The following is a 242229-nucleotide window of genomic DNA, read 5'->3' as shown; positions in this document are numbered from 1 at the left end:
AAATATTGATGGTTTATCACTAATTCGCCATAGGGAAAGAGGTTGATAAACAAGTTAATACCATAAGTCGTCTACCGACTAGCTATGGTTACTCGGTCGTCGACATTCGGAAACAAATCGATAAGCATCGACTTGAATGTCGGAAGGTGTCAAGCGACTGTTTTGACGGTTGATAAAACACGATTTTTTTTCTGTAACTTCGCATCAATCATGTTATGTATATAGCACAGGTTGTCGGGAGGATATTGATTAACAATCGGCGTCGCCCAAAAGTCAATTTATCTCTTCTGGGCGTCTTCAACATGTTTTATTTATCTAATTAAGAAAATAAAGGTGAATTCGCGCGCGTCACTATATAAGTGCAACAATCTTGAACGCGACGTTAAACTCCATTTCACCTCACCACACCACACCTCCTGCGGAAAGACCACGTAACACTGTTATATATATATATATAGGAGACGTTTGGTATAATCACAACATTTCGTGTACTGAATGGGTTGTCCTTTACGCCAGTCATACAATCTCATTAAAACAAACTGTTTTATTTCGTTTGCTTTTTCAAAGCAGCACACGCTAATCACCACAAATGTTCGAATAAGCGTCCGACTTGAATTTCTTTCGACAGGTCACCTCGCGTTTTTTTCGGAGCTAGTCGCTATATGGCTGAAATAATACCGATGTGACGTTAAATAGAGAATCTCACCCGAGTGTCTTTTGATATCAAATATATCAACCCGAGTTGATAAGTGGGAAAACTCCGGGGCTTGCCGAGGATTTTTTTCCAACTTTTATCAACGAGTGTTTATATATTTGATATCAAAGACACTCGGGTGAGATTATATTTATCATCCAACATCATTCTTCCAACTTTTTCAGTATGTAGACAGTAATAAGCAATGTCTTCAGTGTAAAAAGTCCTGCTAACACCTTCAATAGCAGAGCCATTGGTGATGTCATTTGATTGTGACGTCATGGTAATCAATGACGTCACAATGGTCTGCAAAGCATTGTGATGCAATTTCATTGCAGCGATATCTACAGAGGAGATATCGCTTGTTATTACCCACGTGGTGAAGATACAGGTGGTAAGATACTAAATCCGTACGTCACACGTGTGTCGTACAAGGTTGACCTTGTTTTATTCGTTTTGATTGGATAACCGTGACCTCTGTCACACCGGGACTACCTTTTTCATTCATAAAAAAATCGCAAGACGTCATTCATTTGCGATTACAAGGCAGAACTGAAGAAATTCATGAGAACGAGAGATATTTACAAACACTTTATTAAACCAAACAAGATAGTCACACGCATCAAATTCGGTTTGCATTCTATATAAGTTATGCATAGGGCTCCTACAGACATATAATCGAGCTAGATCTATAAATCAATTTACAATGTACGACTGCCGATCGAGCGCGTCCCTTGAGCGTGACGCACCCGACCATTTTCGCAACTTTCAATTTGATTTAACGTAAAAGGATAAGCGTGGTGAAATGAAGTCTGTTTAAACTATCTGGACAGATATCTAGACTTACTTGGGATGATCCGGTTGTGCCATGGGTGTCCCCTTTGAAGCGTATTTTATGGCGCTGTTTCGGGAGGTGTTGTTCATGAATGAACGAACACGACAGCACGACCAGATCACAAAGTGTTCACAGTTCCGATACAAATCATTCGAAAACTCCGTGGAAGTGTGCTTGACTTCTGATTTTGTGGCCCCAAACATCCCAAATGTAAAAAAGTAGCATTCCCTATCTCTAGCGTAAAACGCTGTGAGTGGATCGCGGTTGTCTTTTCTTATTCCAGTGGTGACCTTGCCCTTCGTTCGAAGCTGTCACTGACATGCGAGTAGACTTGAGCGTGTTGATTTTCACGTCTTCAGTAAAGGGTGGTGCAGTAAACATGAATGTCTTTGGCGAAAACTCTGATTTCCCTCTTCCAAAATGGTACGGACATTATATCAATTCAGCTGATAGATCAAGGAAACCGACTATTTTGAATGCACAGACGGGACCCCGGCAGTGCGAGTGACCGACTATTGGTCCGATATTCAAAGCGTGGCGCTAATGTGACTTTTCAAATTTTCTTATAGGTGTCCAGCGTACTTACAACATGGCGCTTGAATTCTCATACGTTGAAGAAATTCTTCCAAAAAGATCTTGAGCGTCGGTGCGGTTATATTTTCGAATACAACCGCTGGCGCATGTTGTCAATGCGTATGCATAGGAATGTAAACAGTGCCCATATTTGGGCATATATCAATATACATGCCCAACCAGATTTTGCAACCGGTTTCAGTTTGGTCTGTCAACGAACAAAAAAGTTGTTATGTATTTACACTTACATACATATTTAACGTGGGTAATAAATAAAATACCACACTCATTCTCGTTAGATACCATTTTTACGTAACTCGTGAACTTTCTATGGTATCTGATACCATACCATAGAAGGTCCACTCGTTTCGTAGAAATGGTATCTAACGAGAATGAGTGTAGTATTCTCTATATCTCACCCAAGCGATATCTCCCGTGGGAGCCAGTTTTGGATGATAAGTTGTAACTCACTCACTTATCGGAGCTAGACGTTGTTTTATATCAAGTTTCGTTTTAAGTATTACGCTCCTCAATATCCCTTCGTTGCTCCGGCGTTTAAACTAAGATTTACTGTATGTTAGTTAAATTTAATGGCAGCGTTCGCTTCCGGAGAATAACGTGAAACTTTGTATACAAACCAGTATTTTCGTAGGATTTTTGTAATGTTTTTTCCATTTGCGTTGACATGGCAGGAAATCGGACTCACATAGAAATACAAGCTGGGTTCATATCCCGAGCTTAAGTTATTATTTGTTCTATATTCATTATAAAGCTGTGTATACAATCAAACAAGACCGGAACTAATGCTCTTTGCTATACAGGCATGCTGGCTCTGAAGTAGTTCGCGAGGAAATCTGTGCGTCGTCATGGCAACACCTTCGGATTTTTGTCGCTTAACTGAATATTACATGTGAATCTTGGCAGACAAATCAGACGAAGTATTGAACTGTTTCCCTTTGCCATTCCTGATATCTCAAACGTTTAGATTTTTCGTTTCCAATTTAAGGCTAAACAAAATATCACTTTTTCAAATACCGGTAGGGTTCACTGCTGAAACATAACTTATAAACGGTTCAATTATTTTCTTTGTAATTACTTTGTATATATACACAAATATGCACATTGAACAACTGAACTGGAGCCTGTTTGAACTAGGCTGTAGTTTAATCACGAGTAGGTTTTCTTACGAGAGCATAACTCTGAAATGTTTCCGAATTGCTTACGGAGAATTTCAGAAATATCAAGTCTATGTTATAACGTCCAATATGTTTCGTTTTTAGCTCCCCAAACATTATCAACATCATAATGATACTGGTGCCCATACACGGCGCGTTTTTGATGATCTGCACAACCATTTTCTTGTCACAGGTCGTGGCGCTGAACACTGAAGTGTCTATAGAGTTATCTGCCCTTGTCGTCTAAACGCCACGAAGGTAGGATTTTACGTTCCCATCTTCCAATATGAAGATTACACGCATCAACACGTACCGTTCTGAAAAACAAGCTTTCCGCTACATTGTGAACAAAAAACAACTTTGTCAAACTGTATTTTATTTCCATAACAATGCTTGCATATATTGTATATTCTTTAAAAAATAAATATAATCATAAAAAACATCATTTTTACAAACAGTATCTCTATACATCTGAATTAGATTCACAAATAAACATAACAAAATTGTCCACATATACAAAGAAATTTACTGTTTGACTTGACTTAAGTATTCAAGGTTCCATAATTCACTGACCACTTGTGAAATTACTTTCAAACAAAACTCACATATATATATATATATCAGACTGGATGAATTTTCCTTCTCTAAATGCCTATCCGATTCCAGTATCTTATTTACAAATCAAATGAATGTTTTCCTGATCACAGAAACACAGAAATGCAAACAAAAAACTGTGGTTATAATAGCTGTGTCATTACAGATCTAGCATCTACACATACTGATGACAATTAAGACAACATACGCGGAAGTATCATTCATTGGTCATTGGTTGACGTTGGTCTTGTTCATATGCAGTTCCTGCAGGTGCGTGCTTTCTTCTGCTATATTTCTGTTTTCCCAGAATATTAGTAAAAATTAAATGATTCTTTCCTATCCTTCAAAAATGCTAATATTTCCCTTTGAATTCTTTAAACCAAAGGCATCAAGTCTCTGATTACTTAGCAGTTCATATATATATATATATATATATATATATATATATATATACCCCAGTACCACTTTAACACACAATATGGATAATATTTCAAAACTTCACATCACAAACTATACTGATAATTTAGTGTATAACATCAGGCAATAATAGAAGAATGCTTCTGATCAAATTTCACACTAGCCACAACTCTAAACACCATCTGGATACATTGAGTAACAAGAAACACTTCTGTATTGACTGAGCAAGACAGTGCCAGAGACAATGTCCTCCATTTCTTCACTACATATATACAGCAAAACCTTATTAATCCAGACCCTGCTACTATGTAAACCATGACTTCCAGGCTGTTGGAATATAGAAAAATAAATTGACATTTGTTTTGGAAATTTGAAATTTGATAATCTGGACGATTTTACTTGGAAAGGTACTGTCTGGAAAACAGAGTTTCATTGTAACATGTAGACTGACAATGAATGCTTGTATACTTGGCATTACGGTATTGAAGCTCTCCACACTATCTGAAAAGGGAGTTGATACTTATCTGAAAAGGGAGTTGGTACTTATCCCTCTTTCTAAGGTATCTACCAGAACAAAAAATTCCTACAGTGTATTCTTAAAGAGGCTTGAACATACGTCCATGAGGTGAGATCTTTTTGAAAAATTGGTTTTGTAATCTGACGACCCTATAAAATTCATAATTGGATTTTTTAAATTTATTTGACAATTTGTATTTTTCTAAAATCTTTCAACCTGAAAAAGTATAAATACATTATGTAAAGTCGCAAGACCAACAGGACCAGCCTAACCCCCACTGTAAACACGGAAAACTACACGACTCAAATGTCCCGTCTGTTTTCTCTAACTACAACCAAGATTCGTCACCAATAAACCAAGAAATAGGAGAAGTCTTGCCTGACTTCTAGGATCTAAACAGGAAGGGACATCACATCTGAAAGCCCTGGACACCTGTTGCCCGCCCTCTACTGGGCCTGGACTGAAGGAAGGCAATCCTCTTGAGCTATGTGATACAGTCTGGATGGCAGCACAGAACATGTCCATTAACATCAAATGTTGAAAGTAGTATTGGATACATTCCACAATTGCAAGTCAATAGGTTAATGGCAAATTTATTTTCCATACATTCTTTAAAATAGTAGGTATATGACTTGTTTTGTGGCAAACATGATTTGGTTTTACAGATGGCAATATTTTCCCAATTGTTTTTCAATTCATTTTATCAAAAGATTCATAAAATGCAAGTATGTTATAAAAATATTATTTTGATGATGTAAAATTGATGATCAGGAAAAGGTTTAAACCCTTTGAGTGTCTTGTGTGAGCATCTGCAAACAATAATGAAATATGGCATCCTTTCATTCAGTACTTGTTTTTCTTTCTGTGAAGCGTGTTTTAAAACTATGTAAATTTTTTTAAAATTCATCCAGATTTTAATATACAAGTAAACGGAAATTGACTAAATTGGCACCCCTTCCCCATTAAGGGTCCCCATCTCCTAGAGCGAGTGAGTGAGTATGGTTTTACGCCACTTTTAGCAATATTCCAGCAATATCACGGCGGGGGGACACCAGAAATGCGTTTCACACATTGTACCCATGTCGGGAATCGAACATGGGTCTTTGGCGTGACGAGCGAACACTTTAACCACTAGGCTACCCGACCGCCCCCCCCCCCAACTCCTAGAGGATACCTGAGACACACTTGAATGCTCTCAATGCTACTGTCGAACCCAGTCGACAGGCGCTTTGTTAAAGGTCACCCCCAAATGAATGGCCCCTGCTTTGTTAAATGTCCAGGTACTGATTATGGCAGAGGGGTCACAATATAACACACAGCACTGAACAAGCATAACAACATTGATGAGCATCAGCACGAGACACACTACAAACAACACTAATTATTATACACGAAGATACAGTTCATCACAGCATCAGGGTTAACCATGACACTAAAGGTATTTTCAATGGTCCATTCTACCATATCTCTTTTCAATGTGACTAAAAGGCCAACATTTTCTTTTCACTTGGATACAGTTTTAACTTGAGCTTCAGCAGTTTGAGAACAAAAAAAATAAAACGTCACCTAACAGCAGCACTCTGAGATTTACTGGACAAGATATAGAGTGACCAAACTTAAGTAATATTCATTAGAATACAGACATGTTGTCCCTTTCTCGAATCTTACTTCCATGGCAGCAGTTTCAAGACAAACTTACATGGCAATGTCTGCCCTGAGTCTAAAAGTATATGTAAATATGATCAGCAGCAAAATTTAAAAAAACAATTTTTTCTCATCTCTCTTTTTAAAAAACATGCAAGCAGGTTGATCTGTGATCCAAGTAACATGAATAAGTTGGCCTATTAAAGATGAAAATGTTCCAAATTTGAGATTTTTTAACATACACTACTACTGGCTATCAGAAAGTAAAAGCATTTCAATATACAACTAAACAATGATAACTCTAAGTGTACTATTGCCAGGTTATTGTAAAACTACTTTGCATCAATCAAACATCTCCTGAAACAACACTGACACTTTGGTGCTGCCACTACAACTGGCAGTGGACAACGGTTGTTGTCGGACTTTCCCTAGCAAATCTGCTTTGTGGTCAAGTCGTCATAGTACACGTTGTCATGACAACTTAGTGATCAGCACCAAAATATTGTATTTCATGAGTTCATTTATAGATATATGTTAAACTAAATCTACACCAAAAATTAAATGGACACAAGTTAGGCTATTAATCTAAACCTGCACCAAACAAGAAATAAAATAAAATTGTTTTTCAAGGTTTTACTCTAAATCTACATGCACTTCTAGCAAAACAAGGGTTACTCATTTCTCTCAGAAATCCTTACTCTCAGAAATCCTTACTCTCAGAAATCCTTACTCTCAGACAGGCACATCATGAACAAGATGAAAGAACGGGGATATTATGCAATCATTCCAGATTTAAACACACTCCCGACATTCACTGTAGGTTTGATTTGTATTTTCTTTTTCTCATAATTGTTTGGGTAATTCATTAAAAGATATCTGCCCATAGAAAAGGTAAGAAATTTTTAATGATATGTGCAAACGGACAGAGGTCTTGAAAGTCAATCTGTTTGATATGAATCTTATGTACGATAAGTATTGTCATACCGGTACTCCTTTTGATTATCTTCTGCAGGAACAAACACTGATAAATCATGGCTGTCCCTAAATATTGTTATGTGTGAGTTGTTTTTGTCTAAATATATTTGTAGTAATTGTAAATGGCAGCAAAATGTTGACATACAAGTAAATAACTATGAAATGCTGCTATAGCCGGATTGAACTGCAATCAACAGCAGCGAGAGGTGCTTTTCAGAATGATTTTGTATTATTATTTGAATCATTGATCCTTGTATACAATACCATAACAGGCTTGATCATTTCGAGAGGTTTCAGGATGGGGCAGTTTCTACACAGTTGCTAAGTGCAGTTTGGATACTTATCTGGAAATACTAAATATCTGCCAGCTTCCAACATGGAGACAAAACTCTTTCAAGACAATCAACAGTGAAAATATTCTGGACATTCACGAGTGCCGTCAGGCGACATTTTTTTTATTTCTTGGTTTACGGATGCATACAAATTACCGTACTCCTTTTCTTATTACCGTCGAAAAAAATTACTTTAAAAAATGCATAAAAAGTTCAAACAACAAACAAAACGTGTGTAAAGCAAAGGGAAGTCACTCAGATATTTCTCACTGGGATCCTTCTCTAAAACCATCAAAGCGTGTCAACGCAAAACGCAGTGTTGACCAGTTTAATCGTGGCCCATGCCGCCAAAATGTCGAGGTCTTTCATGCATTTCACCATGACATAAATATTGTTATATTGCCATTTGTGCACATGCTGTGTGCCAGGGATATAATTACATGTTCTTGAAAAATTGAGTTGTTTTGTTTTTGTTACTCAAATATATATTTTTTTTGTACCTAACTTTTTAGAACAAAAGTCAAGCAAAAATAAATCCGAGTTTTTTTGTTGGTTTTTGTTTTTAATTTGCCTACCTCACTTTTGAAATGAGTTTGAAATCCATAAACCAAGAAATATAAGAAATGTTGCCTTACATTAATTCAAGGGTCTGTTTCTTATTGATGCTGCCTCTTATTTGACCCACTGTATTGCCATTTTATTGTAAACCTGAAACTGTGTTTAAATATTTATTGATTTTTCATTGATCTTGACTGATTTCATAAGATCTAAATACAGTTTTACCAATTTGGGATCTTATTAAAAGTTAACATCCCATTCCATAAATAAACCTATACCATTAACCTGTCAATACTGTCATCTGAGATTCACATTATTGCTGTGATATGTTGTTAGGAGAGCAGGATGTGGAAGCTTTATGCTGCAGACACTGCTGCTTTCTGTATGCCTTCTTTTAGAAACTTGACATAGTTGTAGCTTGACGGTTCAGAAAATCTGCAAGAACAAATACAAGTACAGAGATACAAAATGGAATGAATGACAGACAGTGATTGACACATTAGAGCATCATTATAATATACTTCAGATTGAGTTTTCTGAAGTTGAGAAGAGTGATATTTTCATTGCAGTGAACATAACACTTGATATTTCACTGCAGTGAACATAACACTTTGACGGATCTATTGTCTTCCAAGAGTTACCTCCCTGTAAAATATCTCCCCTCTATCGTAAGTGTCTAACTGGTACACCAACAGTTTGTTTCCTATTTACATTAGTTAGACATTGACAAGGCAAAATAATGAGCAATGATCATTTATTGAGTTAATATCGCTCCTTGTCGTACGTTATTCTATGAAAAATGTTCTGTTACAAACTGTAAATTTCTCATTTAACTTGTCAATTGAGACTGTTTGTTTTGCAAAGCGCCATTTTTTTTACTTGACCAGCATGTATTCTTTTGCTTCCACAACGGTCTTGTAGATTTCAAGAAAATCCTTAGTTGAAGTTGAGTTTGTATATAATCATATCCAAATGTAAAATAAATAGGATACTCCATTAACTCATGGAATATCACGTTTCTCTCATCTCGTGACGGGGAAAGGAGATATTTTCAACTGTGGCTACTTGATGAGAGAAACATGATACTTCGCTCGACACATGGTACATCCTCTATACATATGTGTTTCACATAGTCCTCATATGGAAAAATGGTGCTGTAGCACTGTAGCTAACCTGGTATATTCAGTGATACATCAACGCTTACTTGTTCACTGTAGTGAGACCAAAGTTATGTTCAGTAATATTTCATCCAGTGAGATAAGCATGGATGTCTTGACAGATAATGTTTTAAAAAATAAATGGATGGTTCATGTCCTTACCCTGTCTCAAGAATGGAAGTGTCCACATTAGGCAGTACACTACAGCCTACTTACCCTGTCTCAAGAATGGAAGTGTCCACATGGGTCGGTACACTACAACCTACTTACCCTGTCTCAAGAATAAAAGTGTCCACATGGGTCAGTACACTACATCCTACTTACCCTGACTCAAGAATGGAAGTGTCCACATGGGTCAGTACACTACAACCTACTTACCCTGTCTCAAGAATAGAAGTGTCCACATGGGTCAGTACACTACAACCTACTTACCCTGACTCAAGAATGGAAGTGTCCACATGAGGCAGTACACAATACCTACTTACCCTGTCTCAAGAATGGAAGTGTCCACATGAGGCAGTACACTACACCCTACTTACCCTGTCTCAAGAATGGAAGTGTCCACGCGGGTCAGTACACTACAACCTACTTACCCTGACTCAAGAAGGGAAGTGTTCACATGGGCCAGTACACTACACCCTACTTACCCTGTCTCAAGAATGGAAGTGTCCACATGAGGCAGTACACTACAACCTACTTACCCTGTCTCAAGAATGGAAGTGTCCACATGGGTCAGTACACTACAACCTACTTACCCTGTCTCAAGAATGGAAGTGTCCACATGAGTCAGTACACTTCACCCTACTTACCCTGACTCAAGAAGGGAAGTGTCCACATGGGTCAGTACACTACAACCTACTTACCCTGTCTCAAGAATGGAAGTGTTCACATGGGCCAGTACACTACACCCTACTTACCCTGTCTCAAGAATGGAAGTGTCCACATGAGGCAGTACACTACAACCTACTTACCCTGTCTCAAGAATGGAAGTGTCCACATGGGTCAGTACACTACAACCTACTTACCCTGACTCAAGAATGGAGGTGTCCATGTCAAGGAAATCATTGGCATTCATCTTGTTGATGATGGTGCCATTCGGCAGTACCACCATCATCATAACAGGGAAGTTGTAGTTAGTGAGAAACTCCTCTGCCTTCTTTGCAACCTCAGGCTCACTGGAGTCCTTCTTCAGCTCCTGCAAGGGAGGTAACTCAAGCTTCAATCTCTCAAAGATCCTGTTTGAAAGTCATTATATTGCTTCCATTAAATACGCAGTTTTGATAATCCGTTTTGGGCTAGTTCATTCCAACAACAATTTGTGTGCTGGTAACTTCAAGATGAACAAAGCTGTGTAGCCCAGTGTCAATTTGCGATCAGAGTTCAACATTGTAAGTGTGACTTGTGTCAAATTGTATATTGAGCCACCCTCACCCGCTACTAGGGACTACAACCCTCAACCCACCCTCATGCTAACACTCACTCCCGAATCCCACCCCATCAGCTCACCTCTAGTTCCGCTATCAGGGACCAGGAACTGATGAAATTCTCAGACAGGAGCTGAGTGACGGGCGGGCTCTCCAAGGTCGTTTCCCTGAGAGTCCGCCCCGAACCTCAGCAGCTCTGGTCGTCCAGCGCACCCCACAACAGTATAGAGTGCACTAGCTTTTTCTCTGTCTTTGCTCTTTTGAAAGCTTCTGTAAAGTTGTAATATGGAACCTGAAATCAAAGAAATCAGAAATTAATCACATTGAAAAAATGCCAATATAATGTGCACGTAAACAACTGAATGAAGTACCGTATATGACCGCGTATAAGCCGAATTCTGAGGACCAGAAAAAAGATTCTGTAGAAAGGGGTCGGCTTATCCACGGGATACATTTTCATGACAGTATTTTTCAGATCGTGATCTGTCAGAAACATCGGCTGAATGACGGTCCGATAGATTACAACTTCCCGAAAGTTTGGAAGTTGCCACGACTAGAGCCATTATTCTTATAAATTATCAATAAAGTTATTATTATACACCAATGTTGTCATTATTAAAAAAATGTTATGCATGTTACTCCTTCCGATAATAAGTTTTCAATTGAATGTTCAAAGTTTATCGTTCTTCATAAACTCCACAATCTTTACATGTAACAATATATGTAATTCACAGCTATAATATATAATCCCCAGATAAAATCGCCAATAGCTATTACGTACGTTTTGCAAAGTTCATAAATTGATAGTGAACAAGTGTCTACCTTTATTGAAAGAGGCAAATAAACAACTGTATGGGCAAGTTATTCCGTTCACCATTTGCAAAAACATGTGATCAGCTGTTTCCTGTGACGTCACGAACGGTGACCACTGTGATTGCTTCCTGTTGTTTAAAGCAACACGGTACACAAGGAAATGAGCATTGATAATAACGGGCCGATTGGTATTGTCATGTTGTTTACACAAACATTTTCAAGTTGTGGGCGCTTAGCGATCGTGTTGGGAGTAGGGGCTTAATTCCTTTGTTTTCGAGAGATTAGTTTAATAAACTGGAGAAGCCTGTGAGTATGTGATGGTCATTCAATGTGTTCATAGTATAGTTTATTTAATTCAATTGGATTAACATACAATAGTGGTGTAAAGGGGGTTATAAAAGTTGGTATATTTTTACTGACTGACATTTTCATCATGAGTTTTAAACGAAAACGCCATGCTAACGATGCTGAATTCAAACTGCGAGTCTTCGCTCCAGCTGATATATTTTCTCACGGGTTCATAATAAATTATACAACTTGAGAGGAGAAATCACTAAGGTCAGGCTGACTTCCAAAACAAGAAAACAGCATAATCACTATCACCCACACACCCCACACCCCCCAGGGGGCACATTAGAATTTTGTTTGTGCATATAATAGTGAATATAAACTATAATAAAAAAAGTCCTATAAAACCTTAAGTGGACATAGGTACTAGGGTCGCTTTATGTCATGCAAAAAAAAGTCTCGAACTCAGTCTTGATAAGTATCTCTTAGATAAGCTTACTTCAGTATTTTCCCCATTGCAGACACTATGCCCTTTGTAAAAAAGCATGGATCAAGGGCTAAGGAAGCACCTCGGGACAAAAATAATTTAAGAATACAGTCTTGACAAGTATCTCTAAGATGTGCAAAGTTTCATTCATGAAACGTCAATAGTTTCCGAGAAAACTTGTCCCCATTGCACACACTAACCACAGCGTTGAAAAGCATAGAGCAAGGCCTATAACTCTGTAAAAGAATAATTTACAGCACCAAAATGGAAGGATGGACAGCAGACAGACGGACTCCATTCCTATATATCCCCCTACCCACCTTGTAGCGGGGCATAAAATGGGTTACAAACATGACGCAACAAAAGAAAAATGTTAATTTAGATAATGTTACAAACCTTTTTAAAAGGGTACAATGTGACTTCAAGCACTCTTTGAGCGTCTTCAAGTGAGATTTCGGACATCCACTCCACACTGGACACAAGTTGGGGCAGGTTGGGGTTCTCCTCCCTCATAGTGTCGTTCAGCAGCATGTTGGAGTGGCGCACCTTCTCAGACGGCGCAGTGTTGTTCAACTTCATCAGCGGCATGAAGCCGATGTCCACCTCCATGTTCTCGTTCTCCTTGGGACCATTTAGCCACTCCATGTCTGCAAGCATACAGATATAACGTACATGTAAAATTGAACTACATGGTAGGGTTTGGATCCATGGTAGGACTAGGATCTATGGTAGGACAGATCTATAGTAGGACACAGATCAATGGTATCAGATTCATGGTAGGACACAGATCCATGGTAGGAATCAGATCCATGGTAGGACTCATATCTTTGGTAGGACACAGATCCATGGTAGGACTCGGATCCATGGTAGGACTAGGATCCATGGTAGGACTCATATCTTTGGTAGGACACAGATCCATGGTAGGACTCGGATACAGAGTAGGACTCATATCCATGGTATCAGATCCATAGTAGGACACAGATCCATGGTAGGACACAGATCCATGGTAGGACTAGGATCCATGGTAGGACTAGGATCCATGGTAGGACTCGGATCCATGGTAGGATTCAGATCCATGGTAGGACTCAGATCCAAGGTAAGACTAGGATCCATGTAGGACTAGCATCCATGGTAGGACCAGAATCCATGGTAGGACTCGGATCTATGGTAGGACTCGGATCCATGGTAGGACTTGGATCCATGGTAGGACTCAGATCCAAGGTAAGACTAGGATCCATGTAGGACTAGCATCCATGGTAGGACCAGAATCCATGGTAGGACTCGGATCTATGGTAGGACTCGGATCCATGGTAGGACTCGGATCCATGGTAGGACTCGGATCCATGGTAGGACTCAGATCCATTGTAGGACTCGGATCCATAGTAGGACTCGGAACCAAGGTAGGACTCGGATCCAAGGTAAGACTCGGATCGATGGTAGGATTCAGATCCACAGTAGGACTCGGATCTACGGTAGGACTCCGATCCAAGGTAAGTCTCGGATGATGGTAGGACTCGGCTTGGAGCTATGGTAGGACTAGGATCCATGGTAGGACTCAGATCTAAGGTAGGACTTAGATCCAAGGTAAGACTCGGATCCATGTAGGATTTGGATCCATGGTAGGACTCAGATCTAAGGTAGGACTCGGATCCATGGTAGGACTCAGATCTAAGGTAGGACTCGGATCCATGGTAGGACTCAGATCTAAGGTAGGACTCAGATCTAAGGTAGGACTCAGATCTAAGGTAGGACTCATAACCAAGGGAGGACTCAGATCCAAGGTAAAACTGGGATCGATGGTAGGATTCGGATCCATGGTAGGACTAGGATCCATGGTAGGACTCGGGTCCATGGTAGGACTAGGATCCATGGTAGGACTCGGGTCCATGGTAGGACTCAGCTTTGTTGTACAAGGGTCAAATGTTGTGCTACTGCTTTAATATAACTGACTTCAGCAAAAGACATGCACTCTCCATCACACTGGAGTAGGCTGACTTACCAACATTAAGTTTCTTGTCGGTGGGCACATCCAGGTTGAAGGAGAGGATATGTGAGCTGTCACGCGCCATGATGATGTTCCCCATGAACTGAGCTGGCGTATACCAGTAGGGATGATATGGAGGCTCGTTCAGCTGGAACTCTGCGTGAATTCTGAAATGTTTGGACATCTATTGGTGCATAGTTTTACAGAAGAAATGAATTTGAAGCATTTTCAGCCAGAATGGCGATAACCAAAAGTAGTGTAAACATATACACCATAAAGAGCCTGAGCTTCTACAAGTCCTCGGGATACCTTTAAACTACTCAGAGCAGTGGGCTCATGGCTTCTATCCCTGTGCGCATAAGGGTGTGTCAGTGTTACAATGCTTGATCAGTTATACAAATTGCGTCAACAGACAAGTATAGCACACAAGTATAGTGCACGTAGCTTACACAGGTGTGAAGTGTTGTGATACTTAATAAGTTATACAAATTGCATCAACAGACAAGTATAGCGCACAAGTATAGCGCACAGAGCATACATCAGTGTGAAGTGTTGTAATACTTGATAAGCGATACATACTGCATCAACAGACAAGTATAGCGCACAAGTATAGTGCACAAGTATAGCGCACAGCGCATGCATCAGTGTGAAGTGTTGTGATACTTGATAAGCGATACATACTGCATCAACAGACAAGTATAGTGCACAAGTATAGCCAAAGAGCATACATCAGTGCGAAGTGTTGCTATCTAAGTGCAATTTTATTATTGTTATTATTGAGTCATTAATGCAATACATCCACAATGCATGCCAAAACATGGGATAATTCAAAATAATACAATTCAAATGCTTATCTGTCTTTCTACCTGTTTCGTCTTATTCACTAACATGTGTTTGTCTTCAACTAATGGCACTGCCATACCTGGAGCGGGACAAATCCACGTATTTTTTAATTTGTATTTTTATCATCTAAAACTAGTCCATATGTTATATCCCCGTTTCAAGATTTTGCAAAGAATATTAACCAATATTTTCTTCATAAACAACATGAAACCAAAAGAAAACAATATCTCCCCAAAATGATTATACGCAATCTTTATCATGTTTATAGTTTCTCAGTGTATATATTTACCTGAACTGTATGTCAAAATACTTGTCGTTCATGGCCTTGACACACGCCACGCTGCCAGTCGGGGCGAAGCGAGATATGATAAATGGTCGGGAATGGAACATGGTGAGGAGCCTGTGAATCATAACATTAGAGTCCGCCACCTTGGGTGGATAGTAGCGGTTGCTGGACAGACTCGACCCTATGATGGAGCCAAACAGTGATGACTGGGTGTTCACGATGTAGTACACGTCTCCGAGGGCCACGGTCTCTGTGTTTGGGGGCAGGAACACAGAGAAATGTCGGGCACCAAAGTTCATCCATTCAATGGCGGGCTTATGCCAATTCTTCAAGCCAGCGAATGCATCTAGTCCACCAAACTGGAACATGGAAATATATTTCTAAGGCTGTTACTTTACAAAAACATTTCACTGATTAATATATAACTGTATCTTGTCAAATGAGTGAGTGAGTGAGTTTGGTTTTACGCCGCTTTTAGCAATATTCCAGCAATATCACGGCGGGGGACACCAGAAACTGGCTTCACACATTGTACCCATGTCGGGATTCGAACCCGGGTCTTCAGCGTGACGAGCGGACCGCCCCGTATCTTGTCAAAGAATATAACAGAATGATTACCCTGATCACATATTCTGTTTGTATTTTACACATTTTGTTTCACTGGGGCATGCGACCCGTGAAGATCTGGGGTACAATAGGTCTTCAGCAACCCATGCTTGCGGTAAAAGGCGACTATGCATGTCGTAAGAGGCGACTAACGGGATCGGGTGGTCATGCTCGCTGACTTGGTTGATGCATGTCATCGATCCCAATTGCGTGGATCGATGCTCGGGATATCAATCACTGGATTGTCTGGTCCAGACTCGATTATTTACAGACTGCTGTCATATAGCTGAGTGCGGCGTAACACAACAAACAAACAAACACTTGGGCTAGCTCTTCTGTTCTTGAATAAGGTCATTTGCATGTTGTATGTCTCCATTGTTTTGCATGTTGGTACACATTGTTTTACAGAGGATGTTAGAATACTAGCCTTTTCTCCACGTAGGAATTTGAATAATCATACCCCTCATCCTCGAATATCCAGGGTATAGTATGACAATATTATTGTGGGATCTATATAATCGCGGTATCAGTAAATCTTGTACTCAACACCCCCTGTTGACTGTTTACTTAGGCAAATCTAAGCACGATATTTCATCGCTTGATCGAATACAGGACTCGTTGCGGTATGTCACGGCTACTCGAAAGTATACACGTTAACTTTTTTTATGATGGTTTCTGGAATGTTTTTGAGGTGGAATTACCCCTACCTCCTTTCAGAATTGGTTAGAAAAGAATCCACTTGTTTGGACAATGTCCCTTTACCTAACCTAGGTCGTATGAATCCTGATAATGCATAATCCAAAACAGGAAGTGATGTAAACCACATAATCCACATGCTTCACACAACAAAATAGTGATGCCACAATAATATAGAGTTGCCCGCCCTTGAGTCGCTAATGACAGGTTTGTTAACCGAACTTGGTAAAGAAAATCAGTATCGATCAATTCTAACTGATGCGTCATAAAGGTTGAATAAATAATAAGAAACATTTTGCATATGACATATGTAATATGTTAGTAAGCATTCGCAATTATGATCCATTATAACTTAACTACCACGATAATATAGCATACCATGCTACTATATCTCAAATCTACTTAAATAAACACACATTTTGGAAGTGACATCACTATCTCCATCTTGCTTATCACTAATTTAGCAAAGAATTTCTCTTGCTTATGAGTGCCAACATGTCATTTAATTATATATTAATAATATCAAATCCTATGTGATTTGTCTCTGGAACGCATGAAATGGTGTTTTACATCCTGTGGAATAATATATCCCTAAGAACTAGTAATGTGATATGCTTATAGGATCCTCAATGAAAAATAACAAACTATAATTATCTATAAATAAATCCATTTATGATACCACAGAGACTTTCTTAAATATTATTGCAACACTTTCTATCATTATATCTTTATTGACAACATATGAAATATTTGTATGTATGTATTATGTATACATCATTATGTCCTCCAATCACTGACACCATACACAATTTTGCCATCACCATGGTTACCTGCTCATTGAAGTCTTTGGTCATTGACTCCTGTCTGAGAGGGTCAAAGTAGGCCTTGATGGTGACAACTTCATCATCCTCCTCGATAGGAACATCATACACCATGCCTGTCACCTGCACAAAAACATACATACATCAAGTTTCAGATTTACAATGATTAACTGTACAACGCTTTAGTCTGGACCCTAAGTAAAACAAGCGTGAAATGTTCATATCCCCTACCAATGGTATATTCCATTGGCCGCCTGGGACTCTCAAGAGTCACTGAATAAAAAACTGATTAATATGGTGCAAGTCTTAAAGAGTACCTGTTCCTGTAGTGACATTCTTCCTTTAAACTTTGTACTATTTTCTCAAGGGGAATTATTCCCATGGAACAGTTTGTACAAAGAAATCTCTTCAACAACTGGGATTTCGTTGCGCCACATTTCTTTTAGTGTTTTAGGTTCGGTATACATTTCCTGGTCAAAATATTCCCTAATCCTATCAGGCGACATTTTTTTTAATTCATTTCAAAAGTGAGGTAGAAAAAAGAGAAAAAAAACCTCTCGGATTTAGTTTACTTGACTTTTGTTCTAAAAAGGTAGAGAGGTATAAAAAATATTCTGGAGTAACAAAAGTTAACTAAATTTTTCAAGATATATTATATCCCTGGCACACAGCTTGTGCACAAATGGCAATATAACAATATTCATGTCATGGTGAAATGCATGAAAGACATTTTGGCAGCATGCCGATTAAACTTGTCACCACTGCACTTCGTGTTGACACGCTTTGATGGTATTAGAGAAGGATCCAAGCAAGATATATCAGAGTGACTTCCCTTTGTTTACACTCGACAAGGAAACGAAATCTTTTTTTGTTGGAACCTTTTATAGATTTTTTAATGTAAAGATCGCCGTAAATAGTAATTTTTATTTTTATTTTTTGCAATATTTGGACTCTGAAAGAGTGGTGCATCCGTAAACCAAGAAATAAAAAAATAGCCGCGTACCCCTAAATCTAACCCTAACCCTAATCCTTACTCTAACTCTTACCCTGGCCCTGACCTTGTAATCATCTGGGCCTTAAATATGCTTGTTGATTTCGACTCACTGAAAATTTGTGCCACGGGCATGTTCTCAATTTCACTGGGTGAGATATATTGTCACTGGCAATCGTTCATCATGCAGTGTTGATTTGTAGGAAGGTCACCAAGACCAGGGGTATATACCATTGGTCGTGTCTATCTTGTATGCACTTCATCTGGGACCAGTGTTTGCATATTATTATTGTGATAAAATAACAAGGTGCTCCTTGTCACTGTGTCTAATCCTGCCCTAAACATGTCAACAAGCTTAACATTCCATTTGCTTCAAACAGCTATCAAGCCTATCTCAATATCTGCAATCTTCATATGGTTATGTATACCCCATTAGTGTAACTGACCTACTACTTCAAGTCTGCACTAAAGTTTGCAATCATGAAATTTGGAAATGAAGGCCAGATCATATTGTTCTTATATTACCAGTAAACCGTTCACAAATTTATTTGTAAAATACACATTCTGTGTTTGAATAATATGCAATTGAATAAACATACTTATTTCAACAAGACCTTATTTCAAAACCGGTTTGCGAAAAAATAAAACAAGAATGACATGGCTTGCCGTTCCAAAAACATGAACACAGATATCCTCAATCCTTGTGTAATATTTTAATGTGTATATTTTCTTCGTTTGAACAACATTTATAACCACTCTGTATCCTGCATCACCTTGGGGAAAATCTATATAACGTTAATTAAAACTGAAAAAAAACAATTATCCACCTGTTTCCTGTCCATCAAAAGAATAAAATCAAAATAAAACAGAGCAAGTCTCTTTCAGGCATGGACTAACTCAGTGCTCAACATTGTGATTGTGTGTGTGAAAACAGATGATGTCTACTGGAGCAGGACTACACCGTCTTGTCAAGACACTCGCCTCTCTCTGTACAGCTGTATCTCTTATCAACAGGGCATCAGACCCTGGGGCCCCTCCAGATGTCACTGACTGGCTCCAACTAATAACATTGGCCCCAAAGGTCAGAGACAAACTAAATCTGTCTTAAGCTTCAGTTTATGTATGGCTCTCTCCTATAAACTGTGCATTGAACATAATTGATTAAAATGTCATGTTGCTAAAAGTAATGGATTGAAACCGAGTTCTAAACCCTGTAATGTGCACTACAACACACTTCAATACAACTGGTTTGACAAAAGGAAGTGTCAGCTCATGTTAAATAGTTAGAAATACATGCAGATCCATGTGTGAGGGGTGCAGAGGTGCACATACACCATTTTTGAACATACAAAAGATCCATAAATTCAGCAAGTTTAGAAGTTTATATATAAAGGTACCCCTCATCCTCGATTATCCAGGGTGTGACAATATTATCGCGGGATCTATATTATTGCGGGATCAGTAAATCTTGTAAAGCACATCCCCTGTCGACTGTTTACTTATTCAAATCGACCCGTGAAGATCCGGTGTAGAATAGGTCTTCAGCAACCCATGCTTGCTGTAAAAGGCGACTATGCTTGTCGTAAGAGGCAACTAACGGGATCGGGTGGTCAGGCTTGCTGACTTGGTTGATGCCTGTCATCAATCCCAATTGCATGGATCCATGCTCATGATGTTAATCAGTGGATTGTCTGGTCCAGACTCAAATCCTATATTCGATTCGACTGTTGTCAAAAGCTGTAATATTGCTCAGTGCAGCGTTAAACAACAAACAAACAAACAAACAAACAAACAAACATCATTCACATATACAAGGAGTGTTGAAACCATTTTACTGACATACATGCTGGTGAATTGACATGTACAAAAGCTGTACCTGAAATAAACGCTCACTGAAAAAATGACAAATGCACAAAGACAGTATGATAAATGAAAAGAGGAGGGGCGACAAACTGGGTGGGGGATGTAAGGTGGGAAAGCAATCAGATACGTGTGTACCGTTGATTGCGGCTTCAAGCATCGTTTACAAGACAATACACAGAGTAATCTGAATCTCTGCAAATAAAACAATGCCTAGCAGAACAGGAAATACAATTTACATGGTAAATCATGTCAATTCTGCTTATGATATTCAAATCCGCCCCCCCCCCAAAAAAAAAATTAATAATAATAAATAAACAAAATATTGAATACCCTAAAACAATGAAAAAAGTATTATTTATTGTTTATTGACCAGTTCACACGAAAGTAGCTATGCTGTGGTGCCCATCTAAAATAAAATACAAGATTCTATCCTTAACTTCCATTCAGTACTCTGAGTGGACTCTTTAGTTTTTGCAAGTACTCCTGTATTAAAATAATAATGAGTATGTACTCCTGATGCTGAAAAGTTATCTGGAGCCCTGACAGATACGCTGATCCTAAAAGACAACTTTGACCTACATGTTTGTTTCAATTATATGTATGAGTGAGTGAGTTGGGTTTAACGCCGCTTTTAACAGTATTCCAGTTATATCACGGCGTGTCAGCTTAATGTGGGAGGAAAGCCCGAAGTGATGCAGGTCTCAGACGTTTACCACTTCGGTGAAACCCACGAGCACGGGTATGGTGCTGACAAACCAAGAAACATAATCTGGGCAAGCCGGGATTTAAACCCACAATCATAGGTTTCTGGCGTGTCCAAGGGACGCAACTCTGCACAGCGAATCGCGGCACCTTAGACGACTGGACCACCCGTGACCCCCATATGTTTGAAGATGATGAAGAAAATTTCAAATTCTCTGAGGAATTGTGCTTAACGTTATCTCTTTCTGATCTGTTGCCAAAAAGGAAAAAAAGTTCACCTCAGTAATAAGCACAAAAGTATAAACTTACAGAATCCAAACACTTGTTGCATTACATAATTAGCTGAATTTTGAAAAAAAATGGTCATAAAGAGAAGAAGAACGTTAATTATGTGGAACATTGCTGACAGAGTGGCATGTTGCTAGAAGTGCAGCCTGCAGTCTCCGCATGCCTACTTGAGCCCCTATCCCCGGTACTGCACTTACGATTCTTTGTTTGTTGTTTAATGCCACACAAAGCAATATGCCAGCTATATAACAGTGGCTTGTAATAATTTAGTCTGCACCAGACAATCCAGTGATTGATATTATGAGCAACGATGTACACCTTCAGGGCAAGATGACATGCATCAACCAAGTCAACGAGTCTGACCATCTGCCTCTAATGACAAAGAGGTTGCTGGGGATCTGTTCTAACCTGGAATCTCCATGGTGGGACTGCACTGATGACCTGCACAGGTAGTATTATGTAAAAAAATTAAATAATCAGAAAAATGTGAAGCAACAAGGCTCTACACCACCTTTTATCATGCAAAAATACCATTTTCAAAATGGCACCAAAAGCAGCCATTTTTCAAATAGCATCTAATTTTCCTCACAATGCAGACCTCACCCATTGAAGTTTTAGCAAAAGCATGGTATTATATGTAAAAACATAAATCGTCCTCGAAAACTCTTAACACAAATAATCATGCCTCATAGAGCATAGGATGTCTTGTCACAATGGTAGCCATATGCCATTTTGTTTTTTACAAAAATATATTTTGGCTCATAGTCTCCATGAAAAAATATACATCTGTAGCTGAAAACATATTGGTCTCATCACAAAATCCCAGTCACACCCCTCCTCCCTGTCCAGAATATCAAATGGTCGGTCGCTCAGTACAGAGTGTCAATAAGAAGGAAATCATATATTGTACTTGCAGAGACAACTGAGTAAAGAGCCATTTTTTTTAAAATGACACTTTCAATATGGCTGCCACTGGTCATTATGTAGCCATATGTACTTTTGGATCTGAATTCTGTAAAACATTATTAATTACACTTAATTTCAGCATAATTAAACAAGTGTTTAGACTAAGCTGTAAAAACCTATTCATCTTAACGAGATACATGAAGATCAATGGTTAAAGGCAGCAATAGTAATTGGCACTGGTCCTGTAGTCTTTGCCAAACTGCCCAATAGATAAGGTATCATAAGGAAGAGCAGAAATTTGCCATTTTTTAGGGTTTTGCTACATGTTATCACAATAAGGACTAGTGGACTCAAAATGTTAGTTTCTACTGCTGGGCCAAAGGAGAACCAACAGTCAGAATACTAACCCACAAGTTTCTGAAAGACAACTAGTCCTTATTGATTTTCACTAGTATCAGGACCAATGGACTAGTCACCATATCTAACCCTTAACATACGTTTTACATACCACATACATGACAAACTACCTGGATATCAAATTACACATAAACGATGAGCATTTGGCCCAAATTACATTTTCAATATGGCTGCCAAACGGCAGTTATTGTTATTATCTGCTCTCATGAATAACAACGATATCCAGTTCTTACATTAAGTCAGTAATGGAAAATAATGATACCTTCATGAAATGCGCATTATGATCTATTGCACTTTATGTCAAAATAAGGCATCTTTTTTCAAGAACAATCAATCCTCGGCACGCCAGTCTGTAAAATTACCAAGCACATGCATATCAGCTATGAAAAACCAATAAAGGACAATGGAAATCATGACAGGTCTCCAAGTGTAAATATTGTCTTAGTTTCCATCATCTGTCCTGCAAATAGAATTGGCCTGTAATCACAACAACACACATCGATGATGGTCAGGTTAATCCTGTTCTTGAGCTGTCTTGGCAGGTGAAGATTGGTACCTGTATGCACCTGGCAGCACCACAGATATTGAAATTTAAGCCCTTCAATAAACTAGCCACGATCATGAAACAAAAATAGACATAGTTCTCACTGAATCACTATACATCTGCCATAACCATTTCCGGCTCTCAATGAATGGAAAATGCCATGCAGTGTCTTGGAAAACAATCTCGGTTTTTAATATTCTTCACGGAATTACTTGGCTTAATCATTGATTAGAAGTGCAACCTCCCTTACGCGTTTAATGTGTTCCCAATTCCTCATTAAGTTAGCTGCTTTCATCAATTTCATTCCACAACACACTTAGCAGGCTGATATTCATGTGGTATTAGACACCTGCATATTCTTGTCTTCATTTTTCATCTAACACTTGCTTCTAATGTGGCTTCAGAAACACTAATGTGAACAAATATCCATAACATATTGAATACACATCTCATTTAAAAGGCACATTGGTTTGAAAAGGTATTTACTGGCTTAAAACTATTTAAATGGACTTCATGTATCAAATTAGAATTGTCTCAGCCAATTAATGTTTTGGGGTTAAAAACTAAAGAATGGTTTAAATTGTTTGATAGGCATTACTTAGAAGCTGACGGATGACAAGATAGACACAATTTTATGGATAACGACTTCTTTAATACTGTGAAAAGCGACGTTTCTGTATAGATCCTTATACCTTATACCAGTCTTGCTTGACAACAGTATAAGGATCTGTACCGAAACGTTGCTTTTCACAGTATTAAAGAAGTTGTTATCAATAAAATTGTGTCTATCTTGTCTAAAGAATGGTGTTTTCATATGGCAAATGTTACCATCTTATTAAGCGACCAGCAAATAAAGGTCTGCCAGCAATGTTAGTGTCTGTATCATGTGTGTCCTGAGACGAGACCAGCGCCACAACTACCCAGGGGGGACCTCTTTCTGTATACTTAATTACATACACAAGAGTAACCGTGATCATAATTTCTGAATCAATAATGACTTAAAGTAAAAGAGATAGTGTAATACTTTGTATTTACAAGGTGCTGTGATTTGGCAATTACATTAGAATTCAAAGGCCATTAAGACAAACAAAACTCCGATCTTGGACCGTGAGAGAAAACGTAAACTGAAAATAGCTAGCTACCATGTGTATGTACATGCTGAGCATTTACCAAGCAACCAGCAAATGTGATCGGTTTATCTGCCCCCCTATCCCCTGGGTAAACAGGGCTTATATTGGGTACTGTACTGACCCGGTCAGACCGATCTCAACAGCGCTATGACGGTCACCAGCACTGGCATGAGACTCCTCCAAGACCTTGAAGACAAGACTTATGTTCTATCAGCAAAAATGGTTCATGGTTGGTAAAATCAAGGACTTTTATATTTGAATACTTTTAAGAAATAGCCCAATTTACTTTTTCATTGCAATATCTCTATGCTTTAGTTACGAACAGACATCCCATTGTGGTTCTTGTAGTACAGTGTGAGTGAGTGAGTTGGGGTTTAACGCTGCTTTTAACATCATTCCAGTTATATCACGGCATGTCAGCTTAATGTGGGAGGAAAGCCCAAAGTGATGCAGGTCTCAGATGTTTACCACTTCAGTGAAACCCACGAGCACGGGTATGGGGCTGACAAACCTAGAAACATAATCGGGGCGAACCAGGATTCGAGCCCACAATCATAGGTTTCTGGTGTGCCCAGGGGATGCAACTCTGCATAGCGAATCGCAGCGCCTTACACGACTGGGCCACCCGTGCCCCCTTGTAGTACAGATGAGTCAAGGCAAAATATATTAAAAGATTTCAAACATATGTGTTTGATGGAAAATATGTTATTCTGTGTATTCTTTATTAACCTCATATCAATCCTGATGACATGTTTTTTTAATTTGCCTCTTGACTGAATTCATTTTTCTTTAATGAGAAGTATTATCATACCCCCATGTCCAAATGATGAGACCTGATTGGTCCACATGATCTTGATAAAATACTGTGTATCCAACCTTGGAAGGGAATAAATTTCCCAGCGGAGGAATAAATCTCTTATACCCCGCCATGAGGAAGTCGGGCTGCACATGGATTTCTGAGAGGCAGAATAAATCCCTTATACCCCTCTTCAAAGCCAAAAGGTGGCTAACTTTTCCCCCGAGTCAATGGAAGTTACATGACATAGCACAAGCTAACCTCAGCTCAATCGAACAGCTGTTTTCTATCAATTTTGAATTTTTAAAAATTATTTAACAATGTCATATTATAACATGTCGGTAAGATAAATTTGTTGTAGCAGGATCACGAGGGGTACATTCGTTAGGTTTCATACAACTCACCCCCGGCTCACGGTATAAAACCTAACACAGGATGCATAAAACCCCATGTCCCCCATGTGATCTTGCTACAACTTATATGAATGCATGGGCTAAAGGATCACCTTTGGTGACATCTTCTAAGGTGTAACATTAGAGCCATTTTTATCAAATATATTATGAAGAGAAACTAGACATATGCTTACTTAATCAAGGATTGGTGAATTGGAAATCATGCATTATATAGGGAGAAGAACCAGCATTGATAACACACTTCGGTTTTGTCCATTATGTTACATGTGATTGAAAATGAAATTAATGTTGTATCGATATGGCCTGCATTTGTTCCATGTCTATACTTGTGTTAACTGTAACTTTAACATTTTCACTCTTTATATTAAAATTGGGATATTTAGTCATTTCCAATTGTAAACAGTTTGTTACTTAGGATTGCAAAACATTTTGTCATCGTCAATCTTTAATTTGAACTTATTTTAGTTTTCCTTTGTCATGAGGACTGTACATTTTAAAAAGTTTAGAAAATTACATATCTAAACCAAAATATCAGGATTTTAGTATTTGTATTTCAAAATTTGAATTTTAGAATACATACTTAGGAATCTTTACAAATTGAAACTATGTACATCCATTTGCTTCCAGGGTACCACAGTGAGGTGGTACGTTGCTACAAGCGGACATACAATGTATGGTAGCTTTAGATATAATATCCAATGCCAACATGCAGTGAAGCGGAACGGTTACAAAGGAGGCGAAAACCTGAGACGATGTCCACCTGACTTCAGTAAAAGTTGACCGATCATGTTCCATTTCAATATTACATGAAAATAGTGTACATCACGAGAAAAAATGCTCCTATAATAAACTTTGAAAACATTTTATTCTTCATTCGATAGGGCTTTAATATGTTCATCTCTCCGACAGATTATTCTGTAAAGTGTTCCTAATCTGAAGAGCTGGCATGTAAACAACTATTTAGGAACACTGTACAGAATGTTCATTGACAGAGGAACATATTTTTCCTGTCAAGAGGGACAATATTAAGAATATCCCGGTTGAGTGGGGCGTAAGGTAGTATGGGTCAGTAATGTGATATATAGAGTGGTTAAAACCAAAGAAAACAGTTTAGAGGTCTAAGTGCACTTGATATGCTAGGTCGCTGTGCAGAGTTGCGTCCCTTGGGCACGCCAGAAACCTCTGATTGTGGGTTCGAATCCCAGTTCGCCCTGATTATGTTTCTAGGTTTGTCAGCACCATACCCATGCTCGTGGGTTTCATCGAAGTGGTAAACGTCTGTAACCTGCATCACTTCGGGCTTTCCTCCCACATTAAGCTGACACGCCATGATATAACTGCAATACTGTTAAAAGCGGTGTCAAACCCAACTCACTCACTCACTCACTCACTGATATGCTAGGCTATTATCATGATTATTAAGAAATGATTCAAGTTCAGCAGACATAATTAACAGGTTCACCATCAAATACACATATAGTCAGGGGTTCGCATGAAATTGAATTGCCTGTCCTCAAAAAGTTTGAGAAGATATTTGACACCCACTTGGCAACTACAGGCAATGAACTTCTGCCAATGATGATGACTCAGTCACAACACAATTCTAATTTAAATTTTTTTAAAATAGAAAAACACATAAACCATGACAGAGAATCTCCTAAAAGAGGCAGTACAAAATTGAGTCATGACATATAGAACTTTTTAATGTAGGTAGTAGCATCAACAAATTATAAACAAACCAATACACCTCCAAAGTTTCTCCTTAATCCCTCCAACCACGTTGTCTATCACCTAATAAAGGGATGCCAGGCGAAGAAGTGAAACTCACTGCGCCATGACGAAAGAAGCAACCATCTCACTTGGTATATTTTCCAAGGACGCCATCTCATGCTTCGGTGCCAAAGACTTGTAAACAACTCAGGAACACCCACAGCGTTCTGTTATTAACATTCTTTCATTAACGTGTAGCAAAGCTTATATTTACAATCTTAATACAGGGATTTAGCTATATATAACATGCATCAGTGCAACCTATTACTGATAAACACAACCTAATATTTATGCCAACATGCACCAAGTGCATGTCAAATGATTTAAAATTTGTGTCTTTACTAACCCCTAATTGGCCACACAGCATTGATTCTTGAACACTCTCCATACCTCTAAGCTCTATTCACCATACTGCATCACAAATCCCTGTATTGTGTGTAAATTGTCATGCTTTCTTGGGCTTGATGTCATCAAACTGTGGGTACTTCAAGATTATGTACATTACTGTAGCTTCATCTATCACTGAAGTTGACCACTGAATCATGTTAAGATTATCCAAGTATGCATTATATCAAGGTTGCCACTGATGACATTGTCACTTAAGTACTGTACTGGTTGGTTGGTTGGTTTGTTGTTTAAAGCCGCACTCAGCAATATTCCAGCTTTATGACGGCGGTCTGTAAATAATCGAGTCTGGACCAGACAATCCAGTGATTGATATCATGAGCATCGATCCACGCAATTGGGATCGATGGCATGTATCAACCAAGTCAGCAAGCCTGACCACCCGATCCCATTAGTCACCTTTTACGACAAGCATAGTCGCCTTTTACAGCAAGCATGGGTTGCTGAAGACCTATTCTACCCCGGATCTTCACGGGTCAAGTACTGTACTGCAAAAATCAAAGATCTCAGATATTATTTATTTCCATAAATATATGGGACAAGTTGCAACCTGGTTTTGTCTGATGCAGCTAGGTTTTCATGTCAACATGCACCTGGTGCAAGTTAAATCAAGTTCCATAAATCGTACCCTGTAATACTTCTTAAAGGGGCATTTAGAAACTGTAGTATCAGTGAAGATGGGGTTGACACTGTTTCCATTATTAATATTCTTTCAATGCATTGATATATGAGGAGGCTGATAGTCCTTTCGTTAATCTTATTACTGTAGTAAGCATGGTAAGCTTGATAGGAATTGACCAGGAGGAGGCTACAAAATCTACTGCGGCACCTGCTTCTCGTTTCTTCGCAAATTAATTGAAAAAAGGAACCGATAAACATGTTCAACATGTTCAACCTGAGCATTATATTCAGGGAATCCACATCAAACAAATATCTGATCGTCAACAAGTCCATAATTATAAACAACTGTCTCTATCCAGAGAACAAGCAAGGTAAAGGTCAAGTGACATCAACAACTTGTGCCAGCTGTTAGAAGTAATTGTTCCATGACACTGTTGCCAACACTCCCCTGAAGACCACAAAAACCACTTCCTTGTGTGCAGCTAGTCATGACAGAAATAGCTACACTGGCAAGTGGTTGTTTCCCAAGTCAAGCTAATCCAGGCTCACGGTTTCAAAATACCCAGTTGCTTCAAGAACGTAAAAAAGCACTTGTTTGTTATGTTAGAAATAAGCTTCAATATTTTACGTAAGAAAAACTCATCGTGAGAGAGATCTTGTTAGTTCTGTTTCTAGGGAGTCCAGAGTACACAAAGAACAGGAAATTGTTAGAAAGTTTTCTGCCTTTTTTGGCTAAATGCCTAAAGCAATTAAAACAGTAATGCTTAAATTACCAGCTGAACAAATTTTTGCTCGGCAAAAAGACAAGCTCTAAAATGTTATTTGGCCTTCTTCCCACTTGAGAATTCAAAGTGACATATTTCAAAAAGAAATTTTTTGAAAAATTATCCCCCACAGTAATATTTGATGCTATTTAATCCAAATCATTTAATGTGTTTAATCCAAAGTAGGACAATTTTGAAATCGGAAAACAGATGTATATATCTCTATGTTATCTAACACAAAGGTTATTCCTGTGTTAACATAACACTTTGACATGACATGCATCCATACGTCAAGATACAATTACTGACTTCCATGATCCTATTTCAGTAAAGTGTTACATTTTGGAATTGAAAATCAGTCATATGAGCCAGCCAATGACAGCTGTATGAATGTTACAGATATTAGAGTGACTAATGTTATGCCCAATGTAAACGGTAACTTCTGTTTATCATGGTTTACTATCGTAAGCATCGCTACTCGATATGCTCTATACTCAATTGTAAATAGCACTTATTCATTTTCAATTCATTTTGGTTTGATGAATATAATATATCAAAATACAAATTTTAACTTGGGCTTAAAAAAATAATAGTCTTGGTTCTCGGGCACTCGCATCATCCTATAGTTCACTGCACGTTTTGTTTTTATTTCCCTTTTTAAAATTTTTTTTATTAAAATTTAACTTGTATGAGTCAGTCTGAATATCATCATGATCATTTAACAAAAATATGTAAAAATGTGTTCAAAAATGTTTTTTTCAATCAGCATGTTTTATTAATATAATAAGAAGTTTTGCCAAACATGCCTAAATCTAAATACAGTAAGCTATGTTTAAGACGAACTCACTTATAACCAACTGGCAGAAACAACAAACTTGTTTTTATTTACCTGGACATTTGCAGTGTATATGCTGTACATATGCTTATAACAAACAGCGGTTATAACAAACTAAAATTAGTGGTCCCTTTGAGTTTGTTATAACCATAGTTTACTGTACTACATTTCTGCAAATAAAGGCATATTTTCTGAACATTTGTGCAAATAAAGGCATATTTTCTGAGTGAGTGAGTGAGTGAGTATGGTTTTACGCTGTTTTCAATAGCAATATTCCAGCAATATCACGGCGGGGGACACCAAAAATGGGCTTCACACATTGTACCCATGTCGGGAATCGAACCCGGGTCTTCGGCGTGACGTTCTAACGCTTCAACCACTAGGCTACCCGACCGCCCCCATATTTTCTGAACATTTGTGCAAGATTAATGGAAATTAGCTGTGTGTAAGAAACAACAGTGTCAGCGGGGGTCCATGCTACCTGGGAACACCCTCAGACATCATGGCTTGGTGGGAAAATTATTAAATTGTGTCCAGTAACAGCTTGTCTTTCATCAAAATCAGGTTCCCAGTGATTCACAATGTATTTCTGTGAAGTATTTTGGAGACTGACCATGTGTTTTGTATTTATTATATTGTGTATCTTATTTCCTTCATCAAAATCAGGTTCCCAGTGATTCATAATGTATTTCTGTGAAGTATTTTCGAGACGGACCATCTGTTTTCTGTATATTATTTCTAATCCTGAGACGCCTGCTGATATGGCAGAAAACAATCCAGTTCTCATACAGGAAATCCATTACATTCTGAGGGTGTTGATGAATTTAAACCTCCATGTCAGAATGATGAGACCTGATTGGTCCACGTGATCTTGATACATATCTAATCATACCTCCATGTCAGAGTGATAAGTGAGTGAGTTGGGTTTAACGCCGCTTTTAACAGTATTCCAGTTATATCACGCCGTGTCAGCTTAATGTGGGAAGAAAGCCCGAAGTGATGCAGGTCTCAGACGTTTACCACTTCGGTGAAACCCATGAGCATGGGTATGGTGCTGACAAACCTAGAAACATAATCGGGGCGAACTGGGATTCAAACCCACAATCATAGGTTTCTGGCGTGCCCAAGGGACGCAACTCTGCACAGCGAATCGTGGCGCCCTAGACGACTGGGGTCAGAATGATGAGATCTGATTGGTTGACATAATCTTGATAAAATATGTAACCAGCCTTGGGGGGAAATCAATTTCTCAGTGGGTGAATAAATCCTTTATACCCTGCCACAAGTAAGACCAGTTGCACATAGATTTCTGAGAGGCAGAATAAATCCCTTATACCCCGCTTTGAAACTTCGAGTCAATGAAAGCACAAGCTAAACCCTGCGTCAATGGAACAGATATTTTCTATCAATTTTGAATTTGTTTTAATTCTTTTGCAATGTCAAATGAAACATGTCGGTAAGACAAATTTGTTGTAGCAGGATCACTCGGGGTACATGGGGTTTTATGTGTCCCTAGTTGGGTTTAATACCACTCACAACCAGTCATGTTATAAAACTTAACGCAGGACGCATACAACCCACAGTACCCCATGTGATCCTGCTTCAGCTCATAACACTATACTGGCTATAGCAGTGTCTTATGACTGACTAACGGTTTGTTTGAAACTGAGCCTACAGTAAACAAAAATAGGGGGTAACTTGTGGCATGAAAAGCAACCACTAAAAAACTAGGCTGGACTTACAGGCTCGATTGAAGTGTATATTTTTGATATTTAAAATAGTTCTTTGTTTGTTTGTTTGTTGTTTAACGCCACACTCAGCAGCATTACAACTATATGACAGCCTGTAAATAATCAAGTACGGACCAGACAATCCAGTGATTGACATCATGAGCATCCATCTGATGACATGCTACAACCAAGTCAGCGATCAAGCCTGACCACGCGTCAAGCATAGTTGCCTCTTACGGCCAACATGGGATGCCGAAGACTTATTCTCTACCCGGATGAATATATTGAAAATGCAATGAAGTTTTTGAATGGTAGATCTACCCTAAAAGATAATTCATTCTACCATGAATTTGGAATTTACTCGATTCTGATTGGTCAATCAGAGGCTATTAAATCACAATAAACCCCCTCTGATTGAAACAGCTGGTTTGACGGCCGCATCACCGCGGAAGCTAAAATTGATAGAATAGTACTATTTTCAGTCATTGTCGGTAGGCACATTTAAATAATTATATCTACAATTACAGGTTACAAAATGCACAGATGCGGTTACTACAATATTCAAAGGAAGTGTGGCAATACATTTCGTGCAGAAAAATAGGACAGAAATCAACAAAGGGAATGTATTTACGTTTTGGAGACAACAGAGAGCTTTGAATTTTGGCGCTTTTCTATATACGACTGTGACGTCATATCTTTGTTCGAGCGAAGTATTACGGTGTAAACAAACTGCTTGCGTATATACAGCACCATATTTTGTTCGGTGATTCCGCAATTCAGATCGATAACCCACTCAAAACACTGAACTCAACCCATGCCGCTTCACTCAGTATATTTGCTAACACCAAAGAGTTCGCGTTTTATTTAGTCATCATGGTCATGGTAGAATGGAGATAAACATACTGTGTTTTCAATGTAGAGCTAGGTTACCTGTAGATTTAACCGCGCTAAAAATTTAACATTTGAAACCTCACGCTGCGCGTTCGGTTCCAAATTCAATTTAGCGGGGTTAAATCTACAGGTAACCTAGCTCTACATTGAAAACACAGTATGTTTATCTCCAAATTAGACATCAGTTCGATTCAAGTCAAAGACAAACCTTTGTACAATGTGCAATGCGATCTTGGATTACCCAGCAAACTACCTCCCAAGCTTGGCCCCGAGTAAATGTGTGCGATAGTCCGTGTTCAACAGCGAGCATGTGAAATCTAGCGCTCGCCTGCCCCCTGAACAGGTCTCACCTTTTGCCATAGGTCAGGGTTAGAAATTTATTTTTATTTTCATAAGTCTGCAACAATGATCAATTACAGAGCTACCATCTACCTGATGGTAAAGGTGGGCGACCACAAGGAAATGTTAATAGTCCTTTCTGAATGTTACCAGTCTCGGACTAGCGGACTTAGTTAATTTCAAACCCTGCAGGTTGCTGTGAAAGAGCTGATTGTTTCTTTTAACAGCAACCACTCATGCACTCACTCAATGGCACTACTATATGGCTGTAAATACAAATAATCTGTGCCAAACAGTAGCTTAGGTGCAGTCATGAGATATATAATGGGCTGTCTGAAAACAAAAACATCCTTAGATAATTTAGATCAGTAAAACCTGTCATAACTTGCATTACTTCAGCCATTGGCAAGATAAAAGGATCCGCCTTGGGTTATCAATACTTTGTCAAGTCTACAAAAGCTTAAACATTTTAAACAATAATGTTCAATGTTTCTGGTCAGGTGACTTCAGAATTTGCATGTAACTATCTCAGTGACATCTCAACATGTAGAACAATACTTTTAATTGGAAAACATAAGATATTCTAAGCATTAATGATTGCAACTTCTCCTTTTCAAAAGAGGCTGTGTCTGCTCTTCAGGAAAGTGTGCCTGTTTTGTGAGTGGTATAGCTTTGAATAATGAACAAAATAAGCTACATGCAGTCAGATGAGATTGTAGACAGCAGATAAAACTCACAACCTTCTCAACCTCTAAGAAAGGTATCAACCCCGCTTCGTCTTATGTTTTAAAACAGGTCAACAGGAACTATTAGACAATCCACTTATAGTCAGGGATGAGTGACTTTGCTAGTTAGACAACCCAGGCACAGTGAAGCTCTAAAAATTAGACGACCCAGGATGTAATCCTAAGAAATGCAACCCTCCCTCAAGTATTTGGTGCCAAGTAAAATGACTCACTGTACGTACAAGGCATACCCAAACGGAAAGGTTTATCAAAACAACACAATACTTCTCCAAGAGGTATGAAAACAAACAAGAGTCACATTGATGACATGTTTATCAACAGCTAATTCACTTTGTTTGTTTTCTTGACAAGTAGACACAAGGAATTGCAAACAGCACAATAACAGGGATGTGAGCAGGTTTTCCCGAAAAAAGTCTAGGGGGGTCCCATTTTTTAAACATTTGATTGCATTGTAAGCAATTTCGTGCAGTTTGGACAACATTCACACCAAGAAATGTAATAAGTCAATGGCAAAAGTCAATAAGTCAAATAAACAAGATGGCAGATGCAGTAAAATTTCTAAGTTAAATCAGTACTTTTAAAAAATCGGGCATGTCTTTCGCGCCCCTGGCTTCCCGCCAGGTCTGGGAGCAATACTGCCATAAACTTCAACCCCCATCCCCCAGACACAAGGACAACTGTCACAAGCGTGCAATGTCTGACCCTTTCCCCATGTTGAAGCATATTGAAAAAAAATTACCTTGTACATACCTTTTCATGAAAAAAACAAAACTCCATTGCAAACATAAGACATTAATACAACATATATCCCCATGTTATGGGGTTTTGGACGCTGAAGAAACATTCATAGTTTTCTCGCTAATCACATGAACAACTGTAAAACATCTCCTTCACTTACAGGCTAAAAAACAACTTTATCTTTAAAACAAGTATTTGTCACAGAGTGACGAAATATCCCCCGCCATATACACCATAGTACCAAATATGAAGACAATCTAGCGATTAGTTCTTGAGATATTGTGGCAACACCGTTTTCCAACTCCAAAAACAGATTTGCCTGCTGTGACCTTGAAAATGGGGTCAAGGTCACCAAAACCGACTGGTGTCTGCGGTGTCTGTATAAACACCATAGTTCCAAATATGAAGACAATCGAGAGGTTTAGTTCTTGAGATATCGCGGCAACACCGTTTTCCAACTCTAAAAGCAGATTTGCCTGCTGTGACCTTGAAAATGGGATCAAGGTCACCAAAACCGACTGGTGTCTGCGGAGTCTGTATATACACTATAGTTCCAAATATGAAGACAATCCAGTGTTTAGTTCTTGAGATATCGCGGCAACACCGTTTTCCAACTCCAAAAGCAGATTTGCCTGCTGTGACCTTGAAAATGGGGTCAAGGTCACCAAAACCGACTGGTGTCTGCGGTGTCTGTATATACACTATAGTTCCAAATATGAAGACAATCCAGTGTTTAGTTCTTGAGATATCGCGGCAACACCGTTTTCCAACTCCAAAAGCAGATTTGTCTGCTGTGACCTTGAAAATGGGATCAAGGTCACCAAAACCGACTGGTGTCTGCGGAGTCTGTATATACACCATAGTTCCAAATATGAAGACAATCCAGTGTTTAGTTCTTGAGATATCGCGGCAACACCGTTTTCCAACTCTAAAAGCAGATTTGTCTGCTGTGACCTTGAAAATGGGATCAAGGTCACCAAAACCGACTGGTGTCTGCGGAGTCTGTATATACACCATAGTTCCAAATATGAAGACAATCCAGTGTTTAGTTCTTGAGATATCGCGGCAACAAACAGGTGGGACGTACGGACGGACGGACGGACGGACGGACGGACGGACGTACGGACGGTCGTGAATACTATATCCCCCGCTTCGCGCTTTCGCGCGGCGGGGGATAACAAGCCATCAGCTGACTCTGAGTATTTACAATTTCCGTGTGACGCCACACCCCACGTTATAGTGCAAGTATTCGTGATAGAAAACGTATGATGTCCGAAAACCTATGCTGCTGAAAGCTGTGATCGAAAACATGACAATTAGCGATGGTTGTCCGGTTTTCGATCATATTTTTCGGAGGGGTTTTTTTCAAAAAAATTATTTAATTTTTACGCGGAAGATGATTTTTTCCGAGGCATTACTGTTTTAAAAAACGCGATTTTCCGCGTTTCCGCAGAGATTTCACATCCCTGCAATAAACAGTGTTAATCATCCCCAAAGGGGTACAATGCTTGTGGTTGAACAGTTCCAGTCCAGGTTGACACACAGGTAAGATTGGAAGGTAATCCAATCAGAGACTGGTCATTTATTATAGGAGGGTGGGGGGTGGGGGGGTGGGGGGTGGGGTGGGATTAAGTGGGGTCATAAAAAATGACACAGCAAAAGAGGGTGTCACCAAAACATATCAAATCCATATGGAGTTGGGGGAACATGAAAAAATGATTCAGTTCTATTTTTCAAATATTTACATTATTAAGGGACTGGTCATTTAAACAAAATAAATTGGGAGGCAGGGTGTGTGTGTGGGGGGGGGGGGGGGGGGAGGACAAAGACCAAACCAAACCAGCCAACCAACCCCCTATAATGTGAGCCATCAAATGTAACACAAACTGGAGTTTGAGAATCTTTAAAAACCATGTCAGACTATTTCTCCTACATTTTTTTAAAATATCCACACACAACCCACCCACCCGTTGTGGTTATTTCACGCCCAATTGGGTAGAGTAGAATTTGTGCTAGTTGCGGGTTGCCTATTGGTTACTTCTCTTCTGTGTAAGAATTGGACCATCTGTATCAAGTGTACTGACCAAAGTGCCACTCTGTGTTTGTTGTTCATCGCCGCACTCAGCAATATTCCAGCGTCATGACGACAATATGTAAAAATAAATTGGACCAGACAAGTCTGACCACCCGATCCCGTTAGTCGCCTTTTACAGCAAGCATGGGTGGCTAAAGACCTATTCTAACCCGGATTTTCAGTTGCAACTTCTGAAACCGAAACCTGTGTGAGAATTTGACAATCTGTATCAAGTGTACTGACCAAAGTGCAACTCTGTGCCGACTACTGGTCAATAACAATGATGGGCAACCTCCAAACTTTAGAGAAATGAATGAGGTCGGTCTTTTGAACTTCCCATGTTCACATTAGCGTTCTACTGTACGAAAAAACACTCTAACAATAAAACTCTAACACTAGTATGACTAGAATGAACCTAGTGTCTTGCTATTTTTGTTATCCATCTGTATCTGCTTGGCCTCATCATCCCGAGGGAAGAGCGTCCACTAGCCTTTTTATCAAAGTCTTGTTCCACCTTTGCCACATCAACCCCATTTTCCAGTGCTAAATATGATTGAGCTATCGCACATATACTGTAAATCATGAAATTAATGCGTCTCCAAAAGAATGCGACCACTTGACCCTAGCCAAAAATGCCACTCAATATGAATGCGACACCCCCTCCTCTCAAGCATCAGTGGATTTCTATCTAAAGATGTCCTCAGTCAGGTTTAGAATCCTCACCTTAATCCAACCTTACATTAATCCAATCACACACCAAATAGCACCGCTTATTAGCGCTGAGTAAAGTACTTCCGCAAAAACAATACATGCGTGCTGGCTCGTGTCGGCCTTTGACGCAGTCGCAAAGAACAAAGGGTGGCGTCTGTCAGGACTTGCAGGTGTGATCTGTGATGATGTAAGTGAGTAGAACTCTTGTCTTGACCCCAGCAGTGACAATTCACATGATGTAATTAGTGTTTGAATAACATTGTTTATATACTTTATATACAAGGTCTGCTCAATAAACAGTGGTGTGGAATACATCAGCGTATGTCTAAATTGGTATTTTTGCTATCCAAAATGTCTTATTGTTGATATAAATGTGATGTTTAAAAATGCGAGCAAAGACTACTCGCATTTTTCGCATTTAATTCACGCTCACGTTAATTTCAAGATTTACAGTATTAGAAACTGAATATGGCATTGTATATGCTCAAGAAGTTTGATTACACCTTATACTTCACTCGAACATAAGACAGGCATTGAAAACATATAAACACGGCAACTTGGTTAGCTAAAATGAGGTGGGCATCCCTAACGAAAACATAGCAAGCTTTGCAAAGAGTTCGTTCTACACCAGTCACCATTATGACATCATATCGCCCACTGTGACGCAAAGATATAACGTCACAGTTGTAGGTCAAAAAGTGCCAAATTCCAAGCTCTCTGATGTCCCGAAAACTTTTAAAGAAAATTATCTTTGTAGATTTCTGTCATGTTTTCTGCATGAAATGTATTACCACACATCCTCTGAATATTGTACATGTAGTAACCATGGTAACTGCAACCGCATTTTGCAATGATTTATTGAAGACATAATTATTTAAATATGCCTACCGACAATGACGGAAAACAGTCTATTCTATGAATATTAGCTTCTGCAGTGATGCAGCCGTCAAATCGGCTGTTTCAATCAGAGGGGTTTTATAGTGATTTGACAACCTCTGATTGACCAATCAGAATCAAGTAATTTCTAAATTCATGGTAGAATGTTAAATAATATCTGAAACATATCCCATTAATCAAATCCTGAAATTCAAACTTAATTATACCTTCCACACATACCTGTCCCGAATCACATATCTATATCTGATATTACATGACATTTGATAACAAGTTAATCTGCAAAACTTTCTTTCGATATTTTGAGAAAAAACGTAAATAATCAAAAACTACTGGTACCCTAGAATTATGTTCATTAAGCTTGTTCATGTGTTCTGTATTTTCTATCTGCGAGAAAGTAGATATATATGTCACAGAATAATATAATGAGCATCATCATAAGTTACTTGGATCAGAGAAATGTGATTTCTGAGAGTGCCTTTAAGGCTAGATGCATTGTGATCTTCGGGGTTCCATCGACACTCTAACAAAATCAATTTTATACCCAGGAGAGGGTTACTGGTTGTTCAAGACAGCCATTTAGCAAGTGTAGCCTGGACTGTGGTTAGCATGATTAGATACGTGTGACGCTTTATTGTCTAATAAACATAATCATAGTGGTGGACCATTTGAAAGTAATAAACCCACACAAAGTAGTCTTGATTACAGATAGTGAGCCATCAACAGTGGAAAAGTGTAGTGTGGCGACATCTACAGTGATTTATCTAGGATTCCAAACTTGTCTTTGGCAAACAAAATGGGAAAGAAATGTAATTTCTGTTCAAAATAGGGACTTTCTGAAGTCAAATTAACATGATTAAAGTCTTTTCTTGTCTATCAAAAGCAAGTCACCAATGCAAAGTCATAACATTATAACATTATAATCATGACATTGACAATAGCATAACTTGAAAATGTTGTTTATTCCAGTGAGGACTAGTTACTGACAATTGCTATAAATTGTTCTACATGGAGTGCCCATGGACTAAGGAGTAAAAGAAATATACACACAATTGTTGTAGTAATATTCTTTGTTTTTGTGAAATATGAAATTCTCAATAATTCAGATCAATAAAAGGCCTCAACCTGTCCTTTCTATGTTGTAAGCCAATATTTTCCTGATGGTGAATTTATTAAATGCCCAGTAGGAACAAATTAACAAACTGTAAATATCGCATAACCTCAATTAAAGGGCCTTTTGATATTTGAACAGATAGGCTGATTTAACAAACATATATTTTTAGTTGGAATATTTGTTGTACATACAGGTGAATGTTTTGGGAGCTGGACATGCTAGAAGTTTAAAAATATCCACAATATTCTGTAAAGTGCATTTTGATGGAGTTATAAAGGCTGTTGAAAAACTCAACATCAGTATTGCTGATTACTTGTCACGTATCAGCGATCAGTAGATGCAGTCTGATAATGAAAGCAGTGCAGCATATTGCAGCTATGTGGAAAGTTGGTTGGTTTGTTGTTTAAAGCCGCACTCAGCAATATTCCAGCTATATGACAGCGGTCTGTAAATAATCAAGTCTGGACCAGACAATCCAGTGATTAATATCATGAGCATCGATCCATGCAATTGGGATCGATGACATGCAGCAACCAAGTCAGCGAGCCTGACCACCCGATCCCGTTAGTCGCCTTTTACGACAAGCATAGTCGCCTTATACGGCAAGCATGGGTTGCTGAAGACCTATTCTACCCCAGATCTTCACGGGTCTTATGTGAAAAGTAAATCATTAGGATGTTCTCTTATCATGCTTATATTTCTATCAAATTCATATTGCACATACCATATAGCGTTGTTTTCACCTGAAGTCAATGATACTGATTCACCAATATGATGCCGTGTTTGCATGGAATGTTGGTGCCATTGTTACATAAGATACCATTTAGCCAGTCCCTAAATGAGTGGCATTCTGTTAACTTCTTAATATTGAAGAACTATGACAAAAATAACTTCGTAGCTATACTTACATTTGACTCCAGAAGCCTGTATATGAATGGCTCAAATTCTTCAATTGACAAGTAGCCATCACCATCTCTGTCATGAAGTTCAAACAGCTGCACACCTTCTATGCCAACATTATGGAGAATGTCCGTATTTGGTGTTCTTGGACTCATCTTGACATAGGCCACGTAGCTCCCTATCATGATAGAAATAATGCCAACAAGAACTGATGTGCTGAAAAACAACCATCTTGGAATCTCTATTATCACTGTTGGTTTGTGAGGCTCCACGTTTTGACTTGCTGTATGGTTTGATTTTGTAGTCTCTGTCCCACCTTTGTCAGGTGGTTTTGAAGGCATCTTGTCTGAAATCAAAACGTGACAAATAAATCACAAGTCATGGATTTATGCAACTCTTAAGGTGCTTTAAGGAAACATCTTTTTTGTAAATTATGGAAATGTGTTACATGTCACATTTTACAGTTTAAAAAAAAAAGGATGATATTAACTTCCACAGACTAGTCCTCATGATCAAATGTCACCATGACTCCTTTGATCTGACAAATGCGTTGCATGTGGCTAACAATCACATCTTGGATATATTGTCTTACACTATATGGGCCTCTGTCCTGCCACAACGAGCTTGTCCACTGTTAAGATACGAGGCGTGCGTGTTCCCGATGTGACGTGCAGGTCTGCATTCACCCCTTCAATAAGGAACACTACATCCGCATTCCCTGTAGCCAATCCACCCAGCCAATCGCAGGTGCCGGGTTTGCTTGGCTTAGCGATGACGGTGGGTGATTAAGCTTGACAGACAGCTGGGTCCCGCTAAACAACACGGGTCAAGTGTCAAAGGTGAAGGTCGTATGGGAAACTACATTTATTGTTTTTTGTTTGTGCTAACAAAAAACTAATGACAGGTCTAACATATTCAAATATATAAGTAATATATTCAAACAATAAATACATATTTGGTAGTGTTTAGGTATTGATACCATTACAACCTACACTGATTACGAAACAAATACTGCTAGCTCAGCAAATATTGTAAACACTTCCGGTTCGTGTTCATTTCCGGATTCTAAATCATGTGTTTGCGCCAGATAATTTGTTGACAGTCTCACAAATATCCGAGTCTCCATGAGTATACGAGCAATATGGGTAGTTAAACTACCCTCCACCAATAATAAATCTCCAAAGAATATATTTTTCAGGTAACTGACAATTTAGTGAACTGTAACTTCGCGATAGATTTTTGGACGCTTCAATTAACAACTCCAAACCCAAAGACTATCGTGTTGTGTCAGTGTGATCTGTGATGATGGTGTCATGGTTGGAGCACACAGACTATTTTTTACCCTTACGATATAAATAAACAAGAGAATTTGGTTCACCTTTACACATACAGAACCTTTTGCAAATTTACATGCTGAGTGTTATTCGTATGTATGTTAGCAAGTTTGTAATTTGATTTGTGAAATAATTAATATTTCAGAAAATTTCCAACAGTTGAGAAAAAGACGAAACAAGTGGAAGGTTCAAACTATATTGCCATTCCCAACTCGCCCCAGTTCCTGCAGCAGCTGCTTGTTGAGACAGGACTGTCACAGGCGTCAGGCGAGGTATGGGACAATTTATGTTATATGCTTGTTGCATAAGAACATGAACGTGTAGTGTTAATTAGTGTCTCTCAATGGCTAATGCTGAATGTCATTATTCTTAACATTGTTCTGATAAAACAAATCCTTGAATCAGTGAAAAAAATTTAAAGAATTTTACAGTATTTATGAAATGAAAGGTATTGATGATCAGGAAATTAATGTTGATTGCAATCTTGCTTATTATTGGCATAATAACCATAATGATATGTGATGGGTTACACAAAACATCACTTCATTGAAAGTAATATTCATGCACATTCAGCATGTTAAACAGCTTATCGCATGTATTGTGGAAGGAACTTTTAGTTTTACCTTATTGTTATTACTAGTATCTCTGTCTATAGAATATTCATGGTTTAAGACAACAAATTTCAAAAGCATAGATCACCAAATTCAATGCCACTGTACTGATTCATCCAATGTTATCGGATAATATACAAGTTTGTGGTTTGTTTGCTACAAGTTTGGAAGACTGAATCAGTGGTGAGAAAACAATGTACTTCTTTTCTCTAGTTTGTTGGCAGCAGAGACCAATGCTCAAAGCAGGATGAAAAACCAGTGTTTGAAGTGGACACCAGTAGTGGTAGAATCTGGCCCTTTATTGTCATTGAACAGGTTTGTGGTAGCATAGACATTACAATGTCAGTGAAGATACATGTTCAAAACAAAAATTTTGATATTTTTGTTTTGTAGAATTAAATAGAATTAAATATATAGATAAGACTAATAGAGATCACAAAAAAGTTGTTGAGAAGACAACCACTGCCTACAGTTTGTAATACTTTTCATATGGCCAAATTAGAAAAAACATTTTTTAAATACATGTAGTGTGACTTTAACTTTCGATTTATTGGTTAAGTGTTTGTTATTTTAACATAATTTTATCTCAATTTCTGTAACTGGTCAATCAAATTGTAGTTGTGTGTGTTTGTGCTAGATATAAGTCATATGCAAGCAAGGTGTAAAGTTGAAGAGACAATTCCAAAAGCTACCAATGGTGGCCAACTAATTTCCAAATATCTGATGCAATTTTTTTATTGCTTTGTAGTAAAATTTACTTTTGTATGGGAGTTCTTTCATTGATACCCTTGACCATGTTGACATAAGCATGATAAGAAATGAGTGATATACAACCAACAGAAACATTTCTTGTCTCTCAAATCTTTAAAACAGTCAAAGAAGAAATATTTTTCTGTTCGAAAAATTGAGTAATAAGAGTATTTGATGATTGTGTATTTGACAGTTAGTTTGTACTCTACAGCAAGGTGTGCTGTACTGCTGCCTGGTGCATGTGCCCCAAGGAGCCCATCTCAGACCAAACATCATAGAAATGTAAGTGAAAGTGGATACAGGTTGCCCAGTGGACTAAGTCCCTTTCAGTGAGTTCCGTCCCTTACACATACCAGGATCTCCTGATTGTGAGTTTGAATCCCAGATTTGCCCCTAACATGGTCCTTGGTCTATCTGCACCATACTCGACCTCTGCAATCTGGGTGTGGTTGTCCCCAGTACTTCCTGTTTGCCGTAAGGACAGACTATAATGGGGATAGGTTGAACAATCTCTGTAAAACTGTGGTGAGTAGGGCTGGGACGGGTACCGGTAACTGGGGTACTCGGGTACTCAGGTCAGGTGTGTAGTGAGTAGGACCAGGGTACCCACAGTGCTACCCGGACTGGTTTGTCATGTGATATATTGTTTAATGACAATAACTCTCTATAGCTCAGTGTTTGCACTACAAGTCGCTTGTGTTCGCATTTCTTTCTGATGATGCACACATTCCTTTTTACTTGTAGATGTTTGAGTAAAGATGAAGCTTAAGTCAACTTCAGTGTACACATGATCTGATTGTTTGATGCATATGTATCTAAATAGTTTTTGCCAGGGCTGCGGTAAACAATTCCCAATCAGACACTTTGTTCACAGCTCTTGAGAACTACAGTTGGTACCTGAGTAGGGTCGGTTAATAGTTGGTCGGGTACCCGGGTAGTAAATTTGGACTCGTCCCAGCCCTAGTGGTGTGGATAATATCATACTCAGGAAAACATTTTCTCCAGAACCCACTTTATTTGTAACTTGTATGACAGTCTTCTGATGAGTTATAAACTCCTTTCCTTAAGATTGGTGGTTCAATTCCCTGCCAGCATCGTACCAAAACAAATGTTAAAATTTGGTACTTGTTGTTACCCTGCCTTGCACTTGGCATTAAGGGGCTAAAACAAGGACTGGTGGGCTCGGAGTCAGTATACTGTGTCTGAGTGAGGTATCCATGTTAAACTGTGGCATGGTATGTCAGTGACCCAACATTATTACTGGCATAAGTCCTAATGGTACAAGCAGTCACACACACACTTGCATGCATGTCACTATATGAGTGCCATAATATTGAACACCATGTTGGAGAAATCCTGTGCTAATATATTGACAAGAGAGCTGTAGAAATCCTGTGCTAATTTATTGACAAGAGAGCTGAAGAAATCCTGTGCAAATTTATTGACAAGAGAGCTGTAGAAATCCTGTGCTCACACTTTGACAAGAGAGCTGTAGAAATCCTGTGCAAAGTTATTGACGAGAGCTGGAGAAATCCTGTGCAAAGTTATTGACGAGAGCTGGAGAAATCCTGTGCAAAGTTATTGATGAGAGCTGGAGAAATCCTGTGCAAAGTTATTGACGAGAGCTGGAGAAAGCCCATGCAAAGTTATTGAGAAGAGAGCAGTAGAAATCCCGTGCAAAGTTATTGACAAGAGAGCTGGATCTATTGATGTTACTCTTGGGTATAAGATTATGTTACTTTTGAAATGAATGGATCCAGGGTATTTATCAAAATTGATTGGAGATATGAATACTGGATAATGGAGGATATGCTGAGTCTGGTATTAATACTCACTCCCACTATTTCAGTCCATCGGTGTCGCTCGGCTTCTCCCTGTTGTGTGGTGTAGCAGAGTACATCCGGGCAGCCACCAGTCAGGAGGTAGGTCACTCTCAGAGGACACAACGCTTCAGTGCTTAACTTAATGTTTTCTCTACAGAGTTGTGTCCCTTACCTTTTGCAGGATCCACTGACCATGAACTTGAATCTCAGATTTGCTATACACTTTTCTTTTCAAACAAGTGATGAACGTCATTTCGAGGTGTCCTCTCACACAGTGCTATAACTGAAATCGTGTTCAGAGGTGTTGAACCCATCTTCATGAGGAAATGACGTAAACTGACTATTAAAGTCCAGTTTCCACCCTTCCAGAACTAGGCTCGAATTCCAGAGTTATATTTTGGCTGGACTAACAAGTCTCTGCATCATCCAATTAAGATCGCGTTATAAACTAGACATCTGATTCATAAACAACATGGATTTCAACGTGCTGATTTAAGTTGACTGCAGAATTTGCAAAGAAGACAGACATTTTCCAAATGCAAGGCCATAGTTAACTTTTTTTGATGGGGGGGAGGGGGGGGGGCAAATAAGATTATTCATTTCTTAATGTTTTCTATCAAAAATCCAGGGGGCCGGCTGGCTACGGCACTGAAATGTTTTCATGTTTTAATCGAGGTGCTCATGTGATATGATACACTGCATGAGGTAAGACACATTTTATTCAAACATAGATCTTGATTATCGATCAGACCGCTTGACTGTGCACTGCCATTTTGTTTGAAGCAAATGCAAGTGATGTGAGAGGTGGAATCTGATTAGTCAAAAGGAGGGACATGGAAGGGACATTACTTGTAATAGCCACCGATGGCACCATAATCAAGCCATAAAATTCCAGCCTTGTTCGGCAAGGGTGGAAACTGGACTTTTATTGTCATTGCCTCTGGAGGATGTGTTGAACCTTACTCACATACTCACTCATCTCTCCTCCAGCTACCTGCCCGGCTGACAGAACTCCACAACTTCTTGAATGAAGCAGCGCCGTTCGGAGCTCCAAGAGACACATGCTGTGAATCCATAGTGGCCAAGTTAGCAGGGAGACCCATCACACTTCCCAAGTCACAGAAGGTACATTCTCTTTAAAATAAGATCTTTTATTCCAATCTGATACCTCTCTACAATGAGGATCTAAGGATCCTTCAGGTGAACCTTTTATCAGGTGGACTTTCTAATCAACCAATCAGTGTTGAGGCGTCTAAATTCTTGGTATTAGTGCGTAAAGCAATCAAACCAACATATCTAGTTTTGTATCTCGAAAATAAGTTCCAAAAATAGAAATTATAGCTGTGCCATTATTGTGTGCTCTGTGTGGGGTGTCATTGGTTCAAATCGAAATTTCCAAAACGAGGTATAAAAATGAAACGAAACCTGCTTTAGAAAGCTGACAGCTGATTGGCTTATTTACCAACGGAGCCCCACCTGAAGCAACCATCAGTGGAGGTGTCGCAGATCTTTACACATCAGAGTAAAAGATCTGATTTCATGAGATTGCAGAGATGCTGGACATAATGCATTGAAGGAGAAAGATATATTTTTCAGTCAGATCAAAAATGAATAAACCAAAATATGGAAATGATTTTCAAAATTTATTAGATTTACAACTTATTTATGTTGGCATGGCCTTGTGGTTAAAGTGTTATATCTTAATTTAAAAAATGTGGGTTCCATTTTGTGATGAAGTGCTACTCTTGTATCATGTAACCCGACTCACTCACTCACTCACTTATTTGTGCAGCAACCAGCTTGGAAACCTCTGCTCCACAAGGGAAAAGGAGTTATCTACCTTTCTGTGTCAGAATACATAAAGGCAGCCCAGGTAAGTCAACACCATCAGATTTCACTAGACAAGTAGTGATATCTCTCTTCCACAAAGGAATGAAAAGGAGTGTTTTAGTCGAAGCCTCATGGTTACAGTTTTCACAAATCATGCCGAAGGCCCGGATTCCACTCCCCTCATGGGTATATTGTGTGATGCCCATTTCTCACTCCCTTTCTCACTATTTAGAGATATAATTTCCAAGTTTATTGTTTAATTTGTCTATCTTATATCACGAATATGGGTGACAGTTCGGCAGATACAAGGGCTGGTTAAAATGTTCTAAGCATGACTAACTTTCAGCTATGGGCCATAACAAAGTGACCTAGTCAATGTAGTACTATTTGAGTAGTTCATTGCAAGTGTATTTAGTCTGTTTAGGCAGTTTGTATATTAGTGACAGACAGTTGAACGTGATAGGTGTTCAAATGGACACAGAAATGGAAAAGAACGAGTACCAAGCAGTCATCAAGTTTATGACTTTAGAGAAAAGTACTCCCCAAGAAATTCATGACTGCATGTCACAAGTGTATGGGGATAAGTGCCCTAGCTATTCCACTGTTACACATTGGGAAGCTATGTTTGAGGCTGGGAGAACAAGCCTTGATGATGACCTTAGATCAAGACGTCCCTCATCTTCCTTCAATGAAGATTCAATAAAGGAGATAGAAAAACATATACTGTCAGATTGACATATTACCATTGGTGAACTTGAGGAAGACACATGTCTATGCCACTGATTCATTGAAACTATTATTCATGAACATTTACAGATGAATAAGATATCTGCTCATTGGGTGCCAAAGTTTCTAAATTCTGACCTTAAGGTATATGAATGCTGACAATGCCGGAGAAAATTTAGATCTAGTTCAGGAGGATTTCATCAAATTCAAAAAGAGATTAGTAACGGGTGATGACACATGGGTCTACCACAATGATCCAGGGTCCATCGTCAACCCATGGAATGGCACCATTCCACTTCTCCGGCACCAAAGAAATTCAAGTCTTCAAAATCACCGAAGAAAGTTATGGCCACTGTATTCTGGGATGCAAATGGTGAGATCCTTGTTGATTACTTAGAAAGTCAAAAGACGATTACCAGTACATATTATGCTAATTTGCTTCTTCGCCTGAGGGATTCTATCAAAGAAAAGCGATGAGGAATGCTGACTGCAGGAGTTTACTATTTCATGACAATGCCTCTTCTCACACCTCTCGACTTGCAAACGCCTCTGTGCAACAATGTGGGTTCAAAGAACTTACTCACCCTCCATACTCGCCAGACCTGGTACCAAGTGATGGTTTCCACCTGTTTCCTAAACTGAATAAACACCTTCGTGGAAAGAGCTTAAACGACAACGATGACCTCAAAGCTGCCGTGAATGGGTTTTTCAGGGTGGCTAAACCAACTCAGTCACAAAGAATAAATCATTGGAAAGAGAAATCCCAAACACAGCTGTTGGTTAAAAAAAGATTACCGTATTCGACGTAATTAGCACCCAGGGCGCTCTCAAAATTAGAAATAGGGGGCTTTTATTAGAATATAATTTTGGTGAGAAAAAAACAGAGTTGAATTATCGTAAATTTTCGTGGTTTATGCTGACAGCCTGAAATGATACAAAAGAAAAGTCTTTAAGTATTATACACGACAAATATATTTTCCAGAATTTGATTGCCCATATTTAAGGGTGCATATAACACTAGAATAAATAAGTGTACATTGATCAATTGAAAGGGGTGCTAATTGGGATTGTTCACTAGCCAATATATTAGCAAATATCGCCGTGGGTGCTTATTAAAGCAGGGTGCTTATTACGTCCAATACGGTAGTCTGAATAGATCTGAATCAACAAAATAAAGTTCTTGCAATGCAAATACAGACAGGAGCATGTTTATAAGAGAAGAGCCCACAGAACAGTGAAGAAGGATGTGTGTTTTCAGTGTTACATCTTTTTCATATAAAAAATAAATAAAAAAACAAATGAATGTTTTACCGGTATTGAAAATTTGACCTTTGACCTCCTTGCACCTTGACATGTTATGGATGGCTAATGAATTCAATACGGGCTTTCTCTATCAACATGATCAAAGATATCTGTTAAATTACAGCCCATATTGTTATTTGTGTTTCAGTGTGAGCAAGGAGAAACACACGACTCATGGGATGTGTACGGCTCCGTATCATGTCGCGCTGACCTAGAGGGCGCTCTGTCAGACATCACACTGAATGTGTCACACCAGAGTGACGGGGACTGTGTTGCCCTCGATCACTTGCTTATACATCCCTGTGTCCAAAGTGCAGACTCAGGAATTGTTGATGCAGGTGAGTGTAGAGACTGAGCTGTTCTATACCACTCAATGTCTGACAAACTAGGCAAACTAGTGTCTGGTTGCAACAAGCACCCTCTTTGTCAATTATCCAATTTCATGGGGCATGTGTTGAATGTTTAGATTTGGTAAGGTAGGTAAAGGTGTTCTTTGTGTCAATTACTTTTAATTTTTTGCAAAGCAGTTGTAACTTCACATCAGAGCATTGTCTCAAAAAGTTAAATGTTACCTCATTCTTTGTTGTATAAATAATTACTCTGGACTGTTGGTCGAGACTCATAACTTATCGACATCATTGCATTGTCTCAAATATTTAAATATGACATCGGGGGCACAAGTGGCCCAGTCATCTAAGGTGCCGCGATTCGCTGTGCAGAGTTGCGTCCCTTGGGCATGCCAGAAACCTATGATTGTGGGTTCGAATCCCGGTTCGCCCCGATTATGTTTTGAGGTTTGTCAGCACCATACCAGTGCTCGTGGGTTTCACCGAAGTGGTTAACGTCTGAGACCTGCATCACTTCGGGCTTTCCTCCCACATTAAGCTGACACGCCGTGATGTAACTGGAATACTGTTAAAAGCGGCGTAAAACCCAACTCACTAATTAAATATGACATCATTCTTTGTTATATCAATAAATTTACTTCAAACTGTTGGTCATAACTCATATTTTATTCTGTAATTAGGCTGAGGAAGGACACTACAGTCATCCGATGTTTCTCTCATTCCAGCGAGCATGACCCAGTCCCACCCTCCCCCTCGCCGCCTCCGCTTCATCCCCCCCACGGAGATGTTCATCCTGTGTCAGTACTCTGTGACCGGACTACAGGAGCTGCCCATATTTGGAGTCTACCAGATGAAAGTGAGGCTGGTCATGTTATAACTAACCAAACTGCGACATGGGTGCATGGTTCATGGGATTATGTTTGTTGTCTTAAGTTGTGATAAAAATGCATCTTCTTGAGGCAATAGCGTCAACTGACTATAAAAGTCCAGGTTTTACCTTACCTGATGCTACACCTATATCACTGTGAAGCATCAGGTAAGTATAAAAACATTGCATTTAATCAGAAATGCTCATTTTCCACCCTTGCCAAACTAGGCTTGAATTTCATGGCTCGTAGCACCACCAGTGGATGTAACTAGTTATGTCCCTTCTCTGTACCCCCCTAATGACCAATCAGATTCAATCTCTTGTATCACATGCATTTGCTGCGTTAAACAACAAACAAGCAAACAAACATACTTATTCACTGCCCAATGAATTTATTATTATTTTGAGAACTGTCATAATGTACTTTTCAATCTGCTTACTTTTGACAGTGTGATGCTAAGATTGCCAATCTGACTGTCAAGTTAAAACTCAACAACCAAGTGAAGAACATGTTTGAGTACTGTGAGGTGCAGATACCTTTCTTCAACAGGTGAGAGCACAGTTTGTAAACTAGTGCCATTGCTACATTCAACATTCACCATAATAATCACACAACCCATACATAAATACTGACCCGTGAAGATTCCGGGGTAGAATAGGTCTTCAGCAATCCATGCTTGCCGTAAAAGGTGACTATGCTTGTCGTAAAAGGCGACTAACGGGATCGGGTGGTCAGGCTCGCTGACTTGGTTGATGCATGTCATTGATCCCAATTGCGTGGATCGATGCTCATGACATTAATCACTGGATTGTCTGGTCCAGACTCGATTATTTACAGACCGCCGTCATATAGCTGGAATATTGCTGAGTGCGGCGTTAACAAAAAAAACAACCAACCAACATTAATACTGCTTGTATCAATGCAGCTCCTCTCTGTCCAACGGTATGTGCATGGAACATAGGAATATCTGATTAATCTGAGATCAACATTGTAGGTTAGGCTTAAGAAAATAAAAGAATTGGTTCCCAGGCAATGTTTTTTGAAAATATAGTGCTGGTGGTTGGGCGGTGTGTTTTGTTTTTTATCTTACTTGGTTCTTCAAACTTTTTCTTAAGCAAATAAACAGTTGTGTAACCAAATAAACAATTGTGTACAATCAACCTGGGAAAGGGCCTCCCTATATGAATGTATTCCTTGACAAGTAAAGTGCTGGAATGCTGTATTTGACTACCGTTAAACTTGGAATATTTAAGGATTTTGTTTTTGTTTTTATTAAAGGACATAAAAACAAAACGGGCAGTGAACTTTATGATGATGCAGGTGGTGCCTGAGAACCAAGACTATTATGTTTTTTAGCCTTATGTTATCATGATCCTGTATGTAGGATTTGTCATTCTGTACGCCGTGTTCATTAATACACTCTTTTGTTACAGAGGGAGCATATCGATGCATGATTCCTCCCCTTCTCAGGGAAGTGTGACACTGGCACCTGATAAAACTATCCTGGTGTGGAATGTTGGTGAGTGTTAAACTGTCACAGTCCCTCATGTTACAGCAGCCTCAGAGGGGATGCAGGGCAAATAGCTTGTTGTAACATCCGAGTCTCACAGCTTGTTGTAACATCCGAGTCTCACAGCTTGTTGTACTGCCGAGTCTCACAGCTTGTTGTAACATCCGAGTCTCACAGCTTGTTGTAACATCCGAGTCTCACAGCTTGTTGTAACATCCGAGTCTCACAGCTTGTTGTAACATCCGAGTCTCACAGCTTGTTGTAACATCCGAGTCTCACAGCTTGTTGTAACATCCGAGTCTCACAGCTTGTTGTACTGCCGAGTCTCACAGCTTGTTGTAACATCCAAGTCTCACAGCTTGTTGTACTGCCGAGTCTCACAGCTTGTTGTAACATCCGAGTCTCACAGCTTGTTGTAACATCCGAGTCTCACAGCTTGTTGTAACATCCGAGTCTCACAGCTTGTTGTAACATCCGAGTCTCACAGCTTGTTGTACTGCCGAGTCTCACAGCTTGTTGTAACATCCGAGTCTCATAGCTTGTTGTAACATCCGAGTCTCACAGCTTGTTGTAACATCCGAGTCTCACAGCTTGTTGTAACATCCGAGTCTCACAGCTTGTTGTACTGCCGAGTCTCACAGCTTGTTGTAACATCCGAGTCTCACAGCTTGTTGTACTGCCGAGTCTCACAGCTTGTTGTAACATCCGAGTCTCACAGCTTGTTGTACTGCCGAGTCTCACAGCTTGTTGTACTGCCGAGTCTCACAGCTTGTTGCAACATCCGAGTCTCACAGCTTGTTGTAACATCCGAGTCTCACAGCTTGTTGTTACATCCGAGTCTCACAGCTTGTTGTACTGCCGAGTCTCACAGCTTGTTGTAACATCCGAGTCTCATAGCTTGTTGTAACATCCGAGTCTCACAGCTTGTTGTAACATCCGAGTCTCACAGCTTGTTGTAACATCCGAGTCTCACAGCTTGTTGTAACATCCGAGTCTCACAGCTTGTTGCAACATCCGAGTCTCACAGCTTGTTGTAACATCCGAATCTCATAGCTTGTTGTAACATCCGAGTCTCACAGCTTGTTGTAACATCCGAGTCTCACAGTCCCTCATGTTACAGCAGCCTCAGTGGGGATGCAGGGCAAATAGGTTCACAGTCCACAATGCATGATTCGGTTGGTTATCATGAATGGCCTAGCTCTGAAATTAATTTGTATTAATGTTCATGCCATCAACCACTGGTTTGTTTTGACCAGCCTCAATTATTTTCACTCGTTCTAGTAACTGCTATTTAAGTGGCATGAAGTAGAAATGTCACCTTGTTCGCTGTACCAAGCACCCCTAACAAAAAGGGACTATTATCAAAAAAAGGTAGTTTCCTAAACTTTTGAAGTATGTTCTCTACCACTCCATCTCTGACGCACGTAGCTAACTTGTGTTCCGATGCAACAAGCACCCTCTTCGTCATTTGTCCAAGTTCATGGGGCACTTACTGCGAATACTGAATTCAAACTTTTGTTAACTGGATTTTTTAAACTGAAACCATAGTAATTAACATGTATTACGTCTGTTGGGCACCAGTATAACCCAACACATGTTGTGCCCCAGGTCAGAAGTTCCCCAGCAAGACCCTGGAGGTGACAATGTCCGCCAACATTCAGTTCTCTGGACCAGCCCTCTCTCCATCGTCACCGGAGGACAGGTTCTGTTCAGGACAAAGCTCCTATGCACAGGTAGTCCCATCTGTCGACCTTGCCACAAAGATAAGACTTGGTTGATGCACGTCATTCTATCCAAATTGCGTGGATCGATGGTCATGATGTCAATCATTGGATTGTCTGGTCCAGACTTGATTATTTACAGACCGTCGTCATAAAGCTGTAATATTGCTGAGTGCGGCGTTAGACAAGAAACAAACAAACTTGGAAAAAATATGAACTTTTGATTCTTGAACATTGTTACCATGGTTACAGAAAAATGGTATGATATGTGGAATTGTGTGCCACTATCCATTTGACTTGTTTTATGTACCCATCAAGATCTGGGGTAGAATAGGTCTTCACAACCCATGCTTGCCGTAAATGGTGACAATGCTGCCAACTAACATGATTAGGTGGTCAGGCTCGCTGACTTGGTTGATGCATGTCATCGTATCCCAAATGGATGTCAATGATGTCAATCATTGTATTGTCTGGTCCAGACTCGATTGTTTACAGACCGCTGTCATATAGCTGGAATATTGCTAAGTGCGGCATTAAACAAAACAAACAAACACTTGTTTTATGCCCAGATGTCATGTGAACAATCATTAGTTTTTTGACTGTCAATACACATGTGGGTTTTTTAAATATTTGCAGGTGTTATTAAATATTTGGTGTCTTGGGAACTTGAGGTCACTCTCAGTACCTGTGCATCAAATACTTGCAACACTCGCAATTCTGACGACATATGATGTTTTTCTCAAAAGTAAGGTTCTGAAGGATCATATTTCCAAGATCAAAGAAACTGATTCATTTTTCACCATAGACAATGTTCCATAGAATATCCGATATGATATGAAGCCATCAGTGAAGATGGGAAGTGTTTTCTGAAAATGTTATTAATCTGTTCCCGTATTTGCCGTAATAAGCACCCTGGACAATAAGATAATGGACAAAAAGAGTTTTTTATTTAAGAAATAAACGACGAGTGAGAGTTGTTTATCGTACAATAAAACACTGCAGGGAGAATAAACCATGAGGGGCGCAGACCTGAGTGGTTTATTCTCCCTACAGTGTTTTAATGTATGATAGACTACTACCACAAGTCGTTTATTTCTTATATGACATATCAATATTATGTACAGCCTCATTAAGGATATGTTACCAAAATGTACAACTTTTAAAAATATTTACCCTTATATACATGAGGATGACTCCCTGAATAGAATCTGACCACGACAAGGTTGGACAAGCCCATATTACAAACGTGGGGGTTAAGTTTGGTATTTCCTGCATATTCTCATAGTCCTTGTATTGATTATCTGAACCTTTTCTCCTAATACCGATAGTCATATCTCTCCCACTTTTGGATGCAATTGTTCGGCCTCTGCATTTATCTGTGTAGTCCAGCTACATCAATGGGGAACACTTACAAGACACATCCCTCTCAAAAATAACATCATCCAATATATGACGTCATGAAGTTGCAAGCGCATATTTGAATCTCCAGAAATGACGTCATGATGTCGTGAAATAAGCCATGCATCATTCTTCATAGTTCTTTGCGATCAAATTTGTTTGAAATATGTGATATACACAAGAAAATACTATCATGTAAATTTTGGGTCCTTAATGTAGGGGGTGCTTATAGAGATTACTTACAGGTTGGTCTTGAAATGGGTGAGGGAACACTTGATGGAGCAAGGCGCTTAATATGGTGAATACAGTATTCTATTTATAAGTAACATTAACCATAGTATACATTGCTGCAAGACATATAGAGAATCACTGCCTGAAGAAGACAGTGTCTTCCGTTACTGTTACCAAGGCGATCAGGTCAGAAGGAATGTGACGCATTTCACTGTTTGTTGACAGCTTTACTTCAAGATCCCTGAGTTCACTCAGTCCGGGTGCTGCATTGACCCCCGATCCATACAGGTGTCACCCAGTGCCAAGTTCAAACTGACCACAGGTGAGCAGTCCCATGTCCTGAATCTTTCTTAACACCTCTTTTTTTCATTTTTTAAGTCTATATGTTTGAGTGAAAGAAAAAATAGGTGTCATGTGTTAAAATATGTGAGATCTTATTTCTGTTTTTTTTATCCTGTTAACACAACGAGATTGAACCATGAAAATAAAATGAGCAGTAGTCACTGTGTATTGAAATACAATTTTAACTGACGATACTTATTATATATATTTGTTTCTAGTGAGAGAATATTTGTCTACGGATTACAAGATATGGAACTCTTACGGTGATGTCCTCTCCACATCCGAGTAGAGATGGACCAGGAAACCCAAACCTCGACTGTGATATCCATGTGTGGGGCCAAGTAACAGAGTGATGGTGACACTGCAACTGTATTGTTATATCACCAGCATACTACTGTAGACCATTAATGAATATCAGTTACATTTATTGAATCTAACTGAACTAACAAGGACATTGTGGTAAGATCCATGAAACTCAACGACCACATTTGGAAGAAGTAAACCTCTTTGTTTATTGTTGTTTCGGTGTCTATGACAGACAAACTAATTTGATAATTTGACTACCCAATCTCAGTCAAATTAAATCTTTTACTTCGATACAATACTTCTCTGCATGAAGACCTGAGGACACCTCGATAGAAGTTCACTTTGACCTCCTTCCAATGAAGAATGCTGGGTCCCTTTAGCCAATTTGTTGTCAGCTTTCTAAAACCATTTGGCTTAATTTCTTTTCCATGTTTACCACCTCAATCACTGGATTGATTATTTACAGACCACCGTCATATAGCAGGAATATTGCTGAGTGGGGCGTTAAACAACAAACAAACCTCAGTTCAGAAAATATGATTTGTACAAATGAAAACCCACACCACAAGTATTCCTTTGATGGTACTCCCTTTCTGTGAATTGCCATGGTGCTCAGAAACGACAAGGTGCATAAATATCTGCAACAACGTAGTGACCTTATTCATCTACATCTGGAACTTGACGTTTTAGTTGGTTTTCAAGATACAGAAATCAGATATCACTCACTCATACCAAAAATGTAGAATGATTTGACCTCAAAGATGATTAGTTGATTAAAATGCTCACCTGATACAACAACCCCCTATGAAGGTGTCCTCTGATCTTGAAGCAGGGAGGTATTCTATGGGTGTGATAGATCTGATGGTAAGGAGATAGAGAACAACCTTGTGTTAAAGTACTGTTGCCCATCACTTGTGATTAAAAGAAACACAATGATACATATTACATATCAAAATGACAACTTCCTTACTTATTTATTAAACATATTTTCATTGCAAAATCAAATGGATTAGGCACAAGTGACACATTAGGAGCCTTCTATATACTGTTCATTACATTATGATGTAAATAATTAATTATGTATGAATGAATGGATGGATCTATGTATCTATATGTGTATGTGTAATAAATAGTATTGATTTGTGAATATTGATTGTGCAGAATATATGTACAGTGATTTCTTACTAATTTGGCCAGTGACCTTAGCCATCCAAGCACCTATGAATCTAATCTACATATAGTTATATCTTGTTTCACTATCATTCCTTTTCGTTAATATTTTACACTCTATGTTTGGCCTTCTGTCCTCTCTTGTATTTTTTTTTCTCCTCATTGCTCTCTATCTTTTATAACCATGTGTAGTAATATTTTGTTAACTAGTTATTTCTATGATTTCTATACAACCTTTCAATGCTCAGAATTAAAGGCCAAAAAAGAATTGATTACTATTTCAAACAGTACATTTGTACAGAACTGCAGTGTCAGCATTATTTCATGAATTATAACAGAGACTATATACATGTAATATGGTCTATAAGTGTAAACATTGTGTGTAGTTAGGATCATCAAGTCTTTGATATTTGATTTGTATAAGAGAATGTGCAATATTGTATTCAAAGGAATAAATGAATGAAGAATTGTTAATTTTGTTTTGGATCATCACCTCTAGAACTAAACATAACACATAGCCACTTGTCACCTATGCCCTGAGACTAGTACAATGTAGGAAGAACTATGTGTTTTTTTGCCAAATCTAGGTATGTGAAATTCTACCATAACTTGGGGAAGTAATTGATTCTGATTGGTCAATCAGGAGTTTCAAATAAAACCACAGCAAAAGATGATATACAGACCGCCATCGTCTAGCTGGAATATTGCCGAGTGTGGCATTAAACAACAAACAAACAAGCATTTTTTTTATCAAACAACAACCTTTAACCTTCACATGTATGATTTTGCCAGTGTAACTGAAAAAGTTTTGACATTTCCTCTGAAACTACAAGACCTATTGACCTGTCTGTAAAACTATATGTTATGTCGTCATTTCATCATATTTCAGGTCAGCTTCAGAACCGTTATGCTCTCTTTATCCAGTCGTGTGTAGCTCATGGTGGATATCCCAGAATGAATATAGGCTACAGTTGGTTGGCAAGTTACCTCTCAAAGATGTTTATCTCTATTTACACGCCTCAATTAGTTCCAGTATACAGTAGCAGGTGTCTTGCTATACGGAATATGTCTTCAGCAACCCTATTGTCGTAAAAAGCGACTATGCTTGTCGTAAGAGGCGACTAACAGGATCGGTGGTCAGGCTCACTGACTTGGTAGATGCATGTCATCGTATCCCAAGTTCGTGGAATCGAAGCCCATGACGTCGATCACTGGATGGTCTGGTCCAGACTCGATTATTTACAATATTCATATAGCTGGAATATTGCTGAGTGTGGTGACAAACAAACTAAGCCAACAAAAACAACTCAAAGCAAAGTTATCTGAAAACATTTTACCAGTAGCATTATCCACCAATCAATACAAAATACCAGATACTATAACAGTAAAGTGGTCTCTGAATCTAAAGAGAACGTTAAAATTAAGATTGTCATTTATATTATGCTGAGAATATATATAAGATATCTTGAGAAATCTGAGGTTCACCGAAATACATGGCTGTGGTAGAGAATTCAAAATCAGAGACCCGGTTTATGGTCTTTGTAAAAATGTACACAAGTTTCGCAAAGAACATGAATAAATTGACAGCAATCACCTGAAATACAGAAGAAAATGCGTTTTTAAAAAAATACGGCATATATATTATCCCTGAATTTGAAACTACAATTTTGACACGTCCATCTGAGCTGCGATCTGTCAAATATGCGTTCTTGGAGTTGCCTCCCTTCGGGCACCTGTCAAGGAAGACTTGGTTTGCTCTCACGCATGTTCACATTCGAAGTACCCAATCGCGCAAGCGCGACAGGACAAAAGGAACCTGTTTAGAAAGGAGACATTAGGAAAGCTCCTTGCATTGTCTCCAGCGCTTCCTCCAAGAATTAGACCGGACTGATCACCACAGAAGCGTAGAGTCTTGAGCTAAATATTAACACGTGCAGTGTGTTTTGATTACATAAATCGAGTGAGAAGAGAGACGTCACACAGAAGGCTCGCCATAGGAATATTTTATGAATGGAATTATGGCTTCAAGAACAGGAACTATCATATGTTTGTTCAGGAACGACCTGAGATTGCACGACAATGAGGTAAACGAATCGGATTACCAGCTGATTGCTGTAAACAATTTACGTTCCAGCAAAAGTGGCAATGTTGATCACCAACCCAAACTGGGGTATAAATGCGCTTGTACTAACATAACTATGTATGTAAATAAAGTACACAACAGCAAATTTGCACGATATTCATTTATTTAAGATGTGATGAAAGTCGACATCAATTTTTAAATGTCGCTACCACATCACTAATTATGCCATAAATCGTAATTAGCTGGAATTAATCGCAGAACTATTTCTACTACAGCTTGTGAAGGTTGCAGTAGGGTTATTTAAGGTTTGCTAATAAGAATATAGAGCTTGATTACAGGCTTAAATAAAAAAAAAATGCTCAGTGTAGCAAAACTAGCATATATGTGTAGGTTGAACTTCATCACTCATCACTGCATGGTTGCAACTTACCTAATCCTTATTTAGTTGTCACTGTAGACAAAATGGTAGATACTGTCACCATATACTGATATCAGACTTATCACTTGCAATGGGTCGAATTGTGACTAAACCCTACATTCAAGTCATATGACATTCAAATATTTACCTCTCTTTGAAAGCCTGAAAGGTGAGTGTTAAAATGAGACACAACACCTTTATATAAATTGCCTTATAGGTTGTTGAAGTACACTATAAAACCAGTGATGATTTTGGTGATAGTCTAACACAAAGTTACATACACATTCAGTTTGTGTGATCAGTTTGGTTGTATTACATCAGGCGCTGTCCTGGGCTGTGAAGAATGGCACACATGTTTTGCCCTTGTACTGCTTCGACCCTCGTCACTACAGGGGCACCTACCACTTCAACCTCCCCAAGACTGGAGCCCACAGACTCAAATTCCTCCTGGAGAGTGTTGCAGATCTCAGACAGTCCCTGCAGAGTAGGGGGAGGTAACTACTGACTGATTTAGTGATGTGTTGGGGAACAAATGAGCATTTTCTTGGCCCAAGTTCACCTTAAATCCAATACTACTTGTAACTATTGCTGCAGTGAACCATGATATATCAAAATCTCTTACAAGCATGTTTTCTGGTTTCGTCATCAATTGCATCAATTGCAATAATAGGGGCGGTGGGGTAGCCTAGTGGTTAACATGGTTAAAGCGTTCGCTCGTCACACCAAAGACCAGAGTTCGATTCCACACATGGGTACAATGTGTGAGGCCCTTTTCTGGTGTCCCCCGCTGTAATATTGCTGGAATATTGCTAAAAGCGGCATAAAACCATACTCACTCACTCAATTGCAATAATAAACATTACATTTTGCAGTGATCCAGTGGAGTTTCGCAGAGGTTGAGAAATGTGGACTTGTTCAACATCCTCCTCATTTTTTTGGCTTAACTGAAATTGAGTCACTACAAGGAATATCATCTTATTCTCAGCAACCTCTTCCATCCTATGAAGTAGGCCCAGTCAAGTAGATATTCCAAAGTAAACTCACCCGTAGAGATCCAGGGATGAATAGGTCTTCAACAACCCATACTTGCCGTAAAAGGCGACTATGCTTGTCGTAAGAGGTGACTAAAGGGATCATGTGGTCAGACTCGCTGACTTGGTTGATGCATGTCATCGTATCCCAATCGCGTGGATCGATGCTCATGATGTCAATCACTGGATTGTCTGGTCCAGACTCGATTATTTATATATAGACCGCCGTTATACAGCTGGTAATATTGCTGATTGAGGCGTTAAACAACAAACAAACAAACAAATCTAAAGTAGACTATATCTTTTCAAAGCATTGTAGTTATTGTCTATTTGGAGGGAACATCAATCATTTGTACATTATTTTCTCCCTATATGAATTATACATTCATTATGATGAATGAGCCTGTCAACCGGATCTGATTGATTTACAGATTAACAGACAACTACAATCACCCAATACCAAAGTCGCCACACAATTTCTTTTTCAGTAACCTTATGGTTCGAGTAGGCAAGCCCGAGGAAGTAGTTCCACAGCTGATAGACAGTATCGGTAAAACATTGGTGCAAGGGCTGGTCTACCAAGGGGAGGTAACTGCAGCACAACATATCCATTGCAGCATCTTACTAGCCATCTTCACAAGGCAAGAGCGTCCACATGCCTATTTGTCATAGTTTAGTTTCCACCCTTGCCTCATCAAGCCCACTAAGTGTGCTAAATATGATTGGACTATAGCACAAATCGATACTCCAATCAGAGAACATTTCATAAAATCAACATCCAGGTTCCCAAAACATGGCCGCTGCCATATAACTTGTCATATTAAGTGAAGACAAGTATTTTCTAGGTCTTTCCAAGTTTTAAATCAATTCACCCAATTACTGTGCTTCTAAGCAGTATGATGATGAGAATAGCCATCAAACGTGACAGGTACACATTCATATGAAAGTGATTTACAGCTGCCTGTTTGTTGATAATATTTCTTTTCCATCTTTTAAACCCCCTCAACTTCTGCCTTTCTTTGTCTGTCAGGGATGAAATCGTGAATGTTTTCATTATCTGATCAACCAGTGCGTTGTCTATGGTGGTCACCATCTTTGTGAAGGCATACAAGCTAAGAACAGTGATCTGATTGGATATTGCGTTTTTATTACAACGCACAATTCATGATCTATGCGAGGTGACGCCGCGGTCGAGCCAAGAAAAGTGGGCTTGATTAGGCAAGGTTAGAAACTAGGCTTTGATATAGACTAGTGGACACTCTTGCCTCAGGAAGATACTTACTAGCAAACACAGAAGTTTCAAACTTTCTGTGTAATACTGAGTTCACCGGTGCATTGGTTTGAGTTTACACACAGAGCACAAGCTAAACATGACCAGGTGCCAATAATAAAATACAAATAGACATTTTATATTGTTGTGTTTTTTGTCCAAATATGTGCAAAGTAAGTTGAGTAGGTTAGGCTTGTTCTGATGGTCTTACAGCTTAACTTATTACATACAGTTGTTTTGTGTTGAACATAATATGTTTACATTCAACGAAAAAAAGACGTCCTTTTCAGATTTTGTTTTTTCCACTTGTTGTAATTAATATTGATGATTTTGGAAAGAGTCTTGCCTTCGTAGGAGTTTTGTCTTCAGCTTATGAATGTCATCATCACAATGACTTTGCACAGCGTGTTCGATTGTACAATGTGGTGAGTATTGTCTTGTAGGTGACAGAGGAAGAGTTGACAGTTGAACAAGGCTTGGACAAAAAATGTGGGGTCAAAGTTCATACAGTTTGGGGCCATACTCTACATCATAAAGAAGACGTACCATTCAACCCTAAAAAGTAAGAAAATAATATTGAACATACATCATGTCTATTGCTATCAAATGGTTATACCTGCAAATAGCTGTAATGCTGCTAATGCGGAATTGTACAATTCATTCATTCATTTATTCATTCATTGCAGTCTGCTTATATCATCTAATAGCATCAAATGTTATTGTTACTGAGTGAACATCAGTGGCATTTAGAAACTGTAGTATGTTTGAAGACGGTTTACATATCAACTTCTTTACACTTTCAATACACTGAAATAGACATTGGACTTCATTTATATGTCTCTTGTCTCCATTATATTCAGCATGTTGAGGTTGCTATTTCTATATACAAAATCTTTCACACTTTCATGCAACTTAGGACTAAGGATTTCGGGTCTAGTGGTAGAGTGCCGCCCAGAGAGCAGAAGGTCCAGGGTTTGATCCCCAGACGCATCATACTAAAAGACGTTAAAAAATGGTACATGTTGTTACCCGCTCGGTTTTAAGGGGCTAAAACAAGGACTGGTTGGCTCGGAGTCAGTATACTGTGTCTGAGTGGGGTATTCATGTTAAACTCATGATCGGCTAGCACTATCAAATCGGCATCAGTCAGGACTAGTACAAGCAGCCACACACACACGTGCATGCACATCGCGATATAAATGCAATAATCTTGGACGCGACATTAAACCCCATTTCACCTCACTTTCATGCAACTCAATACTTGATTTGTCTCCCCTAGCTTGAGCGCCAGTGGAAATGATATAATTTTAGCTTGAACATACTCTGTGTTTGTTGCACTCAGCAATAGTCCAGCAGTCTGTAAATAATCAATCCTGAACCAGACAATCCAGTGGTTGATATTATGAGCAACTATCCACACGTTCGGAGTAGGTTGACACGAGCCTGACGACCTGATCTGTTCGATTACCTCTTACAACAAGCATGGGTTGCTGGGGACCAATTGTAACCCCAATCCCTACATATTGGTTGAACGTAGCACTATGACAAGATGAACAGCCATTGATTGGTTTAATCTTAACACATGACACACTCTAGTGTTCCAGATGTGTACACACAGTTCAGGAAAAGAGTTGAAGACCAGGCCCCAGTCAGATCCATCATCCCTACCCCGCACATGTTGAAACCTCTCCCCCCAGGGATCGAAGAGGGCACGATCCCTACCCCATGTGATCTTGGGGTTGAAGGTCAGTATTTCTCATTTAGTGCAGTGGCGACTCATTTGGGATTTCCTGCACTGCAATACATTATGATTCAAGTATTCATACCAAATGGCACATGTAAACATGGCGACTCATTTGGTGCAAAAATGAATTGTTAAACATTATGTTCTGATGACGTGCAATGGTTCCCTTGTCTACTAGTGTTTTCAGACTAGGATTTGTTTTGGTCACTAGTCAATCCCACTGATGATGGAATATGTTTCTTATAGGGATGGTACGGGTAACTTGGGTACTCTGGTTGGGTAGGTACTGAGTAGGACCTGGGTACCCAAAGGAATACCTGGACCCGTATTAATTTACGTGATATATTGTTTGATGACAAAAATTATCTCGAACTATATGGTGACACTACAAGTCACTAATGTTTGCATAACTTTCTGACTATGCACCCATTCCTTCAGACTTTTATATGTTTGAATAAAGATAAACCTTCAGTCAACTTCAGTGTGTGCATGACCAGATCGTTTTATACGTGTATCTAAATACATTTTGTATAGGGCCATGGTCAAACTATTCCCAGTCAAACATTTGGTACCTATCTCTTGATACTTACAGAGCGTACTTTGGTAGGAAGGGGTAATAGGGGTGGATACCTGGGGGTAGGGTACCCAGCAGTGTGGGGTAGTAGTAGGGGGTTGGTACCCGGGTATGTGTGTGTGGGTGGGGGGTGGGGTGGGGTAGAGATACCCGGGGTAGGCCGGGGTACTAGGATGGTGGATATACCTGGGTAGGATGGGGTAATAGGGGGGTGGGGTAGGGTGGGGGGGGGGGGGGGGGGGGGTTGGGGTTTGGAGTGGTACCTTGGTACCTTTCAGTATTTACTGTATGTTATACTTCAGACTATGTACCAGAACGTATTTGATATACCGGGTATCTGAATTGAGTATATTTGTTATCTTTTTAAAAATATTTGCCTATATACAGCGCCATGTTTTCAATTCTGCTTTCAATGTTTCCTTATTCTGATGGCTAATCTACTTTGAAAACATTGGACTCAACCCATGCTACTTCTTTTAATATTTTCACTTATACCACTGTTTTGTTGTCATGGTAGAATGTTCATACCGTGTGAAATATAATACGACTGCCCGGACCCTTGTTTAATCTCGTGATATACTGTTTAATGACATGCCCAATAAAAGTCGATGGTTACACAGCATAGCTTATGTTCACATTTCTTTCTGACTAGGCAAGCATTCATTGTGACTTTTATATGTTCGAGTAAGGATAAAGCATCTATCAACTTCAGTGCGTACATGATCACATTGTTTTATATAAGTATTCTAAATAGCTTTTGCCAAGGCTGTGGTAAAACAATTCCCATTCAGACATTTTGTGCCCAACTCTTGAGACCCATAGCGGGTGCCCGGGGTAGGGTCGGGTAATAGGGTGTCGGGTACCTTGGTGGTAAATTTGGACTCGTCCCAGCCCTTTAACCCCGTTCCGCCCCATGTTACTACTTACATTGTGTGGCCCTACCATGGAACCTTCAATTTCAGAATCAACAAAAGACCCAAGGACGGCATTTCCCTTTGCTGGAGGGGAGACAACTGGTGTGGCAAGGCTACAGAACTACTTGTGGGAGACGGACAATGTGTCCCAGTACAAGGAGACAAGGAACGGTATGATCGGAGCCGACTTCTCCACAAAGTTTTCACCATGGTAGGTGTCCATTCATCTTATGCTTGAGAGAAGCATTTATCTATGGCTTCGTATTTCATTGTGCACAGTTGCATCCCTTAGAATTGCCAGGAACCTGTCCCTATTATCATGGGTTTGAAACCCTGACTTGCCTATATTATAATCCTTGGTTTGTCAGCCAAATTGTGCTTCTGTTTCACCAAAGTGATAAGTGTCAGTTTACCTCAGGATTTTTTGACACAGTGGTCGGACGTGCTGTTCACAGCAGCATCACTCCCCAGACACTCGTTTATCATTCAGGGGTAGGTGATACACATGCTGTAGATCAAGTAAAGATGATGTGCATCTCTCTTCTCCATCAAGTGTGTAAATAGGTTGGTCGACCAATCTAGTGGCGCTGTGAGCATGATAAATATGGGCTTCAATGTCAGAAATATATATAGACCTATAATCCCATGATAATCCTTGACAAACTGTCCAGTAGTCATGGTATCCTTAGGACAAATAAAACTTTGCCCTTTTCATGGTTTTGCTATATGTTATCATTATAAGGACAAGTGGGCTAAAGCTGTTACCATATATCGCTGTGTATAAGGCGAGTTTCTCGTACCTAGAATTAGGGGGCTTTCAAAGGGGGGTTGTCTTATACACAGGGTTGAAGAGTTTTGATGGGGGTTTTCCCCCCTGACACAGAGACATTACTGTGAACACCGGAAATAGCATGTAAAAAAATGCAATTACACTGTCTGGTTATAAAAAGTGTTCTTTGTATATCTGAACTTATGTTTGTTATCTATTTTCTTAATGTTATTCAAAATTTCATTCAATATTGTTAACATTAATTTCGGCAAAATTGTATGTGAAGTGATCGGCAGATCGCACAACTCACTTGTTTACAGCAACCATGGTCAGATTACTGCTATTGACGCCTTGAAACAAACTTTAGATGATAGAGAATGGATATCTCTGCTATTAAAACAATGCCTAGCAGAACAGGAAATACAATTTAATCGGTAAATCATCATGTCTAGCCATGTTATATTGCTAATTTCAAATTTGTATTGACCAAGTTTAATTGTTATGATCTGTTCGTTTCGCTGAAGGATATGATGTAATTTTTTTCTGCAGAAGACAAACCTGTTTTTATTGCAAATGTAGCGATTTTGTATGCGCAGGTGACGTGCTTCATTCCGATTCGCTTTATAGACAGGATATAAATTAGCATCGATTTTGAAGGTTTTACAGGGGAGTCGCCTTATATGTGGGGTCGCTTTATAGACAGTGATAAACGGTAGTTTCTATCGCTGCCGATTGGATATATCTTTTATATTTGAAAATAGATTTACAACGATACACAAAGATCTCATTTTAAATGCATTACTATTACTTATTTTGTTTATCCATTTAATACTTTTGAAGAAGATCTTATAATTTCAGGCTATATTTGATCTTTGTACACTAAAGTTTATTAGCGGAAATGAAGCTATCTACTTGAGTCATGTAATCAGTGATCTTGGGATAGCCTGTCCGTGCTGTAAGAAAAGTCCTCTGTGTATTCTAGGCTGGCCCATGGATGTGTCTCCCCTCGCTTTATCCACTCGGAGATCAAGAAGTATGAGGCAAAGAGGACAGCCAACCAGTCAACGTATTGGGTGATATTTGAACTGCTGTGGAGGGACTACTTCAGATTTGTGGCTCTCAAATACGGAAACAAGATCTTTTTCAGTGGAGGTGAGTTGTCAGTGCAGGGATTGATGTGGCCATTGTCAGATGCTGATATTCAGCATTAGGGCAAAGGGAATCCCAATGTGAGCTCCCAAATTGAAATATAAAAGATTTATCATTAATGTTATAGCTTTGCTGAGGTGACTCATGTTTTACTGGACCGCCTCCGTGGTCTAGTGGTAGAGCGTCCACCCGGAGAGCTGAAGGTCCGGGGTTCGATCCCTGGCCATGTCATACCAAAAGATGTTAAAAGATGGTACTTGTTGTTACCATGTCTGGCGTTCAGCATGAAGGGGCTAAAACAAGGACTGGTCGGCTTGGAGTCAGTATACTGTATCTGGGTATTCATGTTAAACTGCGACATGGTATCTCAGTGAGCTAGCACTATGAATAGCCCGGACTAGTGCAAGCAGCCCAAAACACAAACACGCACACACACACGTGCATCCACGTCGCTATATAAGTGGAATAATCTTGGACGTGACGTAAAACCTCATTTCACCTCACCTTTGTTTTACTGATAGAAGGAGGAGGCCATGTTTCACATGGTTGATCACATCACTGCAGGAGGATATTTTTCGCACATTATTCATGCTACCACAAAACAAACCTGAGGACATCTCATTACAGGTCATGCCAGAACGATTTTACACACTTTGACCCAGCAATGAAATGACTAACAAGAAGTCGACATTAGCCAGTCAGAAGGCAGCTTCCTCAAGCTTTGCAGCACCTGTTTCAAACTGTTGACTTCCCTTCTAGACTACACTTTGAAAATTGATTCAAAATTTGAAAACTGAACAAAAGAAAATGATGGCTGATATTGCATGGCAGTACTTCCCACGTACCATGGAAAGTCGCTTCTGTTTCCAATGTTTATCCCATTGAAGTGACAGATAGATGATGACCCATGCATGCTTGCCGTAAAAGGTGACTATGCTTGCCATAAAAGGCGTCTATGCTTGTCGTAAGAGGGGACTAACGGGATCGGGTGGTCAGGCTTGCTCCCTTGTTTGATGCATGTCATTGTATCCCAATTGCGTGGATTGATGTTCATGATGTCAATCACTGCATTGTCTAGTTCAGTCTAGATTATTTACAGACCGGCATCATATAGCTGGAATACTTCTGAGTGCGGCATTTAACAAACAAACAAATTTCAGAATACCCTGTATTAACGTGTTCAAGGTTGTATGATTAGAAAACACATTCCGACTGTCACTTTCCAGACCTGGTTAGCGACGCTCTGATTAGGCGGATAAAAGGTCATTCTGATCGGACCCGTAATGGGATGTCCTCAGATCTTTGTTTAGCGGTAGCGAGAACTAAGATCTGATTTTAATGACATTGTGGAATGTTAAAATTGGACTGGAATAGTTTCAGGCCACAAAAAGAAATGCAACTGATTCCATTATCCTGGGCATGTTTGTCACTCTGGATGTACAAACATTTACTTTTCCCTTACAGTTGAACTAGCCAGCATGACTAGTGGCCTTCTGCAGTCATCTAGCCCCTTAGAAATGTTACTAGCCACAATCAGCAAGCTAGTCACCAATTGTTAATGTCTGATGTTGTAGTGTGACAACTCTTAGTATTCTTCTCCCTTCAGGCATAGTGGGGAAGAACATACCATGGAAGAGAGACATGAGGCAGTTTGAAGCTTGGAAAAGTAGGTGCATATATTACTATTTGACAGAGGTAGCATTAGAGTCACACTAAAAGGCTGGAAGACCAAAAATAACGTGCACTTTGCTTGGGGCACTGTGATTTTGTTACACAGGGATCGGGTTTTCAGGCTTGCTGACTTGGTTGATGCATGTCATCGTATCCCATTTGTGAAGATCGATGCTCATGATGTCAGTCACTGGATTGTCTGGCCCTCACTGGCTGCCTTTGATATATAATCCTTTATCATCTGTGAATTATGTCATTTCTCAACATCATTTCTATTTCTGTGGTTTGAAATGTACAAGCTGCCATGGCTTTATATGCACGTACATGTATGTAAATTTGTTGTGACAAGATCGACAAGATCGATGAACAAACACAGATTATGATATCTCGGACAGTTTCAAACATTACTGCTGAGACTTTCACTACAGCTGATGATTGTGTGAGTAAATTGATTTTACAATGACACATTTATCACTTCCTCAACAAAAATACCACAACAGAACAGCAGGGTGGGGTAGCCTAGTGGTTAAAGCGTTGGCTCGTCACACAGAAGGCACTGGTTCGATTTTCTACATGGGTACAACGTGTGAAGCCCGTTTTCCGGTGTCCCCCGCCATGATGTTGCTGGAATATTGCCAAAAGTGGCGTAAAACCATACTTACTCACTCACTCAACCAAACTGCCCCACATATTCTTGAAGTTGTTTGATCGATGCATCGCTGTGTGTTCTATGACAGGAGGCACTACTGGTGTTCCATACATCGATGCCAACATGCGAGAGCTGCTGGCTACTGGATTTATGTCCAACAGGGGCAGACAGGTAAGCACTATATCCTACATTGAAACAAGAGATAATTACCAATCATTACGGGGAAACTCTTACATTTCTTCAAATAGTTACCATAGTTACCACTACCAGTAAATAACAGATTATGCATTAATGTATTAATGCATTAAATTATTTTTTACTCTAAATTGGCTCATGTTGATTGGTAATGCACAATATCATTTGTATGGTTCAAATAGAACATGTTATTTTTTTTAATGTTCTCTCAATGAAATAAGAATGATTTAGCAGCAATTTTTGGAATCTCAAAATGTTTCTTTTTTAAAAAGATACTTGTGTTCTAAACATGATAAATGGGTTTACATTTTACACTTGTGTCAGAACTAAGATGCAGTGAATATCATTGATGGAAGTAGTTAAGCTGCTCACTGACTTTCTTACTAACATTGTAATCAATCACTTTCGCTTTGCAGAATGTTGCAAGTTTTTTGACAAAGGATCTGAAACTGGACTGGAGACTGGGTGCGGAGTGGTTCGAATCTATGCTGGTAAGATGTAGAGGTGTAACGATACAGGAGGGTTGCGATACGATACGTATCGCGATACAGGGGTCGCGATACGATACAGTGTTTACTGGTACAAGCTAAGCCAAGTTGATGTCTTTCTGCTCTCTAAAAGATGTAAAACTGTGTTATGAAAATATCGTATGCATCGCGATACATGCTTTCCAAATCGATGCATCGTATCGTGGGCTGTGCATCGGGATACAATACTGTATCGCCGTATCGTTACACCACTGGTAAGATGCATTTGTAACCTGCTGGTGAAACATTAGTGTTAGTATCTACTGATAGAATGGGGATTCTCTGCTGCAGATAACAGTGGTCCAGTGGTCTAAAGTACTACAATTTGCAGGGAGTTACCCCCCTTGATTCTGCCTGGATCTGCTGATAGTTTGAACTGATTGATCCTGATTCGGATCCTTAGCACCATACATCTCAGGTGTATGCTTGGTAAACGTCTGAGACCAACATCACTTGCCCTCACAACAGCAGATAAACATTTGATGCATATTGGAAGAGTGACGGTTGAAGTGGGAGATTTTCTCACAGTGTATCAGATCATACACCAAGAAGATAGTTCATTATATTACCTGGGTACAATGTGTGAAGCCCATTTCTGGTGTCCCCCACCATGATATTGCTGGAATATTGCTAAAAGTGGAGTAAAACCAACTCACTCACTCACTCACTATATTAGCCAGTTTCACATTTTCTTCAGCCATGTCCAGTATTGATGCAGTCATGATTACCAGGCAAAACTATTTCAATACTTCATTGATCATGTTCCATGTGAGATATTATGGTTTTGGTACTTTCATTATAAGTAATTTGCTACCTGTGAAGATCCGGGGTAGAATAGGTCTTCAGCAACCCATGCTTGCCATAAAAGGCGACAATGTTTGTCGTAAGAGGCGACTGACTCGCTGACTTGGTAATGCACGTCATCGTATCCCTATTGCGTAGATTGATGTTCATGTCAATCAATGGATTGTCTGGTCCAGACTCGATTATTTACAGACTGTCGTCATATTTGTGTAATATTGCTTAGAGTGCAAACAAAGGAGTCATTTGTGATGAGTCAGCAAGGATGATACATTGTATTTCAGATAGACCATGATGTATGCAGCAACTATGGCAACTGGTTGTACAGTGCCGGTATTGGTAATGACCCTCGTCAGGATCGCAAATTCAACATCGTCAAACAGGGCCTGGATTATGATGCTCAGGTGAGGAATGACCGAATATCTACATACAAGGTTGGAGAATATCCGTGTTTAAACAGTATGAACTGCACTTTCCCCGAGGCAAGGGCGTTAACTGACTATAAAAGTCCAGTTTTCACCCTTCCAGAACTAGGCTGGAATTCTGAAGTTACATTTTAGCTGGACAAGAGAGTCTTTGCATAGTCCAATCAACATCGCGTAATGATGTTGACATCTGGTTCGTAAACAACATGGATTTCAACGTGCAGATTTCGGTCAATTGCAAGATTTGCAATGCATGTGTACTGTGAACTCAGCAACGACAGATATTTTGCAATCTCTTCTCATTTTCAATCAAGGTGATTTGATGCACCTTGTAAGACCCATGTTAGTACAATATTGATCTTGATTATCGATCAGATCTTCTTGACTGGCGCCGCCACTTTGTTTGAAGCAAATGCAAGTGATATGAGAGATGGAAACTGATTCGTCAATAGGAGGGACAAAGAAGGGACAGAACTCATAATATCCACTACGATCAAACCTGGAAATTCCAGCCTTGTTAGGCAAGGATGGAAACTGGACTTTTGTAGTCAGTTAACACCCTTGCCTCAGGAAGATGTATTATCTGAGGTTATTTCAAGAATACCAAACAAAACCAGAATATCTACATACACAGTTGGAGAATATGTTTTCATACCATTGTTCAAATAGTATTAATAACAGAATAACATGTACAACTTTTGTATTGAATTTAGATGTATGATAAATAAAACTAAATATGTATGTGTTGTATCTGCTGGTATGCTAGTAAGTTTTGGATTCATAAGTTTTGTGAAGGACCTGCTTGGAACTGGTACTAGCATTTGTACTGAAAAAAGTTGAAGGCAAGATTGACTCATGGGTTTCAAATCAAGAAATAATACATGAACTATATTAAATGTATTAAAATGGCAGCGTCTTTCATGCATTTCACCATGACATGAATATTGTTATATTGCCATTTGTGCACAAGCTGTGTGCCAGGGATATAATTAAATGTTCTTGAATAATTGAGTTGTTTTACTTTTGTTACTCCAGAATATTTTTTTTTATACCTACCTAACATTTTAGGACAAAAGTCGAGTAAAAAAATACTCAAGTTTTTTGTTGTTATTTTTAATTTAATTTAATTCTCATTCTCATTCTCATTCTCATTCTCATTCTCATTCTCACTCTCACTCAATTTGAGCGGACAGCTATATTTTTAGCATTGTATATTTCAAATCAGACTCAACATGACATTGTAGTGGCAAATAGGTCCAGGGTATATATCTTAGTAGAAAGGACATATAATACTCTGGATAATCAAGAGATCATGTTAAATATATTATTACTGCTGAAAGTTGACGTTAATGTTGATCTCCAGGGTGACTATGTCCGCCTGTGGGTGCCAGAGCTGTCGAAGGTGATGGGGGGTGAGGTACACACTGTCTGGGCCCTCAGTAACACAGTTCTGTCTCATGCCGAGGTTTCACTGGGAGAAACATACCCCAAACCTCTCCTTGTTGCACCGGAATGGGGCAGACACAGTGCCAAGTCGGTAAGTTCTTGAATTAATGGAATCCTAAAACTCTGGGGGGCAACCCTGGACAGGTTAGATTCCATGTACATGCATTATCATTATCAGTATCAGTATCAGTATTATACATTTATATACCGCAAGTATCCAGGTACTAGTATCTGCTCAAATGCAGTTTTATTTGTTCCCCGACCACTGTTTGCTTGTCTATAGTTGACATATCCGGTTCATCAGGATATTTGGTCAGTCAGCACCTGTACTCGTGCTGGTGGTTTGTTTGTTTGTTTGTTGTTGAACGCCTCACTCAGAAAAATTCCAGCTATATGAGGGCGGTCTGTAAATAATCGAGTCTGGACCAGATTATCCAGTGATTGACATCATGAGCATCGATCCACGCAACTGGGATACGATGACATGCATCAACCAAGTCAGCGAGCCTGACCACCCAATCCCGTTTGTAGCCTCTTACGCTAAGCTTAGTCACCTTTTACAGCAAGCATGGGTTGCTGAAGACCTATTCTACCCCGGATCTTCACAGGTATCGTGCTGGTGGTAAACATCTGAGACCTACATGACTTCTGGCCTGCTTCTCCTACTTGGCCCACACTCAGTGGTACAACTAACTTACTGTTCAAAACAATTTATTTGGTTGCTCAGACTTGGTACCCCAACAGCGGTACTCACAATATCAATCACTGGATTGTCTGGTCCAGATTTGATTTTGATTGTTTACAGGCCGCTGTCATATAGCCGAGTGCAGTGTTAAACAACAAACACACTAGAGCTGACTATTATCATGTTAAGGTGATTACAATTGAATTGTTTTAGCGTGGCGGTACTCGGGGAAGGGGAGACAAGCCACGACAGAATCGAGGGATTGACTTCTACTTTAAGAACAGCTGAAGCAAGTCACAGAAGCAGTTGCCTGGATATTGGGAAAGCTATCCAGCTTTAGTCTGTCCACTCAGGGAAGATTGGTCATTTACTGAAGATGGAGATATTTGCCATGTCAGTCACGGACAAGAAAGACAGGGACAAATTCATGCCCATTTGTTTTATGTTGAAATCCATTTTTGTATTTTCAACAGTAGCGGAGATGCAGAGATCTGAAACACCATTATGTTAATTGTAGTGAATTGTACTTCATTTTTTTAAATTAAAGTGTAAATACCTTAATTTGTTTCTGCATACAGTCAGACAACATTGTCTTCAATTCTTGGAGACAGAACATTACACAACCAATGTCTGCAATTACAATTATTTCAGTGTGGGGTTGGTAGATCTCATTGAATGTAGGGCCATTGGTAGATCTCATTGAATGTAGGGCCATTGGTCGTGTATCTCAATGAATGTAGGGCCATTGGTAGATCTCATTGAATGTAGGGGCCATTGGTCGTGTATCTCAATGAATGTAGGGCCATTGGTAGATCTCATTGAATGTAGGGGCCATTGGTAGATCTCATTGAATGTAGGGGCCATTGGTAGATCTCATTGAATGTAGGGCCATTGGTAGATCTCATTGAATGTAGGGCCATTGGTCGTGTATCTCAATGAATGTAGGGGCCATTGGTAGATATCATTGAATGTAGGGCCATTGGTAGATCTAATTGAATGTAGGGGCCATTGGTAGATCTCATTGAATGTAGGGCCATTGGTAGATCTCATTGAATGTAGGGCCATTGGTAGATCTCATTGAATGTAGGGCCATTGGTAGATCTCATTGAATGTAGGGCCATTGGTAGATCTCAATGAATGTAGGGGCCATTGGTAGATCTCATTGAATGTAGGGCCATTGGTAGATCTCTTTGAATGTAGGGCCATTGGTAGATCTCAATGAATGTAGGGGCCATTGGTAGATCTCATTGAATGTAGGGCCATTGGTAGATCTCATTGAATGTAGGGACATTGGTAGATCTCATTGAATGTAGGGCCATTGGTAGATCTCATTGAATGTAGGGCCATTGGTAGATCTCTTTGAATGTAGGGCCATTGGTAGATCTCAATGAATGTAGGGGCCATTGGTAGATCTCATTGAATGTAGGGCCATTGGTAGATCTCATTGAATGTAGGGGCCATTGGTAGATCTCATTGAATGTAGGGCCATTGGTAGATCTCATTGAATGTAGGGCCATTGGTAGATCTCATTGAATGTAGGGCCATTGGTCGTGTAGCTCAATGAATGTAGGGGCCATTGGTAGATCTCATTGAATGTAGGGGCCATTGGTAGATCTCATTGAATGTAGGGCCATTGGTAGATCTCATTGAATGTAGGGCCATTGCAGCGTTAGAAATTGGCACTAGTCCTATAGTCCTTGCCAAACTGCCCAATGGTAAAGGTATCATAAGGACTAGTAGAAATTTGCCATTTTTAAGGGTTTTGCTATATGGTATCATTATAAGGACTAGTGGACGAAAACTGTTAGTTTCTAATCCTGCCATTGGTACATCTCAATGAATGTAGGCGCTATTGGTAGATCTCATTAAATGTAGGGGGCATTGGTCGTGTATCTCATTCAGTGTGATTGGTAGATCTCATTGAATGTAGGGGCCATTGGTTGAACTCATTGAATGTAGGGGGCAATGGGTATTTACTTCAAGCAAACTCATTTCAGATTTTGCAACAATATTACTCTTTTAACACAATACTCGAAACAGTTATTTATTATTAGAACATACATGGAGATGTTCACCAGTTTACAATGGGGGTGTGTAAGGATTGGGACAATCCTTGTAGCAATACTCAGGTACTTGGAAGATATGGTCATTTGGTTTAGCCTCAGTATAGGTATCCATGTCAAATGTTAGAGTGTGATCCACAGGGCCAACAACTTCATGATACAGACATGGTACATTGTCTTCAGTAGCGAACCACGTGTCATTGGCAACAGCCCCGGGAGTGGTCCAGCCGTAGCACACAGTGCCAGATATCACCTCGGTACCGATGGGGGTAGAACCCTTCAGCCAATCAGGTCTGAGAACAGTACAGCCCTCTTCCACCCCACACAGCCGGCAGCAGGTGCCTGCCTCTGGGTAGTGAACATACAGAGACAGGTCCCTAGAGAAGATGAGATGACAAGTGCCCTGTGGGTTGTCATCGCTCAGTCCCTGGCCATCACAGAAATTGTTCTTCTGGCCTTGAAGATGGTCAAATCTTGCTTGTTTGCGGATATAGTCGTAGTACCATGCCCCTTTGTTCTGGGAGGAAACTGTGTTATTGACTGCTTGGAGTTCTGCAAACTGGACAGAGAAGGTGGACGGCCAGTACGGTGGTTTTCGCGTTTCCTGAGAGTCGCCTGGCTGGTGTGTCCCCGGGAGGAGCAGGGCTTGCATGAAGACTGTTATTCCTGGTAAATGCATCTGAAAATCAAAATCTTTTGAAAACAAAAGCACTTTATATATAGGTGCAGAAGCGCACGTTAAATCTCCAAAGTAAGTAAGTAAGTAGGTAGTTTTTACTTCAAAAATGGCAAACACTCAGCTGAACACTCACTTTCTACCTACATCTAGAGGAGGGAGAAATCTGGTAGTCAGTGGATACATGAACAGAATCGACAAGAGAAAGGCAGACTGGATGAACTGGAGGTGTAATAAGAAGGATTGCATGGTATCGGCATCAACATTGAATGACATCTTGACATCTGTCAAAGACACTCACAATCATCTGAGAAGAACCCAGTTGTTTGTGACTTTCTCTGGCAGTGTGTTGTGCTCCCTTTGGTTCCGCCAGCAGAGATTTAGAATGTGTGGTCAGGGACTCTTGCAGATATGCCACGGGACGACCGTGTTCATCATTTGGCTGACTACATAACCATATGGTATCCTGGTGAATTGTCAAATAATCTGCCTCAGGTTATGAAACAAAATAATTGTTGGCTGGACATGCAGACTGTCCTGGATAAAATGAGCTGTGAAAAGGATATACAAATATATTTATTCATCATATTATGAGTAGGTTTCTCGGCAGGATAAGCCAACGGATAAAAACGATATCCGCTGGGGTCATATGCGGATAGAGATGCTAATATAAAAGGTCAAGTAGGGACTACTTTCAGTGTTTATAAACAAACATGGCGTCGCCCATGTCATTCGGCAATCGAGTCAGAATTAACCATCAGGAATCTGGATGAATTACAGAGATAATTGCTATCATTATCAAAAGAACAGTCTAATATACTAAAAGTCAGTGTCTAACTGTGACATCGCTAAGGCATTTTATAAGTTTTGGCAACTTTGGAGATATAAATTTCGAAACAATTTTGCGGGATCAGTAGCCATATCTGTGCTTGTAGACCTCTGCGGCTTGACTTACTTACTTACTTACTTACTTACTTTGGAGATTTAATGTGCGCTTTCAGACTGATGCGTGTTTCGCACACGGGCCCGGCCAGGCCATTTAATGTTTTTCCGAAAGGGGCGAAAGTGGTCTGTGCAACCCAAGAGGGGGGTTTTAGGGGTTGATTATATAGAATTTGGGAATTTTGAGATTTGGAATAGATGCCGATGGGGTTGGGGAGGAGAACTAAAGGAGCTGGGTATGGTGGATGTTTGTTTATGTGATTTTGATTTTGTAGGTTATTGTGTTTTAGATGCGTTTTATTAGTTCCGTTTTGATTAAGAATACGCCTAAGGCCTTGAAGTTTTCTAGTTTATTTTGTGGGTTTAGTATTGCTTCTAGAGTTTAGATTGCCTTGTTTAGATTGAGGGTGGTTTGTAATGCGGTTCGATGTGTTAGGTAGTGTGTGCAGTGGATGAGTGCGTGTTCTGGGGTTTCTGGTTGTTTGCAGTGTGGGCAGTTACCTGTAGTGTGTTTTTTTTTTTTAAATTTAGGTGGTTATTTCGGTTGGTGTGTCCTGTTTGGAGTTTAGTGATTACTCTGTCGATTTTTTTTGATGGATGGAGAATTTTTGGTTTGGTTAGTTGTTTGCTGAGCACTTTTTTGATTTGGCTATTTGAGTTTAGATATAGGTTATGCCATTTTTTGTGTGATTTTTTGCTTGTTTACACTTTTAATTTCTGATTTTGAGATGGGTAAGTTTAAGCTTATTTCTGGGATTTTGAGGGATAGTTTAGCTGCTTTATCGGCGTTTTCATTACCGTATATTCCTACGTGGGCGGGTATCCACAAGAAGGTTATTTGTTTGCCTGCCTTAGTTAGGTCGTTGGAGCTTTTAAGTATTTGATTTATTAATTTAGGTCGGTTTTTGGTATTTTTGTTTTGGAGGGCTTGCAGTCCACTTGGGGAGTCGGTAAGTATTAGGATTTTTTTTGTGGTTTTTGGATTCTTGATTATGGAGGGCTGAGGCCATGCCCATTAGTTCTGCCGTGAATAGTGATTGGTTGTTTGGGAGTCGGAAGGATTGTGTGGTTTTAGTTGGTTGTGTGGTATGGACTCTGAAACCTGTGTGTTTGGAGGTCGGATCTGAGGATCCGTCCGTGTAAATGTGACACAAATTTGGCCAATTTTCGTGTATGTATGCTAGTGTGGTAGTTTTAGCTATGTTTGGGTCGGTTTGTTTATTTATTTGGCTAGCTAGTGTTGTGTCTATTTTGGGTATTTTAAGTTTAGGGGTGAAGATATTTGATTGTTTGCAGTTTTGTTTAAGATTTTTAATTTGGTGTTCATTTAGGTAGTTTGTTTTTCTTTGGGATATTGGGGTAAGTAAGGGGTGTTTACGAGCTAAAGCTTGGTTTTTGGGGCTGATGTTTTGGTTTATTAAGTTTTGGATGAGAGGGTTTGATTGGGACGCGGCCCAGAAATTTAAGTTTAGCTGTTCCCTGCGTAGACTTAGTGGCATTTCTCCTGTTAAGGCCTGAAGTGAGGTGTAGGAGGTGCCAAGTTGGGTGCGTGTAATTAGTTTGAGAGCCTGATATTGTATTGAGTCAAGTTTTTTAGATAGAGAGTTGTTTAGGGTGTTGTATATGGCGCAGCCGTAGTCTAGTTTTGATCTAATTAGTAATATGTAGAGAGAGAGGAGGGTATCTTTGGAGGCTCCCCAGTTAGAGCTAGTTAGGCATCAGGGTGTTTAGGTCTTTACTGCATTTAGTTGTTAGGTTTTGGATGTGAGCATCCCAGGTGAGATGTTCAGCGAAAATAAGTCCTAAGAATTTGGTTTGTTTTTTAAATTTGATTGTTTGATTGTTTAGCTGGAGGATTGGGGAGGCGGGTTTCATGTTTTTATGTTTGAATACTATTCCTGTTGTTTTTTCTGAGTTAAGGGAGAAGCCCCATTTGTCAGCCCATTGTTGTATTTTATTAAGAGATTTTTGGAGTAAACTTTGGACCATTTTCATGCTTTTAGTGAGGATCCAGATGGCTCCATCATCCGCGAATTTTGATGTGTTGACTTTAGGGGATAGGCCCTCGAATAGATCGTTTATCATTATATTGAAGAGGGTGGGGCCGAGGATACTGCCCTGTGGAGTGCCATTTTCTAGGGGACATTGGTCCGATAGAGTTTGGTCTATACCCACGGTTATTTTAAATCTTTTCCACAAATTATAATAGTTGGATTTGGCCGAACTATGTATGTATTGTTTCGTTTTGTCGCTGTGTGTACATCTGATTGCACTTCTTAACGTTTTCACAAGACAGGCCGTCTGTCAACAACGTCTGAACGTGGCCATGACGTCTCTTAGACTAGGGTTAGAGTATCTTCCCTTTGACAAAGGGCAGTTACTCTGGCGGACAGACGGATGTATTGCCGCGAAATGCAAGTAAAAACAATTGTTGCTTTGCGTATATGTTGCTTGTATATGTTGTTGTATAAGAAACAGAATTCAGTTGGAACTATATTGGCTACTGTCACGTAACGTGTTACGCCCTGTGACGTAATAAATATTAATGCGCGCATTCCAGGAACACTCTGTGTTTAGGTAATGTTTGTGAGAGAGGGAAAGCTAATTTCAAGCACAGAATTAAAGAATAACATATGATAAAGAGGTTATCACGCTTGGGTATGGTAAATATCCTGTATAAGGAATAAACACTAAATACAATGTTCATTCCTAATACATGATGTTTACCATCCCCAAACACACTCGCGTGATAACCTCTATAAAGTGTTGAGTGGGTAGGATCGCTGACTTTGTGTGCTTGCGATTGGGTTCGAATCCCGTACCGTACTCAACCCCCCAAAAGTACGCGAATCTGTACTTTGCTAAGAAAGTGTTATCCCAAATACAACATTTGTTAGAAAAGGATATTATTGACAAATTTCGGCTCATACTTTCAGAGAGAAAAAAATGTTCTTCATTGTTCTTTGCGATTTATCGCGTAGCTATCGTAGTTCTCCCTGCAGTGATTTGTTGTACAATAAATAACGACCACGAGTAGCCATAGCCAACGCGAAAGTAAATCCATTTCACCGGTTGACACGCCTTTGTTTATATAGTTAACCGCACTAAAGTACTCACGGGAATGAAAAAAAACTGTTTTTCTTAATTAAAAAAATGACACAAAGTGTTACGTAGCTGTAAATACGAAATAACAAAACAACTCGAAAAGTACTAGTTTGGATTTGCTAGTTTGATCTCAGTGAACAATACAAAATGTACTTTACAGGAGGTAATTTGTCGGCACTTTCAAAATTCAAAAATAAAACTAAGTCCAAATTGACATAGCAGAAACAGACTATAGGCATTATGCACCTGTTCTCACCTGACGTCAAGGTGTCATAGGTCACCTTGATCTACTTACACCTGGTTATGCCCTGTTTCACAATAGTCTGTTTTATTCACATTGTTACACACTTTTACGTGTAAAAAGGCATAAAAACATTTGATACGCTGTATTTGTGCCACGTCCCAATTAGTACTAATTTAGTTGTTTGAATATATACATATTTTGTATATTAACTGCATTTATTTAAGATCTGAGGTCGAAGAAACATGGTTTTTTTTCATTTCCGTGAGTACTTTAGGTGGTGCTGCTCAATAAGCTTGTGCGCTTTACGGGTGGCGCAGCCCGGGTCGCTAACTAGACGAGATTTCTGGGATATCATCCGTGTATCCACGAACAAAAATATATATTAAAAAAAACAATAACAAAGGCAACAACCAGTCCCAGGGAATTGCTTTAGATCAGCGCCCCTTTAAGCAATGGCGACGTTAGAGATCCTCATAACGTTGTCATGCTTTAAACGTCGCCATTACAGTAAAATAAAGAAGTTGTTATCCATAGGTCGTGTCTACTTTGTTCGACTGGTTTCTGTCTCTATATTTGTACTCATAAATCACACGGCTTTGGCGTGCTTCTTAACTACAGAACAGCACGATAATACCATGGGTATTTTTCATCGATAACAAACTATTCAGGCGCAATTCCTATACATAAAAAGAGAATGAGCTAAAATGGGCGAGCAGGCGTCTTACCTCTTGTTGTGAAGGTGTGTGCGGCGAATGACAGGCCTGTCGAACCAGACTGACCGGTAACGGGGTGTCCTGCAGTGACGCCTTGCTGTGACAACTGAGTCATTCGTGCAAACAACAATCCAGCCATGATAATGACAAGATAACTTTGATCCAGAGGATCAACACGGCGCGAAAAAACTTTGAAGCGTACCTACCTATTGCTGCAAGTACTTATACTGTCATGAAGCGTACATGTGTAAAGATAAGGTTTCTTCAAAAAGGTTTGTTTACATGTTTCCAACTATTACATATGCCCCATGTCACTTTCTCAAACCATAAAAAACAAAGCACATGATGACAGGCAGCATCGGTATTATTATCATCACTTTATTACAACAACATATCAACACTTTGGTCAAATAATAACTTCCTTTTTAAATTGTCTCGGTCAGTCGACTCTTACATATCAAAACAAACTTCAGCAAGTCTTCTCGGGTTTCTTGTCAAAACAAACAAATATAACCTGTTTGATCATGTAACAATGGTCAATTTGATATATAACAAGCATTAATTGATATGAATTTAAACCATTGAGTTGTCTAGTGAAAGAATTTGATAATTTATATCAGTTTGGTTTGAAAGTTTTATTTAGAATCTGCCTTATTTAAAAGAAAAAACCATAGATCTATATCTGTTTGAATGTGTTAACCGAAATAAAATATATTTTTATGATTGTTATTTTATATAATATTACCAAAAAAATAATATACGGGACAAATACTAAAATGATTTAACATATTAAGAGAACGATGTGTTAACTGAGATTCTCTAAGCCAGTCTGGGCTGCCCATTGTAACAATAGGTAGACCAAGCTTATCGCGGCCCTACCTGTTTGACCTGTCTGACAACTGGGGTGGAGCCATCATCCTTTGTTCAGCAGTGTCTCCTCAAGCATTTCATCCCTTGTGCTGGTGATTTGTGTCACCTTGAAAGAACAGGGCCATATGTCTCTTCCGCATGTGCCCCTGAGGAGTTAACATACAAGAAAAGGAAAGACATTCTTTCCGTATAAAAACCACAACAAAATGTTATTCGTTCCACCCACCTCGGCATTTATTCCAAATTTTAAAATTTCAAAAAATCGATGTAAGCAACCCAAAAGCCCCCTCTTGTGTTGCACACACCACTTTCACCCTTCTCGGAATACACTAAATGGTCTGGCCAGGCCCGTGTGCGAAATACGCTGCAGTCGGAAAGCGCACGTTAAATCTTCTATATCAGTCAGTCAGTCAGTTATTCGTCTGAAGTATGTCGATCCCTAGATGTCCTTAAGTCAATTTCCACAAAGTGGAAGTGACATATCATGATCGGTCCTGCAAAAGTAATCTAAACTAAACTTGCAGGGAGAATTCACAAAGAAACTGAGGAATTTGCAACACCACAAAAATTAGAAAGGTGGCGTATCATTCGTGACCAACTCGTGTTATTCCGGGACAAGCCGAATAGCGGGTTACGGAAAGGAGCGAGTGGTGACGAATGGTGTCGTATGGTTCCAAGACATGCACGGGAAACGCAGCATTATATTCATAGTATAATGCCTCCTTGTGTGAAAACCCGGCATTTTTAATACGGCCTTGTAGTGTTTGTGGTCGAAATGAGATGAACATGTTAAAAACAGGTTTTCAAATGATCTCGTTAACAATTGTCCTGAAATGAAGCATCTACTTGACACTTTAAACGTCGAACAATACATGTGTATTGAGGACTGGGCCGATGACGAAGTAACACTTGTGACATTACTAGGTGGTGTGACCACCTATTGTATAGGATACGAGCCTTTGACAGCTGGGCTGAGTTCATATCTTCTGTATCACGAGACATAAGCTCCTGGAACCTGCGATCAATGATCTATCAATAGACAGTATATCTCATACCAGGATCACGCCATGTAAACATTCAGTTTTGTGAAACATTCAATTTCTCTTCATAATGTTTTTGTAAATATGTTGTCTTAACATGATTACAAATGTATTTCACTCAGTCTCCAAATGATAATTTAAGGGAGTCTTGTCCTCCACTCTTGGTAAACTCCCAAAATAACTGCATGGCATATTTACTACAATCTATAAAAACACAGGTACGATCCAGTTGACAGCTAATCCCCGACCCGTTCCCTTTATTCCGAAGTGAACTAGTCTTACAACATAAAAATACAAAAATACGGAATCATAAAAATAGAAAGATTTTTTTAGGTTTCAGAAGGTCTTTTATATTAATACATGACAAAGCCGATTCATGTACATGTCGTTATTATATTATCCGTTCGCCACTAACATTCTGAAATGATCATACATTTTAAAATGTTTAGGCTATAATTAGCAAGTCAACCAAGTTGTACAATATGTTCAACAGCGTCAAGGAATTAAGTTAATTATTCTTGGCCGTGACTTATTTATAGGATTCGGCTCCACTATTGTTCACATAACAAGCGGACAGCTGTGTTGATATTTGAGAAAGTAGCATGAAAATCTGCCACAATTGCAATGACACAGACGATCCTCTCCGAAATTTGTGAATTTCAACCTTGGTCGTTAAAGCGGACATATTTTACTACCTCCTCCTGACGACAACCTTCGGTGATACTCTCAGCGACAAGAGAGTTAAAGAGACTTTGTACCACAAAACGTTTCTCTAGACGACATAGTTAGATCGCATATAGCCGTTAATACCTCAGCGTTTAAGTTTTAAACACTGCTAACTTGCATTGTAAGTGACTACTGAAAAATACATGATGTAAAGATTCCGCCTGTTAACATGAGTTTGGACGCAATATTTTAACTTTTTAATGACACGCCATGTTATAAAACTGATTTATATGTTCAGTGTCGTAGTTTTGCTGTTCAGTGTAATATACATACATGTCAAAAAGGCGTTCGCGGAGTTTTACTATCACTTCTAACTAAATAAAGATATCTTAAAGACTTATTTCTTCATGACCGGTATGATTTTTTAATGTTTAATTGTAATATGAAACTGGTCATTGTTAAACACAGGTGTTTAGATCCACCATTCGCAGTCAAAAGATACTTCGTTGAAAACACAATCCGCATTCGGGTCAATACACACCGGGTCGGAATTCATTTATACCCGCAATGAACTCTGGGTGGGAACGTGGCATATATTACGTCATTATGGAGCACCTTTAGAATGCAGGGCCTAGATTTTCGAAACGATCTTAGCTACGATTAATCTTAACAACTTACGTTCAAAGATCAGATATTTTAAGGTTAAGATAGATTTTCGAAACTTTCGTAAACCTGTCGCTACCTATCGTAACTCTGACAGAGAACTCATTTGTGTTAGAGATTAAAAGATGTTTCTCACTTATTTCACACATATTCGTGTGTCACGCAAAGGCATTTTTCAAACCCAATAAATTTCATAACCAATGAGTGTAGTTTTACCACACTATAGCTATTAGAATTGAAATAATGTGCAAAAAGATAGTTTACTGTTTCCCCTTCATATGGTCATCTCGCGAGCGCGCAGAACTTAATGTTAACACATCGCGTACAAAGTCAAGGACGAAAGTAAGGGACGTTATTCTTAATGACAATGACGAGACCTTTGATCGAACAGCAGGCGTTCAGCATTTAAGATGCGTGCTTAAGTCTAATGCTTTTGGTTTGGTATGGTTTGTTGTTTAACGCCGCACTCAGAACTATTCCAGCTATATGACGACGGTCTGTAAATAATCGAGTCTGGACCAGACCATCCAGTGATTGACATCATGAGAATCGATCCACGCAATTGGGATCGATGACATGTTTCAACCAAGTCAGCGAGCATCACCCGATCCCGTTAGTCGCCTCTTACGACAAGCATAGTCGCCTTTTACGGCAAGATTGGGTTGTTGAAGACCTATTCTACCCCGGATCTTCACTGGTTCAAGTCTAATGTTACGTGATGTATACTTGGTCACTTGGACAATACTGCTTGTTTTTTCGTTTATGTCAACAGTCAAGTTTATAGGGAAAACACCAACATTATACCTGGAAACACTCAAAACCAAAATTGTTCAGGAAGCAGCGCACCCACGAGCGAGTTATAATGAAAATGTAAGCTTAAGTTTGTTTGTTATTTATAGATCCAATATTATATTTCACGAATAAACCAAGGACCAAATACAATATCAAGCTCTGTGTTTTTAGATGATGTTCATTTTTTTATAATTTTTGTATTTGAAGTTTACACGATATACGGCTTTTCCATTGGACGAGAGATCGGTCACATGACCGCGAAATTGACGTTCATAAGTGTATGAACGACACAATTTGACGTTCATAAGTTTTTCACGAGACCGTGTTCTTGAAATGACGTAAACACTGACGGACTACTTCCACATTCCTGGGGAAACCCCTGGGAATTCCCTAGCACGAAAACATGCATAAGCGTTCTTTCTGATCATTTAGAACCTTTATTCTTGGTCTCAGCGTTTCAGTATACTTTGAGAAATGTCAGAGAGCGTGACTGCATGATTGTTCACGAATATCCTCGCTACGGCCCATCCTAATGAACAAACGAAGAAATGCACATCTAAACTATCGTAGTATCGACTCGATCCGTGCCTATGCTGATGTAACAGTGCTAAAATTGCTATATTTTATTCAACTTTTTGTGAAATTCGCCTTTAATTCATAAGTTGTCGGTTAACCATTTAAGACCTGTTGGTACATACTAGCGATAAGAAATTGCATAACAACATCTGGCACTTCAGATTTACGCCGCCACAATCAGGTCGGCGGGCGAGACTTTAATTACATGTTGAATAACAACTGGTAGTGGTCAGCGCGTTCGGCACTTACCAGTGTACCATTATCAGCTATTTAGCGTCAACTGACCAAACTAGAAAATTGAAAACGCGAAACCAAACACGAGCTGAGTGATTCTATCGGCATTTATAATCTTCTATTACGCAACTTTCCAAACTGACCGTGGGCTTTGGCTATTAACAGACCAAACCCATCATACAAAATTGTATAACATGTCCAGTCTTTATTAGTCCAAAGTCTCAAATTTCAAACTGGACATGCACGTGTAGACTTGCCTTCAGATTAACAAAGGAGGTCTCAGGTATAATTATAGGGGGAAATCGACTGTTAGTCGAAGACGAATACGATACTGAAGATAATGCAAACGAAATTGAAATTACCCGATCAGCACCTAAAAAATTTAAAAACCGCAAACGCAAAATCCAATCTCAACCCCAAACCCCCATAACTTCCAAACTAAACAACATCACAATCTTACTGGCATACATGCTCAAACAAATAAACCCAGAGGCTAGCTCCAAAAATCTTCACAAAGTAGCCCTAAACCTAAAACTGACCACTCAAAGTTACAAGGAATTTCTTACAAACTACTCAACAGCAACCGCAGGACTATAGACAATCCAAACAAACAATAAATCCATAATCTCCAAACACTAAAAGCCCAAATAATGACAGGCCTAAATATCTTTCAGTGGAATGCGGACGGGCTTAACTCCCACAGCCACGAATTAAAAGCTAGATTTAAACTAAAACAAGGACCACATATAGCGTGCATCCAGGAAACTAAATTCTCCAATAAATCCAAATTCTACCTAACTACAACATAGTCAGACATGATAGACCTAAAAACAAAACAATTAGAGCATCAGGTGCCTACTAATACTGATTAGAGAAGACATAAGTTACGAGGATATCAAAATAAACACCCCAAACCTAGAAGCCAATGGTATCCAAATCACCCTTAAAAACCAAAAAATAAACATCATAAACATTTACCACTGGCAACAACAGAAAATCCAACCGGAGGATCTAAACATACTCAAAAAGATAGGCAACAAATCTACCATCTTTCTAGGAGACTTCAACGCCCACCACCCTTCCTGGGGCACGGGAGATAAACTAGATAATCACGGCAAACTAATATCAGAATGGATAGAAACAAACAATTTAGTACTATTAAATAACAACCAACCTACAAGATACGATAAAAACAATAGAGACATGTCGGCTATCGACCTAACCATATGTACAGCAGACTTAGCTCAAAGTACCCAATGGGAAGTTCACGACGCCCCCCTAGGAAGTGATCACTTCCCCATAAACATAACCATAGGAAACACTAACGTCCCAAATCAATCCGAAAGTTCAGAACCCAAATTTAACTACAACCAGGCTAACTGGGATAAATTCCAAGACATATGCAACCAAGCTAACCTAGTAGAACTAGAAAATAGTGACCCAGAAATATATTGCCAAAACCTAACGGACTTCATAATAAACGCAGCCAAAAGCGCAATCCCCTTTAAAAAACCCAATAAATCGGGTAGGCCCTCTGTACCCTGGTGGAACGAGGAAATAGAACTAACTAGACAAAAACGTAAAACAGCCTTCAACAAAGCCAAACGCGACCATAACCACATACCAGTAGCTCACCAACTAAACCACCAGGTACAAAAACTAGTTAAAATAGCAAAAACTAGAGACTGGAAAAAATTCTGTGAGGGATTAAACAACCGCACAGACGCCAGAACGGTCTGGCGTAAAATCCACGCCGTTAGAGGCCTAAAACGTCACAAAAAGACACCTAACATAAATAACTCAACAACTCCTAGCGAAAAAGCAGACAACCTAGCAAACCACTTTTCGGCCACAAGCAGTAATAACAATTTCAGTGACAAATTCCAACTAAAACTTAAAACAGAAACCAAACCTAGCCAAGACCCAAATAACGACGCCCTAGAAATAAATCAGCCGTACACAATAGAAGAACTCAATTATGTACTCCAAAATAGGAAAAAGGGAACAGCCCCAGGACTAGACCTAACCTCCTACCAAATATTAAAAAAACTCCCCCCTAAACTACTCCAGACACTACTCAAACTATATAATCTAATCTACATAAAAGGCCATGTACCAACCCCCTGGAAGGAGGCGCTAATCATACCTATTCCCAAACCCGGTAAACCAACCAACCAAGCTAACTCTTATAGACCAATCTCTCTTACTTCAAACCTTTGCAAAGTAATGGAATCCATGGCCAAAAATAGACTTCAACACTATCTATCTCAAAATAACATAATAAACTCAGATCAAAGCGGTTTCACTCCTGGCCGCTCCACCCTAGATAACCTCGCTCGTCTCGAACAGGATATTAAAACCGGTCAACTAAACAAACAATACACAACAGGCATCTTTCTGGATTTCTCTAAAGCCTTTGATATGGTATGGCATAACGGATTAATCCAAAAACTTAAAAAAATAGGACTTAAAGGTCAAATCGTTAATTACATCCAAAGCTTCCTCCAAAACCGCAAAATTACAGTGGGTATAGACCAGGCCTTGTCGGAGCAGTGTCCCCTAGAAAACGGCACCCCACAAGGCAGCATTCTTAGCCCCACACTTTTTAATATAATGATAAACGACCTATTTGATGGCTTATCCCCTAAAATAAACACCTCAAAATTTGCGGATGACGGAGCCCTCTGGATCCGCTCCAAAAGTATCTTAACATCTCAGGACTTACTACAAAAATCCCTAAACAAAATACAAAAATGGGCAGACAAATGGGGCTTCTCCCTAAACTCCGAAAAAACGACAGGAATAGTATTCAAACACAAAAGTATGAAACGGGCCTCCCCTTTCCTCAAACTAAACAATAAACCAATCAAATTCCAAAAGCAAACTAAATTCCTAGGTCTAATTTTCGACGAGCATCTCTCCTGGGATGCTCACGTCCAAAACCTAACCACCAGATGTAGCAAAGATCTAAACACACTAAGATGCCTAACCGGCTCCAACTGGGGAGCCTCTAAAGATACCCTCCTCAGCCTCTACACATCCCTAATCAGATCTAAACTAGACTACGGCTGTGCCATATACGATACCCTAAACGAAACCCTAACCAAAAAACTAGATTCAATACAATATCAAGCCCTCAAACTAGTAACACGTACTCAACATGGCACCTCCCTCACATCACTGCAGGCCCTTACAGGAGAAATGCCACTAAATTTACGTAGACAACACTTAACACTAAACTTCTGGGCAGCATCTCACTCAAACCCCCTTCTCCAAAACATGCTAAACCAAAACATACGTCCCCAAAACCAGGCACTAACTAGGAAACACCCTCTACTCACTCCAATATCCCAACGAATAATAAACTACCATAACGAACACCAAATAGGAAACCAACAACAAAACTGCAAGCAATCAAACGTATTCACCCCAAAACTTAAAATCCCCAAAATAGACACATCCCTAGCCAACACAATAAACAAACAAACTGACCCAAACCTAGCTAAAACCACCTCACTAGCTTACATTCATCAAAAATGGCCAAATTGGTGTCACATATACACAGACGGATCCGCTGATCCGATCACAAATCACACAGGTTTCGGAGTCCACATAGCCCAACCAGTTAAAAATACTCAATCCTTCCGACTCCCAAACAACCAATCCATCTTCACCGCAGAACTCATGGGTATCGCCACGGCGCTCCACAGCCATCACACTAAAAACCAAAAAAAAATCTTAATACTCTCAGACTCACTAAGTGGACTTCAGGCCCTCCAAAACAAAAACACCAAAAACCGCCCCAAATTAATAAACCAAATTCTCAAAAGCGTAAACAAACTAACAGAGGCAGGCAAAAACATACAACTTATCTGGATACCAGCTCACGTAGGAATATACGGGAATGAAAACGCAGACAGAGCCGCAAAACAATCCCTAAATATACCAGACATAAGCCTTAAGCTACCAATATCTAAAGCAGAGATCAAAAGTATAAACAAACGTAAAATCACCCAAAAATGGCATAACCTCTATCAAAACACAAAAACCCAAATCTTAAAAATCCTCAAAAAAACCCTTACCAAACCAAAAATCCTCCATCCCTCCAAAAAAATCGATAGAATAATCACCAAACTCCAAACAGGACACACCAAACTAAATAACCACCTTCTAAAACTAAAAAAACACGCAAACGGGAAGTGCCCACACTGCACTCACCCAGAAACAATAGACCACGTACTACTACATTGCACCCACTACCTCACCCAACGTACAACATTACAAACCAACCTAAATCCAAATAAAGCTCTTACCTTAGAAGCAATCCTTAACCCCCAAAATAAAATAGAAAACTTCAAAGCCCTAGGCATTTACCTAACCAAAACAGACCTAATTAACCGTATTTAAAAACTTCACTAAACCCCAACACTAAACATCTAAAAACAACAACTCACCCCCACACACTCCCTTAGTCCCAACCACTCCCCCAAGGCATGTCTTCCAAATCTCAAAATTTCAAAACTTTATATAAGCAACCACTAAACCCCCCTCCTTGGTTGCACTCTTCTCGCTTCCCCTTTTATATCACTAAATGGCCCGGCCGGGCCCGTGTGCGAAATACGCTCCAGTCGGAAAGCGCACGTAAAATCCCCTAATATAAGTAAGTAAGACTGTTAGTCATTCCTGCTTTGCCTGAGAACCTCTCTCTGTTTGTCTTTGAAGGTAAGTCACTTTTACTTGTTACTTTGGCATTTAGGTTGAACTTTGCTTAAAATTGTCTTTTAAAATTGTCTTTAATTTTGTATGAATATCTTGCTTGAACAATGAACTTATACTCTATGTATTCGAAATGCCGTGCGAATCTAAGCTGCATATTATTCAAGTTTTACTGACACAAATTAACTACAGTAATTTATATGCGTGCGTCGCATGTAGAAATATTACTATTCCACAATCAGCGTTCGTATCCCACATGTTTATTTATCGGGTTAAAACTACTAGGCAAATACATTTGTAATTAGTAATCACAGGTGTCGTGGATGCTTCATAATTATCATGTTTTAATGTAAATAGCGTGCATTATAATAATGTATGAATTATTTGTCCATGTATCGGTAGGACCACTATTCATATGTGTGTCGTGTTATTTACCTTATTGTATGCTGTATCGTTAGTAGAGAGGTTTTATAATGCAACAACGTTAAATGCGTCAATATGCATTAACATGATCCAGTTACTCGATATAAATTACGTTATGTATATTTGTTTGCGTTCTTATGCCTGATAAATACGGTTCAAGAATATAACTTATATCCGATGTTCATGCATCAAATATATTCTTTATATACAAAACCAGATCAGTGCAAGTACAGCAAAGTATATTATTCTTATCTGTAGCCCAAAATATATTTCTCATTAGGTAACTACTTTGTGAGGGCATATCACTAGACTACAATACTTGAACGTAACTTTTTGTTCTAGATAAATGCACGCAAATTAAGCAATGCCTGATAAATTTATGTTTTCCAATTTTTGCATATTATTTCCATTCGGTAAGATGAATGGACGCTGTATAGAATATCTCAGATACTATACTTTTAGCATAATTTGGACGCTACAGATAACGTAGTAGTTTTATGTTGTAGAATAGTTATAATGAAACAGGCTTTCCTATAGCAGTGTTTATATCCATTTCTAAATTACAGTTCACAAGCAATTTCTCTGTTTGGCGAAATCTCCAATTAGGTTCATAAACATTCACAATAGAATATACGTTCACTAATAATCAGCCTCAATTCATATATATTTCAAGTTTCAAATACGGTATTCATTCATGTGTGATTTGTATAAGCTCGGCCCGCATAGCGCGGCATGCACAGGCGGCACCGCTCATTGTTATATAACGGCACACTCACCAGCGCTCGGCAGTGACGTCACGTACCGTATTTAACCATGTTGCGCATAGCTGTTATCTGAATTTAGTATAATGTATTCAGTCATTGAATGCAGGTCCCATTATTATTTACCGTATTAAATCTTGTGTTCACTATTTAACTCTGGAGTGTACACCTGAATCAGCTATAGTTCATGACGTCACATTACCGTATTTAATGTAAAATAAGTCATTAGACATGTCATTGTTCAAGAAAGGGGTTGTTATAATCTTTCATATGAATGCTTTTTGTAAACATTGTTCAGATGTTATTTATGAGTACCTTAAATATATATATCAAACATTATGAGTAATTATCAATGAGTAATTTAATTTGAATTGATTATAATGTCTGCATTATATCAAATGTTCACTGCTATGATATAAATGAATATCCAATGAGTTGAGCTTACACTTTACACTTTGTTATTATTTTACAAATGGTATTTTAATTATAAATGTGTTACGTAATCTTATGCAATGTTATATTAGGCTGTAACTTGAATGGGTACTGATACGTCTCTGAAGTTAATGCATTGTTCTCAAAGTGAGATCACATAACAAGCAATTGTTTATTAACTCATGCATATTATATAACCAAGAATATCTTAACAGTTTTGGTATCACTGCTTAATTATTTGTCTGATTATGTCTTTGTGTTTGATGATGAAGGAGATTGTCTGACTATGTCTATATGCTTGATGATGATGAAAACATTTAATAAAGAATTCCTGCTTTGCCTGAGAACCTCTCTCTGTTTGTCTTTGAAGGTGTGTTGATCCCGTGGCTAATTCCCCGAAAGCATTCTAGGTTTTGATCAGTTTTAGTGTAAAAACTAACTGTTTCACTGACATTGACCGCCTCCAGCAATCTATGAATTTACCTTTGTGTCTGTTTGAGGCATCTTTATTCACCTTTCAATGATCGGCCAGTTGATCAATGATGACTAACACATGTAACCGCCAAAGGTTCATCAACAACTTCGGAAATCTCTCCCGTCACGTTTATCGTGTCGGCCATTTTGACGTCTTGTACTTGATGTAAATGTATTACGACGCGCTGTCATTGTGACTGACTTACTGAGGTAGTTCTTTACAGACCTTTCTCATCTAATGAGGATATGATTTGAACACATGTGCTGCGTAAGATGTTTCTGGGGAGCAAGTTGTGCATCAATACGCCCATGTCACCTCTCTTTTTGAGGAACTATTTTACTCCGCGATATAGCTGGTTGTTGTATGGCTGTCAGTGTAAACATGAAGTCACACATACTAAATAAAATTGTGTTTAGATCTAGGCCTACATCTTTTGAGGTAAGAAATTGTGATAATTTTTTTTATAAGAATTGACCTTCACTTTGTGTGAGTTCAATTCTTAATTATCTATCTACATCCGTCATTCTTTTCAAAAGTTGAAAGTGACACTCATTTTCGTTCAGATATTTTAGGAATTATCAGGTGATGCATAGGTAGAAACTAACAGTTTTAGTCCACTAGTCCTTATAATGGTAACATAACAAAACCCTTAAAAAATGGCAAATTTCTACTTGTCCTTATGATGTCTTAACTATTGTGCAGTTTGGCAAGGACCACCTACAGGACTAGTGCCAATTTCTAACGCTGTGTTGTTTTCATGGAACAGCCACAAGTTAACGTGAACATACATATAATATGAAGTCCTTTCCTGTCCTTTTAAATTAAGTAGAGCAGAATTGTCTGATTTGATTTAAATCTGGCTGATGGGCGAAATATCTACATTTGGACAGTGTTCATAATATGTTACTTTTTGACGACATTTTAAACCCAAACGAGCACGGGAACCCATTTTTTACTTGATTTTTCAAATCGCCAATCTCGAAAATACGATTAAAAAGTATGTGCTTAACTTTTGTTGCTGCCGTTAAATCAATAAATACTACACTGTATAGTTATATTAAATTGTTAAAACCGCCCTTCCCGTACCAGTTTAGGTGTAAAACCTGATGCGAAACCCTTATGGCTTTGCACTTCGTCATACTTGTAGATTGATAAATTTTATAAAATGCGAAAATAAAGACTAAGGCATTGTCACAAATGCGATCTAGTAAATAATACTAAATATAACGGCGGAAATCTGCGCTTTATGAAAACTGTATTATTGATCAAGGTCTCGCCGGTCGAATACAAAGGGAAAACACTCTCAGTTAGAGTATGGACTAAGATTATCTGCCCCTGAGTTATCAATAAAGTCACGGTCATTACTATAGAGCCTGCCGACACCTTCCATTTTTATCCGACACCTTCTATTGTTAAATTTAACATTTGAAACCTCACCCTTCAGTTCAAATTCAATTTAGCGGGGTTAAATCTACAGGTAACATAGCTCTACATTGAAAACAAAGTATGTTTATCTGTTTAATTGTCACTTGGTTGAAAAGTGTGTGGTGCTGTATATTCTAAAGGTAGGCCGTTTGATAGACATGATGATGTTCATGAAAATGTTCCCGTCATTTTAGACCTTTTAAGGGCATAATTGTAAACTCCGAAAAATACCAGAAGAGGAACTGGAGCATCATTTACTATAAGTGGGGAAACTCGGTGAAGACAGGGAACAGAAACAAGTCAAGTTCGTAAACACTTGTTTGTAACATAAACATTGTTCAAAGTGAGTGAGTGAGAGAGTGAATGTTTTTACGCCGCTTTTAGCAATATTCCAACAATATCACGGCGGGGACACCAAAAATGGGCTATTGTTCAGATAACACAAAACAGTGATAGAAAAGTTGGACAAATAAGCGCTTAATATGTAAACACTCATTTTTAGAGTGCTGCTCGATGTTCAAGCTTCCCTTCAACCTAAACACCTGATTCACTTGAAATGAGCCAAGTTGGTAACATTTACAGTGATTCCATGTATGTCAGTCTGTGCATATTTTGTCAATTCATACTTTATACAAATAAATATACATTCGAAACCGTTAGGGCAGCCAAAACGTACCTGGCAGTTACCACTATTAAAAGTAAATACCAGTGCGTGATTCGATCTACTGTCTTTCCCAAGAAGATTCACATCATTCTCATTCATATTTTCTTTGCAGAAACCTCAGTTTAGTCAATGTTTATGATGTTAAATACATGTAGTTCTGGAATTTGCGTGACATCTGTCACATGTCTGTAGTCGTCCTATTTTCTTTCAGTCGTGAAAAATAAAATTTAATGTTATATCCATGTAAATATCGTAGGATTTCATCATACAAATGCTTTTAAAATATGAATTCTGCTTCACTTAGGAAAGTATATTTAACTTTTGTTGTAAACTTTAAATTTTATTAAATCAGGCCCATCTGTCGTTCTAATTTCATAAATATAATGGTATTTAAGAAACTATAGAGATCTAAACCTTGAAGAAAGGTTTTTCCTTGTTCGTAAATTTACTAATATGGTATCCGCTTCGATTTTGCCCGAGACTGCATGTCTGAAGACACGTATATTTGTTTTAAAATTAAAGTGATTTTAGAACTGATTCTAACCTGTCTCCTGTGTTTTCTGCCTCTATCCCTAATAGTCATATTGTAATTAAAAAACATTCTACCATTGACCTCAGTGCTGTTGGGTTTCTATTTTCAACATGTACTTTCCTCTTTGTTCTTATTTCTCGATTTCTGAACATCTGTTTTCTGTTTAATCGATCCTAGACTTGTGTTGTTGACCTTGGGCGCCCTATGCGGGCCATAATTACAATTTTGTGTCTGCAGAAATCTGTTCTTAGTCAGCCTCTGAATGCAGGGGCCATCGGCCGTGCATCTCATTGAAATTTGGGGCCATCGGTCGTGCATCTCAGTGAATGTTGGGGGCCATCGGTCGTGCATCTCAGTGAATGCAGGGCCATCGGCCGCGCATCGCCATTAGTAGATCTCATTGAATGTAGGGGGCATTGGTCGTGTATCTCATTTAGTGTCATTGGTAGATCTCATTGAATCAGGGGCCATTGGTCGTGTATCTCATTCAGTGTCATTGGTAGATCTCATTGAGTGTAGGGGTCAGTGGGTATATACTTCAAACAAACTCATTTCAGATTTTGCAACAATGTTCCTCTCTTAACACAATACTCGAACAGTTATTTATTGTGAGAACATAAACATTGATTGTTTTATCTGTATGACCCAAGTGTGTACACATTTGTATAATCTATCCTAGAAGTTATTTTTAATAATGAAATAATATTAAAGAGTTGTAGACGTGCACTTCTAGTAAATGGGTACAGACGTACACCAGGTTACAATGGAGGTGGAAAAGGATTGGGACATTCCTTGTAGCAATACTCAGGTACTTGGAAGATATGGTCATTTGGTTTAGCCTCAGTATAGGTATCCATGTCAAACGTTAGAGTGTGATCCACAGGGCCAACAACTTCATGATACAGACATGGCACATTGTCTTCAGTAGCGAACCACGTGTCATTGGCAACAGCCCCGGGAGTGGTCCAGCCGTAGCACACAGTGCCAGATATCACCTCGGTACCGATGGGGGTAGAACCCTTCAGCCAATCAGGTCTGAGAACAGTACAGCCCTCTTCCACCCCACACAGCCGGCAGCAGGTGCCTGCCTCTGGGTAGTGAACATACAGAGACAGGTCCCTAGAGAAGATGAGATGACAAGTGCCCTGTGGGTTGTCATCGCTCAGTCCCTGGCGCTGACAGAAACTGTTCTTCTGTCCTCGAAAATGGTCAAATCTTGCTTGTTTTCGGACATAGTCGTAGTGCCATGCACCGTTGTTCTGGGAGTATAGCCTGCTGTTCTTTATTTGGAGTTCTGCAAACTGGACAGAGAAGGTGGACGGCCAGTACGGTGGTTTTCGCGTTTCTTGAGTGTCGCCTGGCTGGTGTGTCCCCGGGAGGAGCAGGGCTTGCATGAAGACTGCTATTCCTGGTAAATGCATCTGAAAAGAAGTAATAGGTTCAAGTAAAAATCAAACCAGTGGATGTATTTCAAGGGTGTATATGCACAGGAAGTGGAACAGCGGATTTCTTTGACGTTTGTTGTTGTTACAAAGTGTTTTGATAAAGGATTAACATCGGCCAAACGCTTAGCAGCTGAGCTGTTGATATATCTCTTCATTGATATCTGTTCAGCTGTTTTGATATTTTTTGAAAATAAAATCACTATATATATGTGTGCAGAAATGGCAATGTTTACTTCAAAAATGGCAAACGCTCAGCTGAACACTCGCTTTCTATCTAGAGGAGAATCTGTACTTTACTGTGAGTGAGTGAGTGAGTGAGTTGTGTTTAACGCCACTTTTAACAGTATTCCAGTTATATCACGGCGTGTCAGCTTAATGTGGGAGGAAAGACCGAAGTGATGCAGGTGTCAGACGTTTACCACTTCGGTGAAACCCACGAGCACGGGTATGGTGCTGACAAACCTAGAAACATAATTGGGGTGAACCGGGATTCGAACCCACATTCATAGGTTTCTGGCGTGCCCAAGGGACGCAACTCTGCACAGCGAATCGTGGCGCCTTAGACGACTGGGCCATCCGTGCCCCCTACTTTACTAAGAAAGTGGTATCCCAAATATAACGTATGTACCTTTGACCACTTATGGCATTGTGTATTCATAGTTTTCCGCCATGTGGGTTAGATCGCTGACTGTGCTGGCGATTGGGTGCCTCACTCTGGCAGTGTGGGTTCGAATCCCTGACGGGACTCAACCCCAAAAAAGTACGAGAATACTTTACTAAGAAAGTGGTATCCCAAATATAGCATTTGTTAGAAAAGGATATATTAACAAATTTCGGCTCCTATATTCAGAGAAGAAATTGTTACGAAAATGATATTACAGCTTGCCCAAACATGCATGTGTCGTTTCTACGTACAAAGAACGCTAATTGACTCAAACACCAGTATCTCTATACTTAAGATGATGTGATTTTATGGTACACCGGCTGAGCAGTAGTCGAAAAATAAAACACTGGAGGCACAATCAACCATGAGGTGCGCAGTTCCGAGTGGATTATGCGCCCTCCATTGTTTATTCTATGGTTTATTCTCCCTACAGTGTTTTATTGTACGATAAACAACGACCGCGAGTCATTTATTTCAAAAATAAGATATCAACATAATGTACAGTCTCTTTAAGGATGTTGAGTGAGTGAGTGAGTGAGTTGGGTTTAACGCCGCTTTTAACAGTATTCCAGTTATATCACGGCTTAATGTGGGAGGAAAGCCCGAAGTGATGCAGGTCTTAGACGTTTACCACTTCGGTGAAACGAGCACGGGTATTGTGCTGACAAACCTTGAAACAAAATCGGGGCGAACCGGGATTCGAACCCACAATCATAGGTTTCTGGAGTAGCCAAGGGACGAAACTCTGCACAGCGAAAGGACTGTGCCACCCCTGCCCCCATCAACCATCAGTAGTTTTACTACAGGCTGCCATGTTGCTCACTCTTTCAACCATCATTAGGTTTAAAACAAAGTAATGGTAGTAATATCACTGGTGAGTCCACCATAGCGGTCGTGTTCCGCAACGTTAGAACCCCGAAATCTTTGTCTCCTTGTCAATATATGCCACACTCGGGATTGCCGATCTGTGCAGTCTATGGTGCTGATAATCGGGACGAACCGGGATTCGAACCCACAATCATAGGTTTCTGGCGTGCCCAAGGGACGCAACTCTGCACAGCGAATCGCGGCGCCTTAGACGACTGGGCCACCCGTACCCCCTTAAGGATGTTGATAAAATGTACAAGCTTTACAAATATTTACCCAAATTTAGATAATGACTCCCTGAACAGAATTCGACATCTGAAATGTCAGACAAGTCCATTTTGCGAAGTTTAGTATTTCCCGCATGTTCTCAAAATCCTTAGGGCGATTTTCTGTACCTTTCTCCCAACACCGATTGTCATACCTCTCCCGCTTTTGGATGCGATCGTTCGGTAATCGCGTTTTTCTGCGTTGCCCAGCTAAATCTATGGGGAATAGCTCACTAGACACTTACTCCCATCTCAAAAATAGCGTTGTCCAATATACGACTTCATATCGAATCTTCAGAAAAGACGTCACGATAGAACAATGTTTTTATCGTGAAATGAACCGCACTTTGTTCTTCATTGTTCTTTGCGATTTATCGCGTAACTATCATAGTTCTCCCTGCAGTGATTTGTTGTAGTATTGTAGTGGTAGAGGGAAATCTCAATGGACAGCGCTACCGCGACGAGATCATCGGCCCTGTTGTTCTACCGTTTTCGCGTCGTCATGGCCCAGGCATTACCTTTCAACATGACAACGCCCGGCTTCTAATTGCTCGACTTGTTCAGGTTTCTCTTCAACTAAACAACGTGAATGTTATCCCCTGGCCGGCTCGCTCCCCTGATCTCTCACTAATCGAGCACATGTAGGTGGAGATGGATCGGCGCCTTCGACGTCAATCACGTGTTCCACAGACACTCCAGGAACTTCGAAACATGCTCCAGCAGATATGGACAGATATCCCACAGGACTTTGTGCGACGCCAGGTCCATTCCATGAGACGAAGATGTGTTGCTTGCATCAGAGATGGACACACACGCTATTGATTTGTAAATTGACATTTTGGCATGTTCATCTGTTTTTATGAAATCATGCATTTTCTTAAGTCAGTATGGCAAATTAAACCATTTGAATACTTACAGGAGTCTTATCTGTTGCAAGCCGAAATTGTTTCAGATTTGGTAAAAAAAACACAATTTTGCATTAAATCTTATTCAATGCCACAGGAACTTTTGTTGGTTAGTATATGTTGTCCTAACGTCATTACAAATGTATATCACTCTCCGAAATTAATGGAGGAAATAAAGATCATTCATTCATTCATCACCAGAATCGACCTGCGCAAATTTGAGATACGATGACATGCATCAACCAAGTCACAATCCCGTGTATAACAGTCGCCTCTTACGGCAAGCATGGTCTGCTGAATACCTATTCTAACCCGGATCTTCACGGGAGAGTTAAGGGTTACATCCCTTTCTGAACAGACCTGTTTTTATTTTATTTCCTGATTGAAATTAATTGACAGTGTTCATAAAAAAAGCTTTCACGAATTATACAATACTGACAACGTGCAGTGCGCGTTTGCGTTAGAGACGTCCGCATGTTGGTCCGAGTACAGTTCTCGGTAGGACGTCATAACATGAAGTTCATAGCTTGGGTTATACATGGACAAGTTTGCTTTATACAGGTAGATATCTACCAAACAGGGCCTTAGACGACTGGGCCACTCGCGCCGCCAATGAACGTTTGAGATGTCTTGATCAATTATGGGCCTTGCCCCCGGAAAGGGTCAAACATTCGGTTACAGCGTGGCATGGTACGAATCAGTCTCCAAATGATAATTTAAGGGAGTCTTGTCCTCCACTCTTGGTAAACTCCCCAAACAACTGCATGATATATTTACTAAAGTCTAAGAAACACAGGTACGATCCAGTGGACAGCTAATCACCGACCCGTTCCCTTTATTCCGAAGTGGACTAGTCTTACAACATAAAAATACAAAACCACGGAATGATTTTTTTTCAGGTGTCAGGTTTTTTATATGCTGAACCGCAAACGAAACGTCACCATGGATAGATATATGAGAAACCTTATTTGTCCAAACACTGTAAACATACTTTGAGAGATATTGAATAGATGAAACTTGGCAAAACTGATCATCAAGGTTGAAATTAAAGTGTCAAATGTTCTTAAAGTGAAACAGTAGTCTCTGAGAAAATGGCACAGTTCAACTGCACTTGTCGGCCTTGGTCGGACGTCATTCAGCCGACTTTGAATCTCGCCCCACAGGTGCTCAATGGGATTTTAATCGGGACTGAGGGCAGGCCACTAATGGTTCTGATGCCATTCTGCTGGAGGAAGTATCTTGTTGCTCTCGCAGTGTGGGAACGTGCGTTATCATGCTGAAACTCATGGTTGCGGCGACGTGCCAAATGAGGTATAGCGTGTGGTCTCAAGACTTGATCAATGTACCGAGCTGCTGTGACACCATTGCCTCTCCCTGGACCGATGTTCTGGAAGACCACAGGGCCAACCCTTTGTGTAAGATCAATTCCACCCCACACCATGGTGCTCGGACCACCCCATGAGTCTCTCTCAAAAAGCACCCGAAAAATGGATTTGCTTTGTTTTTTATCATCAAATTTAATTTTGCCGGAGAAGCTAATGTTAAATTTTAAAGTCTTTCACAAAAATTACCCAGATATTTTTCTTTTCAGATTAACTTTTCATGCAATGTTACTTGAGGTGACGTTTCTTTTGCGCTCGGTATATAATTGTATTTAAGAAACTATCCAGATCTAAACCTTGTAGAAATGTTTTTCCTTGTTCGTAAATTTACTAATTTGGTATCCGCTTCGATTTTGCCAGAGACTGCATGTCTGAAGATACAAATATTTGTTTAAAAATTAAAGTGATTTTACAACTGATTCGAACCTGTCTCTTGTGTGTTATGCCTTGAAATAGGTCCACGGTAAGAATGTTTTCTAATTACAATATGCTTTACAAATAGCTTTATTTCTATCTACCGTGTGGAAAATCGCCGAAGATGCAGTAAAATTGACCTTTTTTTGCTCCCTGATACACTTGTGAATTATGAGCGAGTGAGTATGGTTTTACGCCGCTTTTAGCAATATTCCAGCAATATCACGTCGGGGGACACCAGAAATGGGCTTCATACATTGTACCCATGTTTGGAATCGAACCCGGGTCTTCGGCGTAACGAGCGAACGCTTTAATCTGTGGTACTGTAGTCTTTTCTAAAACCTGACGGCCATGTGACACGGGCAGAAACTGTAACTCAACATTTACTGCTATTTCTAACACGGTTGTATGTATTTCCTTAGTATATCAAACAAACCAATACCCCTAAATTATTGGGATCACGTTTAGCTCCTGATTTATGTATTGGGACAATATTACCTCAATTCCAAGATTCACGAAACTTGATTGAAAAACGGGAAAAGGCGTTTATTATAAAGTTTTATTGAACAAGATTCTTTAATTGCCTCTGAAGGAATACCATCAACCCCATGAAATTTACCGTTCTTCATACCATTTCGTCATCCGCACGCACGCACGCACGCACGCACGCACGCACTCAACTACACACCTATGCACCCTATACGGGCACACACGTACGTACGTGCGCAACTACACACCTATGCACCCTATACGGGCACACGTACGTACGTACGCACGCAACTACACACCTATGCACCCTATACAGGCACGCACGTACGTACGCAACTACACACCTATGCACCCTATACGGGCACACGTACGTACGCACGCACGCAGCTACACACCTATGCACCTTATACAGGCGCATACGCACGCACGCACGCACGCACGCACGCACGCACAAATGGGAAGTTTGCATTTGTGTGGATTAAAGAGATGCTTAAGATAATTAAAGCAAACCAATTATCTATCGTTTTATTTGGACTTACACTGGAAAAAAAACACAATATGTTTTGGTGGAGTCCCAGAAATCTTTACTCCATTTGTTTCCACGTGCAGCAATTTCAACTGTATCTACAACTTCTTCCTCAAAACAGAACTTTTTCTGTTTGCATAGTTGCTCTTTTAGCATCGAGGTTCTGCTTGCAATTGTTGGGATCGTTGACTATTCTAAATCTGTCAGAAAGTGTATATTAATAACGCTTCAAATTCTAGCATTGTTTGTCAAACCATATGGGTTGGTCTTTGTAGGGTTCGTTTTGGCAGTGTGGTGGTCGAGTACATGTGTACCTGAATATGTACAAGAATGTTTGAATATTTAATGCTAGCATTATTCAATGGATTGTTTCATAATGTCCGAATACTTACCGCTGTCTTCTTTTTTCCATGTGTGACTGCATGGCAATGTCACGTGTGAGTCTGAGTACATGTTGCACGTGCTCGCGGAGAGCGTCGGTGCATGCTGCACGTGCTTGTGGAGGGAGGGTCACGTGACTTTATCACTTCAACTGCTATTGGAAGGTGAGTGAGTGAGATGGGTATAATGCCGCTTTGGACAATATTCCGGTTAAATCGCGGCCTGTCAGCTTATGGTGGGCCCGAACTGATGCAATCTCAGACGATTACGTCTTTGGTGTAACCCACGAAGGGGAGTGGGGCTCTTTAAGTGTAGGTCTCATTGGGTGTAGGTCTCATTTGATGAAGGTCTCATTAGATGTCGGTCTCATTGGATGTCGATCGCAATGGATGTAGGTCTCATTGAGTATAAATCTCACTGAGTGTAGATGTCATTGGATGTATGTGTCATTGAGTGTAGATGTCATTGGATGTATGTGTCATTGAGTGTAGATCTCATTGGATGTATGTGTCATTGAGTGTAGATGTCATTGGATGTATGTGTCATTGAGTGTAGATCTCATTGGATGTATGTGTCATTGAGTGTAGATCTCATCGGATGTAGGTCTCGTTGGATGTATGTCTCATTGGTTATGGTTCTAGCAAATATAATATTGTGAGACCACCCCAACTCATTTGGACCTGTGAGAATGCACGAGGCCGTGTGAGTTCATCACGTTGTGTCAGTGTTAGGTAATTAATTACCTTATGCTACAGGCCGGTTTATACATGCATGACAAAACACGAATATTTTCTTAGTTTATCATCAATTTACCTGTAAAAGAACCTTTTAAGTCTAACTAATCAGATTGTCAGTTCGGATACGCCAGAACAGGTAGATTTGCGTTACTTTGATATATGCTATCAGAGCACAATAATTCGTATTTATTAAATGAAGCAAGGGAAATCATTTTTCTTGCATTTCCGACTGTACTTGAGATACCAAGCCGCAGTTTAACATGGGTACTCCGACACATTATATTCCGAGCCGAGCAGTCGTTTTGTTTTGTCCCCGTAATGGCCAGGCAGGTAACATGAAGTACCATATTTTAACGTCTTTTGGTATGGCGCGGCTGAGGATCGAATCTCCAGGGAAGATGTTCTATCCACTAGACCACGGAGGCGGTCAGTTTTCAGACGTGAATAATGGTAAATAAACTGTCATTTCATATGTCAGACAGTGAACAATGAACAGTTACCGAATTAATAACAAGACATGAAGACATCATCGGACTTAACGAATACACCATAATATTGAAACAGTTGTATTCGGAACAAAACTAGAACATTCTGTTATCAACGTATACGACAACGTATAGGTGTGTATCCATTTGTATATTGTTTCACATGGCAGCTGCACCATTGTCCCAACATAAGGGGCATTATGTGAAAGGAACTGATATGAAAGAGTGAGTGATTTCTTGCGTGGGAGCGGGGTTTTACTGCACATCCACTGATACAATCACAAGCCTGTGATATTGTACATAACCACACTAGGACAAACAAACGAGTGACTGCATGAAGCTCCGACCCATGATTTTTTTGTACAGTGATATGCACTAAGCCAAGTCAGATTGGTTGGTTGGTTGGTTGGTTTATTGTTTAACGCCGCACTCAGCAATATTCCAGCTATCATGAGCATCGATCCACGCAATTGGGATCGATGACATGCATCAACCAAGTCAGCGAGCAAGACCACCCGATCCCGTTGGTCGCCTTTTACGACAAGCATAGTCACCTCTTACGGCAGGCATGGGTTGCTGAAGACCTATTCTACCCCGGAGCTTCACGGCTCTAAGCTAAGCCAAGTCAGAAGTTAACAACACAAGAATACAAGACCTCTTCCGGTCCGGATTCCCCCTATAGCGAGCGCGGATGAAGACCTGCAACAGTTTAGAATGGGGGTGTGTAAGGATTGGGACAGTCTTTGTAGCAATGATCGGGGACTTTGAAAATAGCATCTTCGGGTTCAGCCTTTGTGTAAGTATCCATGTCAAACGTTAGATTATGATCCAAACGGCCAACAACTTCATGATACAGACATGGCACATTGTCTTCAGTAGCGAACCACGTGTCATTGGCAACAGCCCCGGGAGTGGTCCAGCCGTAGCACACAGAGCCAGATATCACCTCGGTACCGATGGGGGTAGAACCCTTCAGCCAATCAGGTCTGAGAACAGTACAGCCCTCTTCCACCCCACACAGCCGGCAGCAGGTGCCTGCCTCTGGGTAGTGAACATACAGAGACAGGTCCCTAGAGAAGATGAGATGACAAGTGCCCTGTGGGTTGTCATCGCTCAGTCCCTGGCCATCACAGAAATTGTTCTTCTGGCCTTGAAGATGGTCAAATCTTGCTTGTTTGCGGATATAGTCGTAGTACCACGCCCCTGTGTTCTGGGAGGAAACTGTGTCATTGACTGCTTGGAGTTCTGCAAACTGGACAGAGAAGGTGGACGGCCAGTACGGTGGTTTTCGCGTTTCCTGGGGGTCGCCTGGCTGGTGTGTCCCCGGGAGGAGCAGGGCTTGCATGAAGACTGTTATTCCTGGTAAATGCATCTGAAAAGAAGTAATAGGTAAATGATTAATGATAATCAAACCAGGGACGTATTTCAACAACCGATCCTGCAGGTGTGGATTAAAATACTGCCACTCGATTATAGCTCACCAGGATATGTAATCATCAGATTAAATCGTCAGCAAAAACAAACACTTAGCACACATTGCAAGGAGTTGACTATTGCAACTGGTGACGACGTATCCAGTTGAGTTCTATTGGAACAAATTTACATTATCGACTTTTTGACCTATATTACTCTATGGATTCAAATGAAAATTTGTGTGGGTGACTGTTATTATGGGGAGTTCAAGTTTGTACAAGGCACCAAAGTTGGATCTATTTCAACTTGGCCTCCAGGTAGCTATCTTTGATTAAAAAAAGAACCAAAAAGATCTTAATTCTATAACTTTAAGCGCTTGAGATTATTAATCTGGTGGCTGAAATGGTCACCATAATTATATAGTTCCAAGTTTGTTCAACGGTGACGACGGAATGTTAATAATCGAGTCAGGACAAGACAATCCAGTGATTGACTTCATGAGCATCGATCCATGCAATTTGGATACGATGACATGCATCAACCAAGTCAAGATATCTCGAACAAGCTTGGAACTACATATGATGGCCATCTCATCGGACAGGTCTCATGCTTCTAGCCTTTTTTATCTGTTGGAGAAGATATCATAAGTATATTCCTTTTTTTTCAGGCAAAAATGTCTGTCTTGTGGTCATAGTGAAATTCCAGTTTTGATGCCTCGAACTAATTTGAACCCCTTAAGGTAACACACATCCATTAGTAGAATCCGTCAAACCATTTCGGAGAAGAAGTCGAAAATATATAAACGGCTTTTATTTGACGATGCCGAAGCCGAATTCTAACGACTTTCTGGCCAGGTGAGCTAAAAGACAAATTGTCATAAATTGCCTGGGTGGGGTGACCTAAACATGCTGACTGTAACAAAAACCAAGCTCCACTCAGAAAAGTTAATGCTCTGTCACTTATGAGGACAGACCGCATTGCTCTAGTGACTAGCAATACAGGCACATACGTGTCCACACATGCGATTTAACTTTGAAGTCCATCAGCTGAATATGTGTCAGTGGACACGGAAGCACAATGAAAATAAAAATTAGTTATTTCTCTTTGTATGTATTATTTCTCGAACAACATTCTCGGTCACGACAATATATGAGGTACCGTGTTTAAAATGCTATCTATTTCTGTAGCCAGCAGTGCACTGAACTAACTCGTCATATTTGTTTATTGTGTCGAGAGTCACTTTACCAAGATTACTATCATTCGGTGTGTATTATCGCCAGTCACAGCACTGTACATTTTTTCCCTAAAACGTCAAATAACATCACAATAAAAAAAATAGAATATTTTGCAGTCACCGTTGCGTTTTCACAGACTACGTACTCAATGTATTGTAAACAAGTAAATATTCGAGTATAAAGAGAGTATTTCTAGTTGAATATTCAATGCGTCTTTTCTGTTCAATTTATACTTATGTCCAGCATAGTGCGCAAAGCTACGGAAGTCTAATGGTGCCACTTTGGTAGCATATATATTTTTTTATTTCGAAATTTGTCGTTATTTCAATTATTTTGGTTATTTTTAAAGTCGAAATTTCAATTAATATCTTGTTATTACGATTATTTTCTCGTAATTTCGAATTTTTCTCGTTACTTCCATTATTTTCTCGTTACTTCAAATTATTTAGTCGTTAGTTCAATTATTTTCTCGCTGTTTCGAGTTTTTTCTCGTCCAATATTATTTTATTTCACGTTAATTGAAAAAACCTTGACATTTCGAGAAAATAATTGAAATAACGGGAATATAGTCGAAGTAACGAGAAAAAGCTCGAGATTTCGAGCATTTCCAAACAAACATGCAGTAAGCGAGAAAATGTTTTAAATAACGAGAAAATAATTTAAATAACGAGAGAAAAACATCGTTATCTGACAACTGGGGTATGACCGAACAAGACTGAACATCGCTAACAGATTAACTAAATGATTACATGAATATTACTACTGCTGTCAGATTTGGCTTAGTTGTGCTATTAGCATAGATATGTGGGATGTAAATACATTATATATTAGCTATAGAAATTAACGTTTTCTGCCAGGCTAGTTCCATCAAATAACTCTTATAAACAATTATTTAAAGCAGTCTGGATTCTGTTTATAAACAAGTAATGCATGCAATCAATGTATGGTTCATCACAGAATCCTTACATTTAAAGATAATAAAATAATAAAAGATACCTTGTGTGATATAAACGTTTTGACATATACAAAATAACTGAGTCACACTAAAATATCAGTATCCGGATGAAATACACAGCTTGCTACCACTACACCCGATTGTTAACAACCTTATGACCGACTACACGGAACTCGGAACATGTTTGATATTAAATATATGCTATACCGTGGAATTAATACTTAAACAATAATTTTGTCTAAACCTAACGCACATTATATACATTATATGCAAAACGACCAATACCTGTCTTAACATTTTACCACATAAAGCACACTGTTTGGGCGTAATTCTGAACGACAAACCTGCATAATAATATGGTGATGCGTATCGACAACAAACTATTCATTTCCATTCGTGTTGTAAAATGATAAATACTCCGACTGACAAGTGAGGGTACTAACGGAGTGAACTGTCTTACCTGTAGGTGTTGTGGAGGTCTGCGCGACAACTGACACTGCTAGGGCTGTCTGCCTGTGTCACCTGACTGGAGAGTGTTGGAGATGAGGAACTGCAAGGCCAAGGCTAAATACAAGTGAGCCAAGGCTAAATACAAGTGAGCCGAGGCTAAATACAAGTGAGCCGAGGCTAAATACAAGTGAACCAAGGCTAAATACAAGTGAGCCGAGGCAAAATACAAGTGAGCCAAGGCTAAATACAAGTGAACCAAGGCTAAATACAAGCGAGCCGAGGCTAAATACAAGCGAGCCGACTCAGCCGAGGCTAAATACAAGTGAGCTAAGGTTAAATACAAGTGAGCCAAGGCTAAATACAAGTGAGCTAAGGCTAAATAAAAGTGAGCTAAGGCTAAATACAAGTGAGCTAAGGCTAAATACAAGTGAGCTAAGGCTAAATACAAGTGAGCTAATACTAAATACAAGTGAATCGAGGCTTAATACAAGTGAGCCGAGGCTAAATACAAATGAGCCGAGGCTAAATACAAGTGAGCCGAGGCTAAATACAAGTGAGCCGAGGCTAAATACAAGTGAGCCAAGGCTAAATACAAGTGAGTCCAGGCTTAATACAAGTGCATGCAAAAAACTGAATAACGAAAATCTGAGGCTGATTTTTTTTGCGAGTTTTTGTTGTTGTTATTATTAGTAACATGGTCCTGTGACTTGAGTGAGGATCAGTGACATCCTGGGGTACTTGACTGTCTACCTGTGATTCAGGAGAAGACTTTTTAAATAGGAATCTTCAGGCAAGAGATGGGTCGAGTCCTTTCTCACCAGTACGCTGACATCCAGCAAAAACAAAATATTTTTCAAAATTATTAAATTTTAAAAAAAGTCAGGAGAAGACTTTTTAAATAGGAATCTTCAGGCAAGAGGTGGGTCGAGTCCTTTCTCACCAGTACGCTGACATCCAGCAAAAACAAAATATTTTTCAAAATTATTAAATTTTTAAAAAAGTCAGGAGAAGACTTTTTAAATAGGAATCTTCAGGCAAGAGGTGGGTCGAGTCCTTTCTCACCAGTACGCTGACATCCAGCAAAAACAAAATATTTTTCAAAATTATTAAATTTCTTAAAAAAGTCAGGAGAAGACTTTTTAAATAGGAATCTTCAGGCAAGAGGTGGGTCGAGTCCTTTCTCACCAGTACGCTGACATCCAGCAAAAACAAAATATTTTTCAAAATTATTAAATTTTTAAAACAAATGTAGGTCATTTAAGTGTATACAAGGTATATATTCTGCTACATGAATGTTCAGAATGCGCCTTGGAGGTTAACTCCCTTACTTAAACAAGACAAAGGTAGGCCAGACTTATGTGAGTATGACGTAGCCCAATGATTTGTGGTCTGTCCTAGTCCTAGTGTAGGCATGTTATTGTTAACGAGAACACGAACTTAGGACAACAACAAACAATATTTTGACGGATATCTGAAAAACTATGGAATGAAATTACATTTTCACTATTCGCCTCATTGATAAAACAGAGCTACAGATAAGCTGCCTATTTGCGTAAAATACCCCCCCAAATATTCAAAACCCAGTTACTTTCAATTAACTTGCGTACAGAAACGCATGCATTAAATGAAAAACTCAAATGTATAAAAACAGCTCGCGTAAAATACCCAATGAAGCTTTTTCAGCATGTGTACAAAGAAGCTAATTTCCGAAACACAATTACGAGCTAATTTACGTTCCGAGCCAAACCTATGTACTAAGAACAGTTATAAACATCTAACACATTATTTCAATTATTTTTTAATCTTAAAATTTTCACTAAATTTAGGAAAAACCCAATAGAATGATGAATAGATGAGTAACAAAAATTAGTTATCCAATGAAAAATGTAAGAACCCAATTAAAATCGAAACCCTAGAGTAAAATCTCAATTGCTCAAAAAGTTATCTGGAGCTCTGTCAGAATTATCACAAATAAGAAGTAAAATATCGCAATTTGTTTGTTTTTTAATTTGTGTTCAGTTGACATCTTAGCTTACAGAGGTGACCCCTGGAAAAAACTAAACAGACTACTTTTGCAACAATTTGTTTATATGTAAAGGTTACGTATAGTGTCAATATAAACAGTGGGAATACGCAGTGTATTAATTGTGAAAGGTGATTTTTTCAAACAGTTGGTTTGAAACTTTTTTGTTCCCACATGGTAGTCAAGATTAACATTTTTAGAAACATTTTGTTTAGATTGTCAAGTTGGTAAATTACAAATTTAGAGTTACTTCCCTTCCTGTATTGTTCGCTTTGGAGTGTTTTTCTTCATATAAATTAACAACATAGTTTGTAGAAAACAAACTTTTAATTGTAAATTTGTGAATTTTTATGTTGTCGGATCCGTGAACCAAGTGACGCATGGTTTATTCGGGAATATGGGAAATGTGGGGGACCGAACCCGGGTCTTCGACGTGACGAGCCAACGCATAAACCACTAGACTACACCACTCCCCAGATAGATAGATAGATAGATGGATGGATGGATGGATGGATGGATAGATCGATAGATAGATGGATAGATAGATAGATAGATAGATAGACTTTGTTTATTTGTTGTTGTTATTTTTTAAATTTTTGTTTTGTTTAATGTTGCACTGCTATATAAAGGCGGTCTGTAAATAATCGAGTCTGGACCAGACAATCAGTGATTGACATCATGAGCATCGATCAAGGCAATTGGGATACGATGACATACACCAACCAATTCAGCGAATCTGACCACCCGATCCCATTAGTCGCCTTTTACAAGCATAGTCACCTGTTACGGCAAGCATGGATTGCTGAAGACCTGTTCAACCCCGGATCTTCACGTGACGGGGGAGGGAGGGACGGACGGACAGACAGACAAACACACAGACACACAGGCGGAGAGAACGTTGCGTGTGATATCGGGACGACGACCAGACACATGTTTATCTCAATCCATAGGACCCGTGAAGATTCCGGGGTAGAATAGGTCTTCAGTAACCCATGCTTGCCGTAAAAGGTGACTATGCTTGTCGTAAAAGGCGACTTACGGGATCGGGTGGTCAGGCTCGCTGACTTGGTTGATGCATGTCATCGATCCCAATTATGTGGATCGATGCTCATGACATTAATAACTGGATTGTCTGGTCCAGACTCGATTATTTACAGACCGCCGTCATATAGCTGGACTATTGCTGAGTGCGGCGTTAAACAACAAACCAACAACCAACAACTTAAGCCATAGAGTAAATGTTTAAATGTTAACTGTGTGCCTGACAGCGTCACACTAGGTCATACACTCTCGGGTAATATCTGGGCTATTGCACTTGAAGTGCTATCCCTTTGTCAACTGTGACATAAACAGCTGTACACTGGGAGCAAGAACGGGGCCATCACATGCTTAACGTTAATAATCTAAACAGCCAAGTCTTCAGACTGCTCATAGTGCCCTATATAGGACCCTGTTGTATCAACGTTTATTGCAGATGGTCTATTAAATGTATAACGTTTAATTATGTATTGGAAGCATTAGAGGTGAGGTAAGGTTAAATAGGTTTCAAGATTATTTCACTGATACAGCTATGCATGCTCACACAATGATGTCATGCAACCATGGGTAGTTTTACCAGAGACTGCCATGTTGATCACCCTATCAACCATCAGTAGTTTAACTACAACTGCCATGTTGCTCACTCTATCAACCATCAGTAGTTTTACTACAGCTACCATGTTGCTCACTCTATCAACCATCAGTAGTTTAACTACAACTGCCATGTTGCTCACTCTATCAACCATCAGTAGTTTAACTACAGCCTGTCATGTTGCTCACTCTATCAACCGTCAGTGAGTGAGTGAGTGAGTTGGGTTTATTGCCGCTTTTAACAGTATACCAATTATATCACGGCGTGTCAGCTTAATGTGGGAGGAAAGCCCACAGGTCTCAGACGTTTATCACTTCGGTGAAAGTCACTAGCACGGGTATGGTGCTGACAAACCTTGAAACATAATCGGGGCGAACCGGGATTCGAATCCACAAACTCGGGATTGCCGATCTGTATCTCGATTCATGTGTTCTCGAGACAATTACGCACTGCCTAGAAATGAGTAGAAATGCTAATGCAATCTACATTCCGCTGGTTATTTCTGAGTGTCGGGGCAGTCATGGTGTGAACAATATAGCAGCTATATCCCCGTCAGCCAGAAGTAATGCTGTTGATGATGTGAGCAACGTGGCAGCTATATCCCCCTGTCAGGCGGAAGTAATGCTGTTGATGGTGTGAGCAACATGACAGCTATATCCCCCTGTCAGCCGGAAGTAATGCTGTTGAAAGTGTGAGCAACATGACAGCTATATCCCCTATCAGCCTGAAGTAATGCTGTTGATAGTGTGAGCAACATGACAGCTATATCCCTCTGTCAGCCTAAAGTAACGCTGTTGAAAGTGTGAGCAACATGACAGCTATATTCCCCTGTCAGCCGGAAGTAATGCTGTTGATAGTGTGAGCAACATGACAGCTATATCCCCCTGTCAGCCTGAAGTAATGCTGTTGATAGTGTGAGCAACATGACAGCTATATCCCCCTGTCAGCCTGAAGTAATGCTGATGATAGTGTGAGCAGCATGGCAGCTATATCCCCCTGTCAACCAGAAGTCATGCTGTTGATAGTGTGAGCAACATGACAGCTATATCCCCCTGTCAGCCAGAAGTAATACTGTTGATAGTGTGAGCAACATAGCAGCTATATCCCCCTGCCAGCCGGAAGTAATGCTGTTGAAAGTGTGAGCAACATGGCAGCTATATTCCCCTGTCAGCCTGAAGTAATGCTGTTGAAAGTGTGAGCAACATGGCAGCTATATCCCCCTGTCAGCCGGAAGTAATGGTGTTGATAGTGTAAGCAACATGACAGCTATATCCCCCTGTCAGACGGAAGTAATGCTGTTGATAGTGTGAGCAACATGACAGCTATATCCCCCTGTCAGCCAGAAGTAATACTGTTGATAGTGTGAGCAACATAGCAGCTATATCCCCCTGCCAGCCGGAAGTAATGCTGTTGATAGTGTGAGCAACATAGCAGCTATATCCCCCTGCCAGCCGGAAGTAATGCTGTTGAAAGTGTGAGCAACATAGCAGCTATATCCCCCTGCCAGCCGGAAGTAATGCTGTTGAAAGTGTGAGCAACATGACAGCTATATCCCCCTGTCAGCCGGAAGTAATGCTGTTGATAGTGTGAGCAACATAGCAGCTATATCCCCCTGTCAGCCTGAAGTAATGCTGTTGATAGTGTGAGCAACATGGCAGCTATATCCCCCTGTCAGCCGGAAGTAATGGTGTTGATAGTGTAAACAACATGACAGCTATATCCCCCTGTCAGACGGAAGTAATGCTGTTGATAGTGTGAGCAACATGACAGCTATATCACCCTGTCAGCCTGAAGTAATGCTGTTGATAGTGTGAGCAACATGGCAGATATATCCACCTGTCAGCCGGAAGTAATGCTGTTGATAGTGTGAGCAACATGACAACTATATCCCCCTGTCACCCGGAAGTAATGCTGTTGATAGCGTGAGCAACATGATAGCTATATCCCCGTCACCCGGAAGTAATGCTGTTGATGGTTGATAGTGTGAGCAACATGGCAGCTATATCCCCCTGTCATTCGGAAGTAATGGTGTTGATAGTGTAAGCAACATGGCAGCTATATCCCCCTGTCATTCGGAAGTAATGCTGTTGAAAGTGTGAGCAACATGGCAGCTATATCCCCCTGCCAGCCGGAAGTAATGCTGTTGATAGTGTGAGCAACGTGACAGCTATATCCCCCTGTCAGCCTGAAGTAATGCTGTTGATAGTGTGAGCAGCATGGCAGCTGTATCCCCCTGTCAGCCAGAAGTAATGCTGTTGATAGTGTGAGCAACATGACAACTATATCCCCCTGTCAGACGGAAGTAATGCTGTTGATAGTGTGAGCAACATGACAACTATATCCCCCTGTCACCCGGAAGTAATGCTGTTGATAGCGTGAGCAACATGATAGCTATATCCCCGTCACCTGGAAGTAATGCTGTTGATAGTGTGAGCAACATGGCAGCTATATCCCCCTGTCATTCGAGAGTAATGCTGTTGATAGTGTGAGCAACATGGCAGCTATATCCCCCTGTCATTCGAGAGTAATGCTGTTGAAAGTGTGAGCAACATGACAGCTATATCCCCCTGTCAGCCTGAAGTAATGCTGTTGAAAGTGTGAGCAACATAGCAGCTATATCCCCCTGCCAGCCGGAAGTAATGCTGTTGATAGTGTGAGCAACATAGCAGCTATATCCCCCTGCCAGCCGGAAGTAATGCTGTTGATAGTGTGAGCAACATAGCAGCTATATCCCCCTGCCAGCCAGAAGTAATGCTGTTGATAGTGTGAGCAACATAGCAGCTATATCCCCCTGTCAGCCTGAAGTAATGCTGTTGATAGTGTGAGCAACATAGCAGCTATATCCCCCTGTCAGCCTGAAGTAATGCTGTTGAAAGTGTGAGCAACATGGCAGCTATATCCCCCTGTCAGCCGGAATTAATGGTGTTGATAGTGTAAGCAACATGACAGCTATATCCCCCTGTCAGACGGAAGTAATGCTGTTGATAGTGTGAGCAACATGACAGCTATATCCCCCTGTCAGCCAGAAGTAATACTGTTGATAGTGTGAGCAACATAGCAGCTATATCCCCCTGCCAGCCGGAAGTAATGCTGTTGAAAGTGTGAGCAACATGACAGCTATATTCCCCTGTCAGCCTGAAGTAATGCTGTTGAAAGTGTGAGCAACATGGCAGCTATATCCCCCTGTCAGCCGGAAGTAATGGTGTTGATAGTGTAAGCAACATGACAGCTATATCCCCCTGTCAGACGGAAGTAATGCTGTTGATAGTGTGAGCAACATGACAGCTATATCCCCCTGTCAGCCAGAAGTAATACTGTTGATAGTGTGAGCAACATAGCAGCTATATCCCCCTGCCAGCCGGAAGTAATGCTGTTGAAAGTGTGAGCAACATGGCAGCTATATTCCCCTGTCAGCCTGAAGTAATGCTGTTGAAAGTGTGAGCAACATGGCAGCTATATCCCCCTGTCAGCCGGAAGTAATGGTGTTGATAGTGTAAGCAACATGACAGCTATATCCCCCTGTCAGACGGAAGTAATGCTGTTGATAGTGTGAGCAACATGACAGCTATATCCCCCTGTCAGCCAGAAGTAATACTGTTGATAGTGTGAGCAACATAGCAGCTATATCCCCCTGCCAGCCGGAAGTAATGCTGTTGATAGTGTGAGCAACATAGCAGCTATATCCCCCTGCCAGCCGGAAGTAATGCTGTTGAAAGTGTGAGCAACATAGCAGCTATATCCCCCTGCCAGCCGGAAGTAATGCTGTTGAAAGTGTGAGCAACATGACAGCTATATCCCCCTGTCAGCCTGAAGTAATGCTGTTGATAGTGTGAGCAACATAGCAGCTATATCCCCCTGCCAGCCGGAAGTAATGCTGTTGATAGTGTGAGCAACATAGCAGCTATATCCCCCTGCCAGCCGGAAGTAATGCTGTTGATAGTGTGAGCAACATAGCAGCTATATCCCCCTGTCAGCCTGAAGTAATGCTGTTGATAGTGTGAGCAACATAGCAGCTATATCCCCCTGTCAGCCTGAAGTAATGCTGTTGATAGTGTGAGCAACATGGCAGATATATCCCCCTGTCAGCCGGAAGTAATGCTGTTGATAGTGTGAGCAACATGACAGCTATATCCCCCTGTCAGCCTGAAGTAATGCTGTTGATAGTGTGAGCAACATAGCAGCTATATCCCCCTGCCAGCCGGAAGTAATGCTGTTGAAAGCGTGAGCAACATGACAGCTATATTCCCCTGTCAGCCTGAAGTAATGCTGTTGAAAGTGTGAGCAACATGGCAGCTATATCCCCCTGTCAGCCGGAAGTAATGGTGTTGATAGTGTAAGCAACATGACAGCTATATCCCCCTGTCAGACGGAAGTAATGCTGTTGATAGTGTGAGCAACATGACAGCTATATCCCCCTGTCAGCCAGAAGTAATACTGTTGATAGTGTGAGCAACATAGCAGCTATATCCCCCTGCCAGCCGGAAGTAATGCTGTTGAAAGTGTGAGCAACATGGCAGCTATATTCCCCTGTCAGCCTGAAGTAATGCTGTTGAAAGTGTGAGCAACATGACAGCTATATCCCCCTGTCAGCCAGAAGTAATGCTGTTGATAGTGTGAGCAACATGACAACTATATCCCCCTGTCAGACGGAAGTAATGCTGTTGATAGTGTGAGCAACATGACAACTATATCCCCCTGTCACCCGGAAGTAATGCTGTTGATAGCGTGAGCAACATGATAGCTATATCCCCGTCACCTGGAAGTAATGCTGTTGATAGTGTGAGCAACATGGCAGCTATATCCCCCTGTCATTCGAGAGTAATGCTGTTGATAGTGTGAGCAACATGGCAGCTATATCCCCCTGTCATTCGAGAGTAATGCTGTTGAAAGTGTGAGCAACATGACAGCTGTATCCCCCTGTCAGCCTGAAGTAATGCTGTTGAAAGTGTGAGCAACATAGCAGCTATATCCCCCTGCCAGCCGGAAGTAATGCTGTTGATAGTGTGAGCAACATGACAGCTATATCCCCCTGTCAGCCGGAAGTAATGCTGTTGATAGTGTGAGCAACATGGCAGCTATATCCCCCTGTCAGCCTGAAGTAATGCTGATGATAGTGTGAGCAACATGGCAGCTATATCCCCGTCATTCAGAGTGAGTGAGTGAGTATGGTTTTACGCCGCTTTTAGCAATATTCCAGCAATATCACGGCGGGGGACACCAGAAATGAGCTTCACACATTGTACCCATGTCGGGAATCGAACCCGGGTCTTCGGCGTGACGAGCGAACGCTTTAACCACTAGGCTACCCGACCGCCCCCCGTCATTCAGAAGTAATGCTGTTGAAAGTGTGAGCAACATGACAGCTATATCCCCCTGTCAGCCTGAAGTAATGCTGTTGAAAGTGTGAGCAACATGACAGCTATATCCCCCTGCCAGCCGGAAGTAATGCTGTTGATAGTGTGAGCAACATGACAGCTATATCCCCCTGTCAGCCGGAAGTAATGCTGTTGATAGTGTGAGCAACATGGCAGCTATATCCCCCTGTCAGCCTGAAGTAATGCTGATGATAGTGTGAGCAACATGGCAGCTATATCCCCGTCATTCAGAAGTAATGCTGTTGAAAGTGTGAGCAACATGACAGCTATATCCCCCTGTCAGCCGGAAGTAATGCTGTTGAAAGTGTGAGCAACATGACAGCTATATCCCCCTGCCAGCCGGAAGTAATGCTGTTGATAGTGTGAGCAACATGACAGCTATATCCCCCTGTCAGCCTGAAGTAATGCTGTTGATAGTGTGAGCAACATGACAACTATATCCCCCTGTCAGCCTGAAGTAATGCTGTTGGTAGTGTGAGCAGCATGGCAGCTATATCCCCCTGTCAGCCGGAAGTCATGCTGTTGAAAGTGTGAGCAACATGACAACTATATCCCCCTGTCAGACGGAAGTAATGCTGTTGATAGTGTGAGCAACATGACAACTATATCCCCCTGTCACCCGGAAGTAATGCTGTTGATAGTGTGAGCAGCATGGCAGCTATATCCCCCTGTCAGACGGAAGTAATGCTGTTGATAGTGTGAGCAACATGACAACTATATCCCCCTGTCAGCCGGAAGTAATGCTGTTGATAGCGTGAGCAACATGATAGCTATATCCCCGTCACCCGGAAGTAATGCTGTTGATGGTTGATAGTGTGAGCAACATGGCAGCTATATCCCCGTCAGTGGGAAGTAATGCTGTTGATAGTGTGAGCAACATAGCAGCTATATCCCCGTCAGTGGGAAGTAATGCTGTTGATAGTGTGAGCAACATGGCAGCTGTATCCCTGTCAGTGGGAAGTAATGCTGTTGATAGTGTGAGCAACATGACAGCTATATCCACGTCAGTGGGAAGTAATGCTGTTGATAGTGTGAGCAACATGACAGCTATATCCCCCTGTAAGTCGGAAGTAATGCTGTTGACGGTTCATGGTGTAAGCATCAAGTCTTGCAAAGAGCTGTGTTGTAGGAAAATCCACAAACCTCTCAATGTGGCTTGCCATGAGAAAGGGCTTGATACAAAATCTTGATACATGTATTTATGAAAAAGAAAAGATAACTGTCTTATTGAAATAATTTTACTGTGATACTAATCTTGTAAGTAAGGATCACAAAACAATTCATAACAATTTCAGTCATAATCCTTCCTCCTTACAAGATGAATTATGACATTTCAAGTAAAAACAATTCTCTGAAAAAACAGCTCCTTTTCTCGTTCTCTCTCTCACTCACTTCGATCAGGCGCTGATCTTACTTCAGGGGAAATGCACATTCATCTTCTAATAACAAACTTTGGATAAAACGATTGGCGATATATGCAACCATTTAAAATCATATAATTGTCAGCTGCTACTCTGTTAACTGCTGTTGTGTCAAGTGAATTTACAATTTAAAATCTTCACGATTCATATACAGGGCTCATTCAAAAATATGATAACATAGGCACTCATTTTCTCACTGGAGCATCCAGATCAACATTTAAATGTACACAAGAGTTGATTTGTAAAATTACTCTTGTTTGTCTAGACTCGTCTTTCAGACAGACACAAGTATCATGCTTATTAGGGCTGGGACGAGTCCAAATTTACTAACCGGGTACCCACCTCCCTATTACCCGACCCTACCCAGGTACCCACTGTAGGTCTCAGGAGATGTCTCAAAATGTCCAATTGGGAACATCTTTAGCTTAGCCCTGGCAAAACGTTTTTCGAACAATCCGGTCATTCAAACACTGAAGTTGAATTAAGGTATATCTTTATTCAACCATATGAAAAATCGGAAGGAATGGGTGCACAGTCAGAATGAAATGCGAACATTAGTGACTTGTAGTGTTACCATAGAGTTCCAGATAATTTTTGTCATTAAACAATATATCATGTGACTAACCACGGATCCGGGTAGTCCTGTGGGTACCCGGGTCCTACTCAGTACCCACCCAACCGAGGTACCCGAGTTACCCGTCCCAGCCCTAATGCTTATGACTTGAACGTAGCTGTGGAGACACAGGAGAAGTGCGTGTCCAGCAATGGTCACCATCACAAGGATGCCCTCCAACCATGCCCTGCAACCATCACCTGGACGCTGTAGGGGATGACATGCATTGACTGAACAATGTTCATTTGTTCTTAACTTCCCTCAGATGTATAACTGATGCTTATTCGAAACAGTGACATGAAGAGAGAGAAAGTATGGATGGTAAATTCTCTCTTTTACGTGTATCACTTCTAAATGCCAGTCAAACACTTGGTGACAAGATTCAAATTAGTACTTATTGATTGCATTCACTAGGTTGGTGGATTAGGGCTGTGGTCAAATTAGTACTTATTGATTGCATTCACTGGTTGGTGGATTAGGGCTGTGGTCAAATTAGTACTTATTGATTGCATTCACTGGTTGGTGGATTAGGGCTGTGGTCAGTCAATCAATCAAATCATTAACAAAGTGTTGCCTTGTCTACTGAAACATGGTAACAGGTGTAAGCTATTGTCAGGACGGGTGTGAGAGACAGGCATGGCTGGAGACAAGTTTCAAAAGCATGATAAGCACTAATATTATCAAACTAACCATAACAGAGTCTATGACTATATAAAGCAGCAATGTTCAGTAAGAGAAAGTAGGACTGACTATATGTATTATATCAAGACACCAAGGTTTCACCCGATGCAAACTACTGCCTCCAACTGGAATACAAATTTCAACTGGGACTGATATGATTTACACTGTAAGTCCCGGAAGACATAAAAAGGGATTGCTGTTTGACTCATTAAAACTGATCAAAACTACAGCGTGCTTGCCACAGAGTCCCATTCTATTCTGGTAAGAATTACCATACACTTAAATTGTCAATGGTTGATTTTCTTCCATCTGACATTACAATCTTTAACATGATTAATGGTTTTGAGCATCCAAAATCTGTCACCAGCCTAGAAGAAATAAGATTATTACTGAGGGCCATGAAAATAGACCAACTAAGCAAAACCCCTTGCAATATTCAACATAATGCTCATTTAAATCATAAATACCTTTAACATACAATTTGTCTAAACGATGACCGCTCATTGTTAAGAGGTTAGTACCTACAGCTTCAGGTGAGACTTCAATATGTATAGGTGGGTGCTGTGTCTACTAAAGAGGATTGATCATTTGTTTTAATGTAAACATCATCTTGAACAATCCTACTCACAAGCTGGCCCAACTAATAAAACTGGCAACTTTTCCGAAATGTCAGGCTGCTCTGAATGTAAATCCAGTGAAGTAAATGAGTGAGTTGGTTTTACACTGCTATTAGAAATATGTGGCTTCATACACTGTACAAAAGCTGGGAATCAAACCGGGGCTTTTGGCGTGATAGGTGACCGCTTTAACCAGTAGGCTACCTTACTGCCCCACATACAGCTAAGATTATTATCATTGAGAAGTTGATCATTCATAAGTCAGACTTTGCAACAGACACAAGCAGTTAAAAGAGCATATACTCATATTTACACGAAACAAAATAAATTTATTTTGAAGTTATTTACACATATCAAGGGCACTGTTTGATTCCATAGTGAGGAAATCTTTTCTTTCATCAGGAATTGTCATAAATTAATGAAAAACTGATGAAAAACAGCATTAAGCATGTCACTCAGGAAAACAAACATTAAATATTTCTATCCTGAAATAAATAAGCTGATAAAAAAAAAATTAACACAATAATTGCATAGGTTTCAAGACCCAAGAACAATGACCCTGCCATTTCTTTATAAACTCAGGAAATATGATCATTCTACAACTGTGATTACTGAAAATAGTTATAAATATCTAATTTGTGCCTGCACAAAACAAATATAAGCAAGAGTCATCACATCAAGTCAATAACGTGCACACACATCCATGCACAGACGAAACATTCACACACACACACGGTATGTGCATGGTGCCATATATGTCTCACAAGGGGGTCATCACAGTTAATTACCAGATAAACATTTCATACTTTGGTTTCATACACATACAGGTTTGTTTAAAACAATGACGCATAATCAACCTGGAGATGTTATAAGTCTTGGGTAATGTTACCACCAGTGTGTTATTGCCAAAATAACCTGATTCATGAACCAATAACAAAATGATACATCTGTGTAATATATTACAAGTTCCAAAGTCCATCTCCTACAAAAGCCTTGGAGGAAACATTCTAATGCCGCACTCAGCAATATTCCAGCTGTATGATGGTGGTCTGTAAATAATCAAGTCTGGACCAAACAATCCAGTGACTGACATCATGAGCATGGATCCACTCAATTGGGATACAGTGACATGCATCAACCAAGTCTGACCACCTGTTAGTTTACTCTTACGACAAGCTTAGTCGCCTTTTACGGCAAGCATGGGTTGCTGAAGATATCTGGGTAAAACATTCAATGCTATGTGATATGACTGATATGGCTATCTGTGTATGTTTTGTTCATCATTATTTGGTGTAGTTTTAACAGCACTGACTTGCATACGATGGTATGCATTCTAACAAAACTGAGAATGAAAATAGGAATACTGATCGACTGTCTTCTGTGAAGAGAACATTCTCAGTGTCCCAGCAAGGTAACCATAGCAACACCTTGATAAGGACACTGATCCACTTCCAGATATCAGCTCAGGTAAGAGTCCATGTTGGCTGCTTCAACGTTTTCACATTGTTATCAGCTTTATCTATTTGACAGGATGCGATGCCATCCATCATATCGTGTCTTGCAATGTCGATGATCTGGCTGGTCATCTGAATTGAACCATCAGATGGTCAAGTAACATCACCCGGTTGTGTTACTGGACCGACTGATGTTGTTGTTGGTTGTCATGGCAGCAAGTTCCCATCTGACATACATAAAAGCACAATTTTAAAGTCATTGTATTGTATTGTTTGTTGTTTAATGCTGCACTCAGCAATATTCCAGCTATATGACGGCAGTCTGTAAGAATCGAGCCTGAACCAGACAATCCAGTGATTGACATCTTGAGCATCGATCCACGCAATCTGGATGCGATGATATGCATTAACCAAGTCAGCGAGCCTGACCACCCGATCCAATTAGTCGCCTCTTACAACAAGCATAGTGGCTTTCCACTGCAAGCATGGGTTGGTGAAGACCTATTCTACTCAGGACTACCCGGACTCGTGGGAGATAGTTCTATGGATATACAACTTATTACAATGAATGCGATGTTTCGGTGTAGACACTAACAACTTTATCAAACAAGTGATCAGAGCTATCTCCCTTGTTGGACTACCCTAAACTCCCTTCCCTTGGGAGGATGAGTCGCCATGTCAGGATCTTGTTTTGATCCAACCACATAAATGAATTAATTAATGTTGAATTTCAGCCATATAAGGATAAAACCAACTTTTAACTGTGGAATAACATTCTTAACTCACCTTATATTCATAGGCAAGAAGGACGTATCTTGCTTATATTCTAACACAGCTAGTTCACACAGCACCTTCAGGGACGGAGCTGAAATAAAGAATTGAAAGTCATACAGAAGTCATTCCACAAGAACACTTGGAGATAAACAATATTCCTCAACTCACATCAACTCATCAACTCATCAATGGAAAGTCATACAGTCATACAGTCATTCCACAAGGAAACTTGGAGATAAACAATATTCCTCAACTCATCAATGGAAAGTCATACAGTCATACAGAAGTCATTCCACAAGGAAACTTGGAGATAAACAATATTCCTCAACTTATCAATGGAAAGTCTGACAGTCATACAGAAGTCATTCCACAAGGAAACTTGGAGATAAACAATATTCCTCAACTTATCAATGGAAAGTCTGACAGTCATACAGAAGTCATACCACAAGGAAACTTGGAGATAAACAATATTCCTCAACTCATCAATGGAAAGTCATACAGTCATACAGAAGTCATTCCACAAGGAAACTTGGAGATAAACAATATTCCTCAACTCATCAATGGAAAGTCATACAGTCATACAGAAGTCATTCCACAAGGAAACTTGGAGATAAACAATATTCCTCAACTCATCAATGGAAAGTCATACAGTCATACAGAAGTCATTCCACAAGGAAACTTGGAGATAAACAATATTCCTCAACTCATCAATGGAAAGTCATACAGTCATACAGAAGTCATTCCACAAGGAAACTTGGAGATAAACAATATTCCTCAACTCATCAATGGAAAGTCTGACAGTCATACAGAAGTCATTCCACAAGGAAACTTGGAGATAAACCATATTCCTCAACTCATCAATAAAAATAAGCACCTGCCCGTAGGCCCTCAGGGCCATAGGCCTGTGGCAGGTAGAGTTCTAGTGGGGCCCCGTAGTTTCAAATTTGTTTAGGTCCTTATTAAAGGTGTGTGATATTATCAGTATATCGGTAAATTGAGGTCCATTCTTTCCACGATACGTATCACAATATCATTTTTTCATGCTAGATATACTTGGTGATTTCAAATAGCGATTTTTATCATGTGTTTAAAATGTCATATACTTGCTAAATGCCTTTGATGCCCCACAGCATGTGTTCGGGGCAACAAGATGGCTGCATATTTATTGATTGAGTAAACATCATGTTGTACCAGCATCTTGTTTTGTTCCATTTATGAACTTCAATTCATACCTTAATGTATCAGATTGCTGCTGAATTCAAAATTGGGAAGTATACAATATATATTGTGATAGTATCACAAAATACTGTCTTGTGCATAGCAAAACATTGTGATACACTTTAAACCTCCAAAACCCATCCCTAGTCCTTATGGACTGCAGAAGATTTATTTGTCACAATAGGCTGCAATTCTTTTAGTGAGGGCCTGAAGAGTTTTTTCAGGGCCTGAAGAGTTTTTTCAGGGCCTGCGGCTTCTAAAGTCTGTGGGTCCTCATGGCAGCCTGGTATTTTTTTAATTTCAAACACTGGACACAACTCCATGGCTATCTTATCCTAGCATGGCAAAGGGCCACAACTCAGCTCAGCACAGCACAGCACAGCACAGCACAGCACAGCACAGCATACACTGGTGACCTAAGCAATTGGACCACTTATTCCTCCAGCCGTAAGCTGAACAACTACATCATGGAGTCCAGTCAGATGTCAGTGGGAGGTGGTTCACAGACAACTAGGTTCTCACAACTAGGTACTGCAGCTGTAAGCCGAACAACTACATCATGGAGTCCAGTCAGATGTCAGTGGGAGGTGGTTCACAGACAACTAGGTTCTCACAACTAGGTACTGTAGCTGTAAGCTGAACAACAGATGTCAGTGGGAGGTGGTTCACAGACAACTAGGTTCTCACAACTAGGTACTTACAGAAGTCAAGCACGTAGAGGTCTGAGTGATCGGTCAGATCAGTCTCTGCCAGCGGGATGTGTGTGGCCGTCATCTGGGGGTTCTTGGGACTGTGGAGGAAGCAAGCACATACTGTTGGTACATGGCATCATGCATCTATGTACATACAGAGAGATTCAGAAATAAAGTGTAAAGGAAGAACAGTTACCCTGCTTAATACAGTGACTTCATCTACCGGAGTACAATGGCCAGCAGTTACATCATGTACACCAACACATACCTGGTTCCTCCAAACAGGTATATACACGACTCTATCCTACAACAGCACTGGCGTCGCCTTGGACACGGCCCCTGACCTTTCACCTTCACCTTTGACCACTTCATTTTACCTGTTCACAAACAAATGACAAAATGGTTACACTGCACATTTGTCATGTTCTTATATCTTAGTCTGCTGAGAAAAATCTAAGTAAATGACCAATCTCATATGCTGAGGTAATAATTTTAATTTAATTAACATATACAGCTTGGGAGAACATGGTAAAATGTAATACTTTTATGTATATTTACTATGTTAAAATTACTATGTTTTTGATATATAACAATCACCATAGGTATTTGCAAATGATATGGTGTCAACGAATGTGATGTTTCCAACAAATGCAATGTATCCGAATGTTATGGGTTTTCGGACACTCGTAACATTCGTAAGTTTCTCTCTAATCACATGGACAACTGTACAACAACTCTTTTACTTATAAAAGACAACTTTCTCTTAAAAAACAGGCCATCATCTGAGTATTTACAATGTCTTTGTGATGGTACACTCTCCGTTATAGTACGAGTAATCGCGATAAACGTGGCCGTCTGAAAAGTATGACGTCCGAAAACCTATGATCCGATGATACTAAAACCGCGATTGTGTTAAACATTACCTGGTTCTAGTCTGTGCATGTCACTGTAGTGATTCTCATGAATGCCGTTGTAGCCACCAAATATATACAAGTGACCTTCATAGTAAACTGTAATAAATTAACAGGATTACATAAAAAACAGGACAAAATGATCACTCAAAAATTGTTCTTAAAAGTTATCAGTATATCTCCATTAGGACGGGTAACTCTGGTACTAGGGTTGGGTGGGTCCTGAGTAGGACCCGGGTACCCACAGTACTACGTGGACCATTAACGTCATTGAGCATTTCTGAAGTAAGAATTGATGACACACTATGATTAAGCTCACACGTATTGTTACCATGCAAACCTAATGTAGCTCAAGGCAAGCAGTGGGCATTATGGACATACTCAGCTCCAGATTCTAGAGGAAACACATGGAACAAGTGCAGTAGTGTTTGTTTCTTTGTTTGTTTCTTGTTTAATGTTGCATACTCAGCAATATTCCAGCTATATGACAGTAAGTCATGGTCTGTAAGTAATTGAGTCTGGACCAGACAATCCAGTGATATATCGTTAGCATCGATCCACGCTATTGGGAGCATCGATCCACACAATTGGGATCGATGACATGCATCAACCAAGTCAGCGAGCGGGACTACCCGATCCCGTTAGTTGCCTCTTAAGACGAGCACAGTCGTCTCTTACAGCAAGCATGGGTTGCTGTAGACCCAGATCTACACGGGCAAGGTGAGCAGAAAGATTGAATGAGCTAGTGAGTTTGGTTGAATGTCACTTTGCACAGTATTTCAGCATATCAGCTTGGTGCGTGAGGAAAGCCAGAAGTCAACCACTTTGGTAAAGCCCATTATCACAGGTATGGTACTGACAAACCTGGAAAACAGTCAGGGAAAATATGTGATTCTAACCACAATTTCAGGTTCCTTGCCAGCCTAAGGGACACAACTCTGCAAATACCTCACACAACTGGGCCCCCCATGCCCCCCAGAGATACAACACACAGCATCAACCTACATGCAGAGTGACTTCTCCGGCCTGGAGGTATGGTCCCTGATACAACAGGCTCGTACCACGTGTTGCTGGAGGTGTCAAACGTCTGGATCTTATTGCAATAAATCTCATTGTTCGTGAAGACATCACCACCATCATCGCTGCGACCACCGAACACAAACATGGTGCTGCCTACCGCTGTGGCAGTGTGGAAGTCACGCCAGCGGGCTGGGGTACCCTGCAAGCAATAACAATCAGTGTACTCACCCCTCAGATACATTATAGTGTTAAACATTGCTTCACACTCAAATGAAATAAAGAGGGAAAACATTTTTCTGTATGTTTTGTGTTGTATATGTATTTGTTGTTTAACGCCGTATATTCCAGCGATATGACGGCGGCCTGTAATGAATCGAGTCTGGGCAAGACAATCCAGTGATTGATATTATAAGCAACAATCCACTCCGTCAGGGTCACCCAAGTCATTGAGTCCGTCCACCTGATCTATTAAGTAGCCTCTTATGACCAGGGCCCTGTTCCACAAAGTGATCTTAGCGCTAAGTCGATCGTAACTCCTATTCTTTAACACTGACTTACGACAGTCGTAGTGCTAAGATTGCTTTGTGTTTTATTTAACAACACACAGCAATATTCTTGCTATTTGACCATTGTGACAGCAGTCTGTAAATACAATTAATCAAGTCTGGACCAGACAAACCTGTGATTAAAATAATAAGCAATGCATCATCCACATTGACACACTATTAATCTCACTGAGAATGACCACCTAATCATTCAGTTGCCTCTCACAACAAGTATAGGTGGCTGGGGACCAATTCCATCCCGGAATCCTAACATACTCATTGAAATGGTATATTGTTTGATTGAAAAGAATATTGTTTGGTACAAATATCTGTTGAAATTGACCTCAATTAACTTCAAAATTTTCCTTAACTTGATAAGACCGAAACCTTCATTAAACCTTCAGACCTTGACCTACTCACGTTGGCTTTGACCGAGATCCACTGCATTGATGTAAAGTCAAAGGCATGGACATCATTGGAAAATCTGTCAATCTGAAAGAAAAGACAATATTCAATAAGTCTTTGTATACTTGGGAATAAACACTGCCAACATTCCATTGCTGGAGTCAATACATATATAAGGGGGCAGGGGTGGCCCAGTCATCTAAGGTGCCGCGATTCACTGTGCAGAGTTGCGTCCTTTGGGCACGCCAGAACCTATGATTGTGGGTTCGAATCCTGGTTCGCCCCGATTATGTTTCAAGGTTTGTCAGCACCATACCAGTGCTCCGTGGTTTCACCGAAGTGGTAAACGTCTGAGACCTGCATCACTTCGGGCTTTCCTCCCACGTTAAGCTGACACGCTGTGATATAACTGGAATAATGTTAAAAGCGGCGTTAAACCCAACTCACTCACTCAATGCATATACAGTCTCCTGTAGGGCTGGGACGGGTAACTTGGGTACTCGGATCGGGTGGGTCCTGAGTAGGACACGAATACCCACAGGACTACCCGAACCGTGGTTTATCACACGGTAAATTGTTTAATGACAAAAACTCACTATAGCTCAATGGTTACACTACAAGTCGCTAATGTTTGCAATTCTTTCTGACGATGCACACATTCCTTTGACTCGTAGATATTTGAGTAAAGATAAAGCAAAGTCAACTTCAGTGTACGCAAGATCTGATAAATGTATCTAAATAATTTTTGCCAGGGCTGCGTTAAAACAATTCCCAATCAGACATCTTGTTTCCAACTTTTGAGACCTTCAGTGGGAACCCGGGTAGGGTCGGGTAAAAGGGGGCTGGGTACCCGGGTAGGGTCGGGTAATAGGGGGCTGGGTACACAGGTAGGGTCGGGTAATAGGGGGTGGGTACCCGGGGAGGGTAGGGTCGGGTAAAAGGGGGCTGGGTACCCGGGTAGGGTCGGGTAATAGGGGGCTGGGTACCCAGGTAGGGTCGGGTAATAGGGGGCTGGGTACCCGGGTAGGGTCGGGTAATAGGGGGTGGGTACCCGGGGAGGGTAGGGTCGGGTAATAGGGGGCTGGGTACCCAGGTAGGGTCGGGTAATAGGGGGCTGGGTACCCAGGTAGGGTCAGGTAATAGGGGGCCGGGTACATGGGTAGGGACGGGTAATAGGGGGCCGGGTACCTGGGTAGTAAATTTGGACTCGCCCCAGCCCTTGTCTCCTGATTAATTGACAAAGCTTACACGGTCTTTGTAGTTACCTTGTACCCCCAACATGCATAAAGAAATCACTCTTAGCTATGGAGATATTATATGGCTATCATGGCTATTGTGCATACTGAAATTGACATTAAACCTATAAACATGACAAACACATTCCTCATATCCAAAGGCAAGTAAGGGTATATACTCAACCAATTTTAACAATCATCTACACTATCAATTTACCCAAATATACAGTATCAGGAAACTAGTCTATTCATAATTTGGATGAAAGATAACAACAGTCCTCATTACCCAATCAGGAGAAAATTGCAGTCCTGTTTAATATCTCTACGTAGAGTCATGTTACTTGAGTGGTGCTGGAGTGTTATCTTATCAGTCATCACAACTAATCCTGTTGGTGTCAGTTCCTCATTTACACTGATCTCATGTTTCACGTATCAGTCAGAGGCTGTCACCTGTTGGCCATACCCAGGACTAACCAGTGTTCATAGTTATAGAGGGAGCCATGCTGCAGTTACTCTGCCATCAGCACGATCAGCGAGCTGAAGTTAGTTGAGGTGAAATGGGTTTTAACGCCATGTTCAAGATTAATGCACTTACATAGCGACATGCATGCACATGTGTCCAGACTAACGGCAGTTTTATAGTGCCAGCCCACGGAGATCCCATACTATAGATTAACATGGATGCCCACTCAGACTGAGTATGCTGGCTCCATCCTGACAGTCCTTGTTTTATCATATCCCTGTAATGCTGAGCACTAGCCAGAGTAACAACAAATACCATATCTGAAGGCTTAAAAAAATAAAAGAATTGCTTCCCAGGCAATGACTTTTGAAATTATTGTGCAGGTGGGCGGTGTTATTTTTGTTCTGGTTGTTCAAGCTAGTATGTAACCAAATTTTGTTTACAAATCATGTTGTTCTTCAGCATTGTAGCACTTAACTGCCGGGGACATCAGTTCGAGACGCAGAATATTTAGAGACTTAATTTTTTTTGAAAATGGAAATAAAAACAAAACGGGCAGCAGACTTATGATGGTGCAGGTGGTGCCTGAGAACCAAGACCTATTATTTTGTTTACAACTCTGGTAAAACTCACCAGCACAAGATCCTGTCACAAGCTCCTTCCCAGATCGTGACACCTTCGTTACACTCTCGGTAATATCGCTGCCACCAGTGTGGGCGCGGCCATTACAAGAATCTTGAAATTTGCCCTCTAACCCCAAATGTAGTAACGTTGATACTTTTGTTTATGTCTTTGGGAATGCATGATATTTCATTTTGCAAAGGTTTACGACTGACCATGTTTTCCAGATGAATTTACTTTGTTGTTTTAATAATCAGATTGGTTCGAGATTGCAGACTAACGGAAAATCAACCAACTTCTCCCTTACATTCTTACTATATCAATAACACGAAAGTTTTAATGAATCAGAAATTCAATTTGACAAACGAAGAAAGTAATTTAGCAGCAATAAGTCTATTCGGCGTCACGACAGCCGTCACTTGTTTATAAACATAACGGTCATTCGGTTGCGAGTTCCAACTCCAAGCATGGTTGTGGCCACCTATTCACAGTGGGGAGTTTTGACTGGTGGCAGCGATAGTATAGAGAGCTCCGCGAACGGGCTATCACTGTGAGGAGCTTGATCCTGTCATGCTTAAGGGACACAACCTTGTACAGTAGCATGTGACAGAGACAATTGTGCCAACTGGTAGATGAACATGTGATCTAAAATTGTGTACATGATCTACATCTAATAATGGTAGAGCAGAGCTATTGATAAGCTTTTGGTTATTTGGGTATTTTATCCAGGGGTTTGATTTTGATTGGGTATCCACAAGTTTTAGAGGGTATTCAAAAAAATTTTACCCACCTGTTTCTTGACATTTGTCTTTTTCACTTAAAACATTCCCTATAAATCATGTAAAATTATTTGAATAGTAGTATACCCATCTGCGTTTGCTTGCAGCTCCCTCTCCAGAATGCATTTTTTTGTTCGCAAAACCTAGCATTGTAAGAAAGGCACTATTGTTTTAATACCAAAAAGCGACAACTTAAGATACAGTATGTATCAGTATGTTTGTCACAGAAGCCTTTCCGAATGTAACTGTTGGTAAGTGAATTTGGCGATCGGCTGGCACACAATCATTTTATCTAACAGTTGTAATATACACAATCGTTTAATCTAATTTTTTATACGCATTAATTTTATTTCAATGGCGTATTTATAGTTTTTGTTGAGTATCTGATACACTAGGATTTGATTTATCTGCGTATTTCAGTTGATTTAATGTATATTTTACACAAATACGCAGCTTATCATGAGCTCCGGTAGAGTGTTGATGAGAAGACTCCGTACCTCCTCCTCGTATCCCCCGAAGATGTACATCTTGTTGCTGATGACGCAGGCGGAATGTCCGTCCCTGGCCCCCGGTATTGGCCCATTGATCGCAGGCTTGTTCCACTTCATCATTCCTGAAACACACGCAAGAGTACTCTTGTTCCTTGAGGTATTTACAGACTTGACCATCTCACATCCTTACCTTTAACATAATACAGTGTTGTAAGGCATGTCAGTGCTCACTGCTCGCAATACAGGTGCACACTTTGCACCACTCATGGCGACCCCAGTGGACAAAGGCCCCTTCATCACAACACATATTGGATTGTGCTAAGTTACTAACGAATCAGATATTGATCTAGCTGTAAAGGGAACAAATTGGAGTGAGTGGGTTTGGTTTTACGCCACTTTTAGCAATATTCCAGCAATATCACGGCATGGGACACCAGAAATGGGCTTCACACATTGTACCCATGTCGGCATGACGAGCACACACTTTAACCACTAGGCTACCCAACCGCCCCCGGAACAAATCAGAAGTCTCCTTCTATAAAACATCAATACTATCATGGTTGTTGAGAACAAAAGAGGGAACAATGTTTTTTGTTTGTTTAACGCAGCACTCGGCAATATTCCAGTTACATGATGGTGGTCTGTAAATAATCAAGTCTGGACCAGACAATCCAGTGATTGACATCATGAGTATTGACACACGCAACTGGGATACAATGACACGCATCAACCAAGTCAGCGAGTCTGACCACCCGTTCCCACTAGTCGCCTTATTCGACTAGCATAGACACCTTTGACGGCAAGCATGGGTTGGTAAAGACCTACTCTAACCCAGATCTTTACTGGGGAAGACAAGCATGGGTTACTGAAGACCTATTCTACCCCGATCTTCACGGGGGAAGACAAGTATGGGTTGCTGAAGACCTATTCTACCCCGGATCTTCAAGAGGGGAGACAAGCATGGGTTGCTGAAGCCCTATTTTACCCCAGATCTTCACGAGGGGAGACAAGCAGGGGTCCGGAAAATTTAAAATCCCAATCGGACATTTGCATTTAGGCCACGCCCCCTTCAAATAGCGTATTTTAGTACGACTTTTCACACACATTACAAGTTTAAGTATTCATAATATGATGAATTATGAATTGTTTCAATTTAAATTGTTTAATTCACCGGACAATTAATAACAAATAATCTCATTTTAGATTTACATGGAAAACATACGTTTGTTTCTGTTATAATAACGGTCTAATTAATATTCATGAGTCATATTCATGAGTCTGCTCAAGTGTACGCGTTGTAACATTTGGATCGAGACTATTATCCCATATTTGGTTATCACGTGACCTCACGGGAAAAGGTTTTTTTAAACTAAAGATTTTCTTAAAAACAAGACAGATAATTTAATCACAAATACTAAAATATCGTTGATAGCAATAGTTATTTGAATACTTTTTTCATCTGTACTTAATTATTGACCATAAAAAAATTGGATATCGATCGTCCGAGAAAGCAAAATGGCGGTCAATCAAGATTCAATATACGACTAGCTACTGAAAACAATAAAATCTGCAAATCCTCATTGTATGTCAACCAAGTGAAAGTCGTTAGCCACGACTTACAAAATGATCGTCCAGACTTTGAGGGTTTGGCAGATCCGCTCGACTGATCTGCATCGGTCGACTGGCTGTTGTCACGCTTTCGCTTCTTGTCTGAGGTTACGTATCGTAGCATTGTGAGGATAATGAGGTACATCGATGATGCAAGGTATTAATGTACAGTTGTAAACACCTTTCACTCAAATTAACAAGATGTTCTCAGTAATTAATCCTCGATTAATCAGTGTCTACTCAGTTTATTGCCTATTACAGTGATTGACCGATTGGACTATCATGTAGGTACGATGTATTTTCAGCAATCAAAACAAACAAAGCTTGTCAGTGTAGTTAATCTTCATTGTGTTGCAACTGCAGACAGAAACTGCTCAGTCCTAACTGTTGATCATGTCCGGTCAAAATTTAAGAATGTCCGGACAATACTTTTTAAAATGTCCGGTAAGCAATATTTTAAAACGGACATTTGAGATTCCCAATCGGACATGTCCGGCGCATATGACGGTTTCCGGACCCCTGGAGACAAGCATGGATTGCTGAAGACCTATTCTACCCCGGATCTTCACGGAGGAAGACAATCATGGGTTGCTGAAGACCTATTCTACCCCAGATTTTCAAGAGGGGAGACAAGCATAGATTGCTGAAGACCTATTCTACCCCAAATCTTCATGGATCGGGGTACAATGTGTAACAAAGCAGGCAGCAATATTCCAGCTATATCAAGGCAGCCTGGAAAATAGTTGACTCTTGTCCAGGCAAACAAGTGACTCAAGTGCTGGCTGTTCAGAAATGTTTTCATTTACAGTCAAGGTAATAGTAACAAATAACCATGGGTCTAAATCCTTATCAGTTGAGCTGTCTGCTTGGAAATGTTTTCAGAGGCCAACCATTTTAGGTGCCACAGTCTCGATGTAATGTAAAGTTTACCATGACCTTGGATGTGGAGGACTTGACTCACCTGTGTCAAAACAGTACAAGATGTTACAAGCACCGTCCTTGTCGTTTCTGCCGCCCCAGATGTAGGCACAGTCGCTAACGGCAACCGCTGTGTGGCCGTACCGCTGATATGGAACCAGGTCATAGTCAGGGTGGTTTATGGGAATACCTGGCAGGAGGCGCCAGCGTAGTGAAACTGTGGCAACAATTAACAGTGTCTGTCACACAATGAAATGTCACATTCACAAGTGTACAACAACTCCATACACGATACTACTGAACTTGTCATAGAGGTATTCATTAATTCCATCATACAGGGATAGTAATCAACCAAGAACATCATCCATTCCAAATTATGATAAAAAATAGCAAAACCACAAAAAATGTCTGAAATTCTACTAGCCCTAAAAGTACCTTTAACATAAACAAAACTGGTCCGGACTAGCTGGCTAGTGCTAATTTCCATCCTATCACATAGCCATGGTAACAGCATATTACTAGACATGCATATGTACATGAAAGAAAAAATGAAATATCTCTGCATTCTCTTCAAAAGTTATTGTGGTATTCAAGGTAAAAATGGTAAAGATGGTGTTGGTAAATGACATAAATTAGAACTACGGTACATTAAATTTTCATGAACTACAGTTTTTCTTAAAAAATTATTACGAGGTTCATACAGATAAGGAACACTAAAATTCAAGGACTCCGTCTCGTGATATAGAACCTAACGAAGGACGCAAAAAAAAACATGTACCCCGAGTAATCCTGCTACAACAAATTTATCTTACCGTCATGTTTTGATGTGACATTGCAAAAGAATTAACACAAATTTAAAACTGATAGAAAACAGCTGTTTGATTGAGCTGAGGTTAACTTGTGCTATGTCACGTGACTTCCATTGACTCGGAAAAAGCGTGCGGCTTTTTGCTCTGAAGCGGGGTATAAGAGACTTATTCCCTGCTGAGAAATCTATTTCCCTCCAGGGGCGGGTTACACAGTATTACATAAAGATCATGTGGACCAATCAGATCGCAGATTTTGTACAAATTAACTTAATATGAAAGTTTTTCAAGCTATTTTGGTGATTTTCAAGGCTTTTCAAGAAAGACACTACCAATCAAGCCTTTTCAAGAAGGACATTAAAATTTAAGGCTTTTTCAAGCCTGTGCGAACCCTGTATTAAATAAACCTCAAATTTCATGCTTACGAGTATCAAGGATGTAGACATCCATCGGCCGGGTCGTGTCATAATCCTCCCCAGTGCAGTATCCCCCGAAGGAGAAGATGCTGTCACCTATGGCAACAGCAGCATGATTGACACGCTTTGGCCCCCCCTCCAGGTGTATCGTCCATCTTTGCATTCTATCTTTTTACACCTGAAAAAAATTGAAAACACAATGACACCTTGTTAAGAATTGACTTCAATAGGTTTTGCATTTCTGGAGGTATAAAAAAAATATGTGTGTGCAAACTGTGTAAATACGCAAAGTCTGCACACCGTTTTGTTTACGTTGATATCTCCGTAAACGCAAAACCTATTGAACAACAAGTCAACAATAATTACTTCACAGACTGCTTATTTCATGATTAACACACACAACACTGTAGACAACAGTACAAAATTAGTGACGTCATTCAGTGCAATAATGCAACACAAGCCCCGCCCATTTTATTATCAGCCAATCAGGAAACAGTAGTCTAAGGTCTATGGAAGCATAAACGCAAAAAAAATATTGTTTGGTTAGCCAATCAAATGCCACGAACGCTTGCAATTTATTTATTTACAAATAAAATTGCACAAGAGATGAGTGAGTTGTACCTGCTCAAATAAGTGGTCCATCACGGAACACAGCTATAAGAATGATTGACAATGTTTATGAAATGCAAATGAAGACTTGAATATGTTACATGGTATGGCTGCTGACAACAGTTTTGTCTTGGGATATATATATATATATTGTATATTGTTTGCTGAGTCCATTCTCTGCGTATATCTTTCGGAGGCAAGGTAGTTAACTGATTGTAAAAGTCCCGTTTCAACCCTTGCATAACTAGGCTTGAATTTCATGGCTCGATGGTAGCGCCACCAGTGGCGATTACGAGTTATGTCCCTTCTATGTCCCTCCTATTGACCAATCAGGTTCCACCTCTCATATCACTTGCTTCTAACAAAATGGTGGAGCCCAGTCAAGACGATCTGATCAATAATCAAGATCTTTATCATAATAAAACGGGTCTCACCTCGCGAGGTGCATCAAATCACGTGAGCACATTGATTAAACACATAAAAATATTTGACAAAATATATGTCAACACCTAGTCAATGGCACAAATGCTCTGCAAATCCTACAGTCAACTGAAATCTGCACGGCAGTCGCTATGTTGTTTAAGAACTGAATGTTGATTTCGTAAAGCGGTTTTGATTAGATTATACATAGATTCGTTAGTCCGGCCAAAATGTAATTCCATAATTCCATCCTAGTTTGGCAAGGGTGGAAACTGGACTTTTATAGTCAGTTACCTGCCTTGCCTCGGGAAGATGTGCATACTGGTTGTGCACATTTTCTGCACCAAACATATCTTTTAGAACACTTTTCAGCAATATTCAAAATGAAGAGGACAGACAAGTAATAATATCCTGCATTTCTTTGAAGCAAAAATAACAGGCCTCTCCATAAACATTTCAAAACCAGTGAGGTAAATAGAGCAAGAAGACTTGAAAAGAAAATTGAAAAATAATTTCCTTAACACACAAAATCAACAAACCCTTTACAAGATAGTCCAAATAATCCACTGTTTACAACACAAACCACAGCACGAGGCGACTCCTCTGTCACAGAGAATGCAACACACAGTAGCCGTGAAAGTCAGGAGACCAAGTACACAATCCCCAGTGCCTGACACATAGCCTAGCCATTGTTAAGCAGCTTAGATGGGTGGACAAGCACAGTTACGTCAGCTCCACAGAATCTGTACAGCTGTAGGTTGATATAGGAATTATCAACAGGAAGACAAGCACCTGCACCTGGCCCTTGGGTAATACTTACAGTGTAAATCTATGATGCAGAAAAATGTAACCTGAAATATTGTTAAACAAACAAGTGGAATTTGAAGGACAGGCCACAAATGTCAACTTTGTTCGTTGTTTGTTTGTTGTTTAACGCCCCACTCAGCAATCTTCCAGCTATATGACGGTGGTCTGTAACAATCAAGCCGGGGCCAGACAATCCAGTGATTCACATCATGAGCATTGATCAACACAATTGGGATGCGATGACATGCATCAACCAAGACAGCAAGCCTGACCTCCCGATCCCGCTAGTCACCTTTTACGGCATGCATGGTTTGCTGAAGACCTATTCTAACCTGGATCTTCATGGGTAACAAACGTCAACTAAAACAATATATACGTACATCTGTACACGGAATTCTATCATGCATATGACATTTAAGGTACCACGGAAAATGAGTTTTATCAAATATATAAAACCTGAGGAAACTGAATATTTGAGGCAAGTAGGCTGTAAAACATTAGAGATGGTTTGAAACCTCTAGTCCATTGGAAACCAGGTAGACAGCACACATGCTCCTCCACCTTAGACACATCAGTGTTACAAACTTTCCATCAGTAGCAACATGCCATATCATGAGACAGCTCTTGGACATTGGATCAGTTGCGCAACTAGTCTTACAAGAAAGATATGTATTGCAATTTTCTTACCATTGTTTCCTGGTCACATATATCTCCCATCCTATTTCACATCTTGTCCATAAGCTGATCAGTGCAAGTCACCAGCTATTTGTCACCCGAATGTACACCGGTACTCCCGGTTTAGCTAAAGACTCAAACTGCCTACAAGGTGATTGGGGGACCAAGTGATACATCCCGTTAGCCAGGATTTCTACTTGAATAACTCTCCTCATCAGGTGTCATGTGACCAGCAGAAAACAAAACCAATACCCTTTTTTAATGTCATGAAACAGTGATTTGTGTATTGTGTTACCATGTACTGGTAGTTGTAGTATGTTCAGCATGCAGTGTAGACTAAAATCTAGTCTCTAAAATGAACATATTTTACAGAAAAAACAGTTGTTAAAATTATAGTTATAAAATATAATAAAAAGGAGCCCAGAGACTTTCTTCATTTTCAGATACTGCAGTAATCTAGACTTGCCAAACATTATAGACTTGTATGGGCTGTTCTGGATATATTTGTTTCAGGGTCTGTATGACCGACTACATGCAGGGAGAGTGAGTGAGTGAGTGGGTTTATATGGTTTTACGCCACTTTTAGCAATATGCCAGCAATATCACGGCAGGGGACCCCAGAAATGGGCTTCACACATTGTACCCTTGTAGGGAATTGAACTAGGGCCTTCAGCGTGACGAGCGAACCCTTTAACCACGAGGCTACCCCTCCGCCCCTCATGCAGAGAGAAGACAGTGTTTCAAATAATCATCTTTTCGGGTTTTGGTTCTTTCGTAATTTACTTTTTAGTTAAATACAAAATTAAGTCTCAATAAATGCATTCCTTTTTCTTTACGTTTTGCAGGCAGAGTAACCACAAGCATAATGACATGTACCATCTTTTAATCTTATTTATAGCAGGCCGGGGATCAAACCCCGGACTGTCCGCTCTCTGGGCAGATGCTCTGCCACTTGACCACGGAGACGGCCTCTCTTATAAGGAACAGGTTGCTATATTCTTAGTTACTTTATTAACAACTGTGCACAAAGATTTGCAAGGCCAAATAACCGCACCAGAAGTGCATAAAATCCAATTTATAACCATTCCAAAACCAACACAAGGAATATTGATAGTTCATCGTAATCTTTCAAACCAAATAGTAAAACCTTTCTATCTGTAAATAAACAAAAAAGAAAGTCTTCGTCTCTTCGCTTTGTCACAAAGCCCTTGACAATATGACAAGTTGACAATATGCGTTGTCCATGGCCTGTTCCAAACAATTATCCTCAAATTAGTTTAGCATCTTAGCCTAGTCTAGAGGTGACTAACGGAATCAGGTGGTCAGACTCGCTGACTTGGTTGATGCATGTCATCGATCCCAATTGTGTGGATCGATGCTCATGGTGTCAATCACTGGATTGTCTGGCCCAGAGTCGATTATTTACAGACTGCCATCATATAGTTGGAATATTGCTGAGTGCAGCATTAAACAAACAAATAAACAAACAAACAAACAAAATGTGCCACAGATCCTCACTTCCCATCTTCCCGAGGCAAGGGAGTTTACTGACTATAAAAGTCCAGTTTCCACCCTTTGCCAAACTAGGCTGGAATTTCTAGGCTCGATCGTAGCACCACCAGTGGCTATTGTGGGTTATTTACTTTCTATGTCCCTCCTATTGGCCAATCAGATTCCACTTATCTCATATCACTTGTATTTGCTTCAAATAAAATGTCCAGTGAAAACGATCTGATCCATAACCAAGATATATATTGTAATAAAACGGGCCTTACTTCGCGAAGTGCATCAAATCATGTGTGCACCTTGATTAAAAACATGAAAAGATTTGGAAAATATTGGTTGACGCTATGTTTATCGGTACACATGCTTTGCAAACCCTGCAGTCGACCAAAATCTGCACGGCAGTTTTCAAACGGGATGGCAATTTCGTTACGTGATTTTGAGTGGACTATGCATAGGCTTGTTAGTCCAGGCAAAACTCCATAATTGCAGCCTGGTTCGGCAAGGGTGGAAAATTGAATTTAAAGTCAGTTTTTTTTATTTTTTGCAGTTTCATCCTTCTTCTATAACTAATTAATCAGATATAGAGCAGTCTGATCACTAGAGATAAATTTACATTATATTACTTAATGATAAAATTGTTTTTGTGGCTTTTGGCTCAGGGAAATCCGATTCATTACTCAAAAAATTGTATCACCTGAATACTGGCCTTAATTAAGCCTTAAATCCCTAGTAACCTCCATGAAGTCTCTGATATCACAGCCACTAGAGACTAGGCTGTAACCAACATGTACAGCCTAGATAATGAGACATTACTGTCAGATTAGTCTCTGCTAATAACATATCTGTGAGGAAAGATAACATTGACCTCAGCACTGAGGAGGCTCAGTGTCTATAGCCTGGCATGGAGATTAATGGGTGTGTAAAGATACATCACAGACCTATATAACATGAGATACCATAATTGAAGTCGTCTTTCAGTTAATGCACAAGATTACTACAATGCCCCCTCCTGATTTATTAGATGCCTAAAACCACACATACAAATGACAATTATTTGATTGCAAAGAAAACTTAACAGGAATCTTTTGTTGCGTCAACAAAATAATTCATGAGTTACATCTCATGGTATAAAACCTTAGACAGAAGTGTGAGGAAAAATTTCAAAACTTTATATAAGCAACCACTAAACCCCCCTCCTTGGTTGCACTCTTCTCGCTTCCCCTTTTATATCACTAAATGGCCCGGCCGGGCCCGTGTGCGAAATACGCTCCAGTCGGAAAGCGCACGTAAAATCCCCTAATATAAGTAAGTAAGTGAGGAAAGATATGATGTAAACTGATTTCAATGAATTATTCTCTAATTCTAAATTATTGGTCTGGAGAACTGTTCATGGATTGTTGGGTGTGCAGTTCAAATACAAAAACAATGTCATTTACTTCGCGGATTGAATTTTACGGTGCACGTGATTTCAATGTGTATCGGAGGCTAACTGTTCAGTGACTGTAAACCATAACAATCTAGTTGTTGATAGTCATTTTGGAGACATAAATGCAAAATTTCATTATTGCAAACAAGGCTACTACCACTTTTTGCATTTAATTCACACTCACGTTAATTTCAAGATTTACAAAATATAGAGGTGAGTGTGTTTGGGGATTGTAAATATCCTGTATTAGGAATAAACATTGTATTTAGCGAGCCTTTGCTAGTTTTCCACTTCTCTTGGATCACTCCATTCTAATACTTAGGTAACATTGGGTAGACCAGTCAGTGCCTTCAGCCATGACCTGTTGTTTTATGGTGTGTGACAAACGGGATGTGCAACTAATGGGAGGATACCAATCGGACTGACAGTGACAGTCAAAATAATCTATGAATTTACCTCAGTGTCTATTTGACATGTCTTTATGATCACTTTTCAAGGCTTGTTTGTTTGTTGTTTAACGTCGCACATAGCAATATTCCAGGTATATGACGGCGGTCTGTAAATAATAGAGTCTGGACAAGACAATCCAGTGATTGACATCATGAGCATCGAACCACGCAATTTGGATCGATGACATGCACCAACCAAGTAAGCGAGCCTGACCACCCAGTCCCGTTAGTCGCCTCTTACGACAAGCATGGTTTGCAGAAGACCTATTCTACCCCAGGTTTTCACGGGTTGCCTGGAAGAGAAGTATGCGTAAGCAACCAAAAGGGCTAAATGTATGTGTCATGTTAAGATCAAAATATTTTTCTAGACTCCCTATTGTTGAATTTCTAAAAATAACACTAGTGAATAGAAATTTAGTTTCAAGGTTACTTTGATATAGATCTACGCCGGAACTTCCAATGGCACAGGGACATATAGTTATTTTAGCATGCCATGGAAGTCAATGCAACATTGTATGCATTGCCGTTAAGTAAGGATACAGTCGAGTGCTGCTCAGCTGACGCCTTGACTCGAGTTGAGAACTGGTTACACTGGTTGTCGACTGGCTATATAGTTACAGGATCTTACAGTAACTCTGAGAAAATGGTACTTACCGTACACATATTTTCGTATTAGAATGTTATTTTGCTGTTTATTCAAGGAAACTGGACAGAATGTACAGCTTCAAATAAAATTGCTTCTGAAATCCTTCGACATCGTTGCAATATCCTCGGACAGCCGACCGTGGATAATGGGAGATAATTCACCCAAACGCAGCATTGTGAGGACCGCTAAGAAATTCAGGCTGGTATGGTCATAAAACTCATTGCGTCAGCACAATTTTGTTCACACACTCATACTCAGCCCAGACGTTAAATCATTGTTGTAATAGTGTTTTTTGTTGTTTTTAATATTCCACATATTTCCCATTTATACATGAGACAGCATACACTCTTATCATGACTCAATTAGAATCTTGCAATCTGATTGGCCAGTCGCAGTTTTGTAAATTGCCATATAAGCCGACCTGTACGAACATAATGACGTCATAATGTTTGACGTGACGTCGCATGCTTTTAACGTCATATCTGACCCTTTTTCGCGCTTTTATTTACCATGTTAAAAAATCGGTGGTCGTCAATAGATTGTGTTCTCATATGATAAATGATTTTATCATTTAACTTAAGCATTTAATCCATGACATAAGCTTATGACATAAAAACATGTATGTCATACCCCAATGACATAAGTATGCAAATTAGATATGCAAATTAGATAACCGGAAGAGGGAGCGGTTTGATTTGAAACTATATATTATAAGTAGAGTTACACCAGAGATATAATCAGATTACACAGAATCGTTGTTGTTACCGTTATTAAAGTTTCAATTATTCTGCAAAAGTCTGTTCAAGTATTTTGTTTAAAATAATCCGAGGAACTTTTTGTCTCAGCGAATTGTTTATTTTGGTTTACAGGGCTTTGGAAAACATGTATCACTACGCACGATCTATACGTAAGAGTTCGACAAGTTGCTGATGTTAATGTTTAATGCAATTATTCCTTAATTTGGAAGCAAAAATTTGAAAATGATAAATAGAATTCATCACTCGTGTTTTTTAATAAACACTCGTGATGAATCCTCTATGTATTACATGTGTCAACAGCTAGGTCGACGGGATTTTACGAGATGAATAGCTCGGTCTCTCGTGTCTCCCACATAGTGTACATGTCCAAAATAAAATGTAGTTGTATCCGCTAGTAGAGGAAGGGTTGGTACAATCATGCCTCCATTTCTGTTTGTTTGTTGTTTATTCCAGCAATATGACACCAGTCATTTTTACATTTTCCTGTGGCCATTTTTAGTAGGAGTTTGTGGCCATTTTGTGTGTGTACCCTTTCATGACCAAGGTGTTTGTGGCAATTTTGATGTGTGGCCATTTTAACCCGAGGTACATATTTTTCTATTAAGAAAGCTGGAGCAAAAATTCAAAATGCACTAAGGGGCATGCAAACTGGCGCCCTCAAGCATCTTTCAACGGCCATACATAGTCAAATATATACTTGTACACAATACAAATGTGAATATATAGATAACATCGAAACGCAAGTGATTTTCGTTTTCAAAAATGCAATTTAATTTTAACATGTTTTGTCCAGGAGTCAGGAACACTATATGACCTGCCACTATAGAATGACCTGCCACTTTCCCAGGGAAGTGCCTGTTTCTTCTGATGTGTGCAGCGATTCTCACAAATGTGTTTGTCTACTCATGTGTGTAGACCCGTGAAGATCCGGGGTAGAACAGGTCTTCAACAACCCATGCTTGCCGTAAAAGGCGAATATGATTGTCGTAAGAGGAGACTATCGGGATCGGGTGGTCAGGCTCGCTGACTTGGTTGGTGCATGTCATCGTATCCCATCGTATCCCAGACTCGATTATTTACAGACCGCCGTCATATAGCTGGAATATTGCTGAGTGCGACGTTAAACAACAAACATACAAACAAACAAACAAACAAACTCATGTGTGTCTCTTTCCTAAACACGTACCCCTTTTTCTATATATTTCACCTCTTACTCTAACACGTGTTTCCTTTTCTCTGTCACAATCAAAACATTAGTTTCAGTTTCTGCGTATTTTCCCCATTTTTCCTCATTCGTGTCTTTACGTGGATGTTCTTGTGATGGTTTAGTGAGGAACGCCCAAGTGTACGTCACATGACTACTTTGACATGACGCTGGGGGCGTATCTCGTCGCCGGGTCACACCAGCTGATAACATGGCGGATAACGACTTGCTTGTGATCCAGACAGGAGGTACTACTTCACATGTTTTCCCTAGTGACCAAAAGACCTTGCGATAACTATACCACAAACAAAATCACTGTCAGTGTGTGGCAATGTGTGCTGCTGCAATGCAGGATCGTTAATCACACGCAGGCCGCTATTGTGGACACTCCACTTAAATGTTTGGCTGTAGGGCCTTTACCGTCATATCGACAGCGGCGAAGCTAGTCGCCAAAGGCTTAGGTAAAGGTCGTAAACAATGTGCACTTTGGGACGAGAAAAAGAAAGCTGTGATATAAGGTTGATATTCAAGGGATGGAGGAGGAGAAAGATTTTATCGAAGAAATAAATTGTGCAGAAAATGCTTGAAAAAATATGTGCTTTAGACTGTTGAAAAAAATGCAATTGTCTGACACAAAAATAAATTCTTACAGTCCTAGCAAGTTTGAGTACGACCATTTAAAACAAAACGTTGTTTATCTGCTGTCTCAAATTGTATGATAAATACCAATCAGTTGATTTCCTTATTTCACGCAAAGGGGCACGGGTGGCCCAGTCGTATAAGGCGCCGCGATTCGCTGTGCAGAGTTGCGTCCCTTGGGCACGCCAAAAATCTATTATTGTGGGTTCGAATCCCGGTTCGCCCCTATCATGTTTCTAGGGTTGTCCGCACCATACCCTGTTTGATTTCAGATTCGCCCAGGTTATAGTTCTAGGTGGAAAGAGTAGTGGTTAAAGCGTGTGCTCGCCTCGCCGAAGACCCTGGATTGATTCCCATAATGGGTACAGTGTGTGAAGCCCATTTCTGGTGTCCCCCGCCGTGATGTTGCTGGAATTTTGCTAAAAGCGGCGTAAAACCATACTCACTCACTCAAATATTGTGCAAAGCAATGTAAATCAGACTTTACTCACACACATCACCTGTTGCTGAAAGAACATGTAAACTTTGTAATAATTGAGATTTAGGGGACGAATGTCATTACTTGTTTATATGTGACTATAGTGTAGCCATAATCGGATAAATGATTACACCTCAACTTTCCCTGTCCGTCAAATGATGTATATGTTTCAATGTAAAATGTAAAATTGTCCTTAGGAAACTTGCAAACTTCTGTAAAATCATTATTAAGATATTTAAGTAATATGTAATGCTCTTACCGCCAATTATTGTATATTATAAGTTTCGATCGCCATTGCATGGACATGCTTATGTGCTCTGTTAACCTTAATCCCATATACCATATTCAAGGAAAACCAATAGTAATTATTTGAGATTCCTGGTTTATATATGTATAGGTTGGGTTTAATGCCGCAATGTACAGTTGCGCATAATATCACGGCGTACTTATATTTGAATTAGTTCCATTTTAGAGAGACATGTAATCTGCAATGTAGACAATTGCAATTTTAACATGCATGATTCGTCTTAAGGAACAATAGACAAGGATTACCCCAAACGTAAGGGAGGCTACGCGTTTGAGATCGGGGACTCCGCTGTAGAGAAGATGGCGAGGACACTCACTCCCAGGTCCTCCTGGACCTTCAGGACCGTGTGCAGGAAGGACAGTCAGGACATCACACAGGAGGACAGGTGAGGAGGGGTGGAGTAAGTGAGTTGGGTTTAACGCAGTACTCAGTTATACCACGTCGTGTCAGCTTAGTGTAGGGCGAGGAGAGGTGAGGTGAAACGGTGAGGTAAGGTGAAATGGGGTTTAACGTCGCGTCCAAGATTATTGCACTTATATTGCGACGTGTATGTGTGTGTGTGTGTGTATGTGGCTGCTTGTACTAGTCCGGACTGATGCCGATTTATAGTGCTAGCACACTGAGATACCATGCCGCAGTGTAACATGAATACCCCACTCAGACACAGTATACTGGCCCCGAGCCGACCAGTCCTTGTTTTATCCCCTTAATGCCGAGCGCCAGACAGGTTAACAACAAGTACCATCTTTTAACGTCTTTAGGTAAGACGCGGCTGGGGATCGAACCCCGGACCTTCCGCTCTCCGGGCGGACTCTCTACCATTAGACCACGGAGGCGGTCCTGAGGTGAAACGGGGTTAACGTCGCGTCCAACATTATTGCACTCCTATAGCGACGTGCATGCACGTGTGTGTGTGTGTGTGTGTGTGTGTGTGTGTGTGTGTGTGTGTGCCAGCGTGGGTGCGTCCATGCGTGCATGTGTGACTGGCTACTTGTAGTAGTCCGGACTAATGCCGATTTTATAGTGCTAGCCCATTGAGATATCTTACCACAGTTTAACATGAATACCCCACTCAGACACAGCATACTGACTCCGAGTCGCCGAGCGCCAGGCAGGGTAACAACAAATACCATCTTCTTTTGGCATGAAGCGGCCGGGGATCGAATCCCGGAACTAATGCTGGTCCTGGACGTTCAGTGAAACCCACTCGAAACAGTATAGTGTTGACAAATCAAGGATCATAGACTGGGACAATCTGGGGTTTCGAACTCGCGATGATATGATTCCGTTACTACTACAGGACGTAATTCTGCACATACGTGCAACCGCCTCCTCGGTTTAGTGGATAGAGCGTCTGTCCGGAGAGCGGAAGTTCGGTGGTTCGATCCCTTATTTGGTCAAACCAAAAGATGACACTTGTTGTTACTCTGCCTGGCGTTAAGGGGATAAAGCAATGTCTAAGTGGAGTACAAGTATTAAACTGCGGCAGAATATCTAAGAGACTAGTACAAGCATCCACACACACGAACGTCGCTACGTAAGTGGAATTATCTTGAACACGACGTTAAATCCAATTTCACCTCACCTCATCTCATCTCATCTCAGCTCCATATGCACGGAAGGTTCAGCAATCAGCAACCCATGCTTGCCGTAAAAGACGACACGCTTGTCGTCAGAGGCGACTAACGGGATCGGGTGGTCAGGCTCGCTGACTTGGTTGATGCATGTCATCGTATCCCAATCATGTAGATCGATGCTCATGATGTCAATCACTGGATTATCTGGTCCAGACTCGATTATGACCGCCGTCATATAGCTGGAATATTAGTGCGGCGTTAAACAACAAACAAACAAATTAACAAACTTCAGCAGGGGTTGCTGAAGACCTATTCTAACCCGGATCTTCACAGGTTACTTGAGACTCAATTTATGCTGTATTTAATGAGTACTTGTCACGACTGAGACGGGAAATCTCACTTCAACAAAAGAAATACTTAAAGCTCATGTTCATAATCCCCAGAGCATTTCCATGGCCTCAGTCAGCCACGTGACAAATGAAGCTTTGATGTAAATCACTAACGCCGCATTGAAGAATGTCATACAACACCGGATCTTATAACTATTATCAACGGATCAATATTTCAGAGAGTCCATGTTGCAAGTGTGCAGTGACTCTCCCATCAGACGGATCCTGATCACACATGGAACAGACACGCTAATAGAATCAGCTCAGTTCATCGGCTCTCACCGACTGGAAAAGGTCATTGTCCTAACGGGGGCCTTCTTGCCACATACCTTTAAAGGCTCGGATGCGGAATTCAACGTTGGTTTTGCTGTAGGTTGCCTCCGGTGCCTCACCAAGCCTGGAGTCTATGTCGCCATGGGGTCACAGGTATTTGACAGTAACGACGTGAGTCGAGATGACGCGAGTGGCGTGTTTGTAAAGAAGTTCGTCGCTTCATGAATGTATACATCATTGTTCGCCAGTTCGTGAATGTATTCATCATTGTAATATCAACAAAATAAAATCAACATATAAATCAAAATATATTTCAACTGTGAATATCATGATTAATGTTTCTGATTTTGATATTCAAGATCAGTGGGATCATAAGGGACTTGTCATGTATTCTAGGGTGTGGTGGACCAAAGGGAATCAGGGTAGGGTCACCAACAAATATCACAGTCTCTAGGAGAGGGTAATAGAAGATAGGACATTTTATAATAATATTTAAAATGCGTTTGCTTGTTGTCTTTTTGGGGAGGGTCATAAAAATATGTACAAGGACATGTGTGTGTGTGTGTGTGTGGGCGGGGTGGGTGGGGTGGGGGGGTGGGGGTGGGGGGGGTGTTATACAAAAATATGACCAGTGTAAGGGGCGAGTTAATTAATAATTGGTGATCCTCCTCAAACATATATCAATTGGTTTGGTGATCATTTTCAAACACATACCAATTGGTTTGGTGATCCTTTTCAATCATAGATCAATTGGTTGGGGACCCTATTCAAACATAGATCATTTAGTTTGGTGATCCTCCTCAAACATATATCAATTGGTTTGGTGATCATTTTCAAACACATACCAATTGGTTTGGCGATCCTTTTCAATCATAGATCAATTGGTTGGGAACCCTATTCAAACGTAGATCATTCAGTTTGGTGATCCTCCTCAAACATATGTCATTTAGTTTGGTGATCCTCCTCAAACATAGATCAATTGGTTGGGGACCCTATTCAAACATAGATCATTCAGTTTGATGATCCTCCTCAAACATATGTCATTAGCTTTGGGGCTCCTCCTCAAACTAGTACCCTTTCCAGTGGTGACCCCCTTCTTAAATATGTGCCATTTATTTCTCAGAAACGACAAAAGTCAAATCGTTATTATCAATATACCGTAACGAATTACCAATGAAGCATTCGTAAAACATCAGTATTTAGCTGTAGAAGTCTTTACTTTCAACAGACTGGATACCCCGGATCATCGAGGATGCAGATGTCATAAGCTTATGAATGAGCATATTTGCAATTGACATTTAAACAATTGACAGCAATTCAGTTTTGTAGATAACGTTAAGGTTGGGTAGCATTTAATAACCATATACATTACATATCTTTCATATCTGTGAGGATCCAGCAACCCACGCTTGTCGTAAAAAGGGAATAACGAGATCGGGTGTTCAGGCTCGCTGACTTTGTTGATGCATGTCATCGTATCCCAAACGCACAAATCGATACTCATGATGTCAATCATATGTCACTGGATTGTCTGGTCTAGACTCAATATTTACAGACCGCCGTAATATAGCTGGAATACTGCTATGTGCGGCATTAAACAACAAACAAACAAACAATTAAAACAAATATTTAAATAGCTGACATACAGTCTGAACAACACTTCAATGATGTTCCACCTTCTAATGTTTGTCATATATGTCCAAAACCTCTTTAATAAATTATGTTTCTGATAAAATTGTATTTCACTGTAAACTATCCGTCAGTCTTAATAATACTATCATCAAGAAGATGTAACACCGCATGGTATGTACATACATCAAGTAATGCGTAGGTTTCTCAGCAGGATAAAGCCAACGGATAAAAACGATATCCGTCTGGGTTATATGCGGATAGAGATGCAAATATCAAAGGTCAAGCATTGATAACTTTCAGTGTTTACAAACAAACATGGCGTCGGCTTTGTCAATCGCCGATCGAGTCACGTTGACACGCTATCATCAAAGTCCCCAACCGATTCTGATACTTACACAAGCGCCAGGCATGCATAGACTGTAATACAGGTTGCAGTGGTGTAGATATAGAAGTAGGCAGCATACGATATGCTTGTTTGTTACAATTGTGTGTCTGTTATGTGGCAGCAGAGGTTGTTGTAGAATTATTTGTAGTGATTGTCTCTGACAGGGAATGATTAAAGCGTTAGTAAAATGTCGAGAGCTGGCGTGGTCAGATTTGAGCGGTACTCGGCGGCAGCGAGTAAGTTAGAGTTATCCGCCTTTAGTAAACATTGAACATGTCAAGCTTAATCGTTCGAGAAGTTTCGGGATGTGACAGTGTCTAAAAGAAGGAAACGAGAGCGATTAAAGGCTACTTTCGACCACACTTGCGTCCGCTATACCCATGTGGGATACCTATCTGAAAACAACGTATTCTTGCCAGATTGCGACACTTCCATGGCATCAAGGATTGTCTCAAGAACCAAAAGTTCAGCGCATATAACACCTGTGCTTTTCAATCTGCACTGGCTCCAAGTAGAAGCCCGAATTCTAACGCACCATTGCTACAACCAGTCAGCGCCTTCCTACTTATCTGACCTCATGCAGGCATATCAACCATCTAGATCCCTCCGTTCTGCTGAGAAACAGCTCCTTTGTATACCTAAAACTTAACTGACAAGATCTGGGCAGAGGTCATTTGCCAACACTGCTCCAGTTCTATGACAATGCTGCAGTCCATGTCTCAGCCATCTTCCCGACGCAAGAGAGTTAACTGACTTTAAAAGTCCAGTTTCGAACCTTGCCGACCTATGGACCAATGAGATCCCACCTCTCGTATCACTTGCATTTGTTTCAAACAAAATGGCGGCGCCGAGTCAGGACGATCTGATCGATAATCAAGATCCATACTGTGATACAACGGGTCTTACATCGCTAAGTGCATCAAATCACGTGAGGACTATGATTAAAAACATGAAAAGATTTGGAAAATATCTGTTGGCAACGAGTTGGCGGTGCACATGCACAACGCCATGCACAACGATTTCGTTGCGCGATTTTGATTGGACTATGCATAGGCTCGCTCGTCCAGCCAAAATGTAACTCCATAATACCAGCCGAGGTCGACAAGGATGGATACTGGACATTTATAGTCAGTTTACTCTCTTGCCTCGGGAAGATGTGTGTCAGCAGAGTTTCCCACTATTTTATGTAGCGCTGTGAGCATTCACCAATAGTATTGAGTTAAGCGCATAACAGATGTACTATTATTATTAGAAATAGAGGCAGGCCTGTTTCAAGACATTTGACAGTGACTTAAATCTAGACATTATTCACGAACATATTTTTTTTAGAAATTGTTACATATTTCTGCTACCACTTATTTGACCCATTGTATTGCCTATTGTCATTGTAACTAAAACTTTAGTTTCAATACAATGTGTTTAGTGATTTTGTGTGGTCTTTTTTAATTTCACAATTTAGTCTGCACGAACCGATTTCTGGGTAAATCTTTCGGTGACAATTTTGAAATCATTTCGTAACAGATACATATTAATAAATAGTCAAAGTACTCGAGTACATCCCGATCCAGCGAGCTTATCGAGTAGGCCGGAAAAAATCCGAGCCAAAACGACCAATCCGCGAGTTGGAAAATCCCGCGGGGACCGTATCAACAAAGTAAACGATGATAAACGGGTATCTGGAGATTTCAGGGTGAGAATTCCTAACACAAGACGTACATTGATGCCTTTTATGAAAGAGACTTGAGAAAAGGACCCGAACACCAGAATGTCAATACGATTTGATAAATCACTTGTTGGAGAGAAGAGATCCACATATGACATTGAAGCTGACACCATTGTGGAAATTGGAAAACAACAGACAGAAAAGGGAGATGGCCCCGGTCCTGCCATCAGTGTAATGTCATGGACTGTATACTGAATGCGCAGAATGTTGTCTTTGGAACATGACCAGAATACAGATCTCTCTCAATATATCATCTGTCTAACAGAAATGTGGCTAAAGAAGGTAAACGATTTTCGAATATTTTTTAGGGTAATTTTTGCTGCTCATTGTGTCACATGAAAAAAGTACATTTGGTAAAAATCCAGGAGGGATATGTGTAGACATAAGAAAATCGCGAAAGTTGCCAAGGAAGCTGACAGCTGTATATACAGTAAACAACGACGATATTGTACGATAAACAACGACCATGAGTCGTTTATTTTTTATATAAGTTATCAACATAAAGTTATCCTCTTTCAAGGATGTTTCTAAAATGTACAAGCTTTAAAAATATTTACCCGTATTTTAAAAATGATAACTCACTCAATAGAATCCGACCTCAGCAATGTCGGACAAGTCCATTTTATGCACAGGCGGGTATTTCCCGCATATTCTCACAATCCTCACGTCAATTACCTGTACCTTTTCTCCCAATACAAATTGCCATGTCTCTCCCTCTTTTGGATACGATAATTCGGCCATCGCGTTTATCTGTGTTGCCCAGCTACATCTAACGGGAACAACTCACAAGACACTCCCTCCTAAAAAATAACGTCGTCCGACATACGACGTCATTTAGTTGCGAGCGCATGTTCGAATCTCCAGAAATGACGTCATAATAGAACAATGTTTTTATCGTGAAATAAACCACACTTTGTTCTTCGTTATTCTTTGCGATTTATCGCGCAGCTATGTTATATTTTATATTAGACAGAAAAATTCCCTTTAATTGGCCGAGATTTACTTTTGTCTTTGCCGTAATATATATATACGTGTTCCCAGGAGGACCGCGCCATTATGCTGAAGATGATGAAACGAATGGTATAAATCTGTTACTCAATGCAATACTAGACATTATGTCTAAATACAAGATAGGTACGCTATAAATCGCAAAGATGTTTTTCACGATAAAACATTGTTCTGCAGAAGAGTAGTAATATATGAGACCCCAATAGTTTCACGGGAATTTGCCTTTTAAATGTAGTTGGGAAATGTATAACAAAACTATTGATTAAAAATATTATAGCTTTGGCAGAGTTTGAAGGTAAATTTATGAGGAGCAAGCTGGCTAATGACCTTTTTCACACTTCGCTACTTCCGGTTAGAAAGCGAGGCTTGGAGAGCAGAAGGTGAAGGCTGGATAGCACATGAAACACATGGAGATGTCAACAAGGCACGCAATCGGGACAAACTACGACAATTTAACCATCCCGGTACATTTATCGTAAGTATTGAACATTATTCTTATTGACAAACTATTCTACTGTTATCTGGTCTCCTTATCGATATAAATTTGAGTCTGGCCGTTCTGTTGTGATTTCAATTTAAAATATCCATGACCACCTGGTAACTCCCAGTGCAGTTTATGGTAGCTCAAGAGACTTAATACAAATGCTACTGAAATATTGTAAAGAATAGGCCTAATTCATTGTTTACACACCATTAAGCCAAACTATTTATTGTGAGTTTAAAAAACTTTGCGGGTTGTATTTGAAGTCGAAATATTGACCTTTTGAGCATATCTAGATATATGTTAGAAACTAACTAAATTGATATGTTGATATAATGTATCAAATTGTAACCTACTGAGAATTTACAATCGTAACAAATCAGAAGTTTGCATCAGTTGCGTATTTGATGTAAATTGTAATGGACTCAAATGCATTCCAATAAAATATTAGACCTCTCGATCTTCTTGTGCTGTTGTGATTGTGAACAGTTGATATTTTGATTGTCAATGTTGACAGATTAGATAGCATGAGGTGTTATATTTCAACTGAATTATTACATAAAGGGTGTGTAAATATTTAAAGTAGAGTACAGTTTGATCTGCAATTTTGGTAACAATTAATATTTCTACCAAAATGATATTTACTTTACTGTACCAATTTAATCATGTCATGAAATGAACACAAACCCAACTAATTAATGTCCAGTAAATGTTCAATCTACATGTGATCTTTATATAATTTACAGAAACAGATAACTCTTTAACAGTTTGTATTCAAATATTTCAAATGCATAAATTGATATTGACATTACAAAAATTTTAAAGTATCAAAAGAATTATTTTTAATTCCCATGCGTATTGCAATCATAACTCATTTATTCCCTTTGTTTAATTGTGAAACCCATCTGGTTTTATGTCCACAAACATGTTTTGAAACTTGATATTTTATTTATAATTCAATCAAAACGAAAAAAATAAAAAAATATAAATACATAGAAGAAATTTGTTTTCCTTGTCAAATAACGATGATAGCATGAATTTATCTCATGCTCCTTGTATAGCATGCTCCTTGTGAAAATTCATTCCATTTCTTCTTCGAATGTACCTTATATGATGATTTTAGGGAGACATTACTGAGAGCTATCGATAATCTTGGAGGGCAAAAAACTCTGCATAGTATTCTCTTTGGTGATCCAAACTTAGATGTTTTCCTGAATACAAAAATATTCTTGTCTGTACACAAATTTATAGAAACGACTAACAGATTCAGTAGCTAGCATATTATTGTTTCCAAACTGTTATTCATTAATATTGTTAAATCTATATTCAACACTAAAATGTATAATATTAGGATATGTATGAGATGCACACTGTCTTCACTTTCCAGCACATTGTACATATCCTTCATATGAGCACTGTATATATATTGCGCACTATGTTTCCTCAATGTGAAGCTTCAACTGTAAATTGTTCATTTTCATTATGCAATATTATGTATAACTCTATATAGGGAGAAGGCGGTAATAAGTGCTGCCCCTTGTCTTTTTGGACAATAAAATATGTTTAATAATATTTCATCTTGTGATCTGACAAAGTTAATATTTTCAAGTCAAGATATCAACTTTAGTAAACCACATGAAGGGAAAAACATTGCATTTGACAAAATAAATTCAAGTCTTATATTTTCTTTGTGATCTTCATGACCTTACTCAGAAAACCATAGTGTCAATGAGGCAGACTGACTGTAGGTGTGACAAAACGTGATATTTCACCTGATTTTCACTTCAGCGAAAGTATGTTTTCAACATGGTCAGACTAAACAAAGTATTTCATGATTAAATACATACCGGTAATACAAATATCAAAACGTGTTTCATTAAAACAAGAGTGAATTTCTGTGTGACATTGATATAAATAGCTGTCGTACACTGTCATTAAATTGATGCATCTGTTGAGTTTACTGTTTACAAAGAATATACTGTTTGTGTTTTCGACATATCAGATGAATTGATTCTTTCAAGATTGTTCTTAAGTAGCATGTAATGTTACACACCGTGATTAATTTTCCTTTAACTTCTCTATTTCAGAAGAATGTTGTTTTCTAAATAAGCAATATTTTGAGAGAAGGTGAATATGCATTGTTTATAAAAAATGTTATTGATGTAGGAATATTATTACAATATTATTGAATTATTCATTTCAGGCCAGCGAGTCAACACAATGATGTACTAGTATCCGGTGACGGATGTTTGGTGGAGCTTCTGCTGACAGTAACACAATGGTTACAATGTGCGTCCTGTCAAAGGACGAGGAAGTGAAAAGCCATAATCATTTAATCAACAAATGTGCTTCCTGTCACATTTCACTTAAATAGGACGAGGAAGTGAAAAGCCTTATTCACTCACAAATCAACATGGCCAATATTTATCGGACACTGAAAAAAGCACATTGTACCATTTGTTTTCTCCTGGAATTTAATTAGGTGCTTTTGACTGACAAAGACACCCAGTCCATGTTAAGTTTTGAAAACTTATATTGTGAGAAATAAAGGTATGAAAATTTTGGTTTGTTTTTCTTTGTTAAATATGAGAAATCCAGATTGTTCTATCAACATAATTTGTACTGATACATATATTTTATCTTGGCTTGATTACCAATTGAAGTTGATTCCTTTTTATCTTTTGTTATTTTATCTGTACTCATATCTGATCAAGACAATTTCAAACTATTCAGGATAAATGTATTAGTAGCTTCCTTTTGATATACAATTACCTTTCATCATACAGGATTAGGTGAGGGTGTTCAAGAAGTTGGTAGTTGTATCAATTCTTATATTTCTTCAATTTCATACATTTTTTTTATTTATCAATTTTTAATTTCCTTTTTACTTATTTTAAACAGTTCACACATTATTACTTTTGTCGTGCACGGTGCAATCTCAATCGGCAATAATCAGTTAAGTAAGTGATGTTTGAAAGTATCATCTGTCATTGTACACACTGAATAGAGTTATCGCCCCTTCTGAAAATTTATTTTGACACACGAATTATTTTCATAATTAACATTGTAATATGTTAAAATGAAAATCTTAGCAGAAAAAGTGTCTTTTGTCAACTGGACTCATGGCAAAAAGATAGTGCGTTGGGCAGCAAACACCACTATGAAATGTGAAATAAACATGATCTCAATCTTGATCTAGAGTTCGCCAAGCCACGCATTGACAGCAATTTTGCAAAAGTACACTGACGTGTTTCATGTTATACGGTTTATTTACGATACAAAACTTCTGTCATTGAATGTACTGTCACATTGTACCTATATGCCGATGAGGTTATGATAAAACAATCTAATTCTGAAATACGTATCTCGAAATGCACCTTTCGATTCACTACCGTGATCCTGACAGCAAAATGCTAATTCCAGTGTATTACAGGCATATTTTAGTTGGACCTCATGATTTAATGTGAATTATCTTCTGTATTAGATACAGAGGATACCTTTTTTTGTTTGTTTAAAATGTCCATCAGTGAAATGCACAACATGCTGTCTGTTCCCTATGAGCTGATGCGACTCTCACTGCATGGAGCTATGCTCTCCAAGCCTCGTTTTCGATCCAAGATGGCGAAAGTGTGAAAAAGGTCAATAGAAGGGGTTATAGTACCACCGATAATATCTTTATTTTGCTATTATGATTCTGCTATTCTGTTATTCAAAAGTATTTATCTAAGAGGAAAGGCCGTATGTATGTAAGGTTTGTGGATATTGTGTAATCTATTATTAAAAAATGGTATATCACATAAAGTATATAATGTTTTGAATGCAGTGTATTCGCAGAGACGTTCCTGTGTAAATACAAGTTATGGTTAAAGTGATTTATTTGACTGGAGTATTGGAGTAAGACAGGATTGGATGGTATGCCCTACATTATTTATTAAATTTTTAAATGACTTCATTGAAATGATCAGTCTGACTGGAGATGAAAATATGTTGGTAATCTTCTAGACAATTTCACGACCTTTTTATCTGCTGATGACATGCCAATGTTGCAGATGGCGTGTACAGATTACAGCCACAGATGATATTTTATGTGTGTTTTGCAATAATTATGGCATGAACGTGAATCAAAAGAAGACTAAGATCATGGTATTCAGAAGAGGCGGTCAGCTTAAAACAACTGAAAAATGTCACTATGACGGGGAAAATATCTTGGTAACCATTTCACTGAGTTCGGGAAAACCCTGTCTATATTTATAACAACCTAAGAAAGCTTCATTTTGTCTTTTAAGGTGTCTTAAGCGTTATAAGCTCAATGGGGGCGGTCGGGTAGCCTAGTGGTAAAAGCGTTAACTCGTCACGCCGAAGACCCGGGTTCGATTCCCCACATAGGTACAATGTGTGAAGCCAATTTCTGGTGTCCCCCGCCGTGATATTGCTGGAATATTGCTAAAAGCGGCGTAAAACCGAACTCACTCACTATAAGCTCAATGCAAATACGTCAATGTTCTTGTTCGACAGAATGATGCGCCTATCTTAATCTACGCCGCTGAAGTTTGGGGACATCATGCATTGAAAGGGTACTCAATGTTCTTAATCTCAATGTTCTTAATGCTCTTAATCTACGCCGCTGAAGTTTGGGGACATCATGCATTGAAAGGGTACAGTTATATTATTAAAACAATTTTTAGGCATTTGTCCTAATACAAGCAACGATTCTGTACTCGGTGAATTATGAAGGTGTCCGTCATATCTATTTATGTTATGAAATTTGTAAAAATATGCATATAAGTGTTGTCCAGTTCATGCCATAGGTACCCCAGAAGTTCTTCCAATATGTTGTTTTCACTTGTTAATTCCGGAAGGTAAAAACATACTCGGATTTGATAGAAACGTTTTGTTTGAACATGGGTATGGATTCGATTGAGAATTGGCTTGGTAATCTACATGGGAAAGTAAAATTAAAATTTCATGAGTGAGTGAGTGTGGTTTTACGCCGCTTTTAACAATATTCCAGCAATACAAAGGCGAGGGACATCGGAAATGGGTTTCACGCATTGTACCCATGTGGGGAATGGAAGCCGGGACTTCAGCGTGACGAGCCGAAGCTTTAACCACTAGCCTACCCCACCACCCCTAAGATTTTATGAACAGTGTAAATATGTGCGACAACCAGAACAGTATCTAGTAAATATTAAGAGTCAGTTATTTATGAAATGGTTAATTAAATTCAGTTGTAGAAACATATTTTGCACGAAGAAAGATTATGTTAATATTGTAAACATGCCAGTTTAAAAGAAAGTTATCGAAGATGAAGAACATTTTCTGTTGATCTGTCCTTGGTATGAGAATTGAAGAGTCAGCAATTTAGCGTTGTGAAAGGACATATAAACGATCAATATGAAGACTTGTGACAACCAACATGCATGGAAAATAGGTGCAAACATATTTTGTGGTTTTAAAGCGAGAAAACAATGGATTGAAAAATACTGTGATATGAATTAATACCATTCGTTGATGATATATATTTTTAGTAATGTACAGGAGAACCTTTCATCAATATATTGTTTGTGAATAATGGGCCTGGTGGCCTACATTTCCGGAAAAAAACAAAGAAAAACAACAACAAATAGTCAAATACATAATAGTGCCACACACATCACACTGAATGAGAGAAAGAGACAAAGCTTTCTCAAAGACAGTGTTTTCTGTTGATTGTATGTTTGATGTTTGACGCCGCACTCAGCAATATTATTGTATAATCGTTTGCCATTTGATAGAAAAATCGTTCGTAAGAAATACAAACATTACAAATTCAATAATACAACGAATGTCATCACCCACAGGTATAACTGAAATTGGTCTAATTGTACACACATTGAACACAATGTCCCTCAATACTACATATTACTGAGGCTTTGTCCTAATTTGATTTACTGCCTGGACTGGTTTGCATATTTGTTTTGTTTACTGCAGCACTCAGCAATATACCAGCTAGATGACAGCGGTCTGTAAATAATCGAGTCAGGACCAGACTAGCCAGTGATAGATGTCATGAACAACGGCCCACGCGGTCGAATCACGTGGACAAGCTATCTGCTAAATCACCGAGCCTGACCACGCACCTAACATGCGCCCGATCAGGCAAGTCGATTCGCATGACCAGAATATGTTTCTGGGGACCATTTGTAACCTGCAATCACCAAATCGGGTCCTTTGTTCAGGACTTATCCATCAAATAAATATATTAACGGAGCAGTTGGAAAACATGCTGTCCTGGAATCCCTACGGGGAAAAAACAAATAAAGTGCTAGTTGTACATATTACAAGATGTTTTGTTTGTTGTTTAACGCCGCAGTAAGCAATATTCAAGCTATATGACTGCGGTCTGTAAATAATCGACTCTGGACCAGACAATCCAGTGATTGACATCATGAGCATTGATCCATGCAATTTGGATACGATGACATGCATCAATCAAGTCAGCGAGCCTGACCACCCGAACCCGTTAGTCGCCTCTTACGACAAGCATAGACGCCTTTTACGGAAGGATGGGTTTGCTGAAGACGCACGTATGGTTGATGGTGGATAAAAATAAAACATTTTTTTATACGGGTATATCATAGTTGTGTTGTGGACCTTGCAATGTTTCGGCGACTGTTTTCAGCCTAGTAACGTTTGGACAACGTTTGTAGTTTTGGGGGCAAATCCGAAGTGTATATATATCCTTCCTTTCGCCAGCAGTTTCTTGTATTGTTTAGCCACCAGCCGGTATGACGTGGACAAATATCCCATATATGTTAATCAAATGCTTATTTATCACATCCTCATGTGGTCGAACCAGCTGTGAACAATCTGAATTATCGGAATGCAACGATTAACCGCAAGCTAATTGCTAGCACAGTGTACAGCGACCCTAATGTGGAGTAATTACTAGTGTGCATAATAAATTTTTACTTGTAGCGAATTTACTGTTAATGAGTATTGACGTGGATGTGCATATGTTATCAGGAAATGGTAGCCTCTATTTTCCGATATAGTTGGGTCTCAGATACCTATTGTTAAACAGAAGCAGTCCGCATAATTCCAGTCACGTTGTCAGCCCTGATCCAAGTTATATATGACAGGGAAAACGTATCAAGTTAGACCGAGGTCGCCGTTTTGGGTCGGTCGGGTAGTCCAGTGGTTAACGCGTTGGAAGTCACGCTGAAGACCCGGGTTCTATTCCCCACATTGGTACAATGTGTGAAGCCCCGCCGTAGTGTCCCCCGCGGCTAAAAACCATACCCCCACATACATGCGGGAAATCGAAAGTGTTTGACATCATGAACCTATATAAGCTTGACTCACCACAGATTCGCACACGTGTATGTATCCTAGGGACAAATCACATTTTCTTTCTGAAGCGAAAAGGTCAAACGGGCATAGTACTTGAGCGCCATATACAGCAATAGTAGAACTAGGTCATGTTAATCAATTGGATCAGCTGTGATGTATAGCTGCTGGCTGTGACGATAAACAACACTCAATCAGTAATGCATTTGGAACACGCCATGACATACAAAGAAATATACCTCCATGGCTCGATTTAATTAACCTGTTTTAACTTGCACCATCTGCATGTTGACATAAAACCTACTTGCCTAGAAAAAAACAGGTTGCACCCTGCAAAGTTGAAACATCCACTGTTTGGTGACGTGTTCAGATTGATTTCGTGTGGACATGTAAGAGTTACACACAAATTTGAATGATTTTGACATTCGCATGGTGCATGTAGATATAAATATTAGGGTGCGTTTTTCATTAAAGGGTTGCACTTGTGCATGTTTGAATTAGCTAAATCAAGCCAGGACCTTGGATATGTATGTAACAGCAACATAGCAAATTCACTACTCTCCTCGATGATCCACTGTTTATATATATATATATATTTCAGTGTGAAAGAGTGAGTTTTCAGAAGTTGAGAAAAGTGATATTTGCATTGCAGAGAACATAATACTTGATATTTCACTGCAGTGAACATAACATTTAACATAACTTGACGGAACTATTGTGATACAAGAGTTACCTCCCCTTAAAATTGTCTCCCTTTGTCGTAAGTGACTAGTCCGTACGCAAACTGTTGACGTTCTTTTAACGTTAGGTCCACATTGACAAGGCAAAATAATGACAGATGGTCGTTTATGGAGTTAATATCATTCTTGCCGTTTGTTATTCTCTCGAAAATGTTTCCTTATAAACTGTAAATTTCTCATTTAACTAGTCAATCGAGACTGTTCGTTTCGCAAAGCGCCATTTTTTTTCTCTTGGCCAGCATGACTGTATTCTTTCGCTCCCAACAGTGGTCTCCTAGTTTTCAAGAATAATTTTTGTTAAAGTTGATTTTGTTTATAATCATATCTAAATGTATGATAAAGAATTTGTGTGATTTTAATGGGTTTTTTTTATACTTTTGTTTATATTTTTTAAGATTTTGCAAACGCGAAACTACTTTTAAATTCGTAAATACAAGGGGTGGTAAACCGTCCCTGTATGTTAGGTAGGGAGAATTTACGTTTCAAGGTTTTACATTTGTAATGAAATAATTTAATTTTCTGGTAGACAACTACACAAACAGTATATATTATATATAATAAATAGTATTCTCAGTCTTGCTTGACAACGGTATAAGGATCTATGCCAAAACGTCGCATTTACAGTAAAAGTTGTTATCCATAAATTGTGTCTACTCTGTAGTACTCTAACTAGAAACACGTACGAAGCATCTCGTTTGCCTTCCCGCCACAAGCTGCGCTGTGACACGGTATCTGATATACAGCGACTGTGTCACAGTGCTGCAACGTGAGTCACAGTGACCCGACTCGCGCAGGACACGTGAAACAGATTGGTAAGGAGTGGACTGTTGGGCATTATCATCGTACGCAGTGTGTAACAATCCTTGCTTAAACTACAATCCCAGCATGGCTCCCTGAAAGTGAAGGCCAATTATCTGTCTTAAAGCAAAATAAAACAACGTTTTCACGACATTTGAAGGTTCACCTATGACGAACCAGGTTTGTTCATTAACAACATATACAAGCTCTTTTTTGTAATCCCAAGTAAGCATAAATGAGTGAGTGAGTGAGTTGGGTTTAACGCCACTTTTAACAGTATTTCAGTTATATCGCGGCGTGTCAGCTTAATGTGGGAGGAAAGCCCGAAGTGATGCAGGTCTCAGACGTTTACCACTTCGGTGAAACTCACGAGCACGGGTATGGTGCTGACAAACCTAGAACCGGGATTCGAACCCACAATCATAGGTTTCTGGCGTGCCCAAGGAACGCAACTCTGCACAGCGAATCGCGTCGCCTCGAACGACTGGGCCACCCGTGCCCCCTAAGCATAAATGAAATTAGACATACGATGTTTTGTCTGTTGAACTTTTCTTGGGTAGCCAAGTGGTGTACAACGCCACGACTGTATTAAGCAGCCAGGTTCAATTGCAGGACCCCCCTCCCACAATCTTTTATTCACCCTCTGTGTTTGTAAGTATTCAACCCAATTGTGTTCCAACAATTCTGGATATTCGAGACTGTCCCTATCGGAGCTGCACCAAAACCTACCGGAGCCGAGTTAGATATATTTGACATTGCTGGATATAGGGGAGGGAGATTTTAAAGGTGTAGAGACAAATTCTTATTGTCAGCACATGCACGTTTGGCACGTCTGCAAGTTCTTGACATGGCGCATATTTTGCAGCAACATATGTATGTAATTCCCCGTCATGTCAGTTATCACCAAGCGTGTTCAGCAGACAGCCGCCGGAACCATATCCCAGGTGGCAGTAATATACAGCGAACGTATCGTGTTGCCAAGTCTTTCTGGCAGTGTTTTATATACGTGTACTTTACGTATTGCGCATGTATTGTATTGAAATGTTTCAACCTTTAAATTACAGCTGTGTATTCGACTGCGCTGCTTTCAGCAGAATATTAATTGACAATATTTTAAAGCCTTTGCCTCAAGTTTTATTAGTTGTGAGGGATTGGTAGCTTCTGGGTCACTCCAGTATGTTTTATGTAGTTCCTTGGTTCAAGTCAGCTTACACATGATTGGTCTAGATCAAATTCTATTCTAGCGCTCAGCATTTCACCAGCATGCCAGCCATAACATCTTGACCTATTCACGGACCACAGCCGTCCTCTGTATAGAAACTGTACACCCCCATGAATTAGTTTTAAAGTTATAGGTCGCACAAATGTTAAAGTTTAAAAATATCAGTTCAAAATACGCATATCAAAATTAAACTTTGCACATCATCTCCTATTCGTATAGAAACTGTACCCCAAATTTGAAAAGAATCCATGCAGTAGTTTTCAAGTTATAGATCACACAAATGTTTAAGCAAAAACATCTACCGTAAGTCAATGAAAAAGACGTCTTTTTGTTATAGAAAATTCAAACATTGAAATTAAACTTCGCCCTGCACCTTTCACAGTTCGAAAAAAAATTATGTAGTAGTTTTGAAGTTATAGGTCGCACAAAATAAATGTCCTCGGACCGACGAAGTCCTTGGTTAACTACATACCCACCACCAATGTCAGCTGACTTGAGACTTTAATCACGATAGTGTAGCACAACCACTATACATTGCATGTGACTTATCCTTACATATCTACGAAAGTGTATATCATTAGGAAGCGGGTTTCTTTGTTCAGACTTCACCACATTACGATAGGCTGTCCGAGGGTTTTGTTCCGTGAGAATACTAAAAGTACCTGCTTATCTGATTTGGTTGGTTGGTTGGTTGTTTAACGCCGCAATATTCCAGCTATATGACTGCGGTCTGTAAATAATCGAGTCTGTACCGGACAATCCAGTGATTAATTTCGTAAGCACCGATCCACGCAATAGGGGATCGATGACATGCATCAACAAGTCAGCGAGCCTGACCACCCGATCCCGTTAGACGCCTCTTACCACAAGCAAAGTCGCCTTTTACGGCAAGCATGGGCTGATTGTCTGAGCGTGAATAATGTTGTTGCACTGCAGTCATATACATACCAAAGGATTTCTCACAATCACATTTGAATACGATAAAGTTTAGTTAGTTAACCGAGGCGTCCCTCCCGAAAGTGAGTGAGTTTGATTTTACACCGCTTTTAGCAATATTCCAGCAATATCACGGCGGGGGGACACCAGAAATGGGCTTCACACATTGTACCCATGTCGGGAATCGAACCCGGGTCTAGGCGTGACGAGCGAACACTTTAACCACAAAGCTACACGACAGCCCCTCCCTCCCGAAAGACAAATAGCCCAGATCTGAAAGGCTCTTATTTGAAAAAATACATTGATCATGCCCATTTGTGCAACCCCTGGTAGTCGGGTGGGTAGAATGCACATGCATTCTACCCTACTCTATGACCCTCGTTCAACCTATTCCAGGCGTATCCTGGCAGAGATGAAACCAGCGAGGAGCTTCACACACTGTATCATTATGGGGAAATCGAACCTGGGCCTTCCCGGGTAATATAGCAACCCGTGCTTATCGTAAGAGGCGACTAACGGGTTCTGGTGGTCAGCCTCACGAACAAATGTCATCGTATCCTAATTGCGTAGATGATGTTCATGTTAATCTCGTCCAGACCGCCATCATATATAGCTGGCATATTGTACTAAACAAACTGCCAATTTCGTCAAATAAGACATTTAGTAACCATATTTTCCTGAGTGTAAAACAGCTATTATGTGCAATATCCCAGCTATATCAGGGTGGCCTGTAACTCTTGTAACGCCTGGGTCAGTTACGTCACAAAGCATGCTCCCTATACAACACACTTGAGGTTGTGGCACACAGCTTCAAGCTCTATTATAAATCAAACCACTTCCCCTTGACACCTTGTTTATTCATTTTCTTTATCACATTTTTCGATGACAGTAAAACTGTTCAGCACTGATTTCCCAGTGAATGTTTGCAACATGATCACTTGAAGATCTTTCCCTGGTTGACCTTCTTGCCATCAAAGTTGCCCTCCCAGGTGAAGTACTCCTGCACCAAAGTCTTCGTCTTGGCATCATCCGGGTTGAGCTTGGTCCACTTGTAGGACTCAAAGTCTATCTGCCAGTCCTCACTCAACTGAAGCACAAAGCAGGTATCACGTCAAACTAGGGTTTGCAGCCATAGAAACAAACCGTTTTAGTCCACTAGTTCTTATAATGACAACATATAGCAAAACACTTAATAATGGCAAATTTCTACTTGTCCTTATGATTTCTTAACTTTTGGGCAGTGCCAATTTCTAAGCTGGTTTGTTGCCTAATGCTCCACTTGGCAATATTCCCGCAGCATGTACATAATTTGGACCAGATTGATATTGTGAACGATCCGTGCCATGACACCTATTCTGACCTATGTTTGTCAGTTTATTTTATGACAAATCTTCATATTTTTTCTATTTATATGGGTAATTAATGTTACATTTGTACTTGTAGGTATTTTGCACATTTGATTTATGTGTATTTATTTCAACAGGGCCTCATTTGGGCTTCACAGGGTTAATTTCTTCATATGTATTAAAACAGCTGACATCCAAACAGCAACCTGTGTTTGTGCAATTGTCTTCACTGGTTACAGTGGCAAGAGAAGAATTCTCATATCCAGCATTCCACATAAGCTTACCTCAAAAGCCAGTTGAGGTCCTCTCCAGAACCAGATGCCAGAGATGCTGTTTGTATTGTCTCCACCAAATATAACCATACTTCCAAATGCATTTTTTCTCATCTTGTCAAGACGCTGGAACATACCTGCAGATTCAGAATTGACATCGACTTGACTAAAAATATTTCTATTGAGAGGAAATATATTGATGCCGTTCGGCACAAACCTGGCTCAAGCCCAAACTTGCCATATGAAGTGCCAAACCTTGGACTAATGCTGAATCAAGGTGAGCCACAAACTAGGGGTTCCCAAAAACAGAAGCAGCCCTGTCACTGCCACTGACCTCAAAGATGAAGTAGGATTTGTTAACATGCCTGTAAGATTTGTTAACATGCCTCTAGAAGTAACCATGCCTGAGATACTGAAAATGATATAACCATGAGCTGAAGTTTGTTTGTTTGTTGTTTAACCCCGCACTCCGCAATATTCCAGCTATATGACAGAGGTCTGTAAATAATCGATTCTGGACTAGACAATCCAGTGATTAATATCATGAGCATCGATCCACGTAATTGGGATTGATGACATGCATCAACCAAGTCAGCAAGCCTAACCACCCGATCCCGTTAGTCGCCTTTTACGGCAAGCATGGGTTGCTGAAGACCTATTCTACCCATAAATCTTCAAGGGTCTCCATGAGCTGAAGGTAGACCCCGACAGAATTTGACCTTTTCAAATCAGGGCCCCATCCAAGCTTTACATGCATTACTTTGCGAGAATATAATCATGTTTTTTTGGTTTTATAACCCTGGCCTTTGACCTCACAAAATGTGACAAAAGAATTCCACAGGTCCATGTGTAAATTCCAAATGTCAACCTCTGCACCATATTGAGGTGAAAATAATAACTTCCATGACATATTACACACCTTGGTATAGTCTTAAGACAAATAAAAAAGACACTCATAGTGAGTGAATGCTATTTCATGTTATGCCTGCACTGTTTCAGCTGTATCACGACTGTACAAGTGGTTGATAACATGAGCAGTTATCCATGTGGTTGGTGCAGGTTCCAATATCCTCATACGTCAACACTTGGGTGGTACTGGGAACTGATTCTACTTTTTTGTTTACACCCCACTCAGCAATATTCCATCTATATGACGGCGGTCTGTAAATAATTGACTCTGGACCAGGCAATCCAGTGATTGACATCATGAGCATCAATCCATGCAATAGTGAAATGATGACATGCATCAACCAAGTCAGCAAACCCGTTAGTCGCCTCTTACAACAAGCCTGAATTACCATAGGCGGCACAGAAAGAACTAGAGGTATTTCAAGCTCAAACAACCTTCATTACTAGATTTGCTTGTCGATTCTTCATTTCTTGCTACGTTACACGACCAAAAAGTATGCATGATACAAATGACATATTTGTCCGTGTTCAAATACACACCTGAAACAAGATTGCACACCATAAAGGTTTTCTTAGAAGACAGGTCTTGTGTGTATTCACAATGCCAAATAGAGTACTTGTCCTTCTCAAACTTGTCCCAGAAGTATGGCAAAGCAACTTTGTCTGTGTCCTCATTGGAGTATGTTCTCTTGAATTCATCAAAGTCAAAGTTCCTGAATTAAAGAAAAGGATAAATCTTAAATTAAATTTAATTTAACTTGGCATAGATTCAGTATCATGGCTTGATATGGAAACAGACACCATAACTGCAATAACATTATAGAATTCTGACACAATGAGCGGAAGAATTGTATCTGAAATGATTATTTTATAAGAAATAATTTATTCCAATATCATGTTATTTTATTTGCAGCTTTATATATATATATATAGTGCTTTACTGTGCCTTACATATATATATTATATATAGTAATAATTAATTAAGCGGAGTAAGACTGAACACAGTTTTAATTGGTTAGCGCTTTCAACTACGAGTCATCAGGCCATAACTGAATAAAGGACATGAAGTAGTAACAGTTATGTGACATCATAACATTTAGGATAACTATGACGTCACACTACCAAGGTGACAATGGACAAATAACTTACGCCTTTACATTTAACTTAGGCGCGTATTTATGAATAAAAAGTTGCCGCTTCCACATGTATCTAAATGTTCAGAGTGGAATCGTGCGGTTGTGTGGCTGCTTTATTTATGACGGTGAAGATTCATTCTTCTTTTTAATTTAAGTTCTGTCTTTCCGATATAATATATATATGTGTGTGTGTGTGTGTGTGATTGTGTGTGTGAGTGAGTGAGTGAGTGAGTGAGTGAGTGAGTGAGTGTGTGAGTGAGTGTGTGTGTGTGTGTGTGTGTGTCCATGACACAAGTGGTACAGCTGATACCTATTGCCGGATACTTTTTCGTATGGGAGGATTTGACCAATCACCATCGATGCTCCTTTTGCGAAAACCTTTTGCTGACATATAATAGTCAAACTACAACAAATATGACTTTCAGCGAGTGAATGTATGGCCTTTTATGATATATCCTCTCTCTATCCACTTAAGTTCGTTTCAAGGCGTCAATAGTGGTAATATGACCGTGGTTGCTGTAAATAACTGCTGTAAATACGATTTTGCCGAAATGAATTGAAACAATATTGAATGTGACTTGGAATAAAATTAATAAAAAAGATTACAAACATAAGTCCAGATATAAAATGAACTCTTTTTACAACCAGACAGTGTAATTACATGATTAATTTGTGTACTTCCGTACGGATTTGTTGACATGGTATTTTCGGTGTTACATGCTCACAGTAATGTCATTTTGTTGGGGAAAAATACTCCCCCCTCTCCCCCTAATTCTAGTTACGAAAAATTTGCCTTATATGCAGCAATATACGGATTTGGATTCCTACTAGTTTGAAATCAACACACCCCTCCCCCCAATAAAAGCTGCCTGCCCGCCCGCCCGCACAATATTCTCAAAAGCCCTTGCCTGAGAACCAATTCTTTTATTTTTTTAAGCCTTAGTAAAAAATTGCTAACATTGATAATATTTGAACATTTTGGTGCAATGAAATCCCAATTGCATTACATGAGAGGTATGGTCATGTTGGATGGTTTAGGAGTCCAGTCACAAATACTAGTGATGGACACTCGGCCAACCAATTATTATATCCTCTTTAAACTCACAAGACCAACAGTGAAAGAGCAAGTCTCACAGAGGAATCCTAGACATCAAGGTAGAAATGTTTTTCATTATGAAAATAACAGTTGTTGTCAGGACAGTAGGACTTTCAGACTATGAGAGTGAAAGTTAGGTTACCCTACAGCTTAAAATGGCACGGCATACCAAGAATGAGCTTCACATTGTACCAACATGAGTAATAACCTTAGGCGTGGCGAGCCAATGTATCAATCACTAGGTTAGGTTTCAATGACCCCAGACAAACAGTTTCAATGTAAACAAAAGAAAAGCATTAAGGACAGTTTACATAAAACAGAAATGGGTCTCACCCTTTGGGGAACTGTGCAAAGGGGTCTTTCTTCTCAGGTCTTGGTGCCTCCTCTGCCTGGAAATTCAAATGAATATGAAATTTAATGTGGTGAAATTCCATTTCATGAAAGCTTATTCTAACAATATGTTAATAAATGTCAATCTTTGCCCAAAAATAACTAGTGAAAATATAAAAAATAAGAATTTTCTACTTTCCTGAAGGACAGCAGATAATGGGGCAAATAGTCAAGTGCTTAATATTTACTCTGCTTATGTTTGTAGTTTTGAGATAACACTCATTTTACAGGATACCTTATCTCTTTCAAAAACTTATAATTGATTCATGTAATCCAAGTCATGTGACAAACCTCAGCGGGCTTTTCCTCCTTGGGTTTCTGGGCCGGCTTGGCTTCCTTCTTGCTCTCCTTCTTGCTGTCCTTCTTGCCTTCCTTCTGCCCTCCGTGAAGGTCTGCATACTTCTTGGCTAAAGGAATGACAAGGCTTGAAATTGGTGGTAGGAAGTAGAAAACATATATTTTAACTTTTAAAAAATGTCTCAATTAATTGATCAAATTACCTTGGGGTGTATGAGCAAGTTGGGTTTAACACCACTTTGATGCTTATTCCAGTTATATCACGGCATGTCAGCTTAATGTGGGAGGAAAACCCTAAGTGACACAGGTCTCAAGACGTTTACCACTTCGGTCAGACCCACAAACACGGGTATGGTGCTGACAAACCTAAAAACATAACGGTCAGTATCTTCCTCCAGTGCATATGACCCGTGAAGATTCAGGGTAGAAATTACGAATCTTCACGGGTGCTGGTGCCATGAGTGTGTGGGTATGGTTTTACGCCGCTTTTCCAGCAATATCACTGCTAGGGACACTAGAAATGGGCTTCACACATTGTACCCATGTCGGGAATCGAACCCTGGTCTTCGGCATGATGAGCTAATGCTTTAAGCACTAGGCTACCCGATGGCCCCCTGGTGCTTTGAAATCCCACTGGCATGAGATAAGGTTTATGGTCATGTTGGAAGGTTTAGGATTCCAGTCACAAATACTAGTGATGGATACTCGGCCAACCAATTATTATATCCTCTTTAAACTCGCAAGACCAACAGTGAAAGAGCAAGTCTCACAGAGGAATCCCAGATGACCTGCATTGCAGTAACACCTCGGATAACAGCTAATTTCAGGTGACCTCAAAAGACTTATCTACTTTTTGCCATACCGTAAAATGTTATTGTTTAATGACATTGTTGTTCGTCAAATATTCTGTTTGATCATGATAATATTAAATCAGTTTCCCTTAGTGATGATCATGATTTTCATAACAAATGTCCTTATTCCAAATGGAGACATTTATTTTCATTTCCAATTTATTAACAGTAGAGCAAAATTGAAATGTTATCAATAAAAGCCCCAAGACAGATAGGTAAAGGGGAGCACGGTCAATATACATACCATCAAACTGAGCCATCTTGGTGCAGAGTGCGAAGTTCTTGACGACTGCCTTGAACTCCTTCTGGTTGATCAGTGTTGTGAACCACCGATTGACGTTGGGGAAGGACTTGCGGAAGTCAGGGTCCAACACCTACATGACACAGTACAGTACAGAGAGATGCACTATATTTCATAAATTATTGCCACTTTTCATAGTAACAATTTTCTAACATTGATAATATATAACATTTGAACATGGTGTTATGAAATCCCACTGGCATGAGATAAGGCTTATGGTCATGTTGGATGGTTTAGGATTCCGGTCACAAATACTAGTGATGGAAACTCGGCCAACCAATTATTATATCCTCTTTAAACTCGCAAGACCAACAGTGAAAGAGCAAGTCTCACAGAGGAATCCTCGATGACGTACATTGCAGTAACACCTCGGATAACAGCTGATTAGTGATATACAGATCTTATCAATCTGAGCAGCTTCTATTCAGGTGAAGCAGCAATGAAAGAGCAAGTCCCACAGAGGAACACCCTACATTGCAGCTACAACTCTTTCAAACGTAGCTACATGCACTAGACAACTTTCCTTTATAATTGTTTCCAAACAACCTTCCATGATGGTGTACAGTCAACCAGTCTGTACATGCATGGTGTACCCTCAACCACATTGTAACCACCAATCACCGCCTTGGTTAGCTCTAGTCTTTAAAGTGAGTGAGTGAGTTGGGTTTAACACCGCTTTTAACAGTATTCCAGTCATATCACGGCGTGTCAGCTTAATGTGGGAGGAAAGCCCGAAGTGATGCAGGTCTCAGACGTTTACCACTTCGGTGAAACCCATGAGCACGGGTATGGTGCTGACAAACCTAGAAACATAATCGGGGCGAACCGGGATTCGAACCCACAATCATAGGTTTCTGGCATGCCTAAGGGACGCAACTCGGCACAGCGAATCGCGGCGCCTTAGATGACTGGGCCACCCATGCCCCTCTAGTCTTTAAAAGCTCCACGGTGTACTCACATATTGGTAGAGCTGGATGAGGTTGCAGGCGACGCTGATGTCAGCCTGAGAGATGCGCTCACCGACGAGGTATGTGCGAGTCAGAAGAACATTGTTCAACACTTCCAGGGCTGTGCGGATCTGCTCCTTTGCTCTCTCTGTGTCCTGGCAAGAGATGTTGCATTTGATTACAATAACAACAACCATAAAAAGGAAACAATATGATAGAGTAAGTTGGCAACAAACATTCTTTCATGAATTATATATCTCTTACCAAGGAAATAGTTTTTCATTTTTCATGTTTCCAACACAGAATGGTGTACATTTCACCACAAACAAAAAAACAAGGGACTTAACTCAATAGGAAGACAACAAAAAGTCAAGTCCCCTTGCTTAGTCTTATTACAATATCCTAGTTTTGCAGTTATAATGTGCAAATTCAGATCTTAGGAAAAAAAGGAGAGCACCCACTCTGCAGAAGGGGACTGGTCCACCACCCACCTGTTTGTTGTACTGAACAATGCCGAGACAAGGGAATACCCAGGTGCAAGCGGCTGGAAGGATCTCATTGTCTGCAAAGCAGGTCCACTGCTGCACCTGGGCGGCGGCCTCAGGGCTGCTCCCTCTCAGCTGGTTGTTACCCACTGAAACATGGAACAGACACAATCATGCTTTTCGTCCAAAATCTATTCATGCTTAAGGCAACACAGTTGGCAATGAAATGTGGACAAGCGGGTTGTTACAAATGCAATAACCTCTGAATGGTCACATCCAACTAGTCACCGGCTATTTGCCGACTTGTGGTTTATGTAAAGTACTGTAAATCGTGAAATTAATGCGTCTCCAAAGAATGTGACCACTGGCCCCTTGCCAAAAATGTGACTCAATTATGTCAATATGAATGTAACACCCCCCTCCTCTCAAGCATCAGTGGATTTCTATCTAAAGAAAATGTCCTCTGTCAGGTTTAAAGGAGAATCCACACATTAATCCAATCATACACCAAATAGCACCGCTTATTAGGGCTGAGTAGAGTACTTCCGCTAAAACAATACATGCGTGCTAGCTCATGTCGGCCTTTGACGCAGTCGCAAAGAACAAAGACACCAAAGATCTTATTAGCATTAATAATAGAAATGTATTGGTTATGTTTTCACAGGTTTTATCAGAAAAACACTTGATATTATGTATTGATAAATCTGGCTACTAATGAAACCAGTTGGCTCTACAGGCTTTTCACTTGGGAGCCAAATGGCACCCAAGGGAAAAAGTTAACCAAGAAGGCTTGTCATGAAAGATACTTACCATATTGAGCAATAGCATTGCTCTCAAACAAGTTTAATCCATTCTTTGACTGGAATGCAGGGACCTGGAAAAACAAGGTTGACAGAATATGAAAACATTTGTAAGCTGCTGTAAAACAATAACACGAAAGGTTGCCACATGCCTGGAGTGGTAGTGGATATGATTTTAAAAAAATGTTTGTTTGTTATTTATTGCAGTCTGCAAATAATCATTCTGAACCAGACAATCTAGTGATTGACTTCATGACTATTGATCCACGCAATTAAGATGATGACCTGCATTAACCAAGTCAGCGAGCTGGACCACACGATCCCGTTAGTCGCCTTTTACTGCAAGAATGGGTTGTTGAAGACCTATTTTATCCTAGATCTTCTCACGGGTTTAACAAATGTAGTGCAAACAACATTTTACATGTTATGTAACACAGGTGCTTCTGCTTGATACAGATAGTATGCTGTGCAATCTATTATGTAATATAACCATTTGCCCATCTGATAGAAAAATAGTTCTTAATACAAACATTACAAATTTAAAAAATACAACTAATTTCATGACCCACAAGTGATTTGAAGTTGGTCTAATTGTACACACATTGAACATGTTGAACACAATGTCCCTTAATACTACAAATTACTGAGGCTTTGTCCTAATATGATTTACTGCCTGGACTGGTTTGTAGGAGAAATGTTATGCAAACAGTTGACACTACACCTTCACAGCCAATTTCATGATGCAGTGTTAGATAGGCAAGAATATGATTACATATAGTTACAAGAACCTTCAAATCCTGCTAATCTCTTTATGTTCCTCCAGGTCTTACACTTGGGTCACAGAAGTACACAAGTGCCTTTGAAGGAGGGTGTTTCGTGGCTGACTCAGGCTAAATACTCATGCAACTGTCACGTAATACCAGGGTTAGAAACAAACAGTTTTTGTCCACTAGTCCTTATAATGATAACATATAGCAAAACCCTTAAAATGGGCCAATTTCTACTAGTCCTTAGGATAACTTTACTATTGGGCAGTTTGGTAAGGACTACAGGACTAGTGCCAATTTCTAACGCTGAATACAACTGAACTGTCAGTCATTTGACCAGCAGAGGGTGGAGCTTGCTACCAGTTGTGGGCCATGTCAACACTTTGGTCTTAAGTGTACAGAAAATAGTTTGCATGTCTGTCCTTTTCCTTACTACCCAGTAAACACAGGTTATTTCTTTGTTAATCTTTCCATTCCAACCTTAAGCATTGTATAAAATGATATCAAGATAAATATACATTTCTTATCAATTCATGCACAATAACACTAAGGTTTAGTGGGGTTCTAAAAAAGAGAAGCCTTTAAATAAATTTGTCTCATAATTATAATAAAGTGTCCTTGTGTCGGTGCACAAACGAACGATATTAACACAAGTTCCTAGTTGACTATCACTAAAGTCATCATGATCTTTAATGTTTTGAATTGACTAGAGAAAAACTATGCATTGTTATTAATATAAATCAGACATGTTGATGTTGGACCCATCAGCTTCCTGCGAGCTGCAGCTGGCAAGGTATGACACGTCCCCCAGTATATATCCTCCAGCACTTACATTCACATCACAAACGTACATGAATGCCTTTGTAGAGGAATATTTACATGCAGGAAAAACAGTAGGCACTTGTCTGAAATAGTCCTCCCACGTCTACGAGGTTAAACATTCTAATAGTTGACAGTTTGCCTAGATAACTGATATATACAGGATATAATTTATGGGCAAGAGTTAAAAAACACAAACTCTAGTAAGCTGTATCTGCCTTTAACATGTCATCAGCAAGACCTTATTTTCAATTAATTGGATAATGAAAACATGGAAACAACTGTCCAAAATTCAAACATGTTGGAAAAAGCACTACAAAAAATACAATATTTCCAAATAAACTTCCTTTAATATTGTTTAACAACTATCAATGAACAAAAAGAAATAGACAAGTCTTCAACTTGGCAGGTCTTAGTGCGTTGGTAGCATTTTGGTTGAGTTTCAGAAAATCCTGTCATCTTTGTACTCACAAACGTGCAAATGTTAATTGTGTTGATCAGGGTTTTGATCTTAACTCCAAAGTGTGTAGTTTCCCTGGACTGTCCTGTATATGAATAGAGACAAGTCACTCGAGTGGCCCTGTGTTGTAATAACTTTCCCCTGTACCATGTGTATTCATTTACCGTATTGTGAAATGCTGAACTTACATCTGACACTGTGTCCCTTAATACCATTAATAATGACTGACTGGCCTTTATTTTAGTACTCATATATTCCAAGTACTGTACATGCTGTAGGAGAAATATTGTTAGACTGGCAAGAATATGGTTACATGTTGTCAAGAACCTTCAAATCCTGCTAATCTCTTTTTGTTCCTCCATGTCTTACACTTGTGTCACAGAAGTACACGAGTGCCTTTGAAGGAGGGTGTAACTGTTGTATTTTGTTGTACTTTGTCCCCCTCACCACCCATATATATGTTGATTACCAACTGATCACTATTAACACGTCCTCTCACGATTTCCATTTGACCCAAACTGACCAAAGAATGGCATGGGTGTCTATCATCAAGTGAAGGACAACCGTTGCCGGTACAATTTCTTTATTTCATTTGCCTGTCGAACGTGCTGTGGACAGTGGACATTTGACTAACCCCAAATGTCAGGTTACTTCCATTTCCTGGTCCTCGGATAGTAGTGACTGTACCAAGTCTTACTGGTAGTGTGTATCCTTAGTTATCACGAGATTGTGCATGTTCATACCTTTCCCAGTGGGAACTTGCTTAGAAAGTCGCTGGATTTATTTGTTTCTCCGAGTTTAAACCCGTCGGCAACTTTCACGTCAGCACCACTGTACTGAGCGGCTACAAGAATCTTGTAGGCTCTGAAGTTTCCTGCGTATGTGTATAGAGTCTGGAATAAAAATACAGATATTTAATGGAACAGTCACTATTAGAGAGTATAATTTTACTTCAAAACAAGCGCAAAACTCGCAGATTATCGAGATTTCAGACTGATTGAGCTCGTGAAAAGCAGAAGACTCACGCCGGCCGCCATGTCACCGATTCAAAGGAAGTGACGTACCGGGGTTTTCCAGATTATGCGCAAAGAGTAATGAAATTGCTGAGTGCCCGGATGACATTCGGCGACGAAGTAGATATTAGTGACACTATATATTTGGGGGTCTTCGATCTATTAATATGGTACGTATATGCATATATTTTCCCGATTAAGCGTAGCGTTCGAATGAGTAGTGATTCTAATGTTTTTATTTAATACCATACCGACTGAGAAATGCGAAATCATATCAAGAGCCGGTCGAATACAGTTTGGATAATGGATCGTGAATGCAGTTCTCTTTGCTGCCAATGGGCAGTAGGCCTAGTCAATGCCATAAGCATCTGTGGTACTATCATATACTATGGAATATATTTATCGGTTTGATCTTTATTACGTGGTAGCATATTAATATGAGATTATAACTCCCATGTGCTACACAGAACCAATATGATGTCCGAAACAGGTTTTATTCCGACACAATTAGCACTAGTCTAGTGGGAGCTCATTTAGCCTCTAGCCTACAACATGTTCAAGTCTGCTTGTGATCGTATCTTCAGTTTCTGTAAAACAAATGGCAGGGGACACAATCGACCAAGAACAAGTCTTAATAATACTAGCTCCACCTGAGTATCATAATACTGTCGATTTATTCCCAGGGTTTTGTAGAAATTCACTCGAAAATGTGTATTTATTTGTCAGTGATGCTCATTATATTACATGTCTATGGTATGCCTAAACATATATTAGTCTAATTATAACTCATCTTTGTGTCCTTAAGGTATATTTGTAATTTATCTCATTGAAATGCATTAAAAATCACTATTGAACTCCTTCAATTGACTCAAATACAGTGTGGCTAATTGGTGAAACTTTAACAAATGTCAAGCATTAAAATAATGATATTTTAAAAGTGTTGATTTTTCTTTACAATCTCTCTTATCGCAGCAGGTAATGCTACGAAAATCTCTGCCTTCACATTGACATGAAAACATTGCTGAGAATAAGTAGGAACAGGGCATTACATGGACACAGAAAAAATTGAACTGAAGAGATGGACAATTACTTCTTTTGATATAGTGTACAATGATTATACACTTAATCAAATAACTTTCCTTGAATCAGGATTCTCATTATGTCCTGGTTCTTCCACATCTTCCCATCGGACATGATCTTTCTTTAATGTGGTGCCAGTGATATGGAAAAATGTAGAAAATAGTGAGAACCATACAGTCTTAGGATGAAACATGAATCATCATTATAATAATTTTCTGGTTCTTTTTCAGGGAAATGAAAACAGTTTGCCAATGGAGCTTTGCTCCAACTGTAAGTATATTCAATGAAGTGTCGCAACGAAATATTTTTTTCACTTCTGCAATACATTGCAACAGGATTAGTTCATGCATCCCACATATGCCAAAGGTCTAAGAGCATAGCTCAGTCTACAGTTTTTCAGGGTTACTCGTGACGAAGGAATTCTGCATATATTACACAAAATCCTTCCTAAATACTCATTATTACATTTTCAGTGAGTTATTTGAAGCGACATTTTTTATCTGTCAGTACAACTTCAGACAAACACAACCAGTCTGCGACTTCAGCCAATGCTGCGAAGCCTGAGTGTAGTTAAATTCTTTTCAGTCTGTTAATGGTCTAATAATAACATAAAACCATGCTTTAAGCCAAGTTTGGGCTACTGGACTCAAAAGATGGCACAGACTGCACATCAAATGGCCTGTAACAGTAATTGTTTTAGTTATAACATCCTTTATAACATTCATCGTACGGTGGGGTAGCCTAGTGGTTAAAGGGTTCGCCTGTCACATCTGATGACCCAGGTTTGATTCCCCACAATGTGTGAAGCCCATTTCTGGTGTCCCCCGATATTACTGGAATATTGCTAAACGCAGCATAAAACCATATTTACTCACTATAACATTCATCAGATTTTAAGTTTTCGTTGATATCTTATGAGGTAAAATTCTGAACTCAAGCAAGACTCTCTTAAGTTGTGCTGTTGACTGTCAAGTTATGCATAGGCTAGTTTAAAGTTGAATCCCAGGGCGTTTTCTAGTGTTTACAATAATTCTAAGCTGTGTATATTTTTTATATTACCTTAATTTGGTTTGATAAATGAAATGATTTTCCAGAGTAAGGTGAGTAATGGCCTCTTGCACTTATTACTATTGGATAGCAAATCTCTATGGTCTCCATGTGGTATTTATCATGCAATAAAACAGATTAATTAAACACTGTACTGCACTGCACTGTTGTATGCCTATGTTATTGCTACAATACAGATTTGTCTGTTTGCAAGTTGCAATTTTAGGCCAGGAGATTGAAGTTAGGAAAGTGTATTTGGTCTACTAAATGATGTTCCACTTAGCATAGGGTTCACCACTAATTGATATGCATGAATGCAACTTTGAAAATACATATCATTTATCTCTGTGACTAGATTCCAGATTAGATAGCTCCCTAGCAGTAGCAACTGACAGACAGGTGACCATGAATCAGTGGTCAGACTCAGTGACTTGGTTGACCATCATACCCCGGTGGTGGGGATTGTTGTTCACAATCAATCACTCAGTTGTCTTGTGTAAGACATGATTATTTACAGTCAGTCGTCTATTAGCTGAAATATTGCTGAGTGGTCTTGGAGATCAATACTGTATTTCAAAATCCCATAGGGGGCGGTCGGTAGCCTACTGGGTAAGCCCTTTTCTGGTGTGACCCACCGTGATTTTGCTGGAATATTGCTTAAAGCAGCGTAAAACCATACACACTCACTCACAATCCCATAGGGATAGCCTTCATGCTTATTATGCAAAATATGTGTCACAATTGACACCATGTTACCTTTGGTTTGGTTATGTCATCTCCCTACAGTTGACCTGGACGAAATCAAGAGGCTTGGAAAGCGCTTCCGCAAGCTTGACTTGGACAATTCCGGATCTTTGAGCGTGGAGGAGTTCATGTCCCTACCGGAGTTGCAGCAAAACCCACTGGTGCAGAGAGTTATAGATATATTTGACACTGATGGAAATGGGGAGGTAGATTTTAAAGGTACAGTGATTTTGAGTAACAGACTGTCGATAGGTCTTTCAACAACTGCTTCATCTACAGCTACAAGTGGGGATCTAGGTTAGAGTAGGTCCCCAGCACACCATTGCTGGTTGTATTATGAGGCAATGTGAGTACTTGTGTGCCATATTGCATGGATTGTTGCACATGGTTTCATGCACTGGTTTGCCTGGTCCAGACTTTACAAGCAGCAGTGATATAGCTTTACTATTGCTGACTGAGATGTGAAAAACTTTCATTGACTCACCCACACGTGCAGCTATTTAGCTTACCAGTAACAAAAGTTCATGCCCGGACTTAGAGGTATTCCAGCATTGACTTTGTTCTGATTATGAGCAAACATCCTCCATCTTCCCGAAGCAATGGAGTTAACTGACAATAAAAGTCCAGTTTCCACCCTTGCCAAACTAGGCTGGAATTATGGAGTTATATGTTTTACCTTACCTGACGCAACACAGTGCTATAGGTGTAGCATCAGGTAAGTATAAAAACATTGCATTTAATCAGAAATGCTCATGTTTTGCCTTACCTGACGCTTCACCTATAGCACTGTGTAGCGTCAGGTAATTATAAAAACATTGCATTTAATCAGAAATGCTAATTTTGACTGGACTTAACATAGTCCATTAACGAAATCAACACCTGGTTCATTAACAGCTGTGCAATTTCGCTCGATTGCAGGATTTGCAAAGCATGTGTACTGTCAATAAATATTTTCCAAATCTTTTCATGTTTTTAATCAAGGTGATCACATGATTTGATACACTTCGTAAAGTAAAACAGTTTTGTTACATTATAGATCTTGATTATTGAACAGATCATCTTCACTAGGCACTGTCATTTTGTTTGAAGCAAATGCAAGTGATACGAGTGTTGGAATCTGATTGGTAAATAGGAGGGACATAGAAGGGACATAATTGGTAATAGCCTATGGTGGTGCTACGATTGAGACCAGAAATTCCAGCCTAGTTTGGGAAGGGGGGAAACTGGACTTTTTTCAGTCAGTTAACTCCTTTGCCTCTGGAAGACACAGTTACCACAATCGACTTTAGATATGTCAACTTCTGTGCTTTGGCATACAGCATGACACAATTTCTAAAAAGTTTCTAAAAAAATCATATGACCAATGTTAATGATTGGTTGAAGTAAACTCAATAAGACTCGGACCAATTGTTAAATCCCAATACAAATAAGTCTTAACTGATCACTGTTTTTTATTCAAAATGATCATTGCAGAAAATCAGTTAATCATCCATTTGTTTCATTTCCAGAATTCATCGAAGGTATTTCACAGTTCAGTGTTCGTGGCGACAAGGAGTCCAAGTTAAGATGTATGTGTAAGCATTTTACCTAGATGTTCAAGACGACATCATCATGATCACCCCCACCTACTCCCACTAAGCAGTTAACACCTCTTTCCTCATCTGCTACGGCAGATCAGTGACGTACTCTCTGTGGCTAATCTCATCAGGCAGCGAGGCTGCTGCCCCAGGGCTGTATCTAGGATTCCCCCCCAGGATCCCCCCTAACACACTCACACACGTCATCCAGGATGATCATTCACTGCGTCTAACAGTCCTTGGGTAATGGAGGACTAGTGCGACTTTAGTGGCATCTTACCATAGCACAACTCTGCAGTTCAGTGTGGTTTCTTGACATATAAATTTGATAACTCTGTGTTTATGGAGCTCTTTATACTCACATTATGCTTCTCTGCAAGTCAGAGCTTGTAAAGTTTTTAAAGAATGATGTTTTATGATGATTATACAATGCTTGTTATGTTTCTCTATGATTTTCTTTATTGTTATATGTTATATTTAATTGTAACTATAAATTTGAAAAGAACATGAGCTCTGATAGTAGTTTTTATCAATAACTGTACAAGTGCTAGGGTTAGACAGTGAAATGTGTGGGGAATGATTCAGCACGAAGCGCATGTTATGAGGAGCAAGATAGGAGAAGGTAACTATGTTCCGGGATGCTGCTGTCCTCACACACATGCTTCATCCTGTCATTCCCCCATGTTGCCCATAGATGCTAAACAGTGACAGGATCTGGGGCCAACTTGCCCAGTATCTTGTCCTTCGAAACCCAAACTGAATCCTAGATACAGCTCTGACAAAAAGGTGTGTGAACTGAAATCAGAAGGGTATGGTTTTTGTTCATTAGAAATGTGATTAAATGAATTAATGCATCTATAGGATCAGGTAAGAGTTTTAATTAAAGTTCAAAATTTGCATGTTTGTGCATACATTTTGACCCATCTTTTTACTCTGAAATTTCAAGGTTACCATTTCCAATGCATACAGTGTTATGTGAACTCTGTGACACTCCTTCACTGGACTGCACCCTTGTCTCTAGCTTTTGTGCACGCATCTTGCACTCAGAGCCACCTCCCACCCTTTGTATTGAACTGATGATGTTTAACAGTTATTGGCCAGGGAATGGTCAAATATGAGGCATTGAGTGATTCATGTATGTATTAACATGCTAAAAACGTTTTAAAATCTCTTGTGAGGAATTGCTGCAAGTTTGGTTCACTTGCTATGTGATGGGCCCTTTATGTGACAAATGTCAATGAACTGGTTGGAGACCTAAATGCTTGGGCAGTGAAGGAAGGTATAGCTCGTGTGTGAGATGTTATATCTGTTAACACATGCTTGGAGAAAAGGAACTATTTCTTTGTTCAGGCCTGTTGGCTAATGTCACCTGTCAGGTTACATATGACATTTTCTTTATTTTTATGTTCCTGCTCTTTAAGATATGGTAGTTTTTTTTGGTATTTCATTATGTAAATTATTTTCTTGGGTATTACATTGATGATGATTAATTTTTTTTTTTGTATTTCATTTAAGTTAAATTGCATTTCATTACCATTCTAATTTTTTGTGGGAATGATATCTGAAACCTTTACATCCGATTAGTTTTTCCAAGTTTCTTATTACTCTCTATCGACTTACCTTGGTTTTTTTACAGCCTGTTATCACTCATACTAATTACATATGCTGTAAATCTTGAAATTAATGGGTCTCCAAATTAACACGAATGCTGACACCTAGCCAAAATGCGGCTCAATACCAATGCGACTCCCCCACCCCATCCCCAGTGGAATGATACATATCCTTCCTTAATCCAATCAAACACAAATAGCACTGCTTATTAGCGCTCAGTAGAGCACTTCCGTAAAAACAATAAACGGTGTTTTCTTGAAAAAACAACACACAGTTTATATGTTTATTCTGTCGACTGGCATTAAGGAAGTTCAAAGGCAAAGAAATAATTTAACGAACAACAGTTCACTGATTGGTTTGCGGAGAAGGTGTCAACAAACTTGAAAGCGGATGACAAGACAAAGGCTGTAGACCGATCGGTGCGTGTTTGGTCGTGTCGGCCTTTGACGAAGTGTTGCATTGGTGGCGTCTGTCTGGACTGCTGGAGTGGTCAATGATGCTTAGTTTGACACAAGAGGGTAGAACTCTTAACCCCAACAGTGGTAACTCACCAGATGCCTATTGTGTAATTCCTATTCTTTGAAAGACATTGTTATATACTTGTTACAACTGCTGCTCAATAAACCGTGTTTGTGTTTTTGTTCAAATTGGTATTTCCGCTAGCCAAAGTGTGCAGTGAGGCCATCTAATTGTTGATAGTCATTTTGGAGACATAAATGCGAAGTATCATTAATGAGAACAAAGACCACTTGCATTTTTCACATTTAATTCACAGTCACGTTAATTTCAAGATTTATAGTATCCATGTTAAGAAATCTGTAATAATATGTAATCACTTCCATAAGGGACTTTTGTACTCATCCTGGGCAGAGGCTTAAAGAGCAGTCATCAGACATATATATCCTTCACTGAATACAGGTATTCAAGTTGAATTTGTCCATACATGTTAAACATGTTGAAAGTAGCATTTGGGTTTATCTTTAATTCTTTTTGAATGTGAATAGGCGTGGTTTCGCAGGTTATATTTTATTGGTCCTTTGACTGATCTAGTTCGGCCCAGCCAGGCCCAATAAGTGTAATATGCCTTATGTGGAGATGAGCTACAGATCCTTTGTCTATATCATGTGTCTCACTGTGTGAACCACTGTATTTATCACTAACTGATCAGTCTATAGTATCGAGACTGAGGAACAAGTATTGTCTAATATAGATTTATGAATTGTAATCTTTTTACTGACAACATCTCTGTTTGTGTTTCATAGGATTGTTCTGTAATTTCCTATTTCTAAGGCTTGTCTGTTTTTGACTTGACATGTAACCTTCACATTTTTCTCACTCAATCTAATAGCAACCAAATTATTCTTCTTAAAGTCCTAAAGTATTGGTATATGATACATATTCAACTACATTAATAAGTTCAACAGCCATAATTGATATTGCATGGGCAAAGTGCTTAAAGGTAACTGAGATTTCAATTAAAGGATCAGTTATTTAATATGGTTAGGCTGCAACCTGGTATAATTTAGAAATGTTTTTATTCATGTTATTTATTTCCAGCACTCAAAATATTTTTATTACACAAGTATCATTTTGTAGGGCACTATCTTACTGCAAGTTAACATGTATTTTCACTATTTGTAAATCCCAGAATTACTCTCCTTATTTGCCATAATTCTGTTGGCCTTTTTATGAAAATGAGTTCTCCCCTCCTAGATAGATGTGTGTAGTACTGCATACAACGTCTAACCACTATAACTGGCACTATCACAGCAACACCACACTTGTGGAAATCACTAGGGCTCATATCAAGTAAATAAGGAGCTACACATGTAATTTGAATATGAATTAGTTGGTTCTTGAATGTATCAATGAGTAGATATGAATGTACAACCTACAATCTCCATACAAGCCATATACAATGATAAGGATAGTGCCAGTTACAGTCTAGAAGTATTGTCTCAATCACAGTGGTCAGCCCGGCTTTCCTGCTAAGATAAATCTATTGGTATAAAATAATAAAAGGAACTGATTCTCAAAATGTTACTTTGAAGATGTTCTATCAATACTCTTTGATTTTGCTTGAGATAAATGGTTTTATGATATTATGACTGTTACAATTTTAAGTGGGCTTTACATGCTCTTGGCACCTTCAGAAAAGAATTTGTTAATGTCCTGAAAGATGGACCAAGCTGATTAACCCTGATTACAATGTTTGACCACTGTTATGGATGCAATAATTTTGTTTTAAATAATATATTCGTTCACTTTTCAAATTCAAATGTTTGAAATTGATATGTGGTCAAGTGTTATATACAAGTGTACTAATTCCGTTTTTTCTTTTAAACTCCAATTTCAGTTGCATTCAAGATATACGACATGGACAAGGACGGGTACATCTCAAATGGAGAGTTGTTCCAAGTCCTTAAAATGATGGTGGGCAACAACTTGAAGGACACACAGCTCCAGCAGATTGTGGACAAGACGATTATCCATGCAGACACTGATGGCGATGGCAAAATCTCATTTGAAGAATTCTGTGCTGTAAGTGGAGGCTGTTACTACCCAACGTAACAAAGTATGGATCGATATAAACATACCGTATTCGACGTAATAAGCGCCCCGCTCTAATAAGCGCCCATGGCGATAACTGCTAACATATTAGCTAGTGAACAATCCCAATTAGCACCCCTTCCGATTGATCAATGTACACAAGACTTTTATATTCGCGTATAATACGCAAACATGTGTTATATGCACCCTTAATTATGGGCAATTAAATTCTGGAAAAATATATCTGTCGTACATAAACATTTCAGGCTGTCAGCATAAACCACGAAATTTATCTTTCAACTCTGTTTTTTTCCACCAAAATAATATTCTAATAAGAGCTCCTATTTGTAATTTTGAGAGCGCCCTAGGCGCTTATTACGTCGAATACGGTACACTGGAACCTTGTTCCAGTCTGTGGCAGAATGGGTCCCTAGAAATCTATTGCTTATGTAAGGGGCAACAATTGGATCAGGTGGACAGACTGGGTGACCTTGTTGCCTGCCTTGAACATCCTGAAATAACATGCATGATATTGCAAGAATATTACTCTAAAATACGCTAAAATTGGCGTAAAACCATTCTCACTCACTCACTCATATTGAACCCAGAAGTAAACTTTCTTCTGGTGTCACATCTTCCCTTACTTTTTCACTTCAGTATATTTTGTCTCTTTCTCTTTCCAGGTTGTAGGAACTATGGATGTTCATAAGAAAATGGTGGTTGACGTATAGAAGAAAACCTCACATCACTACAAAAAGACTTTACTTTACTATTTTAAATAATGATCTTTTTCCATGACAGCTTGCTGGTGTCCACCCTACAGGTGTTATGGTACTTTGATGTTTAGCTGTGTACCACATGGCAGTTCATGTGCTCGTCGCCGATGGCGCCGATGCTGCCGATGTTGCACAACAACCAACTACCCAGTTATGGAGGGCAGAATTTCCCTTGTGCCTGCGTCTCTCAGTGTCGAAACTATTCAAACTGTTCATAGGAATTTTGTGCTCTTTAGAAAATCTTGGTATTGAAAGCATGACTTCAGCTGGAGCTCTGTGTATCGGCTCAGTAGAGAAGCCAGTTAAGTTCCCCCTATGTTTTTGGACTGACAATATAAGTTGTGTTGTATTATTTCAATGAAAGGTGTACCTGTAACTCAGGGTTGTGTGTATTGTGTGGTACAGTGTTCAGTGTAATCCTGTTTCCCAGTGGTTGTGAGACTAGACCAACACCTAGTCCAGGACTACATTCAGCTCATTCACACATCCTTTAAATCGGTAGGAAAGATCATTATTTCAAACGTTTATCCCATTTTTTAGATCGGTAGTAATTATGAATCTCCTAGCCTGACTGAAGTCTTGCTTCAAACCAACCTACATGCTCTGGTAACAGTGCAGAGAAGACCTGTCTACTTTAGTTACAAATGTTCATGACAATAATACTTACCATATGCTTTGTGGTAGGGTGTGTTTGTCATCATTAATATGTGCAGCTAGACTGACCAGTGATCTCAGCTACTTTCAAGGGAACATCAAAGTAGATGGGCAAAATCATGTCTTGCATAACTTTTTCACAACAAAAGATGGAAAACAGTTGTTCTTGTTGCATAATCCGGCACAGTAATGGGAATGCTTTATGTGTTTGTTGATATTGTTTGTTGACCCAAAGTAGTGTTCTTTTGTTGATTGTGTTGGTGGGTAGTGTATACACATCCCTGCAGTAAAAATCTTTATTTCTTGTTTGACAGTTTTTTACACAAGTCACTTATAGGATGATGAAAGAGAGTTTAAGTTCTATGTTATGCACATCAGACAGTACACAATACTCACATGTATTTGTAGTGTCACTGGTTCAAAATTTGTATTGAAAATAATGTTATTGCTGTGTACAGGAGTTATCTCCCCTGCTTGTAACTAGGGTTGATCTAGAGACTTAATATATTCCAGAACTAAAACTAAGTTATGAAGGTCAACATTCAGTGTTGAGATACCAAAGACTTATTGGAAGTTATGCAGATATTTTCCCTGATTGCTTAGATATGCACAGATTTGCTTGTCGTCTAATCTGACAGAAGAAACACTGACCTATGTTCAAAGTTTTGCTTGTAGTGGGTATGTTCTATCAGGAACAAATAAGTACATATGCACTCTAAATCAAGCATAAAACGTTAACAGTGCATAATAATGTATGGTGTTACTTCACTGACAAACAATTATGATGGAGCCATTTGTAATGTTATGTAAGCATAAGAATGTTTTGTGCAAAGGCCAGAAAAAAGATTTTATATAAGGTTTGATAACTCTGCTTGCAAACGTTGCAATGAGTCTGTGAAAAGGTATTTCAAGTCTGAGCCGAATCAGTACATTTTACTCATTACATGTGGGCTTTCATAAGTTAAGCTTGCTAGACTGACAAAGTTTATTATACTTGCCTAGAGGCTAGTTTATATTTACTTGGAAATAGTGCTATTTGAAGAATTTTCCTGCTTTCTATCCACATGAGAGATCCAGTGCACTGTCTCCACATCTCAGCATCTGTCCATCACTGTCTGACTGCTGTCATCTCTCTTCATTTGTCATACATCACACGTGGACAGAGTCCTATGCCAAACCCAGGGTGTTCCCGTCTCTCGTAATCTGTTCTAACTGATCATATGAAACAACTGAATGGCTTGAAGCTACTTATAATTGTGTGTAAATCGCTGCCTCTCCATTGCATGTTGTTTAACCTCCAACATCTCTGCTGATGACCCATTGTTATAGATATGGCTATAGATAATGTCAGTGTGGGTTATACATGCCTGTTGACCTCTGACACAAGGTTGGAGTGTAAGCAAGCACTGGCTCACCGGTGCTGGTCAAATGAGGAAATATATACCTTGGGGTGAAGGTCGATTTGAATGTAGACCAACTTCAGGTAACGGCATGAACACACATTTCTCAGGTTGTTGATTTAAACATAATGTCAAAAGATATAAAATTTAAATTAATCTAAAGGGTTTGGTTACTCAAGCTGTAATAACACTCATAATTTCTGACTAATTTATGACATAATAATGTTTGTTTGTTTGCAGTAAGCAATTATGACATTCCTCTATTTTGATATTTGATAAAGTTCTTCCAATATTACACAAATGATTTTCGACAAAATTGATTATGGTCTCTGGGAGTCTGTGATTATAGGAGACAGTAAGGTATAAGAAGTTATCTCATTGCTGCACACTATGCAGTGTCGGGCATTTAGTCAGTCTTGTAACCCTGGTGTTTTTTGCCAATTCAGTCCTTTGGGGACCTGTTTTAATTTATAGTCCAAATTTATCCATCACTTTTTGTTAAATTAAATTTTTACCTTCGGTTTCAGATCTTATCATTTCCCCCCGTACTTGTGATACCTGTTTGCCCCTTTTGTATTGTTTTGTGTGGAATGAATCATTTGCATGTAATTTGGTGTGTACATTAAATTAATTATAATTATACTATCATCAGCTTGTGTATATTGAATCCCTGTATATTTTTGCAATAATTTGAATATGGTCTATCATCTGACCGTTTTTTATTATTGTAAGATGTTCCAACTTTTTTCTGTAAATTTGAACCATTTATATGTTGTAAAATGTCGAATCACCTTCAGGTGTTTTTATCCTTCCTGTTAACACCTTCACATTGAGCTTATCTAACCTTGTTCATTTTATCTTTTCACACAATTGCTAAGATTTCTCTTAAATAAATTTTGCAAATATCCACTATGCTTTTGTTCCTTGTTGATAAACATTGTTTTACGAGCCTAATTGGGGCTCTCTGGCACTGGCAGCATGTGTTTGGGATTTCTTGTTATGGTCCTCGTTACTTGCAATAGAATCACACAATATGATTAATTGACGGAGATAGCTGCATGGCTGCTAATACTTACAAAGTGAAAACAAGTCAATAAGGAATATTACTTACAGCAGTGAAACATTTCAAAGTGCACTTTCAAGAAATGTCAATTTTCTTAGCAATAAAAAAAGTTTTGATCACATGGTTTCAATCCGGGTATAAATCAACAGGTGACTGCAAGAGGTTATATTAAGCAAAGGCCTTGGTCGTTTGAACTTCAGATAGATCTGCACCTGGTTTTCTTTTGGTTTGTGGTAATGAACGTACACTGCGTACACTGCTAGATATATCAGCACACGGTCACCCGACTGCTGATCCTCTGTCGGATTCGGATTGTGACATGATCAAAACTCAATGTTTATCGCTAAGAAAACTGACATTTCTTGAAAAGTGCACCTTGCAATTTGGTCATTCTTGTAAGAAATATTCCTTATCAGCAGAAAGTCTTATAAAGTAAAAACAAGCCAAAGTAATAGCACACAAGCAGCTATCTTCATTGATTAATGAGCGCGACATTTTCTGATTCTATTTCAAGTGACGAGGGCTGTGTTTCACACTGGGATTAAAGTGCAACAATAGCATAAATTACTTACCTCCTTGTCAGAATGAGTTCTGATTGGTTCATTCTGCCTAGGATAGAAATATATTTCTGAGCCGGAGAAAATATCCCTTATACCCTGATACAAACTGCACATCAATGAAAGTCACGTGACACATCACAAGTTAACCTCAAACAGATGTTTTCTATCAATTTTGAATTTATTAAAATTCTTGTAAATGGCAGATTAAAAAATGTCATAAAGATAAATTCATTGTGGCAGTATCACTCGGGGTACATGTGGTTTTATGCATCCCTCGTTAGGTTTTATACCATGAGCCAGAGCTATATAACCACATGTACCCCTGGTGATACTGCCACAGCTTATAACAGACACAACTTAAGGAGTAATTGGTAAACACTATGGATTGTGTGAACACATTGTTGATATTGAAGCAGGGCAAAAGTTTTGCCATGTAATAATAATAATAATAATAATAGTCAATTTGTATGATGCATATATCCATGCATAGTGCATGCTCAAGGCGCATAATAATGTCTTTTGGAGACTGTCTAAAGTCTAAAGAGATAGGATTTAAGTTGTGAGCGGAAAGTTGACTGTTCACTGCAGTCACAGAGGTGTTGTGGTAGACTGTTCAAGGCAATGGCCGCTGAGTATGCAAAGGAACGTTTGCCATAGTGTGATGTTTGAAGGTTTGTTCAAGGCAATGGCCGCTGAGTATGCAAAGGAACGTTTGCCATAGTGTGATGTTTGAAGGTTTGGTTTGATAAGCAAATTCTCTGAGCAGAACATCTTTCTGGGACATATATATGAAGGAGATCAGCAAGATGGGACGGTGCTTGTCCCACGAGACATCTTAAGACATAACAGAGAATCTTGAATGTTATCCTGTGTTCAACTGTTGATGGTAGTACATGTATTCCTGATAATGGTCAACCACTGAAATATATCAAACCACCATTTCAATTTTGTTTTATTTACAATCAATGGTACAATTCTGGGCTTTCTCTGAAATACAAATCACATTTCATTGTAACAATTAGAACTTCAGATTCCTGAGCATGTAATTAATACAGACTGTCACAGCAAATCTTATTTCTGTATCTCGAAACATAAACTGTCAGTTCTGAATGGAAACAATAGTGGCCACACGATAATATTGTGGTTATATTATTCATCCTGTTATTTCGGAGCACAATGGCATTACACTGAAAAGGAAGTACTATGAATATTTCTATTTTGAGTAAAACTTTTGAAATAAAGTGCAAAAAAAAATGCCTAATCATCTTAGAGGCTTGATGTCCGATTGGTTCTAAACAAACCCACAGATCCTTCATTTACACGATTTAGACTTGGCGGTCAACATCCACCCAGGGTTCACTGGACGTGACTTCTGGAGCGTTTGTCAGATCTTCAGGCAGGCAGGTTTCGTAATGGAGTAAAAGATCTGATTTTATGGAGATTGATATACTTCTTGATATGTAACCAGTGCCCTATAAGTTAAGTACTTACGCCTGACAAAGTGGAGATAATGTATGGATAACAACTTCTTTTTTTACTGTAAAGGTGACATTTCTGTATAAATCCTAATACTGTTATCAAGCAAGGACAACGGTATAAGGATCTATACCGAAACGTTGCCTTTACAGTATATAAAGAAGTTGTCATCCATACATAATCTCTACTTTGTCGTCCGTCAACTTGGTTCCGTTTTTCAAATGTTAACACTTTTCACTGGAATCAGTGTGTCTTACAAAAACTTACATAGGGATGTTCAGAAATGCGCCAACCATGTGATAGACATTCACTATATTCACCGGATGATTGGCAAATGTTATCACTTAGATAGTATAGCCTTACAACACTATCTTACACTTAATGATACCTTCTATTACCCATAAGGTTCGAAATAACCGAGGCCATCGTATGTGCATTAGTGCAACGTCAATTCAAGTGCACCAGTGTATTGTTTACGTCATGTGGACGGCATTGTTGACTTCCTCGAATATTATTATGACGTAAGGTCGGAATGACGTAAGGTTGGAATAACATCACACTAGAAACAACATCATAGCTGAAGATTGTTGACGTCATTCGACTATTGTGTTTTTCTAAGACTGCAGTTGTGATCAGAGCATTTTTCTAAAGTGGAGCTCAAAGGTTAGGATTTATGGGAAATAAGGACATTATTATACAAGCATGTGTGTCATACTGATTTTATGAAACAAGTGTCAGAATCTTGTATTACCGGAGCGAGAGTGAGGGCAATGCATGAATTCTTGTACATCTTTCTGAAAATCAGTGTAACACACATACCATTATAATGCTTTATAACAGAAAACATCAAGATCCTCGTATGACAAAAATAATGATACGCATTATCACAGTTTGAGAATGAGTATTTTCACAGACTAGTTCTGACTGTATGACTAGTGAGGACGGTCACAGAGTGAATGAGACAGATCAAGGATCATAATTGGGCATTCAGCCCAGATAAGCAGATCCTGGCAACTGCACAGCAAATTGCAACTTCTTAGACCGAGCAAATTTTGCGCTCAGGTTTGACGTTCTGCCTTCACAGCCAGCATTACAAAACCACCACTTAGCTACATGGAATGATGAATTTATGGAGATCTGTAACCATGGTAACCCTTGCAGACGTATATTGGTAAGTTTCAAGGCAAACCAAGCAATATCATTCTGGACCATAAGCTGTTGCCTTCTCTGCTGTTGCCATAGTTACTCACAGAAGGCCGACATCTTGTTCCTCTTTGCACACACCACGTGGCTGTATTCAATGTTAATTGTGACCTGGAACACACAACCATAACACACTAACACCAAGGTGGTGCTGCACTCAAGTCCTTCCAAGGTTATCTGGATTTGAGAACCTGACTGTTAACACATAGAAAATAGCTGGGAATGGCACCAGGGCTATGAGAGGGGCTTGGAAGCCGGGTTGTTTCAGCAGTGTCAGAGATATGATTCCATACGCATGTAGAAGCCAGTGTCCGATCAGAATAGTTGCATTTCTTCCATTGGTGAAACTGTCAACTATAAGATCCCTCATTTTCTGAAAAGAAATAAATAAAATCCCAATAATCACTGACAAAAATACTTCTTCAAACTAAACATCTTGTAATCAAATAACCTGTATTCCTAATCTACATAGTATGAGATACTGTTGATATTATCATCTGCTAGACCCACTGAGCATGTCGGAAGTGGGGCTGCTGGGTAAATCTTGTGTTGCGATGAGTTGCGAACATGTGCCGACTGGCATGACAAGCTGGCTGTTTTAAGTATGAGCGTACACGAAGCTAAAGAAGAATATAAGTGAAGTGTCTGCTGTGGTTGGTTGATTGGCATTATCAATTACCAGTATCACTTTCCTCCATTGCTGTGTACAGTGAAGGAATAGGTCATGCTTTACTAATATGAGCATATATTATATATATTGATATCACGATAATCTGAGTATAGTTTTACATCAATAGCAACATTTCAGCCATAAATAGGCTTCACATGTTGTACCCAGAGGGGATTTGAACCCAGGTCAGTGGTGGGACAAGCCAGTGCTTTAACCACTGTGCTACATGTGTCTCCTGACTGCTACAGACAATGGTTATGCGTACCTGTTCCTTCATGGAGGCAAGATGAACAGCACTGGTCACCACCGAGACAACCAGGACAATGAACGGGAAGGCATAGTCTGAAAACAAATAATCCTATTCAGTCTTCTTGTGGTGAACCAGGACAAAGTCATCACTACAGAACCTCACTGGGTGATGTAACTCTTTCATTATATTCGACAACATTGTTTGCCAACAACTTTCAGATGCAACAGACTCTGTGTTTTACCTTGAACCCTGTGAAAACGGAACCCAATCTCGAGGACAGTCTGGTTGGCGATGTGTTTATTATACAAAGGAACATCAGTCCGTACCAAGGATTCGTTAATCTGGGAAATTGTTAATCTGGATGATTACCTTAGTATATTTCCTATTAAAACAAATTACTGTATACTGGAAACATTATTTTTAAAAAAATATCCTGAATTCTTTGCCATTCATCATATTAATAGAAGTTTACCTCCTGTACCTCGTATTTGGCTGAGAGTGAGTGAGTGAGTTTGGTTTTAACACAGTTTGACCAATATTTCAGTGATATCACAGTGTGTCAGTTTGATGTGAATGATAAAAAGATGATGCAGGTCTTCCAAATTCTAAAAGCCTTAGGTCTTCTTCAGGTCTTAGATGTTTACCAATTAGGTCAACGAGCACAGACAGCGCTGACATTGTGACAAACCTAGAAACAAACAGAGATACCTGGCAATCGAATCCGCATTCATATACATTTCAGAAGCAACTCGGTGAATTAGAATTTGGATGTTTGTCCCATCCGTGCTTCTGATGCGGCCTAGGAAGTCTGTAAACCTGAATCTGAACTAAAATGTGTGTGACTTACACAGGAGTCCTCCGAACACAGCCTGCAGCACGATGAGGATGGGGAGGAAGTACAGGGCGGCATATATGGACTTGGTGCCGCGGCCTTCAACCAGCTTGTAGGAGATGACGGGTCGGATGACCATCAGTAGAACCAGTGATATGGCATAATACACCATCACCATTGTGTACCTGGCAGAACAAACAGACACTGTAAACCCTGCAGACATACTAGTACTGGGTATCAGCCTGACTGTTTACTTGCATCCTGTTGCAATAATGATTTACTGATTTATGTACTGTGACACTTACCACAATATATTGCTTGTGTTCTTTCATCTGTAATTTGTATGAAGCCAGGGTTTTACATGATGCGCAAATGTGCTCTAGTACACACAAATATAGAGAACGAACGCAGAAAATCATATATGCCGCACAATTATATTCATAGAACCTACAGCGCATCAAGATCAGTTATGGGTGTCTGTTATTTCATCCATCAGTCATAACCATTGTCCACATGATCAATGATTCATTCCAGGCTCTAAAGTAATTATCTGAATGAACAGCACACTACACCATTTCATTACTTCACAGGACCCTCACACTCTACTCAGCGCTCATAAACTGTGCTATTTGGTGTGTGATTGGCTTAATGTAAGGTTGGATTAAGGTGAGGATTCTCCTGTAAACCCGACAGAGGACATTTTGTTTAGACATATTGAGTCGCATTTTTGGCTAGGGGCCAGCGGTCGCATTCTTTTGGAGACACATTAATTTCACGTTTTACAGTAATTCATATTCGCAACAAAATCGCAATAATTGTTTTCATCCTACTTGCCGATTCCATCAAGAAAGAATGGCGTAATTTATTTGGTCGTCTATTTTCAGTAGTGTGTCATTCAAAGCGTCTTCAAACAAAGTCGAGGGGGCAAATGGGTACAGGCTATATGTCCTAATAGGATGGAGACATGATGGCAGGTGCTGGAGGATCATGTTAGCACTGATAGAGAGTTTGCGTGAAGGATACTTACAGAGGGTATATGTCCTAATAGGATGGAGACATGATGGCAGGTGCTGGAGGATCATGTTAGCACTGATAGAGAGTTTGCGTGAAGGATACTTACAGAGGGTATATGTCCTAATAGGATGGAGACACGATGGCAGGTACTGGAGGATCATGTTAGCACTGATAGAGAGTTTGTGTGAAGGATACTTACAGTGGCTATATGTCCTAATAGGATGGAGACCCGATGGCAGGTAGTGGAGGATCATGTTAGTACTGCTAGAGAGTTTGTGTGAAGGATACTTACAGAGGGTATATGTCCTAATAGGATGGAGACACAATGGCAGGTACTGGAGGATCATGTTAATACTGCTAGAGAGTTTGCGTGAAGGATACTTACAGAGGGTATATGTCCTAATAGGATGGAGACACAATGGCAGGTACTGGAGGATCATGTTAGCACTGATAGCAAGTTTGTGTGAAGGATACTTACAGTGGCTATATGTCCTAATAGGATGGAGACACGATGGCAGGTACTGGAGGATCATGTTAGCACTGATAGAGAGTTTGTGTGAAGGATACTTACAGTGGCTATATGTCCTAATAGGATGGGGACACGATGGCAGGTACTGGAGGATCATGTTAGTACTGATAGAGAGTTTGTGTGAAGGATACTTACAGTGGCTATATGTCCTAATAGGATGGAGACACAATGGCAGGTACTGGAGGATCATGTTAGCACTGATAGCGAGTTTGTGTGAAGGATACTTACAATGGCTATATGTCCTAATAGGATGGAGACACAATGGCAGGTACTGGAGGATCATGTTAGTACTGATTGAGAGTTTGTGTGAAGGATACTTACAGTGGCTATATGTCCTAATAGGATGGAGACACGATGGCAGGTAGTGGAGGATCATGTTAGTACTGATAGAGAGTTTGTGTGAAGGATACTTACAATGGCTATATGTCCTAATAGGATGGAGACACAATGGCAGGTACTGGAGGATCATGTTAGTACTGATAGAGAGTTTGTGTGAAGGATACTTACAGTGGCTATATGTTCTAATAGGATGGAGACACGATGGCAGGTAGTGGAGGATCATGTTAGTACTGACAGAGAGTTTGTGTGAAGGATACTTACAATGGCTATATGTCCTAATAGGATGGAGACACAATGGCAGGTACTGGAGGATCATGTTAGTACTGATAGAGAGTTTGTGTGAAGGATACTTACAATGGCTATATGTCCTAATAGGATGGAGACACAATGGCAGGTACTGGAGGATCATGTTAGTACTGATAGAGAGTTTGTGTGAAGGATACTTACAGTGGCTATATGTCCTAATAGGATGGAGACACGATGGCAGGTACTGGAGGATCATGTTAGTACTGATTGAGAGTTTGTGTGAAGGATACTTACAATGGCTATATGTCCTAATAGGATGGAGACACAATGGCAGGTACTGGAGGATCATGTTAGTACTGATAGAGAGTTTGTGTGAAGGATACTTACAGTGGCTATATGTCCTAATAGGATAGAGACACGATGGCAGGTACTGGAGGATCATGTTAGTACTGATTGAGAGTTTGTGTGAAGGATACTTACAATGGCTATATGTCCTAATAGGATGGAGACACAATGGCAGGTACTGGAGGATCATGTTAGCACTGATAGCGAGTTTGTGTGAAGGATACTTACAGTGGCTATATGTCCTAATAGGATGGAGACATGATGGCAGGTACTGGAGGATCATGTTAGTACTGATAGAGAGTTTGTGTGAAGGATACTTACAGTGGCTATATGTCCTAATAGGATGGAGACACGATGGCAGGTACTGGAGGATCATGTTAGCACTGATAGCGAGTTTGTGTGAAGGATACTTACAGTGGCTATATGTCCTAATAGGATGGAGACATGATGGCAGGTACTGGAGGATCATGTTAGTACTGATAGAGAGTTTGTGTGAAGGATACTTACAATGGCTATATGTCCCAATAGGATGGAGACACGATGGCAGGTACTGGAGGATCATGTTAGCACTGATAGCGAGTTTGTGTGAAGGATACTTACAGTGGGTAGACCAACTCCTGTGTACAATGTAGAGTGAATGTGTAGTTGGGGCTGGGGTTGTACAGCATGGTGTACCAGTCGGACAACTTGTTCACGTTACAGGATCGGATGTGCATGGATCCCAGCGGGTCGGCCATCAACAGGGTGAGGACAGCAGCAATGGCGCTCTCCATCAAGGCTGATAGATGCAACACTAACACAGCCCTGGGAAAGCAAGCCAACACGTTAGGAGACTTTCACAAATATCTCCATGTATGGTGGCGTTATCCCACAATTTAGGAAAATATTACTCTTGATTCAAATCATCCGACCAACCCATTGTTTCACTTGCTGGAAACAGCCTGTCCATAAAGCCATGTGTTGTATTCGTAAAGAACATGAAGAAAAGGGATGTTTGTGTATATTATTGTTGCTGTAGCTATTTTGAACAACAAAGTTGATCAAATAACCACATGTTCTAAATACGCCATCTATGTAAAGAAAGATTAACAAGGACATTGAAATAAAAGCCCAACTACGTACAGACACATATTGGATGTGTCCATGTTCCTGAAACACAAGTTCAGTGAAACATTGTTAATCTGGACTGTTCCATCACAGTGGATAAACCAATTTCCGAAATCACAGACATTTCTCTATGTTTGGCTAGCAGCTGTTCTCATTCCATCAAGGTCCAGATTGATGTCATCCAGATTCACAAGGGTTCACTGTATTTTATGTTTTGCCTTAATAATAATGAAAAGCCATAGCCTAGACCTGTTTCCTTGTTTCGTGGGTGCGCCCGGACAAAGTTTGCAACTGCGAACAAATGCTGCATGGTTTCTCAGAGAGCAACATTTTGTCCATGAAACCTGGTCTACTTATAAAAACACTTCCAGAAAATAATTCAGCATAAATCTTTCACATTTCATCTTAACAATCTGATCTGATCTGAGTTGGCTTTGCACAATAATCCAGCAATATCACTGGTGGTGATGCCAGAAATGGGCTTCACACATTGGACAAGTGAACCAGACTATCCTTCTGCCCACATCTCACCTGAATCGTTTGCCCCGAGTTTTGAAGTCGATGAAGAACCAGTGCAGCACCAGAGACAACAGCGCCATGAAGCCGAGATAGAGCCAGTCATGCAGGGCCAGGCTGCCGTCACACTCAGTACACTGTGACCAGGGAGACTTGCTGTTGGGCTGGAACCCCCGCGGACAGGCCTACAACACAGCAACATTATATAACAGTGGTCAACATTGAGGGTTGCTGTTGGGCTGGAACCCCCGGGGACAGGCCTACAACACAGCAACATTATATAACAGTGGTCAACATTGAGGGTTGCTGTTGGGCTGGAACCCCCGCGGACAGGCCTACAACACAGCAACATTATATAACAGTGGTCAACAGGCCTGCAACTCAGCAACATTATATAATAGTGGTCAACATTGAGGGTTGCTGTTGGGCTGGAACCCCTGGGGACAGGCCTGCACCACAGCAACATTATATAACAGTGGTCAACATTGAGGGTTGCTGTTGGGCTGGAACCCCCGGGGACAGGCCTGCACCACAGCAACATTATATAACAGTGGTCAACATTGAGGGTTGCTGCCAATATATACCACAACATAAATCTTTCTAACCATTATTAAAAAATATGAGGAGCCATTGTTGCATGACAATTAGTAGCAGTTTTAGCGAAAGTGGTGCTGTTTTCGCCAGAGGAAATCTGTGTCGTTTTGCTGAGGTGCTGGAATAGCCTGCACCTGTATCACAGTGGTATGTCTGCGTCACAGTGGTACGTCTGCGTCACAGTGGTACGTCTGCGTCACAGTGGTACGTCTGCGTCACAGTTGTACGTCTGCATGACAATGTAACCAATATTACCCCACAATCAGCATCTATAGTCTCTCTTCCACAGTACTCCCCGGGACAACTCTTCACTGAAAAAATATAATCATAACAGTAAATAAACAAATCAGTTAGATGGATATCAATCTTTAAACAGTACAATCAGTTTCTTTGTCTGTTGTTTAACACCGCACTCAGCAATATTCCAGCTATATGACGGTGTTCTGTAAATAATCGAGACAGGACCAGACATGCCAGTGATTGACAATCAGTATCGGATGTTATATTCATATATCGTTGGATCATAGGTTTTTGGACATCATATGTTTTCGGACCGCCATAGTTATCGCGATTACTCGTTCTATAACGGGGGTGGGTGGGATGTAGCATCACATAGACATTGTAAATATTCAGATGATGGCTTGTTTTTAAGAGAAAGTTGTCTGAGAAGTGAATGAGATGTTTTACAGTTGTTCATGTGATTAGAGAGAAAACTAGGAATGTTTCTTAAGCGTCCGAAAACCCATAAACTCGGGGATAGTAAATCGAGTGATATGTCAAATATTACGTTCGACGGTTAGGCAAACTAAATACTGACACTGGGCCTAACAGCTACAGGATAGTCTGGAATTAATGTTCATACACCTGTCAAACATATGGGTTTCACCGAACAAGCGAAAAAACGCTCATTTCTTTAGCTTCTAATGTAGGCTAAAGCCCGATTTAGTCTCGTACAAGTTTGGAGAGCAGTCGTACTTCACTTGTTCATTACTGACACTGGGTTATAGACTATTCTGATCGATCACTCAAAATGTTACCAGTTTCTTTTGCGAGTCTTACCTATATTCATTTCCACAATAATGTCCGACGAGACGCTGGCTAAGGGCAACATCCGAATGTGATATTAGAACACAACATCAAAAGATGTGACAACAGGAAATAAGACGGACTGACATGCGCGGCACTGTTTGAGCTAATTGTGTTGATAGAGTTTTCTCCTCTTTGCCCAAACTCGACCGTTTTGCCGTTAGGTGGCGCTTTGATTTTCGCCACCGTAAACTGGCTCCGTCTAGCCTTTCCGAAGTCAAGTGACAGACAACGTTTACTTAGAGATTATTATACGAGGTTATGTGACATACTGATTTTTACGAAACGTGTGTCAGAATTCTTGTATACCCGAGCGAGGGTAATACATGAATTCTTACACGAGTTTCGTAAAATCAGTATGGCACAAAAATGTCATGCGACTGTTATAATTTCTTTATTGTTCATTATTTATTCATCCTTTTGAGGTTCTTGAAAACCACAACTGTCGAATGACGTCAACAATCTTCAATTATGACGTCGTTTCTTGTGTGACATCATTCGACCTTACGTCACATTAAGATTCGAATGACGTGAACAATGCCGCCCGGATGACGTTAGCAATACACCGCTGCGCGTGAAGTGATATTTGCACTACTGTACATACGGTTTTTAAGTACCCGTGTATTTCTAACACTATGTGTAATAAAACATTATATCAACCCTTCAGTTTGATGCACGTACAGACGGAGGTGGGCAGTAGCTTTCCTCGTGCAAAAAATCGAATTTCTTCGACACTTTCATTTCATCGAGTTAAGAGTTAATTTTAAATGATTTCCCCATTTTGCTAAAAGTTGCACGTGTACAAAAATGAACAATGTATGCGTTATCAAATATTCGATAGAAAGATTGACTTTCATTATTCTCAAACATTTTTACATATACACATTCGTTTGGGTACCATGTCATTTGTGCTTCCTTACAGTGGTGGGTTGATTTTGGAACTGAGATATAGAGGATAGTCAATGTGTCTTGTGAAATATCATGTTTCCCTCATCGAGTGACCGATGGTAGAAACATGATATTTCACAAGACACTTGGAAAATCCTATTTATATCACACTATATGTGTAGTTTTCTCACGGAAAATTAAATTATCTCATTACACAGACCTTCAAACGTAAATTCTCCCTACCTCACACACACACATATTCACACATACACACACACACACACACACACACACACACACACACACACATACACACATGCACGGTCCACCCCCCAACTGTCCAACTGAAGTAAGTCAATCCTGTCTAGAATTATGTAAGATATGTTCTTTTGTTTTGCTGTTTGCGTGTTGTTTTGTTTGTTTAAATAACCGAGTCTGGATCAGACAATCTAGTGAGCATCGACCCACGCAACTGGGATACGATAACATGCATGAACCAAGTCAGCGAGCCTGACCACCCGATCCTGTTAGTCGCCTCTTATGACAAACATAGTCGCCTCTTATGACAAACATAGTCGCCTCTTATGACAAACATAGTCGCCTCTTATGACAAACATAGTCGCCTCTTATGACAAACATAGTCGCCCTTCTGACAAACATTGTCGTCTCTTATGACAAACATAGTCGCCTCTTATGACAAACATAGTCGCCTCTTATGACAAACATAGTCGCCTCTTATGACAAACATAGTCGCCTCTTATGACAAGCATAGTCGCCTCTTATGACAAACATAGTCGCCTCTTATGCCAAGCATAGTCGCCTCTTATGACAAGCATAGTCGCCTCTTATGACAAACATAGTCGCCTCTTATGACAAACATAGTCGCCCTTCTGACAAATATAGTCGCCTCTTATGCCAAGCATAGTCGCCTCTTATGACAAACATAGTCGCCTCTTATGACAAACATAGTCGCCTCTTATGACAAGCATAGTCGCCTCTTATGACAAACATAGTCGCCTCTTATGACAAGCATAGTCGCCTCTTATGACAAACATAGTCGCCCTTCTGACAAACATAGTCGCCTCTTATGCCAAGCATAGTCGCCTCTTATGACAAGCATAGTCGCCTCTTATGACAAACATAGTCGCCTGTTGTAAGACAATTGATTCCCCAATATTTAATGTTACATCAACAATGAGCATTATTATGACTGCAGTGTATGCTTGTGGTGAGAGGCGACTAAATGGATGATGATCCGCCTGGCTGGATAACTCGGTTGATGCATGTCATCGTATCCCAATTGAATGGGTCGATGCTCATGATGCCAGTCACTGATTTGCCTGATCGTGTCTCGATTTCTATCTTCTTCTTACTGTCAACAGTATCAAATCAACAGCTTTGAACAGTATTACAGTTATATCACGGCGTGTCAGCTTAATGTGGGAGGAAAGCCCGAGGTGATGCAGATCTTAGTCGTTTACCCACGGCCACGGGTATGGTGCTGACAAACCTAGAAACATAATTGGGGCGAACCGGGATTCAAACCCACAATCATAGGTTTCTGGCGTGCCCAAGACAGGCAACTCTGCACAGTGAATTGTGGCGCCTTAGACGACTGGGCCATCCGTGTACCCACATATTGTGTAAGCTGTATCGCAAGTTGTGCGTCGCCGTATCCCAATGGCGTGGCTCTACGCTCATGCTGGTAAACACAGGTCTGTGTAGCCCAGATCCTATCTGGATTGTTCTCAGCATCCCGAGGGGCGGTCGGGTAGCCTAGTGGTTAAAGCGTTCGCTCGTCACGCCGAAGACCCGGGTTCGATTCCCGACATGGGTACAATGTGTGAAGCCCATTTCTGGTGTCCCCCGCCGTTATATTGCTGGAATATTGCTAAAAGCGGCGTAAAACCATACTCACTCACTCACTCACTCAGCATCCCGTGATACAGCAGCAGTGTCGCTGCTGACCTCGAGTCCACAACATTCAATCACAACGATGACACCAGGCGTCCCGTGAGTGTCTTTGTCCGGGACGTTTGACACCGACCTTCGCTTGGTTCTAGTATCATAGTTATGGTTATTGCCACCCAAAGGATGTATTATACAAAGATAGAGCTGATAATCACACCTCGTTGTATGCCACGCGCCTGGAGATTACAAGCAAAGTCGATGGTTTTCCTTTTGGATATTTCTCAATAAAAAGTTTTGAACTACAATGTGACCGACGCATAAAGTCGACTATCTGTTCATGTAGTTCTTTTTGAGAAAGACATTCAGGGTGTAAAAGGAGCAATTATTCAGTTATTTGGTGTACCGGTATTCTCAAAACTTACATTTTCAACCCTTTATGTCATAAATGATGACTTACAGTCAAAACGAATTAGAATCAAGTCGCCCAACATTTTAGTGATAGGGAACTATTAATCATCAAGATTAATCTCAATTAAGATTTAAACGGCACATATGCTCCTGGAATATGTATTTTAAATAATTATTTCCATAATAAGTATAATTATCGAAATGATTTATTAATCGAATTGGTACTCAAACATAAAACCACCAATCTTGCGTCATCAGTGTATTCATGTGTGTATGGTGTGACAGGTGTTATCAGTTGTAAACACCAGTCTCCGACAGCTCCCTGCTGCCCACAGACCCGTTTGAGTCGGTACTTTATCTCTCGTCCGACAACTGGGTGACCCCTGTCTGTACGTCTCGAGATCTTGCATTCACTAGACACGCTTTAAAGCACCTGTTCCGGTTAGTTTATATTATACTAAATCATTTTCATCTAAAGTCGTCTATTTTGAAACATGTCTTTTTTTGGAAGTTATCGTTGTTCCGACCCAGTTAAGAAATACGTATGCCTTCACCCCCAAACTCCGCAATGTCAGCACAGACTAAAGGTGAACCGATTGAAACATGTTTTTCCTGGAAGGTGTGGTGATTTCTACCTCACCCGATTAACAAAGACATATGCCTCCACTCCCAAACTCCGCCATGTCAACGTAGGCTAGGGTTGGCCCACTGAGACATTGATATAAACACGCGTTCAGGGTCCTGTGCACATTAGTATGTTGGGTTATTTCCGTTAAATCTTGTCAGCTGAACGTTGATGTTATTTGTTAGACGTTTACTGCTGTGGTAAAATCCACGAGATGGTGCTGACAAACCAAGAATTATTAAATCAGTGTGAATCTTGGATTCGAACCCACGAACATACAGGATACTGACGCGGCTAAGGGGCGCAACCCTGTGCGCAACAAATTCCGGCACCTTGCATGACTGGGGCCACCTAGTTTTAACCCAGGGGTTTGATTGCGTTGAATTCTCTGCGCGCTGATGGCACGCACGCTAGTACATGCTATCGTGTGTATCTCCATGGTGCTCTGGGAGCAATAACCTTTAGAGTGAGAGATATGCAGTTCAGTCAACTAAAAGTTGCTTGTCAAACGACGTGGCTTAAGTATATACTTTGCCCGGTGATGTAGTTACTGTATGTATTCGGTCTTCATTGTTTCATATGTTTATTTGTAGCTCGAATTTATCACGAAAAAGTACAGATCAATTATAATATCCATTTTTAAAAATATTCTCTTGGCCTGTTTGTGGTTTAACGCCGCACTCAGCAATATTCCAGCTATATGACGGCGGTCTGTAAATGGTCGAGTCTGGACCAGACAATCCAGTCATTGACATCATGAGCATCGATCCACGTATTTGGGATACGATGACAATGCATCAACCAAGTCAGTGAGTCTGACCACCCGATCCCGTTAGTAGCCTCTTACGACAAGCACAGTTGCACAACATGGGTTGCTGAAGACTATTCTAACCCAGGATCTTCACGGGTGTTTGGTTTGGTTTGGTTTGGTTTGGTTTAGTGACGAATCCGGTTTCCATCATCGAAGGACATCTGTGCGGATCTGTGTGTATCGGCTACAGAATAAGCGCTATACCGGATGTTGCGTACCGGAAGTCGTCAGATGTGGTATGATGTAAGGGAGGAATGTCTCATGGGCGACAAACAGATCTGGTTCATACCCCGAACCACTTAACAGGTTGCGTTACCGCGAGGACGTCCTCACGCTGACTTAAACCTGCAAGAATAAAGCGCCATTTTTCAGTATGACAAAACGTATCCACATGTACCACGACCTTGTACTGTTCATCAACATGCTGCATTGACCGTCAAGGTCACCGGATCTCAACCCAATATGCAGTATCTGAGGGATGACCTAGACCGACGTTTACATCAACGCCAATCAGGGTCACCGAATCTGCAGCAATTACGCCAAGCTCTTCAGGAATAGTGAGTGAGTAGGCTTTAACGCCGCTTTTAACAGTATCCCAGTTATATCACGGCGTGTCAACTTAATGTGGGAGGAAATCCCGAAGTGATGCAGGTCTCAGAGGTTTACTACTTCGGTGTAACCCACGTTTGTGCTGACAAACCTAGAAACGTAATCGGGACGAACCGGGATTCGAACCTACAATCTGGCTTGCCCAAGGGACACAACTCGCGGCGCCTTAGACGACTGGGCCACCCGTGCCCCCTGACATGTCTAGAAGTCATCCAGGTTCAACGGTGGAAATACACAGTACCATGGTTTGAGATTGTCACATGACCGGCACATGACAAGACTTCTCCGTCAACGTTAAATGGACTTGTCTCACTTTGTAATCTTCCAAATACAGGCATGTTGTTCGTATCGCTTACACAGGTTGTCGAGGTCAAAGAATGAATCTCTTGAAAACCACACATGCCTTCATGTTTTGGGGGAGTATATTTATAATGGAATCCGGATGTGCAATGTTTATTATTTCAATCACAAATTAAATGGTAAAAAAGACGTTTAAGATGGCGTGCAAGTACGGTTTTTATGAATGGGAATTTCAGTATTTTGTGGATTGTGTGGTAACATTGGAGGACCAAGCGTGATCATACCCTGGCGTCTTTGAAACGTAGCTCATGCTATAAACCGGTTTGATGACTTGAATATTTACAGGTTGCCAATGATACAGCTGGAATATTACGAACAGTGGCGTGAAAAAGCATTTACTGTTTATGCATAGACAATGCCTTTTAGAAAGTGTTCAGATACAACATATGTTATATTTGGGGTTTCACTTTCTTATTAAAGTTCAAATTCGAGTACTTTTCTGGTTTCAGTCCCATCCGGGATTCGAACATACATTCTCAGAGTAAAAAGGCACCTAATCGACAGTCAGCTGTGCCAATTTACACTAGCCAGAGGGGAACACAAAGTGCGTGATCTAGACAACAGTTGTTGGATTTCCATTCTTTGATGCCTGGCTGACTTAGTGTGCTCACGATAAAGTGCCTCACTCTGGCAGTGTGGGTTCGAATCCCGGACGCGACTCAACCCAAACAAAGTCCTAGAATCTGTACGTCACAAAGAAAGTGTCATCCCAAATAAAACATTTGTTACATTTGACCACTTTCTAAATGGCATTGTGTGTTCATAGCTTTCGGCCATGGGAGCCGTTCCAATTTACGCTTGTCAGAGGGGTACACAAAGTACGTGATCTAGACTACCTGTTGCCGAACATTTACACTCTGAGAGTGTGGGTTCGAATCCCGGATGGGACTCAAGAAGTGCTAGCATTTGTACTTTATTAATAAGTGTAATCCCAAACAACATATGTTACATTAACTGTATAGTATTAGTCAAGACTGGAGTAGATACAGACCGCCGTGACACAGCAGCCTTGGTGTACCCCAACAACGATTCAATTACCTTACCCTAGAAAGTCCTCATGATTATCACCGATTGTTAAATGAATTTTAAATTTTTATAATTTTTGTTGTATCTCCAAATCTGTAAATTCTCACCAACAGTATTTATCTGAACTTGTATATGGACCGATGCCCTTTGATACAATAAACGTCTTTGACTTGACTTTGACTCACTTACCCAACTCACAGACGTATTTATGAAGCCAACATTGACCAAATTAATATGATGTATCATATTTGAGAACAATTTATGCTCGTTTACATTATCTCAGATGATCTAACATGTGACGTTGGTGACATAGAAACGAGGGACCATTTGCAAGGCGGTGACCCGTACATATTACAGTGATAAAACAGATAAGATAATTCTGACATTTAGCATGAATGACTCATGAAGATTATCCAGGGGCTAGCTGCACAAGACATGTCACAATAATTCTATTAGCAATAATGATTCTTGCTTAAGAGCAGCATTTTCGTTCTTTGACTTGAACTGTTTCTTTCATAACAATGGATGAAAGAACGCCACTTCTTGGTGGGTCTGCAAATAGGCCTGATGTAAGGGGTATCCTACAGGATGGGGAGGGTGATCCCCTTTTGATCAGGGCGTCCACTGATGCTGAATTCAAAGGACATATCATTGCTGATGTTGATGTGAGGGTGAATGCAAGACCAAAGTCTGCTCCACCTTTGAGACGAACCCTCATTGTGAACGACGATGAAGACACGACGTCTGCACAGAGACATAGACCTAAGACAAGCCTAGGCGACCAGGAGGAGATGGATGACGATGATTGGGTAGGCTGGGCCCTCAACAGGCAGAAGAGTAGGAACAATGAGGATGAGGAGTTCCTCAACAAAGACACCAACAGGAAGGAGGATTCTCCCAAGACTCAGGTTGTAAACCTCATTCTTATGAACATCATCCTTATCATCTGGTCTATAGCCATCCATATCCACGGCCCGGCGTGGAGTCAGTATTTCTTCCATAGGTTGGAAGAAGAAGTGTTTGGGAATACATCGCGTTCTTCTGACGGCAATAATTCGAGCTACGACGCATCCTACTGTGAAAACCCATCACTCAACGCTTCAGATTCAAACGGGACAAACTCCTTACAAGAAAAGGCCGAACAGCTCCAGACGACATGGAGCATAAGATTTACAGTCACAGGATGTCCTATTAGTCTTGTGAGTACGGTCATCTTTAGTGCCTATTCCGATTACTTTGGTCGAAAAGTGTTGTTTTTAATTCCAATGATTGGCACGCTACTCAATTTTGCCCTGACAACCGCCGTCATTCATTGGTCATTAAATCTTGATCTGTTATTCATAAGCTGTGTAATATCATCAATTTGTAGTACTGAAATATTCACTATTGCATGCTTGGCTTTCATCGCTGACAATACGCCCCCTGAGGGTTCACGGACCACTGGCTTAGTTGTAATGGGAATAACACAGACTTTGACCAATGCAGCCTTGTCTACTGGTGTTGGGTACTACATACAACTTGAAGGCTATTTCCTCCCAAGTGTGACTGCGGTCGCAATTCTCCTGCTAGCAGTGTTGGCTGTTGTGGTCATCCTGCCAGAAACTAAAAAGACGCCATCGTCTTCAGTGTTGAGGAAACAGAAGAAGAAGGAGAGGAAGTTACTTACTCCTTTAGGAGCCATAAAAAATGTTTTCGGCTTTTACTTTACCGAAGGTACTGTGAAAACTAGAATAATGTTCTCAATTCTTTTGTTGGCAATGGCTTTTCATAAAATTGCATTGAAAACTGGTAGCATCGGTACGTTATGGGAGATGACCTGGCCTTTATGTTGGAGTCCGGAGATGATGGGTTACTATGGGACCGGAGCCTCCATCTTTTCTCAACTGATAAAAATCCCTCTTCTGAAGCTGTATCAGTGCTGCTTCAACGACGTGCTCATCGCCATCTGGAGCAACCTCGCCGTAGTTGGAGCCAATATTCTGAAGGCATTTGCTACCAACAACTTCTTGATGTACGGGGGTAAGCATCACATTTCTTGGATTTATCTAGCTTTCCAGACTCCTTATAGATTCCCGAACATTCGAACAGACTTGGTTTATTCTGTTACCTGCATATGGCAGTGTTGTGTAACTGCATTATTTTTTAGTGTAAAGCGCACACCTCCTGTGAAGATATATAGATCGGCCGATTTTTAAGTTAACAGAAATTAGGTATACAATCATACATCGCGCAATATTGTATTGAATGGTCACGGCTTCCACCAGTGTGTGTTGTGGAACGTGATTGTCACGTGGACTTGTGAGATTTATTCCAGCTGCAATATGGATGTTCCCAATGCTGACTGAGATAGATAGATGGGATAGTGATGAGCCGAGTGAATTCCGGGACAAAAGAGCTCCTGCGTACCAATCCATGCAGTAATTTCTGCTATTGTGCATACCAAGCGATTGTCCGTTGCTCTCGTTTGTAGTGAAACGCGATATACTGAAATCGGTGCAGTCCTTGAAAGTGGATGGCTTTCCATATTATTTTAGATTGTTATATAAATCATATTTATTAAGACGTCTTGTTACACACGCGACAGTAACTGATAGTTACTGCTATTTGAAACACATCAAAATGACGTGTCGGGATAGAATAGGTCTTCAGAAACCCATTGATGCCGTAAAAGGCGACTATGCTTGTCGTAAGAGGCGACTAACGGGATCGGTTGGTCCATCTTCCCGAGGGAAGAGAGTTAACTGACTTTAAAAGTCCAGTTTCCACCCTTGCCGAACTAGACTGGAATTCCTGGGCTCGATCGTAGCGCCACCAGTGGCTATTACTAGTTATGTCCCTTCTAAACCTCTCCTATGGACCAATCAGATTCATCCTCTCGTTTGCTTCACACAAAATGGTGGCGCCCAGTCAGGACGATCTGATGGATGATAAAGTTCTATATCGTGATAAAACGGGTCTTACATCGCGAAATGCATCAAATCACGTGAGCACCTTGATTAAAAACATGAAAAGCTTTGGAAAATATCTGCTGACAACGAGTTGGCGGTGCACATGCTTTGCAAATCCTGCAATCGACCGAAATCTGCACGACAGTTTACGAACCGGATTTCGATTTCGGTGCGCGATTTTGATTGGACTATGCATAGACTCGTTAGTCCAGCCAAAATGTAACTCCATAATACCAGCCTAGTTCGGCAAGGGTGGAAACTGGACTTGTATAGTCAGTTTACTCTCTTGCCTCGGGAAGATGCGGTTGGTCAGACTCGCTGACTTGGTTGATGCATGCCATCGTTTCCCAATTGCGTGGGTCGATGCTTATGATATCAATCACTAGATTGTCTGGTTCACGCGCGATTATTTTCAGACCACTGTCATATAGTTGGAATAATGCTGAGTGCGGCGTTAAACAACATGAAACAAACAACAACAAAAAAAAACAACGTTCTACGTTATTCGATTTTTTACACGGTTACGTTAACTAAGAATAAATGCTCAACAAGAAATGTTTCGTCAATTAATGACAACATTTATCTGTGCAACAATCGAAACATATCTTAAAGATATTCTATTGGCTAAATAGATCGTGTGAGATTTGATGCTACCTTCTATCTGGCTTGTCTGTGTCAGATGCACTGTAGATACGTGGTTGTTTGTAATCTCAAGGAGAGTATTATATTGTACCTTATGCTCGTCCTAAAATGAGCTGTTGTTATTCTTGGTAACCACATGGCATCTTGTGATTGTATGTTATCGTACGCCGTGGAACGATGCTCACGCTGTCCAGGCAGGTTTCTTCTTGCCTGACTTGACAGACTGACCCTCAATTGAGAAACTAATGGACGTAAACTATTCCTGGATAGTTCCTCCAATACAATGCTAAATTGTGCATTAGGCGAGGTACATTGTGAAATTACACAGCTATGCCCTGAGACCCAATCTCATTAAAACCCACGAGCACGAGTATAGTGCTTACAGCCAAGAATATTAAAATCAGGGTGAATCTTGGACGAATATATAGGATTCTGACACGCATTAAGGACGCAACCCTGTGTACAGCATATTCCGGCACCATGGCCACCTGGGGCCACCTGTGCCCATACACACACACACACACACACACACACACACAGACACACACACACACAGACTCAGTTAGTTTAGTTATAACCCAGGGGTGGCTGTTTAATTGCGTTGAATTCACTGCACGCTGATGGCACGCACGCTAGTACATACTATCTTTTGTATCTCCATGTGCTCAGAGAGCTATACCTTTAGGGTGGGATATACGCAGCGCCACAAGGAACGCCGCCTTCCAGCTAAACAGCTGAAGGGAGAGAGACGACAGCCAATCAAGAACGATTGACAAGTCCCAAGGAGGACTGATCCGCCGGACAGGCGGTCGAATCCTGTCCACGCCTGCCAAAAAGCGTTGCACTAAAGGGTACGCACCCAGAAGTGCCCCGTCGATAGGGACTTGAAAGGCCACAATGGCTGTTGAGTACCCCCTGACTGTCGATGCGGCCAGGCCGGCATCAAGTCATCATTGGAGGAACTCTAACACCACGACACTAGATCTGCAGAAAAGGGATCTGCAAGCCCTCTATCGACACGCCAGCGTGCATAGCAGGCCCATCTATCCTTATACTGAACGTTTGTCGAATCCCTCCGCGAAGCCAGTATTGTGTCTGCAACTCGTGCAGAAATACCGCTCTTCTGGAGCAATTCCGGACAGTGGCCAAGCCATCCACTGAATCCTGGGATTCGGGTGGAGTGCCCCGTTCTTGGATTGGAGGTCCGGTCATAAAGGTAATAGAACAGGAGGCTGAGCCAGAAACCTGAGTATTACGGGAAACCAACTCTGCACTGACCAAAGAGGTGCCAGAAGCACAAGAAGCCGTGCAGGCTGAGTGGCTAGCTGAGAAAGGACCCTGGGAATCAGAGGAACTGGTGGGAAGGCCCACAGAACTCTGTCCGTCCAATCTAGCTGGAAGGCGTCCGGTGCCGCCGACCTCGGGTCGGGGACTCGGGAGCAGAACACTGGTGTCTGGTGGTAACCCCAGACGCAAACAGATCCACCTGGAACGACCCATATAATCGGGAGATAATCCCAAATATCCCCGGGTCGAGCCTCCACTTGTGAGGAGTGAGGATCCGGCGAGACAGAGCGTCCGCATGGACGTTGTTCACCCCTGGGAGATAAACAGGTATCACCCTGATAGCGTGAAGGTCGCACCATAGGAGGAGCTGCCACGTCTCTTGGAGAAGCGACGGAGACACCGTTCCCCCCTGCTTCCGGATGTAAGTCATCGCCGTTTGGTTGTCCATTTCTAGACGAATCACCTGGCCAAGAAGCAGATCCAAGAAGCGTAGGAACACCAACCTGACAGCTCTCAGTTCCAGCACATTGATGTGCAGCTCGATCTCCTTCTGGGACCACAGTCACGAGGCAGTGTGATCGTTCAGAACGCCTACCCAGCCAGAGAGTGACGCGTCTGTCTGAACTGTGAGAGACGGAACGGCAGTGTCAAGGGATAGCCCCCGGGACAGATTCCCGTCCTCAGTCCACCACTGAAGGTGTGGAATGAGCAACTCCGTGGTATCGAGAACCCAGTAGCTGGAGCCATGTGCGAGCAGTGTGTCTCGTGGAAAGAAGGAACATTGAAGTTACACTCCTGACCTTGACAATGCGGTCTTGTGAGAGGGAGACAAGCCCGCTCTCTGTGTTCAAATTCGCCCCTAAGAAGACCAGGGTCTGAGCAGGGTTCAGATCTGACTTCTTTAGGTTGACTATCCACCCTAGAGATACCAGAATGTCTAACACCTCTTGTGTAGCAATCTGACTCATATGAGATAGCGCTCGTAGCAGCCAGTCGTCGAGGTACGGATGACAGAACCGACCTTTTGACCTGGCCACTTGGGCAGGAATCAACATCAGCTTGGTGAACACCCTCGGGGATCCTGAAGGGTAGAACCCGGAACTGATAACACCTCGCGTCGAAAGAAAATCTCAGGTATTTCTTGAACTCGCGGTGTATAGGTACATGGAGATAGGCGTCTTTGAGGTCTATTGACGTCAGCCATTCCCCGGACTCTACAGCAGAGATCACTGAGCACAGTGTCTCCATCCTGAAGGACGGTACCTCTATGAGTTTGTTCAGTTTTCTCAGGTTGAGAAAAGGTCTGCACCCTCCGTCTTTTTTTGTGACGAGGAAATAAGTCGAGTAATAGCCCTCGCTTTCCTATCCCATTGGAACCGGCTCGATAGCAGCTTTGTCTAGCAGTGCTACGATCTCGGCCCGAAGTATGTCCGCCTTCTCTCGGGTAGCGGGCACCGGAGTGCACCTTATCCCGAAGAAGGGTGGCGGAAGACGTTTCCACTGAGGCAAGTGGCCTTCCCTGAGTGTGGACATGACCCAGGGATTGGATTACACCTTCTCCCATTCCGACAGGAAGAGAGAGAGTCGGCCGCCCACGGGAACTTCCGGCTTCAGGCAATGAACCCCAACAGTCGGCAGCATGAGGACTGGTAACTGTTGGGCCACCTGGGACCGAGCAGGAGTTAATTGGAACCCGCTTGGTGCACGTGGCGGCCAAGTTACCACAATTAAGAAACCATAGAATGCGAGGAATTACGCCTTTGCAAGGAAGAAAAGGGAAATATACCACACATACAGTTTGGTCAGCCATGTCTTCAAGTTTCAACGTATAAGTTGGGTGAAGGTTTCTCTGAGTCTTTACGCACGTCTGGTCTGCCAGATGACATAAGGAACAGTGATTTGGGTGAGAGTCGCTCCCCTTGGCGTACGTCGCCCCGTTGGGGTGGTCATATTTCATACAAAAACGTTGTTTTTTTTGTGTGGTAACATTTATATTAAGGAAATATGGTGACAACTATGTCATGTAGATTTTCTTGAGCAAGGAAAATGCAATAAGTGCCCCAAGGAGGAATTAATCTGAAAGAGAATCCTGGTTTAGGTTCCACAGATGCGCAGACTTCTGTAACCGTTTAAGAGCTCCCGGGAATCCAGAAAAAAAGACCCTACGTTGGCGTTATTTTGTCTCAACGTGATCGAGTTCAGTGTCTACAAAGGTGTGGTATTTTGTGAAGAACCAGCTTCCTTCTTCAAAAGAGATATGTGCGGATCTGTGTGTATCGGCTTCAGAAGGAGCGTTATACCGGATGTTGCGTACAGGAAGTCGAGAGATGTGGAGGATGTGTTATGATGTTGGGGAGTAATCTCTTATTCGGCGATGAACAGAAATGTGGTTCTTATCCAGAACAACTTAACAGGTTGTGTTACCATGACGGTATCCTCACGTTGTCTCGACTCTGCAAGCATCAAGCGCTATTTTCTGCATGACAGTGCTTGTCCACACATCGCATGTGTCTGTATTGTACATCGGCATGCTACCTTGGTTGTCAAGGTCGCCGGATCTCAACCGCATCTGAGGAAATCTTTAGCAATGACGCCAAGCTCTTCAACGCATTTACCCAATGGGTCATTAATACCCCCGGTGGTAAATTTGCAAAGGTAGGGCAAATTTACCATTGGGGGCATGTGTTTAACCCACGGATAGATGTACCCTCGGGGAGTATTATGTGCATATAAAAGATGGCTACGCGATAAATCACAAAGAACAATGAAGAACGAAGCGTTGTTTATTTCACGATAAAACATTGTTCTATCTTAACATCATTTCTGGAGATTCTAATATGCGCTCGCAACTTGATGACGTCACATACTGAATGACGTTATTTTTTAGAGAGAGATGTAGCTACGCAGATAAACGCAGTGGCGGGACGATCGCATCCCAAAGTGAGTAAGATATGACAATCGCTATTAGGAGAAAAAGTACATGTAATCGACGTTAGGGTTGTGAGAATATTCGGGAAATACCAAACGTAACCCACCTGTTCGTAAAATGGACTTGTCCGACATTTCCGAGTCGGATTCTATTCAGGGAGTCATCATTATTAAAATTTGGGTAAATGTTTTATCAAATCCTTAATGAGGCTGTGTATAATGTTGATATCTCATATAAGAAACAGACTCTATTATATGGTCTCTGTAAGAAATAAATGACCCGTGGTCATTGTTTATCGTACAATAAAACACTGCAGACTGTGCTCCTCATGGTTTATTCTCCCTGCAATGTTTTATTGTACCTTAACCAACACCCAGTGTGTGTGTTTGTGTGTGTGTGTGTGAGTGTTTGTGTGTGTGTGTGTTTGAGTGTGTGTGAGTGATGTGCGAATGTGAGTGTGTGTGTGTGTGTGATTGTTTGTGTGAGTGTGTGAGTGAATGTGTGTGAGTAAATGTGTGTATGAGTGTGTGTATTTGTGAGTGAATGTGTGAATGTGTGTGTGTGAGTGAGTACGTGTGTATGTGTGAGTGAGTGTGTATGAGTGTTTATGTGAATGTGTGTGAGTGAGTGTGTGAATGTGTGCGCGACTGTGTGAGTGTTAGTGTGAATATGCGAGTGCGAGTGTGTATGTGAGTGTGTGTGCAACTGCGTGAGTGTTAGTGTGAATGTGTGAGTGCGAGTGTGTATGTGAGTGTGTGAATGTGTGTGTGTGTGTGCAACTGCGTGAGTGTGTGTGTGAATGTGTGAGTGTGTGTGTGTTACGTATGGCTGTTATTTGATGTACCTGTGAACACTGTTTCATGTAAGGAAAATTCCTTCTTTGTATTATCTGATCTTATCTTATCTTACTATTTATATTGTTTCAATAACATATTAAATGGTACAACTACAAGACTTTTAAGATGTGGTATAAGTATGGATTTTATTGATGATATATATTAACCTGGGGTATGTGTAATTATTATTTTTCGTTTTAAATGAAAGTACTGTGTTTGATGGAATTTCTTAAATAATATTAATTCATCTATTTCATTCCAAAATCGTTAATCATAGTTCTGCACCAAGAACAGCTTGTTCTGAATCGAGTATTGTCCACAGGACTTATTCGTGGAGACGCAGAATCTTACTCCCGGGACGTATTTGCCATCAGTGAGATGTTGCAAAATTGTAATCTTATTACCAACTGTAATCACTTAGGTCTCATCCTGGGGATTCCGGGTCCGATTCTGTAATCTGACGATTAAGATGATCGGGTGGTTACAATGTTTCACCGTGCATGTTTATACTCGACACCGTTCAATCGTAGCTCATGCTATCAAGCCCTGGTTTGATGATTTGATCATTTAAAAGTTGCCATGATATATATATATATATATATATATATATATATATATATATATATATATATATATACTCACACACAAAAGAAACGCAAGTCGAGTATGCAGTATACCTGTTATATATTTTCAACAATAAAGACAAGAAATACTAATAGGGCAAGATTGACAATTCTTTTACTAAAGACAGTTTAATGGGTTAAAAGGCAGATGACATAATTGTTAATGGCTTACACAGTTTCAGGTCAATACCCAAAATGTCAGTCAATACCTGGTGTGACCACCATTAGCATTGATCACTGCCACACATCTCCTGTACATTGAGTGGATCAGACGATTTGTGAAGGCCCTAGGCATCCTCCTGCACACATCCAGAGCAGCTGTGCGTAGTTCATCGGCAGTTGTAGGGACTGGGCGCACATTGTGCAGACGCCTTTGAACCGAATCCCACAAGTGTTCGATGGGGTTCAGACCAGGGCTGAGGGCTGGCCACGGTAGAACGCGGATGTTGTGTTGTTGCAGAAAGGCCACGGTAGCTCTGGCAACATGGGGACGAGTGTCGTCCTGCTAGAAAATGTGTTGTTGATGTTGCGCAAAAAATGCAACAACATGGGGTCTGATCACTTGGTCGATATGCCGCTGAGCATTGACGCCGTGTCCCCGACCTTGAACAACATTCAAAAAGCACATGGGTCTAAGTCTCGCATTAAGTCCAATCCCTGCCCCTATCATGACGCTAGGTCCACCCCATGGACCCCTTTCCACAACGTTTCTGTCAGCGAAACGATCACCTCGACGCCGCCAAATTCTGACTCTTCCGTCTGCATGGGAAACACAAAAGCGACTTTCATCAGAGAAGATGACACGCCTCCACTCACGATGACGCCAATTGCGATGACCCTGTGCCCACTGAAGTCGTGCTTGTCGATGCCGTGGTTGGAGAACAGGACGACGTGCTGGTCGGCGACATCTGAGGTTGTTGGAACGGAGACGTCGGATCACAGTGTCCCAGCTAATGTGTCGATTATGTGTTCCTATGGTCTGTCGAGCACTTTCACTTGCAGTTAGGAACGGATGTCGCTGGTGTTGACGGGCAATCTGCCGATCTTGTCGAGGTGTGGTGACCCTAGGACGACCGCTCCGAGGAAGGTCATCTGTGGTCTGTGAAGCATTGTATCGATGCAGGAGACGGTAAATTGTGATTATGTTAACGTTGAAATGACGGGCAAGATCTTGGACAGGCTCTCCAGCTTCCAAACGTCCGATAGTCTGGTTTCTCTGAATTTGAGTTAGGCGTGGCATTGTTGTCCAAGGAGTGTTAGGTCCAAGAATCGGCCACAGTTTTATACCCACTACAGTTCGTGACAGTTCGTGCATTTACGATTTCGCGAGAAAAGGGTGCATGATACCCACATAGTCATTGAAATGGTGCGTTTTGGCGATTCGTTTTTTATGTTGCGTTTTTACTCGGGGTTTCCAAAATGCAACCAAATATATTGATAACACCATAAGGCTTCACTAAATGCTAAAACTCGTATCAATTTATGTTTCCGTGTTTGTTACCTATTTGCTTAAAACCACTTGCGTTTCTTTTGCGTTTGAGTATATATATCCGGGATTCGAACCCACACTCTCAGAGCGAGGCACCTTATCGCTAACACACAATGGCAGCGAGTGCCAGAGTTTGTACTTTACTAGAAAGTGTAAACCCTAAATACAACTCATTTTACATCAACTGTAGAGTATTAATTACGTTGGTCCAGACTGGAGTATTTACAGACTGTCGTGATGCGGCTCAACAATGACTTTTTCATCATTACAAACGCATTTAAGAAGCCAACATTGACAAAACTAATATGATGTATCATATGTGAGAACAATTTACGTGTGCTTACATTATCTTCGACTCAGATGATCTAACATGTGACGTTGGTGACATTGATACCCTTTTTTATCTTTGGTTACCTCACATATTACAGTGATAAAACTGATAAGGGTGAGGGTAAGATAATGCTGGCATTTACGATGAATGACTCATGAGGACTGTCCAGGGGCTAGCTGCACAAGATACGTTGCAATAGTTCTATTAGCAATAATGATTCTGGCATGAGAGCAGCACACATTTTCGTTCTTTGACTTGAACTGTTTCTTTCATAACAATGGATGAAAGAACGCCACTTCTTGATGGGTCTGCAAATAGGCCTGATGTAAGGGGTATCCTACAGGATGGGGAGGGTGATCCCCTTTTGATCAGGGCGTCCACTGATGCTAAATTCAAAGGACATATCATTGCTGATGTTGAAGTGAGGGTGAATGCAAGACCAAAGTCTGCTCCACCTTTGAGACGAACCCTCATTGTTAACGACGATGAAGACACAACGTCTGCACAGAGACATAGACCTAAGACAAGTCTAGGCGACCAAGAGGAGATGGATGACGATGATTGGGTAGGCTGGGCCCTCAACAGGCAGAAGAGTAGGAACAATGAGGATGGGGAGTTCCTCAACAAAGACACCAACAGGAAGGAGGAATCTCCCAAGACTCAGGTTGTAAACCTCATTCTTATGAACATCATCCTTATCATCTGGTCTATAGCCATCCATATCCACGGCCCGGCGTGGAGTCAGTATTTCTTCCATAGGTTGGAAGAAGAAGTGTTTGGGAATACGTCGCGTTCTTCTGACGGCAATAATTCGAGCTATGACGCATCCTACTGTGAAAATCCATCCCTCAACGCTTCAGGTTCAAACGGGACAAACTCCTTACAAGAAAAGGCCGAACAGCTCCAGACGACATGGAGCATAAGATTTACAGTCACAGGATGTTCTATTAGTCTTGTGAGTACGGTCATCTTTAGTGCCTATTCGGATTACTTTGGTCGAAAAGTATTGTTTTTAATTCCAATGATTGGCACGCTACTCAATTTTGCCCTGACAACCGCCGTCATTCATTGGTCATTAAGCTTTTACATTTTATTCATAGGCACTGTAATAGGCTCAATTTGTAGTACTGAACTATTCGCTATTGCATGCTTGGCTTACATCGCTGACAATACGCCCCCTGAGGGTTCACGGACCACTGGCTTAGTTGTAATGGGAATAACACAGACTTTGACCAATGCAGCCTTGGCTACTGGTGTTGGGTACTACATACAACTTGAAGGCTATTTCCTCCCATGTGTGACTTCGATCGCAATTGTGCTGCTTGCAGTGTTGGCTGTTGTAGTCATCCTGCCAGAAACTAAAAAGACGCCATCGTCTTCAGTGTTGAGGAAACAGAAGAAGAAGGAGAGGAAGTTACTTACTCCGTTAGGAGCCATAAAAAATGTTTTTGGCTTTTACTTTACCGAAGGTACTGTGAAAACTAGAATAATGTTCTCAATTCTTTTGTTGGCAATGGCTTTTCACAAAATTGCATCGAAAACTGGTAGCATCGGTACGTTATGGGAGATGACCTGGCCTTTATGTTGGAGTCCGGAGATGATGGGTTACTATGGAACCGGAGCCTCCATCTTTTCTCAACTGATAAAAATCCCTCTTCTGAAGCTGTATCAGTGCTGCTTCAACGACGTGCTCATCGCCATCTGGAGCAACCTCGCCGTAGTTGGAGCCTATATTCTAAAGGCATTTGCTACCAACAACTTCTTGATGTACGGGGGTAAGCATCACATTTCTTGGATTTATCTAGCTTTCCAGACTCCTTATAGATTCCCGAACATTCGAACAGACTCGGTTTAGCTTGGGAAGTGAAGTGTTATTTGATCGACCGATGTTTATGGTTATTAAAAATCAGGTGTACAATCTGATATTTAAGGTTCTTATTGACTGTGTTTTGGAACGTGATTGTCACCTATACTTGTGCGAGTTATTTTTTTTATTAGGAAAGAAAGTCTGACTGCATGCTCGTCCACGAATACCCTCGCTGCGACTCATAATAGTGAAGAACAAAGAAATCCACTTGTCAGTAAACTATAAAATATGTTAAAATGTAGCGAATTCGGCATACATACGCTCATGTCACCTCTCCTTTGGAGGAACTATTTTATTCCACGATACAGGTTGTTGTTGTGTGGCTGTCAGAGTACACATTAATTCACACGTACTAAATGCAATTGTGTGTACATTCTTCGAGGTACAAAATAGTGAGTTCATTGCCACTTTCATAGATTGAGGACCAAACTTTGGCCTGTGATCCAAAGTGAAATAAAGCAACAAAACCCCTTCCATATCCAATAATAATTTCTGTATAAAGCAGAGTCGATTGCACGATTCCGACTATATCATGAGCATGTGTTCATGAATCACTATCAAAAAGTAATGATACCAGGTGTTCGCGAAAAGGTGAGCGTATCCTGCCCCGGTGGCACCTGTTACAAACACATGCAAAGGCATGTCAACTGTTCACCTAAAAGAAACACGGGAACATATAGTACAAATCAAATTAGGGGAATAGGGACTAACATTTTTTAATAAACATTTGTATTTTCTGAATGTGAACTGACGAAAAACTTCGTCAAAATCTTCGAGTGAGTTCTCCGACTGATGTGTATTGTATAGTTTCTATTGCAAAACTATATGCGCACATTTGACAGTAATCTCATATAATAGGATGTTTATTAAATGTTAGTTACTTTTCAGTTGCAGCCGTCGGATCCTTTGATGTAGCTCTAATCTCCGCAATCCAGTCTATCATGTCAGCAATGGCCGGTCCTGACCGTCAAGGTAAAACTTGGATATTTTATCACACGCCAGGGCAAACTAGGTATTTAGATCACACGTCAGTGTGGCGCTAGATTGGTTGATCACATGCCAGGGTAAGGCTAGATTGGTTGATCATTTGGATTGGTTGATCACTTGTCTGGGCTACACGTAAATTGTTTTATCACATGTTAGAATAACGCTGATGAGTATCCCACGTGATGTCACGTTGTTTCCTTACGACAACCTGTATAACCGTAATGACAATATACTTTGCATTGAACTAACACTTGTGAAATATTTAAGCTAGTTTTTGGGCCGCTTCATAAATTATTTCATATTTCCCCTCTTCCCAAGCCTTCTGTGTATAAATAATGCCTAAATGACGGACCGCCTCCGTGGTCTAATGGTAGAGCGTCCGCCCGGAGAGCGGAAAGTCCGGGTTTCGATCCCCAGCCGCGTCATACCAAGAGACGTTAAAAGATGGTACTTGTTGTTACCCTGTCTGGCGCTCGGCATTAAGTTGCTAAAACAAGGACTGGTCGGCTCGGACTGGGGTATTCATGTTAAACTGCGGCATGGTATCTCAGTGTGCTAGCACTATAAATCGGCATCAGTCCGCACTAGTACAAGCAGCCACACATACACGTGCATGCACATCGCTATATAAGTGCAATAATCTTGGAGGCGACGTTAAAACCCATTTCACCTCACCTCACCTAAATGACGTCATTGTCTTCCAACAGGTGCTTTATTTGGAAGTCTATCCATTATTGACATTATCTGCAGTCTGGTAGGGACGCCTGTCTTCAGTGAAATCTACCAGTACACTTTAAACATATTCAAGGGTGTGTCCTATCTGGTCGTGGCAGGATTTCAAGCTGTTGCCACCATCATGATTGTGTAAGTATTGTGGACTTGAACAGGCACCGACTATTATTTTCAAATGGAATTTCGTTTCCGTCAGTGAGGTTTGAGCAGCAACATATCAGTCAGTTATACCCTGACGTGTCAGCACAATGTGGGAGGAAATCCCAAATTGATGCAGATCTAAGAGGTACACCCTTGGTGAAACCCATGAACAAGGGTATGATTCTAAAGAATATTATTCGGTATGGTACCCTATCAGTTGGAGTCAGGATGGACATGTCATGCCATCTCCATCCACATTATTGGCAAAGTAGTTGAAGCCTTTGCTCCCTATTCTGGTTCCCATGCCTGCCTCAGTCCAATGCGAATCGGACTCGTTCGCCGTGAATTTAATAGTTTATTGCTAACAGTGGCCTTAAAATCATACTTTTTACTCATCTTTATTGCAGAATATATGCCGTTCTGAGTCGGATGGGATACCACACTAAGGTGGAACACATCAGTATCCATGACAACCAGACGGAGCCGAAGAGCACGACCCCAACGGAGGACGACGACCAGGTGTGATGACATGTGATGAGGTTGCCCTCGGATCTCTATCGTACAACTGATGACAAGCCATGCATGAATTCATCCAATCACTCATCAAACCTCACAGACTCACAGACTTCCTTATATATATATATATATTTATTCCTTATTCCGGAAGTTAACTGACTTCATCACAACTCTGCTCCCAAACTGGGGAATGGTTCCTATTGTGGCGTGTAAGCTTAACATATGTCGTAGACTGTGCCCATGCTTGCTGCAAAAGGCGACCATGATTGTCGTAAGAGGCGACTAAGGGGATCGGGTGGTCAGGCTCGCTGACTTGGTTGATGAATGTCATCGCATCCCAATTTCGTTGATCGATCCTCATGATGGCAATCTCTGGATTGTCTGTTCCAGAGTCGATTATTTACAGACCGCAGTCATACAGCTGGAATATTGCTGAGTGCGGCGTAAAACAACAAACAAACAAACCACTGTTCATCTCAGCAAGCTTGGATATTATGATGGCACAATCTGGGATTTGAACCCAAGATCAGCGGGTCTAAATAAGTAGTTTAACGCCTCCTTTAGCAATAATATAAGGAAGTGATCGGATAATCAGGATCCGCTGATCAGAATCGTTGTTCGTACTTTCAGTCACTGGATTACCTGGATCAGTATTTACAGGCCATCGTCAATATAGCTGGGGTATTGCTTAACTCTTAACATTTGATTGTGAACATGAGCCAAAATATAGACTGACACAGTGTGATGTTATCAAAACTGTCATTGATTTATTCGTCTATGATATGATATTATGACACTCGGATATGATTTTGCGATGGAAATACTATATACATGTACATATTTCACGTATTCGTTTTCTTTGAGTACTATTGGTATAAAACGTTTCTGTTTTATTTGAGAAGAGAACTGCCAAGGACTATCAAGTCGTTGAGGCGCCATCGCTTGGTATCACATAATTGTAGCTCGACACCACATGTTATCTCTGTATTATCACTTCTTGGAATGTGGTTATCTAACGTTTATATTTAACCATAAATATGATCTACTTTTCCTTCGTTTATTTTCATTTGTTACAAGGAACTTCATGAAGTAATTTAGCAAGGGTTTTGCGGCTCGGCTTTCCCCACTTGGCAGAAAAGAGTTCATGTCATCTACTCGGGACAAACCATTTGGTAATCCTTAGTGGTTTGATGGTGGGTGGATGGTGGTTTGATGGTGGGTGGGTGGATGGTGGGCGGGTGGGTGGTGGTTTGATGGTCGTTGTGTGTGCGGGTGGGTGGTGGTTTGATGGTGGGTGGATGGATGGTGGTTGGTGGGTGGATGGTGGTTTGATGGTGGGTGGATGGACGGTGGATAATGGGTGGATGGTGGGCGGGTGGGTGGTGGTTTGATGGTCGGTGTGTGGGCGGGTGGGTGGTGGTTTGATGGTGGGCGGGTGGGTTGGATGGTGGTTTGATGGTAGTTGGATGGTGGGTGGGCGGTGGGGGGTATTGGATTTCTTCACTGAAACCGATTGTTCCAGAGAATACTGGAGAATGCACACGTACACACATGCCCAATTATGAGAACATACACACGCACACGCATAAACACGTGCACGCACGCACGCACACTATGGATTAAAATGGTCTGTCTCTAATTCTTTTCATTCAGTGAACATATTTTCAGAAGTTCCAAGTGAATAAGGTTTCACGCCCTTTTGAACCATAATTCATTTACCACTAGGCATAAATAGTAATGGATTACACAAATACCGAATAAGTCATCAGTTCCGGGTTTTCAACCTTGAAATTGAAAATTATCTCTACATATATCTTGACATATAACGAGCTGGAGATGACATGCTTTTGTAGTGGTCGTGCACAAGGATCCTTAAGATTCACCTGATTAAAAACCTTTGGCTGCCAGCACCCGAACGTATCTGTGTCACACAACTTGTCAACACCCACTCACATGACCTATTATCTTTGAGTGAATCAGGAAGGAGTAAAGTCATACCTGAAGTGGGTTATGTGTCACAATACCTGTCTTATCATGAGGAAACTCATAAGTTTGCTTGGGTCGAGATGTCATATGACCAACCTCAGATTACCATTGGTCTGACCTATCGCATGACCGGGAAGGTATTATTTCAGGACAAAGCTTACACTTCCTTCAAAATCAAAGTTGCAATTATCATGAAAACATGAGTCGTGTAATAGCTGGCACAAAATATGTGATTTTATATTTCACGTTTACCATGATGCAAATGTTCTTCGACTGGAAGTCTTTAACCATGGTCAACAAGAGATAACAGGGTCAGCTACACACACGGAGAGATCATTGGACATGTGACGTATATGACATATCATATCAGCTATATGATACCTGACATAAACAGAACAACACATCTGTAGTAGATGTAACACATACCCACATCAGCAGCAGCAAAGATGGGCGAGAGGACACCCCTACTGGGAAGAGATCTAGAAAGGACTCCTGGCGGTAAAATCCAATTCTCCGAGTCCACAGAAGACTGCGATCCACTCAGTCGTAGACAGATATCCTGGGACGATAGCATCGCCAGTGTAGGAGCAAGGGATGTCGAGGATGTCTATGTTAGAGTCAGACCAAAGTCTGCACCACCGCTCCGACATTCGGCAGAATCAGATGATAGTGATGATGGATGGACTCAGAGCTTGAAACGCCGAAGACCCCAAACAAGCCTTGATGAAAGGACTGCGATAGACCCAGATGAGATCTGTAGGATCCTCAATAGACAAAGGAGCGGTGGAAGTGAGGATGAGGTTTTCCTGGACAAAGAGGCGAACAAAGGCAAGGTCACTGCCAAGGTACAGGTAATGAATTTAGTGTTGCTGAACATTATTCAGATCATCTGGACCATTGCTAACCACATGCACGCTCCCGTATATTCACAATACCTTTATCGACGAATACTGGATGAAGTGCTAGGTAACAGCACACTACCGTCAGGACACAATTCAAGTACCTTGAACGCCACTCAGTGCTATAAACCCTCCAGTAATACGAGCGACTCTAACAGCAACAGCGGGTACTCTCTTCAAGAAGAAGCACAAAAACTTGCATCTCAGATGAACATGTACTTTTCCTTGGTCAGCTGTGCGTTTTCCCTAGTCAGCACCGTTCTATTCGGTGCCTACTCGGATTATTTTGGAAGAAAGATGCTGTTCCTGCTGCCCTTGATAGGACATTTGATAGATTATATTCTAGTGACAATAACCATACAATGGTCTCTTGACATCAGAATATTTTTTCTTACAGCAGTTCTAACTGGCGTTTGCTCATCTGAGATTTTCGTCATTGCATGCAGCGCATTCGTTGCTGACAACACGCCACCTGAAGGGTCTCGAACCGTTGCTCTTCTTGCTACAACCATTACCGAGTCACTGACGGGGGCCGCCTTGTCCACCGGCGTGGGCTACTACATACAACTTCAAGGATTCGTCCTTCCTTCCCTCACTGCAGCAGCCATCCTACTGCTCAACATACTGGCTGTTGTATTCATCCTCCCGGGGAAGAGAAAGGTAGCCGCCGCATCCAAACTACGGAAGAAGAAACTCGAGGAGAGAAAATTTCTTACTCCCCTTAAAGCTGTGCGGAACGTGTTTAGCTTTTACTTTTTCGAAGGTACAGTCAAACTGCGAGTAATGTTTTCATTGGCATTGGTTGCATATTTCCTCCACGAAATTGCTGGAAAAACTGGCAACATTGGTACACTATGGGAGATGAACTACCCTTTCTGTTGGAGCCCAGAGATGATGGGGTACTATAGCACGGCATCCTCCATATTCGCTGAGGTAATAAAACTCCCTCTCTTGAAGCTGTTTCAATGCTGCTTCAACGATCGGTTCATCGCCATTTGGAGCAACATCGCCTACACAGGAGGAATTGTTTTGAAGGCATTTGCTTATGACAACTTCATGATGTATGGAGGTGAGCATGACAAACTATTGGCCACTCCGTTGGGAGAACAGGGCCATTACTTGTCTTTATGAAAAATGTTGTACAAACATGATTTTGTTTGACAGTTAAGTCACATTATACCTTCTAAGAGTTAATTGTTTACCTAATTACATAGACACAATGTGTAAGTTCCATAGAACACATACCACGACATACAGACCTAAACTGAATTGGGCACAATGTCGCTACCCCCCCCCAAAAAAACAAAACACAAAAAAAACAAAAACAAAACAAAACAAAAAACAAACAAACAACAAACCCAAACAAACAAACAAAACATGCAACAACAACAACAAAAAAACAACACACACACACACACAAAAACAACAACAAAACAAGACAAACCAAAAAAAACGAGAGAAAAAAACGAACCTACTGAAAGTAATCAAGTATATAAGGGGTACACCTCTCTTTCATCACAGGGACACGGGTGGTCCAGTCGTCTAAGGCGCCGAGATTCGCTGTGTAGAGTTGCGTCCCTTGGGCACGCCAGAAACCTATGATTGTGGGTTCGAAACCCGGTTGGCACGGATTATGTTTCTGGGTTTGTCAGTACCATACCCGTGCTCGTGGGTTTCACCGAAGTGGTAAACGCCTGAGACCTGCATCACTTCGGGCTTTCCTCCCACATTAAGCTGACACACCGCGATATAACTGGAATACTGTTAAAAGCGGCGTTTAACCTAGCTCATTCACTCACTGTTTCATGACAAAGCAACGGACACATTATTGTTGACACTGAAAATAACATTTATTACAGCAAGGACATTTTACTTTATCATTCTTTTTGACAATATATGATATTTGTTTATTTCAGTGGCCTTCATATCAGCATTTGATTTGTCAGTTTCGACGATAATTAAATCCATGGTATCGAGCATGGCCGGGGCTGATCGACAAGGTATGTATCTCTTTTTGGCAAGTTGAAGACCAGGTGCGACCCGTGAAGATCCGGGATAGAATAGGTTTTCAGCAACCCATGCTTGCCGTAAAAGGCGACTATGCTTGTCGAAAGAGGCGGGATCGGGTGGTCAGGCTCGCTGACTTGGTTGATGCATGTCATCGTATCCCAGTTGCTTGGATCGATGTTCATGATGTCAATGACTGGATTGTCTGGTCCAGACTCGATTACTTACATACCGCCGTAATAAAACTGGAATATTGCTGAGTGCGGTGTTAAATAACGAACAAACAAACAAACTTTTCAGGTGCTGTGTTCTCAAGCTTAGCCATTGCCAACATCATTACCTCGATAACTGGGACGCCCATGTTTAGCGAGATCTACAAGTATACGTTGGACATCTTTAAGGGAGTTACCTACCTTGTTTCTGCGGGACTTCAGTGTACGGCCACCATCTGTCTGATGTATGTATAAGCATTTCCTCTGCTGTAAAAGTACATCATTTCATGGAAGATATGTATTAACATATCATGAAACCCCAATAGTCTAGAACCCCGCTTTTCGACGGGTACTGTTGCGTGAGTGAGTGAGTGAGTGAATTGGGTTTAACGCCGTTTTTAACAGTATTACAGTTATATCGCGGCGTGTCAGCTCAATGTGGGAGGAAAGCCTGAAGTGATGCGGGCGGGTCTCAGACGTTTACCACTGCGGTGAAACCCTCGAGCACTGGTATGGTGCTGACAAACATAGAAACATAATCGGGGTGAACCGGGATTCGAACCCACAATCATAGGTTTCTGGCGTGCCCAAGGGACGCAACTCTGCACAGCGAAACACCCGTGATCCCTACTCTTGCGTGAATGTTTACATGCATGTATATACAAAGGGACAAATATATACAAATACTCCATTCTAAATCCGTAAATAAGGGGCGATAGATACCTTGTGAAAAGTATACTCCTTATTACCCCTATCATTTAATGGCTCAAATTCTTTAAAAGCAGCGTTCAGCTTCAACGACTGATTACCTTGTTCTGAACGAGTTCCCGGTGAAGGGTTTCCATGTATGTGGTAACAGCTGTTGTGTGTGGTAAATAATGTATTCCATATTCTGTACACAGTTAAACCGGTACAAGCTAAAATAAATAAACAATAACAGTCATAAGTAAAAATGTAAACAAACAAACAAAACAATAAAAAGTAAAACTAAATTTTGAAATAAATAAATAACAAAATAAAAACTCACAAATACTGTGGACTTTCCACTCCCATAATAAATCCTTTGCGATTCCTTTTAAATTTTCAATGATTTCCTTTGAATCCTTTCAACATGTCTGTCTTGGGAGAACATACGGAATTGAATGACAGGAAGTAACTTTAAAATCAGGAAGATACCCTGAGCATTCTGACACGGATTATTTAACCAGGAAAAAAACAAAAATACCAAAAATGTAGTAAAAAAGAACAAAAGTTAAATATTTAAAATACCAAGCTGAACTGAATGAATTTCTTTGAATAAAAGAATAATATACCAGAAAAATAAAATGTCAAAAAAGAAGTAACAGAGTGATGATCGTCAATTCTGGTTGCAGTGGGTTCGCTGTGCTCGGCAAGATGGGGTACATGCAACAGACGGAGATCATCAACATACAGGATAACAAGGAGCCCACACCAAGCACAGCCACAGCAGAAGAAGATTCGAAAGTTTAGAGGTAAAAAAACCCGTTGGTTTGAGACGAAACCATTTCAAATGATTTACACAAACGCTGTCTTGTTAATATTTATTTGAGGGGCGGTCGGGTAGCCTAGTGGTTAAAGCGTTCGCTCGTCACGCCGAAGACCCGGGTTTGATTCCCGACATGGGTACAATGTGTGAAGCCCATTTCTGGTGTCCCCCGCCGTGATATTGCTGGAATATTGCTAAAAGCGGCGTAAAACCATACTCACTCACTAATATTTATTTGTAACATGTTAAACTCTGGCAGCGTGGGATCTATACTCCCTGGGGAGCTGAGAATGAAAATCGAGTGCACACTGATCCATTGACCAGGGTAATAATAATGTAGCGCTTTGAGCATGCCCCTGTGTTGTGTGGAGTGAGTGAGTGAGCTGGGTTTAACGCCGCTTTTAAAAGTATTCCAGTAATATCACGGCGTGTCAGATTAATGTGGGAAGAAAGCCCGAAGTGATGCAGGTCTCAGATGTTTACCACTTCGGTGAAAACCACGAGCATTGGTATGATGCTGACAAACCTAGAAACATAATCGGGGCCAACCGGGATTCGAACCAGCAATCATAGGTTTCTGGCGTGCCCAATGGACGCAACTCTGCACAGCGAATCGCGACGACTGGGCCCCCCGTGCCCCCGAGTTGTATGGAAATATTGCGAAATATGAATTGAAAACTACTCTTGACATCATAGACCCCGTACCGACTTGATTCTAATATTTGCTCCTTATTCCAGAATGACTCTACTTGTTCCAGTTCAAGGAATGCCTTGTGTCTACACAGTTAAAATTATGGGGAACGGAGCTTCCAGTACAACAACGCAGGATGTACCCCCATGTCCGCCAACATCACTGACAAACAGTCATGGGTAGCGCCGTGAGAACAATGTTTTGAGGTCAATGTATTTTGTATTGAATGTCTTCCGATTATAACATACACTAAAAAGTTGTAACTGGACTTGGTAGCCCAATATAAGATAGCTACGCGATAAATCGAAAAGGACAATGAAGAACAATGTGGTTTATTTCATGATAAAACATTGTCATGACGTCCTTTCTGGAGATTCTGACATGCGCTCGCAACTTCATGACGTCGTAAGTTTGACGACGTAATTTTGGAGAGGGAAGTGTGTTGTGAATTGTTCCGCATAGATGAAGCAAGGCAACACAAAGAAACGCAATGATCGCATCCAAAAGTGGGAGAGATATGACAATCGATATTGGGAGAAAAGGAACAGATAATCGAAAATTGTGAGAATTTCTGGGAAGCACCAAACTTAATCCCCCTGTATTCAGAGAGTCGTCATTATTTAAATACGGGTACATATTTTAAAGCTTGTGTATTTTATTAACATTCTTAAAGATGTTGTACATAGTGTTGATATATTGAAGGAATATGAGCGAGACAAGATTGGGGGTTGAGGGTGGTAGTGAGGGGGGACGGTGGATGGATGAAGGAATAGGGTCAGGAAACGATTTAGGGATTATTGTGAGGAATCAGAGAGGAAGGTACATCACAAATGGGCTTCACACATTGTACCAATGTCGGGAATCGAAACCGGGTCTTCGGCGTGACGAGCGAACGCTTTAACCACCAGGCTAGCGCACCATCCCGACAATGAAGGGAAGAGACAGAAGCTTCGATATTTTTCGTTACATGAACGTGTCTGTACAGGGGATCTATTTTCTTTTGTATTTATGTGTTTCTAAGAGAGACGTCTTTACAGACACAGGCCAATGAGGGATAGGGTGACCAAAACAGATTTACAAGTTTACACAATTTATTGAAAGATGATAAATGACATGAACAGTGTATTCAGTTATGCTGAAGTTATGTATTGTCTGTGCGTCAAAATCACTTTGGGAATTTAGCTGCAGGAACAAGAAAATGCATGACACGTATCTTAGTCATGACGTGAATACCGAGTGCGACGTTAAACAATATAGGACATTATATTGTATACTAACAGTGGTAACTGAGGTCAACGTATCTCCTCTAATCCTTAGGGGGCACGGGTGGCCCAGTCGTCTAAGGCGCCGCGATTAAAAGCGGCGTTAAACCCAACTCACTCACTCACTTTAATCCTTATACAAGAACATGTCTAGGCTATTTGACATGGTTTCAAACTGTCAACCCTGTTCGTTGATGATGTAAACACTGTTCCTTGAAGTCGATGGTCGTTATCCGTATTATCAAGTACTTGACATGACTCGCGAGACACTGTATCACACTTGACATGCCACAATTGATGCACTTGGTAATTGAAGACCAAAGTGCAGAATGGGGCACACAGTGGCCAACATAAAAACATTTTGCTGACGTGATAACACAAATCCTCTGATATGAAAAATGTCGCTTGGTCCCGTCTGTTTAATAAAGGTCATAGTCATTAGACTTGATCAGCATATTTCCTAAATACAGTAAACTACGGTTATAACTAACTCAAAGGGACCACTAATTTTAGTTCGTAATAACCGCAGTTCGTTATATGCATATATACAGCAAATGGCCGGGACCAAAAAATATGTTCGTTATAAGCTTGTTCGTTATAAACGTAGTTTACTGTAATAAACAAAGATTTCAAATGCTTTATAATGCCCCGTGTTTGTATTGAATTGATCCACCTTCTAAATTGTGCCGTGAGTTTGTTTATGGGTCTATGGTGTTGTCCTAATCTTTGACACAAGCACACGGATAAACCCTATTTGTACACAAATTGACATAAGAGGCGTCAGTGCAAAAGGAAGTCGTCCAGACTGATTTATTGAATTCTATGCATAATGCAAACAGAGGCATCTCGATAAAGTAAATGCATACGTTTCCTCATGATAAGACAGGTATGCCACGCCCACATAAGTTTCCTCATGGTAAGACAGGTATGCCACATAACCCATGTCTTCATTCAACCCAGATTCTCATTTTCGTGCATGAGTTGGGTTAGCGTTACTCTGAAAAGAATTTCAGTTCTATCGCGCAGTGTAGGCTTGAAGTGACAGGAACGCTGTGAGTGATGAAGTTGTAAGACGTTCCAGATCAGCAAAACACATTTGTGACCTGTATGTTGCTGACACAGCAAGACTAAAACCACGTTCTATCCACGGAGGTGGTCCAGCCCTATTTAGAGGCACCTGGCCATGATAGACATCATTCGATTTCTGCTGAACCCTGGTGTGTGGCTATGCACATTAGAATAATTCTTTAAGTTCAATGTGATGATAACAGATTAAATAGCTTTCAGATAACATACGATATGATTGTGACAAGACAGTATGACAAGAAGTATGACGTCAACTTCCAATAGTCGCCTTTCCCTTTATGTCTAGCGGAGATAGTATGAACTTATCAGTAAGTTTCAAACAGAGATGATACCAGGTATTCACGAAATGACACTCGCCACACACACATTTCATCGGACATCATTTTAGTCACTGATAAGTCAAATGGGGACGGGTTTTTTTATTTCCTTGTATACAAACCATGTATTAACAGCAATGTCACCTTCAATTGATTTAAAGAAAACAAGAAAAATAAACACTTCCTATTCCAGAGTATTAAAATTTAAGTCTACATGCCATTTTAATTTTAACATTATTATCAACTTGAGGTGATGATGCAGTATGTGATTAATTGAACTATAGGTTTTAAATTCTCACAATTACTCTGATCTTATAGCCAGCATGTGTAGACCCTATTGTTCGTGATAACCTTCATTAATGCAGCTGGGAAAGTCTGTAACAGTAACCCTGCAAACTGAAACACATGATATATGTCAATCTCATTCAAATCAGATCTAAATTCTCGCTGCCGCTAAACAAAGATCTGAGGTGAGGTGAGGTGAAATGGGGTTTAACGTCGCGTCCAAGATTATTGCACTTATATAGCGACGCGCATGTACGTGTGTGTGTTTGTGTGGCTGCTTGTACTAGTCCGGACTGATGCCGATTTATAGTGCTAGCTCACTGAGGTACCATGCCGCAGTTTAACATGAATACCCCACTCAGACACAGTATACTGACTCCGAGCCGACCAGTCCTTGCTTTAGCCCCTTAATGCCGAGCGCCAGACAGGGTAACAACAAGTACCATCTTTTAACGTCTTTAGGTATGACGCGGTCGGGGATGGAACCCCGGACCTTCCGCTCTTCGGGCGGACGCTCTACCACTATACCACGGAGGCGGTCAACAAAGATCTGAGGACATCCCATTACGAGTCACGTCAGAACGACCACACACGTGCATGCACGTCGCTATATAAATGCAATAATCTTCGACGCGACGTTAAACCCCATTTCACCTCACCTCAACTCACCTAATGCATGTACACTCGTCAAAAAAAGAAACGCACAGGTAGTATGTTGTTCATTGAACCTGACTACACAAAACATCCGTTATATAAATTGGATATATGTTTTTTGAAAATGTTGGTGGCCTGATATTCGACAAACGGTGCGTCAAAACGCTGCCATTGTCGATTTGCAATGTCTTAAACGGCATTGTTTTCACCTGTGTTAAAAAATGTCATGGAGGTAAACAGTAAAGCAAAATGCACGTGCAAGTTATGGCATCCGTAACTCGTGGTAGTGGCTATAAACAGGCAAGCAAGAGCCAATAATTTGTCATTCAATTGTCAACATTTTTCATGTTCGAAAATGCCGAGACTCAGCGCTGCCGATCGGAACATCGCCATAGGACGTATCCAAAGAGGGGAAACGCAGTCTTCTGTTGTCAACGTCCACCACAGCACCATTTGCCGCTTTTGTGCCCGATACACACAGATCAATTCCATTGCAGACCGTCCGAGAACCGGCCGACCAAGAGTTACCACCCCTGTACAGGATCGCTACATTCGACTGTTCCACCTACGTCATCGCAATGCCACTGCCACGGAGACTGCAGGACGCATTCCTGGTTTGAGGAGGGTATGGGACAAGACTGTCAGGAACCATCTTCGCGAGGCTGGAATCCGACCCAGAAGACCAGTTATCGTGACTGTTTTGCATTTTTTTTTAAAATGTTAGTGCTGATTTCGTAGACTGTGGAATAGAGCTAGCCAGAGCTGGCTAGACTTGCTTTTGTATGCGTTTCTAGATTGTTGTTTTTCTCATAAAATAAATATATTCCACAGTCATGGTGCAGGACTAACGTTACCACCACAATGTAACAAGTTGAAAGTATTAACGTGACAAGAACCTGGTTTGTTGGAACTTTTTCCAGAATTAGGTAAGGAGCCCGCATAAGACACTCCCTACGGATGTAGACACCGCCCTTGTCCGCCATTGTCCCTGCAGACAACCTGATATCATGAGTAGCATCTATGGACAGCCTTGACAGACAAACAGGCGTGTCTCTAAAAGTAAGTGTGTGTGTGTGAGTGAGTGTGAGTGTGTGTGTGTGAGTGAGTGTGAGTGTGTGTGTTTGTGCGGTGTATGTATGTATGTCTGGTGTGTGTGTGTGTTTGTACGTGTGGTGTGGTGTGTTTGTTTGTCCGGTGTGTGTGTGTGTGTGCGTGCGTGCGTGCGTGCGTGCGTGCGTGCGTGCGTGCGTGTGTGTGTGTGTGTGTGTGTGTGTGTGTGTGTGTGTGCGTGCGTGCGTGCGTGCGTGCGTACGTGCGTGCGTGTGTGTGTGTGTGTGCTTGTGTGTGTGTGTGTGTGTGTGTGCGCGCGTGTTCGTGTGTGCGTTTGTACGTGTGGTGTGGTGTGTTTGTATGTTTGGTGTGTGAGTGTGTGTGTTTGTTTGACCGGTGTGTGTATGTATGTCTGGTGTGGTGTGTGTGTGTTTGTACGTGTGCTGTGGTGTGTTTTTATGTTTGGTGTGTGTGTGTGTTTGTGCGGTGTGTGTATGTATGTCTGGTGTGTGTGTGTGTGTTTGTACGTGTGGTGTGGTGTGTTTGTATGTTTGGTGTGTGTGTGTTTGTGCGGTGTGTGTATGTATGTCTGGTGTGTGTGCGTGTTTGTACGTGTAGTGTAGTGTGTTTGTATGTTTGGTGTGTGTGTGTTTGTGCGGTGTGTGTATGTATGTCTGGTGTGTGTGTGTTTGTGTGTTTGTACGTGTAGTGTAGTGTGTTTGTATGTTTGGTGTGTGAGTGAGTGTGTTTGTTTGTCGGGTGTGTGTATGTATGTGTGTGTGTGTGTATGTGTGTGTGTTTTTTGTTGTTTTTTGTACGTGGGGTTTGTGTGTTTGTTTGTGCGGTGTGTGTGCGCGCGCGCGCGCGGTGTGTGTGTTTGGTGTGTGTGTGTGTGGTGTAGTGTTGTGCGATGCGACGCGATGCGGTGTGGTGCGTTTGTATGTGTGTGTGTATAAGCGCCCAGTAGTCTATGAGGGTCGGCTTACCTTCACATGTACCACATATTAAAGGAGGAACGATCACCATTATGTACGCTTGCAATAATACAAAGGTTCCGTCATTCGTACAATCGCTATTTTACATTTACATCTTATGCACCTTACCACCATCGATCGTTTACGATCTCTAAAACTGTAGTTAAGTGATTGAATGAGTGAGAGTTGTTTAACGTCAGCAATATATACGTTATATGCGGGAAGTCTGTAAATAATATAGTCCTTACCGGGAAGGTTGCATGTGCAATCATATAAGCCATCGGGTCACGTGACAGCAAGGGCATAAACTGAATCCACATGAACCACACAGTTGTTGCTTACGACCAGTGAGTTGTACTGTACTGAAGTCCATGGGGGGAATACCTTAGCACAGAAAACAATCACTTGCGCCAATACTGACTAGATGGTCTGTCTGCTCCAGATTCGAATCCTCACAAGCCGCATTGAAATAACGGCAATAGTGTAAAGTGCGTTGTTCAACATTCACTCACTAGCTCACTCACGACAGATTACGAGCGTATAAGCATAGTTTGTCCATCACTCATCCCGACCTAGTAACTTTGATATCTGTATCTATCCATATACGTAACTGTGTAGGCACAGATTACAGACAAAACGATAACCTGTGGTCATTACCCACACAGAGAAGTGGCTGCTGGTGTGAATAACCTTGCCTGCTGTCAGTATGGAGTCAACGCCGCTGCTTCATCTTAGGAAAGATTCAGAAGACAGAACCAAGTTGGGAAATCTCCTCAAGGCCAATATAGTGTTCTTGACCTTTCACTTGTCTGTTAATATGAGGAATCCTGTTCTCAACCAGTATCTATATCAGCGTTATTTAAGCGAGCTAGAGGACAATGGAACAGATACTTCCTCCAACAACGTAACACCAAAATGTCTTGTCAACAAATCAGATCCTGCATACCTGATTCATCTTCAAGCTGAAGAAATGAGTAACAACATAACAGTAATGTTCGGCTACATTGGCACACCGATGTGTATCATAAGTTGCATACTGCTTGGTTCGTACTCCGATTATATCGGGCGACGGATACTGTTTGTGATTCCATTGATGGGCGAAGGTATTCGCAATGCGCTGTGTACAGCTGTCATGTACTGGGACATGGACCTGCGATACATGTATATTGGAGAAGCCATCACCGGAATCATGGCCGGATATAATGGTGTAAGTCTGGCCAGCTATGTATATACCGCGGACAACACACCACCTAAAGCATCCCGGACGATTGGAATGGCTGCTGTAGACTTTACAACATACTTCGCTGCTGCTCTTTCTCAAGCCGGAACTGGATACTTTATCCAATATATGGGCTTTGCATGGCCATCTTTTGTGACAGCAGCTCTTGTATTTCTCACAGTCTTCTTCGTTATTGTTATACTTCCTGAGACCGTTCCTCTTGAAAAGAAACAGTCGCCTTGCATTGCACCAACTAAAGCTATTAAGAACGTATTTGGATTCTATTTCTCCAAAACATTTGGCAGGAAGAGGTCATTGTTTTGGATAGCGTTCATAGCGTTCTTCATCACATATGTAGGTAATTCTGGCACCGGATCCATAGATTATATGCTGCTTCTTAATCAACCGTTTTGCTGGGGTCCAGAGATGATTGGCTACGTCAATATGGCGGCCATGCTACTATATCAGTTCCTGACTGTTGGTGTGATCAAGCTGTTTCACATGTGCACAGGGGACGAGATGATCGCCATTTTGACGGCACTGGTGAGAGGGGGATCCGACGTTCTTCACGGCCTCGCCTACACTGATTACATGATATATGCACGTGAGTACTCTGTGTATTTAAGTTCCAGCAACGTATAAGTGCTAGTTGCTTTCAGCAAAGCTGTTAACATTCAGGTGACACGCAGTCATGTGAACCCGTGGAGAACCGCGTTCGAAGAGGTCTTCAGCATACTATGCTTGCCGTAAAAGGCGATTATGCTTGTCGTAAGAGGCAACTGACGGGATTGGGTGGTCAGGCTCGCTGACTTGGTTGATGCATGTCAGTAGTTATAGCCCATACCCTGGTAAGCAAGCCAGCAGGAGTAATCTCCTCTACCGGAAGTGCCGTCATCTTTGGATTGGCGAAGAGGGGCATGCTGGGTCATGCGTGCGCTTCCAAGATGGCGTCACGGACGTGTGGTGGGGGTGGTTGTGGAGGGGGGGGAGGGAGGAGGAGGGAGGGAGGAGGAGGAGGAGGGAGGAGGAGGAGGAGAAGGAGGGATGGAGGGAGGAGGAGGGAGGAGGAGGAGGAGGAGGGAGGGAGGAAGGAGCAGGAGGAGGGAGGAGCAGGAGGAGGGAGGGAGGGAGGAGGAGGAGGAGGAGGAGGAGGAGGAGGACCCACTCTCCCTAAAGAACGCTTTCATCATTGCTTTGCCTACCAACCACAACAAAAAAACTCATCCTCCTCCACCTCCTTCCTCTCCCTCCTCCCCCCTCCCTCCCTCTTCCTCCTCCCTCACTCCCTCCTCCTCCTTCATCCCTCCCTCTCCCTCCCTCCCTCCTCTTCCCTCCCTCCCTCCTCCTTCCTCCCCCCCTTCTCCCTCCCTCCCTCTCCCCTCCCTCCCTCCTCTTCCTCCTTCCTTCCCTCCCTCCTCCTCCCTCCTCCTCCTCCCTCCCTCCATCACCACCTCCTTTCTTTTGCGCTTTTCTAATGGAAGTACAGGATTTTACGTGCGCTTATTTTAATTTTGAAGTGGAGGATTTTACGAGTACTTCTCATGTCCTCCTCCTGCCCGGAACCGGATATGGCGCCCTCTTGGAGGAGCACGCCTCCCCGGAACCGGACGTGACGGCATCTTGAAGGCATGCGCACGCCCTCCCGGAAACGGACGTGCCATCTTCGATGCGCAAGCATGACCCAGCATGCCCCTCTTCGCCAATACAAGATGGCGGTCTTTCCGGTAGGGGAGATAACTCCTGCTGGCTTGGTTACCAGGGTACGGGTTATAACTACTCATGTCATCGATCCCAATTACATGAATCGATGCTCATGACGTCAGTCACTGCATTGTTTGGTCCAAACTCGTTTATTTACAGATCGCCGTCATATAGCTGGAATATTGCTGTGTGCGGTGTTAAACAACTAACAACAAACGCAGTCATATGACAGAATAAGTGGTCAATGTGTCTTTAAATGTTCAGGTGTAATGGTTATGTTGATGTCATCGCGTGATGCCTTAGAACATCTCCGATAAAAACATAGTATGGAATCCTTTTACATTGTTACAAATACCATTTATACATAGCTGTATAGTTCTTCCTTATACTCGTGCTACTTTAAACATGACCTTAAGTTTCATTAAATGATGTTTCTCCCAAAGGGAGTAAAGTGTGAGTGATAGCTTCATGGAAAGCACCCTACACCTGCCCTCATTTTTTCTGTATGCTGTTAGGGCTGGAACGGGTAACTCGGGTACTCGGGTCGGGTGGTCCCTGTGTAGGACCCGGATTCCCACACGTCTACCCGGACCCGTGGTTAGTCACGTGATATATTGTTTAGTGGCAAAAATTATTCGCATTCCTTTCTGACTTTATAAATGTGAATAGAGATAAAACTTCAGTCAACTTCAGTGTATGCATGACCAGATCGTTTTAAACCTGTATCTAAATACATTTTGCCAGGGCTATGGTTAAACTGTTCCATTGGGACATTTGTACCCATCTCTTGAGCCCTACAGCGGGTACCTAGGTAGGGTCGGGTAATAGTTTGGTACCCGGGTAGTAAATTTGGACTCGTCCCAGCCCTAATGCGTGTGTCCTTGTGCCTTACAGAAACTGTTCTGGCAGCACTAGCCGCTCCCTTGTCGCCAGTTCTCAGGGGGATTGTGTCCAGGATGGCCCCAGCAGACATTCAGGGTAAGGACTCACCATTCCCTTCATGGCTAAAGTGTACATGATGCGCAATAATATGGCTGGAATATTGCTTTTTGTGGTGTAATACCATACTACTTAAGTGAGTGAGTGAGTATGATTTTACGCCGCTTTTAGCAATCTTCCAGCAATATCACGGCGGGGGACACCAGAAATGGGCTTCACACATTGTACCCATGTGGGAAATCGAATCCGGGTCTTCAGCCTGACGAGCGCACGCTTTAACCACTAGGCTACCCGACGGCCTCCATACTACGTAAATTACACTACACAGTGCTCATCATTTTTCATTAACGTTGTGATAGCTTATGTGATTTAGATAGCTCCTGGCTTTATCATTGCCGGGGCGACTGAAGGGATCGGGTGAGCAGGTTCGCTGACTTGGTTGATGCATGTCATCGTATCCCAAATGTGTAGTTCGACGTTCATGATGTCAATCACTGGATTGTCTGATCCAGATCCAGACCACCGTCATAAAGCTGGAATACTGCTAAGATCGACGTTAAACAACAAACAAACAAAGCCTGGCTTTATCCAGTGCACACTGATATTGTAGTATCCATTGTTTAATTCCGAGGATTTCAGGAGCATGTGATTGTTAATCACTATGAAAAAGTGATGATACCATGTGTTCCTGCCCCACCGTTGGCACCCTCAGAAACACATGCAAAGGCAAGTCAAATGTTCACCTGGAAGAAACACGGGAACATAATTATGTTACAATTCAAAATATGGAATTGCATCGAACATGAGTATAATCAATGTTGTGTCAAATTTGGAAATGTCCTCCACGTGTCTGCCATAAAACTTTTTGAAATCTTTACTGAGGTTTTGAATGTTGCAACCCTGACCCTTGGTACGTCAACAGTTGTGAAATGTAGACAACAAAGGCTGCTGGAATATTGCTCGACATAAAGGGAAACTTGACTGTTTGAATGTTTAAGTTATTCCTCACCTGTGAAGAACTATATATCATTCGTAATTATTTCAATTTCATTATCGACCTTGTTGAAGTTGTGTGAGTATTTACTTATTATATTTTTATTATTCACAATCACCCTTCTTGTGTTTGTTGTGATTGGTATTTGTGGCTCCTGATTTGAGAATCGGGATAATACTATTGATGACCAATCGGTTGATAATTGAGTTATGTCATACACTGATATAAGTTTCATTCGTTCAGGTTCTTTGTTTGCGGGACTGACTGTGGCGGGAGTTGTGGCGAGTACGACGGGGCTGGCAGTTTACGGAGCGGTTTATGATGCAACCGTGGAGACGATGCGCGGTTTCGTCTATTTCACGTGTGGTGGAACACGTGTCCTAACAGCCATCATACTTGTGTTAGTACAAACATTATACTTACTTAGTACATGTACCAACATTATTAAACTTTCTGACGTTGATCCAGAGGGTGTGAACGCGCATCCCCGCTTTCATAATAATAAACATTAATGCTTTGTAAGCACTATTTCATTTTGTGACAGTTTCATAAAAATATCACTTGTACCGAAACGAATCAGAGGGCACTATTGTGTTGGAGTTACACTTGAGATCAGAACCTGCACGCTTCCTTTTCCAAGAAGTTCTTTCCGTGCTTGGGATGCCTATTACAGTGGGGTATATTGCATGAAAGTGTGAAACATGTTGATTGCTTGAAAGTGTGACAGATATTAACGTATAGCTACACTGTTACAGGGTGTTGCATTGCTTGACAGTGTGACAAATGTTAACGTACAGCTACACTGTTACAGGGTGTTGCATTGCTTGACAGTGTGACAAATGTTAACGTACAGCTACACTGTTACAGGGTGTTGCATTGCTTGACAGTGTGACAAATGTTGACGTATAGCTACACTGTTACAGGGTGTTGCATTGCTTGACAGTGTGCAAATGTTGACGTATAGCTACACTGTTACAGGGTGTTGCATTGCTTGACAGGGTGACAAATGTTAACGTATAACTATACAGTAACAGGGTGTTGCATTGCTTGACAGTGTAACAAATGTTAACGTATAACTATACTGTTACAGGGTGTTGCATTGCTTGACAGTGTAACAAATGTTAACGTATAACTATACTGTTACAGGGTGTTGCATTGCTTGACAGTGTAACAAATGTTAACGTATAACTATACTGTTACAGGGTGTTGCATTGCTTGACAGTGTAACAAATGTTAACGTATAACTATACTGTTACAGGGTGTTGCATTGCTTGACAGTGTAACAAATGTTAACATATAACTATACTGTTACAGGGTGTTGCATTGCTTGACAGTGTGACAAATGTTAACGTATAACTATACTGTTACAGGGTGTTGCATTGCTTGACAGTGTGACAAATGTTAACGTATAGCAATATTGTTACAGGGTGTTGCATTACTTGACAGTGTGACAAATGCTCACGTATAGCAATATTGTTACAGGGTGTTGCATTGCTTGACAGTGTAACAAATGTTAAAGAATAGCTATAATGTTACAGGGTGTTGCATTACTTGACAGTGTGACAAATGTTAACGTATAGCAATATTGTTACAGGGTGTTGCATTACTTGACAGTGTGACAAATGGTAACGTATAGCTATACTGTAAAAGGGCGTTTTATTGCTTGACAATTGTTAACGTATAGCAATACTGTTACGGGTGTTGCATTGCTTGACAAATGTTGACGTATAACAATACTGTTAAAGGGCGTTTTATTGCTTGACAAATGTTAACGTATAGCAATACTGTTACAGGGTGTTTTACTGCGTGGCGCCAGGTATACTGCGCCAGATCAAAACGGAGGATGTCATCATTAACGACCAGGACGAGAGGGCTCACGTTGTCACACCGCCCCAGAAGCCAGTTGTGGACTCGGAGGTGTAATGTCGGATCTAGAACACTGTCTAAATCATTCCTACATGGACACTGAAATTTTATCTAGTGGAAATAAAACTTGTCTTTTGTACTGAATTTTAGTTTATTGATATAAGATGCTCGATCTGATTACAGAACCGTTACACTGAATGATAGCATGTTCAGATTATGTCATATATTCCAGTTTGCTTAATGAAATCAAGCACTGCTTTTTGAATCGACTCGTGCAGCAGATTAGGTTCCAGCGTTGGTATACGTTATTACCTCCCTTTGACTTCAGCAGGCATGCTGAAATCAATATCAACATTTGAGAGTCGATCCATGTTGTACCGCAGATCTACAGTATTTGTTGAACATTATATTTGTACCATTTCATCAGCTCTTACACGAAATACACACCATTGCCGTATGTTACGATCAGTTCACGACTTGTAAATAGTGTTTGTACAAGTTCACAGATGACTTACTGTTTGAGTATTGTGGAAACTCGTACTCTTTGGAGGCTTGCTTTAATACCCATACATTTTAGACAATTAGCTGCTTTTTAACGTTTTTTCCAGCTTTTGGGGACCGTTCATGTTAGATTTTATTTGTAACAAATATTGGTAATGTTTTATGATATATTTATATTATTATTATGTTTCACCAAAACATTTTCGACTTTCATTCAAAAAACTATGAAGACAAATTACATTTGAACATTAAAAAGAATCGATTATATTACTTTTATGTGTTTTTACATGTTCATTCGTAGTATGTGATGGTTATTCATTTTTTCATATCTTAAAGCGAGCCGACCTATCATCATACTGAAAATAATTGTGTGAGCGCGGTTTGCTTACGTCACAAATCGTCTACCACTAAAATCCTAAAGTGCGTAAAGATTCTAATTTTCAAGTTAGACAACACATAAACTGGGCGGCAAAAGAAGTATAGGTCGAGTTCCATGATCGATAAAAAAAGAAAGAAAAGAAGAGGTTTTGTTGTGAATTATAATATAATCTAGGTGAGGGGTAACAAATGATTGATCAACCACAGTTTAAATGAAATTGTGCAATCACAGGTAATGTAAGCTCAAGGTAAACAATGGTGGGGTATGAAAATTCATTTTCAAAAGTTGTCTGAAATGTCACCAAAAAATTGTCAGACACTCTACAAGTTCATTGTCGACACAGTTGCCTTCAATAGCGTGTATGACGTCCAGCTGCCCCAATGCATGCTGTGATACCCCGCCTCATCGATGACGTCAGTCTTCTGATGACGTGGACTGGAATCCGTTGCCACTCGTCTCTCAGGGCCTGCTGCAATTCTTGTCTGTTGACGGGAGGCTGATGGCGTGCTCTAATCTGTCTGTCAAGATGGTCCCACAGATGTTCAATAGGATTCATATCGGGTGAGTGGGCAGGCCAGGGCAAAACGTCAACGTTCTGCTGGTTTAGAAAGTTCCAAGTCCGTCTTGCAGGATGGGGCCTGGCATTCTCGTGTTGAAACAATGTCCCCTGCTGTTGGTTTTGTGGGGATTGAACCGAATGCTCTGAAACCTGCGTGTTTTGTGTTAATTTTCAACGTTAGGGTGTGTTATATTTGGTGTTTGGGATTTGTCGCGTGTGCTGTAATTCTTTGCTTAGCTGGTGTTTCTTGTCACCTGAGAGGACCTACTGTATAACCAGCTTCATTTCTTTGCCCCGTCACTCCTCATGTGCCGCCACTCCACGACCTAGATTGCACGGAGAAGGTCGGCAAGCTCAGAAACCGGAATAGTAGATTTCTGATTCCGTCTACGGATAGTTTCTCGTCTCCGATGACCAATCGGTAAAACAGGTAGGCAAGTTGGGTTTCTTGTTTTTTGGTTTTAAAATTTATGTTTATGTTTTATAGTTTCTCAAAATCCTAGATTTTTTGCCCGGTACAATAATGAATCGGTTTTAGTTTGGGATTGATCAGGAGCAGTCGCGTTTGCTCTGTGTCAGCGGACACATCTGAGCAGGGTACTACATTGTTTTCATTGTTGCTAGATTCCTGTCATTTCCGAAAACAAGGCATCAAAGTCAATATATCAATTTCGTTCACCTCAGTAATTTTAGAGAATTTATTTTCTTTATTTGCGTTATTCCATATCCAAATCACCGTGAGGACAATCCATTTTGTTTCATGTAGCAGCTAGATGACATCAAACACCAGAACCAAAGCATTTATTTACTTATAAGTAAGATGAAATGTTACAAGACCAGGCAAAAATACTAAATTAATTATACTGCTGATAAATGCAGGGATTAAAAAGAAAATAGAAAAACGAGTTCATCGTAAACAATGATCGAGAATTCGGGGAAAACCCGGGGAAAAAAAAATTGTTCACATCGTGTGAACTTTTTTTTCCGTTCACAGGTGTGTGAACTCCAAATATCAGACCACGAAATGAAATTATAATCAAATATCCCACACTATTGTATTGAATGGTCACGACTTCCACCAGTGTGTGTTGTGGAACGTGATTGTCACGTGGACTTGTGAGACTTATTCCAGCTGCAATATGGATGTTCCCAATGCTGACTGAGATAGATAGATGGGATTGTGATGAGCCGAGTGAATTCCGAGACAAAGGAGCTCCTTTGTACCAATCCATGCAGTAATGTCAGCTAATGTGCATACCAAGCGATTATCCGTTGCTCTCGTTAGTAGTCAAACGCGATAAACTGAAATCGGTGCAGTCCTTGAAAGTGGATGGCT

General features: G+C 40.4%; 13 protein-coding genes and 1 long non-coding RNA gene across 17 annotated transcripts; 8 read left to right on the top strand and 6 right to left on the bottom strand.

Moving 5' to 3' along the window:
- Positions 1 to 7890: 7890 nt before the first annotated feature.
- Positions 7891 to 41116, bottom strand: LOC124131807 (selenoprotein N-like). The gene is made up of 9 exons (XM_046495285.2): positions 40894 to 41116; positions 40310 to 40647; positions 17729 to 17842; positions 15600 to 15955; positions 14483 to 14634; positions 12880 to 13130; positions 10978 to 11187; positions 10497 to 10666; positions 7891 to 8749 (listed from the first exon to the last, which is right to left on the bottom strand). Exons 2-9 carry the CDS (start codon positions 40640 to 40642, stop codon positions 8671 to 8673), a joined length of 1665 nt encoding a protein of 554 aa, XP_046351241.1. The 5' UTR covers positions 40643 to 40647; positions 40894 to 41116; the 3' UTR covers positions 7891 to 8670.
- LOC125384436 lies at positions 24450 to 26628 on the top strand. The gene is made up of 2 exons (XR_007223251.1): positions 24450 to 24789; positions 26397 to 26628. It is a non-coding gene; the product is annotated as an uncharacterized LOC125384436 (long non-coding RNA).
- A 229-nt stretch (positions 41117 to 41345) lies between the features above and the next one.
- On the top strand, positions 41346 to 57045 carry LOC124131808 (AP-5 complex subunit mu-1-like). The gene is made up of 14 exons (XM_046495286.2): positions 41346 to 41499; positions 41781 to 41907; positions 42460 to 42561; positions 43208 to 43278; positions 44846 to 44918; positions 45810 to 45944; positions 46612 to 46692; positions 48826 to 49015; positions 49750 to 49880; positions 50342 to 50442; positions 51327 to 51412; positions 53012 to 53136; positions 54979 to 55075; positions 55314 to 57045. The coding sequence occupies exons 1-14, from the start codon at positions 41426 to 41428 to the stop codon at positions 55382 to 55384; spliced, it is 1464 nt and encodes a 487-aa protein (XP_046351242.1). The 5' UTR covers positions 41346 to 41425; the 3' UTR covers positions 55385 to 57045.
- A 1282-nt stretch (positions 57046 to 58327) lies between these two features.
- On the top strand, positions 58328 to 73483 carry LOC124131809 (cryptochrome DASH-like). The gene is made up of 13 exons (XM_046495288.2): positions 58328 to 58655; positions 59394 to 59566; positions 60592 to 60691; positions 61817 to 61935; positions 62970 to 63118; positions 64654 to 64816; positions 66357 to 66526; positions 68130 to 68189; positions 68932 to 69014; positions 69455 to 69529; positions 70651 to 70770; positions 72155 to 72328; positions 73136 to 73483. Exons 1-13 carry the CDS (start codon positions 58578 to 58580, stop codon positions 73208 to 73210), a joined length of 1539 nt encoding a protein of 512 aa, XP_046351244.2. The 5' UTR covers positions 58328 to 58577; the 3' UTR covers positions 73211 to 73483.
- Positions 73484 to 74952: 1469 nt separating this feature from the next.
- Positions 74953 to 102307, bottom strand: LOC124131810. The gene is made up of 2 exons (XM_046495292.2): positions 102285 to 102307; positions 74953 to 75664 (listed from the first exon to the last, which is right to left on the bottom strand). The coding sequence occupies exon 2, from the start codon at positions 75662 to 75664 to the stop codon at positions 75002 to 75004; it is 663 nt and encodes a 220-aa protein (XP_046351248.1). The 5' UTR covers positions 102285 to 102307; the 3' UTR covers positions 74953 to 75001.
- Positions 102308 to 104060: 1753 nt separating this feature from the next.
- LOC124131912 lies at positions 104061 to 107576 on the bottom strand. The gene is made up of 2 exons (XM_046495443.2): positions 107559 to 107576; positions 104061 to 104867 (listed from the first exon to the last, which is right to left on the bottom strand). Exon 2 carries the CDS (start codon positions 104865 to 104867, stop codon positions 104205 to 104207), a length of 663 nt encoding a protein of 220 aa, XP_046351399.2. The 5' UTR covers positions 107559 to 107576; the 3' UTR covers positions 104061 to 104204.
- An 11435-nt stretch (positions 107577 to 119011) lies between these two features.
- Positions 119012 to 140948, bottom strand: LOC124131817 (kelch domain-containing protein 3-like). The gene is made up of 11 exons (XM_046495302.2): positions 140811 to 140948; positions 134274 to 134442; positions 133086 to 133259; positions 130523 to 130638; positions 126943 to 127014; positions 125963 to 126176; positions 124970 to 125056; positions 124315 to 124423; positions 124056 to 124144; positions 122149 to 122227; positions 119012 to 121589 (listed from the first exon to the last, which is right to left on the bottom strand). Exons 2-11 carry the CDS (start codon positions 134425 to 134427, stop codon positions 121526 to 121528), a joined length of 1158 nt encoding a protein of 385 aa, XP_046351258.1. The 5' UTR covers positions 134428 to 134442; positions 140811 to 140948; the 3' UTR covers positions 119012 to 121525.
- A 1987-nt stretch (positions 140949 to 142935) lies between these two features.
- Positions 142936 to 146840, top strand: LOC124131822. The gene is made up of 3 exons (XM_046495307.2): positions 142936 to 143012; positions 144414 to 144573; positions 146334 to 146840. Exons 1-3 carry the CDS (start codon positions 142976 to 142978, stop codon positions 146650 to 146652), a joined length of 516 nt encoding a protein of 171 aa, XP_046351263.2. The 5' UTR covers positions 142936 to 142975; the 3' UTR covers positions 146653 to 146840.
- A 16680-nt stretch (positions 146841 to 163520) lies between these two features.
- LOC124131816 (elongation factor 1-gamma-like) lies at positions 163521 to 174679 on the bottom strand. 2 transcript variants are annotated; one of them, XM_046495301.2, is made up of 11 exons: positions 174583 to 174679; positions 174301 to 174450; positions 171522 to 171585; positions 170718 to 170860; positions 170238 to 170381; positions 169223 to 169352; positions 168122 to 168237; positions 167774 to 167829; positions 165749 to 165921; positions 164312 to 164436; positions 163521 to 163768 (listed from the first exon to the last, which is right to left on the bottom strand). In XM_046495301.2, the coding sequence occupies exons 1-11, from the start codon at positions 174592 to 174594 to the stop codon at positions 163616 to 163618; spliced, it is 1266 nt and encodes a 421-aa protein (XP_046351257.1). In that variant the 5' UTR covers positions 174595 to 174679; the 3' UTR covers positions 163521 to 163615. The 2 variants fall into 2 exon arrangements, with proteins under 2 accessions (XP_046351257.1, XP_048259574.1); XM_048403617.1 differs by lacking the exons at positions 163521 to 163768; positions 164312 to 164436 and adding an exon at positions 165363 to 165383 and having other exon boundaries at positions 165687 to 165921.
- Positions 174627 to 186918, top strand: LOC124131821 (calcineurin subunit B type 1). 2 transcript variants are annotated; one of them, XM_046495306.2, is made up of 6 exons: positions 174627 to 174740; positions 175881 to 175920; positions 177484 to 177660; positions 178950 to 179009; positions 182986 to 183170; positions 183863 to 186918. In XM_046495306.2, the coding sequence occupies exons 1-6, from the start codon at positions 174738 to 174740 to the stop codon at positions 183908 to 183910; spliced, it is 513 nt and encodes a 170-aa protein (XP_046351262.1). In that variant the 5' UTR covers positions 174627 to 174737; the 3' UTR covers positions 183911 to 186918. The 2 variants fall into 2 exon arrangements, with proteins under 2 accessions (XP_046351262.1, XP_046351261.1); XM_046495305.2 differs by having other exon boundaries at positions 178950 to 179015.
- Positions 186919 to 188571: 1653 nt separating this feature from the next.
- On the bottom strand, positions 188572 to 197964 carry LOC124131818 (JNK1/MAPK8-associated membrane protein-like). The gene is made up of 7 exons (XM_048403618.1): positions 197813 to 197964; positions 197009 to 197064; positions 196175 to 196344; positions 195137 to 195340; positions 192079 to 192248; positions 191247 to 191323; positions 188572 to 190684 (listed from the first exon to the last, which is right to left on the bottom strand). The coding sequence occupies exons 1-7, from the start codon at positions 197862 to 197864 to the stop codon at positions 190469 to 190471; spliced, it is 945 nt and encodes a 314-aa protein (XP_048259575.1). The 5' UTR covers positions 197865 to 197964; the 3' UTR covers positions 188572 to 190468.
- Positions 197965 to 204822: 6858 nt separating this feature from the next.
- Positions 204823 to 220119, top strand: LOC124131770 (solute carrier family 46 member 3-like). Of its 2 annotated transcripts, none has more exons than XM_048403615.1 (4): positions 204823 to 206496; positions 218318 to 218401; positions 219124 to 219280; positions 219697 to 220119. In XM_048403615.1, exons 1-4 carry the CDS (start codon positions 204999 to 205001, stop codon positions 219812 to 219814), a joined length of 1857 nt encoding a protein of 618 aa, XP_048259572.1. In that variant the 5' UTR covers positions 204823 to 204998; the 3' UTR covers positions 219815 to 220119. The 2 variants fall into 2 exon arrangements, with proteins under 2 accessions (XP_048259572.1, XP_046351187.2); XM_046495231.2 differs by lacking the exon at positions 204823 to 206496 and adding an exon at positions 215264 to 217337.
- Positions 220120 to 221959: 1840 nt separating this feature from the next.
- On the top strand, positions 221960 to 230229 carry LOC124131811 (solute carrier family 46 member 3-like). Its single transcript, XM_046495293.2, has 5 exons — positions 221960 to 223759; positions 224607 to 224690; positions 224998 to 225154; positions 226283 to 226402; positions 227155 to 230229. The coding sequence occupies exons 1-4, from the start codon at positions 222238 to 222240 to the stop codon at positions 226398 to 226400; spliced, it is 1881 nt and encodes a 626-aa protein (XP_046351249.2). The 5' UTR covers positions 221960 to 222237; the 3' UTR covers positions 226401 to 226402; positions 227155 to 230229.
- A 3106-nt stretch (positions 230230 to 233335) lies between these two features.
- LOC124131814 (solute carrier family 46 member 3-like) lies at positions 233336 to 240068 on the top strand. The gene is made up of 4 exons (XM_046495298.2): positions 233336 to 234558; positions 236550 to 236633; positions 237832 to 237988; positions 239382 to 240068. Exons 1-4 carry the CDS (start codon positions 233442 to 233444, stop codon positions 239509 to 239511), a joined length of 1488 nt encoding a protein of 495 aa, XP_046351254.2. The 5' UTR covers positions 233336 to 233441; the 3' UTR covers positions 239512 to 240068.
- Positions 240069 to 242229: the final 2161 nt, after the last annotated feature.

Source organism: Haliotis rufescens, unplaced genomic scaffold, assembly GCF_023055435.1.
Source record: "Haliotis rufescens isolate VD_foot unplaced genomic scaffold, xgHalRufe1.0.p SCAF_3, whole genome shotgun sequence".
In the NCBI taxonomy this organism is placed as follows: domain Eukaryota; kingdom Metazoa; phylum Mollusca; class Gastropoda; order Lepetellida; family Haliotidae; genus Haliotis; species Haliotis rufescens.
This window is presented reverse-complemented; position numbering and strand designations above follow the sequence as displayed.

Excerpts from the sequence above, each read along its gene's own strand:
- LOC124131817 (XM_046495302.2), bottom strand. The coding sequence starts at position 134,427 with ATGCAAAGATGGACGATACACCTGGAGGGGGGGCCAAAGCGTGTCAAT. Across the intron at positions 133,260-134,273 it reads TGTCTACATCCTTGATACTC|TTTCACTACGCTGGCGCCTC; the intron begins GTAAGCATGAAA and ends TTGTTGCCACAG. Across the intron at positions 124,145-124,314 it reads TACCTGTTTGGAGGAACCAG|TCCCAAGAACCCCCAGATGA; the intron begins GTATGTGTTGGT and ends CTTCCTCCACAG.
- LOC124131822 (XM_046495307.2), top strand. The coding sequence starts at position 142,976 with ATGGCGGATAACGACTTGCTTGTGATCCAGACAGGAG. Across the intron at positions 143,013-144,413 it reads GCTTGTGATCCAGACAGGAG|GAACAATAGACAAGGATTAC; the intron begins GTACTACTTCAC and ends ATTCGTCTTAAG. Across the intron at positions 144,574-146,333 it reads GACATCACACAGGAGGACAG|AGAGTCCATGTTGCAAGTGT; the intron begins GTGAGGAGGGGT and ends TCAATATTTCAG.
- LOC124131818 (XM_048403618.1), bottom strand. The coding sequence starts at position 197,864 with ATGTTGCCCTTAGCCAGCGTCTCGTCGGACATTATTGTGGAAATGAAT. Across the intron at positions 196,345-197,008 it reads CTATAGATGCTGATTGTGGG|GCCTGTCCGCGGGGGTTCCA; the intron begins GTAATATTGGTT and ends GCTGTGTTGTAG. Across the intron at positions 191,324-192,078 it reads TGTGTTCGGAGGACTCCTGT|ACTATGCCTTCCCGTTCATT; the intron begins GTAAGTCACACA and ends ATTTGTTTTCAG.
- LOC124131821 (XM_046495305.2), top strand. Across the intron at positions 179,016-182,985 it reads GTCCAAGTTAAGATGTATGT|TTGCATTCAAGATATACGAC; the intron begins GTAAGCATTTTA and ends CTCCAATTTCAG. Across the intron at positions 183,171-183,862 it reads CATTTGAAGAATTCTGTGCT|GTTGTAGGAACTATGGATGT; the intron begins GTAAGTGGAGGC and ends TTCTCTTTCCAG.
- LOC124131770 (XM_048403615.1), top strand. The coding sequence starts at position 204,999 with ATGGATGAAAGAACGCCACTTCTTGGTGGGTCTGCAAATAGGCCTGAT. Across the intron at positions 206,497-218,317 it reads CAACTTCTTGATGTACGGGG|TTGCAGCCGTCGGATCCTTT; the intron begins GTAAGCATCACA and ends GTTACTTTTCAG. Across the intron at positions 219,281-219,696 it reads GTTGCCACCATCATGATTGT|AATATATGCCGTTCTGAGTC; the intron begins GTAAGTATTGTG and ends TCTTTATTGCAG.
- LOC124131808 (XM_046495286.2), top strand. The coding sequence starts at position 41,426 with ATGAGTATACGAGCAATATGGGTAGTTAAACTACCCTCCACCAATAAT. Across the intron at positions 41,908-42,459 it reads TGTCACAGGCGTCAGGCGAG|TTTGTTGGCAGCAGAGACCA; the intron begins GTATGGGACAAT and ends TCTTTTCTCTAG. Across the intron at positions 50,443-51,326 it reads CAGATACCTTTCTTCAACAG|AGGGAGCATATCGATGCATG; the intron begins GTGAGAGCACAG and ends CTTTTGTTACAG.
- LOC124131912 (XM_046495443.2), bottom strand. The coding sequence starts at position 104,867 with ATGCATTTACCAGGAATAACAGTCTTCATGCAAGCCCTGCTCCTCCCG.
- LOC124131816 (XM_046495301.2), bottom strand. Across the intron at positions 167,830-168,121 it reads AGGAGGAAAAGCCCGCTGAG|GCAGAGGAGGCACCAAGACC; the intron begins GTTTGTCACATG and ends TTGAATTTCCAG. Across the intron at positions 163,769-164,311 it reads GACCTCAACTGGCTTTTGAG|TTGAGTGAGGACTGGCAGAT; the intron begins GTAAGCTTATGT and ends TTTGTGCTTCAG.
- LOC124131810 (XM_046495292.2), bottom strand. The coding sequence starts at position 75,664 with ATGCATTTACCAGGAATAACAGTCTTCATGCAAGCCCTGCTCCTCCCG.
- LOC124131814 (XM_046495298.2), top strand. The coding sequence starts at position 233,442 with ATGGAGTCAACGCCGCTGCTTCATCTTAGGAAAGATTCAGAAGACAGA. Across the intron at positions 236,634-237,831 it reads GGCCCCAGCAGACATTCAGG|GTTCTTTGTTTGCGGGACTG; the intron begins GTAAGGACTCAC and ends TCATTCGTTCAG. Across the intron at positions 237,989-239,381 it reads CTAACAGCCATCATACTTGT|GGTGTTTTACTGCGTGGCGC; the intron begins GTTAGTACAAAC and ends ATACTGTTACAG.
- LOC124131809 (XM_046495288.2), top strand. The coding sequence starts at position 58,578 with ATGAATGGAATTATGGCTTCAAGAACAGGAACTATCATATGTTTGTTC. Across the intron at positions 69,530-70,650 it reads AGTGGTTCGAATCTATGCTG|ATAGACCATGATGTATGCAG; the intron begins GTAAGATGTAGA and ends ATTGTATTTCAG. Across the intron at positions 72,329-73,135 it reads GCAGACACAGTGCCAAGTCG|CGTGGCGGTACTCGGGGAAG; the intron begins GTAAGTTCTTGA and ends GAATTGTTTTAG.
- LOC124131811 (XM_046495293.2), top strand. The coding sequence starts at position 222,238 with ATGGGCGAGAGGACACCCCTACTGGGAAGAGATCTAGAAAGGACTCCT. Across the intron at positions 224,691-224,997 it reads GGCCGGGGCTGATCGACAAG|GTGCTGTGTTCTCAAGCTTA; the intron begins GTATGTATCTCT and ends CAAACTTTTCAG. Across the intron at positions 225,155-226,282 it reads ACGGCCACCATCTGTCTGAT|TGGGTTCGCTGTGCTCGGCA; the intron begins GTATGTATAAGC and ends TTCTGGTTGCAG.